Source organism: Synchiropus splendidus, chromosome 4 (genome assembly GCF_027744825.2).
Source record: "Synchiropus splendidus isolate RoL2022-P1 chromosome 4, RoL_Sspl_1.0, whole genome shotgun sequence".
NCBI classification, from domain to species: Eukaryota; Metazoa; Chordata; class Actinopteri; order Syngnathiformes; family Callionymidae; genus Synchiropus; species Synchiropus splendidus.
The window spans coordinates 18,559,888-18,804,619 of NC_071337.1; the positions used below are offsets into that span (position 1 = coordinate 18,559,888).

General features: G+C 41.8%; 10 protein-coding genes across 25 annotated transcripts; 4 read left to right on the forward strand and 6 right to left on the reverse strand.

Annotated features, from left to right (window-relative positions):
* Positions 1-4,503: 4,503 nt before the first annotated feature.
* Positions 4,504-21,075, reverse strand: etnk1 (ethanolamine kinase 1). Its single transcript, XM_053861621.1, has 8 exons — positions 20,761-21,075; positions 18,233-18,492; positions 17,393-17,533; positions 14,655-14,797; positions 10,259-10,342; positions 10,023-10,183; positions 8,716-8,789; positions 4,504-6,519 (listed from the first exon to the last, which is right to left on the reverse strand). Exons 1-8 carry the CDS (start codon positions 20,905-20,907, stop codon positions 6,447-6,449), a joined length of 1,083 nt encoding a protein of 360 aa, XP_053717596.1. The 5' UTR covers positions 20,908-21,075; the 3' UTR covers positions 4,504-6,446.
* A 3,048-nt stretch (positions 21,076-24,123) lies between these two features.
* On the reverse strand, positions 24,124-32,580 carry pyroxd1 (pyridine nucleotide-disulphide oxidoreductase domain 1). The gene is made up of 13 exons (XM_053862542.1): positions 32,309-32,580; positions 32,147-32,227; positions 31,348-31,467; positions 30,999-31,127; positions 30,236-30,309; positions 29,967-30,163; positions 29,811-29,908; positions 29,224-29,317; positions 28,985-29,100; positions 28,366-28,488; positions 27,255-27,392; positions 27,029-27,118; positions 24,124-25,387 (listed from the first exon to the last, which is right to left on the reverse strand). The coding sequence occupies exons 1-13, from the start codon at positions 32,378-32,380 to the stop codon at positions 25,229-25,231; spliced, it is 1,491 nt and encodes a 496-aa protein (XP_053718517.1). The 5' UTR covers positions 32,381-32,580; the 3' UTR covers positions 24,124-25,228.
* A 3,666-nt stretch (positions 32,581-36,246) lies between these two features.
* Positions 36,247-39,107, reverse strand: LOC128757336 (calcitonin gene-related peptide 2). The gene is made up of 3 exons (XM_053862543.1): positions 38,875-39,107; positions 36,694-36,822; positions 36,247-36,628 (listed from the first exon to the last, which is right to left on the reverse strand). The coding sequence occupies exons 1-3, from the start codon at positions 38,952-38,954 to the stop codon at positions 36,454-36,456; spliced, it is 384 nt and encodes a 127-aa protein (XP_053718518.1). The 5' UTR covers positions 38,955-39,107; the 3' UTR covers positions 36,247-36,453.
* A 2,222-nt stretch (positions 39,108-41,329) lies between these two features.
* On the reverse strand, positions 41,330-56,644 carry LOC128757561 (solute carrier organic anion transporter family member 1C1-like). Of its 2 annotated transcripts, XM_053862950.1 has the most exons (17): positions 56,628-56,644; positions 56,177-56,360; positions 54,240-54,358; positions 53,384-53,525; positions 52,871-53,003; positions 52,665-52,792; positions 50,718-50,867; positions 50,551-50,649; positions 49,768-49,998; positions 49,524-49,688; positions 49,253-49,448; positions 49,009-49,174; positions 48,065-48,249; positions 47,910-47,974; positions 47,458-47,575; positions 47,209-47,383; positions 41,330-44,490 (listed from the first exon to the last, which is right to left on the reverse strand). In XM_053862950.1, exons 3-17 carry the CDS (start codon positions 54,324-54,326, stop codon positions 44,311-44,313), a joined length of 2,220 nt encoding a protein of 739 aa, XP_053718925.1. In that variant the 5' UTR covers positions 54,327-54,358; positions 56,177-56,360; positions 56,628-56,644; the 3' UTR covers positions 41,330-44,310. The 2 variants fall into 2 exon arrangements, with proteins under 2 accessions (XP_053718925.1, XP_053718926.1); XM_053862951.1 differs by lacking the exon at positions 56,628-56,644 and having other exon boundaries at positions 54,269-54,358; positions 56,177-56,440.
* A 1,824-nt stretch (positions 56,645-58,468) lies between these two features.
* On the reverse strand, positions 58,469-67,590 carry LOC128757023 (solute carrier organic anion transporter family member 1C1-like). Its single transcript, XM_053861997.1, has 15 exons — positions 67,387-67,590; positions 66,688-66,789; positions 64,427-64,568; positions 64,223-64,355; positions 63,386-63,504; positions 63,165-63,311; positions 62,994-63,092; positions 62,469-62,723; positions 61,936-62,100; positions 61,513-61,708; positions 61,149-61,314; positions 60,895-61,079; positions 60,570-60,634; positions 60,362-60,479; positions 58,469-59,733 (listed from the first exon to the last, which is right to left on the reverse strand). Exons 2-15 carry the CDS (start codon positions 66,736-66,738, stop codon positions 59,523-59,525), a joined length of 2,052 nt encoding a protein of 683 aa, XP_053717972.1. The 5' UTR covers positions 66,739-66,789; positions 67,387-67,590; the 3' UTR covers positions 58,469-59,522.
* Positions 67,591-71,020: 3,430 nt separating this feature from the next.
* LOC128756765 (proton myo-inositol cotransporter-like) lies at positions 71,021-129,220 on the forward strand. The gene is made up of 10 exons (XM_053861405.1): positions 71,021-71,715; positions 81,207-81,366; positions 82,883-83,091; positions 101,269-101,377; positions 118,702-118,865; positions 118,928-119,048; positions 123,666-123,791; positions 123,875-123,993; positions 124,327-124,479; positions 126,564-129,220. The coding sequence occupies exons 1-10, from the start codon at positions 71,136-71,138 to the stop codon at positions 126,788-126,790; spliced, it is 1,968 nt and encodes a 655-aa protein (XP_053717380.1). The 5' UTR covers positions 71,021-71,135; the 3' UTR covers positions 126,791-129,220.
* On the reverse strand, positions 129,215-136,642 carry LOC128756766 (uncharacterized protein C12orf40-like). Of its 11 annotated transcripts, XM_053861414.1 has the most exons (17): positions 134,653-136,641; positions 134,478-134,548; positions 134,348-134,387; positions 134,243-134,274; positions 134,124-134,148; positions 133,737-133,863; positions 133,616-133,670; positions 132,753-132,846; positions 132,591-132,688; positions 132,368-132,471; positions 132,060-132,223; positions 131,926-131,995; positions 131,659-131,689; positions 131,018-131,045; positions 130,852-130,937; positions 129,804-130,263; positions 129,215-129,486 (listed from the first exon to the last, which is right to left on the reverse strand). In XM_053861414.1, exons 6-17 carry the CDS (start codon positions 133,787-133,789, stop codon positions 129,329-129,331), a joined length of 1,401 nt encoding a protein of 466 aa, XP_053717389.1. In that variant the 5' UTR covers positions 133,790-133,863; positions 134,124-134,148; positions 134,243-134,274; positions 134,348-134,387; positions 134,478-134,548; positions 134,653-136,641; the 3' UTR covers positions 129,215-129,328. The 11 variants fall into 11 exon arrangements, with proteins under 11 accessions (XP_053717389.1, XP_053717385.1, XP_053717384.1 ...); XM_053861410.1 differs by lacking the exon at positions 134,124-134,148 and having other exon boundaries at positions 134,199-134,274; positions 134,653-136,642; XM_053861409.1 differs by having other exon boundaries at positions 132,060-132,220; positions 134,124-134,274; positions 134,653-136,642.
* Positions 135,010-146,853, forward strand: LOC128756763 (ATP-binding cassette sub-family D member 2-like). Of its 2 annotated transcripts, XM_053861403.1 has the most exons (10): positions 135,010-136,198; positions 136,468-136,648; positions 138,606-138,727; positions 140,492-140,654; positions 141,499-141,593; positions 141,753-141,898; positions 143,022-143,167; positions 143,240-143,324; positions 143,391-143,516; positions 143,594-146,853. In XM_053861403.1, the coding sequence occupies exons 1-10, from the start codon at positions 135,287-135,289 to the stop codon at positions 143,802-143,804; spliced, it is 2,187 nt and encodes a 728-aa protein (XP_053717378.1). In that variant the 5' UTR covers positions 135,010-135,286; the 3' UTR covers positions 143,805-146,853. The 2 variants fall into 2 exon arrangements, with proteins under 2 accessions (XP_053717378.1, XP_053717379.1); XM_053861404.1 differs by lacking the exons at positions 135,010-136,198; positions 136,468-136,648 and adding an exon at positions 136,710-137,001.
* Positions 146,854-148,319: 1,466 nt separating this feature from the next.
* LOC128756762 (kinesin-like protein KIF21A) lies at positions 148,320-175,651 on the forward strand. Its single transcript, XM_053861402.1, has 36 exons — positions 148,320-148,604; positions 156,534-156,756; positions 157,874-158,056; positions 158,623-158,772; positions 160,624-160,758; positions 160,825-160,989; positions 161,465-161,580; positions 161,901-162,096; positions 162,159-162,348; positions 162,606-162,669; positions 162,742-162,939; positions 163,472-163,516; positions 164,416-164,461; positions 164,537-164,648; positions 164,737-164,925; positions 165,000-165,199; positions 165,261-165,368; positions 166,239-166,307; positions 166,377-166,661; positions 166,721-166,915; positions 167,292-167,393; positions 168,661-168,826; positions 169,347-169,367; positions 170,467-170,524; positions 170,604-170,658; positions 170,723-170,901; positions 170,969-171,130; positions 171,411-171,443; positions 171,510-171,646; positions 171,723-171,807; positions 171,875-171,964; positions 172,030-172,182; positions 173,465-173,582; positions 173,657-173,827; positions 173,896-174,092; positions 174,231-175,651. Exons 1-36 carry the CDS (start codon positions 148,561-148,563, stop codon positions 174,286-174,288), a joined length of 4,698 nt encoding a protein of 1,565 aa, XP_053717377.1. The 5' UTR covers positions 148,320-148,560; the 3' UTR covers positions 174,289-175,651.
* Positions 175,652-177,813: 2,162 nt separating this feature from the next.
* On the forward strand, positions 177,814-241,871 carry LOC128756895 (copine-8). Of its 4 annotated transcripts, XM_053861717.1 has the most exons (22): positions 177,975-178,079; positions 185,582-185,684; positions 185,758-185,852; positions 199,660-199,700; positions 200,560-200,606; positions 201,283-201,386; positions 205,244-205,283; positions 208,864-208,940; positions 216,919-216,982; positions 218,118-218,221; positions 219,432-219,536; positions 222,104-222,145; positions 222,876-222,951; positions 224,100-224,153; positions 224,232-224,293; positions 232,147-232,193; positions 233,474-233,655; positions 233,728-233,855; positions 235,223-235,325; positions 236,283-236,340; positions 236,425-236,498; positions 236,954-241,871. In XM_053861717.1, exons 2-22 carry the CDS (start codon positions 185,604-185,606, stop codon positions 237,140-237,142), a joined length of 1,773 nt encoding a protein of 590 aa, XP_053717692.1. In that variant the 5' UTR covers positions 177,975-178,079; positions 185,582-185,603; the 3' UTR covers positions 237,143-241,871. The 4 variants fall into 4 exon arrangements, with proteins under 4 accessions (XP_053717694.1, XP_053717693.1, XP_053717691.1 ...); XM_053861716.1 differs by having other exon boundaries at positions 177,972-178,079; positions 236,283-236,498; XM_053861719.1 differs by lacking the exons at positions 185,582-185,684; positions 185,758-185,852 and having other exon boundaries at positions 177,814-178,079.
* The last annotated feature ends 2,861 nt before the right edge of the window (positions 241,872-244,732 follow it).

A 244,732-nucleotide genomic window follows, 5' to 3' on the forward strand; every position in this document is an offset into this window, starting at 1 on the left:
TATTTGACCTTGAATTCACATTAGAGTTGGGTTTTGAGTGACTGTTAAGATTCAGTCACCAGAAAAACGGGCTGTCTGAACAAGTTAATTCACTGCTTCCATGAAACTTCCCCAAGTGACACATGAGACAGGTGTTTTCTTTGTTCACACACAGCGAATTCCCGGAAATGAGCACAGCAGTTAGAAGCTGTAAACAATTAATAGAAACATAAATATCTAGCTGCGCTTACGGACGCCATTCATCAGATATAAATAGAGCTGTGAAGCCTGATTGTGATTAACGAGGTGAGACTTGCTGTTAATTACTGTTTCCCTTTGCACTGATAATTAGGTTGGCACACAGGATGCTGTGAGCAAGACTCCTCTGACCCTGTTCCCTCCTACGCCATGGAACAAAGGAATGTTTAGTGGCTGCATGCAAGTGTTATGATCCATGATAAGCATGACAGTTAACTCAAGATTCAATATGCTCTCCCCCATCACCACTCTCACCACAGACCAAACCATGTCCTTCAGAGGTGCTTGAACAGCCTCAACTGCAGAGAGCTACAGGTCCAATCCACAGCTCTGGTGAATCGCATGAGAAGACTGACCTCACCAAGCACAAACGACACCAGGCTCAACTCCCAAGACAGTCAGTGTTGGTTTTCATGAGCCTATAAAACCAGAATTAAGCTCTACAAAGATGAAAGTCTTCAAACCCCTTTCCTCTGACTCAAAATACACAATTTCCACGATTTGCTGACTATTAGAATGCAACTCATATATCCAGAAGACCAATGCTGACAATTGGGTTGGGTTTCTTACTAACTACAAATGTTCTCAGCTAATTTTTGAAAATCCTCTGAATATTCTATTAGGCTATACTGAAATTCTTGGCTCAATGCATTGAACCAACATGTCTCCAAGTCTCTAACAATAAAAACATATTTAGATGGAAGCTGCCTTACAATACAAGTAACATCCGACTTACGACCTGCTCGACTTAGGTCCACTCGTACTTACGACCACGGCCAGCAGATGCCAGCAGATGCTTTTTTTTTAATTCAACGACTGGCGCCAGAGCACATAGCAGCCCGGCAATGCATACAACAGTTACGGCAACACAGTATCCCAGCATCTCACTCTCACACAGCGATCTACCACTACAGTAGTATCTATAACCCTCGCATCAACTATTTTTAATGGCATTCGACTTACGTCCAATCTGACTTAGGGCCAGCTGGTCGGAACCGATCCCGGTCATAAGTCGGATGTTACTTGTACTTGTATGTGATCAAGACATTTTGCAGTAGACAAAACCAACACTAAATTCTGTATGAATGAATAAACTCAATATATAAAATTATAGATTTAATTTAGGCACCCGCTTACAAATAAAACTGCAAATCAAATTGTCCAATGCACAAAATGGTACATTTTTTAAAAAGGTTGGGTTGAAGTTTAGGCTTCAGTCAGGAGCCTACATTTATGAGCAATCTCAACCAGCCTTCATTCCTGAATATTGTGGTTTAACACTTATTTTCGCAAAGACACTGGAAAAATCCAAACTTTAGTTAATAATAATTCAAATAACAAAATTAAATCTGTGGTGAAGGCATTACAGCAAGTAATCATTCTGGTGATACAGTCAATAGTTGGAGGTGGCTACTGTGCCATTTTCAAAAGAAACAAATGAAGAGGAAGTACTGAGCAGCCAATATTAGATTTTTCTGTTAATTAATGTGTGTATCATCTGGGTGGATGAAGCCAGAGGGCAGAGAGATAATTAAATTAGAGTCAGCGCGTCGGGTAATGCACTGTTGTAATTGTTCGCCTCTGTAAGACAGTGTGCACATTAGAAAGATGAATGGCGAGCATGATTTGCTTCAAGAGAATGGAAAGAAATTGTTGTGTTTTGGGGCGTAAGACTTCCTAATCTAACTCTTGGGACGGAGGATTGTAAATATGCGTGGTAGCAAAAGCTCATCAGTCCGTCTCTTTATTTGATTCCAGCACAATTGCTAAACAGACTTTGGCTGTTCATTGCCGTGCAATTTCTTGTTAATTGCCATGTTTGGTTTGCGAGAGTACAAAAACAACATAATTCAGATAAAACATTTATTGTTATGAGTTCGGTTCTTTTGTGTAATCGTGTCAGCTGATCAGCAGTGACAAGGCTCCAACTCTGTTTCAGTAGATTCAATGAGTCCAAATGTTTGTTGAAGTCGTTGTTACTGATATGTTTGTAGTTACTGCTACATCAAATGTATTGTTTTTAACAGAACTGTAATAAACAATACATGCTAATACTTGTACATAATAAAGCTAAATACAGTGGTACCTCGGTTCTCGACCACAATCCATTCCAGACGCCAGATTCGAGAAGCGATTTGTTTGAAATCTGAATCGATTTTTCCCATTACAATGAATGGAAAAAGAAATAATGCGTTCCAAGCCTTAAAATAGGCTTTTGTAGGAGTGAATGTAGAGTGTCTGCTGCAGGTGCGCTGTTCCTCTATGTGTGTGGCCGCTGCATGTGGGAGGGGTTGCCGAGTGAGTGACGTCTCTCCAGAAGTGAAGAGGTGCCCGGTGCGTGTCCAGCTCTGAATGTGCGCTTCTGTGCAGTTTGGCTGTGACAAAGTCATAAACCAAGTCACGCTCTGTCCGAGACTCGCCTCATCCCTGTCCCAGTTTCAGCCCACAACAGGACATCAAACCCTGGAGTGTGCGCTCCAGCCTCGGAGGTGTGGAGAGAGAGCACCTCCCCTGTGACACTCGACCACGGTCCAGTGCGGAGATAGGAAAGGTTTTACACCTCAATATGAAGAAAAACCAGTCAGTAAATGTAGCTAACGGGACACGTCTGCATACAGAGGCTGCGTTATACACAATAACAAAGCGCGTCATGGGTCAGCTGATCGGTCCGCACACGTTATGTTTTTTCCGGCTATTTTCGGGGGCGTTCCGATTACTCCGATTTGTTCAAATTCGGGATGTTCGAAAACCGAGGTACCACTGTACAGTGCAATGCAGTGTTATGCAAACAACAAATAGGCCAATTCTGGTTAAGCACGATAGTGATAAAAAGCATGAACTTAAAAAACATATGGAAGAGGACACTAATGTGCCATCCACAAAATGTAAATGTGAGTGTAACAATTCAGTCTGCATCTGATCTTTGTGTTGCCTTTATTTGGTTAATGTATCATAAATGGCTCAGCAGGGATCTTGTTGATTGTCAGCAGCCTTAAGAAGTTTATATGTACTCGACAGTGAAAATTAATACTTTCATGATTAAATGGCTATTGACTGTCCATTAGGTTTTGATATCAATAGATTAGAAAAAATGAGGACAATGTTATTCCTTGGTTCATATGAATATGTTTTCCAATTCCACAGGCCAATAAACAGGTCTATAAGCTTATCAACAGATACACATGCGCATGTTTGCTTTTGCTGTATGAACTCAAACAGGCTCAGTAAGAACTTTTCCCTCTCAGGTTTAGGTTTACATGCACGCATTGGAGGGCCTGAAGTCGTGCCATGACATTCTTTTGTTGATCCAGGATACATGCTATCAAGCTAACAAATACCAGATAACAAAGCCAATCAATGCCTCCACTCTTTTGTTTCAGAACTTTCCATAAAATGAAAAGTATTGCTTCAAATTTTTCCCCAAACGACTTGCATGAAGAGAAGAAACGCGCCATTAAGCGTTTTAACGGACTTTGCTGCCATCTTGTGGCTAACTGATGAGCAACACCCGGCTGACAAACTTTAAACCATGAATCCTTTATAAATTAATATCACAACTTAAACTGTCCAGGACGCAAGTTTGTTTGCTTTTTTTCTCCCTAGTCGGTGCATAAAAGTGCTAGTGGTGCCGTTTAGCCCAAACCGTGAATTACAAGGGGCACTGCTAGTTTCTATTATTACTAGGACAAAAAAAAAACAATGATAACGTAAAAGAGATAACTTACCGCGTGAAATCGCTGCAGACTGAGTCCAGTTAGGGCTCCAGCTTCAGGTTGAAATGACTTTCCACCTGCAGAAAGAGGAGGCGCTCTCAGGCTAGTGTTAGCAAAGCTGGCGGCCCATGTCAATGAGACCTACCACCGGAGACGAGCTTCTCTTCAGTTGAACGAGAATTGTCTTCAACTTCAATTACGACCGTTGACAGCGGCTGCAGGAACTCACGGCGACAGCACGCGCGTTTGACGTCAACTCGAGAGTTTATTGGAGAAATTACCGTCAACTGAGAACGAACCGACCGCGAACACTGACAGTTGTGCGGGTGACGTCAGTAGAGAGCGCGAGTTTTTCGTTGGTGCTTCAGACTCAGCAGCCATCACACGTTGTTCGTGCAGTCCAGCACATCAGCTCATCTGAAACATGTCAGGACACCATGCCTAACTGACACTTGCCTTTTACACAGCTACACATTAGCAGGGGAGTTAAGAAAACAAAGGAGAGTGAGGATGTAGGGCAGGAAGTATCCCAAAAATAAAATAAAAACCACAGAAACAAGAGGCCACAAAAGAGGGTAAATAATCTTTATTTTCCAAAGCGGTTTACAGTATTGAATTTGCGGTTTCACATCTTAACCCCTAACTTGTATTAACGCAACTTAGAAAAACAGAGATTAATACATTTATTAACTGTACATATGAACATATTCAACAGTGGCCAGAGAAAGTCTAACAGGGCAGGTTTCTTCACATTGTAATACACAAACGTAGTGGCGCTTCACATTCTTATCAGTTCAGAAATGACTCAAATGGCTGTAATGCATTCAGGGAGAAGACCGATGTGTGTGCGATGCTTGTTACGTCAATTGTTTGAGTGGAAATTGCAGTAGATTTAATAAAATAAAATAAAAAAACTGCATCACTTTGCAGCAGTAAACGCAATCGGCAGACCAAAATTACTTATCTTAGGAATACAAAAACAAAAGTGAGATGACTAAGCACAACATTAGTTGTAAGACAGAAAAGGAAGTCTGGTATGGACTGTGAAAGCAAAAGCTCTTCAGGCACAATGGCAGTCCTACAAGTCCGTCCCTTCTCTAGTGAAGGTTTGTTGTGTGTACAGGAGTACACAGTCCACTTGGGTGAGCATCGTCACTATTACAGCAGTCTTTGGGTGTTGTGAGGTAACTAAAAAAAAAATCCTTTTTCACATTTCATTTTTTTGAATTTGCTCAGGAAGCTCAAATAAATTTGCTCAAGATTCATATTTTATTGCACCATCAGACGTCTTCATCATCCTTGAGTATTTAAATAAGTGTATAAAACAAAGAAGAAAAAACAACATATTCTGACTACAACTGTGCTACATTGGAAAAACCGATATTGTGCGTTATGTACAAGCAAGAGAGCAACCAAAAATTTGGTGTAGACTTGCTCAATGTCATCGTGAGATACTTAATAAAGGCCTCCTCAAGCCGCCTCGAGGATAATTTCAAAGGCAAATAAGAGTGGCTTCTGGCAGCCGTTGCTTTTATCCTCTGAGGATGACTTTCATTGCAACTTTCAACAAAGGGGAGACAAGAACAGACGGTTAGCAGAGCCTTAGTGTTTCTAGCCCACATTTTCCCAAACTAGTATGGCCGCAGTGAATCGGTTAAAGGTGGAATAGAACAAATTTGATGAAAACGTCTGAACGTTTTGGACACTTGTCAGGAACTTTAAGAAGTTCACTTGACACAGGTTCAATCTGAAATTTGGTCTTGGAACAGGGAACGTAAATTCTTTGCTTCATTCAAAGATGGAATGTTCAAAAACATCGAGATGCAACAACTGTCAGTATTAAGGCAGAGACAAACAAGACCAACACTCATAAAGTTAAGCGAGAACCAATCAGGACTGAGACGTCGTCACTCTTGCCTTTGTTTCTTTTTTTTTTTTTTTCTTCTTTTTGGCCTTCTGGGTCATAAACCCAAAATAAACCAGCCCTCATCCATCCACACAGCAACTATGTTGCTATTTTATAAGCAACGTCATGCATGGTGTGCTGGAGGAAAATAAGGGCAAAAACAAAAAAGTCATGAGACCAAACAAAAGCTCTCTGGTTTGCCTGGCAGGAATCAGGTGGCATTTTCCGTCTACCCATGTCACTTAAGCAAACAAGCATTCTGTGATGATGAAGTTGAACGATAATGGTTAGCTCTCAAGGGTGTTTATACAGTAAGTTGGAAAAGCTGCTCAGACGCGTAATATTTGAAATTGTAGAGTGTAACAGATCTTTGGACTTTGGGCACAAGACGCAAGTCCATGTGTGTCGGAAAAACAGTGGTCCGTTTTCAAGAAGACCTGTAGGCACTGATCGTGGCAGACTCACGGTCCAGCTCTTCCGTACGTAGCCCCACGGGGGCGCCCTGCTGTCGTCATGAGGAGCAGAGCAGCGTGGGGTGGAGGGTAGAGAGAGCAGGAGGAAGAGAAGGTGAGGAGGGTGGGTGGAGGCTTCTATTCGGGTAAGTTGAGCTCTTCCAGTTCTGGTTTCATCTTGAAATACTGGTTCAAGCGGAGCACCGCGTATCTGTGGAAACAGGGAGAGAGACGAGTCAGCACCGTTAAAAAATCACATGGCATGTTAACACGTGGAAATGTCGTGACTCTATGGTATAATACAAGATAAATGCTTTTCATCTGGTTCCTAAACATGTAATTGGATGAATTAAGTCCTGCCAGCGTGACGATACCCAGTCAGCTGCTGCGTCAGCTGATCTTTGTTGCACACAGAAATGGACAATTCTTACAACAATGCACCCCTAACCTATTCTACAACTGTGAACTCTGAACTCTGATTTCCTCCCAGCATCTCCTTTTTGACTTCTGACTGAACAATATTAGTGTTGCCCTAGATGCCAACTCAACACTACATGTGATGGGCTTTTTGCCTGCCCCTCTACCTATACAAGCTCAGAGACCTACTTTGATAGACATTCTGTTTTAGGTCATTTAGGACATCAATCCAAGGAGCCTATGAGGAGCAACACACACAGAGAGCTACAATAGGTGCAACATTATATGCATGTTATTCATTCATCCACAGCAGGTTGCCTGGAGATAATAGCTTCAGGACTAAAGGAATCTTAATGAGCCAGCTACCTGACCCTACTCAAATAGCTCGCTGTTGGATAAGCTACAACAAACCATTCAATGAGCTTACAGTCGGCCTCATCCTCGCGACTGTAGACAGATTAGAGTCATTTACCCCTGTATATTTTTGGCCAGCGGGAGGACATAGTCGAAGGGCAAGCACGGCAGAACATAAGGAACACAGAAACCCACAGTTTCCAGGAGCGCCGAAACAAAGCCGATAAAGACGCAGCACAAAAACAATGAATCAAAGGGGAAAGTGTGGAGGTTTACTGAATTGGTGACAATAATACTGTCATGCTGACCCTGTAATCGACCCACTTGTTACTGACAATATTACCGTCCGATACCGGTAGTAGTTGTACTCGAACTCGTAAAATGGCCACCGAAACCGAGAAATTTATACCGCTTTACAGCAGTGCACAATTTCAGATATGTGAGTTAATGACAATTTTGTTAAATTTGTGTTAGTACTGCAGTGAACGATTAGTTGATGTCATCGATAACGTCGACAACAAAAATTCTTCGACGTCAAAATCTGCGTTGATGCGTCGTGTTGCTGTTGGAGTAAACACACATCGAGAACTGGTTGTTATTCAGAAGTAGTGAGAAAATATCACATTCTCTGGAATCATTAAGATATGTTAATTTCTGTTCATTTCATTGGTTCCTGACTGAGGTCTGACTCCAATTGGCCACCGTCGCCCCAAGCTCTGCGTCACCGCCTCAGTCATGGAGGAGTTCGAGCGGCGACGGTTTGTAGTGTTCTAAAGTGTGGCTTTGTTTTGTTTCCGAAGATAATGCGTCTTACGGATGAGCAAACCCCTTCGACAAATATGCGCTACGAGAGTGATTTTTTTACAGTGATGTAGTGAAGTGTCCTCAGTGTCTCTCCTCCTAATAACCAGAACTGAACTAGAGAGCTGCACTGAACACATCATTTTAGATTATTATTCAAATAAGACCTTTTGATGTGGATGTTGATCAGATATTTTATATGGGATACATATATGTATAGTGATCATTTTAAACTCCTCTCAAGAACCTCAGTTTTTAAGAAATGGAGCTGTCAACTGTTTTATGCTTCATGCGTGATTTAGCAACAAACAGCAAGACAACTAGGAGTGATCTGAACAACAGCTCACTTGTCCACAGAGCTGTGTGTGCTCTGCAGTGGTGTAGAGTCGACCGTCACATCAGCTATAGTCTCTTTCTCTGTGCAAGACAACAGCACCCTGTTCCTGAAGCCGATTACAAGAGCACGTAGGTGCATCTTCTGAATAATGCCACTATTAAAAAGTGGCAGCATGAGTCACTAGCACCAGAAGCACGCTAAAATGTGATCTTGTGTAGTCTGTGAAAACATTTTTAAATATTCTAAACCACATTTGATGAAGTTTTTATTCATCAACATTGAATTATATATTTGCCAATAGTCATCACACACACAACATTGCGTCTTGTTTCCCTCATGATAGAGGTACGTAGGTGAGAATATTTTTCGTTGGCAAAGGCGAAAGTTTGGAACCATGGGCTCAGCTAGTTTGATGCTTGACATTTGATTTAAAGGCAGGAACATTTATTTCATTCATTTAGTATTGATCATGTCCAACTGGACTGTGAAACAACTTACCCCAAGAAGTCAAAGTCGATGGTGGAGAACTTGGCCTGAATCAGCGCCCAAAGAGCCCAGAAGAAATGAGAAGCCTGGACAAAGTAGATATAAAAAAAGAATGACTGAAGCCCTGTAAGTAAACGTCGTTTCTAATTACTCTACCAGTCTACTACAAAGCCTGCACCAGACCTGTGGCAACAACAAACGGGTGACACAGAAACACAATTGATTCACAAAACCATCCTCCACTCGCCCTGGTTTCTCTTCTTTACAGTAAACAAGCGGGTCTCAGAGGAGACGACCAGCCTTGCGGGAGCTCTTCAGGAGTGCCGCCCAGGTACATGCAGGCATCACACAAAAAACTCCTCCGGATGATCAAGCAGCTCTGGTTACCTGTCGCTCTGTTTAACCCACAATTGCCCTCCTATGCATGTTTGCTTCCAAAACAGCCAACAGGACTGCCGGAATAGCCACTCTAAACAACACCCGGGGCTGTTTTTATAGTTTCAGCAGAACATTGTGTTCCAGAGTTTCACAGCTATTTGGTGAATCACACAAATCACAACGACATCTACTTTCTTTTGAAGATTTGCAACAGACGTCAAGGACTGCCGTGATAGGCAGCAACACAATTGTGCTTTCTGAATTTTATACATTTGCACAATCTTGGTAAGACTGGTACATTAGAAAAATGATTTACATATGTGTGATGTCATTATGCCAATAATCATTCCAGGCTTCTACTTTTGTTTTAAAATATGACCAAGTACCCATTTTTGAACGTGAGCTGAAGTCAGGTCTATGAGTGACCAATAGGGGTCGCTTTTCTCCTTGTGAATTATTTACTCAAACTGAAGTTCTCCTCGCGTCATTAAACTGAGCCTTGCCGTCACACATCCTGGTGAATTATTGGATAACTCTCCGACAATTAAGCACTTATGAAGTAAGATTGTGTCGAAGCAGGCAGACAACCATTTCAAACCAGATCCCAAATATTTTAGTTCATCAGAGCAGCTTTAACTGGAAATGTTCATCACATTCAAGAAGGAGCATAACAACTCGACGGAAAAACATTTTTTTGGTAGTTATATTGAGCACTAACACCATTCACGTGCTTCAGGAGAAGTAGACCGAGATCACAAGATCAGAAAGAACACACAGTAAAAATTGACTCCATCTCCACTTGGCTCCTGAAGTGACAGCCACGAGATTAAGGTTTGTCTCTACAACATATTAATAATGTACACCCTGGTTGCCAAAGCCGGTCATAAGACTGGCTGGAACTGTGTTTATGAGAATACCTGTTTATACAGATTGTGTCTTACCAGAGCAAATCGGTTGACTTGGACATAGAGAACCTCCACCTCTTCCTCAGTCACCTCACTGCCCTGACCCTTGTACTCCTTGTAGGCTTCCAGGTACGACCGGAGCCACTGCAGCTGAAAGGCTCGTCCGGGATAGTGACTGTAATCCACTTCATTCAGGCCTGGAACAGGGAAGCATGTACCGTACGTTAACAAGAGCCCCCTTCACTTTCAACCATAAAAGAGATGTCACCTACCCGCAAACTCATTGAAATGGTTCCCAATGTCGTAGGCTTGGTAATTGTACCCAGCGTACTCGTAGTCAATGAACTTTACATTCCCTGAAAAGAGAAGCAGCATTGTTTAGACACAGACATGGGCAGTCCATCTTCAATAATGATCCCTTTGATAGCTCATTATTATTTCATACCTAAGTGTAGGTTCAATCTAAATGGGTTGGCTGGCTAATGCTAAGACCTGGGCCAACATGAGTTTGCATTTTGAGAGACATCCAGTGGAAATGATGAAAAGGCACATGCAAATGAAGATGAAACACAGTAGAGCTGCTCACTTGAAGTGGAAACTAAAGGTTTGGAATACTTAAATGTCATGTAACTTGCAAGGCAACAACAAACAGTCAGTAGGAATGGAGTTTAAAAATGAGCCAAATGACTCAACTGAAAGCACATGATTATTTGGAAAAGTGCAGGCGGCCTTCACAGTTTGTTTTGGATACATGCAGGGAAGGCCGGGTAGAAGAGCCAAGACAAAGTCAGTTCGAGTGGAAAAACAAGGGAAAAGGAAGGAGGTTAGAAACAAGCACACAGGACACTGGCACGGTCAGCAGATTCCACAGCAACACAGAACTGAGTCCAAACACTTTCATTTTTTTGGATTGCTTGATATTTAAGAACCAAAGAGTCAAGTGGAGTTTTCCCCACTGCCTTGGCAACATAATCCCTATGAAACGCTCACCAGTTTAACTGTGCACTGTCACTGTCGAAAATCAACATTTTTAAAGAATTTATTTCGTTTGTTAATAACTGTTTTAGGAGAAACAAAGGTGAATTCAAAAGAGATTGGTCATTGAACTTAGATATGGAAATGGCAATTCATATTAAGATTAAATGAAAACATAGAGGAAGAAACAACTGACATGCTCAATGACTAACGGTGCACTCATTGATACCTTTTTAGCAGTAGCCATAACATGAAACGTAAATTTGATTTTTATTTTTATTTCTGTTTAAATCCTTAATTTATTTTTGTAGAAGTTTTTGGTATTTTTTTTTCCTTTTTTTTATAAATTAGGGTTCATTTAACAAATGTTTATTCGCATTAATGTTGATTTTTAATTAAGATTCCTGATTAAATTATCATATTTGTGGTTCTGGGATATATTTACTGAAGCTCATTTCCATGCAAACAACTACACAAATAATTTCATCAATCATTTGCATCATACTAAAGAATATCACAATTCAAAGAGGTTTATAACGCTTGTGTTGTGTTGACATATAGCAAACAAAACCTTAGGTTTAACAGTGGAAGTCCCGGGTGTGGCAGTACAACCAATTCTCAGGTCTTTGCAAAAAAAAAAAAAATTGAGCCAGTGTATTGAACATTTGAAGACTTCATTGAAAATTCCAGGGTCTTGGAAATTTTGTATATATTTAGAGACAGAGAGAGAGAGAAAGAGGGTCAGTGAGCACAGAAAAAAAAAAGTATGAAGTCTCAAAATACAAACCCTTGTTTTAGCAGGCCCGGCGACAGCAGTTGGACTAGCACTACGTAACAGTGGCCTAAGAACTTTAAAGTACAAGATACATAAAAATGACTGCGACTCGTTGGGGCTTGAGATAGTTTTGCTTTTAACCTAACATTAGGAAATTTTGTTGTTGAGGTAGTGCTGGACTACAGAGAAAGACACTTTGAGGTAGGTTACCAGCCGGCGTGTGGGTCCTAGCGGGACACAACTGAACACCTCCAGGCAGTGGCTATAGCCCCCCTGTGCAGCAGATGAAAAGGTTGGGGCAAACATCTTTCACACATGCTCACTCTCTCACTGACACATTTGTGTGTAATCCATTCTAGCTGCGACGCAAAAAAACAAGATCAGGCAGGGCTGCCAAACCTCCTTCTTTTTCTTCCTCTGCAGCAGGCAACCTCACTTCCCCTCCTCACAACACTCCCCCTCCAATGCTCCGCTCTCATTGGTCCACAGCGAACCCGTTAAGACACCTCCGGGTCGCTCTGAGTCTTCCTGTCAGTTGCTGAGCTGTACTTTTTTTGTAGCTATCGGGAACAACTGAATGTGTGCACTTCTGCAAGTGTGCAAGTCAGGTGACTGCAGCGTGAGTGACACCAAATTTATGAAGGAATACGTTGGGATTTAGTTTCTTCAACAGCAACAGGATGTGGTGGCATCAGCCTGGCAGAACAGGAAGTGGCATTTTAACGGCTTTACGTTGTCAACCCTTCTCAGGTTTCTTCCACTCACTTACAGACAATGGCGAGGGATTTACAGCAAGTGTACTTTAACTGAGGAGGCCGGGGGCTTGGATTCCACAACAATGACAAATCTGAGAGCATTGTTACTTAACTCTACCTGACAGTCCCACACCGCTAGAAACAAGTTTGAAAACAGCTGTTACGTCATAACGGCTGCATGAACTACACAAGCCTTAAATCAATCACGACATACTGCCAAAATTTTGACTTGTGTTCCAAAAGAATCTTCTTTTATGTTAACGAAAACTGAAACTCTTTGAGCAGGAACATTCCCTCAAGCCAAGTAAAGCTACCAACTTCCCCGTTTTTGTGACCTGGCAGTTTAAGTTTTGTCTTCGAATGCGATGATAATAAAACTCTAATGCCAGCATCACACTTCATGATCTTCAACCAAACTCATCATATCTCTGATATCATCATATATATATATATATATATATATATATATATTTTTTTTTTTTATTTATTTTTTTTTTTTTTTATTTTTTTTACCTAAAGCTGCTTTATTCACTTATTTCTAAGCCTAAACTTCACAGCACATGTATCATCTATACCTAACCTTCACATAATAGAGACAAGACTTGGCTGGTTTATTCAGACCACGCTGACGCTCACCATGCAAACAGGAACAATTCAGCTTGACACATTAGAGAAGATGACCAACTACAGTCAGTGTAGGCTAAAGAGGATTCTCGAACGCTATTCCACTCAGAAGGGATTCATGCAAGATGCCTCAGCTGTGGCCTTTCATTAAGAGCAGAAAAAAGCCATTGACAAACAGGCAACACTCCTTTGGCGATACATGTCATGTATCACACAAATGGATTATGAAGTGACTATGAGGTATGATCTGCGTCCTAATAGAGATTCGGCTGCCTATTGAAGCTCAACTCAAGGGTTAATTGTGTCTCAGGATGGATATGTTGCTGACTTCAGAAGGGCGTGTCTGAGGAGCATTGGAGGATGACAAGAGGTGTGACATGAACTCATCCCGATTAGCCTGAGTAGAGGGCCGACTACACTGGGGGCCCTCAGAGCCGACTGTGCGTGAGGTTTGTGTCTCCATTGCCTCCCCAGGGCAGGGCGGCGCCGGGCAGCCATAGCCGCGGCTCTCAGTCCTAAGGGAGAGAGGCTAAACACAAGGAGCTGTGAGAGAAGGGGCTCTCCCCTCGCCTCTGGCAGACGAGGGGCCTAGCGGCTCTATAAAAAAAAATTTTTTTTTTTAAACCAAACCCCCCACTTCCCACATTCATATAGAAAAAAAAAAACCTTGACTTTCAAACCTCCTTTCTCTCGTTCACAACACCAGCATTCCTCTTGGTACAGTTTATGTGTTGACCTTAAACTTGGAAACATTTGCCTCCTTGATATTCTACCATTTAAAGACAATGGCAGCGAGAAACAACATCTGTAGTTTATATATGGGTAAGAGGTATAGTAGTGCTCAACTACGTAAAAACAGATTTATAAGGACAGATCTGACCAAAGGAAACATGTCATGGCAGTCAATTTAGATAAACAGTCCATCCAGAATTCCAAGATGAAATAATACCCATTTTAGAGTCACTGGTACAACCACCATAATTGGGGGGGTCGTACTTGTGCACAACCATCCAGGTGTATTAAGGACAGGCAAAAAGACGGTCTTGAAGAGCATAGTTTAATTTTGGTAGCTTAATCATGATTACTCTCTAAATGTGTTTTGAAAGCAGTAACTACCCTCTACAAATTCATTTCTGAAGTAAGAACACCCTTAGTTAGTGGATACACTTCAGACCAGGAGTGTCTGCCACCATGTGTATATTTGGTTTAATTGGTCCAAAACCTTGGCTTAACTGACCACAAAAGAGAGAGCGTTTCAACAGATAATAAACCTGAATTCCTGGATGGAGTTTGTTATTTCTGTGACAACACATAAAGACCCATCCCAGAAATAAATAATCACATACGGATCATTTATCATTTCATATGGATCTGATCCTTTTAAATCTTCATCTACAGCCTAACGCAAACACTAGCAGTGAGTGAAGCATGAGGTCAAAGCGCATTGAACGCGATCCTACCTGAGCATAGGCACCAATGCAGCTCACACTACAAACACACAAGCAAGGTCTAGGACTGCACTTGTGCAGCTATACTCACCGGTCTCTTGGTTGTAGATGATGTTTTTGCACAGCAGGTCGTTGTGGCAGAGAACCACCGGGGAGTTCAGCACTGACAAAGTCTTCTGTAGCCACAGCAGCTCTTTGCGGAGACACTGTGGGCTCGGCACCTCCTTGTTCAACCTGGAAACAGGAACTCAGAGGATGACTATCTATAGACATGACATATTTCTATAAACGGCATTTCAAAGTCATTTGAAGCACCAAATATAACCATTTCAACTTTTTTAGAGCACATTGTCTTCATATGAAGAAAAGTAAAAGTATACAAGTGACAAGTTTAAGAAACTACACGAAGCATACCGACATACCACATACCAAACATGACTAAGTCACTACTATGGCACAACACTTGCTGGCTCTGCAAAGCTGGAGAGATAGCAATCTAAATCTCCACCAGCTTTCTCAGATGACGTTAGACTTTGTTGAGGTCTTACTCAGAATTTACCCAAGATTCAACTTGATCCTCAATGTTTTTCTTTCCAGAAGAAGACTCAATCATCCAACCATTTATCAATGGCATAAACGTTATCTTACAGAAAGTGATTTGATACTTCATTACGACTTGACTGCATGGAGATCATTTGGATTTTCAGGCATTGTGAACAACACCAAACCGAACGATTTGCTTTCACAGCAGCTCTCTGATGCCATTTGCAAAACAAATTTTTGACAAATTCGTTGTTAACCTATCCATGTCTGTTGGAGTCCCATCATGTCTTCCTTCATTGTTCACCTTTTCTTAATTATATCATACTATAGTACAATTAAAATTGAGGTATATAATTGGGTTTCTTCTAAAAATAAATAATCTCTCTGTACACTTCAGTGTTGTTGACAATAAAACTATGACACTATTTGCATTTTGACTTTGGCCACAAAGTAAATAATTCAATAATAGACTACATAATTTTACAACCAAATGAGTCAAAAAGAAGGTTACAGGAAAAGAAACCAACACCACAACACAATCTAGTCTGTCATATTACTAGTTAAAAAGTGAACACGTTGATCAAACATCTCAGAACCGGGTGGTTAAGAAACTGCAGTGAACATTCACTGGCTCCAGATTTGGCGTGGAAACGGAAATCTTGATGTTTACAGCCACTTCTTTTTAAAGGGTCGGACTTGAAAAGGGCAACAGCCTGAGGAGGATGTGGGCATTAGAGGCACTGCGTGGCTGTTTCTCCAACACACACAGTATGTAGGCCACCAGGATGGAAAACAGAGCTAAAAGGTCAATGCTGACTTAAGACAACTTTTTATGAATATGTTCGGCTTTAAAAGTTGAGGAGAAAATATCAAAAAGTGAAAGATGATGGGAGTAATTCATTGGCTTATTTCTGCTTGTAGTTTGGCTACAACTTGTGTCCACTTCCAAGTCATTCCTAAATAATGCAGGATTTCGGAATACTTCCCAGATTTGTTGGCCCAGGATGAAAACATATCCACAGAATGGAAACCAGACGTGATTCTGTCTTCATTCTGCTTGGTTGAGCAATCTTTCTGGATAGACATTAAAGTTTCAAACATTGGCTTTTTTTTTTATATGGTTTACAGGAAAAGGTGTTTTTCATTATTTTTTTATTGTTTTCAGACTCTAGCAATGCTGCTGCGCTGAGAAAGTTGTTTTTTTTTGGCTTTTACATTCAAACTTCACAAACTAATGAGCCAGTTTGTCTTTTCATGAAGAGGATCACCAAGAAGAAATCTGGCTGTAAAGGTAATTCACTCCCTTGCAACGTCATTGTTTCTATATTGCACCTTTGTTTATGGAAACTAAAAGTGAATAAAATTAATTGACAATGCACAGTTAACAAAAATCACAGTCCATTTTAAAATTCACTTTTACTCTTTGGCTTTTATACAAGTACACCGCTTATCTTATTAGTAATTTTACCTGCACTGGTTTTTAGTCTTAACGGTTCTGCTGCTTTTCATGCATTTTTTTTTTTTTCACTTCTGATAATAAAATGACAAACATAGTATATATGAGATCCTTTCAAAAGACCATTTATATTGGTCACTGGTGAGATTAGCAAAGGTATCCCATCACCTTTGCTTGTAGAAACCTGTTATGATTTGTGAGTCACTGATAGCACCACGTGAAGATTAGTACGTAAATAACCATGTGAGTGAGTGACGCACACTAACGTCACTCCAGATTTATCGATGTTCACAAACAACTGTGATGTCTCTGGAGAAAAATAAACTAATAATTGACTCGAACATTGCAGATAATTACGCAACTTTTGTAAAAGGTGACTTTGTAGTCACCGTTTGCTTTACATTAGCGGTGTAAGCAAACAACGTTGTTACACACGAGGCACCGACTTTAGTAGATGTTTAAACAATAATCTAAAGTTCAAATATTCCACCCGTGTCATCACACTACCTTCAAGTTCCGTCAGACAACAAATTATGAAACAATGAATCATGTGAAAGGAGCCGAGTCGGGGCGCATGCAACGCTTGCACGATATGCAGGTCTCTTTTAATTCGCATGACGACGGATCAATGGTTTGAGTCAAATTTGTTTCAAGGGAGATCAGCAAAGAGCAGGGAAGACGCTGGTCTCCACTTGAGGTTTCCTGGAATTGGAACACCTGTCATGTGCTTACAAAATGATAATGTTTCTTTTTTTCTTTCATTCTGATAGCATTTAAGCATGAAGGACTCAAGTTTCAAGGACAAACTTTTGGGGTCTGGGTCTTCTTACCGTGCGTCCTGCTCTGGGTCTTTCAGATGTTTGGGGATTAGGGAGAAGTACTTGCCCATCTTCAGCCAAAGGTCAGACTGGGGCACCCAGCCGTTGTGGGCATGGATGGCATGATACTTGGCCAGTTGACGAGCAATAAGACTACAGTGGGAAAGAAACAATATTGACATTTCAAGACTTTGTCTTTGACTTCTGGAAAAAAGACATTTATGACAAAAAGAAAAACAACACTCTTGACTCATCAGTCAACCTTGGTTACCTAGGCTTGAAGAGTTAGCATGAGCTAGATTCAATACCGTGACCTTCTCATGTTTTTATAGGAACTTTTTCATGATTTTCATTTTAGAGGCCAAAGACAGAACAAAAGAAAGCTCTTGTAACTGTTGATTTTTGATGGTTTGTATCACAATACAGCCAAAGAAAGACAACGATAGTTATGTTGACAATGGAGGGTCACATACAAATGATGATGAAAACACATACATTAGTACAATAATGTACTTAGTCTCAGAGCCTCTCAGACCCAAGTCGTCAAGGTGGTGAACAAATATGTACTCCAGTGACCGTGAACAGTAAAAAGTCAAATGTGTAAATATGAGCAAAAAACGGTGTTCAAAGTAGAAAGTTTATGATGGATAATGTTGATATGAAGACAGTAAAATTATAAGTATTGTAAGTCTACTTGTAGGAAAGTAAGAACAGATGTGTAGAAGGTGCTTGATCGGCGGTGCAGTTGTGAGGAAGAAGAAACAGGATGCGTCTGTCAAGCATTGAAACTGGTTTTCTTGTCACATGACGTTCACTGTGTAAATTCAAACTTCCCTGAAAGAGGCATTGTACCTGAAAGCTGGTTGGCTGCGAATGTCCTCAGGCTCCAGGGCAGTCCCCTGCAGAAACTCATAGCACAGCCCGTTGTTGAAGGTGCAGTAGAGTTGAGGAGCGCAGCGGTGGGCTTGTAGAACTCTGAAGCTTTTGACTTCGTTGTCACGGTCCACCAGCAGCTCCGTTTTGTTGCCATAAATGCGGACAAGAACCACATCCTGCATGTTTGCACCAACATAGCAGCCCAGCAACTTGTTGGTGATTCCGTCTGTGAAAAACTGTGGCAAGAGAAGGAACAGAAAATTTAAGAAGGACAAATGAGAAACCATTCTCTGTTGTTATGGGTTAATGTGCCATGAGCAGAGCAACTTTCTCTCACATTTATGGGATGTTTTAACAATAATAACAGTTGACATGGTAACATGGTAGGATGCTAAAAATAGTCTAGGGACTCCCCGGGCCTGAAGCGGACATGTGGTTTTCATATCTATTTCAGGATTCTTTGTGATGAAAAAAGATTATCACATTTTAAGAGTGCATAGTAGTCGCATCCATCCTGACAAATCTCTCTGTGTTCCTACTGACTTGGCGCAAAGAGAACAGGGCAGGCAGAAACAAGCCACGCAAGCTGGTTTCCTGGATACCGTCTTTCTTACAGGAAGGCAGATGTGCTTGCTCGTGTGCTGACTTTAGCGAGCACAGTGAAGTCAAAAACGTCCATATCACCACGTATTTGGTCTTGAGCAGATTGTGCGGCTTCTAATTGCACTGAATGTCGAGGTGATGTGTGCCGTATGCGCCAAGTGTTCTAAGCAACTTGTGGGTTGTCGATCAGAATGCAAAGGTTGCAGGAAAGACATCTCGCTTAAATTGTCGATTTGCACAAGTTTGGGAAGGTAAATAATTATTATAACTATAATTATTCTAACTTTTATAATCCAAGTTTAATCTGGTATTATTCAGATTACTCCTGGTTGACTGGACTTCTTAGGATTTGTGACGTCTTTGTCTTTGTGAATCTACATGATATATCTGCACGCCAATAAAATCAGGCAACTTGAGTCCCTAAATTTTTCTTTTAATTTTTCCCTTTGACATACGCATTGGTCCTTTGCCTATCTCGTGTATCAGAATGTTGGTCAAATTTCTCTCAACATCTGAGTGGCAGCTGATTAACATCTGGCACATCGTAATTCAGCCCACATAACTATAGGTGCAGTCTCCCAGAAAGAAGAGCGGGTTTGTAAATACCACGAATATTTGCTGCTGGGTTGAGTTGTTGATTGATTCTGACTTAACCTTGAGCTGTCCCTCAAACAGTCAAGGTAGTTTGAATGTAGTTTCTTTAGATTTCCACAATTCATCTACAGTATTCGAAGAAATTGCACTAGAAGGAGATATACAATTTGATTAAAATGTCTTACTTTTTAGAGGCCCTAAAGCTCACAGCTGTTCTGTAGAGATAGACACACAACCTCAGTATGGCTGTGGCCAAATACCAGTCGGAATTGTTCCATCTATTGACCACCGGCTGGGAATGGCAGGATTTTGAGGAATTCTATTTCGCATTTGGAGGTATTTGCTGAACTCTTCACTCTGCTCTCAGTGATGAATAAGTGGGTGGGAAAACATGTGACCCCCTTTCGTGTTGACTTGGACGGGCCACACCCCCACAACAAGTTCTCTGAGTGGAAGGAGTATAACACACCCCAGTTTTCCTCAAAAAAAAAAAAAAAGAAAAGAAGTCCGTTAGAAGGCAGAACACCATGACACGGGGACTTCCTTGGCAGACATTATTTCAGAACAGAAACACGTGTTCGAGAATTACACAATTACTCCGGTAAAGAAACACACATATAACATGCATTTCAGTAATACTACACATCGTCAATAAATAACAAGCCGTTACACAGTAAACAACCAAGAAATGAAGAGGTCCAAGTCCAGACCCCAGTGTTTGGTGGATGCATGTGACTTATGACGCAATGCATCTATAGTCACAAACACAGTGTAGTCCTTTATAATTATAATATACACAATGTTACAGGGAGAAGAACAAACAATGCAAACAACAATCTATAGTTGTAGTTATGAAGAAGTTTGATAGTGGCAAAACTATACAATAACTATGCAATAAAAGAATAATTTAGGAAAACTCTCTGGATAAATAGTTGCAAGCACAATATTAATAGTTGAATGAACAATATATTACAATGCAGGGAGTGTGTGGTCCAAGTGACGAGGCCACCAGTGACAGATTAGCGCCGATGGTGGAAAATTACCGTAGTGACGCCGATGGAAGCACCAGAAAACTACCATCCATCCATCAGGTGGATGCAACGTTGAGCGATATTGATTTGTAAACTTGGTAATAGACGCCGTAAATCAATTCGATGGATGTAAAAACTGAAGTCGGAATGTGTCATGACATACAACACCCCCCAAAAAGCCCTTCAATGAATGAACGCGCACTGGCGATTTAAGCTAGCGGTTCCCGCGTTATGTCACGGCCGCTGTATGGTAACAGCTAAAACAGCATGGAATACCTTCATCTTGACATCTGAGGCGTTCCATTTGGGTCTGAGCTGACTGATCAGTTTCAGTGCACCGGGTCTGAAGTCGTTCTCGTCCACTGACACGTCTATTTTGGGCACGGCGGGAGCCTCGTCGGGGACGTGGATGTAGTTAGCCATAGCTTCAAATGTAGTCCTTTTCCAGTCAGCTTCACACTGTTGACAGGTGACAGTTCTTTCCAGCGGCGACGTAAGCAAAGTGTGGGTAAATGCGACCGGTTGCAGGACTATAATCTCGGAGGAGAGAGGCAACGCCTCTCGAATAAACCCACCCACTGGACAAAAATCCCCGAGGGCAGCGCAACGAGAACAGAGTGTGAGTTTAGTTTATACATCAGTGCACACCGACGGGTGGAGTTTAGTTAGTGATGCTATTTCACTACGTGACCGTAAATGTTATAAAAGTAAAACTTTGATCCGGCGATGCTACTTTGGTTTATGAATATGATGGACACGAGCAGACGTGAACAACAACTCCCTGTTGGTGGATTTAACGGAACAAATTTGATCGGCAGCGCCATACGGGCCGTCGAGATATATACATACAAACGCCCAGTTGCAGCCCCATACGCGCTTTGCTGCTGACGTCACATCCGTAATCTTCTTGAATGAAATGAGCTCTGCGACGTTTTGAAGCGTCACTGTAACCAAGACACGGCTTGTCCGAAAGAGAGAAGGTTAATCCAGTGTAATGCGGGTCAATCAGCCCTGCTTGGCTCACACAGACGCTGTAGTGGGGAAGATGTAGAGTATAGACGACTATATGCTTGAGACACATGACTAAAACGGACATAAGCAAAGGCGTTTCCAGCCATTTAAAGGTCACATGACTCCTTTACACGCATAGGGGAAAATACCATTAATATTATCATTTTTAAAAGTCAGGTTATAGTCATAGAATAACTGAGGGCTTCATAAACATGGCAGCCTGTATTCTTTACAGCAAAAAAAAAAAAGCTTATTTCATTTTTTTCCCTCATTTTTTTTGGTTGTTTAGGATATCTTAAATTAAGTTGGAAATCTACAGTAATCTGAACTATATGTTGCATTCCCTCTCTCCGGACGCCTTTTCAAGGCCATCTGAGGGAATATCACGGTGTGACCATGTTTTTCTAAAACTTCTAAAACTCAACACAAATGTAATTAATCCACAGCCAATAATAATGCAGTCACAATATGACATCAGGCTTCAGGCATCCACATAACAGTCATATGATCTAAACTGCCGTGCATGTCTTTGTGATAAAGGCTTTGTGTACACAACCAACAACATTTTTCTCATATATTGAACACACGTGAGACAGAACGGGGAATGTTGGGTCAGGTGAGGTCAAACCTGTTCGAAAAACAGGTTCATCTCCTTTGCAGATAGCTGATCCTCCCCTCCAGTGTTTTGTGTTTGTTTACTGCAACCTCCCCCCAAAACTTAAGCCAATCTCACATTTGTGCTGCTTTAGTTCATTTCTCTACACTCTTTCGGTCCCTGCCTTAACACTGCACTTGTGGGAGAGAAGAGACTTGGCATCCTTGCTGCTCTACGTGTTACGGTTTGATAAACAATTTCTCCTCCCGGGTATAACACTTCTGTTTCCCAAGTGTTTATTGGCTGGGTGTTGTCCTCGATGAAATGTCTAAGTCCTGGCTTCAAACCAGTCCTGTATCGGAGTCTACATTGTTTTCCTGAGGCACAGGTTTACGCCCAAGTGGTGGATCCTATTAAACAGAGTTGTAATATGATACATGTTTTTGTAAACCAACTATGACAAACCATTGTAGAAAAAATATTAACATTAGTATCTTGACAGCAATTTATGGTGGTAAAAGGGCCTGAAAGAATCTTGAAATTCTTGGAACGTCTAAGACAGATGACTTTGACTGATGAAGAGGCAAAGCAGTCTCAGAAATATGCCTGAACTGAATCTGGGTAATGAAGACCCAGATTCTTGGTGGAGCACTTTAAGTGCAGAAACAAGCCTCGGGCTTCACAGAGAAAGGAACCTCAGATTTGGCATTCACCCAAAATGGCCCCATGATGGAAACAGCGATTGCAACATAGCTGCTCAGAATTTAACTCCCTTTAACAACACCTCCAACTGCACTGAGAAAACGGGTGCAACACAAAACTAAAACTCAACATGATCAGATGATCAACTGCGACACAACTGTTGCACTATTGAAGAGAAACTACCACAACTTCTCGCAGAAACAAGGTGCCTGCTTGTATTCTTACTCCTCATTACCAAGATCATGGCTTTGATCCCAGAACTATGTGCGAATATGTTTGTGCTAAAACATTTTTCCGAAGCACATTTATGTCTACAGTAGATTTCCTCCCCAAAAGGACCTCTCTGTGCCTGAACCAATTTCTTTCATTTTTCAAAGAGGTCAGATACCATTGCTGTGCTAACCCTGTAAACACTGACTGTACCAGTGTGTCAGCGCGGTGTCCGCCCCGACAGGTTCTGTGATGGACTGGACATCTCTCCGGGATGTAACTGTAGAAAATAATTGAATGAAAGCTAATATGGACAGATGAGTTATCTCATTGGCGACTGGATGGAAATTATCATAATGTTGAATCCTGAAAACTTTTAAATAAGATTCTAATTAAAGACAGAAAAGTGTGACGCTCCTGATTTTGTTATGCAATGAACCCGAAAGCCTAAGAGCAACAAAACTTGTGGGAAATGCTAACATCTCGCTATCATGGCTTGATCTGGTGTCTTGGGTTTATCAAGGCTCATCATCTCAGTAAGGTTTGTAAATGTCAGGGTTTTTTTTTTTAATCTTTCTGTCAGGCGTTGAACAACATCAACGTCTCTAAAGGCTTCAGATGCTCTGCCAGAAACCGCTCTTCTCCTCGTGTTGTGTGCATAAATAAAGCCAATGTGTTCTCTGCTCGACGGTAAATATTTGGTGAAACTGAATTATGACCGACCCAACTCGCTCTTTCCTCATCATACAGGTATTGTTCCGCTACTGGCCTTTATGTACGTTCTTCGACATGTGATAAGTCAGCTGAGACGTGAGTCAGAGCCATGAGGACTTATTTGTTATGCGTTGGCAACTCTACGAACAAACATGACTGGCGGAAGTGTGTCAGCAGTGAAATTAATGTTTATCCAACTGATGCATTTCCATCTTTAAATGCTCATTCGAAAAGCTTTCGTCGGGTTCACCACTATGGTGTCATGACGACGACAGATAATTGTTTTCTCTATATCTAACATAATTCTCTTTGATGTATCTTTGTTTTATTAGTGCCCTGCATCCCGCCTGAGTAAGCTGCCCACCACAATGAGTCACATTTCCTGTGACACGGGGCAAGAAGGTTTGAACGAAGGTGTCATCTCTCCATTCTTTTATTGTGCTAGCAATGTTCATTTTTATCTTCTGACCCACTTTAATTCGATTTATTCATGTGCATATGAGAACAAATGCAAGATAAAACCCACTCACAATACTGTTATTGTATTACAGTGCCTGTGCTGTTGGATGGGCCATGTGGCAGAGTTTGAATAGATATCTCAAGATAAAGGGGTCACTGGATTGCTTCCTAATACCTACTGCTTGTCCTTAAGCAAATTGTTCCTGGCATGGAGTGAGCAGTGTAATTTAATTTCCTAGTTAGAGGATTAATGATTGTTCGCAAATACTTGAACTGTTTTCACAGCCTCGTCCTCCTTCTCATTCACACACATACTCCTGCTGCCTTTTATTTCTCTTCCAGAGCATTTTGTTGTATGCACATATCAGTTTTGCCCAGACAAAACCTTGTATGCTGTACGCCGCCACAATCTGACCTTGGGTAAGTGGACAAAAATGCATAGTTATCATGCCAAGAATGCACCAAAATCATAACTTTGCACACTGAAATGAGGTATTTAGAAATAACTAAAATGTGTTGTGACATATATACTTATCAATGAACAGCAGGAAACATAGTTGGGAATATTTCATTGGTTAGTCCAACTCAATCCTCAGTGCCAGCTCCATTTTCCCAGAGGGACGACATTTTTTTAACACCAGCAGTTTCTCAAGAGAGATGCAACAATAGACACTGACAAGCGTCGTCAAGACGCCTGCTGAGGCACAAGAGCTCTGGTTGCTATTTAGGTCGAAATATGATCAACGCAGCATAGCAACAAGTGTGTGCGAGTGAGTGTGATTGTTCAGCATGAAAGCTTAACATACTCGCACATGTTTCTCATTTGTGTTGAGAGATTTAATTTCACCCCTGTTGGGATTCTTGAGACCAGGCCAGCAGGATCCACATCTTTCCTCTTTAATTCCTGTGAAATCACCTGAGATAACCTCTGGCACTAGTTCCACTTCTCACAGGTCTGTTAGCGAGCCAAGTTGAAAACACAAGCACACATTTTACAAGCCTTATCTCACATTCCGTTTATGATTGACGACAGACTTAATAAAAGTTCAACGCTCAGTCGAAATAGTCCTCTATATCCACATCAGGGTTGAGCAGATCCTCTCCATACGGCGTGAGGTCCATCTGGTTCAGTATCAGGTTCTCAAACGTCTCCTCAAGGTCTGTTTCCCCGATCAAAACCGCGCCTACCATGCGTCCTCTATGGAGGATCACCTGGGAAACCACAAGAGAGCCGAGATTTGAAGGATTCATATTTAGGAAAGGATGTCAGATAAAAGAAAAAAATACGCTTCATACTGTGCACAATAAGAAAGATGCCTTATACATGACTTATATGTTACTTTTGTTAGTGGTTGTGAGCGAGTGCAGAGAATGAGGACAAAGCTCAGACATAAAATCTCTGGAAAAAGCAGACAAAATCAGGGCGTCACACGGGAGATAGAGCCAGCTACAGTAAAAGGATTCCATGGTGAGGTCGACCACCCTCCTGTGTTGGAACCATGACAGGGTGGAGAGATTAAATCTGTGGGTTGGCCCGGAGACGCCTTGTACTGGGGCGTTGGAGTCAGGGAATGGACAGATGGATATTATGATTCAATCGCAATTATTATCTTTCCATCAAAACAACACATCCACACTTCAACTGCAATAGATATCCATGAAGTTCTTGTGGTCGCGCTAGGTAAACGCAGTGGCACTTAATTGTTGTGCAGAAGTAATGAAGCTGACTCATGGGAATCTGATCCTCTTCTTGGCCCTGGTTGACAACAATGGCTATGAATTGATAGTGTTTGGTAGCTAGTTACCAGCATCAAAGAAGCTATGCTTTGGCTCTGTTAAGTAGGAAAAAGTACGAACAGGTGCAATGAAATTTCCATTTTGAGAATGGGATGAAGAACGGAATATTACATTTTTGTGTTCCAGACAACCATGTGGACCCTGACAACTCTATAGGGCCACCGCTGTTGTCCCACACAGTAGCTCCAATGACCTTCTTTCTACTAGCTTATAAGCTAGTTGCACAACGTGACTACTGTGTAGATTGCAAATGCTGATAAAGGTACCCGATGTAAATCACAATACGGATGGAAACCTGCTCCCCGGTGAGATCAGCACTCTTTGGATGCTTCTTTAGTTCAAGGCATATTTTGACTTTTGCAGCTATAGATCACTATAATGACAGTAACAACATCCAATTGTGAGTTCATTTATACAGCTGTTCAGTGGACAACAGCCCTCACAAAATGAATAGTAGTTGCAAGCAATTCCGCGACATTTATTTTTCCAACTTGTGTTACATTTGAAAGCCTCCAATATTGCCACGTGAAGTTCAGAAACAGTCGCCTGAACTTCAGTCTGAGAGCTGCTTGACTTCAGAAACTTATCGTCACTCTTCACACAACATGGCTATGCTAGAATAATACGCTGTATCATTTTATTATCATCACTAAGTTAAACTAATCACAAACAGAGTGAGCACTTGGAAATGGTTCAAAACGGAGTCTCTGCAGACAGTTACAGAGTACGAAAGTGAAATGCACATGCTCGTACTTTGAAAATGATCATATGAAACCACATGTTGATTTTCTTTCATGCATGCAAATCAGGCTTGAAATGTTTTGTATAGATCGAAAAGTACTGACTGCCGCATGCCGTCGTTATTTTTAGTCAAACCACTTTGCAATTTCTTGACTCCACTGGCATCATCCAGACAAACAATGGTGCCTTTCACTGACACATTCCAAACTTACATTCCGAATTGAATCACAAGGCGTATTTTTCAGTTGCTATCAGCGTTTTCAGAAATGATCATTGGAAAATCTGGTCACAGTGTGAATCACTGAAATGCATCACCTTCACATACTCCTGTCCTTTGGTGCAACGCACCAACAGCTCGTAGTCAGAGCCCAGTCCCTGCCCGTTAAACTTCCCCAGCAGAACCACCTGCAGACAGAACCGGGGAGTGCAGGTTATTATGGGACGAAGCGGAGAGATCAAAGAAGACGGTTGTAATGATTGACCAAGTCAATGATTCTACCGAGTCAATGTTCACCAGGTGAGCACCAGGAGCTTCACTCACTTTATAGTTGAAGAACTTAGTGATGTGGGCAAAGAGCTCGAAACAGAAGTCCAGTTCAATTGGTTCTGACTGAACCTGAGCCACCATGCAACGTGCTGCGTACCAGCCCATCTGACGGGCCTGTGTCCACAGACGCATCTGAAATATAGAAGATTTGCAGGTCAGTAAGGGCGCTACATCAGTCGGAAACTCACTCAATCAGAGGGAGAAACAGCAGTCTGTAAAGCACAGTCTGAAAAAAAGACACGTGGCAGAGCTTGGCGCAACATATTGTTTGGGGAAGTGACAAGACAGACGACGAGAAGAGAGGCATCCAGCTGCAGCATGGTATTTTCAGAACGACAGCCACTGTCCTAAAGCTGAAAAGCGTAAAAAAAAAATATATATATATATATATAAAAAGTTTAAGTTTGAGGCATGACCACAAAAGAGTTCCCAATTTTACTGCTCAATATCCGCTATATATATATATATATATATATATATATTTGAGCAGATGTGTCAGCAAAGATATAAAATTGGGAACTCTTTTGTGGTCCTGCCTCAAACTTAAACCGTTTGCTGTTGGAGGACTTTTGTAATTCAACATGTCCATAATCTTCTTTAACGCGATCTGATGATCTGTGATCAGGCTCTTAAAGTGAACCTCAACTTCCTGTTTAGAGCAGAAGTTAACATGTTCATAGCTAAGAAGATTAAGAGCCACTCTCATATGCATGCAACAAATGTGTTGATAACTGGGGGGCTGCATGTCAAAGGCGTAGAAATCCATGACATATCAGTTGATGTGTGCTTTCGGTTTTTGAGTAAACAAAGCGACACGGCTCACATGAGGTTTGAATAAGTCAACAGCTAAGTAAAACCCGGATGTCTACTTGAGAATGAATTGCAAATGAGTTGCAGTTGAAAATCTGAATTCATGACTGTAAATACTCAAGCAGAGAAGACATAATATGCATAGGACTGTTCCACTTTGGTTCAATGCTATGACACATCATTGTCGCCAATCATTCACAGCATTTGAGAAAAAAATACTTCAAACTGACTGTGATACTAAGAAAGACATCCAGTAGTTTTTCACTGCCACAGATGAAGAAGAGGACTGATCCACCTGCTGCCACAGAGGACTGTGTTCCCAGCATGCAGTGCACACATCCCCAGCTGCAAACACGTCAGGCTCTGATGTCATCATGTGGTCATCCACCCTTAGGCCACCATCAGCTGCCAGAAGAAACTGGGCACAAAATGACAATTCAGTTAAAAACAGAATATACTCATTTTTGTGTTAATAAGAATTTGTATTATTGTTTCAAGACATACTCACTCAACGTGGCATTGGATACATATGATTTTTATGAAGGGTGTTTCATGAAAATGTTTGATACATTTTATCAAAATCATACATTAACGTATCTGATGTTATTGTTTTAACATACCATACATTATGTTAGTGGAGAACTGAGGACCACTGCCGTTCTATGACACCCAGTGGTCATAGGTGGTAAATGCAGGGAGTGTAAGTTGCATTCATTATGGTCTCACAAATTTAAAATTCATTTAAACTGTCAAAAAAAAAACTGACAAGTAATACATCATGTGTACAATAAAAGTAAAAGCTGCCATGATGCATGGTTTAGAGACAAAAGGAGTCAGCGATAAAGAGACCAAAGATTCCGGAAATTACATTTTGGTAAATCAAAGTTTGCAGTACAAAAAAAAATATTACTGACATTGTTGCCATGGAGAAAAGGATCTGTATTGGGAATAACTCCGGTGGCGCTGACCACAAAGTCACAGCCAAAAGTCTTCCCATTGGTGAGCTGGACAGAAACAGGCCATGATCCACCTGCGAGCAGAAGAAATATGTCTATATATATATATATATATATATATATATAATCTCACATCAGGTGTATAGTAATGAATGAATCCCAGAAAAACATAAATGGTAAACTGAAGTGATTCTCACTGGTTTCAGTTTGTGGAGAACAGTTGAGGGCCTCGTCAGTGGAGATGATCTTTTCCACCTCACACTCATACTCCACGGAGACTCTGCGGGACACCTGAACACAATAGTCAAGATCAATCAACATCATTGATGTATGTTCATCTTAAAGTTGTGGTGACGGATATATTGAAACACTACACTAAACTTTGCTTTACTTTAGTAAAATGTAATAAAATAAAGATAAACAAAGTGGTAAAAAAAATAAAAAATGAAATTAGTAAAAAAAAACATTTAAAGAAGAGGAAGTAACAAAAAATAATTGTACACAAAGATTAGGATATATATACATATTAGCTGATATAAGTCTGCATTAAAAACAGAAAGATACATTTTGAATCTGGAAAAGACAACTGAAGGGAGGTTTCACAAATGAAAGACTAGATTTTATGTCTTATTATCATACACTCTCCCAATAATATAAGAACATTACTTCATATACTTTTCAATTTTATTATACAGTTTAAAAGCTACAAATGTGATGTTGTGCAACACAATAATTCATGACTGTAAAGTGAGATACATGAATACTGCACTGCTGCTCAGCCAACCTCTTGCGCTCCTTTCAGGGTGATTCCTTCATGCCAGTCTGGTCCTAGAGCACTTCCAGACTCCGTTGGTCCAGTTCCACGTCCTCTTAAGTTCCTGTCTTCATATGAAAAATGTCAAAATATTGCAATGAAACAAATCCTCCTCAGATTCAGTACCGGCTGTGAAGGTGTGGGACGCCCCAACAGAAGCTTCCTCAGTGGTATACCGAGGCCTCTTGCAGGGGATCACCGTCTGTGGTTTGCTTGCATCCAGCGAAGGAATGAGGAACTGAGCCGCTCCTGCGTCGAAGAAGGTGTTTCCTATAGCTTTGTCCTTCACAGCCCAGATTACCTCGCAGCCCTCCACTTCAAACCTTCACAGTTGAACAATCAATTTACTCAGACACATTAAATTCCATCTTAACTTGTCAGAGTGGAGGACTCACACTAGTTCTAAGGCGATTCCACCATTTCCCACAACAACAATCCTCCTGGCTTCAGACAAGCGCTTCTGAAACTCCTGACAAAAATGACACATTTATGAAGCAGATCAGTAAAAGAACTGAAGGTAAGCGAAGTGCATCATTCAGGGTGATGAAAGGTTGATTTTAGGGTGAGTTAAGTATGAAGTCTAGACATGAGGTTTTGGATTTACTAGCACACATTCTTACATGTTACAGATCAAGAATCATGATTTGACAGTTGTGACCTTGCTAATGACTGTTGCAATGGCTACTGGCAAAGAGCTGAACTTGTGCAAGATTAGTACAGAAAAAGTAAAGAAATCCAAGTTCATTTCACTCACGATTAATTTTAATGTGGGAGTAAACCAGAGTCCTTGGAGGCAGATTAACATGACAGATAGTCAAGAAATTATTGCTGTTGTTTTTCTGCAATAAGAGCAACCTTGACTTGCTGAAGCATGACTCATTTTAAAAATGTGACTGAGATAAATTGAGCACTGTCGACAATAAATTAAGTGTTGGATTTCCAAGTCTCTTTGCATGACTTAAAACACGTGCAAGAGTTGCAGGACAAAGGTCCTTTGAGGACATAAACAGCAAGGACAGTCCTGCTGATTTAGCCTGTCGTCTTCAGCCAGTGACTCAACCTAATCTAATTGGATCGAGACTCCTCATTGACATTGCGTCGAGGCAGGAGAGCATGTAAGACTGCTTCAGTGGTGATAAAGAGCCGACGGTGCAGTACCTGGGCGCTATCAGTGTCTCGTATTCCCAGCACATATGCGTTGTTCACCGTCAGGAGTTTGGGCCTGGCACCGCTGCAGATACACAACTTCTCGTAATGGAAGATTCGTCCATCCACAGTCTCTACAGTCTAAAAAAAATGTCAAACAAGTTAGAGACATGCTTATCTATAAAGTGGAACTACACAGTGTTTAGTACGGTATTACACACGAGCATGGCTTCAGACTGCGTTAACAAAAAAAGTCCATGGGGGGGCAGTAACGGGCATCACAATGCAACATAATGATACCGTAACTGTACCTCGGATATCATATATGTAATTCAACAATGATTAAAAAACTTTCACTTACATGTGATTGTGTGTGCAGTGACTGCACAGCAGAGTGAACAATAGTGAGATTGGGGTACTTTTTTTCCAGCACACTGGATGCTTGCTCCTCCACATTAAATTCTTCCAGCGTCTTAGACACCTGGTGAAATATAAAAACACAGTATGTACTTACTGACAAGAAACAATGCAAATCCATGTGTAAAAAAAAATAGTATCATGTAAAATAAGGTCCTTGACTGTAATCTGTCGTACAACAAAACAGAGCTAGTAAAAAAAATCCATTCATTCACTCTTTATAAATACTATTACATAATTCTATTATCAGAGCACACACTTATATTCACAGCTGACTGAAGCTGCCTGGTTAAGTATCCATTCTGTGACCATGCTTTTCAACCAGGAAAAGGAGGAATGTCAAACTCTTTCAACCGGTGGAGGAGTTCGACTAACAAGTGAGGAGGGTAAGATGGAGCATAATGTTGACAGATGGATCTGTGCATCATCTTAAGTCACAAAGACTGGTAAGAGAAGTCATTTGGGGTGGCCTCTTTTTTTAGATGTCTTTTAGATGAAATCATTGGACGGATGTCAGAGAGATTGTTGTGTTCAGTTGACCTCAGTATGGAGTTGGTTTCTGAGAAGACGGGATCCTACATACTTCAACTGCTGCACACAAGATAGAGAATACCTTGGATAAGTCTGTTTGAATTCCATTTATTCCAAGTATTCTTCGTAGGTTTGAAGTACTTTTCAAATTAAATGATTAATGTTTGCCATGACCACAATTCAGAAGACACCAGCATAGACATGGTTCTGACCTGTTTATAGTTGGTCACAGTCTTGACATGCTGACCCGCAGTGATCAGGGCTACGTCTGCGGACGGAACCTGTGATGACAACTGCCGCAAACATGGGCAAATGAGTTATTATCAATTTGAGTCTGAGTTGAATGGAATATTTTCCAGATTCTGAGACGCCACCTGCTCCACACACGTCACTCCGGCGATGCCTCCTCCCACGACAACAAACGAGAACTTCTGTCTGGCTGTCATTGCTGCTAACTGCTAAGCTAATAATGACTAACAGCACGTTATAACGTTCACACTTAAAACATTTAAGTTATCATTCTTGTGTTCCCTCGAGTTCATAAACAAGAAGGACAACGAGAACACGGCATACGAGAGACCAAACCGCTTGAAATTGTACAAAAGCCTGCTACTTTTCAAAGCACGAGACCTATGCGGACTCCACTTCCGTGTTTACGTTTTCTACGGAAGCCTAAGGGTCCAAGGTATTTAAGACCGGATCGAGCTCCTGGCAGAACTGAAGGATGAAGGATTCTTTGCCGGGGATTTCATTGACAAATCTCTGTCACAGTTCTGTTTCAAGCCAGTCATTCAGTTACGTGCCCTATTATGATCACAGCAAGAAAATGTACGATCAACTACGCATTACCTGTAAGCACAGAGATACAGTATGTGTGTTATGTATTGGTTTTCGGACTGTTAGAAAAATACGTTGCAATTCAAGCCTCATTTATTACTGTCTGCTATCTGGGCTTGGAAATCTTGCTGTTTAAATGTATTATTTGCCAATTGTGACTTAGAAATTCTTGTTTCAGGAACTATTAAATAACATCCAGGGTGTTTGGAATGCTCACCATTTAAGAACTCCAACGTTCCCAGTGGGACGTCTAATGTCACGTACAATGCTTCTCATCTTTGGGGTGCAACTGCCTTTTTTCTCTGTCTGAAGATTTGACCACATGTAAAGATAGGTGCCCTTTTTTAAGTTCACTCCAGTGTGATGTAGATCTGTTTAACGTGATGATGATATTTTACGCATGATCATATTAATCAAGTTCAGTTGTTTTATTGAATAAACTGCTTTATAATTCAACAGACACTGTGATATTGGGTAAGGTAACTTGATCCAGCATGAGAGGTGTGTGTATGATAAGGATAGTGTGGGGAAAGATGTGTGGTTGGAAGAGTGAGTTATGAGGCAGGAACCACCTGATACGAGGCTGATACGATGTAAAATCAACACCAATAAAACATGATCTCCACGTTTGGACCTCTGGACATCTAAAATAAGTTTCTGTCTATGGCGAAATGGTTCTGACCCTAAATGACATTTAATACGTTCACGATGTGAAATGTATAGTATATATTTGTACAGTCTTGTGGCGGATGTTTACATCAGAACTTTTGTTTTGCCATCCCAGCCGGACCTTTAGTCTCAGAGCCACACAGTCATGAATCAGACCTGAAATCACATCAAAACAACGGTCAGAGATAATTACTGAGGTGATGAACGACCCACTAGCTGATAGCTGCTCAAGTACATGTGCGATGGGATCTTGACTCCATCGACAATTATTCCCCTAATGGCTTTTTTTTTTTTTTTGATTCATCAGCAAAAAGCAGGTACTTGTCCCATTTTAGTGAAAGCGCTCATGTCGGGGTTTCACCACACATGGGAATATTGATGTCAGACTCTGAGATGATGGGGTCGCCCGTAATGAAGCTGGGGTTAATGTCGTGCGTCATAATTCCCCCTCTTCATTTCTGTTACATTACCCCCAATACCCGCTTGCAAGGAGACGGCACATGGCAAACGCGGCTGCGATCCCACTGCTGCTACAAATATATATGACTCTGTTTTCGTTATTTGAAAAGGTCAGGCACTTAAGAGATGTTTTCCTGAATGCTTTTTATTACTCATTGAGCCCTCTATCATGTAACTGCAGGTATTCAGCGCATGTAATTAAATCTAACATCGAGGACAGCAGGCGAAAATAATGCTTCTACGCAAATGGATGATTTTATTATGAAAAAAAATGAAGGTGCAATCATTTCACATAATGAATGGTAGTAAAACTGAAACACACACATCCACAGGATATATATATATATATATATATATATATATATATATATATATATATATATATATATATATATATATGTCCGTTATAATCATAAGCACTGACATGTTCATAGCTGTAAAATTAAGTAAAGACAGATATACAAGTATATTGAAAATAAAACCTATAAAAAAAGGACATAAAAAAGACAAGACAGACAATCATAAAAAACCACCCGGTCTGCATCGACACACACCCCTCCAATGTTATACGCAATCGTACACTTGATCAAACAGTCATGATACCGCTTTGTTGTTAAGGCATAACAGTCAGATCCATTTTGCTCGCATAAGTCAGGAAAGATCCCCACATTTGTGTTTATTTAGCGCTGGATTCTCTTACAGTGTGTTTTATTTTTTTCCATTTGCAAGTTGCTAAGAACTTCTTTTAGCCATGATATGTGAGTTGGGGGTGTTGGTGATTTCCATCAGGTCAAGATTAGACATTGGGCTAGTAATGTCGTGAAGGCTACTAAGTCTTTTTGGAGTGAGGTGAGAGGTAGTTCAGAGATGCCAAATAACACTGTTAAAGTCTTTGGTTTAATGTAGGTACCAGTCACCTCTGACAATGTCCTGAAGTTCTCCTCCCAATAACTGGTCAGAGAGGGACATGGCCAAAACATATGTGTGTGGTTAGCTGTTTCATTATGGCAACCGTCACAAACTGGATCAATGTGACCATGTATTTTTGTGTTCAGTGAATAATCTTGCATTGGATCAGTCCATGTCGGGCACAAAAACGTGAAGTATGAACCTGTTTCAAAATTCTTTCCCATTGTACTTCTGTCTCTCCCCTATCTCCTCTTTCCTAAGAGCTCTGATACCATCCAGAGATGTTGGAGTTAGATTCTGAATTCTGTTATCGTTATGTGTAATTATACCTTTAGATTTTTTTCTGGTGAATTTGGAAACGGACTAAACGTTTTAGAAACAAAGGTGCGAATTTGTAAATATCTAAATGAAACATGTATTTAAATGTTTGTTGAATTAATTTCCTCAGTCCTTCCCCCCCCCACCTAATCATATGTTAATGAAAATTAATGTCTGATCTTTTTGTTTAGGTCCGACGGCAGTCACTCATGGAGTGCACAGGGTATTCAAGGCACCCATGGTAAAATATTTACACTAGCATCTGCTGTCTTATGTCTAGACCACAACGAGATAACAACCGGCTCCATATGCTTTTCTTTCAGGAGCCATCTTTACTCCTTGTCTAATTTGAGACAAATATCGACATCACTAACAAGTGGAGATTTTCAGGCAAGCTGTTGTGGTCATGTGGTGTCTATGTGTTGTGGGTTCTTGGTTGCTTCTTCTCCCTGCTCCCATCCCTGCTTTGCACAACACACAAGTAATATAGAGCCACAAATGTATTAAATCGACACATCACCTTTGAATGGTAACAACATTGTAATGTCGCTATAATCCTCCTCAGCTTTCATTCTGTCTCAGAGTTGCTGGCACGATCACAAGTGTGTCAACACAGATGAGCTTCCTTATCTTGAATAGTTTAGTGATGACTAGCTTGTTTTTAATGTGAGCATTAACATCAGGGTGAGTTGTGATATTGACGTTAGCGTTCCAAGATCAAATCAGCAACACTGTGTTTGGATTTTGACAACACTTGACTAATCTAACTTTTCCTTGCAATAATTGGTTGTTTTCAGTACCTGCTTCCCTGGGGAGCTTCCCAAATTATTACGGGAATATGTTCCTTAAACACAATAGACCTCATCTCTGGGTTGAGCAAACATCGCCACAACACAGCCACAAGTATGCAGCTTCTGGAGAAATTTATTATGGTGAAAATGACATATGAGCATAAATGGAATGAGATAAAATGGCACTCACTGGCCCCACTGCAAAATGTCATGCATGAGTACAAATCTAATAATGTTTGGCCTGGAATGTTTAAACACCCAGTCCAAAAAATATCACTGAGACATTGCGTTAATTTCAGTTTTTATTATTAAATTCAACATCTCATTTATGCACCGTATTTTATTTCATATTTTCTGATTTGCATTCTTTATATATTCACAGCATGCCATTTTAGACATAACTAAAACATAAATAAACCATGACACAAAAGGCACTGCTTCATCATACGTATGTGAAAGTGAGCACTCCTCAATATTCCCCAAATCACTGTTGCACAAGACAGCTGGTTATATCATCAGGACACTGGGAGACGCTACTAAAGAGGCAGGTAGCCGGGCGGCACAAGTAGGTCTCTCTTGCCGTAGGTGGCGGATCCCACGTTGGTGGGTGCGTAGACGGTTCCAATGGTGTTGCTGGAGCGCACCAGGAAGTCCGCTAGCCGTTGGGTAACGCAAGTGGCTGTGTTGCACTTTCTCTTTTCTATGTGGTGACTAATAGAGAGACACTGAAATATCAGCACTTCAAGATAGGATTCCTGGGGGGAATATATAAATACCTGTTCATCGCAGTAAGCCCTCGTCGTGGTCTCACACCCAGAAGCTCAAGGAAGGGATTGGACATCAACGCGGGATCCAACCAGCCATCTGGTACAGCACTTTCCTCCTCACTGGAAGAGCTGAAGTACCTGAGGGGAAAGGGTTAATCCTTTTTTTCCATGCTCATAGCTGATGACATCCTCTTCAAAAGATTTACTAGCCAGAGGAGACGTGAAAAAGTGGGCACTTGGGCTCCCAAGAGTTTCACAGTCAAACACTTTTCTGCCAATTGTCTTCCACCTCCATCTCAGCTGCTCACATTATCCCTCTGCTTCATATCTACATGCTTCCAGGGCAACCTTTGGTCAAATGATTTGAAAAGTTTTCGAGCTGACAAAATGCGAAGATGTCTGCCAAGGCACATATTTGATCGGGATATTTGCCGCACCTTCACCTCTTTAAGTTGACAGAAGTCCCCAAAACTGTATTTTGTCTTTCCGTCGAGCCTTCATTTGTCTCTTGATTCCAGCCCGACTTCTACTGAATATGAATCCTCAGCTCCAGTTATCCAGATCTTCTGAGAAAGAGGATCTGAATATATTTATAGGAGTTCATAACGATATGAAAAAGCACACTGGGGTAGTTCGACAAATCAACATTTTTCTAATATAAATGTATGTATATATTTGTGTCTTGTTTTAGTTATACAATTGAAATATTTTTCATTATAATGTTTTTTGTGAATTGTTTTTCTACCCGATATTTATTCATTTATTTAAACTTTTTTTTAAAAATGTCTCCATCTTATGGTGCCTCAACTTAGTGTTATTCTCTTCATAGCTTTGATAACTTACAAATATAATTAATAGATTGATATATTTCAAAAGCATACACATTTTTATCTGCATATATTTCTTATTTATTAATGTTTAAGGTTTGTATTTTTATTTTCTCCAAAACGACGCAAAACTACCCAAAAAATTGCACATATCTTACATAGTTTCCATCCAAAATTTTTGAAGCAGAGTAAGAGTGTCAGAGTTGAAGATGCTCAGGTTTTCGTCGGAATGAAGTGGAGAGGAGTGACTAGGGAGGATGCACAAGACGGGCTAAGGAGGGCGAGGCTGACTTGCTGTTGCAACCCCTCAGGAGAAATGCCGAAAGATAAAGATATGTGATCACACTTACTTATTGAGTAATGCTGAGAGGGGTTGAGAGGTGTTTATTTAACTCTTTATTTATTTCTTTTTGCTGCCATGCCCCTTTTATTAAATCCTGTTCTAGTTCACAGATATTGCATGACAGAACAGCAGTATACAGCTGAGGACGTGGATTTGCAAGGCACAGCGTGGAAGCCAGGGAAGCTGTTGAAGAAGTAATTTGGACTCACAATAATCTAGGCAGGATGTGAGCAGCATTATCCACTGTCTTATCTGAATAAACTGAATAAAATGCCAGTTAATAACACTGCAGAAAATTTGCTGACACGGTGACATCATTTCTATGGACTGACTCATAACCTGAGCCACAGATGGGCAGACTAAAAAATTATTAGCTGAGAGCACCATGGGATGATGGAGGAGCTCAGACCAATGAATGCGCTCTTAGTCATTGAGCAAACAGGATTAATGGTTGTTGAATAACATGTATGTGTATTTGTGCTTTATTTTTTATTATAAATTATAAATCGCTCTAATGAAATCATGTCATGAACCATATGTAATGATAGAGCGGGTTGGATGTGGCCCGCAGCCCTGGAGTTTGACATGTCTGTCATCCACTACGTCCTTCTCAGTAATTGGATTCATGAAGAACGGTTTATGTAAGGGTAAAGATCTGTCCTATATTAGTGGCCACAAACACTGTGCAAAGGTCATCTTCCTACTATGAATATCATCTTTTTCAGAAAGACATCTTTCGAGTGGAGCCGTTGCTGCCTAAAATGGATACATTACAATGAGACCGGATCAGTATACTAAGAGATCCGTGATGATCCTTTTAATAGCACAAAAAACATTTTTCAATAGCATTTAATAACACAAAATATACAATTAAATAATAAAATAGTTATATAAATGTAAAAAATACTGTTGATACCTGATGAACTACAAACTGAAGCATCAATACCGAATATCACCGTTTCTATTTTCCACTTGAGAACCTTGAAAGCAAATCCTAAATAAAGGGAGCACCATACTGACCTGTGGCTCGGGGCGGTGGTTACGGAGCGCAGCAGCACGATCAGCAGCAGGAGAAGCACCGGCAGCCTCAGCGGGAACATGTCGATCGATAATCACCTGCATCAGCAGATAGTGTGTGGTGAGCAGCTTACTTCTATGAAAATATTTTGAAATCATTCTGTCTTTTTGCCAATCAAAATTTACCCCGCAAAAATGAGTCTAAATAGGACAATAAAATCAAAGACTGTAACACAGAAAGTACCTATTTCAAAAGGAAAAGCTACGTGGGCTTTCAGCCTAAATGGATTAGATAATAACAATTTAACATTTATACTGAAGATGCAAACATAAAACTGCCGCTTTGTATTTTTTTTTCTTAAAACCTGAAAAAGTAAAAAAAAACAAAAAACTTACGCTTCACGGATCTCTCCAGCAGCCAGCGGCTCCCCGTCTCTCACTGGATCAGTCCTGCCTTTGTCACTCAGTTATACTCTCTCTGCTCAAACCCCTAGTGACATCAGCTCATGCCAAATATGACGGTGGGTTTTCATTCACAGAGACTGGTGGGGAGGAGGAGAGCGATGGTCTATGGGGGTGTCGGGGAATCCAACTGCTTCCAATGTATGTCATAAGCAGCTATTTCTGTCCAGTCCTCTGGACGTCATCATGGAGATTATCATATTCGGCGGTGGGACGAGACCCTTCAGAAACCCCTGGCATCCACAGTCTTTTGTTGTTTCACTTTGAGACCCTTAATGAAGTTTAGGGTCACCAAACCTTAGCCCCGCCACACCTCTGTGGGCTCCAGCAGAGATACATAATGCATGTGGTGATGAATTTGTATCAATTATGAATGTTGTCTCATTATTTTAATGGGCTGACGGGCAAACATTCCTTAATGAAGGAGTGTTTGTATTAAAAAAAGAAAAGAAGCCACATCTTTCTTGAACGCAGAAGTGTAAAACTTAAGAACACAATTGTGCACATTTGCTGAAGTTACTGAAGAAACTGAAGACTAACTCTATTTTGATTTCAAACTTTAGCTTCTAAGTGCCAAGTGCAGAGCATTGCAGGACTTTAGTTATGTCTGTGGAGCATCACCAACTGGACGCCCACGCGGGAATCTGTCTAGGTGCCCAACATCTTCCTGCAATGCCGACGAATGGTTTTGTACCAAAACTATCCTGGAGGATCGAGCTTCTCACCCACTGTTTGGTAGAAGAGTCCCACAAACAACTCTCAGTGAAAACTCATTCATCTGCATGTGTTTGCTCCACTGAAACTCAAATGATGTGTGGGACGCTTTTGGCAGAATCTGGGTGAGTTCAGGTCACATCAGGTGACATTGAGGTTTCTATCATTCAACCAGATATGCGGTCTCCTAGGGCAGGGGTTCTTAACCCTTTTGATCTCGAGGCCAACCTTTTCCAGAACAAATGGGTCCGGGCCCCATTCAAGGAATAGAAGTGATTCATTACTATGAGTACTGATTTCTGATTTCAGAATTACAGATTTCATTTGTGTTCAATAACCACACATGTAAATAAACCAAAATCTTGTGAAATGACATGAAAGCATGTGATCAGCCCAAAGATATCTGTCATGGAAAAGTCCAACCAGCAGCAGAACCAGGTGCAAGTCATGCTCATCAAATTTACTGAAGAAAAAAAGGAAAATATATATTAAAAAAATACCCTTGATGCAAACTGTTAATCAACATTGGAAAAACTGTCTTTCTTGAATAAAATTCTGAATAAAATAAATATAATAAAACAACATCTAAACATCATAAAATATGCTGTATTTCATAAATAGACTCTAAAGAAGATAAGTAAAGTCAAAATGTAATTTATTTTAAAAACTGCTCCAACTGATGAACAGTTTTTACTGTTGGTGGCGCCATCACTGCCTTTATCATTTTTTTCTTTTCAACTTCTTTCAACTTCTCCATTGTTGTTAAGTATCACAGATTTGCAGCTGTCCAGTCAATTCAAAGACACACTACAGCCACCACATGGAGCAAGTGTATTAAAACTAAGCTTCTCACGGCCCAGAGGTGTAAAGCAAAAAACATCTAGCGGCCCTCTAGGGGGCGCTCGCGGCCCAACCATGGGCCTCTGCCCTATATTTAAGAATCACGGCCCTCTGACACATGGTCCAATTACCCGTGTTGAGGTAAGAGATTTTTTTCAAAAATTGTTGGAGCCAATATAACCAGCCATGTGCTAACAGTTGCACTCATTTTTTTGCCAACTTGAGGTAGTCACACATTTGAATGAAATAAAAGCCCACTAAACTTCGATGTCAACTAGGGGGCTGGAACATTGAATCCATGAATTACAAATTCAATCAATGAACATTATGATATAGACAAATGGCAGTCATGGACAAGCAGATTTTTACATTAGAAAAAAATACAAAACAGCACGATAATGTCATTATTCATTTATGTCGCTAAACAATCCAAAATGCTCTTCATGTTCCTGCCTCCCTTTCTTGGAGCTAAAATCTCACCCTGCAGGTTGCTGGTAAGTGGTGGTTTTTGGGCTAGCAGTGATACAGTGCTAATGGAAACTTAACAACTCAGAAACACGCCAAGATCCAAAGAACACCCATGTGAGCTTCCTGTAATCTCTCTGTGAACCAGGACGACCAAGCTGCACTGGTGAGTTTTGGGGATTCAACTGACAGATGGCCATGACAGCTTTGTGTATTTTGTTGTGGCTTTGTATGATGTGTACAAGTGATAAATGAACTTATTAAATATTAAGAGGCTTTAGTTTAATGGACGGAAGAGTCAGGGGAGACAAAAAGAAAAGAGGGAGAGAGAAAAGGTGGATGTGGGTGGAAAGTGTAGGACTTAAAATCTATTCTTGTGACTTAAACTCAAGGGAAACTGTCAATTTGTCATGATTATTACTCCATTTTCAAACAGTATGTGGAAGTACAGAGATCAAAGTTATTCGTAGTGTATTCATTTAATGTCTGTTCACATATAAACACCTATTCTGGTGGAATGTCTCAACACGGTCAGGAACAGCAACAACATTGTTCATTACAACGTAAACTCTTTGGAAAACAAAGTAAAGTAAAACAGATCATCGGATGCAGTCTATGATCAGAATGTAAGTCTTTCTTGACCCTTGTCTCCAGCTGTGTTGCTGAAATGAAGCCCAGTGATGTCACACTCATATTGCATTGTTTTCACTTAGATGACTCTTTGCTGACAACATCATAGAACATTATAGAAAATTAAGAAATAAAATGTTTTTATCGTGTTTGAGCCCCAAAATAAGATGATTATCAGTGTGCATGACCTTGTGCACTTTATATTTGCTAAAATGGTCAGGCTAGTTACCATTGGTAACTTCGGTAAAATGTACAACCAGACGATGTTTTGGATTACCTAGATATGCGGCCAAGGCATCCTCGAAGTTCAGCACTAAAGCAGTATCTAGTTCGGACAACTAAACATAGAAATGCATGAGCCGCGGATAAGAACGCTCCAATCATTCCATTCTCATGAGACCCAAGCAAACTTCAACTCTTATCCTGTAAAACCTTCAAGGGTTTTGGTGTCAGTTTAAGCCTTTGTCAATAACTGCACATACCTGCAATTACCACAAAATATTAAAATGAAATACGCATTTCTACCAACATTGAGATTTTTTTTCATCTCACCTTCCTTCACCTTCTTCTGCCGCTTATCCGGGGTCGGGTCGCGGAGGCAGCATTCGGAGCAGGGAAGCCCAAACTTCCCGGTCCGCACAAACCTCCTCCAGCTCTTCCTGGGGGATCCCGAGGCGTTCCCAGGCCAGACCGGAGACATCATCTCTCCAGCGAGTCCTGGGTCTTCCCCGGGGTCTCCTCCCGGTAGGACATGCCCGGAACACCTCCCCAGGTAGGCGTCCAGGGGGCATGCGGATCAGATGCCTGAGCCACCTCAGCTGGTTCCTCTCTCCACCCCGAGCTCCTCCTGGATGACCGAACTCCTCACCCTATCTCTAAGGGTGCGCCCAGACACCCTGCGGAGGAAACTCATCTCAGCCGCTTGTATCCGCGATCTCATCCTTTCGGTCATTACCCAAAGCTCGTGACCATAGGTGAGAGTGGGAACGTAGATCGATCTGTAAATCGAGAGCTTCGTCTTGTGACCCAGCTCCCTCTTCACCACGACGGTCCGATACGACGACCGCATCACTGCTGCCGCTGCACCAACCCGTCTATCAATCTCACGCTCACCTATTCCCTCACTCGAGAACAAGACCCCGAGATAATTAAACTACACCACTTGGGGCAAGAACTCTCCACCGACCCGGAGAGAGCAAACCACCTTATTCCGGTCGAGAACCATGGCCTCAGACTTGGAGGTGCTGATCCTGAGATTTTTTTTTTTACACAATAATATTGCCCTACATCTGGTCAATGACTACAATATGATGTATCAAACAGCAGGTGGCAGTATTGTAATGGAGCTCCTACAGCACAGTAACAGGAATCAGTAGAAGATCAGTACCAGATAGGCTCAGGGCCAACCAATGATTACGTCCCACCACAATAGGCATACAGATTTTAATGAGCTCTTCAAGTAGGCGGAATTTCATCTCTTCATTCAACACACTTACACACTCTGATCTTAAGCCAGCAGTGCTGTAGAATGACAATGAATTGAATGCTGTCCAGTGTCTCCAAGCTTCGGAGGTGTTGAGTTTACAGGTTTTCAGTCCATCCTTACTCCTATTGCATAATATATTGACGTTGGGAAAGTATACTTTTGTCCTATACTAGGCAGCCAAAGGCAGCCATCAGCGTTGCATGTTGACGCAGGTGTTTCAATGGACTAAAAGAATGTTTTCCTTCATGTGTAGTGTGCACAGAGGCACATTGCGCATGACTGCATGGAGCATCACGAGCAACATGCAGGGAAGGCGGGGAGACATATGGAAGCTGTCATCACTGAATCATGCTGGATGTCAGCTTCTATTTATAACCCCCAACATGGCTCCCCGCCATAGTGACGGTTCTGTCGTCAGTATAGGATGCAAAAGGCAACTTTCCCAGGTGAATATATGACGCCATGGTCGTGAGGATGTGTTGGTTTTGATGCTGCATGTCTTTAAATTAAGTGCTCTAAATAGTCGAGGATAGAGATAAACCAGACTCCAATATGATTCCACTTTCCAACACTTAGATAAACATTGTATTCCAAGTTTGGCCTTGGCATAAAGATGTCTTTAGCTATAGAAACATGGAGCAACTGTTAGTTTTGCATTCCTCTGTTGTTGAAATACTCAAAGATAGTGCCTCTGTTAGTCAATTTAGAAGAATAAAGCATGGATGTGTTTGGTAGAAAAAAGGGCTTTGTGTAAACAGATCAGAGCATCACTTCATCTCCTGTGACGATGGCGATGTTTACCTCACCATTCCTCTACATGCTGTAAAGTGCAGTCCATTGCATTATTTGTCCTTCAGAGTTCCCTCGTGTTCTTCTAACTCAATCTCATTGACATACTGCTCTGCCATCAGTCGCTCCTTCTTTAAGTCTTCTTTTGTGCGGGGAGATATCAGGTTGGCGGTGTCCTGAGACTTGCACGGGGATGTAAGTTGACTCTCTTGTGGAAGCTTCTTCCCGTCCTCCTGAAAGATAGTTTTGGTTTTAGCCCAGCTAGACATTTATCCATCTATTGACGGATGATCGATTGAGGGAGAAGTCGTGGACAGATATCGGGCAACATTACAACAGGTGTGGGGCAAGTTACCGCACTACAAGGGATACCGTCTAGGGGCTGCAATTGTGTCGTCACTGCACACAACAACATGCCACAACAACACACCAGTTTTCACCAGTTAAGTTGCGATGGTAAAAATACCTACGGGGTCATCGGAGATCTGAGGATGATGATGGGATGACTGCTGTGCAGAGTTGGTTAGATGATGTTTTCACCGATTGACTAGCAAACAAGGTGGAACAAGTGTGTGGAGATGGAAAGGGAGTACTGTATGTTGAAAAACTAAGTGATACAAATCCAAATATGCTCTGTCTGTGAAAGGCTCAAAGGTTTCCTGTTATGCCCTTGTGCTGTTATGATGATCGGAATAAAGAAAATTTCAATACGTGACAATTGACAAAGAGCACGTGTATCGCACGTGTATCGCACGTGGGACCCACATTTTTGGGAGTTAAATACACTTTTGGTGTTTAAATTTGGGTTCCAGTGCCATTAATACTTTTAATTATGCGTTCTCTGATCTGATACAAGTCTGATACAAAATTGAATTGAAAATAACATTGCGTTGTAGAATAGAAAAAGTTCATGATAGCTATACTACATGCTCACAAGGCATAAAGTCAATATTGTGCAGTAGCTGAAACTGTTTCTTTTTACAGTTTAACTGTAAAATAACAACGTTATTCATATCAATGTATGCATCATTTCATCTCATGACATCTGAATATGTAGCCCAGTAAATGTCAATTGCATAGCATTTCATGTTGGTGACACTATAGAGTTGCTCTTCGCTTCTGTTCAGTGAACAACATTGAAAACAAATTTTCCATCCAAAATTACATGCCAGCTCACAATCACAATATTTGTCAAAATAAATTGTATTTGAATTTTATTCCCAAAACATTCAGCCCTATTCTGAAATCTCTCATCTGCGCGGCACAAGCTTACAAACCAACTATGGCTCATAGGCTCAGTAGCTGCTAATGTAATTCATGGAAAGAATTTTGTGAATTACCATTAACAACCTAAAAAACTAGAATCATGAATGAAATTCCTCCAGATTCAGTCCGTTGTTTGGTCACGTGCAGCTTCCTTCCATTAAAGGTGAATCACACGTACTGCGCCCAACTGGCCTGGTGGTGAATCAATACTGAATTGGTGGAAGGTAAAATTGTAATACATTGCTAAATCAATTTTCCTCCTGATCTGGGTTTGCTATACATATTTAGTTCAATTAATGATATTTGGACAATTATCCCTATTGTTTTTACTGTATATAGGTATAAGGTTTAGATCTAGAAAAGTTATTTAGGCCAGCATGGAAACATAATGGCGCTGTTATGAATGCAAACATCTTGTGCTTGAACTACTTTGCTCTGCTCAGCACTTGGCAATGAGTCCTCACACACTCACAAATCAGGACGTTTCTTCCTGAACAGCAAATTGAACCTCTAACAAAAGCCATGTATGTCAGTGTCATTCTTTCAAGCATTTTAAGTTGAGGTCATGATAACTGACTAAATCCAGTTGCACAATCTTGTTGGGGACAAGGGCAGTACTCTTCTTAAGCATGAGTTCAGACTACACCACCTGGTTTATTTCATTAACAAAGTCTCTTTAGGTCTTATTTCTAGTAACATGAGCCCCTGAAATGTTGAAAATGTTTCCCATGCTCTCTCTCTGTGAGGTGAGTCACAAGAGCACTCTAAATGAAAGAGAGGTTTTTGGCAAAATGCCCAAATTGTATGCCTCATTGGCAGTGAATTACCGCACTGCTCTTGTAAAATTGACCCAATTCTAACTTGTATAAACAATGTAAAATGGACTGTAACCATGACAAGTGTACCTGCTGTGTCAACAATGAATGTAGGTGACAGTAACTCAGGGTGTGTCACATCCGCTGTTGGACACCTGGTGGCAGTACTTGTAGTCACTGCAGTAGTGACACTGGAGTGTCTTCAGCAAGAGAACAGCATGTTTATGCCATTTCTTCATGCACTAAAAAGAGTGGCTTGTTTACTTCATCATAAAGATACAGATAATTCTCTGACATGGTTTTGAGTCCACTCATTCCACACACATAGACATTTTGGGATTGGTCATTATTTTTGACCAGTCCAGATAGTTGGCTCTGAAAAATGGTCTCAGCCATGTTTGGGTTTGTATAATAAACCAAGGCCTCATTCTGTCAAACCGTCCATCTGGCGCAACAGGTTCCAGGTTTGGCTTAAACTTTATATTCAGATGCAACAATGGGAAAAATATATATTTTGGATATATTTTATACACATCAAATGTAGTCATAATAAATTAGTGTAATGGCTTCTAGTTTTAAATTGCATCAACTGAAACACGTCACAGTCTTTCTTTCTTTATGCAATAAAACAAAATAGGATGAGAGTATACAGGCACTGATTAGATAAATTATATAGATTATATAGGATCGGTGTGACTAGCATGCTCAGTGCAGTTAAAGAAGGAGGAGGCCAACTTGCTGTTTCAACCACTGATGGTAAACACAGAAAGAAGAAGCAGATCTGCATGACTGCAAATAATAGATGGAGCGACCCAGTCTGCCGTTGCTGACCTTGAATGCCTTGCCTCCGTGTCTCAGAACAAAACTCACCCAACCAGTTTGGCTCCCTTTCTTATCTGGGGGCCTCTCAAGTTCCATTCCTTCATTCACGGCTTCGGTCGCTTTGTCTGTTTTCCCAAACTCTTTCACGAGGACGACTATGAGACCAATGAAGAAGAAATAGGAAGTGCCCGTGAGACCAGTGATCAGGCCCAAGAAAGTTAGTCTGAAAGTAGAAAGTCAAATATGAGATGAGATGGTTGAATGTGTTAAACACAAGAACTTGTTCCGCTGCAGTACCTGTACATGTCGTTGTCATAGACGCGGCACGCCCCCCTGCCGCCACAGTCCTTGACCGACCACTTGAGGCATGTCGAGTCAATTAAAGACCCAAAATAGATTGGTGCTGGAATGCCTCCTGAAAAGGAAACGTGAGCAATATTGGGAATCCTATTCCAGCATTTACAAAATTATATATTTGTCTTTTTTTGTCTTTTTTTTTTTTTTTTACAGACAAAAACTAGCAGCATACATTTACATTTTTTTTTTTCCATTATTGCATCTATTATATATATATATATATATATATGTGTGTGTGTGTGTGTGTGTGTGTGTGTGTGTGTGTGTGTATAAAATACAGAACAAAGATAAGAAAAGTGCCAAGAGTTCTTGTTAGCAACATCAATATTCCGATAGCGAGTGAGTGTGTGTGTGTGTGTGTATAAAATACAGAACAAAGATAAGAAAAGTACCAAGAGTTCTTGTTAGCAACATCAATATTCCGATAGCGAGTGACTTGAGGTCGGCAGAGATGCATCTATGAATGGAAAACATGACGTCAGTTATGTTTCAATTCTCGAAACCAGTGTCTGCCCTCAAGTTGACAAAAGGAAATGCAATCACGAACCTTATAATGATCATGTATCCTGGTGTTGTTCCGAGGGCACTGATAAATGTGCTGAGAACCGACACAAACATATACGAAGTGAAACTGCTCGAGCATCCTGCCAACTGTGGACACGGGCCAAGCTTAACCGACGAGCTGTTGAGGTCCGGGAAGAAGGACGAAACGCATTGGCAGTTGTTGAAGACCTGATGTAAAAAAGCAAATATTAAAATCACAATTGCTGTGGCTCTTCAGACATCTCTGTGACCTAAGCAGGATTTGAAATATCCACCAGGCATGCACACATTTTTGAGCGGCAGGAGCTCAAGCCACAAAAAAGTACACCAGTCTTAAAAAAAAAAAAAATTTAATTACAATGAAAACAAAAATATTATTCTTACCATTGTTGTTGTGGGATTGGGATCATTTGCATTTACAAACATTCTAGAGATATCCTTATTTATTTCTATGACATCCGGTCACGTGACCGGCACCTGCAGTTCAGAGGAGCATTTAACTGATGCTCTCAGGAGAATTGGAAGGGGCTGTGATGTGGCCAGAGCAGTGCAGGTAGTGGAAGATTCTTTCAAGAACGCACATAAATCAGATTTCAAAATACACTTGGGAGGAACTGATGTGAGAGTAACTTAAGAGGAAAAAATGAGCTCTTTCCTCATGCAGGAAAAAAGGACTGGTTCTGGAGGACCATTAGGGGTCTATTTGTGCGCGTGCCTGATAGACACGATCACGGTGGTGATACATGGATGGCCATGAACATGATAGATACCATCAACAGTTTAGTCCTCACACATCTCTTAGTATTGAGCTGTGTCCCATCTACACTCAGTTATCAATGTGATAAAACAGAGCTGATGGATGTCAGACAGAAAAAGACTGAGGAGCTGTTGTTTCATAAAGTTTGGGTCAAGTATAAAATTGGTTATTTTTACAACACAATGTTTTACCGTGTTCTTGCCAAATCCAGTGGAGTTGTAGCAGCCGGCCAAACAGGGTGAGATGTAGGTGATTTTATTATCCGAGCACACCGGGTCCCACTCATCGGCCAGGCATGCGCAGTCTCGGTTACACTCAGAGAGCAGCATGTGACCGCTGGATGTCATGTTCAAACCTCTGAGCCAAAAAACACACAAACTTTGAAATAAATGACATTTTTGCTTACTTCAGTGTTATTGTTGAGTTCAAGCTCACCCGCTATATGATACGGTGACCCCTGCGATGGGAATATTGTCACACTTGGCATGAAACTGCAGCAATGACAGGAGAAAGGCTGTGAAAGATGTCCCAAAGACAAATTTTGCGCTTGAAAGCACATCCAATTTATAACGCCTCATGATCAGCCCTCCAAGGAAGATCCCCACTGCCACAGCTGGCAGGTTCAGCACACCTGAAGGACAGTGCAAGACCATTTGAGTCCTGTTTAATCGAGCTATGTTGAATCGTATTGCCAAACGCTTCTTACCAATGAGGAAGTTGGCTCTGGACGCAGACTGTCCAAACTGCTGTTCTAGGTACTTTCCTTTGAAGGTGATCAGGCCAACAATTGCGCTAAACCGTAGGATGAAGTCACAGAGACACAAGATGTACGCTGGAGTGGCCAGCAGACGCTTCAAGGACGGTAGAAACCCTGAGAGAGGGACCCGTATTCATCAAACTATGGCTATTCAATTAGGCAAACAGTTAAAGGGATTCATTGAAAACCAAACCTCTTGCGATGTCCTTCAACGACATCTGTTTGCCGTTCAAAGTGTCCTCTATCTCCTCAGTCCTGTCTTTTATCTCATTCACCTCACCTCCTTTACCCTCTTGTTTTGGCAGTGAACGGGGCAAGAACCAGAAAGGGACACTGGACATCAACAGGAGGACAGCACCCACCAGGAAGCCCACCCACCAGGCTCCAACCCACCGGGCATCTTTTGGAGTAATGGTTATGCTCTCTGGTTGAAGGAAAAGAGAGTCCTTTAAAAAGACGGCAATTCAAGTTGGAAATGAAAACAGAAAGTTTGCTATTGTAAATCTGTAAATCTGGCTGTAAATCTGCTGTTCAGGCAGAAAAATATGTTTCGCTGTCAAGCTTGTGTTCCAGGTATGAGGAGTGGGGCACACACACGACGCCATTTAGTGACGGCCCTCTAAACATCTTAAGCATAAACTGCTGGTTGTTGCCTGGATGGGTTTGTAGGATTATGATCTTACTGCTTTGTCCTACAGGAAAATCATAAAAACCCATTGGATTGTGTTGTAAATAAAACTGTCCTGGTTATTGTCCCCTTTAACCAACTGACATTTAACTTTCCACATGTTGCGGGTTTTGTCGGATCAGAAGTTCCCTCAGTGATGATGATTTGTGATGCTTCTTGCCCCTTGATGGATGGTTGAAACTGGCTCAGGGTTACATTGAAATTCATTGCTATTATGTTGGTTGTTCTACCACAAAACCTCCGAAAACATCAGAAGTCATTGCTGCTGAACATCCTCTGAAATCTCACCCATGTCCACAAATCCAAAGTCCACATACAGATTAGCACAATAGGATCCAAGGAGAAAGCCAAAAAAGGGCCCCAGCAGTGTAATGGTCTGAAGACAAGCTGCCAAAGAAAACAAGCACATTTGAAATATAACAAGGAGTCAACTGGAATGCAACTATGTGTGTTACCTATGTAGAATGGGGAGTTTTCCGCTTTGGCAAAGTCGTCAATGTATGAGATACCCAGTGGTGTACATGGGGTTTCTCCTATTCCTCGCAGCGCATTACCCAGGAACACATAGATCCACATGTTGGAGGAGCTGGACTGTGAAACGCAATCTGCACAAATAGGGATTACTTTAATAAGCCTTTTCCCAAACATGCCCCGAGACCCAATGATGGATTCCCAAACTTGTTTTTTTCACCAAGTCCACAGCTGCACTGTTGTGTGCGGCTGGAGAAAGACGGTACATGCTATCAATACTAATTTTCACTGATATCCGTCATCTATTTTTTATCAGTTGTACAAAGACACATGACGTCAGAGACACAGCTACTGCCCCAGTGACATATAATAAATGAATAATGCCTGTCTACAAATACATGGAGATCCACAGTTAAAAAGACAAGACTGGCAACAGCATTAGCACGAAGGTAAGTGGATTAAAGATGTCCAGGCTTGAAGTGAAGGCTTTGCGGTTTCAATAGCCATCCTTTGTAAACAAGCGTACAAGTCTAGTGTTTTCCATTCCTTTGTTACAGCCATTTTTCAGAATAACAATTATTTTCTTCTTTTCCATCTGCTGATTTCAAAAGGGTCTGCATCACTATTTTGACTCCCACATTGTATCATTCTTTTGCTCAATACAAACAGGATCCCACTGATTTCCCCCATGATGGGATGCTTTATCAAAAATAACAATGCGGTAGATGCAACAAAGGACAGTCCAGTGTGTGTACGTCTGAGCTGGTTACCGTAAATATATGGGTTAGGAATGATGTGATTATACAGAGGCCAGGGTGGCGTGGCTTCCGTTTTCAAATTAAAATGATCATTGAAGTTTAGTTTTTTGGAAGTTCTTTGAAGAAACATACAAATAGAAAAAATAAGATTTGAGTTTTGCTATGACATGACACTGAAGATGAAAGGGATTTTTAACCTACTATTTTGCAAAGTCTACAGATATTTGAGTATTTGTTAAGGAGTTCATTGAAGACTAAATATGTCAAAAAGCAGTGTTATTTTAGAATGTATAGAACAAAATAAGAGCATGTTGATGGTGAAATGCAGGTGTTTTCATAGAGCCAAACAGAGTTGTTACATTCCTGAAATACTTCAAGACAAAGCTAGTAATCTGAAGAGAGTTTTAATCCGTGTGAAAGTAGAAATAGGCTCATAACAGACCTCCTTGGGAGGTAGTTAATAATAAAGTTAACTGACAGGTTGTTGGTCAGGAGTGTGTGAAGTTTAAAAAGCATGGGGGCAGCTGTCAATCAGGCATCTTTAATACGGTACACGTTAAATTCCACTTTTGAGAAGGAACGTCTCTTGACCAGTGCCCTCATGCTCTCTGACTCTGGTTGCAATGGTAACGTTTAAACATGCCTTCAAAAGAGCATGCAGATTCACCACAAAATAAAGCACATGAAAATTTTAAGTCACTATATGATTAGAATCAATGGGAAGAGATGGTCCCCATTTGCGAGCCTGTGGGTTAAATTTTGGCTCTCAAGTGATCTGGTCATTTTTCAAAATAAGAAATGGTTCAGAGTCAGATAACACACAAAATGGTAATAATTATTTCTCGTGTGGCCCAGTGCCCATTGATCCACAGACCGCTACCGGTTCCCTGTCCTGGGTTTGGGGACCACTGCAGTACAGGAGACGTTTTGCACTCATGAAATTGTTAGCCAATAAATATGTCTTCACATTGATAGATTACCATAGATTCTAGAGACTTGTCTCGGAGCTTAGACACAGAAAGGATTTGCCAGGCAACACAAGTCTACCCGGGCCAAGGTATTGCTGGTGTCAATATTTGCATGAAAAACAGAGAAGAAATCAAAGATAGGCTTGGCTCAATAAACAGCCATGCACCCTGCAGCTCGAATTATGAATACCCCAAAATCTCATACCTTTATTGAGTTCTGTGGACGGATCAGTCTGGTTACTCAGAACATCTTCAGATAGCGTCTGTCTCGCACACGCAGCATAGTTCTCTGTGCTGTTCCTAAATCCGTGGATGAATGAGTCATACTTGTATCTGTAAAACACCACAGTGTTTTTATTTGTACAGTTCAAATTGTCATTTCAGCAACAAGGAATCACCTGAATTGATTACCTTCCCATGAAGAAGTGAATCAGACCGGTGAGGAAGGCTCCCACAGACATGATGATGCAGCCGATGGCGATGAGCCTGGGCCGGTGCATCTTTGCACCGAAGTGGCTGACTAAAGCGAGGAAGAACAGATTGCCTGCATACAAAAACAAAAGGAGAGGAAATGAATATAACGTTTCAAATCTCTAAGAAGAAACAAAATTTTGTTAATCCCATGAGCATAATGTTTGTGTTGCGCATGTGTTGTTGTAGCCTTTAGCAGGGATTTGCTTGGCAGGATGACAGTTACAGTCTGTGGAGCTGTGACATGGGGTAGGAAAATAACTGGCATGGAATAATTAGATGTAAAAACTTTGAGATGGCTTCCGGTGAACAGGTATAACAGGAACACAAATCTGTCTGCAGGCTGCAAGGGTGCAAAGAAACATGGAGAGGGACGTTGTGCAGAGGGGCCAGTGATGCGTCGAGGTGAAATATGTTTTGCTCCACACGCTGGTGCAACTAAGAGTGTTTTACCAATCTCAAAACTGCCGTCGATTAATCCAACATGAGTGCTGGAGAGGTCGAAACGTCTCTCGATCTGAGTGATGGAGCTCTTTATGTAAGCGCCCAGCAAGGCTTTGGAGAAGTTGACGAAGGCGAGGGCGGCAATAAACATCTGAAAAAAGAGGGATACAAGTTAGATTGACCTTAAGAATCATGCTGCAATTTCAGCTAAAGTTAGTCCATAGTCACCAAAGAAGCAATGATGAAAATTTTCACTGAAAATATTGATCGGTTGAGCTGTTATCTCAACAGTGCACTTTTTAGGTGGGTGACTCTGGACGGCTCCAGCTCCTCCCTACATCCCTCATGGCCACCAAAATACAGAAAATCTGGATGATCCAATGTTTTATTTGCCAACCTCTTATATGTGTCTAAAACCAGAAACCCCTCATTCACCAATGGAATAATCCCTCAAATAAATACAATTTGAGTTTCTCTCCTTGATGTGTCATACTTTGTGTGTGGGAACCTTGCAGTCTTCTTGCCACAATTTGTCTTTGTCACTGGGGATTATAACAATCCGAGCACATTCATAAAGGTCCATGACTAAAAGGTCCAACTCTTCTCTTTTACTTATTTCACTGGCAATGTACGAAATTCAGATGAAACCTTTTTGGGTGGAGAAATCATCCAGCAATTCAGATCCTTCTAGTGCTGCAATTTTGCTGCTGATCTGAGTCTGAAGTGTGTGACCATAGTGGTAAACAACAGCAGTTTTCGGCTCACATTGTCGCCTCAATTGTATCCTTGCCTGACCTAAAAGGCAGATGGTATATTAAACTACTGCGACTACTGCGATTGTATACTGGTGAGGAAGTGTAAGTACTTTGAGAGTGCCGACGACAGCAAACCTGCCCTTCGTATTCCGGGGACAGAGTTCCTGCTGGCTGGTCATCTTAGCTTTCTCCTCCATCCTGAAGGTGATTCTTTTTGTTTTTTAGGATGCTGCAAGAAAAAAAAGATGCCTCTTGTAGTTGACTTCAGACACAAGAATATTAGGGATATCCATCCACCCATTTTCTGGGAGAGAGTTGTCTGATGAAGATGGAAAACAAACCTACTCCTCTGGGAGAATACTGAGGTCTTCCCAGGTTAATTCAATGTGTCCTGGTGACCCTCCCAGTCCCCTGTTGCCCTGGCGATGCCTTGGTAACATCTTTACAAGAAGCCTGTGCCACCACAAGTGGTTTCTCAAGGTTGAATTTGTACCTCTCCCATCAGTTAAAATGAAATACATTTAAAACATGGTGTTCAATGCAATGTTAACAGGGATGCGCTGGAAGAGATGATATCAGGTTCAGCGGTGAGCAATACCGTTCTGTGGAAATGTTTTAATGGAGTGAGAAGCGATGGAGATCAAAGTCGGATATTGGAGTCAGGCGTGGGATGTTTATGCTCTTTCAAGCTGTCAGGAAACATTTTAATCAGATATCCTTAAATATCCATCCATCACTGCGGTCCAGCATTTGGAAACATTTTGGCTTTTGCCACAACTTCGCTTGCAGTTTGCTGGATTTACAGTACAGTGAAAAGTCAGGAAGATGAGAGACTTAGCAGGTTCAACCACTGCTCATTTAATCCGATTTTCATTGTAGAAAATTACAGTATGAATGAAAATCTAAGGGTCAAGCGACCCCCTTTCTTCAGGTTGAATTAAATCGGTGAATGGATAATCTCCCATATTTGTAATGTCTTACATGAATTAGCGTTCTACCTGATTCGGCCAAAGTTTGTATCCAGAAAGAATTTTTACTTGGTTCTTGGGTACTTGACCTACTTGTTGAACAGAACGGATGTCTGTGAAAAATGTTTTGCTGTGTACTTCACATTCTCCGGTTGACAGTGCTTGTAAGTGCCTAATAATTCAAATGTTAACAGGCTGCATAACACACTAGACAGAGTCCACACCTCACACAATGTGAATGATGGGACTCTCAAACAGAGGCCATAATTTATAACGTGAATCCTTTGTGACTTCTCATAATTCTATCATGTGCAGAAGTACTACCCCGAAAGCTGCTTGGCAACTTTCGAAAAAAAACATGCACATGTGAGAAAATATAATTACAATGAATTATAATAATAACTCGACATGTTTGCCGATAATAATAATAATAATAATAATAAGTCTAAATATTTACTTTACATGTATGAAACATACAGGACATACAGGACATTGAAACAATGTCCAGTATGTCATTGTCATGAGAGTGAAACTTGGATCTTTTTTTTTTTTTTGTTATTTTGAAATCATACCACTGCTCTCCATTTGAATATGTTTCATCCAAATATTTTTTCTACAATAATCCAGTAATATACCAAATGAAACACACATATTTCAATGACTAAATCTACTAAATCACAGTATCATAACATTTAAACATGCTTTCGTCACAGTATTTATTTCTGAATTAGAATGTATTAAATTTGTCTTTAAAATGTATTTTCCAATGAACTTTATCTAGGAGTGTTGCACCTGCCTCCCACTTATTTCCCCAACAGGAGCTATTTGACCCATTTTCTGAATTCAGCAAAAGTTGAAGGTATCAGGTTACCAAGTCTTGCCAAATGGAAAGAGTATTTGAATTCCTGACTCATGTAGAGCATCTGACGTTTTACTGTATTCACTCACTTTAACTTTCTAAATCTATTTGATGAGCTATGGTGGCTAAAATAAACACGCTATATAAACACTCTGGGTTATTCAACAAAGCTGAAGGAACTGTTGGCAAATATCCAACTCAAAAAATAGAATGTCCATACCTATGACATCGTCTGCTTTCGCTTCTTGTGTTCTCTCCCAGAGGTAAAGCCACTCAATAAAGACTGCTGGTCGAAGTCGCGGGACAAAAGGCCTCACATTTCTATTCCACAGGCGAGATGGGCCGATCCAGAACAGAGCGGGAGGAGGAGGAGCTCAGACACTCCAAACATTGTTCTCCATGCACTGTGAGCATCAAGTCAAACCAGAACTTAGTTAAGTAGCCAAAGTTGTGATGGGAGTGATTTTAAGTCTGACTCCAACTCTAGAAAAAGGAAAGCTATAGTGACCTCCAACAAGCTAGTACACAAAGTAACAGTGTAACACTGTTACAGTGCTGGCCCCACCACCTTGTGGTCTGCTGGTGAACACTTTCAGAACAACTACAGAGATCAGTGGAAAATAAACATAGAATGTGTCATCTTTCCATCACGCCTTAATCCAGTTATTTACCTCCGCAGGTGCAGAACAGTGGAAGCCCGAGTGAAATCGCTGCATCTGGTTATTAAAAAGCTGTTAAACTAGACTGACGGGGAGCGTCACCAGTATTTCACTTCACTTCCTCATCTGCCTGATCGAGGTCACCATTCTTGTTGTTTGTTTGGTTTTTATTCAAGTTGCCTACTTGCTTATATCGATTCTGTTAGATCCTCGAACATTTCCACCAGTGGAAAATATATATATGTCAAATTCCAGCCAGAACATGTGATGCGAAGGGTCACACAAACCGCTTTGACCACCATGTAATCCTCTACGATTAAGGAATTCCTGCACAGAGTGGGAGAGAGAGTGGACTGAGATTTAATCTCTGCTTGTTGATGGCTAAGAACTATGGTACAGTATTTTCCCCACCATTTTTTCCATTTGGCTTAGGTCTTATGTTTTGTTTTGAGCTGTAAGGGCCGGTAGATTTGCAGGTTAAGACACAACCTGCTGGTATAAATTGATTCCACTGTTCGGCAGCCAGTTGGATAGTGGTGAAATATGTCATGAAAATGTTAGTAAGGTAATAATACAACACAAGATTACATTAAAATCACAACTGTCATTTTTAAAGCTGCATAACGATTTATGTCAATAGAGGGCGCCACAGACCGCAATACAAGACCTTAGATGTTGAACTCTTCTCACTTACTTCACTTTACGTACTGTACTTTCAGCATTTTTGTCCGACATCTCTGGATACCTTATATACATACGTGCATGCGGCATATATATATATATATATATATATATATATATATATATATATATATATATATATATATATATATATATATATATATATATATATATATATATATATCCACTGCCGAACAGTGGAATCAATATATATATATATATATATATATATATATATATATATATGAAACATTTTGGGTAGTCATAAATAGTTATATAGTTATATAGCCCATATTTAATCGGGCAACGGGAAGGCACGAACATATATATATATATATGTTCGTGATGGGGAGCGTCACGGAAACATTTTGGGTAGTCATCCAAAAGTTGGATGATTTTCATTATATATATATATATATATATATATATATATATATATATATATATATATATATATATATATATATATATATATGAAACATTTTGGGTAGTCATCCAAAAGTTGGATGATTTTCATAAAATAGTTATATAGTTATATAGCCCATATTTAATCGGGCAACGGGAAGGCACGAACATATATATATATATATATATATATATATATATATATATATATATATATATATATATATATATATATATATATATATATATATATATATATATATATATTGCCCGTTGCCCGATTAAATATGAAATTCCATTTTGATGTAATCGGTTGCACAAGTCGATTTCATAATGATGTTGATTCAACAGTAACAGTCACAAAAACGTGGCTTATTGCCAGCTCAATGACACGTAACACTCTACACACGAGTCCGGCATAAACTAAACAGAGAGGAGCCAAAGTTTAGAACCAGGCAAACATGTCGAGTTAGCGTCGAAAGGTAACAGTGGATTCGTGCAGCCGCACTGTTAACTAAAGAGAGGTCGAAGTCTGACAGAGAGCTGACGATGGCGTCAACTTCACGTGGAACCATGTACCACTGAACAGGAGGGGGCGCCATTGAAAGTAAATGAGCGAGAGTTTAAATAATCTTAATCATCGGTGAAATATTTTCCTCACCTGTCACTCATGTATTATGTATTTATTTGGTAATGCGTTTTTTTAACTTCCAGGTTTCGCTGCATTGTCAATTGAATTCATGACAAAAGAACAAAAACATCCACACAAACTCTTTATTGTCTTCACAGCAAACATACATGAGAAAAACAGTGAGGTCATCATTTACACATCATTACACATCATTTTCCTACACCCACAAGTCAAAACTTCACAGCTATAGACAGAGGAAAGTTTGAGGGTTTGACATCATGCTGTAACAAATAAGTGGATGAGCCACTTTCAGAGAGCTATCTTCCTACCAGTATCCTAATAGAAGATTTTTTTTATTCATTCCAACAGTTTATGAATGAATCAACACTGTGACTGTCAGATAAAATCATTATAAAAAATTAAAACAAATGAATAAAAAAATAGAAAACACAAATTCAGAGCTACAAAAATGGATGTTGTAGCATGAAAAGTTGCAACTCATTGATACAAAGAAGAGGGGTAACGTTGAGAGTAACACAATAATAAAGTGGAAAAAAAAGGAAACATTTCCATTTTCTCTTTTGCCTTAACTCAACCATACAATTTTTCCTCAATCTAAAAATGCTCCATAAAATACTGACAAGACGATGTTCTATAGGTTGCAATAATTAAAATGTAACAATTATTAATTACTGAAGGATACCACTTAAAAACATGCCCTGTTGCATAACCCAATATTCTGTATGACAAATGTTGTGATTATTTGTTAAACGTATCACTTTGAGAATATTAAACATCCAGTTTATGAGCAGTGTTCAGGAACAAGAACAGAAATTGCAAAAGTACTTGTTCTGCTACATAGCTCCAAAAACTTCACCGTATTAAAATCACGAGTACTATATTTGCTTACAAAACACTTTGTCTCACTAATCTTGCAGGACACCAATAATCCCTGCCAAGCTCTCTAGCAACTATCGACAATGAATTCATGAATCAATAGCTCCCCATGTTTAATACATGGAGTCACTTATTCAGTGTTTATTAGCAACGTAACGGAATGTCAAAATGACCTGACATACATGTTTCCGTTTTCAAGCTCCTGTTGGCAGGGAAAATGTTTCTATTCACACCTGGCCAGGGTCACAGTACAGGCAAACAACTTGTTCTGAAATGTTCTCACTGTACACAAGTTAAATAGTACTCTCCCGGTCTGCATCCTCTTTGTCTTTGAAGATTTTGATGCTGGCATGTCCATTGGCTGCTTTGACCTCATGACCATTCTCCTTGGCCTGATCCTTTAGTGCTGACCTCTTGTGCCTCTTGACAATTAGGAAGTAGAGGACGACCCAAAGCATGTTGGAAATGAAATAGAAGGAGGAGATCAAGCCCATGAAGGTGTATCTGGAGGGAGACAGGGACACAAGCTTTAGTCAACGTCAACTGAGTCTGATTTATGTTGCTCTATCCATGCTTACTCAGCATCCGAGTGCCTTGCACCTACCACCATTTTTTCAGAGAAAGTTGAAATCAACTCTTGCCTCTCTTGCCTCCAAAACTAACACCACCCAGGATTCTGTTGCATGAAGGCAAGGCCTTTACCCCATAGCACCGAGTTGCCTCTTAGCCAGGAACCAAGACTTTTTAGAGGTTTGTTGAGGACAGAGTTGCTCGTGGTCTGCAAGGGTACCACTAGACATCTATGGATATGGTGGCTGGGTGCACCACACAATAGGAGCCTATCAGGGAACCTGTCTGAAGGCCTTAGTCAGTTGATTGTCCATCTGGTGTTGCTTGTTTCAGTTGACCCTTGAGTCTTTAACTTATGTGCGCTTGATTGGTTAGAACAAAAGCCTGCACCACACGGTCCACTGAGGATAGTGTCAAAGACCCGAAAGGGCATCATAAAAACATCCCAAATGATTTCCTATAGTTGCACAACCACTTCAGAGGCGACTCACCCGAGCTAACTGACAGAACCAAAAGCACCTCTCTTTATATTAGCACTAACACTAAGGCTTGACTGTCCTACCTGAATGTATGCGCATCATAAAGTCGACAGGCCCCACGGCCGCCGCACTGCTTGGTGCCCCACTTCAGACACGTCCGGTCAATCAGGGCTCCAAAATATATGGGAGGAGGGATTCCACCTGTGGTGACGACACATGCAAACGTAACCAACTACTTTGCAATGACAATTTAGACTGAATCACAAAGCAACGTATCGTTTTACTTCTTACCCAAAGTTCGTACAATCAACGTCTGCATGCCCAAAGCCAGTGACTTCAGGTCTTTCTCTATGGACCTAGATTGAAGAAAGAGAAACAGAATTATTGGTTGACTTGTTTTTCTTTGAGTTGAGTTCACTTGGGAGTCTCTTTGGCCCTGAATCTACATTCAACCAATAAGACTGAATTTGAAGATTTTCCTCTCTTTCAACTAATTTTGGGAGCTAAATGGAAAATCTACAATTAAAGTCGTGTTGAATTCAACATCGAGTTTGCTTCCTGTCTTGAACCTTTCTGGATCATTTTTCAGTTTCCTGACTTGACCTTTGTGACGCACCTGAGCATGACAATGTACCCTGGTGTTCCTCCACAGGCAGAAATGAAGGAGCCCACGACTGACAAAGCCATGTAGATTTTGAAGATCCGGTCACAGTTGCTCTGTCTCGGGCACTGACCCAACACTGCCGACATGTTCTTGCTGGGATTAGTCAGTTCTTTGACGCAGGTACAGTTGTGGAATGTCTGCAGAGCAAGAGAGGATGATGTTTGTCATCAAGAAGAAACATTTAAGGACGACGTTGCAGCTGTTACCATTTCCTTGCCAACCCCTGTGGAGGTGCGACAGCCGGCCAGGCAGGGCGAGGCGTACGTGATGCCGGAGGACGAACATACTGGGTCCCAGTGTTTCAGCGAGCAGGAACAACCCATGTTGCATTGTGAGAGCAATGTTTGGTGATTGTAGGACACGTCAGGAGTACTGAAATATACAGAAAACACCAGCAAAAATCAGGATACTGTCATGTCATTTATCGAAAAACAAAGTTTACGCAGGTCTCCCCAAACTTATGACAGAATTGTGGTCAGTTTAATACTTAAATTTGCTATTTCGCACCTAAGACTCGAATATAGTTGTGGGAACAGCAGTTCATTATAAAATCATTCTTGCACAACTTACCCCTGATATGTGACTGTAAGACCAGCAACCTCGGCATTGTCACAGTTGAGAAAGACTTGAACACAGAGAAGGCAAAAGGATCCCAAGGAGGCAGTCATCGCCATGCGGGCCGCACCAATGGCTCCCAGCTTGAAACGCTTCATAACAAAACCTCCAGTGATGACGCCTAAAGCCACAGCTGGTAGGTTCAGGATACCTGGTGAGGACAGTCAAACAAAACTGCTTACTATGATCCCGGATTTTTCATGGTTAGATATATATTCTGTCCCCTTGAAACACACACAAACAGAAGGGCATCCTGGTGTGTGAAGCGATTGAAGCCAACATGTGTAACAATGACACTTCCCTACAATAACACGATTGTTTTCAACAGCTTCAGGCAGCCGCTCAGCAGGTGTGAGATGGGTGAAGTGGGTTCCTTACCAATGAGGAAGATGGCTTTGGAGGCAGATTGACCGTAGACTTGTTCCAAGAACTTGGGCTTGAACGTGATCATTCCAATGAAGCCGTTTACGGCCACAAGGTAGGTGAGAATGATCATGGAGAAGATGCTGTTCTTGAAGAGTCTCTTCAGGGAGGGTATGAAGTCTGGTCAGAAAGAAACAAACCTCATCAAAACCTCGATATTCAACTCAGTTGTCATTGATGTTACACAGTAAGCATGCAGTTATTCTAACTGTTCCACAGAGTCATAGGGTTCTTTTAAATGCGAATCTTCCAAAGATACTCAAATGACCAGGGGTCAAGCAATTCCATGGGTTGAACTCGATGATTCCTTTGAGATTAATGAGGCTCCACGGTCGTCTACATGGCAAATGGATTGTTGTGACTATGCTGGTTAACGATTAATCGGGTTAACTTTGGGCCTCTTTCTTCTATCTTATCTCGAGGGGGATAACCTTAGCCTTGGTTGTAGGGGTTAACATTGGCGCCGGTTACAAAACAGCATGCAGTACCTTTTACCAACTGCTGGAAGGTGACCTCCTTTTCTTTGGCGTGGTCATCTTCCTTTTCGTCTGGAAGAAAGTTCTCCTGCTCTGCCACCGTGGAGAGCTCAGTGCTTTTACATTCCTCCTCGCCTTGCTTCGGCAAGGACTTGGGCAGGAACCAGAAGGGGATACCTGCCAGCAGGACGACTGAGCCGGTCACTATGAAGCCCAGCCACCAGGCTCCGACCCAGCGAGAGTCCGTGTAGTTGATGGTCACACTGTCTAGGTGAGGGAGACAAAGGTAAACAGCAGGTTGTAAAAGTGTTAATAGGTCTTTTAACTGTTAACACATGGCTGTCTTTAGCGGTCCAAACATTTACAGAGTGAGTTTGAAGATTTTGTTTGTGGATCTTTGGCAGACCCCAGCTGTAAACGGCAAACTGGTGAGGCAAAGAAATGTGTTGAAGGTGAAAGACCAACGTCCAGACAGCAGTAATTGAATAAACTCCATGGCTGTTGGTAACAGATTGAGTAACATGTTTTGTTGCTCACCTAAATCCACAAATCCAACGTCGACGTAGATCTTGGCGAGGACGGAGCCCAGCATGAAACCAAACATGGGGCCCAGAATTCCGACCGTCTGGATGCAAGCTGGTGATAGAAAGTCAAACATAAATACAAAATCTTGACTTATATCTATATCGCTAAAGAAAGAAAACTGACCCAAATACATTGGAGTGTTCTCTTCTCTGGAAAAGTCATCCAGGTAAGACACGCCCAGGGGCATGATGGGAGTCTCTCCAATCCCTCGCAGCATGTTCCCAATGAACACGTATATCCACATGGAAGAGCCGGCGGCCTTTTCACAATCTAAAGAAAGGCCATTTCTGTAACATTTTTATGGAAATATGCGATGATTTATGTGTACAGTGTTGGCTGCATACCTTTTTTGCTGATGGAGTCATGTGTGTCGTCGGTGATGCTGTGTTTGGACAAACATGGAACGATGCCCAAGGTGTCATTGTCCTGGAGGGTGTGAGCAACACTGGTTTCATATTTATACCTGAAAGGAAGCAAACAGTCTGTGAAGAAGCCACCTTCTTGTTGGAGAATGGAAGACAAAACACATGAATATGTGTTGAACTTGAGCAGAGTTTGACCCTAAAAGACATCAAAGGAACACAACCTGCTAATCTTTCTTTTCCAAATGGTCAAAAAATAAAGCCAGATTTCTTAGATTGAACTGTGATTGAAAAATAATACATAATGTATATATATATATATATATATATATCCTTATGATCTTGTTGAATATCCTTTTTTTTGCAATTGACAGGATTTATTATTAGCATTATTGCTCTATTTTTGATTGTGTATTTTTTTACATTTGCTATTTTGAGTCAATATTGTTTTCTGTCTTACGGTGGCGTGTATTTTTTTACTCTCGTTTATTTTTTTCAATTTTTTTATTTCACTCTCAAGTTTTTCTTTTTTGTCCATCCAGCCAGAGGAGTGCAAATGTTATCTGAGTTGTGTTTTATCTCCAACCTACCCAGATGCTCCACTTTTCTTTGACCGAGAAAAGAGTTTTGTGTGTCTGATATTTTGGCCAGATCAGCAGAAGATAAGTGAAGCTTCATGGTCAACTCGTGGGTCTGGACTCTCTGCGGCTCTTAACACAGTTTAGCACTACAAGGCCTTGAAATAGCTCTTTACATGACTGAATGACGCCTATATGCGTATTGAAGACAAATGCATAATTTTGCATCATTTGTACTCACGGGCCTTGGAAGAAATGTGGCAGCGCTGTCAGAAAAGACCCTGCAGCCATGATCAAACATCCGACACCGATCAGTCTCGGGCGGTGCAGCTTGGCGCCAAAGTAGCTCACAAAAGCGATCACCAAGAGGTTACCTGCAGATTGGAAAGCAAAACATGATGAAACGGTAAAACAAAGTCCACAACTTGAAAAATGTGCTGCTTACCCATTTCGAAGCTGCCATCGATCACTCCGATGAGGGAGCTGGGTATGTCAAAGCGCCTCTCGATCTGGGTGATGGAGCTTTTCATATAAGCACCGCCAAAGGCTTTGGCGAAGAAGACGAATGACAGTGAGACCAGGAAGAGCTGTGAGGGATTGAATGAAGCCAAAATGAATGACGCTTAAATATACAACGGTCTGAGAGACGCAGAATGTTACATTGTAAGGAAGACCATCTTTTATAACTCGGAAGACGAATTGATGCTCGAAGCTGCGAAGGAATGCATCTCCTTTCCAAGACTTCAGAAAATACTTTTAGACTATAGTCCTCGTTCTCGTTGCATGCTGGAAATGTCAACTGCAATTCTGGCGCCCAACTTCAGCTCAGTATGAGGACAAGCCAGTGCGCAGGAGTACAGAAAGAGATTAGAATGTTTGGCTGCAGGGCTACCTGGCCAATGTGTGTATGCACCCACACTACAGTCATCTTCAATTACATGCTCTCTTGCACTTGCTCCATTTTTCCCTCTGCTTTGCTGAAAACTAGACCTGATTAATTTTGCAAAGTCTATCGGATCTGAGGTGAGCAATATTTAAGAGAATAGGATGTCAACTATATGACATCTGATGATAAGCGCAATTTCCACAGTGAAAGAGTTAAAAAAGCGAAACACAGCAAAATGAAAATGATATCCATAAACCTGGACCCCAGTTTAAACGGAAATCCGCTGATAGATTGTCGGATGAGGTCGGACAGGAGTCTGCACAGACCCCGATTTTTACAGACTTTTTGTGAGAGGAGGAAGGACATGGTTGAGGTAAGAGTTGAAGAGAAGAGGATGGAAGTCTGTAGAAGCGAGGGAGGAGAGCTAGTGAAACAATTGGTATCAATTATCCAGAGTAATGGAGATGGATGGAGATGAAGGCAAGTGAAGAAGAGAGCAGATGAGGAAGAAAACTGTCATGTTTTCTATTCAACATTTTAGACATATAGGCATGGTATTGGGTTTCCTTGTGTATGCAAACAAGGCACCTGGATAAAAAAAATGTGTTGAAATAAGTGAGCCACAAAAGATGCTCAGTTTAACATCTTTCTTTGGTCTTCAACCCTTGTTGGTGGATTTTCTTTTTGAGTATTTCAGTCACAGCAAAATGAACTGGCCGTGAGCCTCCAGTGGTTTTATTGGTTGGCATCAGGGAGGTTTCCATTTTAGGAGACTGCTCATGGTTAATTATTGGAGGGAGAACTTTACTTTGGGCTGTAGATCACACGATTCTAAGTAAATACTATTACACAAGTTATATGATGCAATCTTTACTCTTTTGGAAAAATATCAACAAAGTCCATATTTTTCTGTTTAAGGAAAACGACTGCGTTCTTAGTACGTCCATTTTCAGAAAAAGGTTTTTCATTGGTTTTGAGTGAACTCTCTTGTTGGGTCATGTGCTCTGTTTTTTCATAAAAAAAACACTGAAATATGAAAGAGAAAAAATAAATCAATCCATCAACTTTCTAAATAGATTAATTGAAAATAAACGTCATGGTTTTATTTTAAAAGAAATTACAACCAAGTTTAAAAACACCGTTGGATTTGTGTAACTTTATTGTGTAATCCTACAATAAACCATGAAAAAGATGTTAAGATTTAAGATTACAAATTTTAAGATACATAAAATGGCTGGAAAGGGTTTAGACATATGAAAATTGGTAAATCAAATAAACCTAACAATAAGGTAAAAAAATATATAAATGAACATGTATTAGAATTGATGGAAAAATGTGGAGAAAAATATCTAAGTAGAAAAAACTCAAGTGGGTAGTGTGGGTTGTAGATGGGGTGGGTTTATAGTTTTCATATTGGGTCTTTTTTTTTTACATAATATTTATAAACCTCCTTAATCCGTCATGAAATGTGTGAGAAAGAAATAATAAAAACAATGAATGAAAACAATGAATATTTAACTAAAATAACCAGTCCAAAAGAACAACATTGAAATTTGAGTACAGGAAAGTCAAGTAAACAGAACATATCACTCGTGAAAAATGTAGCAACAAAAAAACAAAAAAAACAGCATTGAAATCAACTCAACCCTCAGAAAAAAATATCAAAACAAAGGTATCTATTCAGAAATCTGCACTGAACTGAAAGACTCTCAACATGCATTTTAACACAAGGACACAAAGGAACTTCCAGTATTGGTTTTGTGTGATGTAAAATGAGAGGTTGTTGGCATCCTCACAGTTTTGTTAACGTGTTTACTGACCTTCAACTTGGAGCAGCAGGCCTCACGCGGCTTTTTGGACTCGACACTCATGATGCTGATGTTTGGAGCTGAACGCGCGCAGAGACGGAACAACAACACGACCTGAGAGAAGACAATAGAGTGAGCGCGGCCCCCCTCCACTGCCCCCCACACATTTGAACAACTTTATCGTGACTCTCATCACAGTGTTTGAGAGCGTGACTTTGACTTGCTGCTACAATTTTCACTCTGGTAAGATCCATTTTTAGAAAGAGTGAGGCCACCAGACTACTTGGTGAAATAAATAAAATAAAAATAATTTTAAAAGATGAAAAGAATGGCTTCACTAAGGTGAAGGACATGCATTTTTTTCTTTAAATTTCTCATACATTCATCAAATACATTATAACTACAAATAAACGTTCCTAGCAGGATCATTTTAATATTAGAATTAGAAATCTGCCATTTCTGTTTCTTTTACATTCTGTATTATCTACTAAATTATTCTTTTTTTTTTGCAAAGAAAAAGGAAGCAACACATTAAAAAAGTTAGATAGAGAGATTGTGAGTAAATAGTATCCATATAACGAAAATAATTACAATAATTCAGAAAAAATAACTGACTTTTCTGACATGCAAGAGCATATTTTGGTGCAGTATTTATATTGGAATTCTGATCATTAAGAGCAAATTAGAAGAAGAAGAAAAAAAAGGGTTTACCTGAGCAGCCGACCAGAGAAGGGTGGGTGGTGTGCAGGACTCTAGTACCTGGCAGGACTTTGTGCTTATAGCCAAGCCTTATCACAAGAAAACTATAAAATGACACGTAATCAGTAACCAGGTAACTCTGGTCTTCTGGTTGATGATGTCAATTGAAGGGGAACCAGCCCAGCCCCCCCGCCTCAGACTCTCTTACACCAACCCCAGAACGTGACTGCTCAGGTTGGGCAGGAGGAAAGTCCGGAGGTTCACTGACCGCCGGCCCACAGAGCCACGTCGTTCCCACTCAACATCACAGACTCCCCGGGAACAATCAAGCGCAGCAGCATGACACGAAGCAGAGCTTATTTTACTGTTTCTGTGTTTTGCAAAAACAAGGCTGCATTCCACGTTAGATGATCAAAGTCTTCCTGTTCCATTGATGGGGCCAAACAATGGCCGTCTCTTCATGAGGCCCAGAAATGTGACGAGATCTGCATACAGAGTTTTCAGTTGATCCTGCTTCTGTGTGAGACCATCATCGCTCAGTCAAGGAGTAATTTTGACTTCATGTTGCAAAGAGAATGGCATGACAAGTGGTGAAAACAAGTGGTGACAACCTTGAAAAAAAAATGTTCTAATGCCCTTGGATTTCTTTCACACATTCTCCAATAAGCCATCATATTAATACTAAATGCCTGAACAGAGAGATTTTTTGAACCGTCTCTGTACATGACTTGTCTCTGCAAGACAAGAAATATAAGCTGCTGTTTGCTCTACTTATGTGGGAAGGCTCCAGGGCCTGATGGCTTCTCTAGAGAGTGTGATAAAACCTTCTGCTGTTGATCAGCCAAGCCTTGCTGAAGCAAACATATCGGTGAAAAGGACAAAACCATGGGTCCATCAATCTCTCTAGCTCTGACTGTGGTGGTAATTAACACCCTAATGCACTGTTTGTCTGAAGATCAAATTGGCTCAGGACCAGAAAACATTGTTCCTCGAATATTGATTTTGGATATTTTAGCAGTGTTCTCCCCTCTCTGGGAGTCTCCTGAGGTCAGCTCCTGAGGTCAGCGGAAAAAAAGCTTTCAGAAGAAAAGAGCTGGGATATGTTCATGTGGACATCCTCTTCAGGTCATTGTTTTCTGAATCAACCTCAGTTATTGTCTTCATTTTTTTTTCTTGGTGTCTCAATAATATTCTTCTCCACGGTGATGGATCACTCCTGATCCATCACTTCAAACTTGGCGTCCTGTCTCAAAACCATGACTCATTAGCTTTCATGCAGTTTCATTCTCACGAGTTGCTGATCCTCTGATGGTAGAGATAAATCTGGAGAAATCCACATGAAAAATATCCACTTGATGGGTCACTTGCGCTCTGTCGATTACTGTGGATGATAGACCTCAAATGTTTTGCTCTTCCTCCATACACATTTTGCCCTGCTTCCACTGACTATCATTTCTCTTCTCTCAAGCTCATATCACAGTCACTCCAGCTTCTACATGTCACTATATGATCAGCAAACTTCATAGTTTATGGAGACTCCTCCTTTGCCTCTTCTGGAAAAATGTTCTTCGCCACAGCAAACAACAAGAGCTAATCTCTGACACAATCCGACTGAGGAGTGCAGCATACCTCACCACTGTCTCATGTTCTGCACCACCCTCACTGACTTCTCTTGCTCAGTCTTCCCTGAAATATTACTATTAATGTTTAATATTTAATCTTTTTTTTTTCTCTGAAGATGAAGGAACTTACAGTACTCTATCAATAAAATATTTTTGAAAACAAAGTAGACTAAGACCTTAAATCCACATCCACAGGACACCTTTTAGAAGATATAAAGGCAAAGTATAACTGAAAGTGAGGTCAAAGGTCAAAGAAATTTACAAAATGAGGATACTAAACGACAGACCCTCATTCTTTATGACCGTCATGACCACAGGCGTTATACTGTCCCTGTGGCCTGATCTTGGTCAAAGTGCACTAGTGTTTTTATGTTAGAGGCTGAAGTCAGAATCCCGACTGGAAACCACAACACAGAGTCGACTCCTTCGCTGCCCCCACTGAGTTTTCATGCCCTCACTGCATTACGGATTCAACATCTATGGATCAATGGCCACCTTTTACAACCACCGTCCAGGTCTCCAGGCAGGAGCCATGCAAACAGAAATGACTTTGTTGAAGCGTGAAGAAAAATCAATGAAGCATCGACTAATGTTGATGAAGCGTCCTCAGAAGACGAGATAAAAGGTTTCTGGATCCAATCACAGAGTTGAGTGATCAATGAATCCGTTTTTCAAGGAGATGCTTGTCATTCACGGCCTTCACTCAATTATAAATGGTGTATGTACAAGGTGGGTGACAACAAATCGTTTTTGGCCTTTGAAAATTATGATGCTTTATTGATAACAAAACCATGTCAAATAGTCACAGTTGTTAAAAAGACATCAAGGAATATCAATAAAAGATTTGTTAGCTTCTTGCTTGTTTGTGGGTGATGCAGTGAAAATGTAAGTGAAAAGAAAAAAATATATATATAATCCTATAATAGAATCGAGAGCATTTGTTTTTAGCATCAGTATTAGTGTCTAAAATAAAATTCATTTGAATTTAGCTGAAGTTCTAAAAGGAGCAACAATGTGCATATAATTAATTCAGGAACAAATTATTATTTGCAAAGCTTTTACATATTTGAAAATGAAGTAAAATCAGTACTTCTGAATGTGTATCAGTTTATTAATATAATAATAATCATAATAAATAATGATCTGCTAACATGAATATGTGTGCAGTGTGCAATATGTGTGAACAGAATTTGCTACACATAAATATTTGGAGTACAGACTCAAAATGTGTTTCCATTTTGCGTCACAAATACATGTTTGTATTTACAAGTTGGCATGAACTGCTAGCAGTAATAACACAAAACTGCAGTATAAGAAATTGGGATCCTGGAGACTGACATGCGACTGTTCTGTTCGTCATATAGAAACCAAAATGTTTGCTATAATATAAATACAAGCGTGATGCAGAAAGTGCAATACTACAGATCAGACAGCAGAGGGCGGCAGATCTAGGTTTTCAAAAATCGATTAGGCGCTATGTACCAAACATCGGCTTTATGAGTGTTTTTACACTTCAATTCTCAGAGAAGTCATCTTTTTATGACTAACTATTCGCCTTTTGTGCAATTACAACTCGGCAAATTAGTGGTCACAACTTTAGGGATTGAATCAATGACTCTCCCCAAACAATAAAGCTCATCCAAAACAAACAAATCGATAACTCAGCCTGCTGGGGTCGATGTTTTACAAGCTAATGAAACACATTTTATTAAACTTCATAAAGGCTTCCGTCAGTTTATTTGCAAAATTTAAAAAAAGGGAAATGTAAGCATCTTCAGACACACGAAAAACTGTCGCTGGGAAAACACCAAATATTTGACAGGGGAATGTAGACGCTGCTGATAATAACGATGAGACAACATGGCCCAGCAGCTCACTGAACCCCTGTGTCCGTGTATAAATATTTATCGTGCTAAATTTAGGCCCGCGTCTTCATGCTGTCTTGTTTTCAAAATAAGGGCGCTGACGTCATAGCGACGTGCCTGCTGACGGAGTGGTCCACGACTCTCCTCCTTCATCCTCACTCCTCCACTCTCATCAGGACCACGGCGATGTGATGCTCTGAAACTTTCTCCCTCCACCTGAGCAGCACACAAACTTTTCCACTCTCTCAGTCGTTGGAACTCGCCAGCGGGTCCCATGTCGCGAAAGCAGGTCGAGCATGACTACAACCTGCGGGGAATGAGCAACCTGATGAGCGAGCGCTGGAAGCGGGTGAACGACGGAGGGGAGCGGAGTCTCATCAAGGCTCCGTCCAGCGGCAGCATCAGCAGCCAGGGCGCCGCGAGCTCCAGCGCAGCCGCATCTGGAGCGCCTCCACCGGCCGCCGCCGCCGCCACTTCCACCGGGGATTTGGAGAGAGCCGCGCGGAAGCAGTTCCAGCAGGATGTCACACCGGGCTTCGTCTATGTCCTGGCCGTGTTCTCCGCCCTGGGGGGCTTCTTGTTCGGCTACGACACCGGGGTGATCTCCGGAGCGATGCTTCTGCTGAAGCGGCAGTTGGAGCTGAGCGCACTGTGGCAGGAGGTGCTCATCTCCAGCACCGTGGCGGCGGCCGCTCTCTCCGCTCTGCTGGGCGGCTTCCTCAACGGGCTTTTCGGGCGCAGAGTCTGCATCCTGTTGGCCAGCTTCTTCTTCACCGTCGGAGGAATCGTGCTGAGCAGCGCCCCGGGGAAGGAGGTGCTCCTGGTGGGGAGACTCATCGTGGGAGTGGGACTCGGTAAGGTCCATCCACCAACCAGTCAATAAGTTAAACGGCTTTTTCAACTGACGCACGTGTTTACAAGCAGCTGTTTATGGAGGCGCACTGCCAAATACAACAACAGACAACATGATGACGAATTTATAAGCTGAAAAACAAACGTCTAGACGTTTGTTGGAGTCAACAAACACAAGAAGAAATCTCACTCTCTACTCACAATCCAAACAAATCTCTTCAGGAAAGTCATGACAATTGACTCAACAGCTGATCCATAACACATCACTAAAGACAACTAAATCATGCTTTATTGCGTGAGAGGCAGGGGACACCCTGGAAAGCTGTACATCATAGAAAGTATGAGAATAAATCTGAGAACATTTGTCTTTTCAGATTAACTGCAAAGCGTGACTCCGAATGGTCAAATATCATCACACAATCAAATAAAATATACAATATAACATAATTCAATTTCTTACTGAAAAATCAAGAATGAAGAAATACATTATTTGCATTATTTAGATACATGTCACAAACATATCTTAATACAGTTACAAAAAAAACAAAACAAAATATGGCATTAATTTAAAACACAACAATATGTGCTCATAAAAAGCAAGCAATGGGAATTACTTGTCAACAAAAACAACCAAGAAAAGAAGAAGAAAGAGCAGCACAAAATCGCTGAAGCCAGCCAGCAACACTGACTTCCACAAACATCACACTAACCACTCTCAAAACATCTGTACTTATAACAATAAATGTGTAAACATGACCACAAACACAACAATAACTGACACACAAAAAAGTCATGTATGACAACACACAGCAGAACTTCATGTCACTACAGCGATAACCGAACGGAAGGACAGACACAGAAGAAAACAAGAATTAGAGAGCAACCAAGATTTGAGATGGTCATAATTATGGTGTGCATTTGATGCATCTAGAAGGCTGACAGTTGAAGTGCTGGTGCAGAAAATGTGTAGATTTGAATCTTCCCCAGCTTCAGTGGAGACATAAAAAACGACACAAGTAAAGAAATGTGGAGCAAACAGTGTATGTCGACGAGACATTGTTGTATGTGCTTCCCTTCCTGAGGGTCCAAACTGACTTCCTTCTAGTAGAAAAGGTCAGCTCAGCTCAGCGTAAGTGGTGCTTTAAAGACCGCTTTCCTCTCCACGCTGAGAGGCTCTGGTCGGCCGCCACTTTCCATAGCCTGATATTTGCAGTTACCCATGGTTTCTAATTACCCAGCTGCTGGCTGTCTTTTCTATTACCGTCATTATTAGATCTGCTCGCCTACCATTACACCATTAATCAGTCTGCATGAAAATGAAGAGTCGTACAGGGTTTTGGCTCGCAGAGAGACTGCACAGTCTTCTCTGCTTCTAAAATCTGTTTGCTTCTTCAAGCACATGTAAATACATGTTCATTGCCCACAAAACAATTTGAGCAGCATCTTATGAGTCACATTCTCAGGGGTTGTTTTGGTTCTAAACTCCTCAGAGAAACGTGAACGGTGCCATAGAGGACCTTTCTTACATCCTTAACTGACCAGATCAGCTCTTACGTAAACAGCTCAGAGCAATGTAGCGTTAAAAACACAGCAAGGTATTCATATGCTGTCTGTTCCCAGGGCTGCAGCTTGTTTATTTGACTAATGTGTTGTACATGTCATGTGCTGTTGCACAAAATATTGCTAAGATTTCAGATTCGCCTGATGCTTATAGTATCACCTGCAGGTGACAGTAAAGTGTATCACTTATAATGAGTTTTAATCTGCACATGTGCCCTGATATCAGACGATCGGTTCCGGGGACCCCCACCTCTCACCCAGGAGGCCCCTGTGCAAGTCGGAAGCAGAATAAAATGAATGTCCCCTATCTGGGCCATACACTCATAGATAAGCTAGTCGGCCTGTTTCAGTCCCGATTTGCTCCTTCCCAAACGAGGATGCTAAAAGCCTGGTATCTTAACTCTTATCAGATTCAGCTTTAAAAGTAGGGTTGCCACCTTTCATTTCATGCCACAAACTACGGAACACCACACCCCGGTCCAGGTGTCCAGGAGGCATCGGAGCACTTTAGTCCCGAAGTTTCCTTCAGAATTAATCTGTTGAAAGAAACACATAAACCACCACCATCCGATGCAGTTTCATGTTGCGTTGAGTTGTGCTCTCTGTTTGTTGTGATGTTCCCACTTATCACATGTGGTCACAAGAGATTTTTGAGGATTTTCAGGAGTGAGGCAGAATCTTTAAGTGTGTGATCAACTGCACACTTTTCGTCCTCATATGTGGGGTTGCTGACAGAGGGAAAAAAAAAGAAAGCTGACATTTTTGAAAATCCTTTGGTGTGGACTCCTTAACACCACAAGAAACTGGTTTTAAAAAGGAAAAAATTTATATAAAAATTCTTCCCATCTGTGTCCTTTATTTGGTCTTCTCCATAAGTTGATGCTTTTCATATTGTTTAAACTCAATGTCCAAATGCATTGGAAGTTTCTGATGCACTTTAATGTTGCACTTAGATATACACCTGATAAACAGTGGTTATTTAAAGTTCTGGCTACATGAAATGACTTGGCAGGCAGGATTTGCCCTCCGTGCCTTATGTTTGACACATGTAGTTTGGGGTGTTTGCCTGATAATAAAAGGCCAAAAACTGTGAATAATATTTTTTCAAAAATAAGGTAAGTGATGTTTTTTTCTTCATTTCACTCCTGATTCTGATTCAAATTGACTTGAGCCACAAGTTAATCCGAGCTCTTCACCAAACACCAACATCAAACCATCTCATGCTCAACAACAGAACACGTATAGACGGACCACCACTAAAACACATCCACGCCTACTGACTAATTCAGAGTCAGCAGTTTTGTTTTTGGGCTGTGAGAGTGAGTTTTGGTTGTGGGTTTCGTATCGTGGTAGATGTTTGTTGGGACTGACAGTGAGATGGTTTCTTCAAAGTCCTTGTTTAAACCTACTCCCCTTTGAAAAAGTTTGACAAAGGTGAGTCCAAAGTCCTGGACAAAAGTTAACTAACTCTCCGCTCAGCCTGGTTCTGAATCCTGGTGGGGTTGTTTACTTTGCAGAGCGACAGAGGAGAGTAGTGGTCAGGGTTTGTTGGGTTCTCTCCTTGATGGAACAAAGAGAACTCCACCAACAGAATTGGAAACAAGTCATTTCTGTCCTGATCTAACAATATTTTAAAACTGGTGATAACATTAATAAATAAAATTAGGATTTAGAATGGAAAATGAAAATATGAAAAGATGAATACATTGGTAATAAAATGTAATACATTAGTGATGTAAAAATGAAACAATAAGTTGATGTTAATTTGGTTTAGTATTGCTTTTTTGTCCTCAACGAAATCTTCCTTCAGTCGTTTCCTCACACGAGCTTTGGGTTGTTCATGACTCACGCCGACGATCCTTCAGTCAATTCAAGCACCACATTCTGATTTGCTCTCCAAAAGTGACACGAGGAATTCACAAGATGGTCAAAGGGCTTTACAGACATGACGTCAGAGCCTTGACGCTGGATAGAGAACCACACATCAGGGACGGAGCACTGGGAACCATAGGAGCTTAGTTCTATAACTCCTTGTTGCTGCGATGGCCTTCACCAACATTCTGTGGTTGGTCAGGGTTGACTCTGTGGTCACTTAATCTACCGCCACCAGTCAGGTCAACCGAAAACACACATTTTAGCCACAGATTTTTTTCTCCTCTCCTGAAAAATGTGTTAAATATTTAAATCCAAATGGGAAAAAAATGTCCAAAAGCTGAGGGCAGCTAATCGTAGCTTGTGGATTCACAGTTATACCGACTCGAACAGAGCGAGTCCCTGAATGCAACACACTCTGACACAACAATTAGAAGCCAGAGATGCTGCTACGGCAACACTTCCGACCTGAACGGTCACCTGCGCATTGTTATTAGGAATGGTGCTGCGGAAAAGCCAACTGCTTAGCATTTCTGAATTGGATTCTTCCAAAAGGTCACGGAAGCTGTTTGTCAAAGCAGGAAATGCCATTTATCCGCTGCCCTGCCTCTCTGTATTTCTCCCCGTCAGCCTCAGTCTGTCAGCTCCTTCTCCCATTTTGTTGTTCTGACCTTTGAGCGTGGCTTTTGTGCGAGACCTTCCAAGACGAGCTGGAGTAAACCACGTGCTGTCATTGCTTCAGCTCTAATTAAGTAGTTATCCTGCCATATCCAGCAGGTAGGTCCTCGTAGACGCTGCATGACTCTGCCCCGGGTGGTTCCCTGGTTTGAGTTAAAAGGTTTCTTTACTGGAAAAGTAGACATCAGTCACTCAGGTTTGACCCTGATTCTCAAATATCCCTTTCCTCCAGATCAACAACTTGAATGCTAGGTCAATCCAGCGCGAGGGATTCACAGAAATGGGTTGGTCATCTAGGGGAAACTCAGATGTCTCGTGGACACTTGCCTCTTCAGATGTTTCTAGCAAACAGTGCTGGCTCCAGCGCAGACTCAGGATATTCTGGAGAGATGATGTTGGTCACACCTTGGCAGTCCCCCAGGACAGAAGGGCTCTGGCAGGAGGGACGTCTGCATTCCAAGCTTGGATGATCAAGGGGTTGGTGGATAGATGGTTACCAAGTCAAGTAAAATATGGGATGAATGAATGACTAGCTGACCTGAGTCACTTTACAGTAAAAAGGTTCAAATGGTAAACAATGTTTGAGGTGTTAGAAGCACTGCTTCTCTCCCCTTGGGTTTACCGCAGATCTTGCGTGTTGTTAAGCTCTGGGGTGTGGTCTCTGTTGCACCCACTGTTTTGCCCTTCTCCACATGTTACGGCCATGTGAACAAAGGTGGGTGCATGGGTTGTGTCATGCAGGCTTTGTGCCGTCACTGAAGAGCGTCACGCATCAGGCCTATTTAAAGGCACAGCACTTGTTGTCGATTGTAATGAAACCAACTGTGCACTTTGAGAAAGCAGGTAACATATTACAAGGCTCAATCAATAAAAACAGTTGGTTCAAGAAAATGAATTCACAATGATCTTACTAACTACTGGTAGATGCTAGCACCAGGGCCACAAAGGCTCTTCTGACAGAGACACAAAAGTGAAAGAACATTAGGCAAATTTAATTTCAGCTCTCACTGGTGTTGCTTGAAAGACAAAAGTGGTGTCTTTGACTGCACCCTGCTTCTGATGAGTTTTCCATGAGAGTCTGATCAGTCCGTCAGTACTGAAGAGCTGAAAACAATGCCTATGATTGAGGGTCGAGGGCGGCGCCTCCTTCACACTGTGATGCAGTCAAGACTCCAGCAGTGTTTCATTCGATCAATCGAGGTGGCCTGAAAAACTAGGCTTTTTTCTGAGAGAAACCCATGAAACAGAAACCCCATCTGTCTGACTAAATCCTTGAAAAGTTAGCTGTAGCCCTGAGAGCAACACTCCACATGCTTGAAGCGGACCTCACACTGTGCTACCATGTTTGTTGACTCTCCTCTTTAAAAAGTGGTGAGCGCCTGCAGCAAAGTCTCTCCAACAGAATCACTTGATTAGACCTTCAACGAAGCGACGCTCTGGATCTGTAATGGTATTAGCTGTAAACAGGCTCTGATGTGCATTTCTCATCAACACCTGCAGCTGCGTGTGAAGTGGAAACAATCTGTTCTGCCGGAGCACCGACAACATGCTGATACGTTGGTATAGGCGAGAGCAATAGGATGAAGGAGGTGAATACTGATCCTGGCATTAAAGCCGATGATGATGTGGAGGGCCTGTTCGTGACAGGAGGACATCTGTTTGCATGCGGATCAATGCAAAGTCACACTCTCTCTTTGGCTGCCTCACACTCAAAGCTGTTTCGATTTGTTTGCAATTTGGCTCTTACTAGTCTTGAAAAGATGTAGTCATGGCAAACAAATGTGCCAAAGGGAAGACACATTTATCTTTCCACGCCCTGATGCACTGACCAGAGCAACGCTTCCGCTACAGGGTCTGAGAAGAGTGTAATGCAACACATTAGTTCCTGTTTGTTGTTTCTTTTCACCCTTAAAATCCAGTTTGAAGACTTTAAACGGGAGGATTTGCCACAGGTCTTTCACTGCTGCTGATACGCAAGGCTTGTTCTTTGTTTAGTTTCAGCTAGTAAGAGGAGATATAGCGAGTACAGTACTAAGAAGATGCTGAGGTTGGAAGTGCCAGGCAGAAGGTGGAGAGGAAGGCCAAAGAGGAGAGTTATGGACATGGTGAAGGAGGACACGAGGTTTGTAGGTTTAAGAGAAGAGGAAGCAGAGGACAGGGGGAGATGGAGGAAGATGATCTGCTGTGGCCACCCCTGAAGGGAGAAGCCGAAAGGAAAAGAAGTTTCAGCTAGTAAGTCAGATGAAACCGGATCTCCACGTATATTAGTCTGCGGGAATCATGAAAAGCATTCAAGCTGATTCGCGGCTGAAGACACCGAGGGAGAGAACAACGGGAGCAGCAGACGGTTGAGGCTTCTTAAGTGTCTCGGCTTTGATCAGAGTGACCACAGGGAATTGAACTGTGGAGCAGCTTCACTCTCTGAAGAACATTTTCTTTACGCTTATGTCTCTTCAGGATCAAAGCCGCTCGAGATGATGATGACTTCCCCAAACTGCTCTGCGCTCTCTTCTGAGAATTAAATTCCACTCCGGTATTGATTCATCTTCACAACGCTGCCACAGTGTGGTGCCCACCCAGAGACAGAGTGGTTGCCATGGCAACAGGTAGCTACGTAGTCATGGCGGCGACAGAGGGCAGGGTTAGTGGCGGTAAGGAGTGTACAAGAGAGCAGGAGGGGTTGGGGTGTTTGGAAAGCAGCCGTGGACTATTAATAGAGCTTATCAGGAGGCAGCTGCAGTCTCGGCAGATACACCCTGAACAAACACGCACCGTGTGTTCAGCCAGTGTGTGAGTACACAAGTTAGTGTGCACACGTGTGCGTCCCTGTGGAGTTTGTTGTCTTGTCGATGATGTTTGACTTGATGCCAGATCAGTGTATGGCGGCTCTTGTTGTCCCTCTGCAACCTTATGTCCCTTCACTCTCAGTAGTAAATGAACTTTTGCTTAAGCGGCACCGATGCGCGACCAGCGAAAAAGTAAAGAACTCGAGTTGAACTAAATATGTGGTGCCTCTGCATCTTGCAAGTTTGGTGTAGATCCGTGGTCTCAATCTGATCCACAAAGGGGCTGCAGGAGGTGCAGGTTTCTGTTGCAACCAAATAGAGCTGTAACGATTAGTTGACGTCATCGATCGCGTCGACAACGAAAATTTGTCAACATCAAAATCTGTGCGTCAATGCGTCGTGTTGCTGTTGGTGTAAACCACTGGGCATCGAGAACTGGTTGGTATTCAGAAGTAGTGAGAGAATATCACATTCTCTGGAATCATTAAGATATGTTCATTTCAGTTCCTTAAATTGGTTCTTGACTGAGGTCCGACTCCAATTGGCCATCGTCGCTGTGCGCCCCAGGCTCCGGGTCACCGACTGACCGCCGCAGTCAAGGAGGAGTTCGAGCGGCGACAGGTCGTAGTGTTCAAAAGTGTGGCTTCATTTTGTTGCTGTTGTTGTTATAACGTGTCTTAAGCAAACCCCTTCGACACCATGGTAGAATAATGAAATAGTGTTCCGTATTTGGTCTGTGACGCCACACACCCTCGTGCTAACAGCTAGCATGTCGGTTAGCATGGAGCTAACTTGTAAGAAGTGATTCATTTGTTTTTAATGATGTCACACACATCACATCTGCGCTACTAGAATGAATTTTTTACAGTGATGTAGTGAAGTGTCCTCAGTGTCTCTCCTCATAATAACTCGAACTGAACTAGAGAGCTGCACTGAACACATCATTTTAGATTATTATTCAAATAAGACCTTTTGGTGCGGATGTTGATCAGATACTCTATATGAGATACATATATGAATATTGATGATTTTCAATTCTTCTCAAGGACCACTAAGGACCTCCGATTTAAAGAAACTGGAGCTCTCTGTCAACTGTTTCATAGTCTATGCTTCACAGGGTTAATACACGTTCCTGGATTATGTGTCATTATTTTAATATACTTGATGGAAAGTGAGATGATTTAAGCAACTTTAGGTTAAACAGAAATTCAAAATAGGTCCAAACAAAGGTAATCGCAAAAAAATAATGAACATAAAGACTGAATAGAATCAGGTGTCAGCTGCAACAAGCATCGACTTGTCAACCACTTACAGTCTTACCTGTAACCTGATTGGGGAAAAGGTGTCCTCTTGGTTGGTTGACCTGCATCCACTGCTGACTTTTGGGGATCAGTTTGAGACCCCTGGTGTAGATGGGTTTCATCTGCAGTGCTGACCTGTCATGCCAACCTGCATCGCACCACTGCTCAAAGAGGTCCTTGATCCGCCATTCTCTCCCCATCGAGCTGTAGCCTCGTGCACACTGGTCCAAGCCTTGTTTATGGAGTGGAGTTTTCCCATTCACTTGATCACATGGCAATGCGTTATATGCATACTTTTTTACATAAAACAAAGGTTAAGGGTTGCAGCAATATTCTCTTTGTTATTTTTTAATGAATTTAATTTAGAATGTTATTTACAAAAGAAACCTGTTGATGCCGCACATTCAGAGGAGGAAAATTCTAAATATTCCTACTGTTTGCGGGCTACTCAGAACTAGCTTGCAAACATATGCTACAAAAAGCACATGCACCAGGAAATGGATCCTAACAGAACAGAACCTTTTCCAAAGAGAACCTCTACGTGTGGAGGTCTAGGTGATACACTTCTTTATACTATCTGAACTGGAGCTGTGCTAGTGCTATAACAGGAGCATCGCATTTGTTCACACTGAGTTTGACACTCAGCACTAGCATTCTTTCTTTCATAGTATGAGCCGCAAAATGTACATTATGTGTCGTCTCTTTCAAATTAGATGCACTGATTCTTCATCGATCACTGTCATGACAGCAAGTAATAAGATAAGTAGCCTTGAGGCAGAAAACTCCAACCGACTGTAGAAGAGACTCCCACTATAGTCATGTTTTAATCCTCTTTCAAACACAGCCACAGTCATGGAGACATCACCCAGGAAGGACTCTAAATATTCTTTTGGGGTTACACTTTAGATTTGGGAACATATACTAACGTAAATAATTGTATTCATGTGTACGAAGCATGACTGTATATTCACCCATTACTAAACATTATAGCCTTACGTTAAGCCTGGGCATATTTTACCCAGGAATGGTCCCCAAAAGTTCACTCTCTGCACCAACATAATTACTGATCATGACTTAGTAAGTACTGTATTTATAGATAATGTGTGTTCCCCCTAAGTGTCACCGTTTTGATTATGGTGAGAGCGAAGGCCGAGGGAAGAGAGAATTCCTCATGCACTTCATATTAAAGACCAACACTGACCTGATTTCAAAGCACTAACTGTCTGCAGCAATATCTGTAACCTGCTCTAAATGATTCTTGAAAAATGACCGTACCACACCTCTGTCACTGCCCAGGTATTGCATCCATGACGGTACCCGTGTACATCGCTGAGGCTTCCCCGCCACACCTGAGAGGGCAACTGGTCACGGTCAACACCCTATTCATCACTGGTGGACAGTTCACAGCTAGCCTTGTGGATGGCGCCTTCAGCTACCTGCAGCACGACGGTTGGAGGTACCTAGATCTTCATGACTTTTGCGTTGCCATGTGATAATCAGATGTGATGTTATCAAACCCTTTACGTGTCCCTCACATTAAATGCCAGTATTGGACGCTGGCTTCCTCCCAAATGTCAACAAATGCACGGGTCAACCTGTAGCATTTGCGCCACTGAGAAGTGATGGTAAGCTGTCTTTCAACGTCCTTGGTTTTATCCCCCCCTCGTTCTTTTCTGCCTCTGTGTGGAAGCTGTGATGGATTGTGAGGAACAGAAGATAACAGTTATTGCTTATGCAGCTGGAAATGTTGGAGATTGTTCGGAGAGATTGCACCCTTCGCTATGCAGCGTTCTCCTGCTTTGCCTGAGAACCTCTTTTGATAGAACCTTTATGGTTGTTCTTCATTTCATCGTTTAGTGCAGCCTTTTTCAACCGCGGTGCCGTGGCACACTAGTGCGCCATGAGAGACTGTCAGGTGTGCCGGGGGAAACCATCCAATTTTACCTCATCTGTCCGGAGAGAGAGGTTGCCGATATGATCCCATTAAACCATTACAATCAGAACATGTTTGGTTGTTTGTTGACAAACAACCAAGGTGAGGAGATCACATGGATTCGCTGACATTCTTTCTATACACTATACTGTCGAGCTACAGTGTGTTGATGCACTGACTTGTCCGTCAGTCAAAGGACTCCTCTTCCCACACGTTCACAGCGAAGAAGCCGCTCACATGCACAACTTCCAGCTGTTTTGCTCCAGTTTTTAAACCTGATGCACCTCTAACTTGACCACACACTTTCATAACAGAACGATGGAGGGAGTGATCCTTGTTGGACCCGCGACGCCAAAGACTGTCTGCACCGCAGTGCTAGCAGAGCTAGCGGCTAACGTGACGTCTCACTTCAAAACTTTATCGATACTCATAGACAGTCAAAGTTTGCTTTGTGGTTTAAAAGTTGGCGAAAAACTAAATGCGCAACAAAATAAATGTGCTCCAAAATGTGAAGAGAGAAAGAATAATTGTTTTTAAGAAGCAAGGTCAGGCAAAGAATGCTAAGGAATTGTCTGGAAACTCAAAACTACAATAAAATCATGCAGAAGAGAAGTGATAAAATCGAAAAGTTATTTAAAGTAAGTAAATAAATAAATAAATAATGATATATTTTTCCATATTGCCCACCCCTTTCTGGACACATTTCAAATGTGTCCAGAAAATATGTTTTTCCAAATAGCATGGCAAAATGACAACCGTGTGTCAGTAGCTACAGTTTTTCACAAATGAATATGGATTTTCAAGAGGACTTTAAGCACACGTGCGCTTTGGCCGAGGTTCCTTTGGTGGTGAGCCTCTGGAATTTTTCAATGAACCCAGGGTGCCGGGGCTTGAAAAAGAAGAGAGAAGGAACTGGAGAAGAGGGTTGGGAGTAGCTTCTTTCACACTGTTGGCACCAGATTATAAGGAGCTTCCAGCCAAGCCCAGTCACCTGTTCTGTAATCCACAGAAACATTAAACATGTGCTTCTCCTCTGCAGGTACATGTTGGGTCTGTCGGTGCTCCCCGCCGTGATCCAGTTTGTGGGCTTCCTGTTTCTACCGGAGAGTCCTCGGTGGTTGATCCAGCGTGGGTTGACCCAGAAGGCTCGGCGCGTCCTCAGTCAGATTCGGGGGAATCAGAACATTGACGAAGAGTATGACAGCATCAAGAACAGCATCGAGGAGGAGGAGAAGGACAGTGGAGGAGGTCAGTAACCACATGCTTGCTTCTTAAAAAAGATTTGAGGACCTGAGGCGTCATGGTTTTATGGATGATGCTATTATCTTCTTTATGAGGAAGCATATATATGCTAATCTAACTAAGAGTTTCATGGCTAGGGGTGACAAAAAATAAATAATATACATGATAAGAGTTGCAGCATTATGAGTAGTCATTCTTCACTAGTCATTCTTCAGGCTAGGCTGTAATATTTCAGACCATTCAGGATGCTCGCGATGTTGTTGTTGATCAAACAGGACTGGCTACATCGGCGAGAGACATTGTTTACATGACAAGGCAGCGCTTGGCCACAGTCACATGTAGCATCTTCCCATGCGAGGCAAGAATAAACTCAGATTCAGGATTGACATCTTACCAAACTGAAGATGAAGGATACCCTTCTGTCTCGGGTCCCAGCGCATACTTCATCGGAAGCATTAATATTCAGAATCTTTCTGGCTCAGAGTCGGCAGATGAAGGCCTTGTTTGAAGACTTTTGGCTTGTCTTTTGGGGATCTCATTCGATTAGGAGACCGATGATCCAGCAAGGTGAAGGTTAATAGAGTAATGGGAGGAGTGGACCGACCATACTGTTTATTTCGGACCTGTATGTGCGCTTGATCTCAGCTCTTAGTGGCCTGGTAGGCAAACACCCGAGAATTGAAAGAGATGAGGCACAGTACCGCAAGACGGTGGAGGACCGGTCATGGTCATGTCTGAGGCATGAGAGGTCTCCGGCAACACTAGCAAACATAGTTAAAGAGAAAGACCTGTATCTCCTACCAGTCTCTACCTTCTTCTTGATCTCATAGTTCGATGAATGCTAATAAAAATGTCTCCTACTTTACCGACACTGACCACCTAATCCAAAAGATGAATCTGAAATGGAGATTTCTTGTGGAGCAGCAGCTGGAGAGAAAGGGAAAGAGGTTAATGCTACAGAGGTGATGGAGAAAATCTTTTCCATCAGCCAATTATTGCAGCGGCTGACCTTTCTGTGACCACATGGTTGCCAGTGTTTGAGATGATGTTAGTCAGTGGGAGTCAAGTGTATCGAGCGAGTCGGATGGAGCCACGGTGGGAAAAGTTTTATCGGTTTCTACCGCTGTTTTAGTCGAAGGACTCGGGTAAAACACGGGGCTCCGACAACACTAGCACAAATCACATCTAATGTTTTACTGTTAAGAGATTTTGCCATCTACCCTGACCGCCTTGTCAATAAAAATCAATGGCAATATCAATCCAGGCTGCGAATGCATCGATTCATGTTTCTGTGAGTTCATAATCTCATATGGCTCTATAGATTCTGAAATATACTCTTCCTAGTCAACAACTATTTTTGTGATGGATGTATATTCACTCAACTTTTTTGTGGGCAGGTGGACCTTAAAGCTATTGCGAAGGACATTTTAATGTTTTTATTTGATTTTATTTTCCGTGTATTTGTTGACTGTGGGAGGAAATTGATGCAGAACAGCTCCACATAGAAAGGACACACTACGCATGCCTCTTTCTTCTTGTGATGCCAGACAGCACGGGCATTTTTATTCTACTCTGACTTCCTCTGTATTGAAGCTGTGATGGATTTAGATTCCTCTGTGAATGGAAACTTGTGAACACACATAAAGGTCAACAACCTTAAAGATGGCGATGCGATGGCCAGCGTTTCCTGATGGTACACACGGAGTACAGGAGAGATGCGGAAATTGGCTGCATCCTGCCACTAATCATCCTCGACAAAGAAGGGAGGAGTGGCCGGCTTGGGTCCCTGAGGTCAGCACTTCCTGCTGAGGAGAGGAGCTTCTATCTGTTGCTTCCTCACATGGGGAGAATATGAACACTCACACTCAGGAAGCTGCTGGTCTCTCCTCAGCACCATGGTTTCATGTCGGCGTGAGTGTAAGTCTCCAGATGCAGCAGCTTGCATCTTTCTCTAGTTGTTAGTTGGGAAACCCGTGAAATGAGTCAATGACAGCAGATAACTCAACTTCATCCTCCTGGCTGACATGAGCAGGACTTCTGGGGAACACTAGAGATTTAGGAACTGTTTTCTAAATGACTCCTGCATGTCATATTCCGTGTACATTTTGAGATCTTGGCAATGAAAATTTGGAGAACATTCAACAAAAGATGGGAAATGTACAGTCAGAGGCCAGAAAGGAAATTACACCCATTGTGCTCTTGCTGTGGATTATCCCATCTAATTTTGGGAAGACTGCCACATCGACTGTCCTCTGTTACCCTCTGCTAGCCTTATGATGGTTCATCTAAGTTGATGACTGAGCAGTCTTCATGAAGTTCTTTTCATTTCTTTTATTTTGTCATTGCACTGCTAAATGAGCGGAAGCACTGAGTTCTGTATTGAAGACCAGAGCAGGCACATTATTGAAACCCCAGTATGCAAGGTGCAAAGCATAAAGACGACTTTTCCACCCTGTCCAGTTACTTCAGGTCAAAATGTACACTTCCTCCAGCGGAAAACAGGCTTGTCAACACTCGTGCCGTGACCCAGACGGTCTTGCCCTGAGTGTCTTAACTGAGGAAAGCTTGTTGGAGCTGCTTACATCTGCAATACATGTTGTTTTCTGCGGTCACTGCAGAGAACACAGACAGAATCAGACTTAGGGGATCAGCTCCCTGTTCACCATGACTTACTAATCCAGTGCAATTGTGCAACCCATCCTCACTACCAAGGCATAATATATTGACTTTGGGCATGTGGACTTTTGCGTCCTATGCTGATGCCGAAGGCATGTTGTGAATGTTCCACCTTCCGCAGCATATCCTCACGTCGTGGGCAATGAGTCATTTTTGTAATAGGTAAGCAATGGGATGGCACTCCTTTCATTCTCCATGAAACAATGTGTCAATTCCTGTGTCAATCTTAATCCCCTCAAACGCCACTATGGAGGAGAGCCACGTAAGGGGATATACATAGCAACTGACATCCAATATAATTGTTCTGAACGTTTTCCCGCTCCTCACACAATGCGCCTCCTGCTTGCCTCACCCTCATTGCTGTATTGGCGCCATTGAAACGCCTATGCGTCAACATGCAATGCGGAAGGTTGCCTTTGTCGCCAATATAGGACGCTGAAGTCCACTTTCCCAATGTCAATGTAGAGTGAGGCTGGATTGAATTACCTCACCAACTGGACCGAGAATCACGGTCCCCACCTTCATTGATCACATTCTGCTGGAAGCAATTCTATATTTTGTAGATCTGAGTGTGAAAACCAGTAGCAGTGGAATTTATGAAAGAGGGGCCATCAGTTCTAGTCAAACTACCCATTTCCTGTCCAGTTCCTCTTACAATCCAATGATTTCACTGGTATTTTATAATAAAACTCTGTCCCCTAAACCCTGACCCAGAACACGCGGGGGAGATTATGTCTCTCAGTTGACCTGGCAACACATCGGGGCCCCACAGATGAGCTGAAGGAGAGCAAATTCTGGGCTTCTCTACATGACCCGACCTCCATTAAGTAGAGAGGAAAAAAACCTCTTCACTTCCTCTAAATTGGAAATCATGTTTAATTTAACATCCAGATCTCATTTCACACCTGAAACAAAACAGATGTCGCTTGCCGCCCACAACAACACATTACTGCTTTCCTCACAGACAGTCACATACTGGAACAATCTCATATCTGGATTCTTAACATTTTTTAATTGGCTCGATCTTTTTATCTTGCAACCTGAAGACCTGCTGTCGCCTAGCAACCAGCCAGACAGATAGGCAGACACTTACTTGTTAGACAAGAGACTCAACAGGAATAAAAGAAAACTAATTTGGGAGACGTTCATGAAGTTTCACTGCTGCGCAGGTGAAGGTGAAGTGAAAATGACGTGGCTCTTTTCACACAATCGTGGGCCTCAGTTCAGGAAAAGAAAATTATTATCTTTTTTTTCACATAAATAAAGCACAGTAGCACAACAAATATATTTGGAACTCATTTTTTTTCTAATTTTCTTTTTTTTTTTTTCCAGTAGAATTTGTCTTTTAAAGGGATTTCTATTGCACTTTTTGAATTAACCTTTCCTTGTTTCCAAACATCTAGCCATCAACTTCACACCGAATCGTCCCCCTTTTTCATTCCCCATTTACAGGTGGTGCAAGTTGCGTAATTTTAACCTTCATTTAGTTGCTCACAACTTATTGTAAATATTCATCATAATATGAAACATGACAAAACTGGTGGGTCTATGCCATTCAAAGTCTAGGCGAGATAAATGGGAATGTGGAACATGGGGTGACGCAGCAGTTGGAATGCTCGTCACACTGTGCATACTCCACCCAGTGATCATTCATATTTATCAATTGACTTTAATTGATATTCATGGAAATGTTCTGGCTTATCAGCTGTCGCCCCATTCTCAATTCAACATGGACTCGCCGACTGCTTGGATACACCTCTCCCTCTTGGTCACCGTGGTTTGAATCTGGGTGATGGTGGCGAGGATGTGTCAGTCAAAAATATGGCATGTTCGCTCTGTTATCGCAGGAGTGACCTCTCATAGAGTGTTTTTTATTTTGATTATGAATTAGATTGGTTGTTTGTCGGTGTTGGCTTTTTCTTTTGAGTATTGTGGAGTCTGTGTGTAGCATTAGCCGTCATGATGACTGGTTCCAACATGGCATGAGGTCAGTTCCAACTTGATGACTGGAGATTGTTCGGACAGTATTATATCTACTTTTTTAAATTTGGTTTTGCCATTAGAGTTTACTGCTTCATTTTTCCATATTTGTTGAGTGCAGTTCATATGTGTTCATATGTTCCTTGCTGTATTGTTTCCATCATTTTTACATTTCATTTGCTTTGTTGTTTGTCAAACATTTGTTTCACTGTTTAAAGTATTTTAGTTTCTTTAGTTTGTCAGTATAGATGTTTCATAAACTGGCATTTTGATAACAATAAAAAACTGAGAATAATCAAGATGGAAAGATATGAAAAAAAATATTATTATTATTATTATTATTTGCCATATCCTCCAGCCCCAGTTTGGATGGGCGGGGTTCGAAACGCCATTCCTACTATGGTTGTTCCAGTGTTGCCATGGAAGCGCCTCCCTCACTTGGAACGTAACTCAGGATCCTTCAGCTTAAATATACACCATTCTTACGGGTTTTTGAACCTAAACCTGCAATGCACACAAACACATAGACATACTGTAAAAGTAAAAACTGAAACAAGGATATGGTCACTACAAAGCCAACTGGGCTTCTGTTGTGCCTTCAGGGAGCAGTGGCCATTCCAGATGTGGAATTTGATCTTAACTGTGTTTGTCCGACAAGCTTGTAAACACGACATACATTGCTGAGAATGACCTTTTGTTTTACTAAACGTGTCAAAAACATGCTGTTAAAATCCCAATCATGTGGCTCAGCAGGGCTCTCAAACGCGCAGCCTTCCACTTGGTGTCCAGCTATTGCATGAGTGCAGCCCCAGCAGGGCAGTGCCTTCGCATTCAATGTGCGTAAGCACTGAATAAGTAAGTTCCTTGAACACGGCTACAGATTTGAGTTGGATTATTAATTTTCTTTCATAAGGCTTCAATGATATCTTTCCATGAAAGCCACTGCACCAAGAGATCCAGCAGCCAATTTTACTCTGTACTACACAGGCTGGACACATCCAACCTAGAAAGCTTGTGCTTTTATTCACAGTGCAAAACCAGCCAAGTCACTAAACTAAAGTCATGAAAACTAAATAATGGTTAATGTGAATTTTGACAATATGATTCGATGTCTTCAATAGAGAGAAATAAATACAAATAAACACAAAAGGGCAGTGCATCCTTTCAGCCCTGCAGTGCATGATTTGTTTTTGATTTATACTTTTAAAAATAAGGTGAATCATTTTGCTGGCCTTCATGAATTCATCTGCATGGTCACGTGGGTTTGATTTCCTCATCCCTCTCCCGCTGCAGCCTGTGTGAGTGCCCCATCTTCACCCGCTGACCGGAGGGTTCTCTCTCAGATGCATCTGTGCCACAGTGGAATGAACGTGGTGAACCCTCTTGATGGTAATGTCAGCGTCAGTGGGTTTGCCATGAAAGAGTTAAGGTTTTTAAATGAGGCTTTAATTGATCTTCAACTGGTTTGCAGTCCAACATTTAAGTGGACGGAAAAAAACTGTATCCCCAATTCAGTCCAGCCTCTGGTGGCCCCTGGGTCAATGGCCATTTTCTCTGTCTTAGCAAGTATCTGCTTTGTCCGTTGTTGAATACTGACTACACTTCACAAGTCAGTCCTGCGTACAAAAGAACAGAACTAAACCGATGCTATATGTTGCCTCTACTAGCAAAATGTACTTTAGATTGTAAACTGGCTCCACTGGGAGAAGCACGAGCATTGCAGTTCTCATTTTAGCTGTCCTCTTGCTTCTTGTCACATTTTTTTTTCTTCTGTGGATTAATTTCAGTTGGTCAAGTGAGGGTCAAAAATAGCTTTCCAATCCAGCTGGATGCAGTTTTCGATTTGGTGTGACCCGTTGTCCTCTCTGTTTCTCCTGCTGGCTGAGTGAGTTTCCTCACTGCTCTCTGGTTTCCACCCACCCTGCGATATACATGTAAAGTCTGAGTGACAACTCCAAACTATCTGTTGGTGTATGTGGTTGTCTGTGTTTCCCGTAACAGACGTTTCACCTCAAGTGGCTTCAGAACCCTGTGAACAGGAGAAAGCAGATGATATTGAAAGAATGTGTGATTTCCATCCGGGATTCTTAGTACTGTTGACTGTTGTAGTTGCTGGGGCGGGACTCCAGTGAATCAAGGCGACTCTTCTGAGGATTATATGCTGTCAGTCCGAGGCCATAAGCTCTGATTGCTGCCCTGGGAGAGGAGGAGAAGGTCAGCAGAGGTGAAAGACACAATAAAAGGTGTTGCCATGATGATGGAGAAGCAATATCGTGCAACATCTTGAGAGAACTGGGTCGGCCCATTACCGGGCCATTCTTGATGAGGAACTAGGTTTGAACACATCGATTTCTTTTGGTCCACAGCAGTTGGAGGACCAGCCGGTGAGCAAAGTCTGGAGACGGCAGAGTGAGGGAGGAAAAAAGGAAAACAAATATTGTTCTTCTTTTAATCTGCAACTTGAGGATTAGGGTTGGAGCTTAATGTATTAATTCAACACAGGAAAAAAGTGAAACTACACTGAAGCTTACTTTAACATTATGACCACCTGCCTTTCATCAGCTAAAGCTAATAATGTTGCTCCATTTTATTCGACCATTGCATTTGCTCCGCCCCTTGACAAAGTATAGATACTACAGCTTTCCTACTACATGAAATCATGCATGGCAAACCGCCACGCCTTAAATGAGAACCGCCGCGCATTCAGCAAAAATATCTCTTTTTAAATATGAAGTCTCATGTGATCAAACATTAAACATCAAAACAAACTAACAAGACATAAGCAATGACTGAGGTGAGCGTGAACATGATGTTTCATGCTATACTATTCACAGAAAATCCCAAAAGAAATGTCACAATGACTGTAGTCCGTTGCTCACATCACTCAGGTCTCACATTGCAGCCAGACATAGGAAGTGGCAGGCTGCAAGAGGACGGCTGCTGACTGGAGTGGGTTTTACTTCTCATAATAGAAAAGTTTTTTTTTTGTCACCAATTCAGTGAGTGACAAAACTTCCCCCTCGTCGTTTCTCGATCGCTTCTTGATCGCTTCTTGATCGACTGTGGTCTGTTCCATGGGCGGCAAGACACTGTTGAACCCAGTTTCAAAAAACCTTCAGAGCTGAACCACCGGATAAAATAGGTGGAAATAAGACAAGTAGACTCCGCATCATCCATTCAACATCGGGAAGGACTCACATTCCTTCAGTAGGAAGTCGCAAACTTGCTCCTTGTGGAGTTAGTATTCGCTCCGTCTCCGTGTGTGTGGCTTATGTTCTGAGCACTCCAGTTTCCTCCCACAGCGACAATTAGTGACTCAAAATTCTCCATGAATATGAGGGCGTTGTCTGTGCCCTGCGATGGCCGGGTGGGATTGGACATCTTTGCTACGCCATTAAAGGAATCAGTGGAAGAAAATGAGAGAATGAACAAATCAAGCACAACCTCTCCATGAACAGACAAATCTAACTTTGCATATTAAATGCCGGCGTCACCAACTGACGGTGTGTGTCCCCCAGATAAATGAAATGGTTTGAAAACGTTTTGAATAATTCATTTTGTGTTTAACAAACACACACCTGGTGGTGAAGGAGCATTATGGGCTGTCTTCAGCGTCGTCCTAATTCGCCCTCTGTCCATTAATAATTCAGATTATTGGAACATCTTATGAAATGCTGCCGCTGCTCTGAGCCGCTTCAATCCTGGGAGGAAAATCGTAATGAGACCAGAGTCTCAGTCTGAGACAATCAGAAGTGAACTTTTCAACTACAGGGGTTTTAGTTAAACTGCCTTGTGAGACTGGTGTGATGTAATCATCGACAACTTTCAGAACTTCTTTCTGAACTTAGCCAAATGCAAATTTGACATATTTAAACCGCTATTTGAACCGCTCATTGTGACACTTGCAGAGAGCATTGAAGATGAGTTACAAACAAAAGGCTGGACGTCATACTCAGGATTACTTTGTTTTCCTAATATATAATTTTCAATAAATGTGTCTTCAGCTTGCAAACTTCTTCAGTCCGCTTCATTCTTTCACCCAAAACTGAGTAGCGGTGACAGATTTTAGCGGAGGTCGACTTGTCAACTGTTTTGTCATAAGCTGACACACCAGTATGTTTGGAGTGTGTTCAGTCAAAGGATGCAGAGCAACACACAGATGGGAGCTAAAGGGAACCTTGCTTGTCTGTACATTCTTTCTTTGGCCCTTTCATCAACATTTAGCTTTTTCATTAGCTAAACATATCACGGATTTGCATTTTGGATTGTGTTGAATTATGAAAACGTGTGAGTTGCCCTCAGGGCATATAATTTTGGAGCCGCAAGCCTGCGAGGCAGGTGCTACAAAACAACAGACTGTGGAACATGAATCTGGAAGAAACGCTGTGAGACATTTTGTCTGACTCAATAGTGGATGTTTAAAATAAACAATGAATAATTCATGCTGTGTTGGCGGGATGGTCATGGCAGTCACATATTTTCATCAAAGTGAGAAAGTGCCCTCTAGTTCCAAAATCACAAGTATCGCCAGTGCTAGCTCAAAGTACTTCCATGGTACAACAATGCCGGAAAAATGAAAAAAAAAAACATTTATGGCTTATTTTTTCACTTAAAAAACTGTTTTCCAAAGATGTTGCTTTTAACTGAAATTAAAAATGCATCTCACAAAAGGGAAATCTGATCACTTAAAAGGTTTATTTGCTATTTTAGCACCCCGAAGAGTGAAATTACGAATCACGCTGTTCACTAATATTCTGGTTTAATTCGCCGTAATATCCCATCATGGGAGTGAAGCGATATGGGATGGGGATGATGAAGGTGACTGCAGTTTCCCACTATTTCCCTTGCGCTTCAGCAGCATTTGCGCTGGGCGGATGCTATATGTAAGTCAACATCTCTCCAAGGAAGTGGTCCGTGGTCCTCAGATGAAGCCATGAATCTCAATCAGACATTAGATTGATTGCCGGCACACTAGTGTCGACTCCTGAGACCTCATCACCGGATATAAGGTGCATGTGGGAACTGGAGGATGGATAGTTTGTTCTTTCATTGTCTGTGTGCCAGTGTGTGTGTGTGGGTCAGTCGCACGTGTGGTTGTCCAAATCTCCTGGCAGGCAAAACAGACCTCACTGAAGAGCAATATACTGTACAATCCACTGAGACACTGTTTTTCTTTCATCAGCTAGTGCTGGCCAGTTTATTTTCTGGCATCAACGTTTTCTAGTCTCGCTTTTTTAGAATGTTGTCGATGATTTCTGCCATCATCACCATCAGGAGGCAGCCATTGAAGTGAGTTGGAGTCATCCTTGTTTAAAATGGTTTTAACATCACAAAAGTCCTTTATTCTCATGTCAGCGCTGCACACCAGACCTGTCACCAGAACAAATGGACAATATAAACCATATTATTTTTGATATCTGTAGACCAAATTCACTACGATTGTAATGATAATATATATATATATATATAAATAATAAAGTAACCTTTTCAAATGTAACCTTTAAACCTTTTATCAGCATTTTTACCATTTTAATTGAAATGTCAAAAACTTGTCAGTGAGATGTGCTGCCTTTTTTTGTTGTCCCCATTTTCAAGCAAATTTACAAACTAACTAGTCCATGTTGTTTTGCTCACCTCACTCATGAGGCACAGTATGTACCTAAAAGATTCCCACTGTCTGCCACATTTGTCTTTGCCATAACCTATTTTCCTCACTTTCTACCCTGTTATGCGCTATTCATCGTGACCATCACCTGGTGCTGAACTTACCTATGTGTGCAACCCCCACTTCCTGCCCGGAGAGTCAAAGGCACTTGATGACTGACAAGGGTTTTGTTCATACTGCTGTGGAACAAACACACATAGAGACGCACCTAAGACAGGTGCACAGAGCAAATACACTTGCTATTATTTTGCCTGTAAACTTTCCTGTGTGGTCCATCCAAAGGACCAAAATTTCATTATTAATTGTGAAGAAATGTTGGCGTGGATGTCTTGCTTTTACCCTATATCCAACAGTCGCTAGTGTGTGTGGAAACGTTCAGCAATATAATATAATACACTACTGTTTCTCAGTCCTTTCATTGGACTTTAATCTACATCCCCGCACCATGCAATAATTATCACACAGAGCAATCAGGTGTCAGTCTGGTGTTTATTCGCTTAGAACAAAAACTTGTACCAACTGTGGGCATTTTGTGGATCAGTTTGAGTCCAGTGACTCGAAATGCTTTGAGCTGTGTTAGCATAGGCATGTGTGATTTTGTTCACAAGTTCCATCTCATTTTTTAGCTCTTTTACTGGAGACCAGGAGCATCCACACTGGTCCTCACAAGGCAAGGTTGGTGCAGGTTTTTGTTCCAACCAATCAAGCTCACACAGCTCCACCAACTTCACCAGCTGGGTGTCAGCTGCTACATGGGTTGGAAGATCCCCCCGGCCGTCAGATTGATGAATTTGTGATCAGTCCTTGTTGTTTGTGGGTTATAAGTTGTTGTTTGTTTGAGGACTGCTTGTGACCCCCCAGCTGTAAATGCTGCAGCTCTTTTGACCAATCACACGTGCGTCAGTGATTCATGGATCCATGTAGGAACACTTCCACCAGCTCTTCAGTCTGTGGTCCACCTTGTACCTACCATTGACGGATGACCAAATGTAAGTGTAAGAACAAAAATCAAAAATTCTAGTTGATCTCTTCTTCACCACATCAGACACACACAGAATCAATATCATCAAAGACTCATCTGCACTGCGCTGCTTTGCTTCCCTTCACTCAAACACAAGTAACGCTCACTTGAAGGCAGAGGAGCACCTCATACCGCAGCACCTTCGCCTGCAAACTTTTTAGAGAATGGCAGAAAGTTTCCGCTGATCGATGTAATTGCACAGCTGCGATCGCACCGGAGGAAGGTTGAGCGTTTGACAAGTGAAACAAGCTCCCTGTTCATTTACATGTGTTCAGCATTAGAGAAACTGAGTCAGCTGCCGGGGAACTTGAACACATAACACAGACACAACGCGGTTTCTGATGTGCTCAGACTAGACGAATCAATTGTTGAATTGCAAGTTTGCTCAGAGCTACTTGAAACGTCCCAGAAAAAGGTTTTGGAGTCAGTTAATGGCATCTAAAGTCTTTTCATTTTGGTTACGAGGCTGAAGCAGATAAAGAAAGAAGCAGAGGTCTTAGCATTACCATCATCCCCAGAGAATTCAACATGGAAAAGCAACAGAATTGAGCGGCAAGACTTCTCTGGGATCACTTAACCGCGCCGCCCAGTGTCCTTTGATGTCAAAAGCATCTGATGCACAAAGGAATCTCTTCAAATGTTCCCCCAAAATCCTCCCCTGGATGATTTTGTGTTCTTTTTCTGAGCCGTCACTGGCATCCCATCAGAACACACAGAGGTTCACAGCAAGCTTCACATCCATTTTTGTTATGTAAAACAGCAGAGCTTTCTTTTCTTGACTCATGCTACTCTTCAGTGGCCGGAGATGCTGTCTCGCCGGGAAAACAATTTACATCACCACTACCAGAGAGCTCTTCATTTGTATCAATCTTGTAACATTATTACATTCATCCGTCAAAGAAACGTGACAATCCACTGGAGGTCAGATTAGTTAGCACAGTCTAACGCAGACCTCGGCAAAGTGTGGCCCGAGGAGCATATGCGGCCCTTTGCTTGTGTTTTTGCAGCCCTCATGAAGTCAGACTAAAACTATACAACTGATAAGTTGTCATTTTCTGTCATTATTTTTTATCCTAGTTCAGTACAAGACGTTCATGACAAAAGTTAGTGTTTTCCTCAAAATACATTGAAAGGAAATTCAACATATTTTGAAATACATCATACAAATTCATCTTCGAGGTTTGGTCCATAGTTTCATTATGATTTCAATTCAAATAAACTGCATGTAAAATGATTGTCATAGGGTTCATGACAGATTTTTTTCTGTCACATTTCGATGTCATTGCTGCCTTTCTTTTGTTATGATGGCCCCTCACAACAGTCACAGTTTATAATGTGGCCCTTTAGGGAATTTAACTGCCCACCTCTGGTCTAACGTTATGAATTTCATCTCTACGAGTCAAAACTGCTTAAATGTGGGAGCAAATGAAGGATTGTAATAAGTCAAATCACAGGTACAAGTAGGCTTCTACACTTCCCTCACTACAACGCACAGAAGAAAACTTTTGTTCTTTAAGTCCTAGCTCATCATTAATCGAGTGCTCTGATTTGCGGTTTGGCAGATGTAGCACGAGTTCCCCTCTTAGTCGCCTGAATCCCCGCGTTTGCCAGATCGATGGACACTGAATCATCTCATTCTCATCTCTAAAGGGAGCATTTACATGCATCGGGGCTACACCACTTCAGCGAGCGATGATGTGCTGTATTGCAGCAGGAATAAAGAGTATCATCTTGATTTACTTGACAAGGAATGTAAAGATAGAACAAAATGTTATAGACATTTTAGAGAGGCTGAGATATTGTCATTCCCATGACAGTACTAGCTAACAGTTTGTATCAACATTTACCAACTACTGTACAATGTAGAGATCAGATTACTCTATTATGTTTGATTTAAGAGTGAATAGTTTCAACTATTTGCCTCGAAACAATGTGTTAAGGGCAATGTGTGACTTAGAAATGGGATGCCCTTTAATTCAGTTATGTCCTCAGACTGAGGAAGGCAGCATTACGCAAATGCAGCGTTCAGTCTGTCAATTCAGAAGAAAACTGACAAAATATGGTCAAATAAAAAGTAATGTCATGCAACAATTTGGTAAATAATCCATTAAATGGTCAAAGATAATATGTAATAGTTTTTGTAACTTTTCAATCTCCATTAACCAAGACAATACTTTTGTATTTTAAGGTTCAGGACTGAGTTTGAGGATTAAGGAAGAATTGTCCACATGTCTGTGCTTTGTTATTCCACTTGTTTCACATTATTTTCAAACTAATATTCACTCGTTGCACCGAGTTGTTTTGTCGGCAGAGCTTCGGATGCTGGAAGCTCTGCAGCTGCACATACTGCTTCAGTCGCCGAGATAGAGGACTCATGTCTGTTAAAAATTAATTTACTGGTCATGTCACATGAGGTAAACAGTAGCTGTGACACAAAAATCAGCCAGACCATCGGATCAGGTGTGCACGAGTGCCGACCCAATCCAGAATCACCGATCTGAACAAGCTGAATCGGGTCATTTTATTCAGAAAAAGCATCTCATGAAATGATCAAGTGTGAAACCTTTTGGATCACCACCCCTTGGCTGAACCCAACCTCATCTTGTTTTTTGTTTTTTTCGAAAGTAACTACCTGCAGCGTGAGGACATGCTACAGAATTGTAAACTTGCTTCACTTGAAAGCCTGATGTGTCAACATAACACGCAGATGATGATGGCTGACGTCTACATCCTTTCAGGATATAAAAGTCCCCTTGACAATACTCCGTACCTACTGCCCCAAGAGTGGGACCGAGTTCCTGAACCCGACAAAGCTCTACTGAAATGGACCTAAGATAAGCAGTAGCCCTTAGTTTAGATGTTAGCAATAGGTTGACTCAGGTAACACTGGTACTAGCTTACGTTTATCATGCACTCTTCACGTCATTTATGAAGGAAAACGGATTCCCCAAAAGTTGTTTTCTCATTGGCAAGCACAAGTAAGATTGACATACAACATCATCCAATAAAATCTTATGCATGACAAACAAGCAAAGCAGTTTTTAGCTTTTTCAAACCTGGCCATCAATAAGAGCTGCTCCTATTCACCGTTTTGATAGTCACCCTTGGTTACACTGTCCACTATGCGCCATTCTTCAAAGACGTTGCCTGTTGTTTGTTTGTCTTTTAAAGCTTGAGAGCACCCAATGGAGTTGTTTTGCAAACTATAAATGTATTTGGAACACATTTTATAGGCCAGACCCATTCACAGAAGGATTCAATATGTTGTCTAGATTATTATTACCCAGACAAATCGCTAAAAAGAACTGCATGTTTTGAAAATTTGACATATTCATCCGCATGTTATTATAAGAGTTCAGGAAAAAGTGACAAAATAGCATATTCGGCTGGAGGAGCTCAGCCTTGCTCAGACAACTCCATGAAAAGTATGAAAGGCAGCACCTGTGAGCTCTCCACTCAGTCTCAGTCGGCACTTGCTGCTCTGATCTGACTCGGGATTGCGTAACTGTTCACTCTTTTCAGAACAAAGCGTTTCTGCGTCTGGCTGCAGGCCCTCGCCCCATGACGCTTCTGCTCGTCCTCCCGACGCTCCCCTGCCATCCAGATTCTCCTAAAGTTCATAGCGTGGATGAAAATCAATCTCGGCCCGTCTGACCTGCCTCATCCATCCATCCGTCTGTCTGACTGTCTATCATGGCAACCAGAAGCCCCTCTCGGTGGTCTTGTTCAAACACAGCTGCAGGCAGAATCGTCAGACTGATGAGATTTGTCCACTTAGAGGCCTGTTTCTGTATCACATTACACACAAATGATGCCGTCACAGTCTCTTTGTTTCCAATACTCCTGGAATTATTGTGTGCATACTCAGCCAAGAACCAAATATTTGTTCAGTTTATTGTCCACATTTAATATGATGGTCAACTTTTTTACTTTCTGATTTAGTAAGAATTTTAAAAAAATACATAAGAAAAAAATGTATTCACAAATTGTTTGGGTTTTGTTCACTGTTTCCTGAAGAATTATTATTATTTATAATTTCAATAATTCAATAAATAATAACAATAATATTTATAGTTTAACAATTCAGTCATTATTTCTTATATATATATATATATATATATATATATATATATATATATATATATATATATATATATATATATATATATATATATATATGTATAGTGGTACCTTGGTTCTCGACCACAATCCGTTCCAGACGGCCGTTCGAGAAGCGAATTGTTCGAAATCTGAATCGATTTTTCCCATTACAATGAATGGAAAAAGAAATAATGCGTTCCAAGCCTTAAAATAGTCTTTTGTAGGAGTGAATGTAGAGTGTGTGCTGCAGGTGCGCTGTTCCTCTATGTGTGTGGCCGCTGCATGTGGGAGGGGTTGCCGAGTGAGTGACGTCTCTCCAGAAGTGAAGAGGTGCCCGGTGCGTGTCCAGCTCTGAATGTGCGCTTCTGTGCAGTTTGGCTGTGACAAAGTCATAAACCAAGTAACGCTCTGTCCCAGACTCGCCTCATCCCTGTCCCAGCTCCAGCCAACAGGACATCAAACCCTGGAGTGAGCGCTCCAGCCTCGGAGGTGTGGAGAGCGAGCACCTCCCCTGTGACACTCGACCACGGTCCAGTGCGGAGACAGGAAAGGTTTTACACCTCAGTATGAAGAAAAAACAGTCAGTAAATGTAGCTAACGGGACACGCTGCATACAGAGGCTGCGTTATACACAATAACAAAGCGCATCGTGGGTGGTTATGTTTTTTCCGGCTTTTTTTGGGGGTGTTCGAGTTCTGTTTTATTTTATTTTTTCAGAATTTCAACTTGACAAAAGTGATAGAAATGAAATAAAATGACTCAGCTGAAGAGATAACTTAAACATTGTGATTACTGAGACGTATTTCAGGTGAGTGTCTTGAGGGAAGTTGACTTCAGGTGAGTGACAACAGGAGGGGGAGGGGCATCGCTGATAGCGTACAGCTTGTGAAGTGTGTGAGTGAGAGATGAGTCACGTGTGACTCTTCATTTCAGATTGCGTGTTGCTAACATCAGCCCCCAGCTGCCCCTGATGCAGCTCTTCATCGCCCCCCGAATTTGCGTCAAGCAGCACCCTCCCTTTGAATGATGCAGCCTGGGGTTCATTAGTGAGAAATGAATTGACAGGTTTGAATATTCCCTCGCGGGGAGACATTCTCACTCTCTTCCTCATTATATTTCATCAGCCGCTGGTCAAATCCTGAATAATGGGAGTCACGTGACATGACTCCCTGTGCCATAATTGGTCATTGGGGCTGCCCACAAGATCATTTTAGTCCTGTTAAAAACTAACCTTTTTTGTGCTCTAAAATATGCAACATGTTTTATGGAGAGATAGTGGCTGGACTTGGAGGAGAGGGATGTTATTCAAGTGGACAGAGAGAGCGGGAAAAGGATGTGTGGAACAGCAACTGGTTGGTCTTCTGCACAATGAGATTCAGACAACGCCGGTTCAAGCTGTCAGCATGTAAAAGGTTGATTTTGAAGGGAGGTCGGTGCAGAGATTGAGGCTGTTAGAATGAGAGGTCAGAGATGAGGCAGAGTCTTATCAAGCAGGTGTGGTGAGCCTTTCCTCCTTAGCACTAATGCTGCGTTCCAAGAAATGACGTCTCAGCAGAGTTCATTGCGTTACAGTTAGTGAAGACGGAAAACAAAATGTCCATGAAAGCTGTGTACGGCACCTTATTTTTGTTTGCAACTTCAAAACCGGCTGGATGATGAGGTTGATGATTGAAAAGTTCTTCTTCCTGTTTACGTTTGTGAAAGCCATCTTGGATCACGTACTTGGGGAGGTGAGGATTCTCCGATTCTCTGACTCGCAAATCCTACATTGGGTGACATAACCGAGGGTGTAACAGGGAATTTCCAAAGTTCCGAGCTGAACTTGAATGTACCCTATCAGTGTTTCTCTTAAGTTGGAGCAACTGAACTTGAGTCATGGAGCTATAAGAAATGTGGCTGGTCCAGAGTCCTCCCACACACAGCTGCTCCCAAACGTGTGTATCTGAGTCCTACATTTGTGTTTTGCATCCCGCCTGACTTGCGCATGTGTGTGTACCCACTGGTTTGTCTGATCTCCTGACACCTTGTGTGAGTGCGTGTCTCCTCATCCAGCAGCTCCATGCCTGTCGAGGCACTCTCACATCCTATTAAGACTTGTGTTCCCACAGGACCAGTAGCTTCTCTGTGTTTGTGCAAGGACACAGTCTGACAACACCGGGACAGCAATTGACAGCAAATATTGGCTTCATCTTAAACATCACAGACAGTTCTGAATTTTTTGGAGTGGCTGACTGTCGATAGAGCAGTTGTCATTTATTCCGCATGTTCAAATCAGCTCACAGCTGTGTGCAGTGGTGGAAAATATTCTTCACTGGTCTCCATGGTTTATTCATGAATACTGTACATGACAGAATGTTGATATCGAGACTGCTCAATATCGCGAAGCCGAAATGTAATACCATGTATAAGAGAAAAGTGGAAATATTTGTACTGTTCATACAAAAGAGAAAAATAAAAGTTGCTGACACAAAAAGCAACAAACGCTACAAAAGAAATATACATGTAACAAGGTATAAATCTACCAAATAAAGCAGTATAGATCAAATGAACAACATAACCTGTTTGGAAGTGGAATTTCAATTTTAACTGGCTTCTTTGGTCTAAATTGTTATTCTGCAGTGTGAAACTTGCATCTTGTTTTTGCATCTTATCTGCGGCGTAAGGGTCTCATATGTGGGATTCTGTAGCAGTTACCACTCTGCTTGATCTGTTTTGAATTAATTCACTGTCTCTGCTTTAGACGGCCCGGTGATCTGGCGGATGCTGACCTATCCCCCTACGCGACGTGCCCTGATCGTGGGTTGTGGCATTCAGATGTTCCAGCAGCTTTCGGGAATCAACACGGTCATGTAAGTTTCCACCTCCTTTGCTCTCAGCCTCATGTCGAATTGGCGACAGGTCATTAATGCAAATTTGTACTAATAGTTCTGGGAAGAGGAAAAAAAAGATGCCCTTTTCTCTGGATGCTCTTCAAGATGAACACGATTCTGAGGTTCAGAGAGTGAGAGTGAGATATTTATAAAAGTATTTTTTTAATAGATCATAATATGCAGGAAGATTTTAATCAAAACTCTAGCTTTTGTGTCTTTTTTCTGTTTGTTCATGTCAAGGTGAAAAGTCAGGAGAAATAGTTCCAGTTCAAGTGCATTCATTGTCGGCTTCCTCTTAAAGGCAACTTGAAAATCTGAGTCAGCGTGTCACATTTCCTACCTACTCATTATACATCATCTCGTCTCCTAACTGTCCACTTCTCCCATGCGGAGACGACAAAGTCTCTCTCTTTCCTTTCATCTTTCCATCGGTCTCAGCTCCCCTCTCAGATGAACTATAATACTGGCTGTGTAAACAATCAGGAGATGTGCTGTTGCCTGGCAACCGTCAGTGGCAAGCAATCGGATAAATGTGCACTTGTACTTGTGTGTGATTGAATGCCTCCAAAGTGACAGCGTCCTGTGTGTGGGGTTTGGATCTGTGCCTGTGTCACTTGCTGAACTATTCCACACGTTTTGGTCACCTAAATACTGACACCTGTGTAAACATCCTAACAAACTTTGTGAAGTCGCGTCCATAAATTGGAAAGTGAGGGGCAATCCTCAGTAACATTCTCCACCCAGCGAACCTTCTGTCTGAGGCCAACTAAACAGTACAGTGAAATATTCACTGCACTTCGTACGGATTGGTTGCAGCAGGGTACCAGATGCTGATTGATGGACATTGCACCAAGATCCACAAAGTAATCAGACAGAAAAGTGGGAAACAAGTTGCAATGTACAAGACTGAATCTAAATAACCCATTTCAATTTTTCAATTTTTTTGATGACAAGATGTCTACTTTCTACTCTCTACTCAGTTGAAGGCAGCATCAGAAGCTGTCGGCGTGGGAAAGGTCAACTTGTCATTCTAACTGTAGTATGATGTTTCAATTCGTGCACCAAATGTTGACTGAGAGGGAATCTGTGTCTTCTACCTCCAAGACATGCTGTTCTTGTTTGGAAGAATAGTGGGAAAAATGTTTTGTTCACTTGATGTATGTAGTGGCGGTAAAAAATAGAATGTCTTTTCACATAGCTATGTCAACTAAAATGTTATGGAGAAAAAGTTTCCCTTCCTGTATGATGTTCCAAAATGCGAGGTTGGAGTTAGGAGGCGCAGAGAAGAATTTGGGATCTGTCAAGATGTCATCTGGTACATGTAGTCACTCTTATTGACGGAGCCAGAGAGGTTGCTTGAGACGCTTTATGTACCAAGTAACACATCATAAGGTTCTCACCAAAGGCAGCACTGTACCATGGTGAACCCTAACCCTGTCTTTTATGCGACCTGCTACCCACGGTGTCAGGATATGCCCTGGAAAGTGGACCATGTGACTTCTGCGTCAATATTCGACACAAAGGTCATTCAAGGAATGTTGTTATTTGTCACCTTGATGCTGAGAATGTGTCGGCACAGCTGCATGTCAGGCTGACTGCAACTTTGTTTACCAGAACTAGTGGACCAGTGAAGATTTCTGTTCAGAGAGAGGATTGAATCGATTTACTGTTAATCAAATTTGAACGTGTGTTACAATAAGGTGAAAGGAAATTCTTGTCATTTTGAAAACACATTAGCATATTCCGACAGGTGAGTTGCTCACTCATCAGGCGTTGTTTCTGTTTCCAGTGGTGACACAGTCGGTCTGTCACAAATCTCTAAATCCTCATTTGTGGAATCCCGTCCAGTCTGCCTCGTTTGCGCGACATTTATCTTCATCCTCTTGTCATCTGTATAGATTTCTGCTCGTGCCGCCAGACAGAATCGTCCGTCTTATTGTTTTCAGTCTGGTCTGTCTGACTACTCCCCAGTCTGTCTGCTTCGCCACTTGATGCAGATATGCACTGTTGACAGGTGGTGAAGGCAACTGCATTGTATCCTGTTGCATGTTTTCTGAACAAGATCAAACAATAACAATGTTGTTTGTGCGGGTGAACGCTCCAAACAATGCAGGTGATTGGTCTGAAGTTTAAAACACAGAAGCTGACCTGGGCAAAGTGTGGCCTGGGGGCCAAACGCGGCCCTTTGACGGTATTTATGTGCCCCTCCTGGAGTCTGAGTAAAACTGTAAAACTGACATTGTTGTTGTCTCTGACAGCATTGTTCTTTTGTTCATTATGATGCAACTGAAACATAACTTTCTCGTTTGATTACTTTTCTTGGTTGTTCGCCTTTTCCGTTGGCTATTTTAGGAGTATATCTTGTCCCTTAAAATACATCAGGAATGAAAGCAGATTTTGAAATATATGAGACACATCAAGAATATTTAAATGGAATGTGGTTTAAATTAAATAAAACACAACAAACCAACATTTTCGGTGCGTTCTTGAAGTATACCTTACCTTATATACCTTCTTCTGCCGCTTATCTGGGGTCGGGTCGTGGAGGCAGCATTCGGAGCAGGGAAGCCCAAACTTCCCGCTCCACACAAACCTCCTCTAGCTCATCCCGGGGGATCCCGAGGCGTTCCCAGGCCAGACCGGAGACATCATCTCTCCAGCGAGTCCTGGGTCTTCACCGGGGTCTCCTCCCGGTAGGACATGCCCGGAACACCTCCCCAGGGAGGCGTCCAGGGGGCATCCGGATCAGATGCCCGAGCCACCTCAGCTGGTTCCTCTCGATGTGGAGGAGCACCGGCTCCACCCTGAGATCCTCCTGGATGACCAAACTCCTCATACTCTCTCTAAGCGTGAGCCCAGCCACCCTGCGTTTTTGAAGTGTAATTTTATAATCACACATGATTTTTAATTTTTTAATTTTCTCTTACCCTCCATTCTTTACCTTTTTCGCACAACACTCATAATATATAACCTGTATGAAATGACAGGTGTATATGAACTTCATACACATGAAACTTCAGGGAACATTTATGGTGGAGGTTGTGCTGAGCACATTCAAAAGTATGATAATGCAGTGTCAGCAAACAGAACATTTAAATGACAGACGTCCTGTCCCATTAACCACAAGCTCAGTCGAGGCAGTTGGGTACAGACTCACTCACTCATTTGAAATACAGTACTGACCCAGTTTCATAAATAGACCAAATGTAGTTTACTCCCCCTATGGTGTTACATTTCCTCCATTCGAACATTCTCTCCATCTGCCCCCTCATGAGTCCCTCCTTCTATTAGCAGGTAGAATATGAAAAAAAGACTGGAACAACTTTCCGACCCCGCTGCTTCTGCTGATTCGGCCCATGGGAAGTCTGAGATGGAGAGCACTGACCAGGAAATTGTTCAGACTGAAGAACAGGACAAGAACTTTTTTTCGGTTGAAAAGTCTAGTCAGGCTCCATATTTAGGTTAGATAATAATATATATAACATTTTGTTTTTTTGGCCTCAAATGTCTGCAGAGCAATTAAAGCCCTCTGAACAATAAATCCAGTCCCCAGCATGACCTCAAACTAAAGACCCCCTGGGCATTTTATGATGCCTTACGGCTTCTGGCCTGAAACATATCAGCAATCCTAGTCACTGGGCCATGAATATGTGACCATAACAATACCAACATTAAATAATCTGTTCCATTATCATCACAAATCCTGAACGATGAACTCATCTTATAACTGCTTAGCATATTGCCAGCAGACAGACAGACAAATATGGGCAGTCACTTAACATCCTTGGTGGAGGTGATGAATTATTTATCCAAGCTTTCTTGTGCATTTCTATAAACATCTGCAGGTAGCATAAAGAATATTCCAATGTCCTCTCACTTGTCATTATACAACAAACAAAAAGGCGTTGAGACAGTGCATACCTCCGTCAGATCGCGCGTCTTCATAAAACACAGAGCAGTGCAACGTGTTAAAACTATAAAAACCATGAGTAAATAATTATGTTGTTACACAGCACAATTAAATAGTCATAATATTGGATAATAGTCGGACTTACCTGATCACACTTCATCTGAGCTCGAATATCTCTTCTCAGCATTTTAGTGGAATGTTGAAACACATTTTTTCTCCACGGTCACATGAAATTGCATTTTGTTTGTTGCTGATAAAGGCAAAAACCATTCCAAAAACCATTCTAAAAAAATTTGGAACGAAAGGAACACCCTTTCATTTCTGATTTGTTTGTTTCGCAGTTTTCCACCTTGTTAAATATATTTGCAAAACACTGCAAAATGAGGTCACGAGTAGATATTTCCAGCGTAGCGAGCAAAAGGGAGACGGTAATTGGGATAATGGGATGTGTGGAGTAATTGCTGCAACTTAACACATCCCTCCCCAAACCGCGTCAAAAGCAAAGAGGTCGCAGATGTTGTTATAGTCTCCGTGTCATTGTTACCCACGGAAGGGGGATAATTGGATGACTCTCGTCTGGCTGTGACCTCAGCGGAACAAGCTTGTCTCCGCAGGAGTCCAGTCAGCAGAGAGAGGGCGGAACACTGAGTGTCTGACGGTCATCGTTTTTAACATCACAACCATCGTGCAAATATTCTTGGCCACCTTGGTTGTCTGCCCAAGCACTTAATTGAGAGGCGCAGGTGCTCAGGGAGAGCGCGGAGGTGTCAGCACAGCCTGGCAGCTCAAAATTGTGTGAGAAGGTGACGGAGACTTTTGAGATGTTCTTTTCTCGCTGCCTGTCCCTGACTAGTCTAATCAGCCTGCAAGTCCACTGACCAAAGATTGAACTTATGGTGGTGACACCTTCATCAATACGATCTTTCATATGGTTAAGCTGCAACTTAAAGTTCAGCTAGAAAATCTAACGTGGAAACTTCACTTTCACCATCCTCTTCCTCAAGGTTGGAACCAACTGAAGGTGATGAGAAAGAGTGAGATGAAAGGTTGGTATGAGCCTGAGAATAAATGTTTAGATATTACTAAAAAGTGGGAAAAGTGAGATAAAAAAAAGTCACTTTTCCTCTTTATATGTCTCCAAACTTACGAATTGTCCTTCTGTTTTCTAGTCACTGCCATGAATAGCATACTAAAAATAAGTCCTGTTCACGTCCTGTTCACAATCTACACATCGAACTCCCAGTCCAAATATGAGCTCTGCCACTTGCAGAACTACTCAGACCACACTGTGACAGTTGGCTGCAGCAAGGACAAACAGGAGGAGGAGTGCAGAGAGCTGGTGGAAGACTTTGTTGGCTAGTGTAGAGCAAACCACCTGCAGCTGAACACCTCCAAAACCGAGGAGATGGTGGTGGACCTCAGGAGGAACAGACCCCACCCGAGGCCCAGTATCTATCTATCTAGCTAGATACAGAGGAATAAACACAGTGCACTGAAAAGGCAATGCCAGGATAAGAAACTGTACATGTCAACAAAAAATTACAATATTCTAATAACTCAGAAGGGTAACAATGTATCCTGTGTAAAGATGATAAAGAATTTAAAGTGACAACAGATGACTTTAAGAAACATGTATATAACATGTCTTTAGTGGACCGAGTTACTGAAGATTGTCAAGGCACTGTAGGAGGTAGTTATGCATTTCAAACTCCTGTACCCGCATCCTGAGGGCAGTCGTGTAAACAGTCTGTGTTGTGGGTGAGTCTCGACCTGGCAGCTCTCTTGAGGGCTCTGCAGTGGTAGAGCTGTGCAGCCAGAGAAGTGGAGCCCTGGTGATCCGTTAACCCTCTGCAGGCTTTAACGCTCTGCATGGCTGTGTTGCTGTCGGTGATAGTCAGGACGCTCTCCACAGTGCAGCTGCAGAACAGAACTGAAACAGCTCTGTGGTGTTGCGGGTCCATGTGAAGTTGTACTTGAAATTGCTCACCTGTTCCATGTCAAGCCCCCAGACAAACAATGGCTGTTGAGGTCTCTTCTCCTTCCTCAAATCCATTATCATATTTGTGTGTGTTGAGGGTGAGGTTATTGTCTTCACATCAGAGTGGCCACTACCCTCATATAGGCCGCTTCGTCCCCAGCATTGTCATCAGCAAGTCTTAGGATGGTGTTGTCTTTGGGGGATGCAACAGTCATTTTTGCAGCATAGTGCTGAGGACACACTCCTGCAGGGTTCCAATGCTTGTGGTGATCCCAGCTGATGTCCTATGACCAATCCTGACTGTCAGGAAGTCTGGAGTGGAGTCGGGTGTCGAGTGGAGATTGCATTCCAAAGTGATGCAACAGTTGGTTCACTTTCTCACAAAATATTATTTCAAATTGTTTCCTTCCTTTTTGGAAAACGTGATCATCTTTTTTTACTGAGGGAGACGGTTATGTCTCCATGGCGACGGGTTCACAATGTTCCCTGTTTTGTTCTCTGATGAATAGCAATAAATGAGGGCCTGCGTTTAACAAATAATAACTCGTATGACAGACGTGTGCAAATATAGCTTGTATCTCCGCTGGCAGTCCAATTAGACGATTTTGATCCGAGACACTCTATTGAGACGGTAGTGATGCCTATTATTAACAAGGTCACCAGCACATTTAAACCTGCTTTATCCCTGTTACAAATTGGAAAGTAAGATGCCAAAGGAGAGATTGTGATTTGACTATAGGATCCATTGACTTCTATTCAATAGCATTGTAAATGAAACAGCAAGTCAATCTTAAATCTCTGTTTTTCATCGTCCTATTTCCTTTGCTTTGTTTAGGTTGCAATTTCAGCTCAATATGTCACAGTATAGGTTTAAATTCGATATGATCCCCTCCCCACTAGCCACTGGATTATCGTGATTCAATTAGCCACATTGTCCCGCATGTAAAAGGTCAGTGTGAGCTGATGGGAAAGAGAGTGTGTGTGTGTGTGTGTCCTGGCAGGGCGGGTCAGCGGACAGCGTTGACAGAACAGAGGGAGCGAGAGCGATGGATCTTGAGAGGATGGACAGATGAGGGAAGCGAAGAGGAGGTGCAGATGACAGTGATGGGACTGAAGGACAGAGTGGTGGGGTGAAGGAAGCAAATAGAATTCATAAAGGAATTCGGGCAGAAATGCCTTCAACTTCCATGTTCTGTTAAGTGGTTTTAGACAATCCTGTTTAGAGACTATCAGCCATCCAAGATGGTGGAACTCACTATTCCTTTGTTAGATCAACCAAATCTGAAGACTAGATAAGCTTCCGTAGCCTTCTGAGCATTTCTCATGCCCAGCTGAGAGGAGGAGGAGGAGGAGTGGGACATTTGGGAAACCCAGATGGAGCTCTTAAAACTGAGTAAACTAAGATACTGAGTATGAAATTCTTAGATGGGAGTGTATGGTCCTAAAAATGTTCACCGTGGTGAGCAGACAGCATCGTGTCTTGTAAGTCAAATCAAGAGCTGATAGGGTGAAATTGATCCACTCTGTTGTTGACACGGGACAGTTGGCCTCCACAGATGGTCCCACCGACAAATGTCATGTTGCAAATGTCACTTCTACATGCCAGCTCTGTTGGCGCGGGCTGGCAGGTCCTGTTCCGAATCTGATTTCTTCCCAGAGCAGATCGTTGTTTTGAATCTTCACGACGTGTGTTTATTTGTTTCCAGCCCTTATCAGCCACTTCATCATTTCAAACTCCCCCACTGAAGCGTGGGGACGCAGCCCGAGCCTTTTTTTAATGAGACGATCCTTGTTTTATATTCAGTCAGATCCCTTCAATGGCACTCCACAAATGAGATTCAAGAAAGTATTAGCTTAAGCAGGGCGGAGAGATGTGCAATTATTTGGGGAGAAGCAGTGTTTTTGCAGCGGCGTGGATGTTTCAAAAACAAATAGCCATTTGTGAGGAGCAATACGGTGTGAGTCACAGAGAGGGAAAGTAAGATTAATTACATTTTGTTTGTGTTTCGCAGCCCTAATAACAGCTTATTACAGTGTTATTAAAGAGGACACAGGTGAATAATAGTCCTGGAAAGTACGCTGAATAAGCACCATTGGTGGGAGACTGTCTTTAGGTTGCAGCCCTCTGCGTTCAGTGCTTGCCCGCTGTGAAGAAAATGAAACTGTATTTCAGGTTTGCCACATGTTGTGACGACTTCAATCGGATTAGGTTCATATCAAAGGGATTTGTAGGTTTGGACAAGACAAGTGTTTGTTTGTTGTTCTCCAGGATACTGAAGTCAGTCAGAGGAAAGAAGGTGAAAATACGACTTCATTTGTTCTCTTTTTAACCTGAGCCTGTTCAACAACTGGAGTCAATGATTTGTGCTTGTTTTTTGTTTGTTTTTTCAACTATGGATGAAAGGAAAGTGGGTGAGGTGAATTCAATTCAAGAGGAAGATGTGACTGCAGATGGACTGAGGGAGCTACAAACAGATGTATGCTGACGTTTTAGTTGAAATCACAGCCAGTCAGATTAAGAAGATCAGAGAGAAAATTCAGAGGTTTTATAATTCATTAATCACATTTTAATATTTGACCCCAAAACAATGAAATTCAGGTTGAATCTGTGCGCATGATCCGAAACATCAGGAAGCGCTCCAGTGATGGGTCAACTCTTCTACATAAAGTATGAAGAACAGCATTGTTTTTCAGCCTTACTTTTGTTTATAATTTGCACAATCTCAGTAATGTTCTGGTTGTGACATTTTATGATGGGGTGCACCTGGAATGGGTGCAGTGAAAAATATTCCCTGCAAAAGAAATTTAAACTGGAATATTTGTTATTTATTATATCACTTTAGTTGTGTTTTTGGAAGACATGGAATGGATTGAGGACATTTCAAATCATTTTAATGTAGATCATACTTTGATGTAAATGTAAATCTCAGAAAATGCTAAAGTTGAGGCACCACTGTTTATAAAAGGTTTTAACCCACTCTTGGTTGATAGGGCATTGACCTGTGAATCTGTAGTTGCTTTCTCCCACTCTGTCACTTCATGCCTTCATTCGCAACATTCAGAATAAAATGATTTGTTAGCAGACTGCGGAAATGGTTTACACAATCATTCCATCAAGGACCTGAGGGGGAGATTTTCGCCATGTTTTATTGGCAGCCTCTAACAAGCTTCTCACAAGCTTTCACACTGTGTACTTAATACATTTCCTGGACTGAAGCTCAACACCTATGTGGGCATTTATACTGATCATGTTTGGACTGTGTTTGAATGCACTCATTCAGAAAATAGACCGGCACCCAAGAGACTCTTGGGTCCCACTCCACTCGTCGTTCATAACAGAGATTCTCGCTCGGTCGGACTCTCTCTCTCTGAACATATTTTTTTCGCTGTTGTTTCTGTCTTATCTTCACACTCTCCCCGCCATCCTCTTCGGTCTCCTCGCCTCTACCAGCTTCTCATTTTCCTCAACATCTCTTCCTTCCTCCTTCTGCCTCTCCACTCTCACACCTCGTCGATTACCCTCGGCCGCCCCAGCACACACTGGCAGTCGTTGACGCTTTTATTTCTATCACCTCCGCTGTCACTTGTTCACATGTTCACTATAGATGATCTTTCTCTCTGAGTTTCCTTTTCCTTGCTCTGAGCTATGAACTTGTCAATAACCAGCACTCCTCTTTGAGTTCTGTTGTGAGCTCCATGTGGCTGAAGAATTATATCAAGAGACTAAATGGAAATGAAGTGTTTGGCCACTTTCATGTCTCATATTTGTTGACAACCAAAGATGGACACGATAGCCTTTGCTTGAGTACATCTTTGTCCCTTTTCAACTCACAGCCTGACGCTGCATTGTACGTCACTTGACCTTGAGCTTTGCTTTCAGACCTTTCAAAAGGCCGGCTGACCCATTCACCACATGGTGAACACGCTCCACTGTTTATTATGGGAGCAGTCCCAGGTGTGTGCCATTGGTAGATCCCGCTCAGATGGAAATGGTGGAGAGACAACAGGAGATAAAAAAAATAAAAGCAGATCTATGGACCTTATCAGTGATCCAGTATGACTGAACTTGAATCCAAATGTAGCAGTTAACACAATATATTGTTCATTCATCATGAGAGGCAGAAGAATGAGAGGCAGGGGAGACCATCGGCCACAGGACAGACAACCACTTACACACTCTGACCTAACCAGTGGTTGTCACTGAGCCTCCGTATGATTTTGGACTGTGGGATGAAACCAGAGTGTCCAGAAACCCTTGACACCAAAGAGAAGCGGTGAAGTTGCTTCTTGGAAATGAAGATATCACGGCTTACAACTGTGGTGCAGTTCATAGTCACCATGTTCAGAAAACTGCCAGTCAAGACATTTTCAGTATCGAGACTACTTTTACACTCAAAAGTGGCGGAATGGTTAGCACTGCTGCCCCTCAACAAGGAAGTTCAGGGTTTGAATATCCTCAGTTGTCCTCACTTCCACAGTAGATTTTTGAGTGACCTAATTTTAACGTGTTAAAAAGCTGGTGGAATGGTCGCTAGAAACCAGCGACTACTCAAGTGCGAGCAATTTGGCGTGAACGCCCCTAAACAGCTGTGGCTCCGTAAAATCTGTTCCACCAACTGGACAGAAAGTCACTCTCAGTCATCGACTCAACACTGTGTCTGGCTCTTTACTCGGTGTTGCGTGCATCTCAGTGACTTGTTTTGGCTTGTAAACCCCATTAAGCTTCATATTTATTTACAAATCAATACAAAACATCAGCTTGAAACATCATCTTAATATAAGCTAAGGTGTATTTTCACTTTATTTAAGGGTGTAAGTTCTCTTTTCCCTTTTAATACAGAAGTAGGTTCACTGGTAAAACCTCATGACTTAGTTTGTTCGCAGCGTGATCATTCATACACAGACGGAGAACCTGCCTGGCTTTGAAAGTGGGACAGCGTAAGGTCGGTGCCATATGTCTTTCCGAATTGTGGTGTGGCAGGTGTCAGGGACATGGAGCGTGCCAAGGCCTCAGGTGTGATTCTTAACGCAGCGTCTGAGTCAGCAGCCTGCAGACAAGTCATCTCAATTTGTCACTAAATGTCAACTATGATGCATCTGGTCCTCAAAACAACACTCATGAATCACAGCCGGATAATGGGAAAAAGAATCATCAAGAAGCTGTGAATGAATGTCTTTATTGTCATTGTTTACCATGGCTGTTTCACGTTCCAACCATTCATCCATCCACAGACTTTCTCTCTGTATTTCTCCAGTTATTCTGAGGAAAAAGTGAACAGTGGTTCAACTTTGAGAGTCACAAAATTCTCCATGGAAACATGAAAGAACCTGCCCAGACAGGGAGGGGATGCATCCTTTACCCTATGAAGGTCGCCCTCTACGCTACTAAAGCACTGCAGAGAACCCTGGGACATGAAATTTGTTTAACCTCAAGAAAACTAAATCAGGACATAGGACATGTGCTACTAGCTAAAAAATCCACCTGAACACTGCACAGGTGAAGGTCAACTAAAGGAAATGCTCGATGGTGGTTGTTGCTGTTCATGCGCACCTGATCACCTCTGGAGCGTCACACGGTGAGTCATTTTTCTGCCTCAATCCTCGCAAACATGTTTGTCTACGTCTGCCCTGCTTGTGTTGGATGTGCCACGTTGCTGACAAGGGAATCAAAGTGTGACATAAGCAGGGATCCTTGTTTCTATTTCCATCCGGGGCTCTGGGCCAGATCACACCTCGTCTGGTTCCCTCACACGGACTCTCCTCGGGAGCTCAGTCATAGAGGACACAGAGTTCGCCTGTTTTCAAGCCATATGTTCCATATCAAAACACATTTTACAATATTCTTGGCACAAATTTGCAGAAAATCTCATCGGTCCTGCAAAAGCAAACCAAAGAAGTGAGCCGTAGCAATAATCACATTTGAAAGACTGCAAGGTAAATTCTATATTTTCTTGAGGCGTCAACAATGGCCAGTTAATAAAATCAAAGCCTGGAATAGCTTCATATCTATCTGGCAAGATTGGATTTTTCCACTCAGTTGTGTTTTCTAAATCAGTTTAGCGTTACAGGAGCTGGTAAGTGGAGGGAATCCAGATCTGAATGACTCCTGCTGCTAAAACCAGCCACCGTTCAAAAGCCTGGTGCTGCTTGTAAGTGAAATTGACAGCATTTGTTACCAGGATGAGCTTCAGAGCCCAGATTTTACCTGAGCATGAATCGTCGCCAATGCTTTGAACGCTAATAATGCATCTTCTGAACAGTCTGATAGTTGAACTATGACCAGTTGTTAAATAAAAAACATTTGAAAGGGTCTTTCCAGCAACCACCATGCTGCTGAATATGCATTGATTCTTTTAACAAGGTCAATAACAAATTTGTTCGTTCATATCGTCTGAACATTGAATGCAGTCTTAAGAAATGTTCGAGTGTCATGGCTTACTCACTGTTAGGAATAGATTTTACTTTTTTTCTTTCTGTGTTAAATTTACATCTACATCCAATCCAGCAAGGACGTCAAACATCGCAGAGGTTTATTTACCCTGGGAATCGTTCACTTTTCATTGGGTACCATATATTATATTGTTGTGCAGGACGCCTTAGCTGTTTGCTACCAACATCTACATTTGATTCATGCTGTCTAAGTTCACATCACATGCACAACAAGTTTAAAAAGTTCTTGCCAACATGATGCAGAAATCGACAGCTGACAGCTTGAGTCTCCGGTTCTACGGATTCAAGCCGCCTTAGTACATTGTTTTTCGTATTGTTTTTTTGTATCCAACCGTGTATCATATTTTGGAGCAGCGTGTATTGTCACATGGTCACAAATTCTCTTTACAAATGTGAGTACGAACATTCTTACAGGGAGCCTGAGTGGCATTGGTTCTTAAGGTGGCTTCTTCATTGAAGATAGTGTCTGTAGCCATTGTCCTGTGGCAGGTGTGGCGACTCTGGAATCCCACAATGAGCCGAAACATAAGATCATTCACGTTTTAGGCCCCTAGATTAGATGCGTTTCTTCATTTAATGCCATGCAACAGGTGGTGTAATGGTGCTGCTGTTAGTGAGGGTTGACAAGCCCTTATATAATGCTATATTACCATTTAACACATGCACTGTTTTGCACGTGTGTGTGTGTGGGAATTGCATGGATTTGAAGTTGAAATGTTGAAATGAGCGCTGTGATGACGCAGGGCATTGGCGTTATTTTTGCCATTTTAAGAAACACAACATTACAGTCATGAACCGGCCTGGCTAATTAATGTTGGTTCAGCTGCATGTGGAAGTAGTGAAACCGAGGAGTGACGCCAAAGGCTCCCGAAAACAAGTTGGCTCATTAAGCTGCTACTGGCAACTAACTGAAGCGCTGAGATTATACAGAAAGTGTCACCCCGTAATTAACAGCGTGCCGTTTGGAAGAATCCTAATGTCTCGGTACAGTAAATAACATCTCAGCGGAATTATCTCCGCGCCCATTAAAATGATGGATATTCCTCCAGTGAGAGAGGGAGAATCTCAGCCCTGGCACCGTCACTCTCAGATTCTCTTTGTTTTTTCGTGGTGATGCAGTTGAAGTCACAGTTATGAGTGCTCACATATTGTTCCATAACATAGCACAACGCAGTGGACGCAGTTTTAGGAAAAGTAGTCCGGTTGATTTTCACCCCAATGTTAATGGTCCTTGGAACTTTTTCTTTGAAAACGCTTCTTCATTTTGCAGAGAGAATGTGGCGTGGTGTGAGTATATCTGGCCGTGCAAGTCAATGAAACACAGCAGGTCACAGAAGCTGGGACACAAAACATGTTGGCTACAAATGGCGACAAATATTATGTTCCTCTGCCTGTCTCTGCATTCCAGGAGGATTTGAAGATGGTTTTATCAATGGTTTTACAGAAACCAAAAGTGAATGGATGAAGTAGATTTCAGCACAGAGGAAAATCAGTCAAAAAAAAAGAGGCCACCTGGGAACAAGGTGAATCAGGAAGCACTCACATTTGCATATTGAGTGCAGTAACTTGAAGTCCATGATGGGAAGACTTGTTGTGATACATCCAACATTTAAATCTATTGAGGAAAGTGAAGACCAGGTTATAGACAAGGGCAAGGATTTGGAATTTAGATTTGTTCTGACTGTCATTTCTTCTGTTGTTTTGACGTGAGTCTACACACATCCGCCTGTGATCACACACCCCAACTGTGAGTGAGAATGTGTTCTCCTGGCACAATTGCCACCTCAAGTCCAAACCTGGGAAGTGCTTGTGAAGCTTGTTTTCAGCTCGCCTCGGCTCCTTTGATTGGAACCATTATGGAGGTTGGACCCCATGACGGTGTGAGAGCTGTTGACCGCCGCTCATGTTGATGGTGATTGGAGGTAATCTGCCTACACAGGGCGACGTGACAGCGGAGACGTCTGTATAATTATGGAGAACAGAGAGAGAGGGAGGGAGGGAGTCCACTGAAGGTGACTGGTGGGTACTATTTATAGCTGATTCAATCCAGTTGAGTGGTTGTCGTTGAAGTAACAGAGTTCCACTGTTGCACAAGATGGAACAGTTACATGCACTTGCTGTGCAGGTTTTTATGCTGCTTCCAAATTTCTCTGTTGACCTTTAGCTGTGACATGGAACTCTTCATTACCTGGTGAAGGCTACTTCAAATATCTAACTTCGTGATGTTGCTACTTTCTGTGATCAGGGTTTATGGTTGAGTACATTTGTACATTATCATTTTTGCAAACAGAGATCAATGATTTTGGATCTTCACAAACTACCACGAAGAAATCAGCAAACATAAATGTACTATTCTGACAGGCATGAGCTGCTCCTACTATGAGGTCCACTATGATCGAGCAGCTGGACCATGAAAGCCAAAACGGCCATCTTGTGAGTCACTGTAAGTGGCCAGCTTGTTTGCTGCATTCCAAGATTGGAGACGAACAGAATCTGAACGAGTTTCTTAACGCAAGAGTGGTATGGATTAATTTAATTCAAGAACTTTCACTGGTCAGTCGAGAACCATGGCCTCGGACTGCCTCCCTGGGGAGGTGTTCCGGGCATGTCCTACCGGGAGGAGACCCCGGGGAAGACCCAGGACTCGCTGGAGAGATTATGTCTCTCAGAACGCCTGGAGAGCTGGAGGAGGTTTGTGTGGACCGGGGAGTTTGGGCTTCCTTGCTCCGAATGCTGCCTCCGCGACCCGACCCCGGATAAGCGGCAGAAGAAGGTGAATTTTCACTGGATCAGAGCGAGATACAGTCACTGTTAAAAGCAGATTTGTACTTCCACACATTCTGGACAATCATTGCATGGACTCCAGAAAAATATCAATACTACAATTATAATAAGTCGACTATTACATCATGTAGAGTGTCTGCTGTAAAAACATCTGCGAACTGAATGAACTATGAACTTGGACCCCTGTCATCGCTCAGTGAACTACACCATCTGCCTTATTTGAAACCGGAAATGATCACTGTGTACATCACTCATCACTCCTCAGCTTGTAACCACAAACTCACTACTTACACAAACACACACATGCAGATTATTGGAATCTTAAAAGGTAAACTTATCATTTTAAATTGGAAGTCACCTCTGATCTCCCTCAACTGATCTTTGTACCATAGTACAAAGATTTCCACGAAAATGTCATACCATTAACAAATTAAATTACGCAACTTTGGTACTGTCAGTCTCACATGGTCAGCTACTGAGACAATGGATAAATGCCCAAGCATACGCTTGAAGAACGGAAGGGACTAAAGATGTCTCTCTCTACAACGTTTTGTTTGTAAATACGTAAGTAAAAGGAAATAAACATAAATAAGAGACATGAAATTGGAGGCGGAAGAACCTTTAACAACTAAGGGAAACTAAGAGATTAAATTTTTATATGAGACATCTATACAACTTCTACGCGTTTTTCTCCTTCAAAACTTCCAGTGAGTGCATTCAAATCAAATATTTAAAATTTCTACTATATCTTGTTTTTTTGTTTGTTTGTTTTTAACTAGTCACCTTTACCCCTGGCGGATCATGACAAGTTTTTGGCATTTTTAAACATGTCCTTAAGAAAAAAGTAATTTTCCATGATCTTCAGTGATATTTCTCTGCATGACAAAGTTAGAACAGAAAAACAAGCCGATTTGACAGGAATGAGTGGAGCCCTCAGAATGAGGCGAGATGAGGAAATTACATCAGCAGGAGAGACCCTCCTGGTTTGGTGACGATTTTGCTTTGTGTTGCTGGTTTTTGTTCAAAAACTGTTCAGAATGTGTCAACAGCAGGGTGTGACTTTATCACTGGAGGAGCAATAAGGACTACAAAAATGGCTGATGGGCCACACCCACAACTCTACTCTGGTTTCATCTCTTCAAAAATATCAATCACGGAAGAATTATTAGTATGTTTCAGTAAGATGTGAGTAGGAACATTCAACAGAAATACATGGTGGACGGTCCCAATATGATAACGCTGCATTCAAGTCACCTTGCAAATAGGAAGCTGGACCTGGGAATGATGCCACAACTGAATTCAGTGTGTTCCAGTTTTTGAAGTCAGAAAAGACGATAGTGACATTCGTCATGAATGTCACTCTTAAGCCCAGATGGATGGAGAGGAGACACAAATTTGCAGAATGTGACTGTTTCCTTTGGAGTATTTCATTGATTCATATCTTCTACTTTGGGGAAGTCATCTTGGATTGACTGGTGGTGAGGATGCTCCTACTTTCCCGGTCATCTACTAGTTCCAAGCATAACTGGACTGCCACAATAATTGTTGAATTTTTATTCGAACTCCGATGTGTTTGAAGTCTGAGACGTTCGAAACCGAGGTACCACTGTATGTGTGTTGTGTTTTCATGTGAAGTACTAAGTTCAAATCAGACCATTCATACGATAACATGTCAATGTTATACTCAACAAAATAGTTTACGATCCAGAGGAATAATTCCAGAATAACATCAGTCTTCCAAAAAAAGTCATCAAAACCGTGAGTTCAGCAACCCTGAAGTCGTATCTTCGTTTTCATTTCAGCATGAGTGACACTGTGCAGGGTCAGCCATACTGTCACAGTTTACACATTCTTGCGTCAAGATGACATCAACATGCTTCATCGAGCAGAGCTGGATGTTCTTTAATGTCTAAATACTGGTTGCATTCTCTGGCAGAGAAAAGGGGGATGAAAACAGCATCCAAATTAGATTAGTATTTATTCCCAAAATATTTGCCGCTGTCTGTTGTCCAAATAATGCTGGTAGACCTCTATTTCACCAAGACTGAATACAAAACATTGTTGCTGTGAAACTCGGTGTCCAGCAGGAAGCCAGCTGAGGACAATCACATCCACATAGACCTAAGTCAGCAGTGTCCTTTCATCTTATCGATCTCCAGATCATCTCTCTTTGGTTTGCAGGTACTACAGTGCGACCATCCTCCAGATGTCAGGAGTGCGTGATGACAGACTGGCAATTTGGTTGGCGGGACTCACCACCCTCACAAACTTCCTGTTCACTATCCTGGGTGTTTGGCTTGTAGAGCGAGTGGGCCGACGGAAACTGGCGTTGGGAAGCATCATGGGTAAGAACAGTCCCGCCGTGAATGTCTTAAGCACTGTGGTGTATCTAATAGAGATCTTTCAGGTACATGTCTGAGCTTGAGCCTGCTGGCTGTGGGCTTCCTGCTGTCGGCTCAGCACAGTCCGCCGGTCACGCACCACCCAGTGGACCCTTCAACAACCAACTCAACGTGCTTCAAGTACCAGTGAGCCAATAAACCCTTTTAATGTTCTTGCAAAACACTTAAAAACTATTCAGGTGCTCGACTCTCCACTTGTTGTTATACAAGAGCCTTTCTGCGTCATCACATTTGTTCCCGGTTGTGTTATTCTTCTATGGTATTTAATCAGGAGTGAGTGCAGCTGAGGGACAGCAGCGAAATTTGGACCAGAACCAATGAGGCTCATGGGGGCCTAGAGATGATAGGTGTGCGAGGTGTTCAATGTGATTCCATAAATTACAACGTAACATGTCAGTTCAGGTTGACTTTCAACCTGTTGGCATGCATGAAAGGTGCTGATGTTCTTGTTTATTATAACGTACGATAGTCTGGTGGAACATGGAGAGGACACCATGGACCAGGATGTTAGATGACGCCATAGTACAGGGGTCACCAAACTGTTCCAGAAAGGGTTTTTGTTCCAACCAATCTAGCATGCACAGCTTCACCAACCAGGTAATCGGTAACCGGAGATTGTCAGTCAGTTTCAGCTGACACACGATTGGTTAAACTCTAACCTTGACCCTGACCCTGAGGGTTTTCATGTCACGTGCATTAGAAGAAGAAAACGTTCCCAAAGGGCACTGTAGCATCTTCACAAAAGCACTCTTGTTTAGTAAAGGGTATCAAACAAGAGTGCAGAGGAAGACAAAAAAACGATATTCGTCCTTGGACTTATTGCAGGGCTCTGCTTCATAAATATGACTTTGTTTTCAGTCGTCTAGTCAGACTGGGGTGCTGCGTGTGCTTGGATAGGAAGGTGCACTGAAGTGGTGATCAATCACATCTGCAGCATTTGTCTCACAGGGACTGAAAATATATAGAAGTAGTTCAGTGTCATTAATAACCAGCGTTAAAGGACTTAAAAAAAAACATCAACTCATACATTTAGGAGAAAGATTATTTGTTTTGAACTCCTGAGAACAGTATTATCACCTACCTAACTGAGATGGAAAGCAGATTAGCCACTCTTGTATCAAGTTGATGGTATTACTGAACAAGGTTTAATTTCAATATCCCATTTCATTCAAAAAAATACAAAATAAATAGTGGTTCAACTGACTCAGCACTGGGCACAGGGATAAGACCAACATGTTGTCAGGTCAAGGCGGCTTTCACAATACTCTCTGTTGGACTAAAAGAAAATCTGAGATGTGAACACAAGTTAACTGCATTTGGGAAAGGAGGATTTTGTCCTGCACTTCTGTAGCACAGGCAGAAATGGCACCTTTAAGGGTCACCAACAAGGCTGTGGAACATAAATATACAGAGCGATATGATCATATATTGTCCACAAAAAAACGTTAAAAAGTGCAAAGCTGAATTCAAATTCAGAGTAGTGTCATGTCAGAACCTGGAAACATGTCTCGATTACATCAAACAAGAGTTTGCTCCAGTTGACGCATTCATCTGGTAAAAATGAACAGGCTCTTGAACTTCAGTATCGGAGAACAGATGCTGAACCGCTGGATGTGGTAATCGTGCCACTGAGCATGTAAGACTGTTTCTTAATGATGCACAGCCTCCTAGTTAATGGATGGAGCAACTTAAAGGAACGATATTGATATCGTGGGTATTGTACAGCGATCATTTCCCTGCTGTGCTGGAACCTTTCGGGGGTGTCTGGCTTCTGAAATGTAAACCAACAGCTATCAAAGGGCTAACAAAACTCGGCCAGATATGAGTAAGTCCCTTTACGTATTTTGTATTGTTATTCCTGATAAAGACTTAAGTATAACACCTAGTCCACTGTTACTTTTATATGTCCATTCACTGTTATGCAGCCGCCTCCTCAGTGTCAGACCCTTCACCCTCTGACAAGCATGAGTCCAGAACGAGCCCAGAAGTCCTTTGTTTACATGAACCTGCTCTTCTTTTCCACAAACTGTCGACTCAACGCTCAGATCTTCACTCATGATGCTTTCAGCTGTGCGCGTTCACAGAGTTGTTGTCCCGGTCACATCACAAGATGGCGCCAGCATTTGACTCAGTTATGACGGCAGTGTCGCACTCGTCTGCATCATGATGTAAATTTCTAAGAAATCTTTTGCATTCACAAAATGAAAGCAGTATTTCTTCTTAGGTCTTGGTTATATTAGGAAAGAAGTGATGACTCATTGAACCATTTGCATCTATCTGGATGGGTTGTCATACAAGCTGGAATCCAACACAATATTGAAGGAAATATCTGAGGCTAATGGATGTTGAGTTTATCATGCTGTCAAAACAAAGCTCATAAACATCATTGAATGAAATTAGCATAAGCCATAAACGTCTTGAAATGAATGCTAATTTCCTTCATTCGATCATGTGGAGGTTTTGCATCACTGCAGACACCAGCAGTGAGCCGATATATATCGCCAAACTGTGAGGGGATCAGAAGTCACTGAGGCCCATTTTACACACACTTACTGAGACGCAGGGTGAAACTACAGTGTAACGGCTGTCTTTCATCATAACAAACAACATCTAATGGACTCACTGCCGCACAAACACACAGCCAGAGCCAGCGGGGTAATTTTGAGGAGATGAGTGCTTTTACCACATCACAGCGGCTTCAGTGAGTTCACTTTACTCCAGATGAGCCCACATGTCCCCCAGCGGACCACAGCGCCATCATTAGAGCACAAAAGACCCCACAGGTCCTCATTACAATATGACCACACCATTCAGTGCCTTGCTTTTTAGGAGCCTTGGACTTGGTTTCATTCATAACATTTTGAGTTGGGGGCTCCTGTTTCCTACCGTGCTTTTATGGTTCTTTTGCTCTGTCATCATTGTGTTGCCGTGAACGGTGCCGCCGAGGCAGTTAAACCTGACCAACTGTACTCATCTGGTGGAGACTCAATCTTCCTAAGAAATTAAAGTCGCTGACTTGCCATTATATATGGATCAGCAGCATCTCTAGTCTACATGGCAGTCATTCAGAAGACCACATGGCATTTGATATACTGGGATGGATGTGCTAAGCATTTCTATTGTTGCAATGCAATAGCGTCTCTTTGCCATCGCTTGAACATGGCGGAGTTGGTTGTAATCCCAACGTACTGTAGATCAGGGGTTCTAAACCTTTTTGATCTCGGGGCCCATCTCTCCCAGAACAAATTGGGCCGGAGCCCATTCAAGTAATAGAACTGATTCATTGCACTTGATTTCATTTGTGATCACTGACCATATTTAATGTACTTCCACATAAACAAACCAAAACCGTGTGAAATGACATGAAACCATGTGATCATTGCAAAGATATTTATTTGTCATCGAAAAGTCCAACCAGCAGCAGAACCAGGTGCAAGTCATATTCGTCAAATTTACAAAAGAAAAAAAATTTATGCAAACTGTTGAGAAAATTGGAAAAACTGAATACAATTCTGAATAAAATAGCTATAACAAAAAAAAGATATACTTAAACTCCACCACTTGGGGCAAGAACCCAACTCCTTCTTGAAAAAAACAATATATTTTATTTAAACTCCAAAGAAGAAATAGGTAAAGTGTAAATGAAAGTATCGCCATAAATTAATTTTCAAAGCTGCTTCAATAGGTGCTTTCATGAACAATGTTTACTGTTTGTGGGGGCGACATCACTTTCTTCAGCATTTTTTTCTTTTCAAGAACTTCTCCATAGTTGTTAACTATCACAGATTTGCAGATGTCAAGTCAATATAATGTCACACTCCTGCCATCATACGTGGCTTATGAACTAAAACTGGGCATCTCACAGCCCAGAGGTGTAAAACAAAAAAAACTTTTAGAGGCCCTCTAGGGGGCACTTGCGGCCCAACAATGGGCCCCGGCCCTATGGTTAAGAATCACTGCTGTAGATAAGCTTGTCATACTTTCTCTGAACTTTCAGTCTACTAGAAGCAACACTTAGATCAATTTCTTGCCAGACTGACTCATCTTTGTATTCGATAAACCCTTCATGATTTGTCAAGTCGTTGAGCAGTCCTTTACCTCACTGGCATTTGAACCCACAATTGCCTTCACGTGAACATTATGTTGCATCTCACTGGCTTCAGGTCTGAAAGTGTTAATTGTTAATGTAAGAGCAGTTGGATAGATGAGCATGTTGCTTCTTTACATGTGAATCACCAGGTTTCAACTTCGCAAACTTGTTTGAAATTATATTGAAATATAATTGTAATATGATATAATATACCCAACTTTGATACAACACAAACAACACAACAACTTTTTAACAAACACAAAGTACGATTTATCGACTTCTGAAAAAAAAAAAAAGACTGACTTGTGGCTCCAATTTCATTTGGTATTTTCCCTGTGCATCTTGTGCATCCTCCACAGTGGCACCTATCCTTATGCACCACATCCATGAACCTCAGTGGTTGCGAGCTGTCCCTCTGATATACTCATTTCTGATACTGCTATTCCTTCCGAGAGATCATTCACTCTCTAATTTAATTTGGGTGAAAGGGCAAGACTTACTTAGGGATGGCAGACATCGCCTTACTGTCTTCTTGTCCAAATTATTATTACAAACTACAGAGCATCACAGTTCCCGTTTGCACTGACTATATCAAAGGAAGCAGCCTCTCAATTCTATCAGGCCATAAATTTGCCGATTGTCTGTGATCCCAGACTTTGTGAGCCATGCATGCTGGATCCTGGTTGTGGCTTCTGCTACAGTGAAAACGGCTCAGCGCTGCTCACCACCTCCTGCGTGCCAGTCAATAAAGCCTCCACAGAGCAAGCAGCGTGGGGCAGGTGAGTCCTGCTGGAGTATGTGCATGTGTTAGGATGTGTTAAGATTTGAGTCTGATGAGGTCCTGCTCATGTCCATCGACTAGATGCTCCAATTCCAGCCAGATAAGAGAGCACACCTACTGGGCCTACAACTACTGTCCCACCTCATACTCATGGCTGGTTTTACTGGGTCTCATACTCTATCTGGCTGCTTTTGCCCCAGGTAAGACACCTCTCAAGTGTTTGATACCTGCTGTTGTTGAGCAATATATATATTTTAAATTATATCATTGTATTGGAAAATGATCTCTGAATAGTATACATGTCAACTGGGATCCAGAACCAATGTCCAAACCCTGTCTTCATCTTCATAAAGCTCTGGAGTGCTTTGTTTAAAATCGAAAACACCCCATTATTATCACACGTATGCGGACAACACACAACTGCCACACATCTACAGTTCTCGCAAAACAAAACAAAAAATTGATGTCAGAAATATCAATTGAATTTTGACGCCAAATCTTCCTAAACATTTTTATAAACATTTTTCACGCAGGAATGGGCCCCATGCCATGGACCATCAACTCAGAGATATATCCTCTGTGGGCGAGGAGCACAGGGAACGCCTGTGCTGCTGGAGTCAACTGGACCTTCAATGTCTTAGTCTCCCTGACCTTCCTCCACCTCGCTCAATACTTCACGTACTACGGTGAGTACAAGAAGCCCTAGGGTGAGTTTCATTTATTCCCCTGGTGTACCACAGCAAATCTTCCACAGGGAGTCAACGCACCTGGGCCCATCCTCTTAAACTTTCTTCCATACATCCTCAGTCAATGCAGCTCAGCAGCAGGTTTTTCTTTAGCCAGGAAGTGACCTTTCGTTCAGCTTTGAATTGATCTATTCAGGGAGATGGTGGGGGCATCCTGAGACGCTGCAGGTTAAGTCATCGATTTCTGTACATTCATACGACCAGTGAAACCGGTCGTGTGAATGAAAACCGGAAAAAGTGCTACAGAAATGAAGGAATAAGTTAACTTTACTGAGAGTATATTTAAGCCTTACACATCTTGAGACGTGAGCTGGTCTGTGGCCTTGACATGGTGGGGACAGAGAGTTTCTGTTTTCCACATCTGAGCAATAAATGACTGAAAGCATCAACACCTTTAAGATTTTTTTTATTTTTTTACGGAATCAATCAGACACAAATTGTTGCTGCTGCCTGACAACAAGAATACCTGCAGGTTTCAATTCACCCCAGCAGCCCTTGGTTTGGAATGGAACAGAGTTGGTGCAGAGTTGGTCTGTTTTCACTGTTTGTTGTCTGAATTCAGATTCCCTCCCTCTGTACATATACAACTTGAATGATGACTCACAATTGTGAGTAGGTGTGAATGCGTATGTGAGTTGTCCGCCCCTTGATGGACTGGTCACCCGGTCAGGGTGTTCGCAACCTCTCATCCCAAGTATCTGGAATACACTCCAGGTTCAACTTATTGGTATTAGCACAGAGGAGGGCAGTCAAGTTCCCTAAGGGGCCAGGTTATATGTTGTGACCGGTGAAAGGGGTCAACAAACCCAAAGAAAGGAGGGTAAGAGAAAACTGAAAATAAAAATTAAGTGATGACATCATGTGTGATTATGAATTGCACAAAATTAAATTACACGCAGAAAATTCGTTGTGTTTTACTTAATTTAAATCACACTCCATTTAAAGAATCTATACTTTCTAAATATATATGTTCAATTCTGATGTACAGTGAATCCACGCTATAACACGGTTCACCTTTCGCGGCTTCGCTGTTTCACAGCTTTTTTTAATGCCCTTTTTTATTTATTTATTTATTTAAACAGTGCATTGTGTTCTGCATCCTGATTGGCTCAGGGACAAACCAATGTGAACAGTCTCCGCGCCTCGCCTCTGTGCAGCTTGCCGAATTTACGTTTGCAAATTTACTCCATGATAAAACCCACAATGTCAACGAAACGTTCCACACCGGCAAAGGCACCTGAGGATGCGCCCAAAAGGAAGAGAAAGACGATAAATATCGCAGAAAAAGTCAAACTTCTGGACATGCTGAAGGAAGGTAGAAGGTATGTGGCTGTCCAGCGCCATTACGGAATAAATGAATCTTCGGTTCGTTCCATAAAGAAGGAGGAAAATAACAAAAAAACTTCATGAAACTTTTGCTCTGTTGCTTTGTGGCAATCCCTGAAGGGAGAAGCCGGAAGGAAAAGGCAAAGAGGCAAAGTTAGAGGAACGGTGAAATACGTGTGAGTCACAATGTGTCCAACCTCGTACTGACTATTAAAAATATTATTTTACGGTTTTTCCAAAATCTATCATAAAGCTGACTACTTCACGGTTTTCGCCTATCAAAGGTTCTTTTTGGAACATAACCCCGTGATAAATGAGGGTTCACTGTACAGTATTTTAAGGGACAAGAAATCCTAAAATAGCCAACAAAAAAGACAAACAATAAAAAAAATATATCACCATCATAATGAACAAAAAACAATGCACAAGACAAAAATGTCAGAGACAATGTCACTTTTATAGTTTTACTCTGACTCCAGGAGGGCCACATAAATACAGTCAAAGGGCCACATTTGGCCCCCGGACCACATATTGGCCAGGTCTGTAAAAGCACAGGCTCAGAGACACTGTGACCGCCACAAGAGCTGAGCTCTTGTCTTGCTGCTGTTGTTGTTGCACCACAGAAATCACAAAAAGCCAAGTTTTTGTGATCCACCAACCTTGTCCCTCTCTGACTTGACATTCCTGTTTGTTCACAGGCGCGTTCTTTCTGTACTCGAGCTTGGCCTTTCTGGGTTTTATCTTCATCTACGGCTGCCTGCCGGAGACGAAATCAAGGCGCCTGGAGGAGATTGAGGCGCTCTTTGAAAATCAGCTGTGCTCATGCGGCGCTTCGGATTCAGACGAGGGACGACAGGTGGAATACATTCGGGTCAAAGGGTCCAACTACCATCTATCAGACAACGATGCATCTGATGTGGACTAAAGCGCCAAGTCGTGTCTCCACTCTGGGTGTTGCACTTACTGCTTAAACACGCAGAGGGTTTGTTTTCTTTCTCTTTGTGAGCAGAGGACATCCCTCCTCTCTGTCTGTGATATGTCATCCTGTCACTTTCTATGAAGTTCTTTGAGGCAAGCGAGTTTGTTCCGCAGCAGCAAGCTGAGGATGGATGAATGTCTGTTGTTTATTTGAACAGGAAATTGTAAAAGTGTGATTCTCCAAACACATCTCCACTGGCCGGTTGGTAATGTGACAATTTATCAGATTTATCACTCTGGAGTTTTGAACAAAAATGTTTGTTTAAAACACGTTGCATGTACATAGTATCCCAGGAACACTTGAAAACAATAAGCTAGTCCTGTTCGGTGATCATTTAGGAACCTCGGGAAGACCTGTTACACAGTTTTGTTTGCAAGGATGTCCGTTGGTTTACGAATATCTGCAGTCAGAGAATCAGATACACTGAAGACGTGTTGACAGTAAGTTGTTGTGGACCTTCAGAGCAGCTTTGCCTTCCTCTCTCAAAAGGTTAACGCTGCTTAAATCTGTAGCATAGCACACCATGGCTCATACTGATTCAGCTTGTCCTTTTTTTAGATGGCTGATCTGTGGCAGACAGTTGAGACAGTTCTATTTATTAAACACCTTTACGCCGACTACAGAGATGTTAATCTGACAAGACCGCCTGTTTTTTTTAAAATAAGAGGATCATTCACAAACATGAGATGGATGACAACATTGTAGGTAGGACTCAAGAATAGGCGGAAATCAACAGTTGTATCACAATACAATATTATATCATTAGTGAATCACAATATAATTTTGATTCAATTCATGATCAATATGTTGACAAAGCTGCTGTTGTCGGAATGTCAATAAGGCCACAGGACTGAAAACCCAAAGGCTTTTCAATTTGCACGAAATGGAAAGATTCATTTTCCCTCTTAGGTTTATGTCCCATCAGCTGGTTGGCACATCTTGTTAGCATTCTCCATCTGAGCCCGTCCTCCCTCATCACACCTCCCCCTTTCCTCATGGACCCATGAACCTCAATGGTTGACAACCTCTGTATCTTCATCTCATGCCAGATTTGTAAGTCTAAAAACCATAACATTGGTCTTACTATGGATCAGGTCTTCAATATCTAAATCTAAGTAAACAAATAGCCTGGATGATTTAGAGCCTGCACAAATGTTCCTACCTGTTGGAGACTGTCAAACTCACAGGGATCCAGTGGCGGGGAAGTGGTGAGTCGGAAATGCTCTGTACAGGAGAGCAGAGCTGGGAAAACCTAGATGCAAATGATCGTAGCTGGTGACGGGTATGGAATGAGCACAGAATATGAGCTCCTCTGGCACGACATGATCCTCATTTGTGTCAATAATATTCATGTGGATGTCCTCCACACTCTTCTTGAAATGATGTGATGTCCCCATCTCGATACAATCACTGTCCCCCAGAGTGTTTTCAACAAGTGTTTTGTGACGATCTGTGTCTAAAATGTCACTTCACCAAAAGCATTTTTTTATTAGAATCTAAAGGTCTACAAGACTAATTTTGCAAAACATATATCAAAATACCTGTCACTGTGCACTTCCGGTAAAAATCTAAGATGCATCACGGATAAAACAAGCTCAGCTGTGCGCGTGTCGTTTCATGGTAGGTTCTTTTGGCTTCTCCAATGACATGTTAAAGTCAAGGTCACCTGTACAGGTCGTCATTCCTTTCAAGAGTGCAGTATCTTTAAATGAAGTTACTATATAGGGCACCTCTGTTTCACTCTTCTTCACAACTGATCGATGCAGTCAGCACAAGTGAGATAACGTATGCTCATCTGTATTTAACTCTCTTACTTTGATAATAGTGCCTGTGTATTGTAAAGGTGCCTAAATGGCTGTTTTCAGTCCAAAAACTGTTGAGTGGTATGTATCATATCATGTGGTGTTTGGTTCTACTTGTATTTCATATTTATTATTTCTGTCTTCCTCTGTAGCCTTATGTACAAATGCGTAATTTGCTGGGGTGTTTTTTTGTGAAACTGTTGAGATGAATCGTTTCTGTGTAGCAAAACGCTGTCGACACGTCGTCAGCGGAGAAACAGGAATCGCCCTCTCCAGTTCGATTCGACTGATTATGTTTGTCGTCCACTTTTGTGTTCAAACATTTCCGTTCAAAAATCCGACTAGTTTTATACTAAAAGTATTATGGAGTTGTGACGACCAAATATTCTCGTGTTTGTTGATTTTGAAAACTTCACTGTGTGGATAGTCTTTCTACAGTAAAGGAAGTTAGCAATTACAGTGGTATATTGTATATTTGATTATTGTCAGAGCTGTACATGTTTGCTAGAGTTTATATTCTATAAAAAGGTTCATGGACACTTGAATATGTATACCAGGAAGAAATAAATCGGTATTAGAGGAACGTGTTGAGGTTTTATTTCACCATTGTCCCCTCATATTCTGCAAAACGTTTGTATTCAGATACATTACAACTACAGAGATTTTGTCTCTTATTTTTGTGTCACTCTTCCTTCATCTTCTGCTTCAGCATGAGTAAGATGTTGGCAATGTCCTGCAGTGTTTCGCTGTCCTCTGTGAGTCGGTGGGATCTGCTGGCATTTGTTCGATCCACCTTCACATGGTCATCATTTAGCGGTCGGGCAAGTCCAGGCTGCTGATCTGTTTGAGAGAAAAAGGTAAGAAAAATTGCTTTTTACAACAATTTAACTACAATCAGGTCAAATAACATGTACTGTACATTTAAAATCAGATTGCTTGAAAAAAGCAACACCTATGGAAAATACCAACATTTTACTGTATTAAAAAGGAATAAATATAATTAAAGCATTATGCAAAGTAATTCTAGAAATGTAGTCTCTAATCATTTAAAATAAAAATAAGAAATACACATGTTGAACTATGTTTCTCGGGATGGAGGATTTGAGATTTGGATCTCAATCATTGCGAGGAATTCATTTGCTCGTGTTGACTCTCACCTCTGGCACGATCTTCTAAGTAGCTGACGTATCCCTGCAGAATGGATCTACTGCTCGTATTCTGAGGAAATATGCCAGACTGTATGCCAGTCGCTTCACTTCCGTCGTTTTGTGTAGAGCCAGCCTGCCCCCCGGTGGCTGCTACTGGTATTAAAACATCGGGAGGTTGTGGACCCATGACGGACAGGTTTGTCTGGAGATCATACTGTGTCTCTGCATCACTCTTCTCAACAGTAGCATCCGTTTGAGTTCCAGAATCCTGCAGTGGGTTGGTTGTTCTTCTGCACTCAGAGCAGGTTCGTGAAAGAACAGAATGAGTCCAGAGAGGAACATTCTCGGGATAACTCTGAGTGAACTTTTGGGGAGTGATAGAATTCAGAGAGGGGGATCTTTGGTTTCCAGGCGAATGAAGGTTTTGGTTGCAACACCTTTGGTGAGCAGGTTGACAGTGCACCTCCTCCTACAGCACACAATGATGCACAGTCAGAAACGTTCGCTTCCCTTGTGAATTATTTGTCTTTTTAAACTTGTCCATGAATTATCAAAGTTCTTTAATGTGATATCCGGGGCCCAACTGGGCTCTTACGACTGCATACATACATCCTCTATTCTGCATTGTTCTCAAGGCGCTCATCACAGGGCAACACATATTTAACAACAACCATTGCTCACACATTCACATGACCTCAGTTAATCTGAACCCCAAATGAGCATGTCTTTGGGCTGTGGGAGGAAACCAGAGTTCCCAGAGAAAACCCACAAGCACATTGAGAGCACGGAGAACTCGTGCAGAAAGGCCACCGGTCTGACCTGGCAGTCCAGCCCACAGCCTTCTTGCTGCATGGCCAGAGTGTTAACCACTGGGCCGCCGTGTGGCCCATATTCCCAAATAGTTCCCCTAGATTCCCATTCAATCCAATAAATTCCATAATATCCGATGTGGAATATTTCTAAAATTCCAAAAGTTAACTACCCATGGAAATTTACCAGAAATAGTGCACCCCTTTGCAACCTAACACCTACATACAAACCAAGATCACTGACTTACATCACTGGAACTGGAGTAGCCACCTCTGTGACTGCAAACAGGTGATAGGTGGCAGCAAGTCCTGGTCTGACCACTGCAGACCACTGCTGTGGACAAACTTGCTTCATTATTCAAAACGATCTTAATGACAAAGGTATTAAAAATGCTGACTGATAACTGAGCTTACCACAGTTTTGGTTAGTGCTGTCAGTGAGCTGAAAAATAAAACAACACACATGTAAAGCAGAGCTATTCACAACAGCCAGCAAAGACACTCTTACAGAAAGTACAGTCAAACTCTTTTAATATTTCTATATACACACTAGGGCCTAAACAAATGCTTGAGAATGTGTAGGTGGTGACACACCCCACACGTCAAAGTAAAGGAGAACATGGGGAAAAGAGTGTCTGGGGGGGTTTTAAATGCCCTCCATTTAGCGGTCGATCTGCGAGCCAACTCTCACCGCTGTGCTCGTAAGCTTTGGATAGTGACCAAAAGAACATCAGACTGATATGAGCAGAAATAAGCAGTCTACTGGAAATGCCCCCTGTACACCTCTCAAGTGAGGTGTTCCCTTGATCTGTGAAAATCTCTTTATTAAACGGTGGAAAATGTACAGAGGTTTTCACCTTTCCAGCTGAAACCATTGGATGATTTCAAATCCATTTCTCAACTTATACCCAGAATAGATAAAGTTTGTTTTCTGGTCATATGCGAAAATTCAATAACTATCAAATAAACATCTCAATGAACTGCATGTCTGGTCCTGGTCATGGTTACTGTAGCTGCAGTTCTTATACGTACCACATGGTTGCAGCACGACTCACCTCTTCTCTGCTCATTGTTACAGGAACGGTTCTGGTGGACATGAGCGTAAATCAAGTTAACTCACGCTAAACAACAAAAAACACATGTACAGACATTTTGTGGGGGCGGTGCCCAAGCCAGAATAAAAGGGAACCCATCGCAAAATTTGTAAAATTAATGCAAAATATCAAATTAAATAATAAGGCAATTTACACCAACATCCATCAACAATCCAAAAAGATCCTAATAAAATACTCGGAAGGTGATCACTTAAACACTGTGTTTACCTGTCGGATGCTCCAAAATACATTTGTGGTGTATGAGTGTTGATCACGGTCGAGAAATCAGATGCTGCTCCTGTGAAGTGTAAAACGAAATAGTTTCAAAGGAATCATGCAGAGCGTAAACTTACTGTAGCTACCTGGAGCACCGTAGTCTCCACCACTAAAGCAGCTAGAGACGTCCTCCACAAACAGATTCTCATTATCTGCCTCCTGGCCAGTGATGAATTCAAGAGTTGGCTCCTGGAACAAGGTTTGGTGCAGGGCGAAGTCTGCCTCTCCCGGACGTTCCTGCGCCACGCTGCTACAATTCACAACTAATTTAGCGATATTGCGATGCATTTCCAATTCATTAAAATCAAAGTTTAGACTTGAACCAGTCCTGGGCCTGAAGCTCTTTTGAACAAAACGTGAAAGATTCTGAATGAGTTGAAGTGAACTAAATCACCATGGTAACAGGTCTGCTGAGGGTGAATGTTGCGGGACGAGGGTAAAGCTTGTCTTCCAAGAAGCTTCAGCACACGTTCCCCTCGGCTCAGATAAGGGCGGGAACTAAGACAAGAGTGCAGAAGTCACTTTATCTGTACCTTCAGTCACTACAATCAGCAACAACCACAACCCTTCCAAACGCATGCATCAACGTGCAGTTGTGTGCCAGAGAGGTACTGTACTTCAGTCCGTTCCAGTACAGATGTTCCCCAGGGTGAGGGCTGGCAGAGGGGGGACTGTTGACTCCTCTGCAGGAGATTCAACTGGAGAGACACTCTTCCTGCAGATTTTAATAGCAGCATTACAATGCTAATGTAGGAAGGAAATGTAGTTTTGGATTCAACCTGAAGAAGCAGATGACTTGGAAGAGAAAGGGCTGGATCGTTGATAATCTGAAGCGCTGATGTCAGAGAAGGCTGACTCTAAAACTGGTGAGAGCTGCAGACATGGAAGAAAACTTGGTTACTGTTTAGATGGGGGAACATATCAAGAATAAACTACTTATCCACATATGTATTAGGGCTATATTAGACAACTATGATTCATGATAAAGGGAATCTTGTTACACCTGACAATATTATCAGCTGATTCAGTTTATCATTTGGTAATATGTGTTCCCCAGTATGAAGTGGAGTGTTATGCGTTTGACTTTGAAAAACAGATTCAATATTGTAGTGCACTCAAGTGAAAGCCTTTATTGTCATTATATGACAAAGCATACAATGAAATTAGGTTTGCTACTCCACATGGTGCTTGTTATATATATATAAAAAAACAATATAGCTATATATGTACACATACACCCATGCATACGCTCACACGAAGCACAGACATAAAATAGGAACTGAACATTGTAAACAAGGCACCTCCATGTAAAAATGATGAGCAATAATAAATAAGATGACTGGACGGATGTGAAATTAAAATAGAATATTGCACTCATGGTTCCGTGTATTGTACAGAGTGACCACACAGATTATGTCATCCATGGTTGAGGGCGTTGATGGCTCTGGGAAAGAAACTATCTCTAAATCTATTTGTCCTGGTTCTGTGGGACCTATATCGTCTTCCAGAGGGCAGCAGCGTGAACACAGAGTGACCGGGCTGGAAACAATTCTTCACAATGTTTTTGGCTCTGTTGAGGTAGCGTGAACTGACGATACACACTCAGTTGTGTATATGAAAATCTGAATTTATTCAGACATACCTGCTGATACTTAAAACGTTGTGGAATCACATACTTCTGTGGTGGTCCAGGAAAACTAAATGGGACCAGTAAAGAGTCAGATCACAATGTAATAACAGTGATATTATTGCAATACTTTCACCTGCAAGACTGGGCATCCATCAGGCTGAGCTTTGAAGGAGATCCAGGGCTCATCGGGAGAACCAGCGGCTGCTTTTGCTTCTTCTTTGAGCCTTTACCGCCGCTGAAAAGTGCCACTTTTGGAGGTTCTGTGGGAATTTTCAAGGATAATTATCAGTTATTCTCTCATCTGAGACGCGTCATCATGACAGCACCAAATCAGAGAACAGACAACACTAAAATTAAAAAGCAAAATCTTCTTGTCACATGTACATAGGTACCGAATCAACCAAACACTTTCTGTCCTGTTAATACATTTTGGACAACTTCACATTGGAATTTGTACTTTAGAAACATATTTTTCAAGATATATTTCAGCAGAAAACGCTTTTGAGTCCACAGTTATTACCTTTATTTTCTTTCTTCGATGCAATCTGGTTGACCACAAAGAGAGTGAGCAGGTCCATACTAACACAGGCACTACCTTTTGGAGAGCTTGGAACCGGGGGGAGACCCATTTTTTTCAACCTTTGCTGCATTTTCGTCCTTTCAAAAAACTCCTGAGAGACACAGTCAGCTGTCAATATATAATATATTTAAATCTGAACTGTTTTGCTTTTTAATTTGACCAACTCTTTGTCTTTTGGCGTCATCTTTCATCATCAACCTCTTCCTGAAACACAGGACACCAAGTTCAACACTTTAGATTCAGGCTAATGCTAAGCTAATATCGTAAAAATAGGAAAGAATTCATGAAACCTACCTTGAACCTCCGACCCAGTTCATTTTTGCTGTTACCCAGAAAATGTTGAAAATAGATTTTGACGGTGAGTTCTGCAATTAATATTTACAGCGAACACAGAATGACATTTGGGTTGAAAATTGAATTAAATTAAATGTATTTATGCCTGAGCCTGTGGAAGTGCAGTTGCGCCTACCGTCAAATGACAGATGGCGGATAATACGGATGATAAGAAGGACATAAATAGGGATTGGTCGAATAAAAACGTTCCAATAAATGAAAACTAAAATACTCCGTACTGACAAGTCAAGCGCAGGTGTCGAACGACAAAGTATGTTTTGGTCGGAAGTAGTGTCAAAGTGAATCCCTCTGATGAGGTTTAAAAAAATAAAATCTTACATTACGACGGTCAACTTTTATGAGTTCGCATTGACAACAAGTCGACATGTAAAGAAAGACGGTGGAAGCGCGACGTTCCGTTTTGTTTTAAATAATTCCTTAAATGTAAAATTTTAACCTTCAATTTATCCTTCAGTTTATAAAAATATAACAAGAATGTAGCAAAATGATTTAAAACGACTTGGTCTTTGATCTTAAGTAGTCGTCGTGAGTTGTTTAGCGCGCTTTTGTTTTGTAGTACACCGGATATCGTTCGCTAGCATCCTGCACTTGTTCGCGGTGCTAACGGGAGCAGGATGTAGCGGTACTTGAATGGTTTGCATCCGAGGATCTGGTCCGGACGAATGCCGTCTCTTTCCTTGGTGTGAGGAAGACTGTGGGGGATGGGTGTTGCGCTCGTCGTCGCTAAAGACGAATAGCCTTAGAAAAAGATGTCCAACATCCTGGATGCGGCGTCCAAAGTGAAGTGGGACCGCGCGGCTGCGGCCAAGCGAGCCGTGCTCCTCGCCGCGGCTGCGTACGGCGTCAAAAGGCTGTACCCCGTTCTCTGCAAGCAGCTCCGCAAGAATCACCGGGGAGATGAGAATGGATCCGCCAAGTCTCTGCTCAGTCACGCAGGGCAGCTCAAGACATCACCCGGCGTGAATGCGGAATTCTTCCGGCAGATCCTGGAACTTGGTCAAATCCTGTTCCCCCGGCTGGTGTCCAGAGAGCTCGGCTTGCTGTCACTGCACTCGGTGGCGCTCATCTCCAGGACCTTTCTGTCCATCTATGTGGCGAGTTTGGACGGCAAGATCGTGAAGACCATTGTGGAGAAGGAGCCGCGGAAATTTATCCTCCAGCTCATCCGATGGCTCCTCATCGCCATCCCGGCCACATTTGTCAACAGCGCCATCCGGTACCTGGAGTGCAAGCTGGCCCTGGCCTTCCGCACCCGGCTGGTCAACCACGCGTACCGGACCTACTTCACTGACCAGACCTACTATAAAGTCAGCAATATGGACGGGAGGCTCGCCAACCCGGACCAGTCTCTCACAGAGGACGTGATGATGTTCTCCCAGTCGGTGGCGCATCTGTACTCGAATCTCACAAAGCCCATTTTGGATGTGATGCTGACCTCCTACACCCTCATCCAGACCGCCCGCTCCCGCGGGGCGAGCGCCAGCGGACCCACTCTCCTCGCCGGACTGGTGGTTTTTGCCACCGCCAAGGTGCTTCGAGCGTGTTCCCCAAAGTTCGGCAAGCTTGTGGCGGAGGAGGCTCACAGGAAGGGCTACCTGAGATACGTCCACTCCAGGATCATTGCTAATGCTGAAGAAATCGCTTTCTACCGGGGTCACAAGGTATGTTGGGATGGATGGGCTCATGATCAGTTATAGGAAGATAGATAGATCCGTTTGCAAATATTGTCACTTGATAGTACATGAGTGGCAAATGACTTCACTAGACGGATCAAAGTTGACCGGTCACATCTCCTCTGGTGAGTATTGTTGAAGCAGAGAGGAATACAAGACTTGACTAAACAACGCTGCTGATATGTTGTTCAGCAACAACTCGATATTAAACATGTTCTCCGACTTCATGTTGCTTTTGTCTCCTCGGTCTGCTGCAGGTGGAGATGCGACAGCTGCAGAAGTGCTACCGAGCTCTGGCTGAGCAGATGAACCTGATCCTGTCCAAGCGTCTGTGGTACATCATGATCGAACAGTTCCTGATGAAGTACGTGTGGAGCGGCAGCGGCCTCGTCATGGTGGCTGTGCCGATCATCACCGCCACCGGCTTTGCTGACAACAGTGAGTCCTTGCACCTTTAATCCCTTCAGATGCCCTCATGTCATCAAAGGAACTAAAATATCAGAGGGGATGGGAAATATTACAGAATGTTCAGGAGCTCTTGACAGTGCATCTCTTGGTGCTGACTGCAGACTGTCTGCTCTGAGAAGTCGCTGTACGGTACATAGCTGACATATCTTGTCACGTCACACACAACCTTTCATTTGGATCAAGAGTCTGTCTTTCAGTCTGAGAAACACTGTTCCACAGCAAACACTATCTCATTTGTAGGTGTTGGTTAGAATCCTGTGGCATCAGCACATTTTATGCCCCAAGAGAGTCATCATCATTTCCACAGTCTTCTGGAGCAGGAGGTGATTTGCGTGTGTGAGAGGAGGGGAGCTGCCCGTTCCCAATGCAGCTGCTTCAGTTTTTGAAAAAAAAGCATTACAGTCCAATCTCTCTGTTTTCATTCCTCAATGGTCGTCTGTTGTCATTGTGGTCTATCAAGTAGTCTGTGAGTGGCTTGTTATGCTGGTGGTAAGGTGTCTAGATGGTGACCATTGACACATGCTTAAGTTCTCGTAGCCATGTTAGTGTATAAAAAACGTCATTCAGGAAACTGTCTTAGTATGATCCTGACATTGCCACACATGTATACCTTACATTTGTTTTATAGCATATATTATATGCAATATAATCTAATACAGTAAATAATATAATATAATATAATATAATATAATATAATATAATATAATATAATATAATATAATATTATATTATATTATATTATATTATATTATATTATATTATATTATATTATATTATATTATATTATATTATATTATATATGACATTTTATGTGTGTGAATGAGAGGGAGCCAAGTGGACAGGTGAAGTTACAGGATGCAGAGATGAAGAAGGTGGGGGATTTTATGTACTTTGGCTCAAATGTCCAGGGCGATGGAAAGTGTGAGAAAGAGGTGAAGAAGCGGGTGCAGGCAGGATGGAATAATTGAAGAAAAGTGTCAGGTGTGATGTGTGACAAAAGGGTGTCGGCAAGGATGAAAGGGAAGGTGTACAAAACAGTGGTCAGGCCAGCAATGTTGTATGGTTTGGAAACAGTGGCACTGAGGAAAAGACAGGAGGCAGAGCCGGAGGTAGCAGAGATGAAGATACTGAGGTTCTCTCTGGGAGTGAGCAGGATGGATAGGACCAGGAAGCAGTATATCAGAGGGACAGCACATGTCAGGTGTTTAGGAGACAAAGTCAGAGAGGCTAGATGGAGATGGTTTGGACATGTACACAGGAGAGAGAGCCAGTACATTGGTAGGATTGAGGTTGAGGTTGGAACTGCCAGGGAGAAGGTGGAGAGGAAGGCCGAAGAGGAGATTGATGGACGTGGTGAAGGATGAGCTGGGGTTTGTAGATTTAAGAGAAGAGGAAGCAGAAGACAAGGTGAGATGGTGGAAGATGATCCGCTGTGGTGAAGCCAAAAGAAAAAGAAGATAATATTAATGTCAATTTATGTATTTCCTCATATTATCGCAGCGCATTAGTTGCTGCATTTCAATGCGTCAGTTTGAGTAGGGTCAAAACCATGTGACATCACATAAAATTACCACAATGTTTTAAACCTTTTGAATGTCTAGGGTCTTGCTTGTGTGAGAGTGTAAGATGGACTAGTGCAGTGTTTTCAGTCATGAGCACTCAATGTTGGTTGTAGTGAAGACAGAGCCGAGTCAAATCTGGCCATGTTCCACCCTCAGCTGCGGTCACAAGCTTTGGGTCATGACTGAGAGAACAGGGCAGTGTGGCTGAAATGAATGCAGAGACCAGGTCACCAGCCCAAGTCCTGATGTTGGCACCTGAGTGAGGAAACTTTGAAAGGACGATGGTGGAAAACAAGTCAACATAGTAGAGTTGATAGTTGATCGACTGCAGACAGACAGAATGAATCCTTTGACTTCCCTCCCAGAAACAGCAGATGGTCACACCAACGTCATGGTCAGCGAAAGGACGGAAGCTTTCACCACTGCCCGGAACCTTCTGGCCTCTGGAGCTGATGCTATCGAGAGGATCATGTCTTCCTACAAAGAGGTGAGATCTGTCATTTATTTTGGTATAGATGGTCATCACAAGATAGTCAAACATATGATGGGACTTAATTCTGCAACCTGCAACCCTGACTTCTGTCGCTCGTCAATATGTAAAACACTGTTTGGACTCTGGAAGATGTGAGTCCAGATGTGCATCAGCAAGTCTCAGCCTGTGTCTCCAAATTATAAGTCTGCGTTGGCAATTTAACAGGAAGCATTCCATCCACCCACATGCTCTATATCTATCCAAAATTTGCACGGGACTGTGTGTGGTCAGATTGATGGTGACAAGTCATGGCTTGTATCAGACTCCAAACATGAGCTAAAGCGAAACAAGTTTTGAGCAGTTCACAGGTCCCTGATGTCAAGTTAGTGGGTAACCTCTGTACTGTAAGTGCCCAGCGGTAACCCATGTCAACAAGGAAACTCCACACAGAAAGAACCCAGGTTTGCTCCGAGCAATGTCTCACATCCGTTTAACAAACATTATTGACCTCGCTTTGATGAGTGAGCCAGGAATCAGAAGTGGTGTGTGTTTGTGCATATGTGTGTGTGTGTGTGTGTGTGTGTGTGGGTCAAGAGCCGCTTAGCCAGACTGTGAATAATCCCCCATCTGTTGATCTTCCAGCCTGCACTTCTGCATCTTTCCTCATTCCCTTTCTCGAAGCTCACCCTCTGGCATCTGATGCTTTTCAACAACTTTTTGTCCAACCAAATGCCCCCCTCATACAAAAAACTCACTGCAGGGATTCAGTATGCTGTTTCTGTGCCCAGCCACCAGGATCTCAACGATCACCCAGTTTGCCTAAAATTTGGCATTTTGGTTCCAGATTTTAAAAAATTGTTATGTTGAAAAATTGACAGTAGTCAACCCAACATGCCCAATGATGACTCAATGGCATCATAAGTAGGATTCAAACTCAGCTGGAGGTGAAGTTGCTCAGTATTTGTATGCACATGCTTGGTTTCCTTCCTCAGTCTTAAACACACTTTCAAACAGTTCCGGTCTCTAGGTCTCCCTTCTACCAATGTTTGCGAGTTTTACCATAAAACCTAGGAGTAAAAGTGGATACATGACAACAATGAATAACGTTTCTGTTTTATTATTTTCATTTTATTCTGTACCCATTTTTGTTTTGACCATTCATTGTACAGAAAGTACTGTAATATTTGGTAATACTACTGCAAGTGACTTCTTCCATCTTAACTTACCTTGGTCAACCCACTGGTCACCTCCTTATCCCCAATCCTCGTTCCTGGTATCTTCGACATCCATCAAGCCATGTTTCTTCTGTTGCTTCTGTCTTCTAATCTGTCGACAAAGTAAAACTAGCAGCTTATATACCTATCAAGAATACACTCTCGACATTGGGGTCATGATGAAAGATCGCAGATGCTCTGCATTCACTTCATTCGCTGCATCTGATGCGCGTGAGTCCCCTTATGACCCAGGAATTCCTTAAGCTCAAAGATAATAAACTAGAGTCCACAAGCTGCACCGATTCATTGCAGAGGCTAAACAAACTGCTCACACTAACCGTAACATTTTACAAGGTGTCTCATTTTTCAAGAATGTTTCTTGAATAAAGGCCAAATCTGAAGTGTTCAATCACAGCTGGGAATCATTTGACAATGTTCCAAAATTTGGATGTTTAAATATGGCAAAATGTTTTTTGGACAAATCTTAGACCTACTTTGAATTCTTGTGTGATAAATAATGGTTTCGTCTGCAGGTTAACATTTGGTTTTTGTCTGTTGTTGTCAGGTGACGGAGCTGGCAGGCTACACCGCACGTGTGCACAACATGTTTGTAGTGTTTGAGGACGTCCAGAAGGGTGTGTACAAGAGGGCGTCAGTGACCACCGCCACTGGGTCTGAGAAGAAGAGCAAACCGGAGATGCACATCGACGGACCTCTGGAGATCCGCGGTACCCTGCAGTTCATGAAATCATTTTGAGAAATGAGTTCATTTTAGCTATTATGTTAACAGAATGGCTGGATAGTCCGTCAGAAGTTACTGGTGCTTCCAAATGGTAGAAAAAGACATTCATTATGGAAGCAGGAATTTATGTTCAAACTAATAACTTAGCACTGCTGCTGCCTTAACATGAACAACTTTACATTTAAACTTTGAAGACATAGGAAGGTGACAGAAGGCATGCTGCGACAATAAAAAAAACATTAATTTCAAGAAAGAAAGAGTCTTAAAATGCATAAGCAGCAGCTGAAGCAAAGAGGCTTCCCCCACACCTCCTTCAGTTCTCCCAGGAGAATAGGTGTTCCAGGGTTTATGAGGGGGGTAAAAACCCCATACCAGCATGTCCTAGGGCCACGCCGTCATCCTAGGTCCCCAGAACATCTCACAATTGAGCCAGAAGACGTGATAATGTGCCTGACACACCTCACCGTGCTTCTATTAATGTGTAGCAGTTCTTCCTTGAGTCTCACTTAGATGATCAAGCTTCTCCAATCTCTAAAATAAATGTATCTGTTTGTTATTTTGGTCATTGCCCGAAACATTTTATCAAAGGCGACAGTGGGATGGCAGACCGACCAGTAAATGAAAAGCTTTTTCCTAAACCTAGACCAGAACTGAGCCCTTTATCCCTCCCCAAGATACTTAAACTCCTCCACCCACAGATAGAGCTCATCTCCAACCTGAACGGAACATTACTGGCTGAGAACCATTGGACTTATAGAGTTATATAAGCATTCACCTGTCCCTTGAGGCAAGCGAAGACATCCGTAATCATGTTTCTCTTCCTCCTTCAGGCGAAGTCATTGACGTGGAGAACGGAATCGTGTGCGAGAACGTTCCCATCATCACTCCTAACGGAGACATTGTGGTGTCAAGTCTGAATCTAAAGGTGGGATAAATCTGTGATCTAAGAAATGATGCTTTCTTTTTTTTTTTTATCAGCTTTATAACAGATAATTCACTGCTTCACATGTTTGGATTAGTGTCAGGGGTGGGCTTTAGACAGTGAAACCTGGTCTCAGGATATTTGATATTTGAACGCCTGCAGGTGGAGGAGGGGATGCACCTGCTCATCACTGGGCCCAACGGCTGCGGGAAAAGCTCCTTGTTCAGGATCCTCAGTGGACTGTGGCCTGTCTACGGGGGCCGACTGCACAAGCCCCCCCCTCAGCACATGTTCTACATCCCCCAGAGGTATCAACACACACAGTGCAGAGGTGGACAGTGTTAGGTTTAATCCGGACAGTCAGTAATGTAATCCAGAGTAACAGGAGCTGTGTGTGCGAGACACCACTCAGTTAAATATTTACAAGACTGACTGTTCTTTATTTTCGCCATTAATATTGTAAAATGAAATTCTCTTGCTGAGATTTTCATGTTTTTGGGGATTTGGATGTGTCATGTTTAACCCATAATTATGGTCTATTATCACAAAAACACAAAATATATTAATTAAAAATGTGTTTTCATGTTATATTTTTATGTGAACACCTACGTGTCGTTGAGTTGGATTAATTTTGAATATTTTTATGTCGTGTCAAACTCAAGGCCACTACAGATTGAATTTTGATACGAAACTGAAACAATGAATTTTAAAGTAATCCCACCCTAAAATAAATGACCAAAATTGTAGACAAGAGGTTTGACCAGATTTCAGCCCACCATTAGTTTAGAATTCATCTGTAATGCACGATTAATGATCATTTTATATTAGATGACATGAATTTTTTCTTGTCTTACTGCTCACGATTATAGAGTATACTAATTATTACACTTACACGTATTCATTTTTTTACTACAAATAAAAAAAAATGTGTAACTATGACTAATACATGTCTGATTTCTGCATGTCTCTGATTTTTAGAAGTTCAAAATTACAGTTTCTCTTTTGTGGTTTTCTTTCTTTATAATACAATTGTTTGTACTTCATGTAGAATTTATTTGAATTTTCTTTCACTAAATATATTTTCATTGATTGATTTAGCTCGCATTATACCTCTTGATATATAAAACTATTTGTTTAATATGAAATCTTCAGTTTAATATTGTTGGACTGAGGCAAGATCAGAAGACTTTGTGTTGGCCCAAACGACCGAGACTAGAAGGTCTCCTGCAGAGCCGTAAATATTTTATCGCGGGGATGAGACGCCACCTGTTAGTGACAGAAACACAATCTCCAGACACACAGGAGGCCAAACAGAAGATGTTTGTCCTCCAAGTGTCCTTTGTTCTCATACACTTCCTGTCTCTTCATCTTCACCTGCTGCTGCAACTCTGACATGTGTGTGTGTGTTTGTGTGTGTGTGTGTGTGACCAGGCCCTACATGTCCATGGGGTCACTCCGGGACCAGGTCATCTACCCTGATTCAGAGGAGGACATGGCTGCTCGAGGCCTGACAGACAAGGACCTGGATGGAATCCTGGACATCGTAAACCTTAACCACATTGTGACCAGAGAAGGAGGTGGAAGCTGCAGTCTCATTAGAACTCCCTCGGCTCAAATGAAAAAGTAGAATAAAGATGTTGTGTGTCCAGGCTGGGACGCCGAGCTGGACTGGAAGGATGTTCTGTCTGGAGGCGAGAAGCAGAGGATGGGGATGGCCCGGATGTTCTACCACAAGTATGTAGTCACCTGCGAACTCACACTTTGTTGATGTATCAGTTCTAATCACGTGTTTGACGTCAGACCTCAATACGCTCTGCTGGATGAGTGCACCAGTGCCGTCAGCATCGATGTGGAGGGGAAAATCTTCCAGGCCGCCAAAGACGCTGGAATCTCTCTGCTGTCAATCACACACAGACCCTCACTCTGGTAATAGATTTTTAGATTAATTTTTACAAGTTTAAGGTTAAAACTGGTCACTGAAACTGGTGTATATGTGTGTTCAGGAAGTACCACACACACCTGCTGCAATTCGACGGTGAGGGCGGCTGGCGCTTCGAGCAGCTGGACACGGCCACCCGCCTGTCACTGACCGAGGAGAAGCAGCGGTTGGAGACCCAGCTTGCTGGGATCCCAGAGATGCAGCTCCGCCTCAACGAGCTCTGCAAGATCCTGGGAGACGACTCCGTCCTCAAATCCTCTTTGGAGTGCGCGTGAGGAGGGGAGTGAGGCCCAGAGGGGGCAGAGAAAGAAAGCAAACAGTGGAGGAGGGATGGAGAGTCTTTGAAACAACGGGTGCAGTGGGTTCACACGAGAGCTGCTTTCCCCTGATTCTCACGAGGAATCTCAAGTGAAGTCCTTGTGTGTCCATGTCTTTTTCTGTCATTATTTTAAACCTCGAAACAACAAATCCTGCACACTGAGTTGTCACACCTGACCACAATGACTTTTTTTTTGCTGTTTTTTAACATTTTTCTATCAATGAAAATATATTTATTATCGACATAATGACTCGTCAGATTTGTTTTTGAGAAGCTAAAAAGAGGACTTTTGTGTCTAATTGAGTTAAATTGGTTCAAACTGATCCATTTTGTACGTTTTCATTCAGATATACTGGCTCGCCAAATCGATGGAAATCATTATCTTAAGGATTTTATTTAGTTTGTTACCTTTGCATCTAATTTCTTTAAAATCAGTTTTTTTGTAATTTTCTTTGTTTTGTTTTTCTTTTTTGTCATAGTAATTCCTCCACATTTCTTTTTTTCATTTTATATCTTTATATACCTTGATATTTTTTCAATCTTGGGAATTTTAAGTTTAAAATAATAATTCATTTTTTGTTTTAAAAAAAATCATAACTGTGATGTTGCATTTAAAAAAGATTTTATTTATTTATCTTTTTGGTTAATTTTGCTTTTTGTATTTTTGTTGTTTTATACCTTGGATTTCTTTGACTTAATTGTAGCCGTTTTTATTCTTTATTCTTAAATTAACATTATCTCCTATATTTTGGCATTCATATTATTTATTTTTTATATTTTTTACAAAATAATTATTTATGTATAATGTTTCTCTTTGTGTGAATTATTAATTAACAGTTTTATAACTGGTGCTACATTTAAAAAAACATTTGTCTTTGGCTTTTGGTAAATTGTTTATTTGATTTTAATTACATATATTTACAAAGTAGTTGTGATTCTGTTTTTGTGTGATGACCAGTGTGCAGGATGTTCTTTTTTACTATTATACAATAGTTGCACTTTATTTGATTTTTCTAGGGCTTGTGGCACAGCATTGTGGAACAGCTTAAATACCATTATAAATCTTTTTATCTGGTTAAAGAATTGCCGCATATAATTTGGCCTTGTTGTTTTGAAATTATGGTATAAAAACTAACGTGTAATGACATCAATTTGATCTTATTCCACGTTATTCATAAATTGGTAATTCAGAGCAAAAAAGCAGCAGTTCTTGAGCCACACTGGATGTGTGTTTTCTGTAAATGGACTTCATTGAGGTGCTCTACGTATGGAATAGCACGTTTCTTTAGAACATAATTTGTTAAATTATGTATTGCATGATACCACATTTCCACAAGATGGGTATAAGTACCAAAGTTAAATCATGACAAATAATAATAATGCATTGAGGTTTATAACACAGTAACAACATCTAACGTATGTTCCAACAGCATTGCATTGAAAAATATTCTTAAAAGTATCTTTTATTAGTCGCTAGTGTTTTCAGTGTCTAATGAGGCATGGTAACACCAACACACTTTACATTTTTACATACTGGGTTGTTAGTGTATGAATTGGGCAGAAAAGGGCAGCTAAGGTCTTACTGCATAAGCACATTGTACATGATGCGGCTCATTATAATTCTTATTTGTGCGTTGGTTTAAATGTGTTGTTGTTGCACATTGCTGTGCTGCAAGGTGCTACGTTGCACACAAGAATTGGATTTTTAACTCTAAAACCACTAACTTGGGTACAGTTTATTGTTCTTGGGTTTCTTTGTGGTTCGGTGCATGTTTGATCCCTCACAGTCCAAATCCTCTACTCAGGTCACAAGTCAGGCTTTTATGTCATTATTTTTGGGCTCATACGTGTTCAGCCTTCCTGCATTGAGCCCTTCTCTTGTGGCCAACTCCATCCTGGTCTCCTTGACTCCCACCCCTTACACCCACCATCCTTGCCTCTGGGCTCCTTCCCAGCTTCTCCTTGACATCCAAGGTGTCCTACAAATGTGTCATTAGTGGTCGACTCGAACCACTATTTGTTTTCGCGGAAACAATCTAGCTGCTTAAGTGTGTCGCTGACGACCCACACTCAACTGAAATCTGCCCGAGCAATGTGACTACATCACTGGTACTGCAGGTCCCTGGATGGCAGCGACTCTGTCGAGCTGGGAGCAACACACCTCTGAATGACACAGAGTTCACAACTGCCTTTATCATTGTTTTAAAGGAGATGGATTTTAAATGATGAGGCGCCATTTCAAATAAACTATTCACTTTGGTTGTGTTAGTTTCTGAGGACAAAACTAGAGGAAGCAAATTCTGTGAAGATTTTGATCCGTATATATTTGCACTAATCTATCTAACGCTGCTTGTAAATGAACAAAACAGACCCTGAAAACTATATAATACTTTCAAACCATTGGAAGAAATGTTCGCTCATGTTTGTTTGATAATTACAAAACATTGGAGTTAGCATGAGCTTCACTGCACTGATGAAAACAAACTATTTTGCGTGTTATTAAAAGCCACATTTGGAACAAACCACCACAATAATGTTACTGTTCTAATGTTCATATTTTTCACCTAACCATATTTTCCTACTTTTGAATGGGACCTCATCATTTTTATCCTCCTAGGAGTTAGCAATGGCCTCCAGCACTGTCCGACTGTACAATTGCTGTATGATGACGTCCTTACTCTCGAAACTTTGGTACCAAAACCGCCACCATCATTTTTCTAAGTAAGCGATTGAATGTATCTTTGACGACGATGAGTACCCGGCCGCGTTCGTCCATTTTGTTGGGTCATTGTTTTATAATTGTGGCAAGTGCATGTGAGGTCATTTTTTAGAGTTGCTTTGTAGTTTTGGGGGTTGTCTTCGAGGCCATAAGGACAACTGTGCATGAGTGTGAAACCTTCTCTAGTGACAGTGTCATGAACATGTTCATCATCTGGTCATTTATCGTGTGCTGATGTCACTTTACCAAGAGAGATGAAGATGTATTTTCATGTAAATAAAGGAAAAAAACGACCAAATAACAACAGCAGCTCATGCTCTATTTTGATTAAACATTCAGTATAACTGCTAAACAACCTGTGAGTGAGTGCAGGCTTGATTCAGCCAGTCACTGCTTGAATATTTACTGCCACCTAGCTGTGACTTTCTGTGTGTGAAAACTCAAAATGCCAGCATACTCTTCCACCACCAGATGGCAGTCTAAATATGTGGCAGCATTTTCTCAGTCAGACGACTTGCATGGGGAGTTAAACCAGTAATAACAGTTGTATAATGGTATGATATGATCAGTAGTAGACGAAATCTGTGTATTGGTCGTGATTGGACAAGAGATTGCATTACCACCAACAGGCAATGACAGGTTGTGTCATTGCTTGACAGAATTGTGTTATGAGATAACACTTTCTGCTTCATAACCTTTATCTATGAACAACTATCTTAAGGTGACCCCTCATCATTTTGGACAGCCCCACTTACTGACCTCTGAAATGAACACATTGGTTCATGAAACTTCATCAGTCAGTCACCAGCGACAGCAGTAGCGATAGTCCTAGCTGTAGTACTAGGAGTAGTAGCCAGTAGCTGTGGAGGTGGTAGAAGTATTATGTGTAGTAGTAGCAGGATTAGCAGTTGTACTTGTGGATGGATGGGTTGCAGTAGATGCATCAACATTATTGTTTCTGTTGAGCCTTGTACTGGTAATAACAAGGGTCAAGATAATGCGGGTAGCATTATTAGTACTAAGCATAACGGTGAGGGCTGCAGCCGTTACAATAAATACCAGTAGTGGACATCGTAGTTGCAGATGCAGCAGAGGGAGTAGTGTAAGGAAGACACATGTTGTAAGTAGTACTTGTGTCAGTCATTGGATTATATTACATAGTCTGTTATTCCTCACGCAATGGGGAAATTCCACTTGTCCCTGCAGCAAACGCAAAACATTAAAGATATACATACTTAAAGCAGCCAAAACTGTGAAAATAATGTGTGAAAGCTGTAAACTGTGACATAAAGACATGAGACAAATGGATAAATATAATTGCAACTAATAGACTCAAAAAATCGAATCGAAATCGAAAAATAACAATAACCATAACAACAATAATAATCAAAACAAAACAAAACAAAAAAAAACCTATAGTAGTAGTTCTAGTAGGAGCACTAACGTCGTACCTGCAGCCATAGTAAGTAAGTGCATCATCCGTCAATACTACAACAATAGCAGATGCACTGCTGAGGTGCGGCTGTCGAGGAGCTTTTTTTTAAACACGGTATCATAGTTGGTTATTATGGTTGCTAAATTGTTGTTATTTTAATTTGTTTGGAGAAAAATAAAGTGACCATGAATACTCAATAACCTATAGATTGATCAATAAGTACTGAAGTCCTCCGCGTGATCAATATTGGACCGTTTGTTTTTTGAGGATGTAGTGGCTTGGCTGAGGTGGGCGGAGTCATGTGACGTCACATGCCTTCATACCCACTCGTCCACGCTTCTCCTCCGCTGACCCTCACATTGGCGATGCGCGCGAGGGAGTGACCACATCCCGAACCAGCACCGACATCGAGAACTGGCTCACGTTTCTCCTCGGATCATGTAACGCGACGGCTCCGGTTTCAGCCGAGGAGGAGCGCGAGGACCCGGTGCAGGAGGAACAGCGGCGGAGGCTCGTAAGAGGATAAAGAATCACGGGGAGCTATTTATAAACGACACCATGACCAGTGGGCCGGACGAGAGCTCGGTTCGGGTGGCTCTGAGGTAAGAGTCGAGCTAATCTCTTGAGATGCTGTGGCACACCTGCACGTTTCCCTACTTCCGTCCTCCATCATCACATCCTCCCGAACAATAGCACCTGCTCTTATTTTGAAATTCGAATCTAATCCATCATCCGACTTGTGTTTTCTCGGAGTAGTTTGGTTAGTCTGGGCGAGACTGCACCAACAATTGGTGGTTATATGTCATGAGGTGTGATAAGGTGTCCTTAAGAGCGCCTTGCTAAATGAAATAAATAAGATAAAAAAGCTGCAGGAGCTGTGTTGTCCAGCCGGCACTTGGGGGTGAGCTGCAGGTTTAGAAGGCAGTTGATACCTGGACAATGGGAACTCAATGTCATTTCTCTATAAGACCTGCTGTATCATGCTGACCTTTAAACCCTGTCAGACAGATGAGTTCCTGTTGTGTGTTTGTGTGCGGAAGGGCAGACGACAATAAAACACAAATCAATAACCACATCAGTGATAGTGGAGCAGCTGGATTTGTTTTGGAAAGGCGGTCATGTGAGCCGGATCGGCCGAAACACAAGGACAAAGAGCAGCGTCTCATGTTTCTCCTCTTTTCTGTCAATTGTTCTTCAGACTTTGAGCCAGAATGTGTTTGTTGAGCCGTCAGGGCGTCTTTTTGTTGTGATATCGTGTTTGTTCCCGTCTTTTCCTCCAGAGTTCTTTCATTGAGTCACAAGGTCCCTGCACTGTCAGGTTTCCTGTCTGGTCATTCATCCCGCCTCTCTTTCATTCAGTCTTCCTCATTCATCTATTATTCATCTGCAACCAGGATCACCAGCACAGATGTGTTTTCATGTGTCCAACAGTTGTTGAGTTAAAATTAGCCCTTGCTGTGTCTTCCGAGGGAACGGAATCGGAAGTGAGCACATTTTGGGATTTTCTGACTGGAATTATAAAAGTAAATAAAAAGCAAAATACAAGTAAATGGACCCAAAACACTTCAACTCCTCGATTGCAATTTGCAGAGTCATGAAACATATTAAGTTGACAATTTGATATCACGATTTTAACTGGTGAATACCTGAACATTCTGGCGCATTTTCATTCAACACCTCAGAGGGCAGAGGTGGGCTATTATATTTCCAGTGGGGCCACATCATTCATTCTTGCCGTATGTGAGAGTTGTCTTTTCATAGATAATTATTTTTCAATTCATAATAGTTGAAGAATAAATAAGGAGGGAAATATAGTTTTTAACTGTCAATTAATGTGTTATAATGAAACTGAATTATAATAAAAAAAAAATCCAAATAATGGTTGCCTAAAGCTTGAAACTGCAACACAAAACATTTGTACTTGTTTTGCTATGACCTCATGAGGGCAGGAGAAGGCAGAGAGTTGCAAGGTCATAACCTGGTGAAAACCTTCATTTCCTAACTGCGTCAGTATGCTGAAACCCGGGGTTAAACCAGAGATTTTTCAGTCTTCAGTCCAGCACTGGCCCATCTGAGCTATTTCAGTATGGAACTAGATATTTCATTGTCTTTTTTAAAATATGACCTCAGCTAGGACTTGCATGTTTTATTATATTGGAGGTCAGTGTACATCATTTTTTGTCGTAAAAATATTTTTATACCAAGGAAAAATTAATCGAGCTGTATTCTGTCTGATAACTACTGAGCGAAGGTGCAAAGAAACATGTAGAGAAGGAAAACACCTGCCAACCATGAACCTCTGATGCATGCTTGAATGAATTGCCTCTTTATTTTCCACACAATACTTTGTTAAAATGTTCTGTTGAGCATCAGGGACTTTCCTCTCATAAATTATCAAATGACTTGTGTTTTTAGAAGCATTGGAGTCGTGACAGGACTCACATAATGACTCTCCTTGCCTCCCGAAACACCTTACTCAAGTCATTATTATTATAAATCACATCAGTGGATCTTAAATGACTCATCTTCTTGTGTAATTGAGTTTCAGTCACTCATCAACTTTTCCATATCAATACAACCACACAACCGCAGTATTTTAAAGCACATCTATTACTGTGGTAACATTCTACAGTCAGAGAATGATTCTAATCACCTTCATTGTTATTTGTGTGTGTGTGTGTGTGTGTGTGTGTGTGTGTGTGTGTGTGTGTGTGTGTGTGTGTGTGTGTGTGTGTGTGTGTGTGTGTGTGTGTGTGTGTGTGTGTGTGAAAGAGATGAGTGTGAAGGAGCATTACCTGTCTGAGCCTGCATGGCTAACGTCTGTTAGCACGTTGCTAAGCCTGCCGCCCTGATAAAAACACTCCTCCATCATCACTCCTTTTTTGTGGAGTGAAATAGATCTGGATTCAGAACAGAGAATGTGTTTCTGAGTAGGAACGTAGATCAGCTACTGCTCCTCCATGCCATGGGCATCTTGTTAGGATCCCTCCTGCCTCTCTGTTTTGCTTCTTTTTTGCAGTATATGTGATATTATGTCACATCACACAGTTATTCTGTGGCCTTTAATAATTTCATTTTTGCTGTATTTGGTGTTGAACATGATTATGAATTTGTCTCAAGTGTCATGGTGACAGGTAAACGTCCATTTTCTTTCGAAGGTTTCAAAGCTAAGCGCCAGAGCAGTGACCGCATGTTAGTGAAGGGAGAGCAAGGGAAGTTTTCAATAAAATGAATGTATGGTTTGTGCTTCCTCCATCACTCGGAGTTCACTGGGATCTGAAAGTGCAGTTCAAACTCCTCAACTCGACTTCACTGACTACTACCTATATTCACTTGTAGCTAAATCCTTGCACCCTGATCCACCTTTTTCATGGCTTGTCTCAAAGGGAAAGTACAAAGCACACTGTGTGTGTAAGTGTGTGTTCATCCATTCACCATAAATATTCATGAAGTAATTCAAGTGAACTGACACACAAAGCTGATATTCTGCAAACCATCTGCTGCCTCTTAACATGCAGCATCTCAGATCTCCTGTATTGGAATTCTATAACATGATGTCAGTGGTCAGCATGAAAATTAATAAATGTCAGTTGGATGTTAGTTGTGAGCTGATCGTGTTCCGCCTCTTGGCCTATGACCCTGATTCCAGTTGGAGCTGTGATCACTGACCCACTCCAGGTTTCTCTGGACTTGTATCACATGTTGCCATGGGGACGGAGGATGGCTTCGATGTTGAGTGAGGTGTGATTGGCCATTCCTCCTGAACGGAAGAACGAAACGCTGAGTCAGCAGAATGCTCTCTTTGTTGATTCGCTCTTTAACCCCAGTGTTAACCCTCTCTGACATTACTGACATACTTTTAATCGTCACATAATGCTTCTTTATCAGTTCTTGTGTTCGTATCTGGGGTGGACAAACAGCAGTACATGCTTGTCACGTGATTCTCTGGGGTCCATGAGTGCTATTGGTTGCGATAACAATGTGATAAAGACATCATCTGCTATGGTATTAGGTGATTCCATGGTTATATTTAGTTGTTGTGTGGTCGGCTAGTCTGCCCCACGTGTTCTGCTTAGTCACATTTGCATCGTCTCCAAACAGCTTGACTGTTGAAGGACCTATGTAATGTCTCCTTTTTAGCTTCATGTCTTACATCACAACATTTTACTCTGCATTTACCAATACTTTCCTTGTATTTGCCCTGAAGCCAGAGCCACCAAGAAAGAACCACTTCGCCATGGCTATTTATAATTGCACTAGCTTTTGTGCATGATATTACATAATAAATTTGCAGCACCTTCGGGCAGTGTCTGAGTACATTCCGTGTGACCGTATGGGAACTTTTTCGTTGTCTACCTGCATTTGAGTTGGTCCATGCAGACGTTAATCTCTGCTGGGCAGCGTTACTGTCCATTAAAGCCTGCTGTCGCCTCGCATGTTCATCACAACTCTGGCTGACATTCTTCAGCTGCTTAACATCGCTGGTTCTGGGACTTTTATGATGACAAGTTGGACATAATAATGGCCACCATAATAGTGAAGAGTTAGGGTACGAGAGGAAAATGATTATTTGGTTGTTTGAAATAAACATATTTAGATTTTTATAAGCTATTGTGCACTCAATTAGATTCCTGTTGTTCTTGTCTTGTCTTCTTTGGTCTCTTCCCATCAGTTTTCTTTGCTGTGCGTTTCATGTGCTCATGAACCATATCCACGAGCCTTTTCATCTTTTTCCTGGTACCACCATCTGAAACATTCTTCATCTGGATGGCCAAGTTTGGGGACAATGGTTCTGATGATTCACGCCAAATGAAACTTATTTTCTTTCTTTTTTTTAACTCAAATGCAATCATGTTTGAAATACAACCTTTGCATTCACATTCTTTTTTGACAGCTTTAAGGAAAAAAATACCTAAGACAAAAAAATCACTTAACAGTATGTAATGATAAATATACACAAGCCACATTTGATTTTTTAAAATGTAACTTGAGCTGAGCCAACATCCAAAAATACACATCAGGTGATGATGAATCAGGGACTATAAGCTTGTGGGCTCAGATGTTCTGCTGAGTCACAAAGAGGTCAGCTGATCTCATGTCTGTGCTGAGACATCCATTACTGCTCATTGGTTGTCAAGGCGACGCTAACATCTCAAGGGAACGATTTATTTGGTAAATTGATGTCACATGACTTCGTGTCAGGATGAATGAGCTCAGAGAGGTGAAATAATCCACCAGTGATATAGTTGTGTGATTACTGACTGAAATTAAACGTACCATGTTGGAACATATAATCAAAACTGGGTAGAGTTGACTGTTTCACCGGCAGTCGCTGTAATCGCAGTAATCGGACTTATAAAAACAGAGTGGTCACATGCTGAGAAGTTGACAGGCCTTCTCTCTCTAAGTGTGTAAACTACATTCTGTGTACGTAGACAACATGATTGTGTGTGTAGTTCAGTGAAGCATATATCACCTCTCTGATCTCCTCTCATCATTCAGCACTTAGAGCCTAATCCTGCTGTTTACATCTGTTATCTCCTGTCATGGTGAAGGTCTGTCGTCCGCTCTGATGGGTGGGAAGAGAAAGCTGTGACCTGAGAAGCTCGACCTTGTCGGCCTGGGTGCCGTATGGTGGGCTTTTACAGCCCCTACATAGTCAAACACACATTTAACTCCACACACGAGTGTATCTCTGTGATTCAAAACATATAACATGAAGTTTGTCAGACCCCCGGTTCTACGAGTCCATGTCAGTTGCGTTGCTAGACAGGAAACTTAGTCCAACTCGTGAAATCTCTGGAGCCTCACTGAATCCCACAAAGCTGAAAGGACATTGGTTGCTCATGCTACATTACATTTGCCTTTGAGTTACTCTCTGTGACTTGACTTGCTTTAGTTTGACTCATGGATCTGCAGAACACAAAAGTTGTAAAACAGAACAGAAAACACGCCAATGTTTGAAATGGCCATGAATCCCACAAATCTGAATGAGTCCTTCTCATATAAATTCTAAGGAAGTTGGTTGGACACATACAGTAGAGTTGAAGTCATGGATCACGTCATCAAACATGCTAAGTGCCTCCAATGGTATGATTCAAATTGCTTCACATGAAGTGGGCCTAACTCATGTAATTGCTGCACTGACATCACGGGTCTGCCACAGGCATATTGTAAATTAAACAAATGTAAATCTTCCATTGATTCAATAGGGGAGGTGGGTTTATCAATACTTCTTAATGTGTCCCAAAATGCTTGGCCCAAAACTCATTTGCTTTCATTATAGGACTCTCTCTCTGGCAAGTTCTGCAAACCCATAATCCTGGTCACACTCTCACCACTTTCTCTTTTTTCTCCTTTGCTGTGATTAGCTTGAAGTGTCACGGCAGATCAAGGCTAAAAAACTGTAATTGCTCAACAGTGTTAGCCCAGTTACTGATCCGTGCAGTGTTTTCCACGTGACTCAGCCTTCATGCTTTGACATACTGTTTTAAATGCACAGTATATGTAAAGTTTTGGACGAGAGTGGCGGTGGAGTTAGATATCCTGTGTGTCACCTGAGAAGCTGGATTAGTGCTGAAGGGCAGCCTCTATTTAACCAGGAGAGAGGAGTGTTTGGGGTTGAACCACTGAGTGAGGTGTGTCAGATTATAATCTTGCTAAAAATAACAAACTGTCAAACCTCCCCTTCTGCCTATTCATATTTGTCTCTGAAATTTTAATATATCCGTTGCCAAAATACTCATAATAGTGGTCCCTTGTTCCACAGAATGCCAGTGAAGCAAGATGAACCTGAAACTTTACTCTGACCACTGAGAGTACAATTATCCAGATTCTGCGTATGTACTGTATAACATGACTCGAATGGAATGTTCTGCTGTTGATGGCTGTGAGGTTCTTAAGCAGGATCAACTCTGAGTGTCACTACTATCTCGTGCTGTGTTTATTATGATTTGTGGTGGTTTCATAGGGGCATGGACCCTCTAGGCTGCACTTGTCTGTTGGAGTCATTGTCTTGTATAAATGTGGTGATTCATTGGACCAAGTGAGTGACAGAAATCGGCAGCACCCAATGGAAATGATAAACTAAACTGGGAAACAGTCAATAGCTGATTTCGCTAGCTGCATTGCCTCTGACTCATGGGGCATTCGGGACCCCACTAATTTGAGTTAGTTGTTGTGACCCAAATTTGTGCATCGCAAAGTATTGCATGAGTTTGAGTGAGGAAGTTTGTCTCTTTCTAGATAAGAAGTACTTCCAATTATGGGACCAAAACTTGCACAATGTAACAAACCAAGGGACCCACTGTGAATTGTACTGGTGAACAGGCAACCGAGTGAGTCCATGTGACAAGTCTTCCTCATGGGACTTCATGAAAAACAGAATCCTGCGCATATTTTCTGCATTTTTTTTTGCTTTCGGTCAAGTACAGTGAAAAAAAAACCTCCTTTGACTCATTGAAAATGCAACCTATTGTCTTCAAGCCAACTTGAATATAGACATTTAAATTATTCAACATGATTAATGGTCTATATGGTGCCATGGTATTAATTCAGTCAACATAAAACATATAGCTAGCTTCAGACAAAATTGTTCAGTGCAAATACCTGCACCAATAAATAATTATCTTTATTCATTTTTTTCACAGTAACTCCCCTAAAAAAGCAAACCATTTGGGTGAAAATCATAAGTAAATAACTTTGTCAATGCTATGTTGAGACTCAGACATATCAAGGAAATTTCCATTCCAGTGTCGGCACTGCTGGTCATTGCTAACCTTCATGGTTAATTCAAGCTGCCTGGACTATGAAGCAGATTTACCCATCATGGTGTCTGACTTCATTCTTCTTCAGGTGGACAGTGAACTCAATGATGAGCTGCAGAAAGGGTCCGATGGAGGAAATGATGTAATAGATGTGTGTTTATTTCCAGAGGCACCAACAGAACAGTTCCTAATGAAAACCAGGGTGGAACTGTTTACCCAGCGGACTGGTGTGAACAGTGGGAGCACTGTCCTGCCTACTGGAGAGAGGCGGCACTGCGGGCTCCAACCATCACTGAGCACTAGTGAAAGACACGATTTGTCTACAGACGTTTAAATTCAAGCCTGCAGTAGTGATGACTCATCATGCTGAAGACGTTCTTGATCACACTCCTTGATGCATGCTCAGACTAACGCCCGGATTAATGGTCACTCAATAAGACACAAACACGCTGTGATCTGTTTCTTTAACAGTCAGTTCTGGTTTATTGGTTCTAATATCAGAGTCCAAAATCTGATGATGACACATCCAGATCTAAGTGGCGAAATCACTGTGCGTCAATTGTAGACAGATGACAACTTAAATTACAGGCCATTCTTTGAGTTTATTATTTGGGTATGAAACGGCTGCTACCCATGCTCCCTAAAACATTGGCTGGGGCTTATGGTTACACACCTATCACACAGCAATGTGCACCAGCTAGTTGGTTTCAGTTTCAGAGCAGCGAGAAGTTTTTCTAGGTTTGAAAATCTGTGTGTGGTTTGCAGGATTCGCCCTCAGCTTGCCAAGGAGAAGATAGAGGGCTGCCACATTTGCACCTATGTCATGCCCGGGGAGCCTCAGGTGGTCCTGGGAAACGATAAGTCCTTCACCTACGACCACGTCTTTGACATCAACACCCAGCAGGACGCCATCTACACCAACTGCACCGAGAGTCTGATTGAAGGCTGCTTCGAAGGCTACAATGCAACCATCTTTGCTTACGGACAGGTCTGTACAGACAAGTGAATGTGATACGGAGTGTGCCTGTGAATTCCCGTTCAGTAATGAAGAGCTGAGTTTTTATCAGCTCCATCGATGCACCGACTTGTGTCGACCTGTGGCGTCATAGCTCAAACTGACTGCAATGTGTGAGGTTTATTACCTGCGAGGTTACTTGAGTTCATACCAGAAAGTTGGTGTGGTTAGTGCCGTGGGTGGTTGTGTGTCCATCTCACCTATGCAGCTTAGACTCCATCATCAATGCTGGATTCAAAAAGGCAATTGACATTTGTCATCGAATTGTTAACTAGCACTTGATGCTACCAACCTGTCCAGAATAGTGGTAGTGGTCCTATCACTGGGGGGACAAATAAGTGACTCTTACTATGATGTACATATAAATGTAGTTCAGTTTTTACATTTCAACACAGTGAAATGTCTTAAGTTTACCATCAAGTTCCATTTAGTCGTCACTGCTTTTGTGTCTGCTCATAATTATTGTTGCATTGTTCAGTCGACTGTTGTGTTTCTATCAAAAGACCACACCACAAAGCAGCGCAGGGCACACACACTCCTCTCAGTGTCTCATTCAAGGGTTCCAGCGGGGAGTAGTGGGGTGACGTTAGTATTCGTGCCCAATGTGGCATTCCGTAATTGTCACTATGACGACGGGCCGCTCCCCTCTGACCCCCCTTGAGTCAGAGCCTTTATCTGGACAGAACCTCTTTGATGCTCCTCAGAATTTATCTCACCAGTTCACTGACAAAACAACACAACTCCAGGATAGCAAATGTGCTAAACAAAAACAAGCTAAAACACTGAAATAAAGGTAAAATAACCGTGGGTGCAGAGGTTATGTAAAGAAAAGCTGAAGACAGGAAATGTCAAAATGAATAATAATTTGAATTAAGAATTACTAAACGTCGTAATTCTAAAAATAGGAATTTGGGATTTGAAAAAACACGTATTTTGAGTGTGGACAGAGTTTTAAGCGGGGAAAATACAGTTCAAATGATAAAATCTGATTCATCATAAGCGGAATTATGTTGATGTTTTAACCTGCTGGAGATCTGATCTACTGAAACATGCCGACAGTGTGTAACATCATCTTCTCCCTCTGGTCCAGACGGGTTCTGGGAAGACCTACACCATGGGAACTGGCTTTGACGTGAGCATCGGCGAGGACGAGCTGGGTATCATTCCCCGAGCCGTCAACCACCTGTTCCGAGGCATCGAGGAGCGACGCCAGGCCGCGACTGAGCAGGGGCGGCCGGTGCCCGAGTTCAAGATCAACGCACAATTCCTGGAGGTGCCAGCAGCTCACGCTTTTCTCTCTTCCAGATCTTTAAATTGCCTCTCCATTTTCACCTACTTTGACTCCCCTCACATTAGCAGCACAGAGGTCAAAGGTTAAAGAGGGCGTAGGGGATGAAGCGACCAGTTGACACTAGAACCATTAAAGTGTCATCAGAGTGTCTCTGCTGTCTAATCTTTATTTATGAGCAGCTGGCGAGGAAGCAGCTGACAACCTATGACCTTTCCTGAGCTCGCAATGCAAACCTTATATAAAGATAAAAACGAAATAAAAATCTTCATTTTCTCCATGTAGTTAAAACAACTGTGGCCTATCAGAAAAACTTTTGGGTTTTTCTGATACTAACTTTGGGTTGTAGGTTTAGGATTGTTGTATTTAACAGTCATTTAACGTAAACTGTTGACACAACAGTCAGAATGATGACGTACAACTCACCTTGAAATGTGTCTATTTATTAAAAGTGTAGTTCATCTTCCATTTTTCTAAACAATTGTAAGATGATAATGGATGCTTGCAAAAAGACAAGTTTGAGTTTAGTGAGTTCTAATGATTCACTGCAGCTGTACAACGAGGAGGTTCTAGACCTATTTGACTCCACTCGAGATCTGGAGGCACGCAAGCAGAAGTCCAACATCAAGATCCATGAGGACGCCAATGGAGGGATCTACACTGTCGGGGTGACCACTCGGACTGTCACCTCTGCTGCAGAGGTCAGTGAAGCTGCCTGGTGTCGATGAACACTGAACGTAGTGTTGTTTTACGGAAGCGCCTCGACCTCACTTGCCAAGTCGTAATGAGAAGTTAATCTCTAGTTAATGTGCTTTTTCCTGAGCCACCACCTTATTTTATGCCACTAATCTCCATAACTAGCTACAATCGCTACTTTATTTCTGTTACATTTTTAGACTTTTATTCAGTATTTAAACTAGCTTACATGACGAGTATGAAAGCTTGTGTAGCTCAATCGATTTGACTAATACTGTTTTCAGTATTTTTGGTTAAAGTTAATGTACTGCAAATGGAGGCTCTAATGGCCCACTCTTTGAAGTGAACTCTCCACACAGTCAAACTCACAAAACTCACACGTGTTTATAAGCCTTGAGAAACCATTACTACTAAGTCTTACACACTATTAGAGCAGTCCCCCGCACACACAGGTGCCTGCTATCGTCTAACAGCTACTCACCCGGTTGCAAACGTGCCAGTCTCACACTGCAAATTTAGCTCAAAAACCCCATATGAGGCCCATTAAAGGTGGCCTGTTCAAAGAACTACACATAAGTTGTTGGTAACATGTTTGTTTCACAGTGTCAACGTTATCTTTGTTGAGGATCCTAACGCTACCTTGCTATTTTATTGTCTTTTTTATAGCAATTTTCTCTCCAAAAATGAGTCGCGTTGGTCTGCTAACCAGTTAGCACACATATATCATGTTCTACCGGGTGTGGTGTCCATTTTTTTTAATTTTATCGAGCGCACATCATGTATAGCTTCTTGAATGTTTGCTATTTTGCAGCTGCTAAAGCTTGCTAGTGTGAAATAGCTAACCTTATATATGTTTAAGGTTTAAGGCGAGATGTTGGACTTTTAATCTGAATGAATGAATTTTTATTTCTATCCTCTGACACATTACAAACATGTCACTTGACATTTTACATTTTATCACTATTATATCACAAGGGTGCATTGCATGCAATTCTGTCAATATTTCTTCTTACATGATACAGCGAATGAAAAGGAGCAGAGTGAAGAAAAGTTCTCATAATGTCGGCCCTTATTCCCACTTTCCGTATTGTGCAGTTTGTGTACTTGTGTCTGCGTGAGTTTTGTGTGTGTGACAAGCCACTTTCTTGTGTATTTTGTGAGGACATTTTGCCCTGCCCTTACAAGCTTTAGAGAGTCTTGGTTAAGTTTCGCCATTTGTTTTGGATTGTTAAGTTAAGGGTGATAAGCGCACAAAATAGCTAAGCAAACGTGTCCGTGTGTGTATGTATGCAAATTATTATTTCATTTGTGTGTGTACTTTTGTGTGTTGCCAATCGTCAGTTACCTTTTATCTTCAATATAGCAGTTTCTGTGTCAGAAACATTTTCTTGAAAACCATCATGTATTGTGGGTTTTTCATTTTCTTTGCCAGTGTGTTCCACATTTTCACTCCCACTATTGCAGTGATTGAGTATTTGTCTCAGTGTGGTTCTAGCATGTGGTTGGTAGAAGTTCCCTCTTCTTCTCTGCTCCTCTTCATCAGGAGTTAGTTTAAACAGTCTTAGGAGATGATCCTGTAGCAGTCTGGCTCCAAACATGACTAACAGTGTTTGGCTCTCCAGTATCTCAGGAAATTTCAGAATTCTTACTTTAGCAAACAGTTCATTGGTATGTTCTCTGTCATCTGGCTTGTACATTATACTAATAGCCTTCTTCTGTAGCAGAAGCAGTGGTCTTGAATTATGAAAAATGAAATCCTTCTCCAAAAGATGAACTGAGCTTTGAGTCAGAACAGAAAAGAGACATCAATGGCTTAACATGTAGTGACGATTACTCATTTGATCGTTTGTTCTCAGATGATCCAGTGTTTGAAACTCGGCGCTCTCTCTCGCACGACTGCCAGCACCCAGATGAATGTGCAGAGCTCACGGTCTCATGCCATCTTCACCATCCACCTGTGCCAAGTCCGAGTCTGCGCACCTGATAACGACGTAAGAACATCTCCATGATTAAAAGACAGCTGTTTCCTCTAAACCCTCGGGTTTTCTCTCCCTCAGGATAACACGACAGACAACCGGCTGGCAAACAACTCGGACATAAATGAGTTTGAGACCCTGACGGCCAAGTTTCACTTCGTGGACCTGGCTGGTTCTGAGAGGCTGAAGAGGACTGGTGCCACCGGGGACAGGGCAAAGGAGGGGATCTCTATCAATTGTGGTCTGGTGAGAGTTTTTGCTGAGGAGTGTCTTCGGGCCTTGTTGGGGAAGAATTTGAGCGCCATAAATAGATCACCCGTTTTCTCTGTGGGATGTCTGGACTTTCTCAAAAAGGTCTCTTTTGGATGAGTGAGATGCTCACTCATCCAAAAGAGACTGAAAGTAGAACCAGTGTTTCTAGAGAAGCCAGTAGATGTGGCTCAGACATCTTGTCAGCAGCGAGGTGTTATAGTAGTGGGACTGTTCTCTTTTGTATTAACCACCTTAAATTTATATAAATAAAATATTATTTTTCATATTTTGTAAAGAGTGCATGATCTTATCATTCATAATGGTTTATGCCGCAGTGTCAAAAATGGTTAGAATTTTATTACAAACAGGAGAAATACAGTTTTCATCGTCAAACCAAAATAAAACCTGCATTGGACATTTTCTAGCTTCCTGGAATTTCGTCTCTTGATAACGGCTTTTCCTTTCCTAGCTGGCCCTGGGAAACGTGATCAGTGCTCTGGGCGACCGCAGCAAACGATCCACTCATGTTCCTTACAGAGACTCCAAACTGACCCGGCTGCTGCAGGACTCTCTCGGGGGAAACAGGTGCGGGAAAATATATCTGAAGCTAGAGACAAATAAGTTATGTTCATTCATGCTTTTTTAAATTTATTTATTATTATTAGATGTTATTTTTTGACGTCAGTTCTTCCTCCCTTTGATAAAACAAATACTAGCTCCATCTAGCGGTGGTGACAAGTATGACAGCACAAAAAAGCGTATGTGTTGCTGTTTTATTGCTTGTCGTTGTCCACACGAAGAGAATGCCAGTCGGGTGTGCGCAAGATTGTAATGTGGAGGTGATTTTCGTGCTGTGGAAAATGCTAAAAATTGAAGAAGATAAAGTGTTGTCTTTTGTCCTACAGTCAGACAGTGATGATCGCCTGCATCAGCCCGTCAGACCGGGACTTCATGGAGACCCTCAACACCCTCAAATACGCAAACCGGGCACGGAACATCAAGAACAAGGTGGTGGTGAACCAGGACCGAGCCAGTCAACAGATCAGCGCTTTGAGAACGGAGATTGCGCGGCTGCAGATGGAGCTGATGGAGTACAGGACGGTGAGGCGATCAGAGGAGTGTGAGTTGTGGACCTGCGGAGGTGACCTGGCTATCGTGTCCAGGGCAAGAGAATTGTGGGGGAGGACGGCCTGGAAGGTGTCAACGACCTGGTGCATGAAAATTCCATGCTGCAGGCAGAGAACAACAACTTGAGGGTGAGAGTGAAGGCCATGCAGGAGACCATCGACGCCCAGAGAGTCCGACTCACTCATATTTTGAGTGACCAAGCCAACAGCACGCTGACACGAGCAGGTACAGGGATAGATGGATGGATGGATGGGTCGATGGATGTATAAGGTATTGGAGGATGAATGAAAGGTTGATGGATATGTGGATGGAAGTGTTGATAGGTTAACAGGAAAATGAGTGAAGTCTAGTTGTACGTGTGCATTGACTTTTTCATGGGTTAATGGGTGACAGATCGGTTGATCGATGTATGGTCGGATGAAGGAATAGATGGATGAAGGTGTGGAGGGATGTGAGGTGAGATGATGTGGTGAATGTTGCAGGTGAGGGCAGCGAGGAGATCGGCAACATGATCCAGAACTACATCACAGAGATCGAGGAGCTCCGGTTTGTTCCATTCTTCTGACCAACACACCATTGTGAAGAACTGAAGTTGATCTCTTTCTCCATCATCCTCAGTGCCAAATTGTTGGAGAGTGAAGCCCTGAACGAGAACCTGAGGAAGACTCTGTCCCGAGTCTCTGCTCGTTCATCACTCTACTCAGGCTCCTTCTCTTCCCCTCTGATCGCACCTGAGAAAGAAACCAGTGATGTCATACAGATGGCCAAGAGAGACTTGCAGAAGCTCAAGAAGAAGGAGAAGAAGAAGAAAAAGAGGTAATTAAATAGTTTTAAATATACAGTATGTTCTTCTCTTTCTCAGGAGGCAGAGGTGTCTGTCCATTTGTTTATATTTCTCTAGATGACAAAGGTACATTTATTGAGTCGTTTTTAATACTTTTTTAGCTCTTTAAATTCTTCTGAATATAATTGTGAAAACATAAAAATCTGTGGAAGTTTGAACAAAATTAAAACAGAATAAACTTAATAAATATGGAATAAATATAAATAATAAATAAATAAACAAATAATCAAAAATAATGTAATTTTTTTGTTCATTAGTTGGCTTTTTATGTATTTATGTTATTTGCGAAAATCCTTCATCCTTCATGTGGTTAAGCATTCAAACAAAAACATTTTTATTTATGGCGTAGATGCCTTTTTGCTTCCACAGCTGGGAATATAATTTTATTCAACTCCTCATGTGGAATTCATCGTTCAGTCTCACTCACGTTTATTTCACACTGCTCTTCTTCCTCACTCACTTCTTTTACTCCTCACCTTCATCTCCACCTCCATCCTCCTGAAGACTGAGGCGCTATGAGGAGAACCACCAGCAGGAGGAGCTCGCCAGGTTTGGTTCCAAGATCGGCTCTAATCAATGATGCTGATCAAATGCCTGTGCATCGTAGTGACTCTCAATCCTAATCCCAATCCAAGATCCCAGAGTAACCGACATCTCCTGATCCTGACAGGAATGGGACCTCCTGATTAGCTCTTTTGCTTCCTGCTCCTCTTCCTCACACACTGGACGATGATGTTGATCAGCAACTCTCATTTCTGGCATTTTTTAAATTATATTTGGCATAATTCTATTCATTCATTCATGAAAATGTTCCATTTTGAAATAGTATCATATTCATTCAATAAATATGTAAGACATTTAAATATTTCTTATCAGGCTCAAGCATATTTCAAGACCATATAAAGAGCAATGTTTCTCTGCTTTACTGTTGGCGATTCTTGATTATCATTCTTTCAATTCATGAAATAAGTAAAAGTGTAAAGAAACAGAGGCTGCGTTATACACAATAACAAAGCGCGTTGTGGGTCATCAGATCGGTCTGCACACGTTATGTTTTTTCCGGCTTTTTTCGGGGGCATTTGAGTTCTGAATTTGCGTTGGAAATCATAAGCAAAAAAATCTCGAATTTTTTGTTCGAAGTCCGGGACGTTCGAAAACCGAGGTACCACTGTATTAGGAAAATTGATCGTGGGAAACCTGAGATGAATGACCAAGTAATGATGTACAAAGCCGAACAACAACTCTCTCCAGTGTGTGACTGTAAAGCTCCTGACGTAGTGACGGTGAATCACTTCTTTTCATGGTGTCATTGGCATAAAATCATGATCTAATCATCACCTCATATGTGCAAACTCATTCTGCATGTGTCGGTCATGTGATTCTTGCGAGGTGATTGACACTCCCACTGTCACAGGTCTTAACTTTCCGCTCTGATGGTGTCTCCGCAGCACTGTCAAAACTCCAGACAACGAAGAGGAGCACAACGAGGAGGCCGTGAGTGAAGGAGACACAAGTAGAACAAGGGCTGATGCTGATTTTGGGTGGTTGAACTTATGAGTTCATGTATAGGAGGTGAGCGAGCATGAGGATGGCGATGAAGCTGACGAAGAGGAGGAAGAGTCGGAGGAGGCTGGTGAAGAGTCATCTGAGGAATCTGACTCTGAAGAACTGGATGAGAAAGGTAAAGAAGGATCTGTTGTTGATTGTGGACATCATTCTGGAAAGCTCTTCCTGTCTGGTGGTCTTCATATTTGTCTGGTGTGGCTCAGAGAACGTCCAGGCTGACTTGGCCACCATCACCTGCGAGATCGCCATCAAGCAAAAACTGATCGACGAGCTGGAGAACAGCCAGCGACGGCTGCACACGCTGAAGCAGCAGTACGAGCAGAAGCTGGTGATGCTCACCAACAAGATCCGGGACACACAGCTGGAGCGGGATAAGGTCCTGCACAACATGGGTGAGACCGGACTTCACTGATCACACTGTCCACATTTGTAACTAGGGTCAGTCACATCCTTGTTAATGTTTCAGGCTCGGTGGAGTCCTGCACAGAGGAGAAAGCCAAGCGCATCCGGGCAGAGTACGAGAGGAAGCTGAGCTCCATGAACAAGGAAATGCAGAAACTGCAGTCGGCCCAGAAGGAACACGCTCGGCTGCTGAAGAACCAGTCACAGTACGAGAAGCAACTGAAGAAGCTGCAGCAGGATGTGACCGAGATGAAGAAGACGAAGGTGGAGTTCGGTGTTGTCAGCGCGTAGACTTGTTTTTAAACACTGTCGCTCTATCCACTAGGTGGCGCTGATGCGACAGATGAAGGAGCAGCAGGAGCGCAACAGAGCAACAGAATCCAGGAGAAACAGAGAGATCGCGTCTCTGAAGAAAGACCAGCGCAGAGCCGAGGTTATCTGATAACATTTTTCTATGTTCTTCTGGTACTAAATAAATCCATTGTTTCATTGTTTATGCAGTAACTGTTGAGGACAATTTTTAGTAGCTATATATATATATATATGTATATATATATATATATATATATATATATATATATATATATATATATATATAGTAGTAATATATTGTGCAATATAATATAAGATATAAAAATATATATTTATATATTAAGTTTGCATAAATACTGAGGGACTAGTAACTAGTCACAGTCTTTAGATTCATTGTTTAATGCTAATTACTTATCTAATAAAGTCAATTTTAATGAAGAATAAGAGAATAATTAATTCCTCCAGAATGTTTTTTTAATTTTGTGTTGATATTATATCAGTTGAACAACGCAATTCATTTGTGCACAAATGTTAATAATCTTTAGCATGAAGGTTATGAATTTTTTTACATTCACTGTACTCAAATTGCACTACTACGATATTTCTAATGAATCTGTTTTCCTGCCTCTCCTTTCTGCTATTAGTTATATTCAATATAAATTAAATTGGTTTATTGTTTTTACTTTTCTGATTTTGGCAGATGTAATTAATGAATTTAAATAAACGCAAGACATGGATTGTGAATAAGTGTGAAACTGTGTACATATTTTATGTAAAGCTGCTACTTATACTTATATATAAGTAGCAGCTTGACATAAAATAAATATACTTTTATACTCTTCCGCATTATTTTGTTCTAATTTAGAGTCATTAATTATTTAGTAAATATTAAAAATGTTAACTCACAAGAAGATTTATCTGAATGACTTTCGTTCTTGTTCTTGACATCCGTCAGTTTATTTTCTTCTCAACACTGGTTTTGTTCCTGCAGCACCAAGTGAAGCAGCTGGAGGCTCAGAAGCGACAACAAGAACTGATCTTGCGCAGGAAGAATGAAGAGGTGAGATGAGAGTGAGTTAAGGACACAGTTCTCCCCTAGTTGGCCTCTGATTGGTCAGTTTGTGTCCAGGTGACGGCCCTGAGGCGGCAGGTCCGCCCTGTGTCCGGTAAGGTGAGCCGCAGAGTCCCGGAAACGGTTCACGACTCGCCTCATCGATCGGCTCCAGGTCGTCTCCACTCCCCTGGAGCATCTACTCTGAACGGCACCCGGGGCTCACCGCTGAGGTCCGGCACCATCCTACTGGGTCGCACCGCTCGAGCCAAGTGGCAATCGCTGGAGAGGCGTGTCACTGACATCATCATGCAGAGGATGACCATCTCCAACATGGAGGCTGACATGAACAGACTTCTGAAGGTAAAAGTTCAAGCACATGACCCGACAGACGGATTCTGAAGTCATTGTGTGTTCGGCAGCAACGCGAGGATCTAACCCGGCGGAGGGAGCGGGTGACCCGAAAGAGGGAGAAGATGGCAGTGGAGGGGGCAGACGCTGACCGCTCACTGACCTCCCTGAATGAGGAGCTGGAGTCCCTCAGCGCCAACATCGACTACATCAACGATAGCATCGCAGACTGTCAGGCCAACATCATGCAGATAGAGGAGGCCAAGGTCAGATGGAGAGCCGGAATCTGCATGAATAGCCAAAGTGTGTCATTATGTATATTTTCTGAGAGTCACAGGTTTATTAAATCAATCCAGCTCATTCCTCCACCTGAATTCCTTCTACAGATAAGAGTTTTCGCAAACTTCTATTGGAACAAGGACACACTTAAGATATTGTTGCTGGCATTTACTGACATTGTATTTCAGATTTTTTTTATACACAAATACAAATGCATGTTGTGCAATTTGTGTACTGCCTCCTTTTCTCTTTATTTTTTGTCATTATCTTAATGATGTAACTTATGTCTGTTTATTTTTGTGTGCATGATGTAAAGAAAAATCCACTTAAGCCATATTTTAACATCATTCCGTGTTGTCACAGGAGGAAGGTGACACGGTAGATGTGGCTGCAGTTATCAGCTCTTGCAACCTGTCAGAAGCTCGATTCTTGTTGGATCACTTCACGACCTTTGCCATCAACAAGGTATGCTATATATGTATAGCATATTTTAAAAGCCTGCTCTTTCATAAAGCAAAGTCATGACCTGGGAGTTGTTGTCTTTTGTTTTTATATATATGTTTTAAGTTAAAGTCATTAAATTATTTGCACGAATAAACATTAAGAAAAGCTTTGAGGCACTGATCCTCATCATTTGCATTTGAGGCAAAAAATAATTAAATAAATAAAGGCATTGTAACACTTTGAGTATGTTAATAATGTTTTTGTCATATCCTAAATATGCAAAAATATATTTTTGGTACTTTTTTGTATTTATTTTTTAAGGTTATATAAACCCCCCAGAAATATATAAGTAGAAATGGCAATAAGTAATAATACTTTGACAATTATTTGGCAATAATAACTTGACATACAGTATTTTCTGTGAGATCATTTGGGTTCACATCTGCTGTGCTGCTAGTCACCAACTCTGGTAAAAAACAAAAACTGGAAAACTGGACTTCTTAAAAAATAACATGCAATGAAGTCACCTTCAGCTTTTCTGTTGTTATGGTGACAGGTGTGCTCATTCAACATTATTTTAAGATAATACTATGAGACGTTGGAGCTCTGTGGAATACTGGATTGCTAATGTTTTTCTTTTTTTTTGGTTTTCGTTGACAAAAATAGTTTTATTTAATCTAATAAGGAGTACTAAATTGAAATAAAATAATGAACTACTGTCCATATTTCCCATGTATACCTATGGTTGTAATGTACATTATTTCCAAAAATACAATTTTATGATACAGTGATTGAAAATTTGCTCCTAAAATAATCTTCCATTCAGACCAATCATCATGTGTAAAGTGAAGACATCGTATTTGTTTCACTAAATCTGTTGCCACTGTTTCAAATCTCACATGCAGAGCCAACATTTAGAAGATGAAGCTTCTGTTATGAAATGTCACAGCTTACAGAATTGGTTCCAGTGACCAATGGCGCAATGGCTGAAAATAAAGTTTTGGGACACCCTTAAAATTTGACACAATCTCAAATGTTCTAATATATAATGTAACATAGAGTATAATATATAATAAAACTAACAAGTCAACAAATGACATGGAATGTGTTCAAAACTGAAGGAAAACTAAATATACCTTCACATCATTAAGTTAATATATCAATAGTAGTCCTGCCATTAGCTCGCAGTAGAATGCATGGGGTGTCAATGTTACATTACAGTGTATTTATCTTGTTTCATGTGGGGATGTCACTCATATTCAAATGCTAACAGGGTTGGGGGTTTCAGGGTCTGCAGGCGGCTCAGAAGGACTCGCAGCTGAAGGTGATGGAGGGTAGGCTGAAGCAGACTGAGATCAACAGTGCCACTCAGAACCAGCTGCTGTTCCACATGCTGAAGGAGAAAGCCGAGATCAACCCGGAGCTGGACGCTCTGCTGGGTAGCGCTCTGCAAGGTGAGACCCCTCTCTGAACCGACTGCTCTGCAGTCCACATGTTTGCTCTAATTATTTAGCTTCTCTTGAGTTCTTGGGCTTGAGGTGTAAGACTCGTGCTGTCGGGCCATTCTGAATGAGTGACTGAGAGCAGGCCTCCTCGTGGTCTGTGCCTGAGCTTCCAGGGTGGAGATGTAGCTGCCCTGCTGTGAGTGAATGTGCCAGTGTCACCATGTGTCGAAAGTTACAATGAAATGCAAATGTAAGGAATATTTTGCAACTGGTGGTCAGCCAAAAAGACTTTTTTCCCCAAAAATTGATGCATTGGTGTCGGCTACTGTAGTCTGTTTTCTCTGTGAGTTGAGAAAAACAGATTTATAAAAATGAAATGAATTCTGTCTTCGTTTTTGTTCTTTGTTGTTTTTTTTAATAAATGTTCACAGCTTCAGCACCAAACTGGAGCCCAGAACTCAAGAGAAGCCGTTCATTTTTCAGTTCAGTTTTAATTTGATTTGTTTTCTTTTACTGTTGTTAATCTCAGAGTTAGGTTACCTGTCGTCAGGTGAGTGACGGATTCAACTCACCTGTTATGAAAAAAGAATGAACGCACCCTGCAAGGTTTCTACGTTATTCAAGTAGTGTCTTGTTTCAGCTCAAATGATTGGATGACTCCGTTTTTTAAAAGTTAACCACAAATTGTTTTCAAACAATATTTTTCATGAAACTGCTCAGGACCCCAAAGTGTTCACACTTTTATTTTGAAGGACATCTTGCAGTGTGCGCCTCTTTCCTCTTCCCTCCTCCTCCTCATCTTCTCACCTACTAAAGAAGCTGCAGCTTCCCACCTGCTGACCACGCCCACTCATCCTGGTCCTAAAATCCTGAGCTCATGTGATCTGTGTCCACCCTCTGCCGGTTTAAGCTTCAAATGTTCCCTGACTGTTGCCCCTCCCCTTAACATATTCATTCAGTACGTACATATAGGTATTTTCACTTCCATTTAGAACTACGAATATAAAAAATACAATTATGTATTTGTAATTTTATATGGCGCTTTCAATCACATGCTTTCAGAATATATATGTTTTACCACTACTACATTGATTTTCTACATCAATACCATGAAAGCAACTAAAGCACACAGCACGCACCTAGACACACACAGAGCCAACACAAACACTCAGTAACAGATGCTAGTCCTCACAAACACTCATAAATAGACACGCGTCCAAAAAGTCAAAACAAGCTTAAGATTAACATCCATTAAACCAAACACAAGACACTCCCCAGATACACACACACTCATGGGGTTTTTAAAAAAAAAACAGGTGATGAATAAAATGAAAATCTTCAGAAATATAGAATTTTCTTGATATGTTCGAACAATTCAAATAAAAGAATTGATTTGCAGAAAATACGTTTTTAGTTTATAGAGCAAATACTTACATGTGAAATATTTGCACTTTAAAATATTAACTAATAAAAATGAATATATTGAATTATGATTTTTTTTACTGATGTTCACTGATGAGTCAAAACAAATATTTCTAAGCTTTTTTTAAAACTTATATTTCACTTTTGTTTTTTTTTTTTATGCAATTCATTGGTGAATGATATTTTTGGAGGTGAATTTTGAAAAGATTTGATGTTTTTGGACTCAGAGAACGGCGAGGAGAGCAGCAGTGATGAGTCCAGCAGCAGTCCAGCTGCAGAGGGAAGGTGAGTTTCTCTGATGTCACATGGTCTGAGTCTGATATTGAAATGAAAAAGCCAAATCTAAGAGGGTTCTTTGTTTCAGCACGTTGGCCTCAGACCTCCTGAAGTTCTGCAATGAATCCAGACCCAGGAGCAAGGTAGAGACACTCCTCTGTCCGACTGACATGTTGGCTGTGGGAGGAAACGTGACCGTCTCCTCAGGCTCGCAGGCGGACTACCACACAGATGGAGCTTCTCTACGCCGGCAGTGGAGATCCGACCTCTGAGTCACCGGCAGCAGACTTCCCTCCTCTGGTCCCACTCTCGGAGCATTCAGAAGCCCCCATGGACCTTCAGGGTCTCCAGGCTGTGTCTCCATCTGGGGTCCGACCAGCTGCCCTGTACGTTCTGTTTGGACCTTGATGATCTTCACATGGTCTCCTCTAACTGGAGCTCTGTCGTGTTCAGATCCAGGTCCAGGTCTCCCATCAATGCTGAGAGGAAGCAGCTGGAGCGTTCCCCGCTCAGTAGGAGGAAGGTCCAGGGTTCAACACACATCCCGGGGCCTGCATGCAACCCTGCTGTGACCACTCCAGATGCCAGAACCAAGCTTGGCAGTGACAGAACTCTGTGAGGAAATCATGCCTCTTTTGTCAGCAGAATCATCTGTTGCTATGACAACAAAACCACACACACATAAGTGTATCCACTTATACACAGCATGTACACGTACATATCCACAAAATACACATTCATGAACACACATTTCCACAAAAACAGCAGACATCATTTTCAATAAATACACACTATTTCACAAAACTGAATACACACCTTAAAGAGAGACTCAAGCTACATAGTGGATGCAAGAAATTGAAACGCAATATTTGCTCTGTTGTGTGTCTCTCTGTAGCTTGGACGACTCCCCAGTGTGTGAAGGACATCGGTAATGTTGAACAGAATCTTAGTGAGTGTGGAGGTTTGAAGACTAACTCTGATGTGTGGTTCACAGAGGCGTCATCAATCCTGTTTCCCCCACTAAGAACAGCCGGGGAGCCAAACTGCAGTGCGTGTACGTCGCTGAGGGCCACACCAAACCTGTGTTGTGTGTGGACGCCACCGATGACTTGATGTTCACCGGATCCAGAGGTGGAAATCCTCACGCAAGCTCAGCGAAATGAAAAATATGACCTGATCTCCTGATGTGACGTGTGCATGTTTTCAGATCGGACCTGTAAAGTGTGGAACCTGGTGACGGGTCAGGAGATCATGTCTCTGTCGGACCACCCCACCAGCGTTGTCTCAGTTCGGTACGGCTTGTTCTCTGTTATTGTTAGCATGTCTCCATTCTGGTCACCAACGCGCTTCTCCTCGCAGCTACACATCCAGCCTGGTCTTCACCGTCTCCACCGCGTACGTCAAAGTCTGGGACATCCGAGACTCTGCCAAATGCATACGAACGCTCACGTGAGTGGATTAAGCTAAGCTCATCACGATGTGGCAAAGTCTTAACAGCCTTATTTTCTTTGCAGGTCGTCGGGTCAGATGAGCGACAGCGCCTCATCTGGACGCAACTTATCTATCCCGCCTGGAGAGAGTCAGATTAACCAGATCGCCATCAACCCATCGGGAACCTTCCTGTACGCTGCGTCAACCAGTTCAGTTCGGATATGGGACTTACGCAAGTACGTGCACAGTCTTCGACGATCTGTGTTGTAGCACTACACTACAGGGGAGGTGTTTCTTTTTACAGAGAAAAATAACCTTTTTTCCCTGAACTACAATTCATGTTCTCTTCACAAGAATGTACAGTTGCAATGTATTCCTCACATTAAGATTACGGCCACTTCAAGCTTGTCCAGGTGAATCAGTGCATTCAATGATCTCAGCATGTGATCAGGTCCCATCTCGGGATTCTAATCTTCAAGGTTTGTTAAAAGACAAATTGGGTCGGGATATGATGAAAAGAATTAATCTAATTAATTAGAGAATTTGTGATTAATAAAAAAAATATAAGAAGAATATTTGCCAGAAGAAACCACATTTTTTCAGTTTGAATGGATTTGGTATATTACTGAATCAAATGATGGACCCATACATACATTTAAACAACAAAATATTGTTTATTTTGCATCAGTTTGACAATGGCACCACGAATCAGGATGGTGGCTATATTCAAGTTTTTATATCACCTTATTTAAACTAAAGCTCTATAATGTCTTGAACATATTTGTATAAGAATTTCAATTTCATAAGAATTTCAATTACATTCAGAGTAGTGGAAATCCTTGCCATGGTGTAGCGAAAAACCTCCCTGAACAAAAGCAAACAGGTGCTTTTGTTTGCTTTTGTTCAGGGATTCCTCCATGTTTGTTGTTGTTGTTATCATCCTAGCTGCCACGTGTCTTGTGCATCAGTGTGATCAGTGGACCAGGAACTCATGCACTTACAAAGGTTCCCTGTTGTCTGGAGAGCAAACTGTTAGATTAAATTAAATTAAATTTTTGTTGTAATTATTTAATCGTAATAATGTTGTAATGAATTAATCGTAATTTACTCATTAAAGTCCCATCACTAGTTTTTATGTTTCTATGCCTATTATATAACAAGGCTGCATTATTGTTTTATCACATAACAAATCAGTCAATAACTTCTTACATTTCAGAAATAGAATTGCATTTCTGCCCCTTATTCCCACACTACCTGAACAGTAGTTGTGTGTAACTGTGTGAGCATATAGTCTGTCATTTTTGTTACTGTCAGTCAGTTGAGTGTTGTGTGTTTTAAGTGGCAGATTACCATTAAAGGGGTTTGTTAGTGTTACGAAGTGTGTTCCACTGAATTGCGGTCTGTAACTTGAGAGTGACAAGTGTATTTAATGTCCTAGTTTGTCTCAGTTGTTTGAGTCTAACGTCAATAATGCAGAGCGTGTGAGCCCACTGACGTCTGTGCTAAATGTTGGTGCAGGTTTGTGTCCACCGGGAAGCTGACGGGTCATTCTGGTCCGGTAACGTGCCTGACAGTGGACGAGCTGGGACACGGACAAGATGTGGTGCTGACCGGATCCAAAGACCATCATGTCAAAGTAGGAGAACAGTTGTGTCTCTCTACACTTGTTTTGGTGTGACCTAACGTGTGTATGTGTGTGTGTGTGCTCAGATGTTTGAGGTCACCGAAGGTTCCAAGGGGAGCCTCAGCTGCTGTCAAACCTTTGAGCCAGCCCACCAGGATGCCGTGGAGGCCCTCGTGGTGCACAAAGACGTGTTCTACAGCGCCTCGAGAGACCTGCACATCAAGAAGTGGGACTTGTCATGTAAACGCATGCTTCAGGTGAGTCGCTAAAAGCTGGCTGCGCTGAATAAAATCAGCCAGGTAACATCATCTGTTTCTGCCTGCAGTCAGCGAGCGCCCACACGGACTGGATCAGCGGCCTCGGCCTGGTTCCTGGCTCACCGGTGCTGCTCGGTGGCTGTAGAGATGGACTGCTGCGGCTTTGGCACGCTGACTCACTGGCGCCTCTAGGGGAGGTGTCGGGACATGACAGCCCCATCAACAGCCTGGTGACCAACAGCAGTCAGCTGTTCACTGCATCAGAGTGAGTTCTGGAGGTCATCTACGATTCTGTGGAGGGAGGGGGACAGGGACCTGAAGAGCACTCTGAATGAATAAATGAATGGAATATTTTAGTTTAACCTTCAATCGTCAGTGTGAAATGTCTCCCTTGTGTCTGCAGTGACCGCACAGTGAAGATCTGGGAGGCCAGAGGTTCCCTAGAGGATGGTCTCTTCTGATCCTTACCCTCAGACTATCTAAAGACAAACCAAGCAAGACGGGTCCACTGATGGTCACAGTTACTGTTATTACCGTGGATCTGTGGCTGCACAGGCTGAATCTGTCAGCATCTGACTGTTCTCAGCTTTTACTGCCAACATGCAACGTAAGTGTCCTCAGACGACTGAACTTCAGCAGGGTTCCAGAATTGTGTTATTTATTGTATTATTCCATTTCATTTTTTATTCATCTATTCTTATTTAAAAACATGTATATTTTAAAATAATTAGAAAAGTAATTTTAGTATGACAATTGTGACGGAAACAAAGATTTGTTGGGATTTCCAAAAATATAAAGATTTTTTTCATTGCGTGAGGAAATCATTATGGCTTTATCAAACAGCGTACATACGCCGCAAATTTAGGAGAGAAATCCAAGTTAGGTAATTACTGTACCAGAGAAAATTTGAGTACTTGACACTGAGGTCAAATTAAATAAAAAAATGTGTGAGAAAAAAAAAATCATATTAATACTGTAATAATATCAAATTCGATTGAATACATTAAAATTTTAAATTGTGTGGAATGATTATTGAAAAAAAAAAACTTTGATCAATGAAAGTTCAAGTGTCACATTCGGTGATATACAGTTACACATCGTGAAAACATATCACTCACAATAATGCAGGAGTATGAAAACAGCTCAGACTTCAGTACAGACGTCTGGTGATTCTTTTCACGTATTTCTCTGGTACTCCTTGTTCTCCCCTTTCCTGACTTACTGTATTCCCCAAGTGCTTCCATCAGAGCATGATGTCCCCTGCATCATCTTCCTCTTACTTCCATCTGACTTCTCTGACCTGTTTTTTTACTCCATCTGTCCGTTTCTTCACTTCATTCTGCAGTCCTCCGTGAAAAGGTGCAGAACTATCAAAAGCTCATATTTATGACTTAGTTTATGACAAATGAATCGTCTCTTGTGATTCCTTTAACTACTCTGAAAAATGTGAACCTCTTCTTTAAAATGCTGTGAACGATTCCATCCATCTGTTTTGTTCATCTGGTCTTTTCATTCTCTAGTTTCCTCATCAGTGTTGTCAGTGCCTGTACATCCCGATAAGCTCATCATTTCAATGTCAAGTGAGTTAAGTTGACTGAATACTGTTGGTGTTCGCAACTGGAAAATTTGCACTCGGTTTTCCTCAAAACATTTCTTCAGTCATTGAATCCCATTCCTCCTGATTTGCACTTGAGCTGCTGGAAAACCTGTTGATGTTTTCAATCCCAAATGCTGTAGCTGTGGTCTCTTTTTGAAAGTACTGTAAATCTGATTTTTGTAAATATATTTTTTTTGACTGATGCAGTGAAAATAAAGCCTCCGGAAAACGTGTTTGAAGTGTAATTCTGTTATATGGCCGCATGGTGTCAGTGCAATCTGCCGAACCGCACTAAGTTTTACACACGTTCAAAGATATTCAGCTCTCTTTTTTCCAGTTCTACCTCTTTTCTCTCAAATTCACTTTATTTAAAAATGAATTTAAGTATTTGTTGACGTCATTCAATTTATTAAAAACATTTACCAATAACATTTTAAATGATACTTCCACATTTTGCTTGGCCAAAAGAAAGTTCAAACATGGGACAAAGGCTGAGATGCTAAGGTACAGTTGGATTTTGATGGAAAGACTGCGTTGGATAGATGTAGGTGGATGGATAGGTGACTGGTTACAAGGACCCAAATAGACAGCAAGAACGGTTGAAGGTTGTAAGAATTGATGGACGGACTAACAAGTGGATGGATGGCTCGGGTGGAAAGATGGAAAGCAGGATTTTAAAAAGAAGGGACCGACAGATTGATAGATTGCAAATGAGTAGAGACTTCATGTTCGAGAATGAAAACTTGTCGAGTTAGTTACTGCTGCCACATTTTGGTGGGTTGGGCGTGTTTGTTGTGCAACTGGTTCGACAATGTCACCCTCTGGTTGTGTTCATGTTCATGTTCCTTATAATCTGAGACACGGGAACCACCTTTTCTCCATCATGCAGCGAGAAACCTGAAGATCCTGCTCTTCCCGGAATTGATGCGATAGCTTCACTTTCGCTTTAATGGCTTTCAAATTGCTTTTAAATTGCTTTTAATCTGAAGTATGCTTTTGATGTTTGCCAAGCTGAGCCGCAAACCTCCAGTGACCAGACTTCGATTGTGCAGGTTTGCAGGGACTTGGATCAATACACTTTAATATAAGTGGGAAATGAAGTGGAAAGGGACCTCATTTGCGTTTCTTCTGTGTTGGTGTTTATTTTAGAGGTGAAAAATAGACACATACAGGATTTCCATGTTAATCTTCGGTGAAAGGTATGTTCAGCCTTTCAAAGTTTTCCTGGTCAAAATGCTACAAAGGGTTAAAGGCACTTAAAAAATAAAGGCATCGTCTAATCGATCTGTTGAGTCTGTTCGTAGCATTTTAGTCGGCTATGTGTTTAACATGTTAGCTTTTGATTCGTGGATGTATTCATTAGCACTTCGCCTACCTTAGCATCTCAGCCTTTGTCCCATGTTTGAACTTTCTTTTGGTGAATACAGTATACAATAGTATTCCTTTGTTATACATACGCAAATATTATCCACCACTTCATGAGAAAGCCTTTATGATTTTGGCAACGTTAGAAATGTCCAGTGTTTCTGGCTAACATCTGTTTGTTAGCATTAGCTTCTCGGGCCAGACAAATGTATGAGTGTGGCGGAAATTAAAACATCCCTAATCCTGACGTGCTTTGTAGAAACCAAACTCCGATGCGCAGGCTGCGTCATGAGGAAACGCAGGAAACGGAGGCCAGCGAACCGACGTGGCAGTAAAGTGGATGATGAGCAGCATCCAGACTCAGGAGGTCAATATTTCTCTGGCTAAAAATACCGGAGCTACTGCAGACGCTGCTGCTTTTATGACCAGAACCGATGAGGCGTGATCCCGCTCGGCTAATGTGGAGTCAGAAGCTCCTCTAATCTCAGCAGATTGCAATTATCACCAAGCAAAATGGAGGAGGAGGAGGGAGGACGTCGGGAATGAGTCGGGGGGCTTGGTGTTTTGGATCATCACCAACCTTCAAGTCACGCTTATCTGTGGACCAACTTCCAGACAGTGCAGGTCACAAGTGTCGCGCCATGCTGCAGGATCTGAGGGCCATACGCCATTATCATCTGGTTTTCTGACTTCACTTATATTCATATTTGTCTCTCATAAATATTGTTTAGACCAAATAAAATGATTGATGATTCTGTAGACAATAAATATTGTGACTTACATCATTGCTATTGTGTAGCCATTAGCACCACAATACGTGACATAACTGCTAAAAAAATAGTGAAATAAAACACCTAAATTTGAAGCTGAATGAAGGTCCATGTCAGTGTGAGACTGGCCTTGTATGTTTTGGTCATCCAGTAAACTGTGGTGATGCACACTTGAGGAATGAGGAAAAGTCAGCAGAGCAGAGGGAAGAAAGAGAGACAGCAGGAGTGACATCACTCCCCGCCTCAGCTCCCTCGCTCTCTCTCGCTCTCTTCCCGGCACCTTTGCTCCACTTCTCGCCGAGGAGGCGCCCTCTCCAGCGGCTGAGCTCCGTCCTCCGCGGTCTTGCCTACCGAAACACAAGGCTGGATTTCCGCTGGGCGGAGGGAAGAAGGGGGGGAACCCAAAACAAACCTCTGACAGGATGAGCAACACTTTCGTAAACATGGCGTCGTTCGGCGACGCGGAGACCTTACACTCGTCCATTCCGGCTACTAAAGTTGAAATCACAGTTTCTGGCAGGTAAGGAAACGACTCTCTGCTTCACTGAATAACTATCGCGGAACACCATATTTTGAAGTTGTGTGCACTTTTGGTTTCCCCCTGAGATATACAGGAATTCTCAGTCTGTGAACGCAACACGAACATGACAGTTTAGTCAGCGTTCTGGAGCAAATGTATTTCTTCGATAAATAATGGGAATTTTCTTTCTGTTGAATGACAAAATTGCTGGCAATTCATGTCTACTATCTAAGTTGATCACACTGTTAGTATGTGGAAGTTGTGATGTTTGTATTCGTCCTCATTTAACGATGATGTGTTGCCTTGACTGGTGACGCTCCACCTGGCACACAACTGTGTTCCATCTAGTTCCCTTAGCTTCTCAGAAGGTCAGGTCCAGTAAGTGAAGAGACCCAACTTCCATCGTCACCAAAATGTTTACTGACATCGTGGAGTAAAGGTCAATGATGTGGGGTATTTGGATGGGACAAAAATCTAATCTTAACAGTGCTCAAGCACGAGTACAGATATGCTGTAACTACTCTGCTCTGGTGACTACTTGTGTCACTGGGACAATTTGCTTACACACATCATAACAAAGGATATTGCCCGAAACACAATAACAAAGGGTCTTATTTGGAGAGACATCGCAAGGTGTTACTGTATCAAAATGAACTAGTGCTCAGTAGTTACAAATGCTGCTGGACAGACATCTTGAAAAATAAACTTTAAGATTTGTTGTTTTTCCGCATTTTTGCACTGTGTTCTGATGTTGTTCATGCGCTTGGTCCTTTGTGAACAGCATTTCTTAACATCAAATACTAGAGTGTGTTTTCCCTCAATGGCATTTTCAATCACGCCGCCTTCAGGGACACTTGGTATTGGTATTTATTTTTTACAAAGCATCATGTGTAGCAATTTTGGTGCTGTGGAATGATTGGCTTGTGTTGCCTTCAAGTGCATTTTTTGCTTTTTCATTTCTTTCGCCTGAATCTCCAGTTGTGTCGTGTCAGTCGTGATGACGTGTTGTATTTCTGGGGCATATCAGGAGATTGGATTGCAACTGCAGTTGTTTGTTAGGGGTGTATACTGTATATGCAGATATTGTAAAGGATGTTGGCTCGCTGTGTTAAATAGTGCTGCTGCTGTTTTGCCTCTTGTATGTACTCACTCAGTTGTTTGGAGTGCTGTCACTGTGGAATTTGACATTACTCTCGGTTGGTCACTTCATTTTGGCATATGAAATCATGACATGCAGCTGTGAGGACGTTTGACATGATGCAAGGAGACGGGGTGGAATAGCTGCTGTTTATTTAATTCTCCATGGAAAGGCTCTATGATTTGTATTCAGCACAGTTTTCCCCTCCCTTGTCGAGTGATTTCTGCCAGAGTAGTGACCTGCAGCTGAACAAAAAGTCTACACTGCACAGGTCAGCCATGGTGGTCAAAGTCCAATTAAATGTGTTGGTTCTGGAATGAAAGGTCAACTTAGCTTTTATTCAACTCATAGACATGATGAATCGAAAAGGCTAATTGGTCCTTTTCGGTTTTCCGTGTTGACTGAATAAGACTGACGCCACCTAGGTGATATACATTACAAACATGAACATTTGAGGAGATTCAAATATTAAGACTTTCGTGAGCTAATGGGGAGCATGATTGCAATAGCACAAGCTTGTGAAGTGCTGATGCAAGAATTTCAACATCACGCCACGGTTCTGTCATCTGGTTAGCTTGCTACGAGCAGACGACTGTGCGATCCTGACCAGAACTTGCCACAGGCTAATCGATAAGTTTATAAATGTACTAAATTTTATTATCTTGCATTATGTGAAATTCACTCGTGATGACAACAGAATGCGCTCAGTATATTTGGAACCAGCACATCTCGCCGTTTTCAGTCGGACTCGGAACACGGTCGACCTCTGGTGGTCCAGAGTGAGAGGAGCATTTATAGCCAGTGAGTGTTCAATGGAGAAACTGGGCTTATATTCAAGATTGACTATTATTATTCATTGTGATCGCTTAACCCTCACCCACCCCTACCTCTGAGTCAAATATAATTCAAGGTCTGATTGTGTTTTACTTTGAAAATGTACCTAAGATTTACAACTCATCTTCTTTGGATCAACCAGAGCAGCTGTGTGGTGGCCCTAGTGGAAACACTCTTATTGACTAGAATAATAATAGGTCAGCCGTGAGGACATTAAAGGGGCGACTAGGGAGGAATGCCCAAGATTGTTGCTGTGGCAACCCATGAGCGGAAATGCCATAAAACATACGTAAGTATTTGTTGGCATCACCACCTGTTGGGTTTTCACCCTGTTGTAGGTGCGTGTGCACAAACCACTTTTTGGGAGCAGAGGCGTTTCATTTTCACTCTGATTCCGTTATCGGAACTATTTCACGTATTCAAGTGGTTTCAAGGTTTGTGGCCTGCTTTCGAAACAGAAAACAGATTTTGCAGTGGGAATCGTCCTTTCTGTGAATAAGAGCTCATGTCATCTTCCCGCCTTGTATATGAACAGATCTGGCAGAGGTTGCAAAATGTCTGAGTCACTCAGCTCTTATGCCTCACAGGGGGCTTTGTGTGTGCGTGTGTTTCGGTGGCCACTTCTAACTCAGACCCAAGGAATGCCATGGTTACGGTCAGGTATCGGTATACAGACCAGTCGCTGACAGCGCGGGGTGTTTTTCGGCGTGTGCCCAGGCAGACAGAGAGTATCCACGCTATGCTAATGAAGCTCAAACACTATTTTTATCGAAGATGTCACCAGATTCTGGACCACAATCTGTTTAGTGCCTGGCAATTTTGCCAACAAGCGCGGTAATCATGTCTGCTTTTGAGGTTTTTAATTGCTAAATTCACACTTATCAAGCCACTTCAGCAGCCTGAATGACTCGTCAACTGAGGAGAGAAAGAGAGCGTGAGAGAGAGAGAGAGAGAGAGAGAGAGGGATGAGGCAGCGGCAGATTGAAAAGAGCGTGAAAGGAGACGGGAAGCCATTCGGGCAGCCAAAGTAGCCACACTGGCATAAACTCCAAATATGTCTTGTTGTGTGTCAGCGAGTTCTGCTGATGTGTTCTGTTGGGACATGGGTCAGGGCAGGACGGGAGTGTGCATCTGTGTGGCGCTGATAGAGTGTAGTAGCAATGAATCAATACACTACGTGGAGAAACATGAGAAGTCCACAGGCAACGCAAAGAGAATTAATTACCTCTGGATGCACTTTGTCACCTGCCACAAGTCAGACTCGGGGGGAATTTAGGAGGTAATGGCCTCCATTATTCTTTGTGTCCGGTTATGCTCATTGGTCAAACCAGCTCCTAGTGAAAACACACAAACACAATTATTGCTGATCAATGTTGTCGCTCACAATTGCGCCGTGGCACCGACAGGGTCAGGTATAGTGAAGCATGCCACCCCATGACTCTCTCTGGCCACCCCATGAGGAGCCCCTTCTCACTTGTTCAAATGATTTTACTACCCCACTGAAGACTTAGGCTGTGTCCCATTCCTCTCCCTAACACTCGGGTTTTACGCGTTCACATGTAAGTGTAGCGTCCCAATACTCCTAAGGCAGAGAGCACTCTCTGTTCACCACGTGAAATGATCCCTTCAAACCGAGCGGGCTCCGTAGCTGACTTGAAACAAAGTGGGAATATGAAGTGTGGATAGATTTCCAGGATGCCAAAGTACTTTATTTGAAAACAATTTTGGCTAGGACAACAGGGACATTTGAGTACCGAGGACCACTACTTTCTCTCGTATCACACGACCCAAATGGTCTACCGTGTTTGACAACATGAACAATACAACATGTATGAACAACAGTATGTTTTTATTTCTTCTTAACAAACAACAGTCGGCTAGCATCCAGGTTAACGTTAACATCGTCATACCTCTGACTGATCTATCACCGCAACATAGAGGCGAAGCTGGCTTCGGCTCCGCCCATTGGTTCACCAAACCAAGTGAGATTGTCAGCGCCGATGCAAGAGGTTGCAAAAACGTTGGAGCTGGCATTTACAAAACTTCACTCGATACGCAGGAAACAAGACACAGCACGGCAGCCAATGACACGTTGTCTTTACATGTGACTTCATGAAGTGTTGTCCCAATTCTTAGGGATGTCAATCACTTCACTTCGTTGTCGGAGGGCACTTCATAGTGGAGGGCACTCAAAACCAAATGCTAGTGTTAAGTGTTAGGATGAGAAATGGGACACAGCCTTACTGTTACTGAGGGCCCTGACCTAAATGCCTCATTAGTCATGTCTTATCTCATTTTTCTGTAGGACTGAAACGATGAATCAGGTACCTTGGTTGTTGTGAATAATCGGAGTGGGGGAAAAAAAATCGATTCACGTATGGGTTGCCATTTTTTTTGACAATAGTAAACATCGACATATTTCCCCAGAATTTCAATTTATTGTCTTTTACTAAGTATAAATTTACTAGTGTATTTGAGGCAAACTTGTACTTTCAAACCCAAGTCAAACAAGAACTTGCGTGAAATGTGTACCAAAGACTCGTTCCACGAAGAGGAGGGTAACACGGTTTACGAAATAGGCTAACCGCTGCTTATCATCCATCTTCTGAACACTGTCAATGTAAGATCCAATGGGGTGTACAATTGTGAGAACAAGGACACAAGGAAATAGTGAAAGTTTTGACATATGACAACAAAATCCTGAAAATCGCCAAGATCACATTCACCTCCACGATGCACTATACAGTATGTGCTTGTAGGGTTAAAGCAAAAGCATCCACTGTGGCCTTTTTGTTTTTAACCAGTTTTCTGTAGCTGTCACTACAATATACATTTTTGTTTTTAAAAAAAAAAAGGAAAATAAGGAAATCAAAAATGTGACCATAAAATCACACTAAGTCGTGGATTCGTAGTAAATCTGAATAGTAATAAATTGAAATGCTGCTCATCTATCAGGGTGAAACTGAATGGGAACAGATGCATATCATTCCAGCCCTACTCATGAAGTAGTTTGTGTTTTTAAAAGGCTTGCTCTTATCCAGCCGATTCCCCATCGGTCATTGTCTAACTTGGTCCACCCTATTGGACTTCTTACGGACCTAGTTCACGGGGGTAACCTGTGCAGTTGAAAGTGGCTGACGGCCGAGTGGCGGAGTGGAGTTTCGGTCCAGCCTCTCAACCACAACTCCCACAATCTTTAATAACATTGTGGAATTATATTTGATAGGGCTGGGACAATATGCATTTGCCGGATTCAATATTCCATTCGATTTATTTTGTCATTGAGATTTATTATTAAAAAAATAAATAATAATAAAAATGGTTTCCCACATGTATTTGGTGATAGTAGTGACCATGGTTGTATTTGTGTATTTATAAAGAGTGTTATTCAGAGAACCTTTTGCTTTTTCGAGCCCTGCCATCTGAAGTGAATGTGGCAACTGAGTTTTTTTTTATTTTCATTTTGAATCATACTGCAATTGCCATCATGCTCACTTCCCTCATATTCAGTATGACCAGCCATTAAAACGAATAAAAATTAATTATACTTTTATAGCCACATAAACTGTTAGATATATTTTATGTGGCAGAACTAACAGGTGCTTACCTGTATAAATACTTTAAGAATAAGCTCATCTGAGTACAAGGTTGAAAGCTTGCTGTTTGCTGTTTTGCGATGTTAGGTAATCTGTTTAAACAAGAAATTTTGGAGTTAGGTAATCTTTAGTGTTTTTAGAAACTGTTATCTTCTCCTGAAACGCTCCAGATCAAAGGTGCAAACACACACCCAGCTTGTCTACACTACAGTTTTGTGGTAATGTGATGCTGCTATGCTGTTTGCGTAGCATTGTCTCAACGCTAAATGGGGCACTGAGACCGGCCATTATCAACACAAACAAGCGCTGCTGTAGCTATTATGGGATTATGAAGCTGTAATTCAACAAAGCTGTTTCTGTAGATGTGCAAATGTGTCTCAGACTTCGAGTTGAGCTGCTTGTGATGAAGGCAGCGTAACAGGGACTGGGGATGTTTTGAGATGTTAAAACTTCAGGATCACTGAGCACAGGACAGTTTCATCCAGAGGCTTTTCTTCCCCGAATTAAGAACAACATGCCTTTCCTTATGCTTCAAATGTAGATCTCTGTGTCCGTTCATCGAAATACAAGGTTACAGACTCACATAAATCGCTCCTCATACCATCTAAGTGTATGTTAGAGACCCCTTCCCTCCCCTTATGTTTGCATTCATTTCTTCATATTTTAACCAAACAAAGTGAGCTTTTGTTTTTATCCTGCTCTTAACCAGATGTGAAATGCAAAACTTAATATTTTTTAGGTTTTTAAACTTGGTCCAGATTAGTTAACTCTCTTCCACATTTGTAACTATTAAGTCAAACTATATTTCGACCAAGAGTTCGGCACAAATCTCTGACGTCCACCCAAGCCGCATTGTCAGCAAGTGTTGGTGAAGGAAAAAAAGAAAGAAAAATAGCCGCTGCTGACGGACATCCACGTATGATGCAATGTTACATCATCCACCCAACATTTAGGGTGGATGCTACCACTACCACTTTTCAATGAATGTTTTGATGTTCTACTCTTTTGACACCATAATGTGAACAAATGTGTCATCTGTAAACAGTAATGCACGAGTTCTATGGGAAGCATTTATCTCACGTATGTAGCAGAAGCTACAGTTGTGACGATAATGCAACTGCAAATTTGATATTGATACCCATCCAGACATTCAATACTCAATACCGTTTTCGATACTACAATGATACTTCAGGAATAATAATATTAATCCATCAGAAAAAAATTAAGTTAAGATATTGACAAATGGCAAATAGAAATATCTGTAAATAATAAATATCGGTATAGCTCAAACCTTACTGAGATTAGCACCTTATGTGGTGTGTTGGACCAACAGCATGACTTCTTTCACAAAAGTAGTAACAGATTCTGGCATCCAGTTAGGTTTCACTGACCAACACCAAAATCAGCATGACCTAAACAACAGATAAGAATGGCAGAAGTCGTGTCGTGCATGTGTGCGTCTACTACTAACTGCAGGACTTCTTTCAAAGAATAGCTTGCTATTCATTTCAGAAAAGGAGTTATCACTCTTTGTTAGACTTCAGACTATTGATCTCTGTCCTATCTCTGAGAGAACTGGTGTCTTCTGTTTCACCATGAGAGAAAATCTTTATCCCCGGGTGGCCTGAGTTCCAAACGTGGGGTCGACTCCATTTACCCATCAGCCCTGCCTTTAAACATCCCAAGATGTGACTCACCCACTATCAGTTTTCAGGTCTTTCCCTCTCGCATTGACATTTGTGGCCTCATCAGGCTCATGTAATGGTTCTCTGACTGAAAAAAAAACCTTGACCAACATCAGTTTGAAGCCCAGACAGTGTCACCTGCTGCGCACTGGTTTAGTGCCAGCCTGAAAACACAATGGGATGTGTGTGAGTGCATTGACACGACGGTAGACAGACACTTATTGTTTGTTTCCATGTGGTTCTTAACAGTGGGGAGCAGCAATGATTTTGGATGAGGCGCAGTGGAGCTGGCAGTCAGAGGGAGAAAGACATTAAAGACCACCTGTCTGAGCTGCCCTGCATTGATCCTATTGTCAGTTTCAACAACATTTAATCTGCTCTTTAGTTTTGGGATGTGCTGTGATTGTTTTATACCTGAGTTTCAGATTTTTGGAGGAAAAAAAATCTTAATTTTTACGCCTCCAGCGCTGAGAAGGAACATCAACATCAGCTTTAACCCCCCAGTGAAGGTCGAAAACAGGTCAGGAAACTCAAGACAATAACTTCAATTCCAACATTCACCTCTTTCACCTTTTATTGATTTCAGTTACAGCAGCAACGAAAATAGCACCTGTCGATTAGTGGGTAGGGTGGTTTGCTAGAGACAGCAATCTGTCATCTCCGGAAAGAAGTCTTTTGTACTCGCCTGCTTTTTAGGTGCCTATATTTGGTAATTGATTTATTGAAACTTAGAGACAGTAGTTGTCATTAAAGCTTGTAGCAGTCTCACTCAGCTTGTCTCACGCAACCTCTGGCTCAGTCTGTATCATTTATAAACACTGCATATTCAGTGAGTAATCCATCCTCATCGGAAGGATGTAGTTAACCCCTCATTGGTATTAGACTACACTGAGATTCATAGTCATTGAACATAGGCAATTCATGCTGTTTATTAAAAAGTAGTGTTGGGACTTTAACAAGTTCATTACGATTAATTCATTACAACTTTATTACGCTTCATTAATTACAACAAAAAATAATTCAATTTAATTTAATTTAATTTATTTTAATTTAATTGAACAGTTTGCTCTCCAGATAAAGCAGAACCTTTGTAAGTGCAGGAGGTCCTGGTCCACTGATCACGTCACAGTAAGGATGATAACAACAACAACAAACATGGAGGAATCCCTGAACAAAAGCAAATAAAAGCATCTGTTTGCCTTTATTCAGGTATGTTTTTCACTACACAATGGCCAGGGTTTCCACTACTCTGAATGTACTTGAAATTTTTATAAAATTGAAATTCTTATACAAATATTTTTAGGACATTAAAAGAGCTTTAGTTTTAATAAGGTGATAGAAAAACTTGAATATAGCCACCATTGTGATGACACCATCGCTGTTGTCAAACTGATGCAAAATAAACAATATTTTGTTGTTTAAATGTATGTATGGGTCCATCATTTGATTCAGTAATATACCAAATTCATTCAAATTGAAAAAATGTGTTAAACTGTGATAATTAATTGCAAATTCTACAATTAACTAGCTTATATTTTAATCGATTCCGACCCCTATGAAAAAACAATATACAAAATAAAATAAATAAAGTATAATAAAGACAGCAGACGCAAAGACAAAAAGATTCTTGAAACTGCGTCACAGACGTGCAAGCACCATCCTGATGTGTCTCAGTCCGTTGATGATACACTTTGACTCATGTTAAATTTTAAACAGGAATAGTCTGTCATTTCATTCATCCATTTTTTGACTGGCAACTTAACACTTGAGGACATTTTGAGTGTCTTGTCAATGACCTCATCTAAAAGCATTCATTGGTCATCTATTTAATATTGTTATGTTGGTGCCTGATGCTGGAATACTTCTTAGGAGACAACTGATTTTGTGCGTTGAACAGCTGTGGAACAGACCAACACCCTACTCTGGTCACATGAGTTTCCTTGTTACGTTTGTGACACAGAGCTGAAATGAAAATGCTGTCCCTGAGGAAATACAGATGTGTGGATGTTGACAGAAAAAAATGAATTCTTGGTTCCATACATCAGCTGCACTGTCGCAGCAGGAAATTAATTCAGCCACATGTGATGGAACGGCCGAGTCATTGCTGAAAGGTCAAGGGCTGCACACACTCGCAGCTCTTGTCATGAGTTGGCCATGCATTGAGTGGACATTGGTCTTCCTCCTGGGCCAGCAGACACCTGTAGTTCTGTTTCTGATCTAGCTTTTTATTTCAGTCCTCTTGTTTTGCCCAGTATTTTAGCGGTTTCATCATGCAGTGCTCAATTCCTGAGCTAACACTTCTTCAAGCATATTCAAAGGACAAGGGTGCAAATACATCTGAGCACCGCAATAGTGACAGAATTAATAATTAACCGCAGCTAATGTATTCTATTCTGACATGTTTATAACATAGGCTTAACACAGTTGCGCTGGTTTGGTTGACTTAAATTGGTATCTTCATCTACTCACTTCATAAAAGCGGAGAGAGCACTTCCTTTTTCCCGGACAGCTGCTGCTTTCATGTGTCTCTTTGTGTTTTGTGTCTATTGTTATCACGAGTCAGTTGGTCATTTCTGGATTATGATTTCAATTTTATTACTCAAAATGTGACCTTTGGATTTAGTTCGGAGACTCTAAGTTTGGTATTTATGCAGCAATGTAGGAGTCTTTATCAACAAGTTCCAATCACAATGAATATCTTTCTTTTTCATCACTTTTTTTTTTTACTTAAAATATTTCATGTAGACCGAGCTACAACTCTGAGGTGCATTAGTTGTGGGCAGGGGTAGATGGAGGCTACCATCTTGTTTTACAGCCCACCAACCATCAGCGTAATCCATCCCATAGCCTTTTCAAATCTGTGAAGACATTGATCTTTTACAGGCTTCCTCAAGATAAGAATAGGTCCCATGCCTGCAAATCCATTTTTTGAATGTTTTCGTGTGCTTGTATGGATCTTATCTCTTGTCAAACATTGCCACACAGCGTTTTTGCGAAACCAGAATTTCAGCCGTCAATTCTTTAAGCAAGTCTGGGTGCTTCACATCAGGTGTTTCAAATTTTGGCAGGTTCTATTTGACAACTTTGTACACATTGCTTGCATGTCGATTTTAGTACGTTTATAGCTGCTCTGCGGTCATCCTCATATGCTAAGGCAACTCAAACCACGCACGACCTGGTTAAATAAGTCTTTTCTCTGCACTTGCTGAAGCAGTTTTTCTTAAGACAACTGGTGGTCTTACGCTGTGACTACTTTGCGCTCACAAGTGTATTCCACTCCCAGTCAGTATGGTACGCCTACTGCTACAAAGTGCTATCAGTCTCCAATGGGCGATAAGTTTTATCATACAGTTATGTCTGTCACGATAACACAGTTTGCTGGTCGATTAATGATCCCACGTATCCCAAGTTATTGCTGTTTAACAATGTTATTGTTAACAATATTGATAGACAAAAGCACTGTAAATTCCAGACTATAGAGCGCACCAGAATATTAGCCACTGCCACTCAATTTAAGAAGTAACTTTCCTTTTCAAATCTTGTAGTTTTGACCACGTTGTCCACGTCTTGACATTAAAGCGCTCAAAATGCACTCGGTCTCAGCTGCTACCTCTCGTCCCCGGTCCTCTAGGAGATCAGCTCTGTTGGCGGAGCTGCATACACACATGCGGATAGCACATTTTGAGCGCTTTAAGGTAAATAAATCGCCTGTGATTTCATTGGTCTGATGTGAAGAGGCTCAATATTTTGTCAGCATGATGCTCTTAAGCCTGTAAAAATCTATGTATTAGCCCAGTCGGTTTATGAGCCGCAGGGTTCAGACCATGAGGAAAATGCAGCACCTTATAGTCCAGAAATTATGGTAATGACTAATTTAAAGAAAATGTAAGCACAGTCTTTAAATGTATTTCTTTCCTTTATTATCAGTATTTTCACCACAGTTAGCAAAGTGCATTTTGAATAACACTGAAATGTCCTTAAAAATAATGATAGTAATAAAATGTAATTTAAGAAAGTGGACCCTGCATTTAATAAAAGTACTCGGCTGGTGTGTTTGATGTGTTGATGTGTTATTTGTTGTCAGCACATTAGACCAAATTCGACCAAGTGGCTTGTCCCTGTTGTTGGGCTCACCACCCACAGCCCTGTGTGACTGTGGCTTTGACTATCTATTTATCTTTTTTTTTCCTACACAACTACATTGTCATGTGTTTCCCCTGAGCCTCGCAACTTACTGACTGCTGTCTAAAGTCTGAGTTCATCACAAGACGACGTAACTGTGACATGACTGCCAAGAGGTTCTCTTTCTTCATTCTACAGTGTTACGAATGCGCCTTATATACGTCTAAGACCGAATTAGAGTGACTCCTCGAAGATGGGTTGAAGCAGCCGTCTGAGATGGGAGACGAGGAAATCAAACAAGCAAACATACAGACTTTTATGGTAATTTAACTGTTTATCGTGACTGGCCTATAGTTGCAAGGAAAAGTATGTGAAACCTTTGGGATTACTTGAATTTATGCATAAATTTGTCATAAAATATCTTCGGATTTTCATCTAAGTCGCGTCATTATACAATCACAGTGTTCTTAAAAAAAACAGTACAAAAAATGTAATTTTTCATATTTTTTATTGAACACAACATGTAAACATTCACAGAGCAGGGTGGAAAAAGTATGTGAACCTTTGGATTTAATAACTGGTTGACCCTCCTTTGCAGGTAATAACCTCAGCCAAATGTTTCCTGTAGTTGCAGATCAGATCTGCAACTACAGGTCTAGGGGGTCGGGGGAATTTTGGACCATTCCTCTGGGCAAAACTGTTTCATCTGTTCAACACTATGCTTGGGTTGTCTGATCTGAATTGCTGTCTTGAGGTCATGCCACAGCATCTCGGTCGGGTTGAGGTCAGGACTCTAACAAGGCCACTCCAGAAGGCGTATTTTCTTCTGTTGAAGGCATTCTGTTGTTGATTTACTTACATGCTTTGGGTCCTTGTCCGGTTGCATCGCCCCGCCCAGCCATCCTCTGTTGAGCTTCAGTTGGCAGGCAGAGTTTTCCTGCAAAATGTCCTGATAAACTTGGGTATTCATTTTTCCGTCGATAACAGCAATCTGTCCAGACCCTGAGGCAGCAATGCAGCCCCAAACTATGATGCCTCCTTCACCATATTTCAGTTAGGATGAGGTTTTGATATTGGTGTGCATTTTTTTCTCCACAAATAGCATTGCGTGTTCCTTCCAAACAACTCATTTTTGGTTTCATCTGTCCACAGAATATTTTGCTGTGGAATATCCAACTGCTCTTTTGTAAACTTCAAACATGCTGGAATGTTTTCGTTGGACCGCAATGGCTTCCTCTGTGGTGTCCTCCCATGAACTCCATTGTTTAATGTTTTCCTGTTGGTAGATTTGTCAACAATAGTGCTACAATAGTGCTCCAGAGATTTCTAAGTCTTTAGCTGACACTCTAGGATTCTTCTTTACCTCATTGAGCCTTCTCTTCTGTGCTCTCACAGTCATCTTTGCAGGATGACCACACCATAGCAGAGTAGCAACAGTGCTGAACAGTCTGTCTTATTGTGGCTTTGAGAGTCACTTGTGACATATATATTGTGTTGAAATGATAACAATAAAACTTATATTTTTGTGCAGTATTAGTTTAAGCAGACTGTGTTTACTTCCTGATCCGACTTAAATGAAGATCAGAACATATTTCATGTCCAATTTAGGCAGAAATCAAAGTAATCCCAAAGGGTTCACATACTTTCTGTATTGAATTTAGTTGGATTACATCTCCTCAGCAGTGTTCTTTTTCACTTTTTGTGAGGTCTGCTAATTGAATTAGTTTTTCGAACATGTTGCTTAGAACAAGGCGGGTGCCTGTTCATCTATGGCAGATGTGGTGATTGTAGTGCTGGTCAGTGGGACGATGTCCAAGCTGCGCTCATCTGATCTCATCTGAAGGTCGTGCCAAGGAATGCTTCAAGTACTAGCCAAAGTAGCTGCACAGGTGTTGACGGATGTGGCGATAAAACGCTGGAACGCATACTTTCACTCCCCCCGTGATTCCCTCCATCAATCCCATGACATTTTCAGCACATCAATCAACAGCAATCCCAGTCTGGTGTGGGTCGGAATGTGAACACCGAAATGGTTGACATTTTTAGGATGGAAAATTGGCTGACTGTTTCATGACTGACAGAAGGAGCAGCTTGCCAGTGTGACACAGATCTTGATGACCAGACGTACAGTAAATCATGCTCACAGCCAGAATTTGGCTGCTCTAATACGGTCATCTCCGTCCCACTCGCATCACGCTGTCTGTTGGAATTCATCCAGGGAGAGCTCCTCTCTCTTTATTCTCCGCTGTGCCCCCTGTAATGTGGGAAGCCCCTGGCTTATCTGTAAACACTTTACCAAGCCTCCTCTCGCCAACTTGGGCATAATGGATTACATCAAGCGTAGCTTATGTGCTTATTTGATCCTATTTTTCTACTCCTGGCAAAAAAAAACGTGGAATAGGATCATCGTCTTCACCATGAATTCTATTACATATTAGATGGTTGACTCAACTCTGTGTGTGCACAGGCATGGTGTAGGCTGTTGCTGGGTAGGCCTGGTGGAGGGCGCCACCCTAGGAGAGTGTGAAGGGAAGCCACACACACTGCAGGATGGAAGCGGCCGTCCTTCAGCACCACTGGCCTTTTGAGATGGGGGGTTAGGGTTATGAAGGCATGAGAATCTGCTCATTTTAATTCAATTCACCAATGTTACTATGGAGAAACACCCTTTTCATAGAAACCTGTATCATGGCGCTAGGATTATGGCACTATTGCATCCTGCTGAAAAAAACAGGGTCGTCCAATTTCTCATCTTTTGCCCCCAGGACGCCGAGACGCCCCTCGAGCAAAAAGCATGTGACCAGCACATCAGGTGCATGCAAGTTCTGATCTGTGTGAAGTGGGGGATGTCGTCCCCTGTACAGCTGACCGGACCACTGACCGGAGAAGAAATGGATGATAACATCTTGAGACAGGCTTTTAGCTAGAAATTTTTTTTTCTTCTGAGGGTTTCCCCCTACCTCGTGTAAACAAACTATAGTGCACTGGTGTTTCAAATGTTACAGCTGTGCTGTATTGCAAAAATATGTCTTTTTTCCCCCAAATTTGAACATCGGCAGTAAGCATCAAAGTAAACTGCAGCACAGTCTTGAAGCAAATGAGGCAAAAACAATACTGAAAACTGGACTCTCGGGGTTACTACTCCTCACAAATGTCCTCTGCCTCACTCTCATCCTCCCTATCAATGTGCTTACAGGGGTTGGACAAAATAATGGAAACACCTTAAAACTATAAAAACTTTAAGGTGTTTCCATTATTTTGTCCAACCCCTGTAGGTGTCACTTTGTTTGGGGCACTCGCACTGTTTCTTGATCTTTAAGATCCACTGGCTCTGCTAACCGTTTAAGTGCTCAAAATGCCTCAAAATTGTGACAGACAGTTTGGCTGCATTTAAAGAACTAAAGGATTAAGTTAAACAAATACTTACATTTATATACTAAGTGGTGTTCCGATGACCCCGTGGTGGAGGGGGTCAGAAGTGCAGCAAGGCAAATAGACGGAGGAGTCCTGACAGCCCTGTCAAACTTGGCGGAGGTTAATGCTGTAGAAGGAATAGCTTAAATACAGGAGTTCGGTGATTTGATGAAGCGGTAATGCTCTATTGACCTTGTTATCCTCTCCGATAAAGGGCAAGGAAGGTTGTCTCCGAAGCTAGTGGAATCTAGCAGAGATTATTTCATCAAATTGCAGCTGCATTGAGGAGCGTTGCTGCGAGGATCATACAAACTTGAGATAAAATGGGAAGTGTGAATTAAAATTTCTTCCATTCTCAATTCTCATTCTCATCATTTGAGTTGTACCTGTCTATTCATTCATATCCATTTTAGCCTGTTCTCAGGGGAGTGAGGAGGAGGAGGACCCAAGAATTGTTAGATGGAATATGTAGACGTCGATTGATGGCCGTGTTTTGTTTTGTTTTTATAGTGTGGGAAAATTATATGATGCAAAACAGTTCTGCTTTTCTAATCAATCAACCTGTCATATTGAACATGTTGCACGACTGACACTTGGCCTTTGCCACTGCTCAACAGTTGACGTACGTGACATGTGTGGATGGACGACGATGAGCAGGTACCACGAAACTGCACTGAAAGCGGTGACAAAGGCAATTAAGGTGAAATGCCGCAAGCCCAAGTGTGTGCCGCACACGGCTGATGTGTGTTTTGTTGCACGTGTGTGTTTACAAAGATGGTCTCTTGGCTCGCCCAGCCCTTGTCAGGAAGAATTAGGGCAACGCTCGTAGAGAAGCAGGGAGGGATCGCAAGCTACTCTTCAGTGTCTGTGTTGGAGAGTGGGTGTGTTTGTGTGTCTTCTTTTCACTCTGGTTATGCTGCACGGTGTGTGTTCGTGTCCCTAGTAGATATTTTGTATGATTTTACCTAGGGATCCTTTGATTGATCGGTCACCATCATTATTGGCTGATATCAGCGTGATCGTTGAATGCCGATCACAACAACTGTCATTGCCGGTGACAACAAATGACAGCGAGCAGTCTGATGAAGCCCCGCTGGTTGTGATGAATCCGCTCCTCCCTACTTTCTGCTCACTCGGCAGCAGCATGTCTGGTGTGGAGGTTCTTTCAATCTGTCATTTAAAGTTTGCATCCTGCAGCACATGCACGGGAAAATGCTGTACAAGGAAGCGTGTTAAAATTAAATACACCATTTATAGCACTAGCCCATGAAAGAGCACAGAGAGTTTTCCGGGCTGATGAAAGTGAGACTGCAAGTTCTTCTGCAGCAGGCTGTTAGAACAGCTAACAGTTAGAAACACCCGCTGGTCCAAGTGTGACATTCAGAACACTAAGGAAATTACCCTATAAATGATCATTAATTTCACAGAGCTAGATGACCAGCCTTTCTCTGGTGTCATTTACGCAGAGACGGAAACTACCAAATCTGTCACTCTTTTGGTGTCGGGTGCAGCGTTCGTCTGCCACCTGAATCTGAAGCTTTTGAAACGTCCGGAGAGACTCTCATAAATGCTGTGCTGTCTGTCTCAGACTCCCAGTGCAAGCAGCCAGTACATATCATAGTCTCTAGAGCAGAGGTGGGCAATTAAATGTCCCAAGGGGCCGGGTTATATATTGTGACCGTTGAGAAGGGCCGTCAAACACAAAGAGAGGAGGACAAGAGAAAATTGAAAATAAAAATCATGTGTGATTATGAATCTACACTGTAAAAATGCATAGAAACTGTTGGTTTGTTGTGTTTTATTTTATTTAAACCACATTCCATTTAAAGATTGTCAATGTGGCTGATACATTTCAAAATTTACTTTCAATTCTGATGTATTTTAAGGGACACGAAATACTCCTACTAAAATAGCCAACGGAAAAGATTTAGAAAAATAATTAAACAAGAAGGTTATGTTTCAGTTACATCATAATAAACAAAAAACAATCCATAAGACAAAATGTCAGAGACAACAACAATGTCAGTTTTATAGTTTTGCTCTGACTCCAGGAGGGCCACATAAATACAGTCAAAGGGCCGCATTTGGCCCCCGGGCCGCACTTTGCCCAGGTCTGCTCTAGAGATTCACCCAAATGCAATGTCTCACATCAAATTAAATGTTTTTTAGTTTGACAGAATTTTTTTTTTTTTTTGACAGAATAGTTGCTGTATTCTGCAAGGTTTTTCTATGTTTTGCCTATAAAACCTATAAAAACGTGTCTGAATTTAAATGATTCAATGGTTACATTTTTCAAATCATGTACACCGAAGGTTTCATCATTTTGATTGCAAATTCATTGTCAATCCATGTGATCAGCATCGGCAATCTGTGGTGATCGGCACTCTGGCTGATCGGTATCTGTCATCTGCAACAAAAATCCTGATCCGAACATCCCAAATTTTACTTGCAGATTCTTTTGTTAAGCCCAAATTGAGACTATTCTTTGATGAAATCAAACTTCAGAATTCAGATGTCATGGTTCCAGGTGGCAATGCTGCCCATAGTGGAAACTAGGGGTAAGGATGAAATACTGGTGACTTCAAGTGCAGATGTAATAGGCTGTTGGAAAGAGCACTTTGAGGGATTCCTTAACCCAGACATTCCACCGTCTGTTCGGGAGACAAAGCTGGAGGCTGATAGACGGTCTGTCAGTTTCACAGGCTGCAGTCACTTTGGTGGTCAGAAAATTCCACAGTGGCAAAACTGTGTGAATCAATGAGATTTGTCCAGTGTCCGGATTCCTGGGAGTAGGACCTGCCAGTCTACATGTGCTTTGTACGTATGACCGGATATCTTTATGGGAGGTGTTGCGGTACTATGGTGTGAGAGGCATTCTACAATCTCTGTATCCCGGAGAGGGAGGCGTGTCCGCATTCTTGGGTGCTCCGATGTTTTTCCAGTTACAGTTGGTCATCACCAGGGTTGTACTCGGTCTCCAATCCTGTGGACAGGATTTCGAGGCAGGAAGGTTTTGCGGTTCGATGTCCTGAAAATCCATATTTGCAATTGATTTGGTTCTGATGGCTTCATCACACAGTGACCTTCAGCTCTTTCTGGATCGGTTTGCATCAGTGTATGTCTTAAATGTTAGATATACAATATGTCTTAAAACGTCTTGTTGCTTTGCTCCTATGACAAGCAAAATTTCCCTGTTGTGGAAAGAGAGTGTAGACGCCATTGAAAGAAATCTCATCGATGAACTCCAACGCTTTTCAAAATAATCTGCCGCCAGATCTTATAAACATGCATTTGTCTTGCTGCCCTGCCACACCCCCGCTTTATTGAACATTTGTGCAGGATTCTAAAATAAGTTTTCCGTTTTTATAGTTAATTCCTGGTAATTATCTTCTCCAGCAGTCTTGCGACCACTTGCTCTATTCATTTGTGGCTCTCGCCCACATAGCTCAGCTGTTAACGTGCACAACAAAGATCAACAAAGCCATCACGTCTCCAAAAAGCTTCCTGTTGCTTCTCAGATTGGAAGTAATTCTCCTCTGTTAACTCTATTTCTCTCTTGAGAGTGTATTCCCTTCATCTCTTCTCTCTTTTCCCCTCAATCTCTCTGCTCCTCCCCTTCTGTGGGCAATTTATTTTTGTAATGTTAGAGAGTGTTCTGACGGTCCCTGAGGGTGTTCTCGTCGTCAAGGTAACACACTTCAATGACACAGCTTCTCCAGCCGGCCCAATAGGTGATCTGCAGGTGTTTATTAATTTAAAAATAGAAGGCCTCCCTCCTGTTGCAAGACGGTGAGGCAGAGGGAATTTGGGGAAAGTGCACTGAAACTATTTGGCTCAAAGTGGTGATGATTGTAACACTTTGACAGTGTTCCTGTGTGCTACACTCAAGATTAAAACATATAACCGGCAACTAACTGCCTTTCAAGTGTCCTTAATTTACTGCCAATGGTTGCCATAGTTACCTGTGGTCCAGCTGTGCTAATGCCTCACCCGATGAGCATTGGTTTCACCCGATATGCTGAACTTATATGAATTTATGTCACTGTTCCAAAGTTCTGAAATATGTTGCATTGTGACCACATATCAATGTGCATATCGCACTTATGAGGCCACAAAAAGGCTATACATAATTCATGTCTGTCATGTTCAGTCAGCTCCACTTCATTTGTTCGAAATAGAATTAAATAAATCCATTTGAAAAATTGTGTAAAGTGGTAATTAGTTGCATAGTTTATTTTAAATAATGATGCACTTTGTTCCCCCACTGTGGTACTAATAAAGGCCATCTAATCTGACTTCACTGCCCTATCTTTGGTTCATGTCTAAGTACTAGGATAGACTGAGAGAAAAAAAAAAGATCTGTGAGTCATTCACATTATCCTGTGAGGTGGAAACCCTGACAGCAAAGCGTCTCACACACACCAGCAAACTCACACATCACAAACAGGGCAGCCCAGAAGCCCATTTGAAACGAGCGACCCACATCAGAATTCATTTTAAATTTAATATTTACAGTATTTCTTTACTCATTTTTAACACTGATGTGTCCCTCTCTCGCTTGACCTTAGTTTACTATATGAATTTACATATTATAGCAGCTCCTCTAGCTACATTTTTTGGGTACGATTTAATATATCCAGGCATAATTGAGTTTATTTTCTCACTTCCTGGGAGTGGATCATTGCGAAGAGACATCTTTTTTTATTGTTGTTATTATTATTATTTTTTTTTTTACCAATTAGTGTATCGTCTTGGCTTGACTGATGGCTACCCTTTGGTTAAGTCAGTCCAGTTTGCATCCAACCCCTGCCCTGTCCATGTTTTGGACTTCACAATGCCAAGAAAAAAATACGCAACATAAATCAGTTCTGCACATACTGTTGCCTGGCAACAATATTGTCATCTTTCTTTCAACTAATTAATTGATTCTTTTTTTTGTCTGAATGTTTGAAATTCCACTTCAGTTTTACTGTGCTCAGCAAGCCATGGTCCGTTCTCAGCCAGCGTTACGAATGAAAGTGTTTCCTTCACGTTGTATGAGTCTCTTCTTGCCCTCTCTGAAACTGATTCCAGACTTCTGTCCCGACTGGGACATGAATCAATCCTTTAATTTTGACCTGCCTGTAGAGCTTAGTTCCTTGTCTTGACTTGACTCAGGAAAATTTTCGCGCCTTTTTCAATTGGTTTCGCCATATCCTCCTAACCTTTTGTTTGGACTCAATACTTACTTTCTTGCTGCAGAACATGAAAAAGCCATACACCTTAAATGTCGAGTATATGGCCCTACCCCTAGTGTCATCGTGCCAGTTTCCATGAATACAGTGTTTTCGCCCAGTTATTTTGCTGAATATGATCAAAATGTTTTTCAATGAAAGTAAATTATTAAATTATTTTACATTTTTGACATGTAAAAAAAAGTTTCGCCTTTACTTTTCAAAAATATAAACTGAATAATAAATAAATAAAAAGGTACAATTCTGCTTAGCCACTGTGGCTAGTAATGTCAACAGAAGGCTCCTGGTATGGGTACGATTTGGTTGAACACTCGCTTCGATCTGCAATTCCATTTTCACTCTCCAACACTTTCAAAATATCCAAAAAGTTCAACACTGTATGCAGACTTTGAATCTACCTTTGCACTGAAGCTCCACCATGACGCCATAACAAAGAAATCGATCAAATAAAGCGGAAATGTGTGATACATAGGTCGGAAAATTCCAATGATTTTGGCTTGCGTTGAACTGCCCTTGTTCGGTCACCAGCCGAGCGGTGAAAATCCTCCACTTTGTTGCCAGATTCCTGTAATGGTGACTTTGAGAATGGTGTGTGCTAGTTTCACCTCTACGGCGAGTTTTTCTTTTTGAAATAATATTCCATGGCATCGCGTTTGAAGCTAAAATCATCAGGCTGTTCTGCATGCTGTCACGGCTTTCGTGACTCTTTGCCGCCAAAGCAGAATGTTGCTTCTTCTGCACTATTCAGCCGAATAAACAGCATTTAGCCACTGAATGTTTGGTGCACCCCTAACCTAAAGCTGGACTTGAGACTAAAAAGACATGGACAGCTTGACGCTAAAACTAGACGGACGCTAAAATTAGAGGCTGCCAAAAACAACACCAGTGAAAGTGCTTGTATCCGAAGTCATTCGCAAAGAAAACCTCTGCGGTTGCAGACTTCTGTGGAGGCCTCAGATGAGTGATTGAACCTCCTTACGAACGACCGGTCCTTCATCTCCCCGCTTATTATTCACAAATCAGAACTGATGATTGAGCCGCTCAACATTTTTTATATCAAATTTCCGTCATTGTTATAAGGGCAGAACATTTCGCCTCCATTCCAACAGCCTGCTCAGGACGAAGACAGAGCTGTTCAGCTGCAAACCTGGTTCCTGTTTGTTGGGTTTGGTTTATATACTACTGATCTATCCACCACTATTTTTTAATCTGTGTTCAATTTCCATCTGCTTTTTCATTTATCTTTTCCCTGTTTCTCTGTTGACACCTTTCAATCTGTCCTGTGTGACTCATCTATTTATCTATCTGACCAGTAGATGTCCTTCCAGAACATCGGTCTAGTTGTTTATCCATCCGCCTCTGAGCATCGATTCATCCTTTTTTTCCATCCTACCATATACAGTATCTGAAGCTGTTATCCATCCACCCATCCAACATTCGTTCATCGTCTTGTTGCCTCTCAAGAGAGTCAGACTCCACTGTCTCTGAACAGAAGTGGGTTCAGATTTGGCGACGTTCTCGCTGCACGCCCCTCACTCTCCTTTTTTGTCTCCACAGAAACCTGCTGGACAGAGACACCTTTTCCAAGTCTGACCCAAGTAAGATCCAGCACTGCTCTCTCGCCCTGCTCTTGTCTGTCTGATAGCAGATGATGATGATGACGATGATGATGACACAAGATGTGTTGATTATACCCCTCAAATGAGAGTTTTGGAGACATGTTCGCTCTCACCCACTCTTCTGACACTTCGCTGGCTTGTGAAAATTATAACTTGGACAGTTTTTTTTCTGAATCTTTCCAAATTTAGTGTGCGTCTGAGTGCGAGGAAGGAGATGTTTTATTTTAGTCAGCGTGGGATGTTATGAACGTTTATTGCCACAATTATGAGGCTGGATTGAATTTAATAAAACAGCCCATTTGTTACGCTGCCTTGGTGCTCGCGTGTTCGTGGCTTTCTTTGTCTTTAATATGCTATGATTAGAACCCTCTACTGGGTTCTGGAATCATGGCAAGTAGGGGTCCTGCGTTTTAAAAAATCATTATTAAATCCAAATGGCTTTTCTGCAAATTGTGTTCAAACTCTGGTAAGAATATTTTCGTTAACTCCAGGTTGGAAGTGAGAGCCTTCCATCGGTGGTGGAGTTCAAGTATGTTGAAGTGTTCTTCACCTCTGGGGGAAGGATATAGTATGAGCTGAACAAATTTATTGGCTTTGCAGTAAAGAAAAATCTTTGAAACATTTAATAAAAGTTTCAATGTTATCAAATTGGCCTCGTTATATTGAAAAAAAAAAACTTGTAACCCAAAAAGGAGTAATTTGCTATCTCAGGGAACAAATATATATTTTGTTATTTAACCAACATTATCTTTAGCTCCCTATTTATGAAATGACATATTTGCATATCTTAAGTCTCCTCTTCGATTTTGGTAATGAAAGGTTTTTGTTTGTTCCACAGTCTGCGTTCTCTACACACAAGGCATCGGCAACAAGGAATGGAGGGAGGTGAGTGGTCAGTTGAAAAGACATCGGCCCCATGTATTTGATCAGCACCATCTGCACAGCAAGAGAAACAACTCAGATATTGGTGGGGGTTTTTTCCAAGATTGTAGTTTCAAACACGTTTAATTCAAGAAAACCCTCCATAATTACATTAGTAGTTACAGAGACACTGGTAGTCACAACCAGGATCTTATACATTATATATCAGCATATGCATTTGTTGCCCAGGCTAAACTTTAAACGTTTAAAGTGAAATCTGTGGCAGTGGTGTACAAAAAAGTGGCATCGGGACGTCCCCACATCTTCGTCTAATGGTCATCACTAGATGGTTTCATCCGTCCCTGTGAACTCACATTTGATCTGTTTAACTATGGCCTGGTATGATAATGACAGGGAGAATATTCATAAAATATATTCATAAATGCAGATATAAGTTCAGATGGAGCTGCCCGCGCCATTCCCAGTTTAGATTAGGATGTCATCTGCATGCACTGATAGGAATTGAATGAAATGCCACAGCTCAACCTACGTGACCCGCACTGATATGATACATCAGCTGCTGCATTCATGATTAATCCAGTGGAATCGTCATTGGAGATTGAAATGAGCTCATTAAGAATCACATTTGAAGTTCTTATAATGAACAGTGGTGCTCAATCGTCTTTGTGCTTCTGTGCAGTTTGGCCGGACAGAGGTCATCGACAACACACTGAACCCAGACTTTGTACGCAAATTCATTTTGGACTACTTTTTCGAGGAGCGACAGAACCTCAGATTTGACTTGTAAGTATTTGTAAGTAATTTGGAAGATTTTGTTTCCAAACCTAACAGCAAACTGGCAGCTCCTTCCGGGCTGCTCTTCGTCGCCAGTGCTTTTCAAAATGTTTAGGGACACAATTCTTGGCGCAGCAGTGGAGCGCTCTTTAGTTTGGTGACTGCTATGAACTGCCAGGACAAGATAACTGATGCAAGGTGGGGAAATGAGTTTTCTCTGCAAGTGTCTTGGCTCTCTCAGATATACGGGGTGGAAAGCTTGGCACTCCCAGTAGAACCAGTGTTCCTTCACATCAGGTGGTTTGGGCATCCTGAGGTGATCTGAGTAAGCATGTGTAGAGGCCTCAGGGTGGACCCCGGAGTGCAGATAATGGCTCTTATGTCAATATATGAAGATCCACTGATCACCTAGGGCATGGCACAAGTCGCAAGTGACTCAACATTTCAGCAACAGAAAACATGTGTCATATGTCAATGAAATGTTCCTGATTTCCTGACTGGATTTAGTGAGGAATACTTACTGTTAAACATGGTCACATAGTTCCAGTAACAGAGGTTTTTCAAACTTGCCTACACATAGTGGTTTTGGGTTCTAATAATTCATTACCGGACTTGAAAATAAGTGAAAATATAAATGTATTACAATTATTCAAATATTAAAATCGGATAGCTGAAATCAGAAGGAGAACAATACAGGAAAGAATCAAGATCAATCAATCGTCAGGGAAAAAGCAGAACGAAAGAACGTAAATCTGGGGAATTTGTGAGGGTCAGACACTGACTGAACCCAGGTGTGTGTGGCAACTGCCAACAGACAGACTCGGACCACAAGAGAGTAGTTTAACATATATCAATTCATGACAGTCAACCAACCGACAGAGAGTACTGTAGAACTGAGGTTCTCACCAAATTGGAAGTGAAATACATATACAGAACTGAGGGAAAAGAGCCGAAACAGATCAGGGACTCAGAAGCTTCACGGAAATAAAACAGAAACACACTCCGGTCAGCACATACTGGAGAACGGGGGATACAAACTACACGAGCAGTTGAACACACAGGGCAATAGTATTAAAAAAATAGATGAGAAGATAACACAGAGGTCAAAACACTCACATAATACTGAAAAGAAGAATAAGAGCAGGTAAGCACCTGGTGAACTAACAAAAGAATATGTGTGTGGGAGTCAGAACTAGCACACAGAGGGTGCAACTAGCCCAAGGACCAAAGATACAGTTCACAAAGAGAGAACAAACCTACGATAGAAGAGAGGAGCCATGTTGCATGAGAGCAAAGACTTTCGGGCAGACAGCACTGGAACCCAGAAGGTTTTATGTAGCAGATGGATCATTATTGCCCATGACGGCAGAGTAGGGTGGGATCAGGAAGGACATGTACAAAATAAAACCAAAATAAAGGCTGATCATGACATAATTATTTAAAAACAATAAAAAAGTCAAATATTCAGGGCGTAATATTTAAGTGTGTTTCAAAATAGTTGTATTAATACATAAAGTAACTTAAACTAGGAGCAAATATAGAGTAGAATTGGGGCAGTGACTTTCTTAAAAATAATTTATTTAGTGACCCTCAATTTTTGTTAAATTGTAGTGATGAAATGAATAAGTGGATCACAATCTGTTTTCGGAAACAAACTATTGTTTTATTATCTCAACTGATCAAGTATCAATTTTGAGAAACGGTTTTTCCATTTGCAAATGGCTTTCTTCACAAAGTGTCAGTTGTCATCGATGAGGTGTTAGATTGTTTCAGTGCTGCGTTTGAAGGACACTTGACCACAACATTGGCACACAGCTTTCTTTTTGCCTGCCTGTTTTCAGAATGGCCATCCTGCAGAGTGCACTAGTGGGGTATCCATTCAGGCTGTGGTGGTATGACTCATTTGAAGCTGACAAGCGACAGGCGATGGTCCTGTTCTTGTTCAAGGAAAACTGTTTTAATTTGTTCATTTATTTTGGCTAAATCACTTTCTGATAGGTGTTAATTCAATAATTGTATTTTAAAAAGGGAGTTATTGTGGATCGAATTGGTAAAATTAGTCGTAAAACATCCTTCTGCTGTCATCTCCCCAATGATGTTTTATTTCAGTACTGAATGAATATTGTTGATGTCAGAGCATCCTGTCATTTCATTCCTGCTCTGAGTTGAGCTCTGATGCTTTATTACCAGCTGAGCTGATTAAGTCCCAGTCTGGCTTGAGTGTCTTCTCCCGTTCAGATTACTGCCCTCATTGAATTAGCAGCTGAGATCTCCAGCGTTATTCCATTAGAAGGAGAATAATTCTGTTTTCATCGATTAAGCAGCAGGCAGTGCTGAGGAGTTTAGGAAGTTCACTTCCTCTTGAAATCATCCATCTGTTTGCTTCTTCTTTGCCGAGGTCAAGTCATAGGAGTGGAACTAAACACCTGACATCCCTTTCCCTAGATGCTGCATCTTGCTCCTCTACAGAACACCACAGAGTTTCTGCCTCACCCAAAAGACATGATCTTCCCATCATGTCCTGGGTCTTCTCCCTCTTACACCACTCCAGAAAAGCATTCAGGAGACACAAGGACCTCAACTGGCTTTGCTTGATGGAGCTGTAGTTCTGTCTCTCACTATCTCTGAGAGAGTCACCTTGCAGGGAAATCTCCTTACTTGTCCTTTCTGTACTCAAAGGAATATACTGTACTGTACTTCCAAAAGGCATAACTCATTTAACCATTTAAACAGTTTTATTTCGTATTTTTTACTCCACTCCATTTCTCAACTCACCTTAGTGTTAGTTGTCAACCAGGACACCCGACACTGACCTCGTGCCCGCCCCCTCATTTTAAAGAGTGCTCTCTCTCAGTCGCTTCCTATGCTCACATCTCATCTCACTCAGGTCACATGGGCTGGGTGACAAAAGCTATACTGATCAAGCTGTCACAGAGTGTGTGTCTGAGTGTACTTTTCTGACAGTACATGCAGTTAAGCTGCAGTTGCCATGCCAACCAGCTTTCCGAGGATAGCTTGCTTCGATGAAGACGAAGAATACATTCAAGATTTTTATTATTATTGTTTTGGTGACACATAACACGTTCGAGTGAGTCACATGACCTTTGTGTGGTCACTGCTCTTGTACTTGTAGCCTATCACCCATTCATACCCTGACCTTCCACCAGCTTCCCAATTGTTCCTCACTGAACACCCACCTTCTCTTAACAACGTAGTTTTCACCTGGTCTTTTCAGTTCACCCACTCTTTAGCCCACTTAACATTCCCTCCTGCACTGTGACCCCTGAACACACATCCCTACTGTCTGCCCAGCCTCCTTCCAATGATCTACATGCTCTACATCCCATCTTCTCCTACCAACCTTCCACCAGCCTTCTAGTCCATTCTTCAATTCCACACTCACCCTAGCATACTACCAACCCTACTTATGATCCCAAACATCCCCCACTTCTTCCCTGATGTTCCCCTCTAATCAAGACTTCACAGTATGTATCGATCATTATGTTGCATTATGAAATTGCAACATTCAGAAATATTGCTTACGTGTGGATGGATAATGCTCAGCTGCATGATCTAGTGACAGTAACAAGCAAAAGGAACAGCGTTGTATTGTCCACTTGCCTATATCAGCCTTGACCATTTTGTTGGCAAATGTTCTTTCCACCACAAAAAGGGTATCCTCCCCAAAATAAGTGATCATCTCATTTAAAGCTGCACCTGACACCACACGCTTTGCAGGGCTTGTTGGTGACAAGGAGCTTGTCCTCCCGACACACATTTCCTCACCGTGATCTCTGTTGTGTTCCCAGCTGAGCACCTGTCATCCTTCATCGTTATCACTTAAACTCTCTTCCTCTCCTCTTCAGGTACGACGTGGACTCCAAGAGCGCCAACCTGTCCAAGCATGTGAGTTGCCTGTTGTTTTGCTTCCTCCCCCGGTTGACTGTGGTTTGTGGTGCGGAATATGGATGTTACGAAGTTTGTGTTTATCGGAGTCTGAAATAGCAGCGTCCTCACCGATAATTGAATGAACACGCCGTCTCCTCTTTAGTGCTGCTTTTCTCCTCAAATGGTTGTGATTATCGCTAAAGTAATTAGACTCCACAGTGGGAACTTTCTGCTAAGAGAACAGCAATTTTGGTGATGCTGGGATTCAGGCTTTTGTGTTTTTAATTAATGAGCATATCTGGCAGCAGAAACACTGCCAGCTAAACCTTCACCTCCTTTTCTTTTTAAATCTAAGTCAGGGGTTTAAACAGTCATGAAACTTGATGCACTCAATGATGTGGTTCACAGCAACTTGACAAATTCCATATTATACAAAAAAACGATAAATTGTGTAAAAAAAAAAATCATCATCAATCTGCTTTGTTATGTATGTACCAAGGTTGTTCAATTGTTTTCAGAAGAGCCGTCAGAAACTGGGTTCATTTCAGGAAGTAGAATTAACAAAACATTAACTTTGAGTTATCCTACTCAGAGTTTTTGGCTTCAGCACAGGTCTTAATGTCAATTCTGGGCCAGAGTTACCCGCTGCGTGGAGTGAATGCTTAAGGATAAAAACAAATATTTTCAATGGAACGCAGGTAACATTATTCACCCTGGCAACACGTGTAACACACTCTCTTACTTGTGCTCTGTGAAGATGAAGACAAGTCACTCACTATGGGTGAAACAGGAAATTGTGTTGTTTAACCAGCAGTCATGAAAAAAAAATAGAGTCCAATGGAATATCATTTATCATCATTTCGCACAATTATTGAAGGCACTGTGATGAATATGACTGGAGCGTGTGTACAGTAGTCGTCGTTGAAGTAAACCGGTCAGCGAGCAGGTTAATGATGGAGCACATTGCCCGACTTAATGGCTGTGGTGCTCCAGGCAAACTGACCTGGTGGTTCTGCTCACAATTTAGGTGAAAGATATGCCTTGTCTTGAACTATCATCAGCCTAGTCAATGAACTGAGTCGATGTAATGTACATTTATGCTATGACAGTCAACTTTTCCTGCGTTGACAGTAATGCTACATGATAAAAACTGTTTCGCAAAATGACACAAGGACTCCTTAGATGCTCAGCACAATTAATTACTCATCTAATTCACAAAGTATAACAAGACACCCAAACACTGTGGTTGACATTCTTCCAAAATACATTTTATAGCAACGTTTCCTTTTCAAGTCCAAAGTTGAATTCCAAGAACATGAAGTGTCTGCCTCTCTCCCCTCTCTGAGGTATTTTCGTCCCTTTCTGATTTGTTGTTATTATCACTCAGATGCCTCTTCTCCCCCTCTTGATTCCCCTCTCCACATGCATTCCTTCTCTTCCTGAAATCAATAATCTCATAGCAGGAGAGATGTGCCTGTTGACTCCGAGGCTTTCTCGCCTGGTCTCAGGAGGAGGCGAGTAGAGAGCCAATCCATTAGATGCTGTTCAGTCATGGGAGGCTGCAGGCTCACCCGGGAACTGGGAGGACGCAGGGAGGGGTTGGAGGGAGTTTGTATGTTCTCCCTGTGCTCTTCTTCTGAGCTTCTCAGGATTCCTCCGTCAGTCAAATAAACATACAGAGGTTATTAGATGACTCTAAATTGGCCATGAGTTGTTCTCTTTATGTGTCCTGAGGTTCCACCGGTAGTTGTTTGGCTAAGGTGCACCCGAATGCTTCTTTAGGGTTCTTGTTTGTCATCTTCTTGCTAATGAATATGTATGAGAGGAAAGGAACAAATAAATCTTTCAGTGAGCCACTGGACAACTCTGATCGCTCACACACCTTTAGCTTCCAGACCATGCTCCTCTACAGGTCCGTCACTGCTGCTCCCTTGGTACCAAAACAAGCAACAAGTCACTCAAAGAGCAAAACCACAGCTAAAACACGGGAACCAACACACTGACCATGACAACATGCAACTCTCCTTGTCTAAATTCTAAAAATGATTAATTTTACAAAACATCAACATGGGTGTGTTTCCGCCACAGAAAAATTGACTTTCTATTAAATGTGCAACACTATTATTTGAGGACCAAAGGACATACCTGATTAAACTTATCTCTGGCTTAAAGCCTTTGCAATTCAATTTGAAATGTGATTGAGACTTTATGGACGCAATGTACTTCAAGTATTATTTATGTACTTCTACTCACTTTTGCATTTGCATTTATATGTACTTGTCCCAGAGTGAATGGTACGCTTACGTGAGTAACTTATCGCTTTGGTTTGAACCATCAATGTTAAAGAGACGCAGTAATCTTCTGGATGCCTTTAAGAGCAATGAGAAACATTCATGCAAGATCTCCTCCTCACTCACCACAGGCCCACCATACTTATATGGTTATGTCACATAATGACTCATGAAACTGAGTTATTTTAATCAATCCACATTCGCACTGATGTTTGGCTGTTAAACCTTTTTACTCATGTAAACATCTCCTATAGAAGTTATTTACTTTTATATGGTCAGGCTCTTAATGGAGCAGAATATGGTTCCTTTTTACTTAGAATCAACACTTATATTTGCATTTGTACATTTATCCTTTCACATATTCTATGATGGGCTTCCAGCCAGCTGCAGTTGCTAGGAGATTTGGCGTATAAGTGCTCTGACTTCACCTCCTAGCTGGTAACAAGACTGAACTCCCAAGAATTTTTTGAATGATTTTTTTTTAAATAACAAAATCATTTTATTATATTAATAATAATATATTGGGTAAGTTAAGTTAAATGAACATGGTGTGAACCGTAATCCTACCGTAGCAGCATACTTTCAGGCAGTTGGTGGCTAACACTGAACAGATAGAAATATAAATATCCATATACATCCATATGGTCCAAGTGAGGGCTGGAGAAATCAGCCAAGTGTGACCATGGTGCATTCTCCAAAACCTGATCAGACTTGAGCCAAGGAATTTGAGAAAAACTGTGAATATCAGATCTTTTATTTGCAGTCCTTCAGGCATGCCAGATGCAAAACAGACAACTATCCCTAGGATTGGTCCCGTCTCCAATCCATGCACTGAAAATATAGGCACCCGATACCTGGCAGATGGATTTAAAATAACCAAACAGGTCTGTGATTTGTTCACTCATGTTCTTGGTCTAGGTTTGTTGTGTTTAACTGTGGACACTTCCCAGTGGACAGTGACGAAAGCTTTATGGCTTCATCTCTGGTCTGTTTTCGAATTAAGGGAGCTCACTGGCCTCTTCCAAAATTTATGATGGGCATTTGTTGGGTGTGTTTTCCGATGGAAAGGTTTCCTTATGGACATGAGCAAGGCTGATTGTACTTCCATATACCTATGGTTGAGGGTGAATGGTGAATTGCCTGCCTGGACCATCACCCACCTCGCATGGCTAAAAAGCCATTCCATTCTTTTCTGAGGAGTTGGGGGTGGAGGCTTCCGTCTTCCGGTATTATACCTGGGGGGAATATGCTGGGTTTTGCTGGCGTCCGCTTTAATTAACTCGTTTATTTGACCTTCTTTTCGGCAGGATTTCCTCGGCCAGGCTCAGTGCACTCTTGGCGAGGTGGTGGGCTCTTTGGGAAGTCGCTTGGAAAAGCCCCTCGGGTGAGTTTAAAGATCCACAAACGTGTCTAGAAATTTCAATAGCTGTTGATGATGATGAACATTTGCAGTGCTGCCTGTCCGTGTCAGGGGCTTCCAGCAGAGTGGAATTCCCTGGAGAAGCTGTTTTCACCGGTTATTTTTATAGAATGTGGGTGGACATCAGACTGTCGCTTCAGTTGGCTTCAGTTGATGAGTCAGTCCTGAAGTATTTTAACAGCTTCACTGTGAATCCATTTCCCCGACTTGTAATTGTAGGTTTGATCATTAATAGTAATACATATTAATATGTATTAATGGTATGATCATTAATTCATTTTGTTCTGACATGTTGGTCTTCATTAGGTGCATGCTGACATAGATGACACAGGTGTGCAACTAATTATGCTGACACATATTTAAATAATATTGATCTTAATGTTACAATTGTGTCTACCAGTGCCTCCTTGACTGTCGTCAGGCCAGTGGGTTATACACTTCTCGGGGTGTAGAGTCGGGGGCAGAAGGAACCAGAGAAGCAGTGGGATGCAGACTTCAGTTCATTCCAGTTCAGCATCAGCATTACAGCATCTCTCAGCATCAAGTTGTCATTGCTGGGCATCAAAGAAGTCTAAGTACAGACCCATTAAATAGAGACTGGACCAAGGGCGTTCCTCCAATCCATTACACAAGCCAATGCACAATATAGACACACACACACATTACCATATTAGTGTTGTAGGCTGTTCGATTGCTGGAAGTGGTACGTGCTTTCCCTGAATTCAGGACTTGGCTGACATGATAAATGTCCCTGTTTACTTCCTCTGGTTTATTTGTAAACTTAGCTGTTCATTCTGTTGATGCAAAAGTAAACGTTATCATTAAACGGACCAAGTCCAGCATGGGTGGTCAACGGTTCAACATTCCATTGGCGTAAGAATTATCGTCATTTATTGTTATTATTAACTGTTGCACATATCAAATTATTCTCCAACATGACCAGGAAGAGCAGGTGCGTGTACTTAAGGTGAGACTTAAAAACTCTGAAATACTTAAAATGTCACCAAAACACAGCTGTATTTGCAGAGTAAGGATCCGTCATTATTCCACACAGAAAGTGAAGACCACATGAGTAGTAGTCCGAGGAACATTCTTGTCCTAAAATACAGGTTGGGACGCTCAGACTTAGAAATGGTGGTGTTGGTGTGCAGTTGGTGCGGACGTTTGGGCATCCTCAACAAAAACAGTTCTTCTATTTCCTTCTGTGGCAGCTTCCTTCTCACACGTCCTATTGCTAACAGAACGGGAGTTTTTTTTGCGTGAAAACCTCATTAAGTCGATCAGGATGTACAATAAATACAGAAATAGAATCTGACCTTTTGTGACTTCGATACTTAGTGGCACCAAGTGATGCAACTGCCTGCGAAGATTTCTTATAACTCAGAACCAGTCCTTGGGTTCTGGTTGAGGGGATGTTTGGCCTCCACATCTTTAAGGTTTGGGTCAAATGGCAAATACGGCACAGATTTTTATGGCCATTGATTTGATTTTGAGTTTTCCCCACAGCAAGAAACCAGAGACTGTGTGTGCAAAGTGCAGAATGATGTTTTGCGGCCTTATAAATCACACTGCGAGCCGCAACCCTGCTCTTGCTCCCTCCTTTCACCCATTCAGTTCACACTTTCTGACTCATTTATATTTTCTCATGCCAAAACCTTTGTCTTCTCTTAAGTGACTTTGGTGTCAAACTAAAGTCCCCGGAGCCAATTCAGCCTGGCTCATAGATTAAATGGCCTACAAAGGCGTGAAATAAGTGGGAAATGAAAGAAAACTATTTAGTATTTTGAAGTGCACATTGAGACATATTCATTTTGTGAATGTGACAACCTTCTTTAGGTTCAGATCTCTCTTCACCATGACACTCATTCAGTGTCCAAGTCAGAGCCATGCATCCAGATTTTTTACATGCTGATCCTGATTCTGACCTTGTTGTTGCTGCAAATATGTTGTCAGACAATGGAGGTTGGCTGGAAACCAACGTTCAATGATATATCGGGTTGATAAGAGCTTTAAATTCAGATGTCATCCGTGGTTCTGAGGTGTCAACATGCGTCATGCCTGAGCCACAGCTGTGTGCCATAGTGTGTGTGTGCGTGTGTGCGATTTGACTTACTGTGTCAGACACACACCTGCAGTCTGACACTTCAGGGGAAATCTTTAACAATTTAAATGAGCTGTAATTATGGGTAATTACATTGTTCAATCAAATGCCTGTCTGTTGGTGTGTGTCAGTTTGTTGGTAGTGGTGGGGGGTTGGTGTCAGTGAAGCAGCTCATAGTGAATAGTAAATGCATTTAAGATACTTTATGACTCAACACAAAATGATTTGTGATCAAAACATATCAGTAATGATGTCAAATAGGGATGGGCGCCAAAAGCAATCCCCATGGTGAGGCTTTTGCATGTCACGATAAATTCGATTAACACATGCGCACACTATTGGAACAACCATGGCTGTCAAGGCTGCATGTGGTTTGCTTCATATGGCCGATTGTATTGGTTAGGTGAGGCAATGAAAGAGGTATAGTCGGTTGGTTGTGCTGTGCATACAGCTCACTGTCACCGTAGCGCTAAACCTAATTTACGATTAAAAAAGGCATGATGTAACTTCAGTAGAGGAAATGGCGCATAGCTGGTTTTCACAGCTGCAGGGTTGTCCTCATTTAATAATGTATATACAACAGAACATTTGGTGGTGGTACGTGCTTTCCCGAATTCAGGACTTGGCTGACATGATAAATGTCCCTGTTTACTTCCTCTGGTGTATTGGTAAACTTAGCTGTTCATTCTGTTGATGCAAAAGTAAACGTTATCATTAAACGGATCAAGTCCAGCATGGGTGGTCAACGGTTCAACATTTCATTGGCGTAAGAATTATCATTGTCATTTATTGTTATTATTAACTGTTGCACATATCAAATTATTCTCCAACATGACCAGGAAGAGCAGGTGCGTGTACTTAAGGCTTCCTTCTCACACATCCTATGGCTAACAGAACGGGAGTTTTTTTTGCGTGAAAACCTCATTAAGTCAATCAGGATGTACAATAAATACAGAAATAGAATCTGACCTTTTGTGACTTCAATACTTAGTGGCACCTAGTGATACAACTGCCTGCGAAGATTTCTTATAACTCAGAGCCAGTCCTTGGGTTCTGGTTGAGGGGATGTTTGGCCTCCACGTCTTTAAGATTTGGATAAAAAAAACTCTTCTGCGCCAACAGACCTCATGGAAAGACTGTCTCTGATCAAGACTGTTTGGAGACTTACGACCTCACCCAGTGGATTAAGCTTGTTTTTCAAGACATGCATCTGTAGCCAGGTTTGACTTGGGAAAATAAAAAATGGCGCTCCTCAAGTCAGTGAGGGAGGGAGTGTGGCATTGCATGGTCTGAAAAAAAGTTATGCTGAAAACATCTTACTGGGATGACGGGAGAATCCATTTTTTAGTAACAAAATATATTGTTAATGATACTGGCTGATGATGGCGAAACTGGTAAGTGGGCTGTTTTCAGTAATATTTTCTCTCTAAGTCAAGTGAGTTTGTCTGATAAACGCAAAGGGAAAAAGTAGGGCAACCATGCATCACAGTATTAAATGCAATATGGGATATAAAACCGAAAAGATACAAATGCTATGTACTATAAAAAAAAAAAAACAGCATTTACAGTATGTTGTATTTAGTCATATGCACCGTGACTTTTTCGGTGGCGTCACTGGAAAAGCAGCACAGCGTGAGCAAATTTCGAAATGTTTTATCTTCATTTTTGTGTTTATCAAACATCATCAATCTTCTGTGGAGGTGCCTGGCAACCTCGCCCTAAGAAAATGACCGAGCCTGGTTCAAAGTACAGCATGTGCATTCCATTGTCGGAGGAATGGTGAACGCTCATAGAATGTCTGACACTAAAATTGAGTACATTTAGTCGACTAATCTATTAGGCTGGTCATTTGTTGGTGATTTGGGCAACAGATAAATGCAAAGTCTGTTTGTAGCATTTTGTAGCCATCAAAGTTAACGGTTCAAACACATCATGATGTCTGTTCCTGCAACTCGATCTCAGTGTTCTGAGTGGTACGTATACATTGTTAGATATACTTAATATGGTATATGCTGTGTTGCAAAAGAGTCTACTGCTTTGAAATAATTGTACCATTACTTTGGCTTCAAAAACTTTTTAAAACAAAGTTCGCCCAGCCCTTTTTGGTGATTTATATTTTTGGTTATCTGAAACCAACACAGAGTGGATGCAAATATACAAAAGATAATGGGACTGCAGGGAGTGCACGGTCGCCCAATTTTGTAGTGCAAACTAGAACAATATGCAAATTGATAAATATTAAATTGTCATTGTGAGGATGATAAAATGTCATTGTGGATTGCTCAGTCGATTACAAAACAAATGATGCCTAAGATCAGCCAAATTTAGCGTGGAACTATAGTAGTGAAAGACTCACTGTTGGCGGTCACCATGAGTTTTTAAGCTTGACTGAACTTCTGAGTTGTCAGAACAGCGGAACAGGGACCGGTTTAATGTTGTCTATCATCCAAGGTGGAGTAAAATGCATTGGAATTGCTTTTGAAATCTTTTTACTTAATTATTTAACATTTAGTTCGAGGTACATTTTAAGTATTTGATTTTTCAACACCATGACGTGATGACTCTTTGACTGTCTAACGTTACTGAGCCCAGGAGTTACGTCAGAGTTCTCGTGTTCATGCTGCTTTTTCCTCTCATTCGAGGTTAAATTTGTCATCTGGACTTTCTATTGGGCGTAATGTGTGTGAGAGCACTCCGCGTAAGTGGAAAGCACCTGAAATACATTTGCATGCTCATCACCCGACGACAAACACTCGCTGCTCCTGTCAAGAGTCTCTTGAATATTCAGGAAGGTTTTCGCTTCACTCCTCAACCAAAACCTGCTCTCCTTCTTTTTCTTCTTCAACACAAGACGCTCTCGAACACATGTTGCCTGATTGTATCTTTGAACTATAACAGACATTCTCTCTCTGATCGGAAGAATCAGGTGCGTTTCAGGACTTGGCACGGTGTCGTGCCTCACCCCAGAGAGAGACGGTGCCCAGACTTTAATTACTGTCTCTCGGCTGGCTCTGATTACAAATTCGCCGTGATTAGAGGATTCACACAAACACACACACAGGAAACAGGCTGAATATGTTCCGGAGGCATTTCTGGCCTGGTGAAAATGACAACATTAAGCTGCCGCTCAGAAGCAGTTTTATTTTTAAACTCAATGTTGTCAAAGGCTCCAGACGAGATGGATAGAATAGCCAAAGCTCCTACATCCAGTCAGCCGTTTTCAAAAACTTTGGGGGAGCTTGTCTGAAACCCAAAAGGAAAGAAAGGGCTGATCAGCCCCCCTCCCCCAAAAAACTCAAGATTCTAGTAATGTAAATGACACAATCAGGAATAAATATTAAATACGAAAACGATGAGAGAATATCATCGTCACAGTGAGGGAGGTAGTTCAATGTCAACAAAAGGAAACTGCCGAAGTAACATATTGAACAAAAAAGCAATGTGAGGAAACTGTGTGATGTGAGGAATCAAGTTGATTTGCATAGATTGCTCTGCCACTGAAAAGTTGAATGCAAGGTAACTAAAACATGTTCATAAAGTGTTGTTATTGTCATTAAGATATAATATCCACACCGTATTGTCAGAATACGCACAATAAAGTTGTTAATTATTTTATTGATCGGTTGCATATGATTTTTAAATACATTTACATACAAATTTTCCGACTTGTGACTGGCAGAAATATAAAATGGTTGGGGCCTTATTTAGTAAGTCCATGCAAACTGACCCAACTACAATGACAATTATAATAATACTACTTTTTTGCAATGGACTTTTTTTTCTATCTTCTAACACCATCCCCCAAAATGTCTGTATATGAGCCTGAGCCGAGAACTAATAATAGGCTCGAAACTGCTCTGACATCAAATGCTAATATTAGCTAATCTAATTAACTTGTTAATTTTAAAATAATAATGATAATTTGACTGTTGTTAATATGATTTTGATGTCTTATTTAGATCCGTCTTGTTTTTCACGGTGACCGCTCATAGCAATTCCAAACGCTCCAACACAACGGCATTGAGCCGCAACATTACTACATAAACCACAATGGAAGTCACAACGGGAGTTCCCACAGCGTAACCAACACCACACAAAGGTCAATGCAAGTAACATCCGATTTACAACTGGAAATGGTTCCGACCAACCGGTCGTAAATCGGATTGGACATAAGTCCAATGCCATTCAAAATAGCTGACTGAGGGTTATAGGTGCTACTGTAGTGGTAGATCACTGTGTGAGAGTGAGATGCTGGGACACTGTGCTGCCGTAACTGTCGTACGCGATGCCGACTGACTGCCGTAACTGTCGTACGTATTGCTGGGCTGCTACGTGCTGCGGTGCCAGACATTGAATTAAAAAAAATAATCTGCTGGCTGTGGTCGTAAGTGCAGGTGGACGTACTGTAAGTCGAGCAGGTCAAAGTCAATTCAACCCAAACATTGTAATGATGCTAAGAGTGCTTGTGTTAGTCCTGTAACAATGATTCATTCTTGTTCCAAATCTAACATCACATGGCCAAATCACAGCTACCTGGAGTAAAAGTTTGTCAGTCCATGTCCTGAGAGAGTGATGTGGAGTCATTACTCACACCCAGGGGTTAAGTTGGTAAAACCTAACTTTATAATCATTCACCATCTCTTTTCTGCAACCCAACAACATTCTGAGTTTACCATCCTCATCTTGAACTTCAGTATCACTCTAGAGGTGAGGCAACCCAATGAGTGTTTTCAGCTCTGAGCATTCCCATCGGCGACTGTCTTCATGTGCGCGTGAAACAAGACCACTAGTTGCTCAGCTCTGCATATCAGCTGCCACAATAACAAACCCACAGCAGGAGCATACGGAGCAAAGGAATCCCGCTCCCATCTATCCCCGGGGCTTAAGCTCTTCACCGTCGTCATGGCGACACAGGTTCCGGGGTTTGGGCACATGTGGCGTCTGTCTGTTCCACTGTTGCAACATTTGTTTCAATGAAACGGCATGAAGGTGGAGAGGAAAACAATGAAAATGGCTCACTTGAAGGAGATGAAAAAAGTGTTTCAATCCTGTTTATATCACAGGAATCTGACGGTGGCAATATGTTCATCCTGTTAGAAAATAAGAAAATCCTTTTCAAAGCAATGCGAGTTAGCTCAAACACTTGCCTCTCGCTCTGTTGTGTTCCTGTGTGTACTTCTGTGTAGCGGAGTTAAAGGTCAACCGTTTGTCCCTTTGATTACGGTACTCTGCTGATTAAAAGAAAATGAAGCTGAACTTTTCTTGATTGAGACGTTTTCATTCTCTGTTGATGCTGACTCTGTTGTGATTGTGAAAACACACTTACCCATGCTCTTTTTTTGAGTTGAGCAGACTCGGTTGGTGGTCTGCAGGCTCCTCCATGTTCTATGGACCCAGTGTTGCCACAGTTACCTTCAATTTTTTGACTAATATTTACTCCCTTAAAAAGAAACGGTAATTTACCAATTATTTGAGTTTATAAGTAACTAATTATTTGGATATATGTCACCCCCAAAGTTTACAAACCAACACTCAAAATAGTGACTTATTTCCAGTTAGAAAACACCCATTTCAATTCTTGCTCTGTTGCTTACCTTTGTGTCTGTAGATGCTTGGCAGGTGAGCCGTCCTTGTCCTGAAAACCTGACTTGTCCATATGCCTGAGGCTCAATAGACAAAAGCAAATCTATACTTTTACTTGGGGGGAAAATGCAAGAAATTGTGACATGTTACTAAAAACGTGGTTATATGAGAGTAACCTCCTCATCACACATTGTCAACTCTTCTTCAAGTGCATGTTGTCTTGAGGCTTCCTAATCCTCTGTGTTCTTCTGTCTTCAGTGGTATTCCAGGGAAGAAATGTGGGACCATCATTGTGAAAGCAGAAGAACTGAACAATTGCAGGGTGAGCAGCTCTTTTCATCACCTTCTTTTTTGAAATCATTAGTCCTTTTTTTTTTACTCTGATGTAGTTGCTTCCATGGAAATAAAGGGAACAACTGCAATACACCACGAATCCAGTTTCACTTAAGAAGCAACAGGGTTGCATTGTTTTAGTTTCATCTGCTGTTTGGTGATGGTTTTGCTGTTGCTGTCCTTTTTTTGTTTTGAGATAATGTGGAGACTGGCCAGCATACCAGGAGATGTGCAGAGGAGGGGAGTAGGAGGGCAGCAGCCATGTTGAAGGGTCGCTGCTTGCTTCTGCAAAATGACTTCTCGACCACCATTGTGCATGTTGCTGTTCAAACTGTCTTCCAGAAGGGTGGCATGAGAGCCCATTAGGTAGGGTACAGTATGTGCTGGCACCATGCAGCAAGATTGGCACTTGCTGGAGAGCACCAGGTTGGCTCTTGGTGCCCTGTGGTCTAAACGGGTCAGGCAAGTTCACACGGTATCATGACTTGGAGATGGATCAGTTATGGGCTGTGGTGAGGTTAAGGACCCGACTGGGATGAAACTGTCTCTGTTCCTGTAATAGTGGGCACTGGGTTCCTCCTGATGCATGACAATGTTGAGCCTTGTGTGGCTGGAGTGTGTCGGAAGATCCTACAAGAGGAAGACGTTGGTGCTATGGACAGGCCTGTCTGTACCGCTGACCTCAGCACCTTAGGGACATTGTGTCATTCTTCCCACCACTGCAACATCACACCACAGACTGTCCAGAGTTGAATGATGGCCTGATCCAAGGTCCCTCAGGAGAACATCCACCGTCTCATCAGACATGCGTAGATGATGTAGGGAGCTCTTTCAGGCTCCTGGAGACCACATATGGTTTTCATTTCCTATGATCATTATGATGTTGTTGTCTTGTCAGTGGGCATTTTCAAGCTCAGCATTTTCTGAAATGTCCTTAATTCAATGATTGTTAGTCCACTCTCTCTCCTTGTTCTCGAATATTTAGTTGTTTAGTTCGTAATACTGTCTTGTGCATGTTTTATTTGTCGCAGTCATTTTTCTTTGTAATTTTCTGTTACATAACCGCTTTTATTACTGTGCGTTCACTTCAATATCTCCTCTCCTCTGTGTGGACTTCTCGTTAGGAGTCTGTGATGTTACAGTTCTGCGGGAACAAACTGGACAAAAAAGACTTCTTTGGCAAGTCGGACCCCTTTCTGGTCTTCTACAGGAGCAACGAGGACGGAACGTGAGTCCCCCTCCTGCATGTTTCGTCTTTGTTCCTTTGCAGCTAAAGGAAATTGGTTCCATCGATTTTCCTCTGGTTAAAAGACTCACAGCCTGTTTTAAGCGTGTGTGTGTGTGTGAACTCCGTGTGAATGTGTGTGTTGTTGTGCACTGTTTTTAATGTGTGTGTGTGTGACTTTGATCTGAATACAATCGGCTCTTTTTGTGCCCTGCTGTGTGCAGCAAGTCAGATAGCATCTCCCTAATCCTCCTGCAGGTCAATAGTTAATAAAATTAACTCTGTTATTGTCCGCTATTGTGTGGATGTGTGTGTTCTGTTAGTTCGTTCGGCTTCCTTTTTTATCCCACTAGTCATCAAATCACAGAGGAACAGAATTATTATGACAACAAATTAATGTCATTCATAAATAGAAGTTAAGAAGAAAGTGGGTTTTTTTTATCTGTAAAATGCTGATTTGCTTGTATATTTGCACAAAGATACATGCGAGATAAACAGCCTTTTTTGGGGTTGCCTGAAAAGTTACTGAACTGCCAGAATGGATGGGCATAAAACATGTTCAAGTTTAGCATAATCGTAATTTTTGCTGGCAGACTTCATATTGCAGATCATGTCGTACATCATTCTTGGTCCTCTATAGTCTTAAGAGGAGTCCTGCTCAGCACATGGTGAAGGAGCAGAGACACAATTCTACCATATTTATTTCAGATGTTTTGTGGGAAATTGTAGTGAGGTCAGGGGACAATTTTCAAGATTTTTGACTATAAATATGGTAATCCCTATCGATATTTTTGATTAATCTATTCAACAATTTTAAAAACAATTTATTCTGCTTTTGGAAAATGAGTGTGCCATTATGTTTAGTTTCCTTCCTGAACCACCGTTCCACTTTAAGTTTATATATGATTCATTGAGAAGCAGAAAAGCAATTCACCTCTGAATGCGCCTTGAGCTTGACGTACTTCACTTTGACGTACTTCACTTTGACCTTCATCCATCCGCGTAAAAAGTGAAATAATCAGCGTTCCCTGGTCAATTACGGAAAAAAGAGCACAAATGGACCTGTTGACCCAAAATGCACTCAGGAATGGAGTTTATAAATAGAAATGTATGTTTGAACTCTCAAGATCCAATGGAGTAAATTCAGTGAATCAGTCCAGTATAATGTGCACTGTAATGATTTGTCTTTTTTTATCGTTCACTCTCCCTGCAGCTTCACCATCTGCCACAAGACGGAGGTGATCAAGACTACGTTGAACCCCGTGTGGCAGGCCTTCAAGATCCCCGTCAGAGCTCTGTGCAATGGAGATTACGATAGGTGCGCGACTGGAAGGGATGACTGTGGTGACCTCTGACAGCACTGTCATACATTCAAGCCATTGGAATTCACTCACTGTTACTAGTACACAGTAAACACAAGCAAAACGGACACATTTCAAGTCAATATTTGTATTCATTTCATGTTAATTAAAATTGAAAAAAATATTATATATATATATATATATATATATATATATATATATATATATATATATATATATATATATATATATATATATATATACCCAGTCACACATTACAGTTTAGCTTAGCTCAGCTTGGCTAGCAGACTGCAGCTTGTCCAATCAGCTTATTTGGTTGATGTGTTCCGGCGTCTCTTATCAAGCCAATGCTTCTGACAGACACACAACCGTCAGTGTGTCTGTCTCCGGCCTGTGTGAAGAGATAAGAATTAGAGCTGGCAACAGCGTACAGGTGTGTGTGTGTTAACAGGTGCAGGCTCATATCGTTCCCTCACACACATTTACTGTCACATTAACAGACACATTGTCGATGTGTTAGATATCCCTGATACCCTGGAAATTAATTTATTTGACTGAGCAGATAAGGAAGGGGATCCCTAGATTTGTGGCTTGTCTGGAAACACATTATCCTCCCAGGAATATCTGTCTGCGGCTGCATAAACAGATCTGTAGCGCACACGTCTAACACAAACTGACACGTCGGCAGAGTGACGGGTTCTCTCTGACTCTGCTAGTGTGGCTTATTATGACAGCGTATGTACACAAACACACACCTCGACTCACATACATGCACCTACACACACACGCGCTTAACTTCTAAGGACGCCATTGATATTGAAGCTCCTTGACTTTATTATCGTCATCGGTCTCACTGATCTGGCCCTGCTGCTGCTACAGGGTCCATTTGCAATGAGTCATCACTTCCACTGACGGATGAGGAGCTTCAGCTCTTATATGAGACTTAACACAACTTGTGCAACTCACTGTTTTGTTCACCTACATGTACTTTTCGTTGTCCTATGTATTCCGTATTTTCATTCCATTAATAGAATTATCATCACATAGTTCACAGGTAAAAAAAATAACTCACAAAACACAACCAACATTCAGTACCTGAGCTAAATTTAACCACCTTCAGACAAATATAGTTCATTCAACATAACCACAACACGCAAAAAAAGATAGCAACATGGTAATGTTTACCACCTCAACCACTGCAAAAATACAACAATAATAAGCATTTAGCTCAAGATCTGAATGCCAAGACTAGTGTCATTGAAACCACTGTCGCAACAACAATAAACACAAACACTCAAAAGAATCATGCCTCATTTTAGCATTTCAACTATGGCAACACATGGGTAACGCAGCCACACAAGTACGCTAGTGGAAGACGTGTGAATCATGCGTCGTCAAAGCAACCACATCAGCCTGCAAGTAACCATGCACCACACATTTACTATGATCTCACGCAGGTGCATGATGGCAATGACAAAACACCAGTAGAGTCAAGGCAAGCATGAACTGCGTTTGGATTATTAGTGTTGTTACAATGTTAACCCCACAACCCAGTGTGAAAGATAAATAATGCATCAGAAACACCATGACCAAAGTGCAACAGCAACACTTAACACAAACGTAATGCGTACCACTGACCAACTACACCACACAAAACTAGGAAGCCATCACCAACCACAACCTGAAAGCTACCACGCCTGCCACACAAACTCTCCACAAAGTCCACCACACTACTGGAGTACAACACTAAGGCGTGACGGTAGTGAAAAAAGTCTTGTTTGTCCTTTAGTCTGTTGTGCAAACTGTTGTTTTTGCAATACATATCGACTTGTAACACTGGTGCCAAACAGTCACATCATATATGAAACATAAGCCCATTGAACCAACCTCACAATGACATCGCTTATAACCTAAATGGTCCACCACACAACCGAACCGCCACACAGTAATGTCTCACCTTAGCAAGACTGTATGATGCGGATCCCTGTATTTGATGCAGAGAGACCACATGTTTCAACAGTGATGGTTGGCTGCCGAGCTGTTGATCTGCTGAGGTTTTAAACTCATGAATCACAGTGAAGAGGGGGACAGGAAACTTTCCCGCTGATGTTTGGAGGAGAGACTCCTGTCCAATATGACTTTGAGCTCTGTCTTCTCACTTTGTGCCTCTTCATTATCAATCACATCCGCCGTCTATTCTCTCTCCAGTTTTTTTATGTGCGGCCCTCGTTCTGCCACTATTGTCGGAGAGAGACGACCCTCCTGTGTGTGATGGCAGCACCTTCATTTTCTCCTCTTGGATTGAGTCTAGACGACTTATATTACTGGATGTAAATAGAGCAGCAGTCAGACAGATATATTCCAGGAAACATCCAAACAGCTGCAGGACTTTCATTTTAATCTTTTTACCTTCACTTCCAAATCTATCATCCTATAATATCAATCCACAACCCATATAACTGGAATGAAGTTTACAAAAGCCTAATTCACAATAATGCTATTTAATGTGTTTAGTTCGACAAACAAAGAATTCTAACCAGCTCTACGTCTCATTCCTCAACAGGACGATCAAGGTGGAGGTTTACGACTGGGACAGAGACGGAGGGTAACTCTTCTTGTATCATTGCAAAATAAATGGACTATGCTATAAAAGCCTTTGGTTATTGCACTTCCTTTGGTGAAAACTGAGGTTTACCAGACATCAACAAAGCATCTACAATTCAGACTTGGTGGAGATTTGACAGTTGGCAACAACGATAATGTATGGTAGCAACAGCGTCACTGTCAGTAAGAACACAAGACTTCCAGCACAATGTTTGCTTGATAATCAATAAATTTTAGATGGATAGGTCAATTTGATCTCTGAGTATGTTTTCATATTCAGTCCACCACCAAGCAGAGGGAGTCAGGTTTTCGTGGTCAGTCTTCAGTCAGCCATCCTCACCATAAGGGGAGGTCAATGAGTCATAGTTGTTAACTAGTTTAGTCTGTCTAGAATTCGCTCCAGAGGTAAGAAGCCGCACACATGCTCAGCAGATTAAACAAAAGCCGGATTTGTTCATTGTGACATTTGTAAAACAGAACATTCATTCTGCTCTTCCTCTGTTGGAGGGAACGCAGTGGCATTTTGGTAAAGTGGGTGTTGATCATTCTCAGTGAATTCTTTCCTAAATGTCCTCATTTAGTGTTGCATTGTTCAGGAACAGACAAAATACCAACAAACTAAATACCAAAACTATCTGTCTCACAGTCCAGCAGTTCTGTCCTGCTGTGTTTTGTTGGAATTAGTCAATTTGGTGCTATTTTTAAACACGTCTCTCCTTCTCTCGCCACAGTCACGACTTCATTGGCGAGTTCAGCACCAGCTACAGAGAACTTTCAAGGGGACGCAACCACTTCAATGTCTACGAGGTGAGATTGTGACCATCAACTGCAACTGCATCACTTCAAGTCACCTAATAGTTGATTTTTTTCTCTATAATACCTCACACACTTATATAGACAGTAATGGTAGATCACTGACTTGACTACTACTATTAGTCGCAACAGGAACACAACGCCTTTCTGAGAGGAAATACTCATGAGCAAATCTATATTGAAGCAAAAGGCAAATACACACTCCAGCACACTCTGGTCATTTCTTACTGGTGTGAGCACAAGAGACAATCTGAGCAGCTCACGTCTGGAGGCTCACCTGTCCTTGCTGGTACCTTTGGTGACGTTGCCAAGGTGAAATGCATAAATCTACCCATCTGTATGTTCCCTGAGGTGGTTTTGGTTCACCTTGGCACACTTTCAGTATGAGCAGTTTAAAACTGTGGTGCAGGAAACCAACCGCTCCTGAGGGCCACGCCTCTCTAAATAGTGAGATTTTAGAGCTTACTACGTGAGCCTGAATTTAAGTTGCTTGAGAGTCCTGTATGGAACAAAAGATGGAAGTGTGTACCAGGTAAATGAGGAAGGTGCTTGTCAGTGCTGAGTTCATGAAAGGTGAACAGTCCTTAGTTAGCGCTGCACCAGCTCCAGGATGAATGTTGGAGCAGTCATAGGTATTAGCACTGTTAACCCTCAGTGCAAATGGAGGAAGACACCATGGGAAGCGCTTGCCTCAGTCCACTGTGGTGAACCATTCAGGGTGTCAACAGCTGGTCACTGTAATGAGAGGTCTTGGTCTGTCTGTGGAAGAGGGGACCTCCAGCCACGCTGCACCATGACTACTGTGGTCCTGGTGTTTGGAAACAAATCATTATTGTGAAACCTAAGGCCCTCCCAACGCATGCACACTCGTGCAGCACAACCTAAGCCAAACTATCCGTGAGGTCTGTTGTTGTAGTTTTTCAACTTCTCTCTTATCTACTGAGAGTTGCTGGTTTCGAGCTCCTGTTTATTTTGTCCTACTTTATCAGAATTAGTTGTGCCCCCTCCCAGGTTCAGCGTGCGTGGGAGTGCGAAGAGTGTTGTAAAGCTCTTAAACGTGCAGTATAAGCCAAGCAATAAATCACACATATAATTGGTCTGCATTTCTGACTTATTGACAGCAACAACTTTTTCTTTTTCAGGTGATTAATCCAAAGAAAAAGTTGAAGAAGAGGAGATACATCAACTCTGGAACGGTGAGACACGTTTGCACGTCTCTCTGAGCTGTGGGTCATGTCCAAACCGTCACAAAGTCGTGTTGTTTTCACTCCCAGGTAACGCTGCTGTCATTCCTGGTTGACATTGAAGTGACCTTCCTGGACTACATCAAGGGAGGGTGAGTCCCCACGTTTACTGAGGACACGCTTTCACGAGGTGACACACTGAGCTTTCATAACAGCCGCGGCAGGACTGCTTTCAATCCTTCAACGATGATGATCACAAAAAAGTGCATTTGCATGTGGAGCACATGGAGGAATGACCAATCGTCTGAACCCATGTGGTGCGACTGTGATCTGGCCTTGTGTTTTGGCACTAACCGTAGACACGCGCTCGCCATGTGAGCCAGGTCGGGATGTTGCTCAGGAAGCTTGACGGCGGGCGGCCATGCGTGAAGGGAAAGCTTGTCTCTGTTCTCAGACTTCATCAGACTCACAGGAGGGGAGACAGAGAAGGCAAAGACTCTCTTTACCGTATTCACTGCAGCATTTCAATTTAGGCTTCCTGGTAAATTCCTTTTAACAAAAATAAATCCTTGATTACTTGGTGGAGTTTCATGAAATGCATTATCACATTCGATATTATCCATGGTATTACATGAGCCCTTTATCTGAGTGCCGGCCCGCTAAATCTATCTGTGGCTTAAGTGCTATAGTTATATATAGTTATAGTTCTCGACCACAATCCGTTCCAGACGGCCGTTCGAGAAGCGAATTGTTCGAAATCTGAATAGATTTCTCCCATTACAATGAATGGAAAAAGAAATGATGCGTTCCAAGCCTTAAAATAGGCTTTTGTAGGAGTGAATGTAGAGTGTCTGCTGCAGGTGCGCTGTTCCTCTATGTGTGTGGCCGCTGCATGTGGGAGGGGTTGCCGAGTGAGTGACGTCTCTCCAGAAGTGAAGAGGTGCCCGGTGCGTGTCCAGCTCTGAATGTGCGCTTCTGTGCAGTTTGGCTGTGACAAAGTCATAAACCAAGTCACGCTCTGTCCCAGACTCGCCTCATCCCTGTCCCAGCTCCAGCCAACAGGACATCAAACCCTGGAGTGAGCGCTCCAGCCTCGGAGGTGTGGAGAGCGAGCACCTCCCCTGTGACACTCTACCACGGTCCAGTGCAGAGACAGGAAAGGTTTTACACCAATATGAAGAAAAAACAGTCAGTAAATGTAGCTAACAGGACACGTCTGCATACAGAGGCTGCGTTACACACAATAATAAAGCCCGTCGTGGGTCAGCTGATCGGTCCAGCTTTTTCGGGGGCGTTCGAGTTCTGGATTTTCGTCCGAAGCAAAAAAATCACTGCATTTTTGCTCGAACTCTGATTTGTTCGAATTCCGGGACATTCGAAAACCGAGGTTCCACTGTACTAAATTGTCTTTGATACATGATGCTTGTGCAAGTCTTGAAACACTGTTTTCCAGAACTTAAGTAAAATAAGTAAAAGGCTATGCATATGAAGTGACTGCTCAAATACGGAAATAGAAAGAGAAATCCTGTGTTTTCATTCTGTGCGTGAAAATAAAAAATCCATAGAAGTGCCTTTTCCGTATTTCCTTATGACACTCTGAAATACATTGATTCTAACAAGGTTTTTGTAAGTGGGTCAAACACAGACACCATCTTGTGACATCTCCGGAGTTAGCGAACACCAGTGCGCTGTGCACTGAAGTGGTGGATGTAGCAACAATATCTGCGAACAACAAGGGATTTTGTCAACTGTTTGTGAGCAGGTTCCTTTAAGACATAGTGGGAAGTAGGACATACTGATTTACCGGCAAGTATTGATGTCGACTCATCGCTGTTTTGGATAGTGTTGGTGTCATCGCTTACCGTTTGTTTGTGTTCAAAAAACATGGGCATTTGCAGTGGGTTTCAAATACGATTTGAGGCAAACCTTCTGGGCAAAATAATTCGTCAAAGCCACAAAACGCAGACGGTTGCCTGAGTTCACTTATGTAGTACAATAATTCACTAAAGTCCAAAAATAGACCACAACCTCAATCACAAAAAAGCCAATGTCCAAATGTCTCACGAGTCCAAAATCTAAGAAAATCAAATGAATCAAATGCACACTTGGATGTCAGGACAACACACGGTGGGGGGGGGAAAAGCACAACTGAAGAGCTCAGGCATCAAGTCAAAAATACAAAATCAAAAACTTTGGAAACTTGACGGTCTGGCGCACCAGACTGGAACCAGGTGGAATATAAAGGCTGCCGCCTCCAGCTGGTGATTGAGGATTAGTTCCAGCTGTGTGCCAAAGGTGAAGCTCGGTAAAAACAGAATGGAGAAGAAGAATAAAAGCAGATCACCACAGTTTCCACTTTAGTCATGTTTGAGATTGTGCTCAAAGGCTTGGGTTGCCACCATTCATGCTGGAAAATGAGGGAAAGACCCAATGGCGAGTCGTGATTAATGTTTATTGAATGGAAAAAAAAATTGAAATACATTGATTTAGCTGATTTACCGAAATGGTCAATGTCATGCACTAGCTCAGTGTGAAAATGAGTGTAAAAAGAAATAAGGAACCTAAGCATTTGTTTATACCGTATTTAAAATATAAAAGTGAAGAATGACTATATACTGGACTGTATACTGGATGAGTCGGTGGATGAGTCACCCAATGTCATGGTAGAGTCATCACTTCTATTAATGATAATGATAATAATTCTTAGAATCTGGGTAGTATGCAGTTCTCTTGTGGGAAGTAGCAAAGTCAGAAAAGTTGCAATGAAGATTGTTCCAATATCTGATGGTGTTGATGGTACAAACTGTACCATCAACTGCTATCTTCAGTCATTGGAGTCATAAGTCCTGGAAATTAGGTCCCAGTTGTTATGAATTTGAAAACCCCAGTTCCGCATCTTAGTCTCGACGGCAGTTTTGTTGCACAGCGTCATCTGTCATATCTTTCTCCCCGAAAGTCGTCGCTTAACAACAGCCACCGCAGGCTACTAATATAGTGGTCATTGGCAAGCAGATCTGCCAGAGAGGATGATATTATTGTCGTCTGACCACTGTGCCAAGCCGGTAGATGCACCGCTGCAGATAATTAGACTGGTATTAAAGACTGAAATAAACCTCCTTCACCAGTGGAGCACTGACACTAATGCGACAGTCAAATGTGGCGATGTAACAGAAAGTGCTTGGGGCTGAATTTTCACTCAACGGCAAAGTGTTTTTTTCTTTTCCTCACTTTGATAAGAGTCTCATTTGAGAGCCTGAGGGGCAATTTCACTTTCTGACCATGTGTCTGATCAATACAATATTGATTCACAAGAGTGCACTCGCCAAATTAAGGTAATAGAGCCGAGCTGCTGTATAAGAGGAGGGAAATTGAGCCCGACAGCAGTGTTGGAGTGAAAATATAGTTTGTATAAAGAGGATGTTTACAATGCCAAGATTAATTCGACCTTCTGTACATCCTCTCGCTCTTTTCCTTTACTGCATGTTGTATATAAATGAAGTCCCCTCACTCTCGTAGATTGATGCAATGTGTTATTTTTTAATCATCGAGACTGCAGTGATGCTGCGATCACTGCATCCATGACAACCACCCTGTTTCCTCTGCCAAACCTACGCTACTAATACAGATGCTTCGATTTAAAAGGACTTTTGGTTTTGGCCTTGTACGTGTTTCCCACCAGTCTACCTGAACCTCACGCTCATGCAACTGTTGTGTAACGTCGAGACCGACCAAAGCTCTCTGTCAGTTTGTGAGAATTTCCCCGTCCCTGCAGTCTCACATCCTGATTCGTCTCTGTCTTTCAGGCCCAATCAGCTAATTTGCTCGCTCGTCTTTGGACCTCATTCAATCATGGTCTGCATAAATTAGCCGTCTGTGTTGTTCTGCCGCTCACTGGTTCTCTCTCAAGATCAGCTCATGAGTTTTCTGTCTGATCCCAGGCCTTTTGACTAAATCATTTACAGTATATCTTGATCCTAGGAGTACAGCCAGAGCTTATTGCACTGGTATACTGGTGGTTTCTTGCTGATCTGGGGTCAGCGACCTCCCTTACACCCGCACCCTGCTGTGTCAAATGATGGTGGCGCAAGATCAAATTCATGTGGTTGAACTCTTGAAATCAAATAGATTCAATGTTGATCTAAAACAAGTAGACAAATTTTCAAAGAAAGAAAATGTGAAAAAAAGCAATCTTGAATCACAATTCTGTTTTTATTTATTTTGTATTGGAAAGATTTTTGGGCATATATGTATCGCCAAAATATTGGCATGCCGATTCAACCACGTCAGCAAATAGTAGATGAAAAAAATGTCAAAGGTGGCAGCGGAACTGAGGAATGAGGTTTACCCACAGTGAAAAAAATGATAGCACAAAGTTAAGCTTGAAAAGAAAAAGACACAAAAGAAGTTGTGTTTGTCTCTTGTGAAGTCATTACAGGATATAAAAAGGCAAGAAAGTCCTCCTTGACCAATGTTGTGCAGCCATTTCTCAAGTCAGGAGTGGACGATACGTCGACTTGGGCAGTGAGATTATTTATGTCGTGACTCCGTAACAAGCACAAACTAACTAACAGCTCCAGATTTCTTCCTGGCTACGGCCAGATGGACAGTGTCCAGCCAGCAGCATCTGTTTGCATATCATCAGGAGAGGTTTCGCTGCACAACCTCTGATGCTGTTTTTAGTCCGATCCGTGCACTCATGCATGTTCTTCCCCCTCTGGCTGCTGGATCCAAAATGAAAGGAGACTTCTTTGAAACATTAAACACTGTGAACTGGAGCATTTGGACTTTCAGCACTTTCATACTACATCTCCACAGAAGACTATGGGACGAACAAGAAACGAAAATGTACAAAATTAGAAACATGTTTATAGAATCAAACTCATGGGAAGACAGTGGGCATGTAGAAAAAATGTAAATGCAAATGTTGTTGAAAAGAAAAGATGCAACATATAACCAAAGGTATTAAAGATTAGATTAAACACCTGAAGCATGCACGAGTGATTACCCTGGAGAGCAAAGGCAACACAGTGTTTCAGTGTTTCTACATCAGAGAGGAAATCAGCTCTGGTGTTTTTCTGTCATGCACTTCATCAGATCCCCCCTCCGAGTGATATTTTGTCATATTGGTTCGGCGCTGAGCTTCTGTGGCCTTTAACAGCGGGTGGAACATCGGGCTCTGACAGGGAAGCAGCTGGTGACACTGTATTCAGAAGAGGAAATGATTGCATACGCGCTGCACTTGAACTCAAATGTTTATCTGAAGCAATGGAATCATGGGAGATAAGGAAATTGTTGCTCCTCATTTGGTCTGATGTGTTGAGAAGTGATGTGTCCAGAAATATGGCATAGTGAGGAGCCCACAGTCAGGATCACCTACTTCAGCAGAAGTCAAACAGAGACAGGCTTAAATCCCAGTTTTTTGTTGGTACTTTTGAGGTACTGGTACTTAATAGTTGACTACTACTTGAGCTACGCAGAAGAGCGCAGTTCTTTACATTATAGTAGGGAGCGTGTAGTTTGCATGCAATGAGTGGACACTTGAATGAACATCATTTAAGGAGCAGTCGTCCTCGTCTGGTGACAACTGGTCTGTCTTTATTTGAGGAAAAAAAACATTTAATGTTACTGGTGAAAATCGTTGGCTGAACATAACAATGAGCAGTTGCTGAATTACTTGATGCTTTACTTTGAGCTACGCAGTTTGTTTACATGCACTGTAGTTCTCCTACGCTCTGACCTGTGACACTCTGGTCTTCTTCGTGCATTTTTTGCTTTCATAAGTGCATCTGATATCTGTTACTTTATGAAAGTGCGCACGTAAAACGCACCCCAAAATGGATTACTATCCAAATGCAGGGTGTCTTGTTTGCATCCAGATTCAGAAATGCCTGTGCACGAGGAAGGTGCGGGCCTGGCTGCCACAGTCGGTAGAGCGTGAGGCTCGGAGGGTTGTGGGGTTGAGTCCCATGCTGGATACTGCGTTTTGTGTTGTCGTATATACGAACACCCTCATCAATAAAGGTAGCGTTTATTGGTTAGTGTACTCAGTTACAGGACGTGTGGTTATTAAAGATTGGATTAAAAGTTGACGGCACAATCATAAACTACTGTACACAAAACATTGAAAAGAAAGTACTAATGCAAAACTTGGATGTAGATCAGTGAAGAAAAGGATCTCTTAAAACAGGAAGTTGTATGTTGCTAGTGTGACGACAAGCGACTGCCGCTAGGACAGCAGGAAAAAGTGGAGCATGGAATATCTCCTGTCTTATCAGGCGATTAGGAAGTGTACCTGCTATCCGTGTGTTTCTTCAGGACATGGACAGACGAGGTTTGGGTCTCTTCAAAACAGACTGACCGCACATCTGATGTCAGTGGTGATGTCGATGTTCGGGTCATGGCCACTGCCTCTGGATGTCCCTTATCTCACCTGCCAGAATATTTGGCTGCGTGCCGGGCTTGACTGCTGCTTTCCTCTGGAAATGTGAACAGATTGAGATTATGCTGAATTAAAAACTGAATTGGATATCTTGATTTATTTCACTTGCCTGAGTTGAACATACAACTTTGAAGTGTGAACCTTTATGTCGATGACATTGAAGATTAGTTGCGGCTTTGTTGATCTGCTTCCCAGGAAATTTCGAAGAACATTACTGTAGCATCGAGTGAGTGATACCAAGGTACTATTTAGACGTGAGATGCCAAGGCTCAAGTCAAAAGGGCAAGGGCCCTGAAGTACTGAACATGAGGGCAGTGAGTCTCACACTTCATCTGCTATGGTTCCTTACAGAGGAGTTGGTCATGATACTTTTTGTTCCCTGGTTCTCCACTCACTCAAGTCTCAACCGTGGGAGTTTGTTCCATGTAACAGAAAACAGACAGAATGTCAGTTGAGAGGATACTGCCCCGATCAACGTCCCCCGATGATGCATGAAGGTTAGAAAAAACTGCCTTGTAGCATTCACATTTTTCAGCTAACCAAGAAGACCTGGTCCGCGAGGGAACACTTCTGACTTGCTTTTCATGTTTTGATGCTTTGTCATCTGTCCGCAGACATTCCAGGAATGGTCCCCAACGTTTTGAGGAGTTTCACTTGTTTGTGTTTCTCTCCATCCTGTCTTTCAAGCTGGTCTCTGGCGTGCACTGCTCCAGATTATATACGCGACTACTTTGTCTGCTGTCACACTTCTCAGCTCCACATGTGTTTAGAATAACACCACCTCAACAAGCTTCTACACATTCACATCACTTAGCACAACACTCACAACCTTTCATGGCATGATGTGGCATTCTTTAGTCGACCGGCGCAGCCTCATTGTGCTCCTCTTGGAGTCTGGTTTTGGATATTTTTATTACTGTTCGACTTCGCCTTATCTCTCTCCTGAAGTTTTAAACCAGCGGTGAAAAGAGGGCATGCATAATTTAGCCCGTTCGACTGGGTCAGCCCACGTGTGGAGGCCTGGACCAGATCCTGACTATCCGTGTCCTTGGCTCTGTGTTCTTGCAGAGGTGTTTTCATCTGGTAGTTGAACTACTTCAGATTGCTCATGCAGTCAAGAACAACTTTGGTGTCTCACTAAAGTCATGTGACTCTCCTGCAATGATCTCAACAGTTTTTAACAATTTCAGGAAAACGATGCTTGTGAGGAACAGCTGAAACAAAGTGGACTGCCAAAGTAGCCCACTATAAAAAAAAAAAAACTGTCAGAATAAGACTTCCAGCACCAAACATGGACCTCCAAAAACATGTTGAGCATGAAGAGGAGATCACAAGGGACATGAAAAATATTCAGGGGCTCAAAAGCGCATGAAACTGGATGCACAGCGTCAAGTGAAAAAGTGAAGCCCTGACTCATATGCTAATGAGTGAGAGGAGAAAGAGCGGGCGGTTATCTTTGTTATCACATCGACCTCAGTGCGCCTGTTGTGTCCCGCTGAGCTTGTGATTTAAGAAGTTCATGTCTTTGTTGATCGACAATGCTTGTTTCCTCTTCTGTTTCTTAAGGACCCAGATCAACTTCACCGTGGCCATTGACTTCACAGCCTCCAACGGTGAGTCTCTTCTCACGCCGGACGCCGCGGGAGCATTTATTCAAATACTCGCAGATGGAAGTGTTTCCTAATGACCCTCTCCATCAGCTGGCAGGCGCGCGCTGATCAAGGAGCGTGTTATCGCTCCACGCCGGCCCCGAGCTGGGGAGAGGCAATAGGCAACCAAATCCTATTAAAGAGCACCAGAGCTCCCAGGCTGTGCTCTGGAATATTTGTGGCTGTAATCTTCACAAGTTTATGAAACAAGCTGCTCATCTGGAAGGCCCCAGGAGCTCATGTGCATAATTGTGTTTCACGTCCTCCCCTGTCTCTTTCTCATTATGAAAATGTTAAAATGAGAAAAAACTTAATGTATTCATTCATACTCTGTGGCTTGTTAGAGTAGGCCAGGGTCGTGACTCAGTCATGAGGAGGCAGAAGGACGGTCAGGTCCGAATGTCTGAAGTCACGTACAATCTGAGGCACGTCGATAAACGCTAAACAATTCCGGTGGTTTTTTTTTTCACCATTTAAAAAAAACAGAGGGGAGCTATGTACCTGACACGTTCCTGGTGCACCAGCTCTTTTCCTTCTGTTTCTTCATTCCTAGATTCTTGAGGAAAAAGTTACTCATCAGTTCCATGCATTCAATTTTACCAGCAACCTACCACTTCACCCCTGACACGGTGCATAGTCATGAGTTCAAAATATTGCACATGTATAATATGTATTTGTCAAAATAGACAAATTGAAGTTGGTTATTTCAGTGCCTAAGAACATATATAAGTCACATTTTCAGGGGAAATTTATTTTACATAATCCATAGCAGGAAGAGGTAACACCATAAAGGTCCTCCCGCAAAATCATTTGCACCTGGGTCGAACGTGAAACAGAACGTCGCCAAGAAGCAAGATGAATGAGAAACAAGTAAAGGGGGGATTTTTCTTCGCATTTATTGCAGTGATAATGGTACAATTACTTGTTTTCAGTCTACAAGTCTGTTCTGCTATATGAATGAGTATAAGGCACAGGAACAGTGAAACTGCGGAAAGTACATTCCAGTATAGCAAGTAAATGTTCCACCTGTGGTGCTCAAGTCCACCATATTTGTTGTTGGCAGATATTGTTTTGACTGTTTTGACTCTTAAGAGTCACTAGATTATTCCGTTAAGCATTTAAATTTAGCATTCTTAAGCCAACAGCAACTTTAAATAAACTCAACAAACTTTGAATCGCTGCAGCAAACAGCTTAAATTCAAATAAGAAAGAACACAAACCTCATTCTGCCCCATCATCTCCAGGAAACCCGGCCCAGCCCACTTCCCTCCACTACATGAGTCCATACCAGTTGAACGCCTACGCCATGGCGCTCAAAGCCGTCGGGGAGATCATTCAGGACTACGACAGCGACAAGATGTTCCCCGCTTTGGGATTCGGTGCCAAGCTCCCACCTGATGGACGCGTCTCTCATGAATTTGCATTGGTAGTGTCTCCCGTACAAAATGTTCATGTTTCATTTGGTAGTTACTTTCCTACCTGCGTCTCACGAACACAGAACGGGAACCCGCAGAATCCATACTGTGCCGGCATTGATGGTGTGATGGAAGCGTATTACCAGAGTCTGAAGTCAGTGCAGCTGTACGGACCCACCAACTTCTCTCCTGTCATCAACCACGTGGCCAGGTAGCACTCGCTTTATTCCACCTCCTAGTAGCAGTGAATTCTGAACCACAGCTCTGGTTCAGCTTGGTGAAGGGAGCGTAGCCTGATAGCTAACAGCAGCGAGAAGCAGCGACTCTGTAAGAGGAACAAGCTCAGTGTTCTTTACACCCGTGTGGGCGAATGTAGTTTACTGTGAAGTGGAAGCATGAGGCTACTGAGGGAGGCGTATGGAGGACTGTTCTACGCTCTAAACGTTCACGTCTTCACCGCTCAACTAAGTGTATAAGTCTGGCTGGCAACAGTTTTCTGATGCCAGTGGAAGTTAAAAAATGACAAAGAAATACAAGTTATCAAGTCATAGTGGCAAGACCAAAAAGCAAAATTCTGTCAACAGCGTTCTCAATCTTTAAGAAGACGGGTCAAGATCATGTCAATCTTCATGGCAGGTGTTGAGTGGATGAGCTCAAAATCATGACAGAATCAGGTTTAAAATTTTGTTAACAAAATTTGACGTGTTAAAATAAACAGATAAATAACTGTAAATCAAAGTATGAAAACCAAGTTAGTTTAATATTCAAAAAAAAATTGACATCACTACAACAAAGCATGAAAAGAATAATGTGTGAAAAATAGATCAAAACTCGCTCATCACTTTGAGATCAAAATACAGAATCTGTCGTCACCTTTTACCAACATTTGTTAATTTAGTTTACCTTAAAAAAGTTTAAAAAAGTAATTGTTGAAAAAAATAATAATGTGAGATTAAAAGTAACAATTATGAGACTGAATGGCAAATTATTTCTTCAAAATTGAATTGAATTTTTTATTGAATGTTTTGTATGAATTTAAAAAGTGTGTTTATGTAAAAAACTATAATTAAAGAGATTCTTCAAGTGAAAAAAATAATTCAAACATTTAAATGCTCATAATAATAAAAAGTTGTAATTATGGAGCAGAAATCAAATATGTATTTGGATTTAAAATGAAAAAAACGTTTTGTGCAACGTCCATTTGATACCAGGGGCCATGAAAACTCCTCTTCAGTCGCTCTGAAGGTTCTCATTTGCCACGAAGGACAGGCATGTCAGACCCTTGTTGAATGTAGAGGTCAAGGAACCTGGGTCTTTCTTCCCATCAACCTTCTCATAGATCCAAACTCAAAGTTTGTTCCCTGAAACAAGATTTTCTGTGCTCTACACTCTGGTGATGCCACTGATCAGAGGGATGGACTGTCAGTTCTATACACAGCGAGGCAGAAACCAGCTCACCCCCCTGTACCAGCCGTGTGCTTATTTCTCTGTCCAGTGATCGTCTCTCTTTACAAACAAGAATATCTGTGACAGCTGAGCTTGAACACTGAGGTTTGACTGTTGCTTGAACCTGTGCAGGTACGCAGCCTCAGTGAAGGATGGATCTCAGTACTTCGTGCTCCTCATCATCACTGACGGCGTCATCTCAGATATGGCACAGACGAAAGAGTCCATAGTCAACGTAAGAGAATTTTTTCCCCCCTTCAGCTCTGGAAATGGAGATGCCATTTGGGTGGTGTTGCAGTTGAATGTGAGATTGAAAATGTCAAGCACCTCAATCCAAGTGCATCAAGGACACTCGCTTACCAGCCAAAGAGGTCATTCTCGTCCAGCTGCGTTCATTCTTCCTCCTCCTTCTGGTGCAGAGCTGTTGCCACTATTACGTTTTGAGTGTCTCACGTCCGACATGCTGCGTGTGTCTTTGGTGTCCCTGCTCAGACAACAACACCGGCAAATGGCGCTGAGTTCTTCACTGAAGCAGGTTTATAGAAGGAGAGAAAGGAGGAGTGTTGCAGCGAATGAATAGAAGGAAGAGGAGCAGAGGGCAGCCAAGTCAGAGACGAGACCTTTACTGAGTGGAGGGAAAAATAAGATCATCTATCGCTCCAGTGCTCCAGGTCCAGTGTTGTCATGTCAGACTCGCTCTCATTCTCAGTCTCTCTCTCCCCCACACACACTGTATTATAACACAATGGAAGCAAAAGCATGGATACACACAATGAAATGCCCAAAAGGTCACAGAGAACATATGAATTTACAAAGAAACATCTGACTAAAGTGAAGCATATAAGTGAAAATCAATACGAACACACAAAACAGCTCCAATGAACATGCACCGAAAATCAGAAGCCCCAAAACTTGAACCATCTAAAAACGCACAAGAGAGTCTCACAGTAAAAACACAGTGCCAATGCATGAAACACACTCAGCTATTGTTGCTTTTGTGTTCTGAGTGGATTCAATTCAAAGGCCATCTGGCTCCTGGAGGTGTGATACAAGATGAACACCTTCATTCTTGTGGCACACACTTTTCATAGGCAGGAAGACATGCGCATAGTAGGGCTTGTGCAGAGTGTCGCTGTCCCCTGCAGCTCATATCAGACTAATGTTGATATGTACCGTGATGGTTTCTTCCCAGGCTGCCTCCCTGCCCATGTCAATCATCATCGTGGGGGTGGGGCCTGCAGAGTTCGACGGTAAACACTCTTCAATACACGCATTAATATTGCATAATCTCCTTTGGTGTCCGATCATTTTCACTGCTCTGTTTTTGATCTCAGCCATGATCGAGTTGGACGGCGACGAGGTCAGAATCTCGGCAAGAGGAAGACTCGCTGAGAGAGATATTGTTCAGGTCCGCACACTTACTCTTCTTGAAGTCGTCATAGTTCCGCCCACATTTGCTGTAATGCTAATGTCACTGAGGGTGAGCAACTAGCTTGAGAGCTAGCTCTAGCTAGCATTCTAGCTCATAGCTAGTGCGCACAACATGACTTGGAAAACAATGACGTTGATGCTTTGAAGACAAAGCTTAAATATAACAGTTATTTAAATGTGAATAATAACAGTTAAGGTTGCAGTACAGGGGAAATGATTCTGTATTTATACATTTATGACGTTACCTCAGAGGTAACTAGGCTAATCTGATGAAGCTAACGCACACAAATGTAGTTGTAGCTTCAGCAATGTGTGTAAACATACGCACATGCAGCATGTAACATTGTAACTGTGATCTACTTCTGAACAGAATTGCTATGGTGGAGTAGATCTCTATGCTAACAAGCTACTTTCGCTGTCTCTCTCCTACAGTTCGTCCCGTTTCGTGACTACATCGACCGGACGGGAAACCATGTCCTCAGCATGGCCCGTCTGGCCAAAGACGTTCTGGCGGAGATCCCCGACCAGTTCCTGTCCTACATGAGAACCCGCGGAATTAAGCCAGCCCCAGCGCCTCCCCCGTACACGCCGCCGGCTCAGCCCCTACAAACCCAGATCTGAGGTGGCGCTAGCTTGAAGCGAATACATACATCTGGCAACAGACCCTCATCAGAGGGTGATTTAGACTCTGGGCTCTATGTGGTCGCAGACACCACCTGCCGGGTCAGAGGGGCGGCAACCAAGCCAACGAGAGCCTGTTTCACTTCCACAGTCGAACATTCCTGTCCATGTGGAATCTTTCATTTTAGCCTAGAGGGCGCTGTAGAAAGTTTGTTTTCAGATATTTTTCAAACGAATGTCTCCAGACGAAATGACAGAATTTTGGTGTAAATACCGGAACATTCTCTCCATACGTCCGTCTCACCGGCTGTTTACAGGAAACCAGGATTTCTACTCTTCGTACTTTTGTAATGAAGACCCGTCTGTCTCTCTCCGCATGTGAGACAGGCGCTGATGATCTGCATGAGTGTAGCCGCGCTGCAGTGCATGCAAGTAGCGTTCCTGCACTACCTCCTCCTCTGTCACCGTCACCATTCTGTCTGTCCGCACTGATTCCAGACCAGTGACACTCTAGTCTTCCTGATGATTCTTTCTCTCTTTCACTACTTGCTGTGTTTCCAGCTCATTTTCTTGCTGGCATGTTTTAATTGACACTACAATTACACGCGCATCAATTTCAAGATGCGCGAGACAAAAGCCTGGGATACAAAACACAAAACAAATGAACAGTACATGATAAATACACACAGAACAGTCAAAACAACATACACACTCTAGATTTTAGGACAGAGCGACAGAGTTTACTCACAACATAGTAGATCAACACAAACCTTTTTCACATCTTAGTTACGCGTCTTCAAAACGTTTGTTATTTTAATAACAAGCTCGACTTTTTAACCATTTGGGTTTATTTTTCGCTGAAATGAATGGAAACACAGCCCTCCCTCTCTCTCCCCCTCGCTCCCTCCCTCTCCCCCTCTGCTGTCTGGGCAGGGGCAGCCAGTCGCTGGGGTCTTGTCCACCTTTGGTCTAACATGACAGCTGCTCTCAAACTGAAGACAGTTTGGGATTAAAAAAAGAGCCCAGTGGTCAAAAATGCTGATAAAAAATCCCTTAGTTGATGATTTGTATAATTTGCTTTCAAGTTTGTTTGTATTCTAGGTGTGAATACAATTGTTGTTTTGTTTTTTTTTGTGTGAGAGGTGAGCATCAAGTGTTTGGTGCATTAATGTCAGAATGAATGTTGAGAAATTGAAAACATTGCTTCCTATAATAATCTGACAAAAAAAAACATTTAAAGGGGCCATAGAATATTATGTCATATCTAGTCATTTTAGGATTACGCATGTCATTTGCAGCATTCAAACAGAGATGCCAGTGTGAGTATTACCCTTATATTTTTCAGAAAACTGTGTTTATGTTGCAGTCCAGTCCCTGGGCCCTGGGAAATTCGACGTCCCACTTTTAAGGTAACTGGAACGCTGAAGTGAGCTAACATAGTTTATGATTTCATATGACTATTTTTGAAGGATGAGCCACTGTGTTTACAGAGGAAGGGAAATGAAGGGCTGGCCTGACCAGCAAACATCTTAATTATTGCCAGTAAACCAAAACCAAAAAGTATTATGACACAAGTATCATATGACAGAGCAGCTAAATGAAGTGTTCAATGTAGCTTCAGTGCCAAGTGGGTGTAGCTTTAAGATGCTGTAGCTGGAACTTTAGCGTACAGTAGCTATTGTTATTCATGTCGCTAAAGTTGCTGAAATGCCAATGTAGTTTGAAGAGCTCGAGTGCTAGTATACTGTAGCTACAGTGTTGTACAGATGATGTGCTTTTCCAACTCAAGTGTGACTCTTCATATCATCATATCAACTTTAAATATTTATTTGGTGACTAGATATTTGTAAATGTAGCTGACGCGTCCATGTAGCTGCAGTGATCGCAGTAACAACCCAGTTAGCATGACAGTGTCTGCATTATTCTAGAGTTCAGTACTGTTGATTTCTGGAGTCAAGACAAACCAAGTCAGGTGTTGTAAGCTATTTTGTTTCTATGGGCCCTTTAAATATCTCACTGACCAATTACCACGTTCTTAACTGGATCTGCTGCTGTTAATAATACACATAATTTACAATTAAATAGTGTTTCCTCTTCTTTCTATCGACTAATATACATAGTTACATTTATTTTTTATAAAATATTCATATATCATGATGTGTCAATTCAGACGGAAGTATTTATTTTACGTATATATTTTATCACTTGTGAATCTGAGTCATCGGTTATTGTGATTCGCCCGTCCGACCCAAGCTGCCACAGGTCTTTTCAGGTCTCCATTAACCCTTCAGGCGCCAGAGTTTTTCAATGAAGTACACAACTTTGATATCACTCTTTCAAAAGGCTGTAGTTTTAAGCGTGATGGCTAAAGATGTAGGCGAAGGTGGCCATTGTGAATTATATTACATTTGTGGATGTTGAAACTTTTCCTCATCTCTTAAGCAACAATGCATCATCAGTTGTTTACGGCTGGACCGTGGACCGTGTCCCTCCTTCCACCCTCCCTTCGACCGTGTCTGCTGCTATTTACTTGATTTTTTTTTCCCAGCAAGTATTCGACCTTGCCCCCACAACAGGCACACTGCCACTACGCTCACAAGCAGCGTCACTTTCTGTCTCAATGTACGAGTCCGAGTCACTCAACCTGGCACTGTGTGTTTTGCACCTAACTGTGGCCTCCCTCCTCACCTCAACCAGGGTTGGTAGAAACAACACGCCCTCAAATGTTCCTCAGACTGAAGTGACAAGTGTCCGCCGTCTTCTTGTGTGTTAGCGACATCGCTCACCATATTTGCAGCTTGGCTTGTTTAAACTGTGGCGCTTAAAGGGTTGACTCTGCCAAGTATTCACTTCAGACTGTAGTTTAAATTGCCAACACCTGCTTTGATCTGACGATTTAAATGGGTGTGTGAGAAACACACGCGTCACAAGGTCATGGATTCCTCCCATCAACCTGATCTACTGCCTTGCTATGTGTGAAGTTAGTCCAGTGACCCCTGACCTACATCTGCCCACGCTGGCTCTGACAAGTTTCGTGATTTGTGTATGTGTGACATTCAAACGTTTCAGGGACTAACTTCTGTGTCAGCTCACAAAAACCAGCAACTTGGTCTAATAACAGCCGCGGAAGACGCCGGCACCTGCTGTGCTCGTAGACATCGTTAGCTACGTGGGTCAAACTCCAGAGCTCATTACATCTGACTCTGGGACTCCTGGGTCAGAACTGCCTTCATTATGGCCCAGATGAAGAGATTCCAGTCGGCGCTGTTCGAAGAATCCATTTCTTGTGAAAGTTTCCCGAACTATGTAAATGACTTGTTGTGGTTGTAACCATGGCAACTGGCAGCACAAATGACATGAAGATGAAATATTCCCGGGGGAGTGAATTCGGGAGCTGGTGCCTAGATGGTGTCGCTTGGCTGTCCACAGCCTGTGAGCTCCACTGAAGAGCAGGAGAGCGGCACATCTGAATGAAGTAGATACGTAGGAGGAGTCTGGAGACAGCATCTGTTGCATGATCACAGGTGGAAGATGTGGGTTTGACTCCGGCATAATGTAACATGTAGGTCTCCCTGGCACTCCGGTTTCCTCCCAAAACAAACAGAGGTGCATAGATGACTCTAAATGTTCCATATGAGTCCATCTGAGCACTTCTCTGCCTGTATGTGTCCAGCGAGGCACTGGTGGCCAGTCCACTCCAGGGTGTCTCCTGTTCCTCACCCCAAATAGCTGGGATGCATTTTGGCGTCTACTCACCCTGAATTAAATAGTTCTGACCAGGTAGCTTCATTATTTCATCAGAATGTGCTAACTTCTTTGTTAAACCGTCCGAACTCAGAACATCTGGCTGGTAACTCATTTGCCTACACACCAACAATTCCTCATACATTTTCTGAAATGAATTCAGGACCAATTCAGTGGATTCAAATTTGTGAATAATAATCCGATGTCTTCATCATTTATCAGATAAAAGTATTGTCTCCAGCTGTAGTTTTGCCCAATGTTTTTTTTTTTTTTTTTTTAACAACCTACAAAACTGATCACATTCAAAAATCACTCTTTATGGGATGTAGCATGCACAATTCCATCTTGCTTTATTTCTTTGAATTATTTCCATTTTTCACGTAAACCTATGACTACAATAAATGGCATTCATTCCTGAAAACAACCTTCTCACAAAATTCCTATCAGGGTTGTTGATGTTATGTATACAACATGGCTATAGTTCCACTTGCCAACACTGCCAGTTCCGGTTTTTAGGCTATTTTTTTTCTCTTTCTCTGGCGTGTGCATCTGAGCGTGCATGTTTGTCCTTTTCTACAAGTTTTACAACACAGTGTGATGTGTTTGATGGAACCTTTGTTTACTGAAACTATCCAAATATCGTATGCTCGTCATATTTTGGAGAAAAAAATGGTGCACTATGTTTGCATGTGCAGTTTTACACTGTTTTCAGATCTCAACATTTATATATACAGTATATATATATATGACAACTACACATTGGTTCCTGTACTATTTGGCCTTAACTCAGTGATTCTCTCGTTTTGCTGCCTTCTTACGGACTTTATCTCTTGGTGTTGTGTTTTTGATGCTTTCTAGTGTCTTGCACAAGTTCAATTCTGTATAAAGCCCAAACAAATCTTGTACTTTTTTGTAACTGTGATTGATCCGAAGAGCATGGCGGACGTTCGTCTGAAGATCATAGATGACTATTTCTGTATCAAACTCTGCGTTTCTAAATAAAAGTTCATATGAAACTGTTTCTTCAGGGGCTCGTTTTACTCACTTTACTGCTGTACATATTTTAATAGTTTCTAAAGTTACTGATGCTTTCAATTGCATTGGACTGAATCCAATATGTCTCCGGTCTGGCCTGGGAACGCCTCGGGATCCCCCGGGAGGAGCTGGAGGAGGTTTGTGCGGACCGGGAAGTTTGGGCTTCCCTGCTCCGAATGCTGCCTCCGCGACCCGACCCCGGATAAGCGGCAGAAGAAGGTGAAGGTGAAGGTGAAGGTGCTTGCTTTACACAGCGGCAGCACTGGAGTCAGGCGCAGCCAGCAACTTATGAAACTGCCATCCAAAGTGGGGAAGTTAGATGTCGGCCATGTCTTTGTGCATTTCTATTTCACAGAAATCCAAGTGTGCTTGCGTCAGATTCCTCACAACAGCAACAATGGCGCCTGCTGACATGAGCTTCAGTCTTCTCCTCTGTTTTTCATTCCTTTAATTTACTCATCGCTCTGCTTCTGAACACTCCTCGCCGTCGGCATGGTGCAGATTGGTTATTGAATACATGTTTGGATGGCTGGAAGACTGACGCGCAGCCCAAAGACGTTATTTATTGATGCTATATCCACCACAGCTGAGAACCAAGGAGTTCACCACACTAACTTAAGAGTGTTTCCCCGTCTGAGACACCTGGTCCACCAGCTTGACCGAGCACTGGTGCACACCCAAGATGAAAAGTAATCTGACAGTGTCGTAGGCCTGGTTGCTGCAGTTCAGGTCTTATGATGGACCTTCAGGCTCCTCAGGCTCTATGGGCTTCATGAGGCTCTTGGAATCTTCTTGGTAGCATCTCCTCCTTATAGTCTACCCAGATCTTTGATAGACAATGACACGCTCCATTTGGGTGTGGTTGGTGTGTTGATTCTCCACATCCATAGTATCCATTTCCAAACACAGATTTAAGTCGACACCGCTCTATTCCCTCCTCAAATTGAAGTAGACACAAGTCGCCCACACCACCCATTGTGAGCTCCGTGTTCTGAGTAACCTTGGGGGGCATTGTCGCTGGCTTTATCAGTTGTGTGGATTGGAACCAGTGCAAGAAGACTCAGGTTTGAACTGCACTACTTGATCTTTGTCCACTTCACGATGTTTCTCCATCCATTTTTCCAGGACTGAGGGTAGATGACCATGTACCTCAGTCACAGTCCCACTCCCCACGTGTCACGTCATTTGTCATGTGCAGATCCATTTTTACCAAACCATCTCAGGTTGAATGCCATGGCAAAAGTTTCTCTCTTCTCTCTGTCTTCATCGGCTGAAGGAGGATGATTGTGGTTGAATGTGATCCTAGTCTGCTCATCTCACACCCTTGAATTTCATCAGTTCTTCCTGCAACATTACCAAAATGGATTCTTCCTCCTTCAGTGCTGAACGGTCTACTGAGCTGAGTGAGTCATAAACTCCTCTGTGTCCCAACGTCTCTTCGATTACCTTTTAGATGGATTTTGACATTATGAGATTATATTTTTGTTCCGCACAGAGGACATCATCATATTCCTCAGTCGTGCTTTGCCGTTCATGTTTCCTCCAAGGTTTGCTTCATTTTGTCCACTGATTCTTCTGCATCCTCTTGATCCAGATGTTTTTGTTTCTGAGGGGAGAGTTCCTTCGCTCCAGCTGCTGCCTTGTCTTGTGTCCAGTGGGAAAGTGGTGTTATTGGCAGCAAGTTTAGGGTTTTAGCCCCTTGGCCCTCAGTTCTTTACAGTTCAGGAAAAAAGTGGGATAAACCTAGGTCTATTTTACAGGCATCATCAGGGTGGCCTTGTTTTTCTTGGCTAGCTTGTCGGGCAGTTTGGAGATTTTCATGAGTGCAACAGAAAACAGAAACAGAAGTCAACAATATACATACAATAATACATTAAAAACATTTTTAAAAAATTGGCAGCATCAATAACAGATTCCTGAAGTGAAAATGACGACGGGCTGCTCTCCACCAGAGAAAACAACTTTAGTCATGAAGGAAATACATGCAAACATGCACTCATCATGGCCTCCCCTCACTTAGCATGAGGACATTCATTACTGAACAGTGTTTACAGAAATGAATCAATATATCAACACAGCTCCAAATCAGGCCTGAAATCTTGACGGGAGCAAATGACACGGTGGCGACAAGGAATTAAATGCCCGTCTTCATTAGCAAGACTGCTGGAGGTCATCACACAGACAGCTGCTTCGGTTAGGCTCCCCATGTTACATGGTCAGCAGGGAGGGAGGCGACAGGCAGATCGTCCTTAAACTGTTCACTTACACACCCGACAGCTGTGACGTTTTCAGATACAGTAAATGTGTGCCAGCTGTGTACATGTGTGGGCTCTCATTTTTTTCCTTTTCCTCCTACGGTCTAAAAACAGATTTTTTTAAATTTTATTTACAGCAGCAGCAGCAGGAAACATTGTGAAATTACTTGTAAATTCTTTGGTCAACTCCTGAAATTCAGATGATATTTTTATGGAAACTGCACAATGTAAACATTTAAATTTAGTGAAATAAAAATAAAGTAAGTGAAAAAAATATGTATCACTTTGCTAAATATCTCTTCAAAAACTATCAACATTGTGAAATGTTTTAGGAAACTTGATTTTGTTACTTTTTTTATACATTTTTTTTAATCTATTTAATTTTTGAAGACCTCTTGATGGTTTTTTTTGTTGTTTTCTGATTTTGTGAATTGACGATGTTTTAATAAATTGTCTAAAACAGTTTCATCATTCAAAATGTGTTAACATTTTATGAAAGATTCTGAACTTAAGATGAGAAGATTCTTTTATTTAAAAATGAAATTTTAATCCATGT

What these genes read in the sequence shown, in the direction of transcription:
- LOC128757023 (XM_053861997.1), bottom strand. Translation starts at nt 66,738, where the DNA reads ATGAGTGTCGAGTCCAAAAAGCCGCGTGAGGCCTGCTGCTCCAAGTTG. An exon ending in CTTCCAGCAGTTGGTAAAAG is followed by an intron (nt 62,101 to 62,468) that starts GTACTGCATGCT and finishes CTTTCTGACCAG; the next exon opens with ACTTCATACCCTCCCTGAAG. An exon ending in CAGGGGTTGGCAAGGAAATG is followed by an intron (nt 61,080 to 61,148) that starts GTAACAGCTGCA and finishes CTTGCTCTGCAG; the next exon opens with ACATTCCACAACTGTACCTG.
- LOC128757336 (XM_053862543.1), bottom strand. Translation starts at nt 38,954, where the DNA reads ATGTTCCCGCTGAGGCTGCCGGTGCTTCTCCTGCTGCTGATCGTGCTG. An exon ending in ACCACCGCCCCGAGCCACAG is followed by an intron (nt 36,823 to 38,874) that starts GTCAGTATGGTG and finishes CTTTCCCCTCAG; the next exon opens with GTACTTCAGCTCTTCCAGTG. An exon ending in GGGCTTACTGCGATGAACAG is followed by an intron (nt 36,629 to 36,693) that starts GTATTTATATAT and finishes TCTCTCTATTAG; the next exon opens with TCACCACATAGAAAAGAGAA.
- LOC128756895 (XM_053861716.1), top strand. Translation starts at nt 185,604, where the DNA reads ATGAGGCGCAGTGGAGCTGGCAGTCAGAGGGAGAAAGACATTAAAGAC. An exon ending in GATACATCAACTCTGGAACG is followed by an intron (nt 224,154 to 224,231) that starts GTGAGACACGTT and finishes TTTCACTCCCAG; the next exon opens with GTAACGCTGCTGTCATTCCT. An exon ending in CGAAAGAGTCCATAGTCAAC is followed by an intron (nt 235,326 to 236,282) that starts GTAAGAGAATTT and finishes GTTTCTTCCCAG; the next exon opens with GCTGCCTCCCTGCCCATGTC.
- LOC128757561 (XM_053862950.1), bottom strand. Translation starts at nt 54,326, where the DNA reads ATGGAGGAGAAAGCTAAGATGACCAGCCAGCAGGAACTCTGTCCCCGG. An exon ending in CAGAGCCAACTTCCTCATTG is followed by an intron (nt 49,449 to 49,523) that starts GTAAGAAGCGTT and finishes ACTGTCCTTCAG; the next exon opens with GTGTGCTGAACCTGCCAGCT. An exon ending in CTGGATTTGGCAAGAACACG is followed by an intron (nt 48,250 to 49,008) that starts GTAAAACATTGT and finishes TTTTTACATCAG; the next exon opens with GTCTTCAACAACTGCCAATG.
- LOC128756763 (XM_053861403.1), top strand. Translation starts at nt 135,287, where the DNA reads ATGTCCAACATCCTGGATGCGGCGTCCAAAGTGAAGTGGGACCGCGCG. An exon ending in ATGTTCTACATCCCCCAGAG is followed by an intron (nt 141,899 to 143,021) that starts GTATCAACACAC and finishes GTGTGTGACCAG; the next exon opens with GCCCTACATGTCCATGGGGT. An exon ending in CATTGTGACCAGAGAAGGAG is followed by an intron (nt 143,168 to 143,239) that starts GTGGAAGCTGCA and finishes TTGTGTGTCCAG; the next exon opens with GCTGGGACGCCGAGCTGGAC.
- etnk1 (XM_053861621.1), bottom strand. Translation starts at nt 20,907, where the DNA reads ATGGCTAACTACATCCACGTCCCCGACGAGGCTCCCGCCGTGCCCAAA. An exon ending in CGCAGCCAACCAGCTTTCAG is followed by an intron (nt 17,534 to 18,232) that starts GTACAATGCCTC and finishes TTCCCACTGTAG; the next exon opens with TCTTATTGCTCGTCAACTGG. An exon ending in ATCGACTTTGACTTCTTGGG is followed by an intron (nt 6,520 to 8,715) that starts GTAAGTTGTTTC and finishes CTGTTTCCACAG; the next exon opens with ATACGCGGTGCTCCGCTTGA.
- pyroxd1 (XM_053862542.1), bottom strand. Translation starts at nt 32,380, where the DNA reads ATGACAGCCAGACAGAAGTTCTCGTTTGTTGTCGTGGGAGGAGGCATC. An exon ending in CTGTGACCAACTATAAACAG is followed by an intron (nt 31,468 to 32,146) that starts GTCAGAACCATG and finishes ATATTTCACCAG; the next exon opens with GTGTCTAAGACGCTGGAAGA. An exon ending in CTAAGTTCTTCAACTATAAA is followed by an intron (nt 27,119 to 27,254) that starts GTGAGTGAAGCT and finishes TTCTGTCTGCAG; the next exon opens with GTGGTTCTGCTGGGGAAGTT.
- LOC128756766 (XM_053861406.1), bottom strand. Translation starts at nt 134,697, where the DNA reads ATGTCCTTCTTATCATCCGTATTATCCGCCATCTGTCATTTGACG. An exon ending in ATGACGCCAAAAGACAAAGA is followed by an intron (nt 134,275 to 134,347) that starts GTTGGTCAAATT and finishes TGTGTCTCTCAG; the next exon opens with GAGTTTTTTGAAAGGACGAA. An exon ending in CTGTACTGGAACGGACTGAA is followed by an intron (nt 132,472 to 132,590) that starts GTACAGTACCTC and finishes CTCTTGTCTTAG; the next exon opens with TTCCCGCCCTTATCTGAGCC.
- LOC128756762 (XM_053861402.1), top strand. Translation starts at nt 148,561, where the DNA reads ATGACCAGTGGGCCGGACGAGAGCTCGGTTCGGGTGGCTCTGAG. An exon ending in TGAAGAACTGGATGAGAAAG is followed by an intron (nt 164,649 to 164,736) that starts GTAAAGAAGGAT and finishes GGTGTGGCTCAG; the next exon opens with AGAACGTCCAGGCTGACTTG. An exon ending in GTTAGGTTACCTGTCGTCAG is followed by an intron (nt 169,368 to 170,466) that starts GTGAGTGACGGA and finishes TTTTGGACTCAG; the next exon opens with AGAACGGCGAGGAGAGCAGC.
- LOC128756765 (XM_053861405.1), top strand. Translation starts at nt 71,136, where the DNA reads ATGTCGCGAAAGCAGGTCGAGCATGACTACAACCTGCGGGGAATGAGC. An exon ending in CATCGTGGGAGTGGGACTCG is followed by an intron (nt 71,716 to 81,206) that starts GTAAGGTCCATC and finishes GTCACTGCCCAG; the next exon opens with GTATTGCATCCATGACGGTA. An exon ending in GGAGAAGGACAGTGGAGGAG is followed by an intron (nt 83,092 to 101,268) that starts GTCAGTAACCAC and finishes TCTCTGCTTTAG; the next exon opens with ACGGCCCGGTGATCTGGCGG.